The sequence below is a fragment of the Amblyomma mixtum genome, chromosome 1 (assembly GCF_055824585.1).
Source record: "Amblyomma mixtum isolate Tamu chromosome 1, ASM5582458v1, whole genome shotgun sequence".
NCBI classification, from domain to species: Eukaryota; Metazoa; Arthropoda; class Arachnida; order Ixodida; family Ixodidae; genus Amblyomma; species Amblyomma mixtum.
The window spans coordinates 300,475,410-300,763,767 of record NC_143012.1 but is presented as its reverse complement, the minus strand read 5'-3'; the positions used below and the strand labels follow the sequence as shown (position 1 = coordinate 300,763,767).

At 47.9% G+C, this 288,358-nt stretch overlaps 4 protein-coding genes across 6 annotated transcripts; 2 read left to right on the top strand and 2 right to left on the bottom strand.

The window, feature by feature from the left end:
• Nucleotides 1-57,795: 57,795 nt before the first annotated feature.
• Ndf (Nucleosome-destabilizing factor) lies at nucleotides 57,796-157,707 on the bottom strand. Of its 2 annotated transcripts, XM_089566595.1 has the most exons (14): nucleotides 157,653-157,707; nucleotides 157,512-157,548; nucleotides 156,926-157,008; nucleotides 154,482-154,611; nucleotides 145,028-145,126; nucleotides 140,201-140,344; nucleotides 136,656-136,886; nucleotides 134,255-134,428; nucleotides 85,817-85,927; nucleotides 81,652-81,753; nucleotides 79,992-80,154; nucleotides 78,739-78,918; nucleotides 70,270-70,394; nucleotides 57,796-59,077 (listed from the first exon to the last, which is right to left on the bottom strand). In XM_089566595.1, the coding sequence occupies exons 1-14, from the start codon at nucleotides 157,685-157,687 to the stop codon at nucleotides 59,003-59,005; spliced, it is 1,689 nt and encodes a 562-aa protein (XP_089422721.1). In that variant the 5' UTR covers nucleotides 157,688-157,707; the 3' UTR covers nucleotides 57,796-59,002. The 2 variants fall into 2 exon arrangements, with proteins under 2 accessions (XP_089422721.1, XP_089422722.1); XM_089566596.1 differs by lacking the exon at nucleotides 145,028-145,126.
• Nucleotides 121,309-125,979, top strand: LOC149372194 (uncharacterized). Its single transcript, XM_089566594.1, has 3 exons — nucleotides 121,309-121,541; nucleotides 122,204-124,174; nucleotides 124,375-125,979. Exons 2-3 carry the CDS (start codon nucleotides 122,216-122,218, stop codon nucleotides 124,963-124,965), a joined length of 2,550 nt encoding a protein of 849 aa, XP_089422720.1. The 5' UTR covers nucleotides 121,309-121,541; nucleotides 122,204-122,215; the 3' UTR covers nucleotides 124,966-125,979.
• Nucleotides 157,708-159,471: 1,764 nt separating the features above from the next.
• Spt7 (SAGA chromatin modifying complex subunit Spt7) lies at nucleotides 159,472-187,621 on the bottom strand. Of its 2 annotated transcripts, none has more exons than XM_089566591.1 (9): nucleotides 187,165-187,621; nucleotides 186,917-187,043; nucleotides 186,657-186,766; nucleotides 182,889-183,034; nucleotides 172,857-172,978; nucleotides 169,341-169,525; nucleotides 166,597-166,830; nucleotides 163,479-163,625; nucleotides 159,472-159,580 (listed from the first exon to the last, which is right to left on the bottom strand). In XM_089566591.1, the coding sequence occupies exons 1-9, from the start codon at nucleotides 187,326-187,328 to the stop codon at nucleotides 159,568-159,570; spliced, it is 1,248 nt and encodes a 415-aa protein (XP_089422717.1). In that variant the 5' UTR covers nucleotides 187,329-187,621; the 3' UTR covers nucleotides 159,472-159,567. The 2 variants fall into 2 exon arrangements, with proteins under 2 accessions (XP_089422717.1, XP_089422719.1); XM_089566593.1 differs by having other exon boundaries at nucleotides 182,889-182,989; nucleotides 187,165-187,602.
• A 29,758-nt stretch (nucleotides 187,622-217,379) lies between these two features.
• Nucleotides 217,380-285,472, top strand: LOC149372191 (lysosome membrane protein 2-like). Its single transcript, XM_089566590.1, has 12 exons — nucleotides 217,380-217,870; nucleotides 255,709-255,866; nucleotides 260,851-260,995; nucleotides 263,077-263,316; nucleotides 270,398-270,489; nucleotides 271,480-271,529; nucleotides 272,251-272,320; nucleotides 277,038-277,335; nucleotides 280,659-280,732; nucleotides 282,239-282,290; nucleotides 282,598-282,750; nucleotides 284,153-285,472. The coding sequence occupies exons 1-12, from the start codon at nucleotides 217,748-217,750 to the stop codon at nucleotides 284,219-284,221; spliced, it is 1,524 nt and encodes a 507-aa protein (XP_089422716.1). The 5' UTR covers nucleotides 217,380-217,747; the 3' UTR covers nucleotides 284,222-285,472.
• Nucleotides 285,473-288,358: the final 2,886 nt, after the last annotated feature.

Sequence of the window (288,358 nt, the reverse complement as noted above, 5' to 3'; positions counted from 1 at the left end):
CGTCGTTCGCAAAATTAGACCATCATTGGCTGGAGGGAAGTGACGTCACCACACGGGAGCATTCCCGTTGGCAGGGTGGGGAGTGACGTCACAACACCGGAAGTGACGTCACTTCCTGTAAAGTCATCAGCAGCTGCTACTGCTTTCGCACTGCCAACACATATTGAAATTAGGCGTCCTTGTGATTTTTTTTTTGTTTTACAGGGACGGTAAGGACAAATTGAAGTTTGCCTTTATCAATAGGTTACCGCGTTCTAAAGACAAAGATATTATTTGCTCTGAAAACGGACCTTCTGTGAGCTATATATAGAAAAGGCCAAAAATGAAATATAGATATATAGAAATACCCTTGATGCTAGGTTACGCCGCCATTGACTTGATTTTAGTCTTGACGTCATGAGTCATAATTAAATGGCGGGAAAAAAATATTCCATTTTAAAATGAATTTTCTCAGCAATAAATGTGCCTCTTGCTGTTAAAGCAAGCGCCATCGCAGTCAGAAAGAACTACAGAATTAATTTTTAGAAAGAACAAACATCGGATGGAGTTTCCTTCGGTGCTCCTTTGATTCACGCGAAAAAACAAACACAAAAAAACTAATGAATACATAGAAAGACGCGGCGGACACTTCAAGAAAGCTTGGGTGAAGCCGCGAGTACGCACTCAAACGCTACAGTAATCTTATCGCTAAGAGAAACCCTCTACGCGTTCCGAAAGAAAGGTCAACTGAGCGCTCAAATATAACCCGTAATTAAACTCTCCGGCATCACTCTACAAGTGAATGTAAGCGAAAAAAAATCTCGCAGGACAGGTTGCCACAATGCAACGTGAGACTAGGCGACAGCTGTATAAAGTGGTGAACGAAATATTGTTTATTTCTTTTTGTTGTTGTCGTCTCTGGCAGAGTGCGCGCAACATCATTATTTTGGAAAAATACATGGTGCTACAAGTACACCCACAAAAAGAGGAGACGAAGGACAGGCGCCAACTTGCAGCGCCATGACTTTATATATATATATATATATATATATATATATATATATATATATATATATATATATATATATATATATATATATATATATATATATATATATATATATATATATATATATATATATATATATATATATATATACTTGTGAGACTTGTCGTGCTGCCTATTATACGGTCCCCTGCCCTCATTCTCAAGTTTGTTTAGAGGGCGGAGATTATACCTCCTCGCTTGTTCTGTGTCCTTATATTGACGAAACGGATTCATTGTAAGCCTGCCCTGACGAAGGGAATACCATTCCCGAAACTGTTGGCAAAATAAACGTTAAAAGAACAGTCGCGTTTGTCGTAATACTGTACCTAATTTAGTAAACTGGGCCATTGGAACCCCTACTGAATACATATATATATATATATATGAGACAAGCCAACAGCCACAGAAACCAAGGGACACAGGGGATTTTTAATTAATTTATTTATTTCGTGCTGTTCGATTTAGAATATTACTGAATATGTCATTGCTTAAAGCTAATTGATTAGAAAAGCAGAAGGTCGTGGGCTCGGATCGCACCGGCGGCATGTGGTTGTTTTCTTCTGCTTTTCTAATCAATTAGCTTTAAGCGTTAACATATTCAGTAATATTCTAAATCGAACAACAGCACAAAATAAATAAATTAATTAAAAATCCTCTGTGTCCCTTGGTTTCTGTGGCTGTTGGCTTCTCCCATATTTATAACGAGCCCCTCATTCATCTTCCCTTGTTTGCTTTCTATATATATATATATATATAAAGTGATTTCTCGGCAGCTGATGATTGATCAATATGAGATAGAGGCACCATAAATTGAAAAACATAATTAGATTTAATTCAGGACCTTTCGGCTGGAGGACGAGCCTTTTTTGAGTGCACTGTAGCATTCGAAACACGCAGCTTTTAAAGCACGCGCGAGGTACAGGAATAGCCTAAAGCACCATTGCAACAATGGGAGGGGGGGGGGGGGGTGAAAAAAACGAGAAAGAAAAAATAGAATCGGGGACAACTTGAAAAGGCGATCCCCTAACGTGGGTGCAGGTGTTCGGAAGGAGGGACCGACGAAAATAAAAAGGTGGGGAAGGAAAATTCCTTTCCCCACCACCTCATGGTTTTCATAGACAGACAGGGGAGTGACCCTCGAGGTGTCGCTCATTACCGCATTACGGTGACAAGCGTGAAGCGCTTTTTAAGAGAAACCAGTTGGGAATTTCAAGAGAAACCAGTAGGGATGGGGGGTGAGCAGGAATGCCAACGAAATGCACTCGTGCATTCCTGCATTCCTGCTCACCGCTTCCCTGCGCCAAGAGATCTCGCTGCAGATTTCGCCTGTCGTCTACTGACCTGCCACCTGCTACGGTGGGCAGGTTGTGATGACGTCACATGGTCACGTGACCTTGCACGGGCAGTTGGTGGCCCTCTTGCCACCCACCTCTTCGAGGTCGCAGAAGGACCGCACATCGGCTTAGCGGCTGAGTGCAAGCTGCACCAAAAACAAACAAACAAAAAGCAGCATCGATTACCAAGCCAAAACAAGAGCAGCCATATAATGAGGGCATAGAACGAAGAAGGAAAAGATGGGTTTTGAAAAACCGCAGCGTGACCGGTGCCCCTAGCAGGGTATCCTTCCAGACACAAAGGTGAACTTGTGAACTGTGGAGCGAACCGCTCCGTGGCTGTAGCCCTAGAGTGTAGCCAGAGGAGAGTAAATTTTGGACCGAATGACCGAGATAACCTCATATTTTGGAAAGGAATCTAAAGTAAAATTTTGTAGAGGAAAGCGACTCGGCAACAAGAAAGGACGAAATGATCCAATGTTTCAGATTGAAGTCTTGCCAACTGGCAAGAAGGGCGCCTGGACTAAAAACGCGAGGCGTTAGAGATAATCAGTGGTTCGTTAATGCAGTGGACTACTGTGTACGGATTGAAATGTGGGCAGAAAAAAGATGAAGTGGTGAAGTTAGGAAACTGGTAGATACTGGTAGGTATGCGGGGCGGGCTCACGTGATGTAGGACCCCCGGCGAACAATTACTGCCCCATCCGAAAGCATTTGATGTCCCCGGGATCTTTTGTAAGGGTATACTGCTTGATGAAGGTCTGACAGAGATAGGAATATGGTTGTAGATTAGTCTAAAATAAAACAAAAAGAATAAAAACTAACTGAGCCAAATTCCGAATGAATTTAGTCATATTTCTGTCGCACAACACAAGAGTTCACGCAGAACTTGCCATGAAATCACAAAATAAAACAACAGTATGATCTCGTTTGCGGCGTTATAGTTATAGAGTTTGCCGCTGTCATCCTCGTTGCGTTTTGCACGAGTTGGTGCGCGAATTCACTGGTTCAGAGAACGCTTGCGGTTTACTGCAGGAACGTGCCGTATTCTAAGTGCCAACTGGTCTCATTTGCGCATGTGCAAGTTTTAAGATGAAGAAGATGAAGAAAGATGAAGAAACCTGCTGGAATAAGGTACCCACGGTCAGCGCACTATACATCACCAGTAGGAGATCAACGAGAAAGACCCTTGACTTGCAGCAAACGTCATCTTGCTGCTGTTGCTGATGATGATAAGGAAGACAAAGACACTGGCGATGGAGACAACGACGGTGACAACAATTAATCCATCGGCGTAGCGCGTACTTCGAGGCACGGGCGAGGACACAAAAGTTAGGGTGGGCTAAAAGCACAACGCTAAAAGCACAACGGGCAGGCGAGGACGCAGCAAGAACAACCGGATGCGCATTATATTTTACAAAAACAGCGGAATCAAGAAGTTTTGTGCCTTGTGTCAACGGGGTTGCGAACGAGCATATAAAGGAAAAACTGTGGGATAAGTCAAGGACCGGCTCCGCGAACCCAAAAACAACGCCGTGTCTGGCCATCCATGAGCCTGCCACAGCGATCGCATTTGTCACGCACTTTCTAATTAGAGTGTCACGATAGCAAGACAGAAAGCTGGGCTACTCGGTGGTTCGTGACTGATTAAAAAGACTAGCGCATTAGACTGGGACAAAGGAACAGAAACATGCAGGACGATCGCTAAACATCAACTTTAGCGCTCGTCCTATCTGGTTGTATTCCTTCGTCCCAGTCTAATGCGCTAGTCTCTTCAATCAGTCATGATAGCCAGGAGGGGAAACCAGCTCATGAAAAAGAGTGGAGAAACCTTATTGTAGTTTAATGTCGCCATTATAGCCAGCTTCGTCACGTCGACTGCAGTGGAAACGCATATATAACAATGACCTCCACTTAGCCCTGTCCTGCACCACTTGCCCCACCTGCGGCCATCCCATGTCCCCCCCTCCGTCCATGTTTCCTTTCCTTTGGAACTGACGGTGTCACCCTGAAAGACAATTACATGCGCCCTCAAAGTACATTTCCATCTTTTCAATCAATAATATATGCAGACCTATATTATTAGGATAGCCCTAACTCGATTTTGTTCTCCACTCACCACGACGTTCTCTTTTTGCGTCTTATGAACATTGCTGGCGTTTTCCTGTCCCTACATCGTTGCGCTGTCCTCTACTTAACTCCGAGCCATTGCATCAGCCTCCATGTTTCTGCCCTATGGGATGATAGTGGAAACATACAAATGTTGCATACCTTTATTTCGAGGGATATCGGTAAGTTGTTCGTAAGCATAGCCTTACATTGCCTTCCATATGTGCTCTTACCCAATGGAATAGTTTAATATAGACACGCTAAACTTCACGAACTGGACAGTTTCCAAGAAGAATATGCACTATTCATTCACTTTGGCAGTTTGTGGGCTCTTTTATTTTTCCTGGTTTACATTTGTTCTTACGCGGCCGCGCTAAGAACGTTCAGGCGGAGATCTACGGTACTTTATATCGGTCCGAATTCAGCAGTATAAACTTTTTTTGGATATAAGCACAGCAGAAGTAGTGCACTGCACGGGCTCGGGCCAACCCAAAAGCCCGGGCCCGGACATGATCTGTTTTACCGGGCCTGGGCCGGGCCCGGGCCTGAAGTGGCGGGCCCGGGCCGGGCTCTGGCTTAAAGCTGTGGACTCGAGCCGGGATTGGGTCCATTGGAAACGGCTGGTGTCCTACTATTCATTCACTGCAGATTGAAGTACACAACTGCGGCATTGGAGCAGCGACACGGAGGAGCTATGGGTTATATAATATAGCACGCGCTGAGAAAAAAAAATTAGCTTTATTAATTGACTTATTTATTTCCTTATTTCCACGCCGCGGTGGCTTAGTGGTAAGGCGCCTGATTACTGAGCAGGGGAACCAGGGTTTGCTCCTAGCTTCGGCGGCCGCATTTCTATTTAGGCGGCAAGCATGAGAGCCATGTAGTACTTTGTAGTATCATTGCTCGTTGAAGAAACCCAGATGGTCGATGTGATCCGGAGCCCTCTGCTTCGGTGTCTCTCTCAGCCTGACTCCCCTTGGGCCCTTAAGCCCCAAAAACATAGCTTTTATTTTATAGCTATAATTTTCTCTTGTGAGAAAATTCACAGACTAAAGCGCGTTTGGTTTTCTTTTTGATCAGCTGACCGCAAGGTCTCATAAATGAAATAGCCACAAAAGCTCGCGGGAGTTTGTAAATCTCGTCTCATAACCACATCTATCCCTCCTCGCTTCTTCAGCCTGGTTGACATGACAAGCGTTTTGCCCTGTAAGTTATCACGGTGTTCGCGCGTTATCTTCTGCTCCACTAGCAAGAGTAAAATTTAACCGGTCTTAATTGGCCATCGATCGTTCGTCATCCCAAAACATACCTATACACTATTAGAAATGCATTCTGGAAGGACATATTAGTTCAGGACGCTTATAGTCTTCAAAACACACACCGTGAAATACTCAAGCCTTTTAGGTTTTCGTTTCTGCTGAAAGGCGACCACTTCGGCTATGAGTTCTACCTGGGAGATCGCGTTCACTAAATAAATGTCATCCTACTGCTTGCTAGGCAGCTTTAATGTTTATACTCCGTGGGCGGCCAAATATAACTGATTAGAATCATTGGGGACTGCAAATTAGTGTATTACGCGCGTATGCAGCCCTTTTTATTTGGCTCTCAGAACTTCCGAGGTTATCTTAGCGCTGCTACACGAGATCACTGTCCAAAAGAGGGCCTGGCGAGCACTACTCTTAATCACTTCCTTCTGGGTTAAAAAGAACCAACTTTCTGCAAGCTCAACTGTGGTTTCAGAACCTTTGTCGGCCAGTTTGTTATCGGTCTTGCAGCAGTCTACTTGCTCAGAGTGAGCAGTATACCTCAAGCGTTACTGTGAAACGGGCCGGGCCGGGCCCGGGCTGGGCTTCACTCGGGGATTCACGGGCCGGGCCGGGCTCGCTAGAGCGATAATTTAGCGGGCCTGGGCCGGGCCCGGGCTTAAAGCCGCGGGCCTGGGCCGGGCTCGGGCTTCAAGTCACGGGCCCGGGCCGGGCTTGGGCCTCAGATTGAGGCCCGTGCAGTGCTCTAAGCAGAAGTAATCACAAGCCATAAGCTGCGCCCTTCTTTCTAAGCATCTGTAAAGTCGCCCTATGAATGGGCGCTGATGGGCGCCCAGGTGTAGTGAGTGTCAACTTGCATTTGTAGCGCAAGAAGGCGTATTGTCTTCCGGTACGCGGCACCAGCAAGGACAGGACCGAACTAGAGTGGGGTGAGATAAGCAGGGGCCGACAGGCGTCCCTGATTAAGCACTGGGTACGAGAGACCCTCGCTCCGGTTATCGAGCTAAAATAGGCTCCATGCACAGGTAGTGCAAAAGCCGTCACTACGCCGTCACACACAAACTGTGGAAAGTGCGCATACTCACGCACGCATGCACGGGGGGATAAGTCTGAAAAAGCATTCGCGAAAACTAGGAGTTCAGAGATTTTTGTTTCTATTGTAGCCATTCGCTCAGTAAGTGGGCAGTGAGTTGTTACGCATTACTTGGCTATATCGGCGGGGTCGTGTCATCAAAACGTGTCCGCAGCAGTTGTGGCGTTCTCAGGAGATGTAGGATCAAACGAATGGTTTTAATCCATAGAGGATGATGTGCAAAATATTTTATGTGAATGGCACGAATAGGTTATTAATTAGAGCCAAAAATGTCGAAAAACCGTTGAAATAGCGCGGACGTCGATGCAGTTAGAGGACGGGAAAACAACCGTGGATGGCAAAATAGTGGGAAAATAGGCAAACGATTGAAAATGAAGTTTGAAATTGATTGAAATGTGCTTGGCGAGTGACAAATAATCGAACAAAAAAGTTTTACGTAGATTACTTAGTTAATTAAATACAAGCAAAAGTCTTTTCACGGTCGAACAGGCTGGACGGGGATATAGTACGTGGATGGGAAAGCAGCAACGGCGCCAAATTTGAAAAACCAAAACGCATGATTGAGGTGAAAATGGTGTGACCAGAGTGAATGTGATTAATTAAGGTGGTTGATTAAGAAAAATGTAAAACAAAGTGATTTCAATCGATAGCCGTAATCTATGAAGATGAGTAACTGACAGCAATTAATGACAATCAAATTATTGTGCTAATGAAGGCCAATGCGATGCTCATTAACAGCAAAGAGGGGCAAAGAGAAGCAAAGAGGGGCAAAGAGTATCAAATAGAGGCAAATATTATCAAAGAAAGGCAAAGAGAGGCAGCGAGAGCCGTGGAGGCGTCAATGCTTTCGCATTCTCCCGCAGTGATTTCGAACGTTTTTGTTGCGAAAGCAACACTACGCGAGTCGCCGAGCCATTTCGCGGAGCGGACGAAAGGCCATACTGCGCATGGGCGAGGAGCAATGACGTCACACGGCGCACAGCTGGCGCGCCGCCGCCGTCGCTGCGCAGGTGACTCAGAGGTGCCGCCGCCGCGCTCGCCAGTTGCGCATGCGCAGTAGCGGCGCATAGCTAGCGTGCCGGGGCCGCCGCCGCTGCCACGCGCTCTCCATCGTCTCTCTCTCTCTCCTCGTTGCTTTCGCAATCCTCCAGGTTTAACCCGAGCTAAACCACTGCTAATTTTTTTCACGAAGTTCGTCGAATCAATAAACGAAGTTTGCACCCTCTGAGTGAAAATAAAAATGTGAGGTTATTCAGAGCTAGCCATGTAGGTTAACAACGTGAATCTGCCTAAGAAGACTACGATGATGAGGACCCATAATCGCTGTCTCGAGGGCGCTGCAGTTTGACATTGCTAACAATGGTGCCCGCACTTATATGAACGTGGACAAGTAGCATCGCCGTTGATAAAACAGAGAGAAAAAAGTTCAGCAGTTCTTCCCTATTGTAAAGCCTACGGATGTAGATATACAGAATGAAAACAACTTGCACTTGATAGCCGACAAAGGCAAATAAAGAATGACTGAGTACGCTTATATGTTATTTTGCATAGGCCGAAATGCTAAGCAAGAGCGGGCGTGAATTGTCAGGGAATGAAAATAGCCTCCGATGTCCCGCTTCTTTTTAGCCTCTATGTGAACGACACTGTCTCTCGTCAGGAGCGTATAAAATTCATAACGTATGCTGACGATATAAGTATATTTATAGCATTTTCTTCCACGATCGAATTATTATATACTCGTCTATTTAGGTTCAGCATTTGGTCGAAAGAAAATATTCTATAAGTTAATGATAATGAAACAAAAGCTTTCATTATTCGCAGATTGTATCTAAGCCTTTAACTCTACACATATTGTTGCTGTTAGCCTTTGAAAAGATGGCACATATTGAAATTGTCTTTAGTTTTTAGAGACCCTTGCAGTTTATATTTCTGACACGCTTCAAAATTTTATTCTTCAACAAAATTGTCATGTAGTAGGGCTGGATATCTTTCATATTCAGTAAAATTATTAATTTATCGATCACCGTTCGTTTCCCACATTAATTATTTTACTTTGGTATGGGGCACAACTCAGTCGAACCTCAATAAGATATTATAACAGCACAAAAAAAGGCCATGCATATTATAAAAAATTCATCATGCACATAACAAATCGGCAAGTTCTTTCCGAAACACAAAATCCGAAAAATTGAACAGGTGTGCAGATGTAATTTGCTGCGTTTTGCGGTGCCTGGCGAAGCCGAAAAAACAGGGTGTGCGAAGCCTATAGTCCAGGAATAGACTTCTGCAACTGTAACACAACATTTCTTGCCACAGTGATGAGACTGACGTAAATTCCTGGTTTAAAACATACTGTAGTGGTCGGACGTTTCGGCTTAAACCGAAAGGAGCCGATAAAAATGCGCCAAACTCAATTTCTAAAATTAGGTTTTAAGGTAAAAAAGGCCCGTTTCCTTGCCATGCACGCTTCAGTTAGCTGGCTATCGAGTATGGGTGAGACTCAACAAAGTGCAGAAGCCAGGGCGGTGGTGAGACGGTGTACTGTTGGATAATCAGCGCTGTTGTGGGTTTCGAGCTATTGCCCGGCTACATTACACGTCTCTACAGACTGGGAGGCTCGTAGAGGGCAGTTACTGGTTAAGCAGGTTTCTCCCCTGGGTGCAGGGAAACTCTAAACCATGAATAAGAGTCACGGAAAAGTGCCATGTTCTGGCTACCACAAAGGTTAAGCGGCAGTTTCATGGTTGTAGTCACCACGCTGACCACGTGATGTCTCGCCCATGGGGTTTCTCAATAGTACCTAGAGCATGGAGGAAAAAAAACTGAGGAGGAAGCGCCTGGCGACAGCCTTGAAACCTAATCTTAACAAGTAAAAAATATAATAAAAAAAAAAGAAGTTTGTTCCCCCGTGATCACGCCACGTGATAGCGTGTGGTAAAATCCATAGTGGAAAAAAAAAAAAACTGAGGAGGGAGCATGACAACACGTGACCAGCGTTCGCGAGCCGAGTGTTTATGAAGCCGTCTTCTCCCTCAGTTTTCGCTCTCCCAGTCAGTCCTTATGTTTTGGTTCTGGTATGCTCTAGTGCGCGAATATGCGCGGCTTGTGGCACGGTGCGTCTACAAGAAGGTTGATCTACAGTCAGTTTGCCGCGCTAATCCGCGCATGCGCGCGCACAGCGGGACTAGATTTTACCGCACGCTATCACGTGGCGTGATCACTGGGGGACAAACTCTCTTCTTTTTACTGTATGTTTACTTGTTAAGGCTAGGCTTCAAGGCTGTCGCCGGACGCTCCCTCCTCAGTTTCTTTCTTTCCTCCATGGTGAAATTTATCTTCGCAGCTCGCGCGCATGCGCGAATTAGCGCGGCAAACTGACTGTAGATCAACCTCCTTGCTGTAGATGCCCCGCACCACAAGCCGCGCATACGGGCGCACTAAAACATACCAGAACCGTAACCATAAAGGACTGGCTGGGAGAGCGAAAAATTGAGGGAGAAAACCTAAGTCGCTTTGGGACGTTAAACCCCATAAACCAAACCAACCTGAACTACAGACCTGCATATAAGGCGGAGTCCTGTGGAGCAGCGTGCGCCAACTTTCGTTAGCTTTTTCGCCGTTGAGAGCGCTTGGTTAACCTGTTCGTCTGCTATGATCATCATCATCGTTTGCCATTTTTTTTTCATGCTATTTAATACATTTGTTTTATATTTCTCTTCTATCTTAACATCAGCAATGAAAATAACCATAATAACGACTTTTTTCGGTCTCGAAGAGTATAAAATACGTCTTCATTTTTGTCCCCTTTTTTTTCGTCGGCACCACCGTGCCTAGCATAGATAAATGGATGACAATGATTACGTGGACAAACGACAAAACTGGCCTGTTTGAAATAAAATGACGGAGGAAGCCATTTTCTCAACAGGTATATATTAGCGCCACGCCGCACGTAGTGTTTCCTAGCGGCAAAAGACATGAACTAGAACATGCGCTCTGGAGAAGGGCCGTTTGTGCAGGTCTGTAGTTCAGTAGGTCTTGGAGAAGACGAGGTTTCACTTCATCCATCGTGGGAATGTCGAAACTTGAGGCCAACCAACCAACCAACCAACCAACCAACCAACCAACCAACCAACCAACCAACCAACCAACCAAGACGAGGTTTCTTATTTAGCTTGGCTAATGTTGAGCCGAAAACATGGATTCTACCTCGGAATAGTTAGCTGCGCTGCGATGTTCTCCTCTGTGCGCAGGTAAAATTGTTGCAATCGTGCGATACATTTAACGCAGGTGTTAGGCTGGTACGGAAGTGTTCCCGGCATTTCTTCGAGGTTTGCCTCGAGATGAGTGTTATTGTCAGGGCGAATCCACGTTTCGTGCCCTATAACAGCCAAGCCAAATACGAAAGCTCGCCTTCCCTGCATTACTGCTCCTCTCAATGGTGGACGAACTAGCGCAGCGCCAGTTTTCCTTCTAAGTAATACTGATAAACTCTGACTCCGCCCTGTCGCTCGACCCAGCGCAACAACCCAGCGATAACACGGCACTCCACATTTTAGAAATCAACTTACACTTCCGTTTTAATCTACTGGTTCTATCATTTCACTTTCGTTACATTCGTTACTAGCGATAGCACTTCCTACTGAAAGCGCCGCTACAAGTGTTATAGCAGTTATTAACGACCATTAAGTTATTAACGACCATTAACGACCATTAAGGAGTCCCTCCTAGCCTGAGTTGCTTTGGGGCGTTAAACCCCAATAAACCAATACACCAAACAAATTACTAATAAATCGAATGCTCAGGCTTGCAGAAACGCCAAGATAATCTCGAAGTGACGACAGCTCAGGAATATCACATTACATTAACAAAAAAGGCCGGTAATTCAGCCGCTGAAAATGATATTCGCCGAATGAAACGGAAACCTGCATTCTTAAATAAAGACAGAAAAAAAACGCCAAGCCTTCAGAAAATAGAAACCGAAAAGCTCAACCCTTACATATTGGGCACCTGTCAAAGCTGGTGGTCATTAGGCAGTTGTGTTGCAAACTAGAGGCAGTGAAAATAGACAGAAAAAAAGCGACGCTGGCAACGAGATACCATATTTAAAAGCAACATACCAATATGTATAGGGCTCATAGTCCGGACGCGATCGCGAAAAGTGCAAGGTGGAGGTCAAGAATGTATTTCTGCATTGAAAGAAAATGACATGGGCCATGCGACGACAGCCCATGTGACCTTGCTATGTGGTGGAATCATTTAATGCGGCCAAGTCGAGATGTCGGGGAGGGGGAGGAGGTGTCTGACTGTGATTTGACACCGTAAAATTTTATTACACAACTCAGGCCTGAACCGACAGTACCAGGCATTAAATGTGTCCAGCGTATACGATGACAATGCAGCAAAAGGTTTTGACTCTGCAGACATGTCACCTGACTCTGTAAGTGAGCGACATTTCCACTAGGCTAGCGTTTGTTTATTCGCAATCGTTGGAGGACCATCTTCTTCTCGTCCATCTGCCCGCAGAAATAACAGAAGAGCACGGATTCGTGAGGGCCTTCCGAAATGCAAGTGGCTGTTCTGGTCTGCACTTCTACAGGTAGACGTGGTAGCGGTTCAGAGGAAGGGGCATAAGTGAGGACATCCGCTCGGACAGCGGGTTAGTACACAAATATGGGCACCGGTCGATAACAAGGATGCAAGGCATAAGGTTGACTTATAGGGTCTGTGGTGATGACAAGGGGTGTACTTGTCGGAGAAAGGCAACAACCCAGGAGGCTGAAATAAAACCTAAAGCATCAAGAAGCTTTAAGTTATTACACGTCTGAAGGCGTCCAAAATGTTGGTGCGCCTTCGACTTTTACAGTGTGAGTCAGCAGGATATCCTGCGGCCGGGAAGATGAGAAAATGGCTTACATTTCGGTAGTTATTTTTGCTTCCGACAAGCCAATAAAAGTGTGAGCTTAATCTGTATGTCTGAGGCGTACAGTTGTCGCAGACTGAAAAAATCCACACATAATTCCAAGGCTTAAAGATCGTTATCAGCCGCAGTTCGTTTCGGATGAGCTTTCTCTGGATATATAACATGATATACGCATATGAGGCAAGGCAGGAGTCTCACTTTCTGTAAACAATCTCCTGCAGCTCTGCATCCTGTGGCAAGATGTAGGCGACAGTATACGTTAGGAAATGCCCGGCGCCGTGATCGTGGCCACCCTGTCGAGACACTCAAGGGCAAGGTGTTGACACAGCTTAAGACGCGTCTGTACTGCTATCATACACCAAACAAGAGTGAAAGATGACACGCGTGACACGGCAGGCGACATCTGCTCTGGAACCGTCAGCCCTGTTCGAAATACATAGCACACCTCTGCATCCACTTGGTGCAGACATTTTGAACGACCTCCAGTTCAGTAACCTCTAATGCCAACACACTCTAATGCGCAGCGGCCTTTCTAGACTGTCTGTGTGACGATGATCATTGACACAGGCGGCCATTACCTGATTTGTCGAGTGAGAGACGTGCGAGCACTACATATCGTCATGTAGTCCGCGCTGACTACGGATATGATGCCGCGCATCTTCCCCATGAAATACGCAGGCTAGGGCGAGTGAGGACTAGGTTAAATAGATTTGATGAAATGACCGACATCCTTGGGGAACACGCAATGCAACAGCTGTACAAAAATAAGAATTCGTGAAACTACGTCGAAAGTCGATATAAAATGTTTGCATTACGTAATGCAATAAGTGCTTATATCGCGTACAAGTCCTCAAAATCAAGTATATTACTTACAACTAATAAAAAAAATGATTGGAAGGGACAGCTAAGCTCCGCCTTAAGAGTACGGCGTGATAGCGTTAATGGGTCAATGCCCATAAATACGGAATTGATCATTCTCTCATTCCCATTCGTAGCTCCTAGGGAGTCCTCATGCCACTCGTTAAGCGATTCGCCACTGCCCTGCGACGGCAGGTGCTGTCACCGGTGGGGCTTGTGGGACCCAGCTTGCTCTTCCCGAGCAACCTCTCGCGACCTGTCCTTAATTTAACTGCCACATGCCACGGTGGGCAGGTTGTGATGATGTCACAAGGTCACGTGACCAAGGTGGCAGGTGGAGCACCTGCTTCTCTGGGAAGTTTTCGCCCGCACTGACGCCGCTGATAACGCTGACGACTGCCACTTGCCTACAGAAGGAAACAGAAATAAACAAATGCGAAAAAAAAAAGATTAAAAGAATAGGCGCGTCGCAGCAACCACGTCGGCCGAACAGATTGCTGCAGCGAGAGATACCCCCCAATATCCCCTCCCTTCCAGCTTGTATGCAGGTCGTAGAAGGTTATGCAAGGGGCACTTGTCCGTATATAATAGTTAGCTTGCAATTAGTGTAACATTACCAACAATAGCGTTGCTAAAAGCTGGCTCTAATTTCGAACGCAGCGAAGCATAAGAAGGAAAAGCAAGGATTTATATAAGAGACATCGTTCGAGACAAATTTTATCCGTTTATGAATGCACATCCTCCCGAGATGTCCAGAGAGCCAATGCTTGAATACGTTACGGCTTTTTACGGTTTTGGAGCGCGCAGGATCTCTTTCTTTGATATGAGTTCTCTGTTTCTCTCTTCTGTAATGAAGGTTTTTGCGTGTTGGGGGAGGGAAGGAGAGAGCGAGAGCACAGTGTAAGAATAAAATAAATACGAAAATACACTTTAAGAGCTGAACCATGGGGAGACAGCTGACACAATGTACTCTCTTCAAACCGTTTCGCAACCGACTGTGGCAGACGTATATTAAGTCAGGGGTGGCGAGCCATATGAGAGATTGTAGAGTAAAAGAATAAAAAGCAAATAGAAAACGCCTCTCACAGCTGCTCAGGCAGCAGACTGGCCCCACAGAATTTCGCAATTTGACCTGCGACTCGGAATATATACCAGACATGACCATACTACAAAGAAAGAAGAGAGTACAGTGCCTTGCTCTCTGACTCCACGGTTACGAATGTTGCGCTGTGTTTGTTAGCTTGTGTTTTTTTTTTTTGTCGTTTAGTATGCGCTGTGTTGCCAAGTCATCGTGTATACCTTCATCGTCCTTAATGCAACCGGATACGATTTGCCCAGTCACGGCTCTCGAAACGATTGCACGTCGCATTTGCGAGAATCTCACTCTTGGTTTTCAGTATATTTCTTTGTTTCCTGAGTTGCACTGAAAACCCGACTGAACAAAGGAAAAATTTTAAAAAGCGTGAGAAGCAAACCGTAATAAGGCGAAAAACAAAATTGCGCGTGGAACCCTTCCTTCCCAAAGGAAAAAAACAACAAAAAATTCTCCTAGCGGTTCTAAAACGTAGATCAACGTGGCGAGCTTTCTTACGTAAGGCGAGGGACGCACCTCTCATACAGTGGAACACTTGCGCAAACTATTGCGCGAACGTTTCGTATAGTTGTTGCATATTGCATGCCTCAAAGGGGCACTGAGGGCAATCCCATCCAATTTCTGTTCTGAGGGGGGAAAAAAAGGGTTTCTTAACCTTTCTGGGCCTGTTGATTTTTGGCCGGCAGAAAAAGATGCATTCGTTGCCGAGAAATTTCAATTTGAAAATTTTCATTCTGCTCGATTCAAACTCGTGTCGTCAATATCAAAAAGGACTCCGTGATCCGTGACTCCGCGAATATATGGCGATGTAACCTAGCTTCTGGGATCAGCCCGTGAAAAAAATGTGTCGCCGCACCGGAGTTTACTTCCGAAATCGGCCGGTGATGCGACACTAGTATTTATTTATTTATTTTTGCTTTTCTACCCCATGAAAACTCCGTTTTCCGTGAAATAAGCGTCTTTGTCGTTAGAATGCGGTAATCTATCTATAAAGGCCGACTTGAGTTTGTCCCCAGAGCCCCTCAGACTCTCAGTCTTCTTAATCAGATGCGGTGACAGGACTGGGAAATGCGCCGATGTATTCATAGACAGAGTGTCCCCGGCTTGTGCACCATAGAGATGAATAAAGAAGACTAGAAGAGGTCTTTGTCCTCTCGAGGACCCTGATGATGAAATAATTTGCTAAACAGTATACCAGAATTAGGTACTATAGATGGTTTAAGCTTTTCTTTTCGAAACAATTTACATTTTCTCAACGTTTCGAGCTGCATGCATCCTTCGGCAAGGAATATTCATGAACTGAATTGGATTATCTACTCTTTCTACTGTACCTTGGTGGAAGTGTCCAGATGTAATTAGCATAAGGAGCGCGTCTCCTCAGCAAATCTAGCAATTCTCAGTTGAAAATTCATCTTATGTGTTTTGCTGCCTTAATGTCGCCATATTCGTGTCGACGTTCTGTTAGGGATGTTCTCGTTCCGGCCGTTTTTTGTTGGTATGCTTGCATCTGTTTTGAAGTAATATGTGGTTTGTACATAAACTTTACTACGGGAGCTAAAATACATAGTGTTAATATTGTAAATTCGCCCTGCGGTCCTAATTTTTTAATACTCCGTTTTTGCCATAGCCGGGACCGTTACATCCCGTCTTGTAAGGGTAACTTGGGCCTCGTCAGCCTGTCTAGCTTTTAGCGTAGTTCATGGCAAAGCATCAATATATCATTACCGACTACTATACACACCTTTACACCGTTATTATATGAGCGTAGTTCAGCAGGCTGCGTGGTTGGAAAAGTTGATTCATACCGATAAAAAGATGAATTCAGCCTATGGGACGCTCACAAAATAGTACAAGACGGGACAATTGCAAAGTTTAAACTGAGGTTGAAACTTTCCAGGAATAAACCACAGTTTACGCTTGTCCTTTCCGTGAACGTCCTCAAGTGCAGCTTTCTTGGATAAAAATTTGAATATTGGAATATTATAAGTAATGGTTATGGAAATATTGAAGGTAATGGTACATTCTTCTGATATGTAGCTAAATCTTTATTTTAAAGTGTTTCCAACGATCATATCGAACAGTTAAGACTGCCATACAAAAGCAATAGGGAACGCTTTTCACATTATCAAATCCGTTAACACAAACAGAAAATACAAGACTGCCGTCGGGTTATCTGTGGATACATTGATTGCTATAGTGAAATGTTACATTATATGAAAGAATTGCATTCATAAAAGGTTTCCTTTCGAAAAATGCTTTTGTCGAGAAATGCTGGGTATGGTCCACCACACATTGCTTGTGAAGTTCCCTGACTCGATTTCTACGCTAATGTGACATCAGAAATCTTCACCACACGAGACGTAAATACGATATAGGTTACAGTAACACAAGTAGCGGATTTCATAAATCCTGCCTTTTCACACACATAACAAGCAGCGACAGCAAGGAAAGGAGAGAGATCGTCTTTATTCCGCGCCACATTTGCGGCCAGAAACACGAGCAAAACAGATAAGCCTCGGCTCTATGGTCTCCCGGAAACAAAGCATTTTACTGCTTTTTCACATCTCCTGTATCAAATGTGGCGAATGACCTTACCGCTTTCCTGAACAGCACCTTCAAACGCTTCGGAACCCTTAACTTTGAACCATATTTAACGTGCGTTTTCGGATGCAAGGACAGCCCTCTCATATATCTCACCCTTCACAAGACGCTGGACGTCCTTTCGTAAAACGCAAAACAAAAGAAAAAAGTGTGGGTTGGCTATTCGCCTTGCTTATCTTCAGCCCTACAGAGGCCGACAGGTTGGAAGCAACGCTCTGACTGGAGGTCACCGCGACAGTAGCAATAACACGGTGCAAATATGGCGACCGCTCGATTTCTCCTGATATCGCGAAATCTCGCGCCGTTTAAATCCGCAGGATCGTTGGGGGCGATAACGCGGGATGCATATAAATACGCCTGCCCCGAAGCAAGGACGCGAGAACGATAAGGTCGGCCCTCGGTTTCTGTGCAGAGTGAGCTGTGTTTATAACGTCCTTATCGCAGCATCGACTCTCGTAATCACAGACGCGTATCTTTTAACTTGGTTTAATTTCCGGAAGCTATACCCTGTAAGTACGCAGAGCACAGGGCTCCGTATTGACTTCGACCTAAGCGGGTTCCTTTAACGTACGCTGGAATTCTAGCACGCGAGTGTTCTCGCACTTTGCCAGCATCGATATGCAGCCAGTGCGGTCGGGAGTTGAGCCCATTGACCTCCTATAGGTGATCAGTGTAGATCGAATTCCACAGTCGTCTTGGACGACAGCTGCATGTCCGAAATGGGCGCGTGTTACAGAGTGCAGTGAGCAGTACACACGCGTTGACGTGCAGCTTAATATGGAACTTGAGTCTGACAAAAAAAGCATACCGTGAAAAAAGTGCACAGTTTTGAAAACTTTCGCTCGTGGCTTTTTGCTTCTGTGGAAACGAAAAGGCATGGTATGCTCTATGCATTGCGAATTCCTCGGATAAATCTGCCCAGGAGCTTTTATTCGCTTTTCAGCTTTGCGCCAGTGCTGACATGCGACCCTGCAGTTGTCACTCCAGGAGGCTTTCGAGCGAAGCTGTGCTAAACTCGGGCATTGCAGTTATCTTTCAGCACGAGTCGTGTAAACTAGTGCAGTGGCTAGCTCTTCGGGCGATTCACATTTCTTAAATTTGCTTTCTTCTTCAATGATTGTAATGACGAAAAATATTAGTTTAAGGACGAAGATTTCGCGACTGTGACAAGCGAAAGTTTTCCTTCTTTTTTTTTTTTTTTTAAATGGATGAATGCATTATACGGTTGTGTTTCTACTTCTTGTGCTTCAGTCCACTCTGGCGCACCTGTGCAAAGAACAATCCAGCGGTGCTTTGCACCTGCGCCTATCTTATGCACAGGTGTACCTGTACATTTTAAAACCGTGGATTACGTTGTCAAACCGTATTACTCACGCAGCGAATATTTTTCTTATTGTTTCCCTGGGCAAATAAAGCTCCAGCGCCATTCGAACGCTATCTCCCTTTCAGCGGTCCTCAAGGTGGCAGTATTGCTCTTGATGATTATGATGATGAGCTTTTATGGCGGAAGGGAAGCTTTAGGCCAAAGAGCGCGCCGTAGCACAAGGTATTTTTCGACCCCACAAGGTGAGGTCAGAGACCCATTTCCCAAACATTTCACCCGAGAGAAGCCAAGCACCGGACCAGGGGAAAGCTTGTACCCATCGTATCACCGGTGGGTACCCGGCGGCACTGGGGATCGAACCCCTTACCTTCCTCGTACGAGGCAGATGCTCAGACGACTAGGCCATCGCTTCCGTAAGGCAATATTACTATTAATATCCACACGATTCCAGCCGCAAGAGCTCAAAAGAAAGCGATTAAGCTTCCTGAATCTTCGCGCAGTTGAGGAAAACCGCTTCTAGGTCCGGGCATCGAACCCGGCATCCCCGCCTCGCGAATGCCGTCGCTCTGCCAGATGAGCTAACCATGTCGGCTGTAGTTGACGGCGGGGCAAAGCCGAAGAATTTGCCTTTTTCACAAGCTGTGGGGCACTTTTTCACAAGCTGTGGGGCACTCTCTGGAATGAGCGAAAACTCTTCTGCTACGCAGACAGCTGGTTGAAAACACATGCATCTATATCCCACGTGAATTGCGCATGCGAGGTAAAAGCTGGCGGTTTGTTTTCAACCAGTGAAGCACGTACAGGAGAGGACAGGCGAAGAAACGCGCATGCTCACAGCGACAGCGTGGAATAGGCGAGATGTTCACTTCTCGGTGAGAGTTGCACGTTGATTGCGTACACGGGTACTCATGAGTGATCCTTGCACTGAAAGGCATCAGGTCAAGCCTGAGCAAACCAGCGGACGAAAGACTCGCTGTCTTTTACGAAACGCAGATCGGAAACAGAGGCACTGAATTTTCGCGTTCCGCCAGTTCACGACCCTGCATCACACGCAGACTCGAATAAGAGGGCAGGGACACGACCTGTAGAGCTGCAGCCGAGGGCACTTGCCAGTGCAATGCAGAAAACTCAAGAATTCCTCACTGCTCTTGCTGGCCAGCGAGCATGCGCAGACAAATACAGAACGAAGGCGGAAAAATAAAGTAAAATGGAAGGAGAAAGAGAGAGGGGGGGGGGAGAGCTGAGGCAGACAAAACGAAGACACGCAACGAACAAAACAAAAATATGCGAGAGGAAAGAAAAAGCAACGGCTCCGAAGAAGGGGTTTCCAGGAGCAGGAAGATGTCATGATCGTCATCCTTCCGGCGGGCATTTAAATAGCGGCATCCGGAAGCGACATTTTTCTCTTCGTTCGTGCCCTAATGGTCCTGGAAACAGGAGCGCGGCGTAGGAACGCGCCGTGCCTTCCCCGCACCACCCCCTCCCTGAGCGAGGCGTCGGGTCAGCACAAATCCGTCTCTTTCTCGGCTACGTAGCGCCAGAGCCGCCGTCGTCTGCCACCGCCGCCGTCTGCTGTTGCTGCTGCCGCCGGGTCCAGCGCCCGCCGCGCCGCAATTCAACTCAACCCGGCGGCCGACTCGGCGATCTGCTGGCGCGCACGGCTCAATATATACGCCTCGCCCAGCGCCGCGAAGAGGGAGGGGAAGGACAGAGGGAAAGAAGCCAGGCGCGGCAGCAGCAAAAACGAACCCGTTTCAGGGATTTCCCAGGCGAAATAAGAAAAATAAAGAGACGATCCCGGGCCTAGATAACGGCACAAAACACAAAACGCCGCCGTAGAATAATCGCGAAAGCAGCCCCAGTGCGGGAAGAGACAGAGGGGAAGGGTGCTCTCTCCGAGAAACTGGTTCTCGCCGGAGAAGTTTGCTTCGCTCCGGCAGCCGCTGCGAGAGAGTGAGGAAGAACGAGGGGGCCTCCGTTCTTTTCCGTGCCGCCCGAGCAGCAAGCAGCCAGGCGAGCCCCTTGGCTTCATTCTCATGAATCACAAACGTCGCCAAAGTCGCTGATCCTCGCACGTCTCCCTCTGTGTATTCTCGTCTTCATTCGCTCTCAGATGCTTCACGCCAGTGTGCCTTGCCCTGGATGAAGCTGCGCCTGAGAAGGCTGCCCCCCCCCCCCCCCCCCCCTCTCTTCGTCCCCAATCACCGGTAGGGTGGCAAGAATGTGTCACGCTGCTGTTGGTGTTGCATTCTTGTTCCGACTGGGCTATGTTCTCTGCTAACAGCGATGAATTAAAACGAAGAAAAAATGCGAACTAAGAGGAACACTTTAGACAACACAATTACAATAATCTAAAGGTTAACTGAACAATGTACATTTTCGTCTGTTAGCGCAGGTTAGCTTTTCAATCATGAGTCCTTCTAACTGATGTGCACTCAGCCGCTTGTTGTAGGCTTCGGTTTGTTGAATAGTCGTGCGCTATCTAGTTGTATTAAACAGGAAAACGAATAGCGCAAATAAAAACAGCCCGGCTCGTTTCAAAGAACGCGGAAAATATAAAGGCTACAGAGCCCGAGCAAGTAGTTATGCTGAATACAAATGAGTAAGTAATCAACTCCAAAACCACGGGAGAAGTTGGAGGAGGAGCTGGGGGAGGTTCTGCGAAGGACAAATCTGACCTCCGTCTACGCAGCCAAAAGGACGGAAAACTCAATTTTCCAGAAGCAACCTGGTGTCACTCTTTCTATTTGTTTGTTCTTTTAATAATGAACCTTGTTTTCGAGAAAGCTGTTTCGTTTCCTTTGTAGCTTTCTGGCTGCGTTAGGCAGAAAATATTCATTCCTTTAGCGCTGGTAGTGAAAAAAGTAGTAGTAGTAGCAGTATTAATAATAGTACTGAAGTAGTAGTAGCAGTAGTTCTAGTAGTAGCAGTAGTGTAATAACTTTATAACCAGTTCGTTGAATCATTTTAAAAGGGTATAAGTTTATGCGCTGAAATAGGCTGGATTAACTGAAACGCTAAGACACTGCAACAAAGCTATGTTTGTACGGTACCAGGGAGATCTATTCCTCGTAGTACTTCAACGCGCACTTGTGAGACCGGATCATTAGGAGTACCTTGCCCCTATAATGGCCACCATGAATGCTTATCATCTGCTCCTGAACAGTAAATTCCTGCTAGGGCACAAGGACCTGTTGCGCTTGTCACCGAGACAACTGACTATTAAGGGTTCAATGCTGGCCATGATATCGACTCCGATAAGCAGAAAGGAACGTGCAGAAAGGATAAAGCACAAGTTGAAAGGAACGGTTGATACGTACAACAGTTGCGCAACTGTTCTTTCTTTTTAATGCGGACTTGTTATATGTAAATTTTAGCACGTTAATTTCGGAAAGTGCCTCTGTTGATGCAAATATTTTGTACCAAATTGCTGAACGAAATCAACACCGGTCAAAACTCGAATGAAGATATTTATCTAATCTCTCTCAATTTAGGTATGCGGCCACTTTGAGTGAAAAAAAATTTTATAGCAGCTACAAACAGCAGATTAGTCGTCTATCATAAAAACCATATTGATTTATCCTAATCAAAGTGTTAAAGCAGATGAAAAAATATGTATATTTTTATTTTAATTTTAATATACTATATATACACCTGACGCCAGCCATCATAGCTTTAATTTAGTCCATTGCAAAGAAAATTGTTTTTGCAGTTATATACGTAAAGACGTGAGCTGTCTAATGAACAAAAAAAAATGCACCAATAACAAAAAATTGCACGATTTTATACATAAGAATACATAATATACATAATTTATACATAAGATACACAAGAAATAAGTATACAAAGTTTAAGGGAAAATCTTGTATAGGAATAAAATTCGTATTGTTCTGGCGAGAAGAAATGAAAAAAAAAGTGAGTTTCGAGAAAAACGATAATGAACATTCGGAATAACTACAAATGCCAGAAAGCAATGACCTGGAGGTTTCAAATCCGCCATATTTGAAGTTCCGCTCTTCCTTATTCTTTCTTTTCCTTGTTTTTCTCACGTATTTATTGCGACTTGAGCGGACCGACAGGAAGTGTCCAGATACGCTGTTGGTATACCCTGTCAATCAAGCTTTCAGTAAGTGCAGAACAAATTTTATCCCAGTGTGCTTCAATGTGTCTAGCGTCCATTTGTTGCCATCGTTGAAATCACACACGGCGTCGTAAAAACCAAACTTTAGTGTTGGCAGGCTGGCATAACCACCCAATGTGCTCCAAATGCCTTGCGTCGCGTTTGTGAGCGTTTTAGTTATTAAATATGGAAAAAAAATGCACATATATGCATGAAACAATCATTATTATTATTCTGAAGTGAAAATGAAGAAGAAAAATAACGCACACTTTATACTAAAAAAATTAGGCCCTTATTTTGATGCTACACTTTTAGTGATGGTTTCGCGAGGTGCTCTGGGGCTTACAACTTTGGATGTATCTTTCGAACGGTGTTTAGAAGCATAATTTTTGTTGCAGTTCATTCAGAAATAAATGGTCATTTTGACGAAATAAAACCTGAAAAACTGCATTTTTTTAATATTGAGCATTCAAAACCTCATACCTTGAAGAATATTATTTATTTATTTATTTATTTATTTATTTATTTATTTATTTGTTTGTTTGTTTGTTTGTTTGTTTGTTTGTTTGTTTGTTTGTTTGTTTGTTTGTTTGTTTGTTTGTTTGTTTGTTTGTTTGTTTGTTTGTTTGTTTGTTTGTTTGTTTGTTTGTTTGTTTGTTTGTTTGTTTGGAACATACTGCTAGCCTCTTTCGAGGCTGTTGCAGGAATGGGTACATGTTGGTTTTCTTTTTTTAGGTACGTCACAAAAAAATTCACAAAGGTTCACACAACTGAAACAACATTGTAAAAGGGACAATCATGGGAGATAGTTTCAAAACGCAAGACGCAGTATTACACAACACAAAATAAAGCACAGTGTGAAGAAATATTTCTTCAAAAAAGTACGTGCAATGCGTTACTAAAAAGTTCAAATAAACAATTATGACAGGTGACAAAGAAAACTACTCAGAGATTCAGAGCTAACAACATTTGCAGGTAACATATTTCATTCCCTAATCGCTTGCTGAAAAAATGAATAACGAAAGGTTTCAGTATTGAATTTATACTCTTCTAAATGCTGTGAGTGTTTCGTTCTGGAATTGCGTTTTGGTGAAGGAACTAAGTAGAGTTCAGAATCTATTTTAAGAGCACTGTTTAAGAGGAGAAAGACGAATTTAAGGCGCGAGTTTCGGGCGCGGTTACTAATAGTGGAGAGATATGCCTTGTTTAAGAGTTCAGTTGGGGAGTCATTACGGCGATATTTGCTAAAAATAAACCTTACTGCTTTCTGCTGGACGCTTTGTAACTTATTTATGCATTTCTGTGTGTGCGGAAACCAACACAGGATGTTGTACTCGAGCACAGGAAGGACGAGGGAACGGTATGCCAGCAGATTGGTGTCGGGAGAGGCAGTCGGTATTGATCGCTTAAGAGAAAAGAGTGCGGAAAGTGCTTTTGACGATATATATTCTACACGATGCAGGTCAGAGGAGATGACAATACCGAGGTACTTGTATTTTTGGACTGATTTTAAATGTTTATTTTCGACTTCGTACGAGTAAACGAGCGGGTTTTATATAGTGATACAAGAAGAACGCCGAGGCCAACGATAACAGCAACAAAAAATCTGTACCGTGTGTGAGAACGCGTAGGAAGTCAGGCACTACCGACGAATATATCGAGTACGAACACAAACGGTGTCCACGAGCCAATTACGTACAACGAGTTCCGAAAAGCCAGCGACTGTACATTTCGTTCATTTCTTCGTTCGACTGAGAATTGGGTTCGTAATTCCCGAGTGCAGACGGGCGACAAGGCCTTTCGATCGCCTGGCTGCCTTGTGTATACACACACATTTCACTCCAATCCGAGATGGAGCGATACCGAGTCGCGAGGCCGAGCGGCGCGATATCGGCTCGGCGCGGCCCCGGCCTTCGAAGAGAAATTCGCGGGGCGGGACTGAAAGAAAGAAGAGAGAAGAAAGGAAGAGTGAGACAGAGGGAAGAAAACCAAGACGGCGGAATAGAAGCGCAGGCCATCGGGTCTGTATCGGAGACAGTCGCGCAATACGGATGGATGATGCCACAGGCGAGAATTAAGTATCGGCGACTATTTTTAGCTCCGTGGGGTCATCGATGACGGCATTCCTAACTAGTTCGGACGGCCGATAAAAATACCCGGTCGCTGAACTTCCCAACAGAGTCCGCACTTGTTATCGCATCGCTCGACGCTTTGCGAGGATAAGACCTCCCCTGGCGAATGCTTGTCACTGTTCAATACTGTTTACTGCCGGGATGCCCGACAACTAATTCTGAGAAAAGCTTGTATGCAGGGGGCTTCGTGTGAGTATGCAAAAAAAGATGGATGGCCTGCCGCTTCCCTTCCCTGTAGCTGTCTAAGCACTGCAATTGATTTCTGCAGTCGAGAATTCATGCGCTTTCTATCAACTTGAATATCATTAGCGTCTGATCTTTATAGGCCAGGTTATGTTAAGTAACACCCGGATAAATTATGCGCGTCGCAGCAGACTCTGGCAACTTGCATACAATTAGCGTACGCTTGGCTTTGTAATTTTTAATTGCTATAGCTTAGGTTATGTGACAGCTGAGTGAATTATGTGCTCCGCCGTGGCGATGCAATATGAACACACGCCATTAGTTTGTGCCTTGCAACGACGCTTTGCCTAGTGCCGGCAAATGAAAAGAAAAAAATAACTAATTAAAGGGCCAATTTAGGTGCACAGCGGAGTTTACAACGAGACAGCTCAGAACGAGGCTGGACTTAAAGATAAGCCAAGCTTTAGTCAGTAACGCAACCTGGAAGTATACGTACCTCTATAGCCTCAGCAAGGCGCACAGCTGTAAAAACAAGAAAAATGAAGAGTAATCGTAGACCTTTGTGCAAACAGTGTACCTTCTGTATTTATACTGTTTATACTGTGTGGGTATATGTAAAACAGTAGGCACACTGTAGGTAGCAGTAGTTTACAGGTTCACGCTGCAGTCGCTGTGAATGGACGGATAGAAGACAGGAGCGTCCCCTTTGAAGCGGGGTAGTGGCAGTTGACACAATGATTAACTTTTAGAGTGAAAGCTCTACTACTCGAGGTACAACGCAGAGTTTCGCCTGGCTTTGCGCGTTTGACCTTGAATCCCGAACAAGGTCAAACCAAGCACACATCGCCAATGCTATCTGTGTATGACTATGTGTCTTGCTGCCCATAGACATGAGATGCCTGTTTGGAATGGTCATAGATAATGAGCAGCAACCAAATGACCGATGACCAAGGTCACTTGACCTTTGGCCTGTACCTTGACCTTTATAGCTGAGATTCGCATCGCCTGATGTGACATCATGCGATGACGTGGCAATGGCGTGACACCATTCATCGTTATAAAGCCGCCGCGGTGGCTCAGTGGCTATGGTGCTCGGCTACTGACCCGAAAGACGTGGGTTCGATCCCGGCCGCGGCGGCTGGAATTTCTTTGGAGGAGAAATTCTAGAGGCCCGTGTACTGTGCGATGTCAGTGCACGTTAAAGAACCCCAGGTGGTCGAAATTTCCGGAGCCCTCCACTACGGCGTCTCTCATAGCCTTAGTCGCTTTGGGACGTTAAACCCCATAAACCAAACCAAACCATCGTTATAAATGCCGCCGGCTTTGCTTTCGCTCGTCTGCTAGGTTCAGCCGGGTTGAACCTCAGCCAATTTTTTTCATTGATTTTTATATTTATACTTCTTTAACGATGTTATAAATCTGTCTATGTATTCGCCATTTTCTTTAAATACATTTTCAGTCCTACAATTCTAACATTACGCTGCCTCTCTGCTTTTGAGCCACCAATCTTTCAATCGCTTCTTGCTGACTTCCACCGCAGATTCATTCACATGACCATTGTTATCTCTAAACACTAGGACCTCTGGAAGAGTGACTGCCTGCATCGGCATCCGGATAGATACCATCACAAGTTCGAGAATAAAATGTTTAATTGTTTCTACAGATTTACCACAAACTACGCATGTGTCATCTTCTTGGTTATATTTCTTTCTGTAGCTGCGCGTTCTTCTAAGACACTCCGATCTAGATTCAAAGAGTAGGTTAAACTCAGGCGCCATTTCCCTCTGGTGGTGAATACACTCAATTTCAGAAAATCAGCTCAGTGACATTGCTTCGACACTACAGCCTGAACCAAACCTTTATATGCGATGCGTGATAACAAAGTCATTGTGTAATATTTATTTTTTCTCTCTATTTTCCCCCACAGAGCATAATTAAAAACATCCCAGTCCTGCAGTGAGAAAGGCGGCACGGAGAACCGTGGCCAAACCGAGAACGTGCCCGATAAAAACAAATGCAATTATTGCGGAGTATATACGCCAAACATACCTAACATTATCAGATTATCAGGCCGCTGGTCTTTTGTACGCAAAACGACAGCGCTGTTCCCGGGCGGTCTCGGGGAAGGGGCGCCAGAGAAAAAATGATAAAGGCCACGTGTCCGTGATTAAACGCGCGGGGCCGTAGAGGCTCACGCTTGGGCTGCGTTGAGAGAATTACTGCGCCGTCTGGAGCTGCGAGAACCCGCCTGCAGTTTCAGTGCACGCGTTGTAGCGAGGCCGTTCCGCGCGCGTACGCCTTCGAGATTGGTTTGCGCCGCTCCTGACCTTGAAAACGTAATGGCATCGAAGGAGCTCTCCAGCGAAAATTGGAACCTCGTTTCCACTCAAACTGAGCAGTCGCCGTTCAGACATAAAATTGCCGTCCGTCTTCTGCACGCACGTATAGCTGGTGAAAAAAAAAAATGCAGCGAGCGAGTTCTCGTACTCGGCTTTCCGATGGTTCGTTGAAATGTACACCAAAGCCACGGGTACTGAAGCTAAGGCAGAACACAAGAGCTTAGCTTAGGCGTTGCGTGCGATGATCAAGCTGATCATCGCACTTCTTTTCATCGATTTACTTTTCTTTTTTTGTGTGAATGAACGCACAGATCTATCCTTATGTTCAATTGTTTATGTTCGACTGTTTATTGTTCGACTGTTTATTGCCCCACTCTGCTGCTGTATACACTGTAAGGGGGCGGAGGATTTTTCAAGCCGCAAATGTACGGCTTTTCCCTCCGCCTCCTTCCACTTCTTTGTGGAGAATAAAACTTGTATGTATGTATGTATGTATGTATGTATGTATGTATGTATGTATGTATGTATGTATGTATGTATGTATGTATGTATGTATGTATGTATGTATGTATGTATGTATGTATGTATGTATGTATGTATGTATGTATGTATGTATGTATGTATGTATGTATGTATGTATGTATGTATGTATGTATGTATGTATGTATGTATGTATGTATGTATGTATGTATGTATGTATGTATGTATGTATGTATGTATGTATGTATGTATGTATGTATGTATGTATGTATGTATGTATGTATGTATGTATGTATGTATGTATGTATGTATGTATGTATGTATGTATGTATGTATGTATGTATGATACACGCAAGGAAGGCTCCGTTAAATGCACCGGCTCGTCGGTTGCCTTCACATAACCAAAACTCAATGGACCTCCAATTTTCAGCTTAAACTCAGAGTCATCGTATATGGGCAACGCAGCGGAGCAAAAGGCAGGGGAGCATTCTTTGCGCTCGGTTTCTGAGAACGAGCACATGGTATGGTCTTGATGAACATGCAAAAGCAGTGCGAAGAAGACCCAACTAGATAGAGTAAAGTGTACAGTGACGCTCAATGCAGTGAACTGGCACTCCTTTTTTATACTGCCCGCGTCTTAAAACGCATTTTCGCACCTAAGAGAGAGAGGCTGAGCTTTCGCTCAGCGAACATTAAGCTTTTTAACATCGTACGCGTTATATGCGCAGTCAGCTCATTGAAATCCTGAAAGCAGCAGCTGCTATTCTCACGCATCTCTTTGCCAAAAATACGCGGTTGAAACGAGCCGCGCCGCCTTTGACCGAGTTGAAATGAGTCTCCCTATTTCGAATCGCGAATCCTTTAATAGCGGCCGGGCAACAACGGAGTCGATTTGAATGAACAGTTCCGACTGCATCGCTGATTATGTATACGCACACACACACACACACACTGAAGCCACATTAAAATGCGTAGCACGGGTAATCCAGCGGCCAATTCGCCTGTGCGGGCTCTACAACCACGCAGTGGAAGGGAAAGGATGGATGAGGAAGCCCCGTAAAAGAGGCACGGCAGACAACCCGACATTTTCCAAGGTCGAGCAGCCTAGCAGATGCGCGTTCGTTAGGGACACACCCGTTTAATCATGCATTCGTTATCACCGCCCCTAACGGCTGCACGCCAAAGAACGCTCCATGCTGGGTAATTTATAAATCGGACTTTCGACCGCGAAAGGCTCACGCTGGTCCGGTTTGTTTGTTAAGGTGGCAAAATAGTTTGACGAATGTTTAGGACGCATTATGAAGATCTTTTTTTTTTTTTGTCGAACTATGAGAAATGCTGCTCAAGGCTGTGTCACTGGGAAATGGAAAGTAAATGCAAAATTCAAGAGCCTCTGAAATAGTATATGTAAAGCCACATGGCAATTAGTTTTTACCATCACCGAAATTTTTTTTTTGTAATTTGCTGGTTTTAAAGAAATTGAAAGGAACTGCCCCTGTCATTTTATTTTCCTCGTCCTCTCCCTTATGGCGCGGATCGGCTGTCCACCCAGAGTAAGACATATTTGCCGAGCCTTTCCTCTCTCCACAACCTCCTAGTCCAACTCCTTAATTCCCTGGCCCACGAGGTCCTTACAGGGCGAAGTACCACGTGGTAAAAGTGTGCGCTCATTGGCCGGTCGGCGAACTCGACAGTTTTCGGTTACGACTTACAACGACGCCGAAATCGTGTAGTCCCTCCGCAAATATCGTTGCAAAGTACCAGTAAACGTAAAGGATGCACGTTTTCCCAGCGTTTTTAGGTGTAACCCCCCCCCCCCCCCCCCGCCCCCCCCCCCTAAGGTATACTTCAATATCGAAGAAATGGACAATGACCGCCAGCAATCGGATAAAAATGTATGCAGTTTAATTTTTCAGCGTCGGCTGTTATATCCAGGCCGACGTAAGCTCTCTTGGTCGTCGTCTGTATAGACAACATCACATTACATATATTAGAAAGGGTTTATAAAAAGAAAGAAAAGTAAAAGTACACCACATAATATCATATGACCCACTGTCATCGGTCTCATAACCGATAGATCTCATCATCTATAATCATATGACAATCTCTTGTCGAGGCCGCCGTGGTGGCTCAGTGGTTATGGCGTTCGGCTGCTGACCCGAAAGACGCGGGTTCGATTCTGGCCGCGGCGGTCGAATTTCGATGGAGGCGTAATTCTAGAGGCCTGTGCACTGTGCGATGTCAGTGCACGTTAAAGAATGCCAGATGGTCAAAATTTCCGGAGCCCTTCACTACAGCGTCCCCCATAGCCTGAGTCGCTTTCGGACGTTAAACCCCCATAAATCATAATCTACTGTCGAATTCATCTTTCTACATATCCCCCATACACCTACTGCTACTACTGAAACTCTGTCAGATTACGTGAAAGCTGATATGTTTTGCCGGGCTAGTAGCGTGTTCCACCAGGCATCGGGTCCAGGAGCACCGCCGCAGTGCCGACGGAGGAAGGAACGTGGGCCGGAGGCAGGGAGTAGGAGAAGTGGAGGAAAAACTGTATTCACATATTTACAAAGTTATTTACAAGCAAATACAAACAGAGTAAAAGCTGAGAAGTCTCAGAGAAACGCTGAAGGAATCGCTCCGGGAATGGCTCCTCGATGAACGTGTCGAGCGCTCCCGAGATCTTCTCGCCTTTTCCGACCAATCGTAGGGACTTCGTCCGGGTGCTCCTTAGGTCGTTCCCCGCTTCGTCGTCTTCCTCGGCTGAGGCACGTGGATACTTGGAAGTGTCCAGAGAAAAGAGCGTGTTGTCGAGCTAGTCGGCTTTCCGGCCAGGTGGATCCTATATCTTGTTTCAAGGAAATGCCCCAAAGGCGAACACCTCCTGCGGCGTCACCCCGCTGTTGACAAAAGAGCGAGGCGCGGTTGAATGGCAGACGTTCGTCTCCACAGGTGGCAGCAGGCGTTGAGTCATGTCACCCTGACGGTTGTACACACAAGGTCGCAGGGTCAATACTGCTGCGTTGGGTGCCGTTTAAGGGGAACTCGGGGAAAACACGTCGTGGCAGTTAGGCAAAAGTGGTGGTACGTGGAATCCAGGAGTCGTATCTGTCCCATCGTGTCTGGTTCCACCTTTCAGGAGGTCGCATGGGAGCGCATGCATGAAGAAAGACCACTTTCGCAGAACCACACACTGCCTCTGGGAATGGCCTATGTGGATACAGGTGTGACGGGAATACACAAAGAGAGTTGGGGGGGGGGGGGGTAGAGACACGACAAAGCCTCTTCAACCTATTTCCCTTTATGTAGCTGTGTCCACTGCGACGCATGCTATAGTTTCTAATTATACTCTTTTTCACAGCATAGGCACTATGCCAGGAACTGTCGATCACTGGACGACCACTAATTCCGCTCTGAGCCGACTGCGCGTCAACACGCTCTGCATCGTTCGTTGGCCAAGCGTCCTTCCGTTTCGTAGCGCGACGAGAGATACGGCAATACTTTTTTTCTTTTTCTTTTTTACTTTTGATAGCGGGCGCGAGGATATAATCATGCCCCGAAAAAAGCAGCACCCGACTCTTTCCGGCCTCCATATCGTGTCTCTTGCGAGAGATCGCAACAAATCGGGCGAAAAGACTTTCGAGAAATGATTCTTCTTGGCGTCGCCGATAGCGGCTCGAGGGTAGTCGGCGTGCAGTGCTCGATGTGTTTACTTACTGTCATCCGTATTCCCAGTAAACAACGGCAGCAATCAATTGTAAATCGATCGATAAAGAGAACTGCATCGACAGACCAAGCGGCACTTACCGCACAAGAACTGGAAAAAAAGTAAAAGAGAAAAGGGTCCGAGAGAGCTGGGAGCTTGGAAAAAAAAAAAGTAAACAAGCGATGCGTATATATGCTTTTCGATCAAGGCGCCTTCTTTCGAAAGAGCGACTCGACGCATCGCTCTTTTATCGGTGATTCCACTTGTGGTTCTTCGGTCTTTTCGTGCATTTTCTCGCTATTGCTACTTTCTATATCATCGCCGTCCCCATGCACGCAAGAAAAGCACTCGAAGCAGCCGCAGGATTGCGAGTGCTCGAAGCGTTCGCGAAGGCCACTACACACACCGCGGAGCGAAGGGCTTTCATCGCGAGGCAGCCTGCATAAATTGCCCACACGGCCGGCCGCTCCGCCGACGAAAACAGGCGCCCTCTCTCCGAGTGAAGATGCGCACGAAGGTTTTCCTTCCCCTCTCCACTGCCCTCCTCCTGCTTTCCGACGAGCGGAGTACAACAGAAGATGCGAAAAAACACAACGAAGTGAAGAAGGTGACACAGATACGCGCGTTCTCTTTTTTTTTATTTGTTTAGCCTTTCAGGTAATTGCAAAGCCCGGCTCCCCAATCGGGCCACTCGTTGTTCTTTCTCTCTCTCTCTTTTTCAACCATCCGATTTCGGAACAGGTTCGGAGTAACGATACAGACAAACCGCTGTTTTAGTTGTTGTTCGAATAGTTTATTTTTATTTTAATTAACAAGGGTCGCGGTGTAGTATAAGTTAACGTGGAGCAACCACAATTGTCATACTGCGTGCAGTGCTGGCCGAGCGGAGGCTTAGGTTAAAAGCGAATAAGCAAGTGTTAAAGCTGAGCTGTTTTTTTCACAGCCCGCAACATTTCAAATGGTATACAAGAAATAAGGGAAATTAATCTGCTTGTGTGTTTACATTGCTACCTTCCCCCTTCTGCACCTATACCTCCTCCTCCTGCCTGCCGGACAGAACGTCCGTCTGTCCGTTCGTCCGTTCATACCTATACCTATACGTATACCTGCACCTGCACCTACACCTACACCTACACCTACACCTACACCTACACCTACACCTACACCTGCACCTATGCCTAGCCTATATGCCTATACCTATACCAGTGTCTATACCAATCCTACACCTATACCATAGCTACGGTTTTTTCCCCATCGTAACTCTCCTTGTGTAGTGTAGTGTAGTGTAGTGTAGTGTAGTGTAGTGTAGTGTAGTGTAGTGTAGTGTAGTGCAGTGCAGTGTAGTGTAGTGTAGTTGTCCTCTCGTTTCTTGTGTTTAGTTTCAACGAATAAACTGCATCAGAGTTTCGTCCGAACATTTGAAACCAACTCCACGTATTCTGTCTCGAGAGCATCTGGGACAGGCAGGCAGGCAGGCAGGTAGGCGGACGGACGGACGGACGGACGGAAGGACGGACGGACGGACGGTGACAGGCGGGGATATAGGCGGGGACAGACAGTAAGATTGAGCCAAAAGAGGTAGGCCTCCACTCGCAAATATTTTCTTATTGCCTTTTTTTTTTTTTTCATAAAGTGTACCTTTAAATGCACTCTCGCTCATGGCATCTACGCAGGATTGTGGCCCGGTTAAGGCGGTTTATAGCGATGTTGGTTTGATCGCCTTCGACTGGCATTAAGCAAGCGTTGCTCGTTGACTGTCTAACTTTTAATGCACACAACGGTGCACATTTAAAAGCATTATGTAAAGTAACATTGCAGCATGCAACCAAACCTTATTCCCCAAGTATGAGCGAGAAACCTCTTTGCTCTAATCTAATTAGTTTTTTTAAACGCATGGTTCATTTACTGCCTTTTCAAGTTTGTTGCAGCTAAATTAGGCTCGTGTGTTTCAAACAAGTGTTCCATTTCGTATTGCTCGTACCTGTACTTACACGTCGATGGGACACTGGAAAACACGCAGTAACTACAAGGCGTACTTGTCTGGTAAAATGCAGTATAGCTGTGCGCTCACGTTCGACGAAGGCACAGGTTCGATCGTTCGCCGATTATCGGTTTCCGAACTCGCGTCTTCGTCGCGGCCGAACGTGGATTGATTGCATTTACATTTGCGCGTGACATGGACGCATTATGGCAGGAGGATAAATGAACCGGCCGAGGTGCCTCAGACGGTCGTTTCGATAGCTGGGCCTATCTGTCACAAGACTCATTACCAAAACGTCGGTCCGGCGTCTGAAGCAAATGGCTCGTTTTATTGTTCTTATTTGTTCGCTGTGCGTTTCGCGTCGTCGACCTCTTACATCTCTGTCTCTGGCTTTTAGATTGTTTTATGTTGCTTGTGCTCTATCTCCGCCATTTTTTTTTATCTCCTTATTGTCCGATCCTTATAGGATAATAAAGAACTTATGTTTTTTGCTTTCGCCTCAGTGCTTGAAGGCCAATTAGAAGATAGTGAAAGTTTGAATTGTTTCCATCATGTTTATACTGCCGACTACGTGGGTGAAATAAGGGTGACATGTCTGAAGTCCCAGAATGAACTGCATTAAAGGGCGTTAGACCTGTCTAAAGTCATCCCAGACCTGTTTCCGCTCATTGCCCGCTTCAGAGCGCACGCCAGGCTTGAGTTGGGTATAGTTGGCGCCCTGCCTCGACCAGCACTGCACGTTTTTCCCTGCTGCTTACCGATGGGCGACGTTCGGGGGGGGGGGGGGGGGGGGGGGCGGAGTGGGGGGTGAGGGGGTGCAGCGAGACAGCAGAAGTCAAAATTCATTCATTCATTCATTCATTCATTCATTCATTCAATCATTCATTCATTCGTTCATTCATTCCAGACCTCTCCTCTCTGCTTAGCGATCGGCGACGTTCGGGGGGGGGGGGGGGGAATGCAGCGAGCCAGCAGAAGTCAAAATTCATTCATTCATTCATTCATTCATTCATTCATTCATTCATTCATTCCAGACCTCTCCTCTATTCATTAAAGTTTCTCTCCTCCTCCTCATTCATTCATTCATTCATTCATTCATTCATTCATTCATTCATTCAATACATTTAGATGCCCAAGTGGCACTAAGTGGAAGGATGCATTACAACAGCAATTTGGCGACAAAAAGCAAGACCGTCTCGAGATTTGGTCACCGATTTGTTATAATCTCACATAACGAGGACCATTTCTTCCTTTAGCGAGACAGATGAACAACTCCGAAGTCCTTAAATTCGTTTTCCCCTACAGAAACTTGCATGCTTGGCAAAAAAAAAAAAAAAGGCCGTCGAGCACCTCTTGACAAAGTGCAAGCTCGCGTCGACAGAAGCCGAAGCTATTCAATTTCCCGTGGAGCCCAGGAGCGCGTCTCGGGCGAGTATCAGCCGCAAATCTCCTGGCGGCCTTATCTCGCGCTTAGTATTCAAGCTGCGAATGGCGCTGTGAGCGCTACTCCTCCGGCCACGCCACCGCAATCCTTTAAAATCTAGTCCCATGCATATTCTCTACGGGGCCGAATGCTGCCGGCGTTCTCCGGTCACGTATAATGTACCTGTACTCTTCAGAGCTCCAAGTGGGACAGTCACCGAGGGCGCGATCATCTCATGGGCTCTGAGCCTGTCTTAGTGGCTAGATGTACGCATATACTATAAATCCAACGTCGCGACATAACTGAGGAAGAAGACATCGGTCTTCTGTAGCTTCGGTGCCGCGCAACCTGGATCATACGGTGGCAACACATCGGGGAACGTGTAATTTGCTCACATGGAGCGTACTCATTGTTACACAGACTAACGCTTACGTGATAAGCCTTTGCACGAGCAGACTGATTACTCAATCTTAACCTCTTTGGCCTTCAAGAAACATGCAGAAAGGTCAAGCGGTAACGCTCCTATAATCAAGGATAATGGACGCCCGAGTAATTGACGGCCGCATATACTTTGTAAACCTCTACAAGCGATTATCCAGGGTGCGCCCGATAGCGGGTTAAGGGTCTCACGGTTTCCATCGAGCTCTGGACAAAATAAATTATGTGCTAGAAAACCCAGCGAGGAATTTTTCTGGAGAGGAGGTCTCGTAGCCGCGTCGCTGGGATGTTTCTGTCCACGGTGGCGTACGGAATTCCTGAAAGTGTGGGTTCGGGAACCGTGCTTTACTTCGTCTTTGGCACCAAAGCGTAAAACGCACTGTCAGGAAGCAGATTAGAAAGCCATCGCAGACTGTTTTAAGATTTCGTGGCCGAAAGAGAAAGCGGAACACGATGAGCGTGGGTGTTCGGAGAAGCAGCGGTAACGACTTTCATGTAGTACATGTTATTCAAACATACTTACAAAGTTAAACTGTGCTTCGCGTAATTGCCTCCGTCTTCAATGCACCCTCCACGCTGGAGAAAAAAAAAAACGCATATACTCCAACAGTGCAATAGTTCTCCACTGCTAAGTAGAAAAAGAAGGTACAGTCTTGGTCAAAAGTGTATTCAGGCCAAAGGTGTTTCGCGTGAGTACAATATTGGAGCCATCACAGCACCAATAAAGACCAAAGGGCCTTGAAATGCTAGCAGAAGGTTTCAACTCACAGTAGAGAGTCTTGCTTCTTGACTTGTGTTTTGAATGAACCGCTACTTGAGGCCTTCAAGGAGCATTCGTTTCGCTACAAGGGAGTGCTGTGACCTGAAGACTTCTGACGGGTGGTGTATACATTCCGGTGAAGTCAAGAAGGCAGGTAACGGAAGACAGCATGCAGCTGCATGTCAGTCAAGGCGAGGAACAACAAAATGTTATATAGAGACTACACCAGGCCGCGCTGTGCCAGCCTTATCTGGGGAGGTACTGAGGGCGAGAGTTCCTTCTTCTAGCTCCTTTCTTTGATATAACTTGATATAACAACGCTCTCTACAGTTGCTTTCACCGCTTTGTAACTTCTTGTATTTCTCGTTGTTTATTGTTTTTTCTAACTTATTTTCCAGCCATGCCATAATATAAGGTATAATTGTCCTTTTCTTCTGCTGTGAGATAGCAGTATTGCAGTAAGAGGCCCTTCTCCCTTTATTAGTCTAGCTGCACTCAATATTTTATATGTACCGTAAGTCATATATACTATAGTATATGTCTCGAGTCGAAGAAGCCAGATAAGGATTCGGCATATACATGGTTATTTCAGAGTGGCGTCCCTCCTTCATCTTCTTTCCTTCCTTCTCTTCTCTCTCTCTCTTGGCTTCGCTTGAATATTTGTTTGGCTTGCCTTGACTTGGATCCGCTTGTGCGCCAAGCCAAGCCAAGGTAAGCCAAGCAAAGCAAGGAAACAATAACACTACACCTTCAACGAGCTTCAGTTACACGACGACTCAGGGTGGGTTCCCAATAACGGTTCTCGCTGTAGAAACTGCTCTATAGCCTACCAGGAGTGCAGTACGATCGTTGAAATTTTAGGCTATTTTGTCGTGATAATGACCTAGGTTTTGCAGCAAGTTGTCTTCAAGCAAGTCTCTTGCATCTCTGGCCGCTGGCACTTTGACCTGGCTGTGGTAAACACGTTGGAAGAGGACGTTTCTGCCAGTAATGCCAGGAATCAATATTCACCAGCGAGCATAAATGAAAACTATTCACATTTCTTTTTAGAGTCAGCGCCGTATGCGATAAGGCGGGCGTTAATTCATGCGCCCATTAATCAGGTGATCGGCCTGGTGTTGAATGATGATGATGATGGATTTTTATGGCGCAAGGGCATCTGTGGTGAAAGAGCGCCATTGCACTAGGTATTTTTCCTTCTACTCAAGGTGGTGTCAAAGAACCATTTCCCAAGCATTCCAACCTAAATTTGCCCCTTCACCAGACCAGGGGAAAGCTTGTGCCCATTGTTGGGAACCTGGCGGAACTGGGGATCGAACCCCGCACCTTCCGCATGCGTGGCGGATGCTCTGACCTCTGGGCCACCGCTGCGGTGCGGCCAGGAGATCAATTCGATTTCCTCCGACCATATGCCGTCCCGTTGAGACGGTGTTCCCGGGTTAGAACCTTGGGCCAGTACGAAGCTTTCTTTAACTGCGAAACTTCTGTAGAAGCTGCTTAGCCCTCCTTTGTAGCCTCTTCGTTGCGCTTTGGTGAATGCTAATGAGTAATTTCTCCTTTATCGGTGATCTTAAAGGTGGTCTAACTCGATCCAGTTATGATGTCAGACCACATCGTTGAAAGACTTAATACAAAAGTTGGCAGAGTTTTCAACAAGAGAGCGATTCATATTAGGGAGTTTTAGCGTATCGGAGCGTACAGACGTATACCGGACCAGCCGAGTGCCTACTGCGCATGCTCAGCTGTGGCCAGCCAGTCCGGTACGCACCAACACGATAGTGCATCTCAGCTACGCTAAAACTCTAAAATGAACGTCCTAACCCGACACACATAATTTTAACGTGTTTCGTAGCCTGGGGCCAAATGTCCTGAGCCTGAACAATGCGTGTGTGCTAACTGTGAACGCAACCACAACACAGGGGTCCAGCGAACACCCACGCGCTGCATATGCCGCGTGCTTCCTGTAAACAGCCGCTTCAGCAGACCCGCCAGCCGCGGCTCGGCCTTTTATCTCTGAAGACCCACTCGAATCTTGTTCCCGAGTCAGGCGAATACGTTCGCCGCTGCAGCAGCAGCAACGAGACACCAGCACACGACGCATGCACGATGCGTACGGCGCACTGTTCGCGCGTGCGCGACACAATCTTCGAGGCTCATCGGCGCTTCTTTTTCTCCGCGAAACGAAAATAGCAGCGCGGCCACGGCGACTTGCCGCCGAGACGAGACGAGCGGAGAAGAAAGCGGCGGGGCCAGCCGACACCTCTCGGAATATAAGCGCGCCGCTAAGAATAACAGGCACGCGCGGAGAGCACTCTTCCATTATTTCCGTGCATGTTTACGCTATACGTAAAGTGTGTTTATGTGGGAGCGCGGCGGCGCGTGTGGTTACGCACTGTGTTTACGTTTAGATATAAGGACAACGTCTCCGGTTGCTCAACGCTTCGCTTGTTCCCGTGCTCTGGCAAAACCGACGCTTAATGAGAGACAATAGATGTGTTTAGCATTGGGAAACATATTTTTGTACGCGCTGTAAATTAAGCTGGGGGCAACGCAAGAGCTATGGAATATGAAGTGATCGTGGTAACGATAACAGACAGCAACGGAACAGAGTGGGTACGTGAATGCAAAGAAGAGTTAAACGTAGTCGAAATGAAGAAGGAGAAATTGACGATACAATATATTAAGAGCAGATAGCCGATGTTCAGTTAGGCTAGCGGAGTGAGTTCCAAGACAAGTTAAAACGCAGGAGAGGGTGGCAGGGTGTGTGTTTAATGTTGGCAGATTGGATTAAGAAATTTGCCAGGATAGGGGGACCTCAGCTAGCGCAAGGGAGGGTTGTAGTTTGCGATAAATGGGTGATTCCCTTGCCTCACAATGGATGATAGCCAGCAAGATGATAATTACGAGTGCAAGTGCGCAACCACCAGCCGGATGCCGGCTTCACATGGACAGTGGCAGATGCGAGCCCTTACGTGCGCATTGCGCACGCACAGCAGGCACTTGATTAATTCAGTATGCGTCATACTTCAAGTGAGCACCTTGTTGGGGGAGTCGGTCGTTCATTATCACAAATGACTTATCTTACTTATCTAGGCTATGCTGAAACTGTATTAAATAGCTGCCACTGAAAGTCAAGGCAAAAACGATCAACAGGGATGCCTAAATTTATTATGTGTTAGCAATGCGGTAGCATAAGCAGCTGTTGATGCCTTTACCACAAGTGACGTCACTTCATACCGGTGACGTCACTTCCTTCCAGCGCATGAAATGGTTCTGGTCTGATGACGTCACTCCCTCCCCTCCAGCGCATGGGAATGCTTCGGCCTGGTGGCGCCACTTTCCTCCAGCCAATGGGAATGCTCTGATCTGGTGTCGTCGCTTCCATCCAGCCAATTGGAGAATTTTATGACCGACAACTCATTTTGGCCCCATGGGGCTTCAGTGCTATGGTATTAAAGAAAAAAGAAACATGCATATTTCTATGAACAGCTGAGGACGTGAATGCCGAATAACCACAGTACTGACGGCGTTCTAAAGTCCGTATGACAAAGGCGAGATCGACCGCTTGGCGCTGTGTCAACAGGGTCGCAAAACGCTTTCGCGGGAGAGATAAGCACGGAGACGCACAAATGAAGCGAGTGGCAACCGCTCACTCTGTAGCAGCGTTTTGCCGGCTTACCGAACAGGGGCACTTGAACCACTGCGCGTATCTGCGGTTTCTTGAAAACCGCTGCTGCACGACCACGGCCTCAACGCGCCGCGCGGCTTGCTGTTTGTCGGGACGTGCGAAATGGGAGGGTCTTTCATCCTTTTCCCCTGTGAAGCTGAAGCACTGATTTACTACAGCGTCACTAGATATGTGGAAAACTATTCTTGTAGACACAACCATTAGCTGTGGGATTATTACCGGGGAAATTGAAAGATAAACGACGCGGTACTGGGCCGTAACCCCTTCTGAAAGCAAGAAAACAACCTCTCAGTTTTTAAAGGCGAAAGCCATATGTGGCTTTTTAGCAACGAAACCCTGTTGTGTCTGCGTCTAGGAAAAGTGGTCCACAAATCCCTTAGTGACGTCAAAGGTAAAAATTTCGTCCGAAGGTGCGGGGGAATAGCACCAAGGACCTTGAAACTGCGAGGCGAGCGCGCCATCCATAGGCCACAAAACCACGTTCCTTCTTGGCGAATAAAGGTGAACATATAATGTACGCGTTGCCTTACGACTGTACGCTAACGAGTAGGTGTGTCATTAGCTTGGTTTTGGTTTTATGGGGTTTAACGTCCCAAAGCAACTCAGGCTATGAGGGACGCCTATTGGAGGGCTCCGGAAATTTCGAGCGCCTGGGGCTAGTTGGTTCATGATTCAGGAGGAAAACGGCGCAAAAAAACGTGGACAAAAGAGAGACAAACACGACAGGACCAGCGCCAACAGTAAAGGGTCCATTGTAGAAGAAATATGCTCAGAAGAAATATACTGTAGAAGAAATATACTGTTGGCGCTGTTCCTGTCGTGTTTGTCTCTCTTTCGTCCACGTTTTTTTGCGCTGTTTTCCTCCTGAAGCCTGGGGCTTTTTAACGTGCACTGACATCGTGCAGTACACCTCAGGACTCTGACATTTTGCCTCCAGCGAAATGCATGCCACTGCGGCCGGCATTGAACCCGCATCTTTCGGGTCAGCAGCCGAGCGCCATAACCACTGAGCCAGCGCAGCGGCTGCTAGGTGTATCCCTACAAAGGAAGAAAAAAAAAGCATAAATAAAGTAATACTTTGGCCTTCAAAGCACTTAAGTAGTCTTAAATGTTTTCTGTAATTTTTTCTTTCTTTTCTGGGTAGCTTACATAAGGTGTTCAAATATATGAGAAGATTAGTGTGGCCTTGAATAACTCTATTTTGAGCTTCAATCAGAGAGTGAGGGAACTGCCCTTTCAATAGCTAACTTTGCAACGTCATTTATGCTCTGGCTGCTCAGAAATGAGCAGATAAGACAGCATCCTAAATTTATGAAGCAAATGTAGAAGCGAGTTGTACTTGTATACATAACACATATAGCCGAGAATTTGATGCAAATTTATCAAGTAACGTATAACAGTCGAACCTCGTTATAGCGAAACGGTTTATAACGAATAATAGATATACCGAAGGAATGATGATTCCCCTTGGAAGCATGGTCAACACGTGATATAAAACAGTAATCGCCGGGCCTCTTCAACTTGATTATAACAAGGCTCAACTGTATTACTAAGCACTTGTCCGAGTCGCTAAGTGGCTCTGGCGTTTGTCTGTTGAGCCCAAGGTCGCAGGATCGAATCTCGATCGTGGCGGCTGCATTTCGCCTCCATCGAAATACAAAAACGTCATCGTGTTATGCGGCGTCAGTGAACGTCACCTGAAAGATTTCGAGACCACAGAAGTTTCATGTTCACTGCCGCCGGGAAGGGGGGGGGGGGGGGGGGGGGGGAATTGGCTCATGGTTATTCAAGAATGCAGTACATGACGTCGTGGGCTATAACAGAGGTATATACAGAATACCTTGCGCTGATAACGTTGGCGAAATGTGAAATTTTCTAGGCGAAATCAAAAATGCAGGCACGATATGTTGTGAAAGACAACGAACGCCATTGCTGTACACGCTTACAAGCACGGTCTTATGACTGTGCTTGTGACTGTCGAGTCCATGGGACAGCGCAACCGTCATATAGTGAAAGAACCCGTACCTACGACTGCCGCAGTCGCTGACCATGCAGACAACCGCTACCGTTATGAATGGTGCAGATGGAAATGTGCCTGGAAACTATTACCACGATGCCTATATTTCACGTCAACTGAGTCGCTTAACAGTAAAAGTGAGCTCAGCAGCGGTTATCTTGTACTATGAAATTTGTATAGTTATAGCCAGCAGCTATCGCCACTGTGTCACGAAATTGAAATATCAGCGAACTGAACTTGGAAGGTAGACATTCTGAGCTACCACAACTGTAAGCTATATATGCTATGTATTTATTAATTGAGTAAATTATACTGTATACTACTCTACTATACATCAAAATATAGTCTATGTACTACGATAGAACAACGATTTAATAACCTAAAGAAAGTAACCCCGTTTCTGCTTTTAATCACAAACTGGAGGAGGTAAGAAACAGATGCGGAGCTGTGAAAAAATCTTGCAATCGTAGTCTTCGGCCTCCCTCACTGTTCAAATAAAAAAATACACGCGCACACAGGACCTCAGGGAAGGGTCCGCGCCATAGCTTGGAAAACAGGCCTCATTCCACTCTGACCACTGGGAGAAGGTTTTGATGGCTCAATAATATGAGGCCTTTCCCACCCACCAGCTCTCTTACGAGAAAGCGAGAAAACACAGCTGGCTGTTCTCGGCAGTACCGCGGGTGGACGTTCTGGAAGGTCTATAAAAAAGAAGTGGTCCTAAAACCACATCGAGAGGTCCAGTGTGGCACACATGACACAAAGCGAGTGTGTTATGCCGGCTGTCGCGATCGCACCCATGCCCCGCCTCCCCCTCCGAACAGCTCATTTCCTGCTTCACAGAAAGTAATCACCTTCTGCACCGGTCACAGCGATTCCATAAACGCACCCCTAATACCACCCTACCCCCAAACCGCAGCCGCCTCGAAATTGGACGGTCGACTTTTGCAAACACCGCTTCATGTTTTCGTAGCACACCCTTAAAGCTTCCGTCTCATCTCCCTTTCCGCCCACGCCCGCCTCCCCCTCGTCCATCCTTCTAACCCCTGCCCCTACGCACCCCAGATCGGAATCCCGGATAAACCCCCTGACCGGTCAATCGGTCACTGTGTTCAGCCAAGCGCCCCGAAGCGCTGTCATAGCGCGCGAACTCTATCCTCCACTTTCGATCCGCGCCGCCTTTCCACGGTGGTGGCGCCGGAAAGCTTGCCTCTCCCTGTTTCTCCCTCCGCCCCTGAGCTCAGTGCGTGCGCGCATGCGGAAGCAGAGGAGGTTGCTGCCGTTGCTGCGCGTGTTTATTGAGACAACTGCAAACATAATTACGCCGCGCCAACCGAAAGAGCAGAGTGACGCTGCTTGTGGGGAGTGAAGAGGGGGGGGGAGACGAGCAGCGCCCGCCAAGCGTGGGGGGCTGCCGGTCGCTCTGTCGAAATGACACACGACCGCCGCCACGTACGGGCCGATTGTCTCGCACCCTCGCCTCTGTTGTCGCAAAGTGTGACGCGCGGAGTCAGCGGAACAACAAAAGGTGGGCGGCCGGCAGCAGAGCGCTGCGTGTAGAGGGAAGGTCAGGCTAGTGCGTGCGAGAAGTGCACGTATGTTTCGGAGCGCTCAACAACGAGAGGGTGCTTTTCTTTCGAAGACCGAGCGAGTCGCTCCTGTAAAGGCTTTACAGATCGGTAGGGCGGGGTGTATCTGAAGAAACTAAAGGCGCTGAGCACCTGGCCTACGCCGTGAGGCAAGGAATGAGGGGATTAAAAGAAAGCGAGAAAAGGTCATCGCAGTCAAAGACTTTAAATTATTTTCATATGTACCTCACAAAGAACAGAGTCGTGCACCGCGGCGCATTCACAAATTGCGTATTTCATTCCCGCCATGTTGAACCTGATAACGGAACATCTCCCACGTTCCTCTACCAAGGTTTCTCACTTTGTAGCGGAGCTATGAACTACAAAGGGGGTTTGGATGCAGACGTCTCCCCCTCCCTTCCCCCTCTTCCTCCCATCTTTTGTACAGTCGCATACTGCTGCAAAGATCACTGCTTATCGACAAATAGGAGCGAAACGAGGAGGTACTGACCTACATCATTACAGGAATAGAAGACACGAGCCCAATTAACGCGTAAAGTTCCTGTATGCCTGCTGCTACTCTGTTAATATTATTATTTCTGTTGTTCTTTTCCAGCGACGGCAGGCGCTGTACTTTCCAAGGCGATAGAAGTTTTTAAAGGTAGACTGAAGAGGAATATGAACTCGTCTTTTTGCCGCTGGAACTCGATCTACACGTTCCGAGAATTCTTAGAACTTCCAGTTATTGCCCTGTGCGGTCGATTTCCCTAATTTAAATCGGATTAACGTCGGCTCCAGCCTTTTTTTTTTAATTTGCAGTTCATGTCTGGAGTGACTTAGCAAGACAGTGTCATCAATTAATCGCAGATTACTTAGGTATTCTCCATTAATTCTTATCCCCAACTGTTCCCATTTCAGGCCCCGGAATACCTCCTGTAACATACCTCTCTGCTTTCATGCCTCTCAACGCAGAAGCTACCGTTTTCCGTTTCATAGCCCACTGCGTTGTTCTAAATTTATTTGACAGCCTTTACATTAACATCCCAGTTTAGGCCGCATAATGAAATATGCTGACAAGATTCAGCTGGTTTACAGCATTGCTGTTAAGAGATATACATGCTGAAACTTTAGAGCGCGCTTGCGTCACTCTTCGTGTGCTTCATGGCTTCTATTTGCTGCTCAATTATTATTAGTCCATTTTCTTTCGCTCATTAGTTTTCACTCTCCTCCTCAGCTCCCGTGTCCTCCTGGAGCCTTTTAGAAAGAAAGCACCGCTACTGCCCCCCTCCCATAAAAAAAATATGCTGTCAGGGTGCAGTGAAGCTTCGTGTAGCTCGCCTATAGGTGATGGAAAGAGTAAGGCGCACATATAGGAGCCAGATTATGAGGTGCGAGTGCGGTAAGGGGAAAAACCGCAGCTCCTGTCAGCGGTTGACAACGGGAAGTGATAACGTGAATCGGGAGGCGCGGCCTCCATCTCACTCCCAGTTTTTTCCCTGACTCTCTTCATCATCTAGGAGAGGTACTAGGCGAGGTTCACGAGGCTTCACTTTACCCTGACTGCAGATTCTCAAGGGGAGGGGGTTCTAGTGGCAGCGCTTTAGAGGTCCCTCTGCCGCCCACGCTGTAATGACCTTGCTTACTCGAAGAAGTGTTTCTTCGCTCTCGAGAACTGCGCGCCTGAGCGCTGATCATAAGGCTAAAAAAAGGTCCTGGAGATGAATTCCAATCCTCCACACGACCACTTGATGAACACGCATAGAACAAAGCGTCCGTCAAATTCCGTAAAACGAAACCATTCAATGGGTGATTGATGGGTGCAAGCAATTACACCACCTTACACTGGTGGAGGCGGGTCATCGTGATCTCGCGGTAACGATAGCGGCAAGCATTATACGGCCAGTCATTCATCACAAACAACACTGCGGCAAGCCCAGGGGAGCATGCCAGTCAGAGGCAAGCTCTCCTGGGCCTGTCTTTACCGCGGCAAGTTCAGGTAAACTAACAAAGGAAATACGGAATGATCTGACGCAAACTCAGGCATTTCGATGCGCAAAATTGGAAAGCCATCAAGAGCAAAAATATCATATCAAAAAGCTTTCGTCGTAAAAGCTTTTGGGCAATATCGCCACTGCTTACGCAAGCTGCCCGTATCAGCCCTTCCAATTTTTTCTTCCATTCTCCGCAGCGCAACGCAGCATGTGGGCGATTAAAAAAAAAAAAAAAACACAGGAGGAAATCCTTGTTCCTTTTGACAAATAAGTCCACTTTTTGTTTCATTGCCTGCCTGCACCGTTTTGTTTTATAGCTGGGATAAAAAGTACAGCCTTTATTATAATTGAAGCGACTTCAGTAAGTGGGTCTTTGACTCCACATTGCGCAGACGAAAATGCCTTGTGGCATGGCGCTCTTTGGCTAAGCTGCCCTTACGCCATTAAATCACCGTCATCGTAAAACCCACTACGGCGCTGCTGTGCATTGTTTCGGTTTTAACAAGCATCTCGGCATCTTTGATACACGTGAAAACACGGGCATATACGATCTCAGTAAAGTGTCGGGAATATTCGGCAGTAAAGTTAGAAAATTTTGGAGAAACTAGGCTACAGATTAGTTATCAGATTTGGCGAGAGCCGTCACTGGTAGCAGTCAAATAAACATGGTCTCTCTCTCTCTGCGCGCGCGTGCGTGTGTGTGCGAGCGCGTGTGTGTGTGTGCGAGCGCGTGTGTGTGCGCGTGTGTGTGTGTGTACGCGTGCGTGCGCGTGCGTGCGTTTGCACGTAATCCGGCACCGATCCGAATGGCCAATATGTTGGAGAGTAATAAAGGTGGATGAGCGTGGGCAGCACCCCCGGCGCTTCAGTACCCACATATCTTCAGAGTATACAGCGCACACCAAAACAAGTACGTGAGGTACACACAACAAGCGCAGATTCGCGACTGAATTCAAATGAAAGGAAACACATATGCTTCAAGCGTCATATCTAGGACCACGCGCAGTTAAGATATCTGCCCTCTTTTTGATAAAGGTTGATCGAACGGTAACTTACACAATCCTCCCCACACTTACCGACGAAATGACGCTTGAAGGCATATAACATGTGTTTCCTTTCATTTGAATTCATTCGGGAGTCTGCGCTTGTTGTGTGCACCTTCACGTCCTTGTTTTTGCGTGCGCAGTATACTCTGAAGATATGTCTGACCGAATCGCCCAACAACGCACTCTTTTACTACCCACCCTCTGGTGGGTCCTGGCACCTACCAAATTCTACGGACCATGGTTACACGAAGGCCCAAGGTCATCATCATCATCAGCCTGACTACACCCACTGCAGGGCAAATTCCTCTCCCATGTCTCTCCAATTAACCCTGTCCTTTGTCAGTTGCCGCCACTCTATCCCCGCAAACTTCTGTATCCTACCGGTACTCACCTATGGGGCAGAAACGTGGAGGCTAACAAAGAGGGTTCAGCTTAAGTTAAGAACAACGCAGCGAGCTATGGAAAGGAAAATGATAGGTGTAACGCTAAGAGATCGGAAGAGGGCGGAGTGGGTGAGGGAACAAACGCGGGTTAATGACATCTTAGTTGAAATCAAGAGGAAGAAATGGGCTTGGGCAGGGCATGTAATGCGAAGGCAAGATAACCCAAGGTAGGCTCCGTATAATGACTCTCACCATAAAACCCCAAGAAATAAGACTGCAATGAGGTCTATCAGCCAATCAGTCAGTGCACAATGTATCCTATGCTCCCACGACAGACACCCATAAGCGTTACGAGCAGAGCGCGATGCGGAGCCTATATAAGCAAGTGAGGCGACACCGCCGACGAGTCTGCGCGCAGTGCAGCTGGCGCAATCGGACCGCGAGGAGGAGTGCGCGTAAAGAATTGTGACGGATGGAAGGGCGCGACGCGGAGTCACACTTGCCACGGCCGCAGTCTCCAGGTCAAGGTCGGTGCCGTCGACTCGTCTCCACTCGGCGTAATTGCACAACGCTTTCGCAATCTGCGACACGCAAAGCTTGATATCCGTTTCCCCCTTTGTTCATCGCGCCGCGCGAATGTGTGCGTGTGTCACGATCCATGTCTTCCAGCCGATCGCAGTGACGTTCCCGGTGAGGTGACATATATACATGGATGAACATTGTGTTGAGTACCCCGTCCGCCTGAGCCCCAGACTTACTCGGGGATTGCGTGAGGCTGTAATCAGTATTCGTACACGTGTGAGGGTGGGCCTCGACCGACCAACCACATCCGAAGCAGCAAACTTTCATCGCGGATAGAACCACGATCAAAGCCTCATAGGATATGCTAGCACTACATTTGTAACAGATGCACTGTGCGCAAGTGTTTGGCAACTAACGACGGTTCTCAAGTCTGAGTGCTAGTCAACTCGATTGGTGTGTCGTTTGACTGTCACGTTGCGAAAGTTATGACCACTGTGTGAACCTGGTGTTACAATGCAGTTTATATTAGTAGGAATTAAGGCACGAATCAAACGCGCTCTTGCAGCATGAAATTAGAACTGAAAGCGATGCAGCTGATGTGTACAGAGTTTAATCACAAGAATGATCAATCTCTCACGTACTCATGTCTTTTTCAATGAATGGTAAAGTGTTTAACCGACTCCAGAAGTCAATACTGAGTACGATCAGCTAGGTGACCTAATGGACTTAACAAAACTTAACAAAAAAAAAACGAAGAAAATTTCGTATTGTTATGGTTCAGCCTTTCCCGTCGGGTCACAGAGTATAACGCACATTTGAACAACTATGGTACTCATAAAGAAAGCAGATAAAGCGAAAGGTACAGGCTAGTCCACTGTTACAGGGAACACAGCCTAATGAGCAGCCGGAATGAGGACGCCTTGAAAGATAACGATCAATATATATTGTACATCGATGCCCACCAGTTTGCTATTCAAGCAGATGACAACCGCCATTTTGAGTATGAATCAAAATGACGTAGTTGTCGCCGCCGTAAGTTTGGTGTACGAATAAACTACGCCTGGTAGTTGCACTGGACAACCTACGCAGTCCCTGTGAAACAACATGTCGGCTCCTGACCGAACAATGGTTGTCTCACCACCCTATAAGGAAACAGTACACCGCAACAATGACTGGCATCTGCATTCGGCAATCTATACGCAGACCTTGTGAAACACAACGGCGGCTCCTAACCTAACAATGGTCACCACCCTATCAGGAAGCACGCCACGGAGGCACCCTGTGACGAACGGGTACCCGAATGCAAGTTGATGTGTATACATGGCAACTAACATTGACAACGTTGCGTTGTCTACAGGTCCGCCCCAGTGCAATCGTACCCCCGCCTGAGTTTGTGTCTCGCACTCGTATCTGTACTCTCGTGTCCCTTGTATCAGTGAATGACCCTGTAGTACCTTCGTCGAGACCTTGAACCCCGAGCGAGAGAACGCGCACACTACACGTTGCATTGGCCTGCACTGTCGCCCAAGCTGGTGCCTCTCCATCAAGACGCACACAGGATTGCGCCAGCCCAAAACCAGACAGCCTGCGCTGAGGCGCTCACGCAAGCTTGCGACGGCGCCCGTATTTGGCTGCACCGTTATGATGAAACTGCTTCGGCGGCACGACTCCAAAAAGAACAGACGCGCGGCACCTCAGCCGAGACAGAACGCCGAAGCGAGAGGGAGAGGTCCACGTCCAGGCAGTGCCGGCGCGCACGGTTGCGCAAGAGTTAATACAGCGCGTATATATAAAACTGCCGTTAATCATAAATTTATGAAACATTATTCCCAGGATGGGTAGCACCGAAATGTTACAACCATGTTACCCTTTAGTTTTGGTCAAAGGATAATACGTTGTTCTTATGTCCTTATTTTCTAGCGTTTGTGAAACGTTGCAGACAAGCCTTGGAATGACATTTGCCTAACTTTAATTAAACATTCAAACAACGTATGCGCCACTTTCACTAAAATGGTGACGCAAGACCAGACGCGTAAATTAATATCCTCCACAATTCCAATCAACACTTTGCAGGAGCATGGGGCAAGGACGGTGACACGCACTGCAATGCACCACAATGCATGAAACACACACGCACCTTCTAACGGATAGCATGGCCTCAATTGTATATACAACCAGCCGTGAAGGCTGTCATAAGTGATACTAGTAGACAGGTAGCAGATGAGAAGTTTTCTAATGAAGTTTTTGGGCTGTGCATGCAGTCTACGGCAGGCATAATATGAGAGATTTAACTCCAAAGTTCTGTTAGTTTAAAAATGTCCTCACTACAAAAACAGTGGGAGAAGATCTCAAACACGTTTGAAAATTGGTAGTGTTGTTTTATTATTCGGATTTCAACATTATAATAACACTAGAATTTGTAATGTTGTTTTATAGTTATGCACACGTGTGCAGGATTTATACAGGCATTTCTTCGCTCTCAGTAAGTTCAACAGAGGCGGGGTGATTGAAGAGCTGAACTTGCTACAGAACGCTACACTTCATTCTGGTTTTCGTTTGCTACGTCGGACATCTTTCCAGTATAGCTAACCAAAGTGCCTTACAGCCCACCATTGTGCTAAAGACTGGAACCAAGTAAATAAACAAGGTGTATACCTGAGCAGGGGAGAGTCAGTAATCCCAGTTAAGTGGCCAATCGCGCTCCCTCAATCAACGTAGCGACCGATCTGCTGAGAAGCCCGCTGAGAAGCGATAAGCAAATAAACTTCACTGGTTTATTTGTAGGGCTTGGTTTCACCACGATTACAGAGGAAGCAATTAAACACGCGAACGAACGCAATCAGCGCTTGCACGATTTCGAAATGTGTAATCGTTGGAAGTTTGAAACAAGAGAAGACGAGTGCTTTGACGGCAAACACATCATCTCTTCATTACGTCTCAGCTCGCACCCCACGCGAGTTTAAACATCTGCATGCGCAAGTGGTCCTGACGCCTGCATAATTATAGAACGTGCACTCCTCTGAAGAAGAGTGAATGCGCTATATAGAAGAGCTTACTCCCTGTTCACTCCCATATAAGGGCGTTAATATTTAGAGTGTAGCGTGATCGGTGATACACAGAAAAGTAGAAAAAGAAGCCAAGGACACAACCATTTTAACACGATTAGAAACCACTTTTTGTTTTTTTAATATTCCGTCAAACCTCACTGAAGTGAGCACGGTGCCCTGACGGGAATCACGAGTTGAATGTCGGGAATATTACAGCGGAGGTTGCATTCGTATAGAACGGTAAAAGTGCAGAATGCAGGGAAAGACAATCAGCCAGATGACGTTTACACCTTCCATCGTAGCGCGTGACCTTCTCCGAGAGTTTGGGACACTCATTAAACAAGACAGTGTTACACAGAGAAGCCTCCGTTTTAGCAGCGTCCGATACTCCCAGACTCGACAGCGGTCGTTTTCCAGGCTAGAGAAGCCCAACAACAGCGCTTCTCCTACAGACCTTATGGCGCAAGCAGATTAGGTTAGTCTGTCTACTCCGCTCGTGGTACGTGTGTTCAGCAGTTGAGGCGAGTCCTCCTGCAGGCACTCATACGGGAAGAGGACCGTCGACGACGGAGTACACAGCAGCAAGACGCCGTGCACATTTTGTACTGAGGCAAACAGCCTAGGCTCGCGCGTCCTGCTCGTTAAAACAAACCCCGCAACATGTTCAGTGATGAAGGTAACACTGGTGCCATTGGTGTGCTCAGCGGCCGGGGCAACTGCTCAGCATAATACAAGCTTAATTCTGTACGAGCTGGCAGGGTCGTGCCATTGGCGGCTTCTCAACGACGAAGTTCATGTAGCTCAGTTAAAACCAGCTACGTCATCGCGATGTTTTCCACATCTGACTTCTGTAGTCAGATACAACTCAATAACTAAGCAGCAAATGCTCCTCAAAGGAGGTCGTCCAGCCAATGGCGTCGGCCTATTCTGATGACGTCATGGATAATCCCCTTGTGTGAAATCACAGGAGGTGGCAGATGAAAGGTATCAATGCCGTACTAACCGCTGCGTCATGAAGATCAGTCGACGCAATTGGCTGGAGGGCCTCCGTTGAGGGGCATCTGCCGCTTCGTTTCTTTATTCGTGTCCGATTTTTGTATAATGTCAACAGTAAAAAAAAAGAACTAGGAGACGAAGCAACAAGGAAAACGAAAGGGCACCCGCCCATGCAACACAATTAAATGAAGTGCTACCAGATTTCAAATAAAAAATCACAAAACGAGAGAATGCGACCGGCTTCCTCAAGTGGAGACTTTCCACATATCGCCGCGAAGGTCAAGAGAAGATAAAGGCGCACTCGGACGCCGACCAACAGCGCTGCGACGCCTCATGCAGTCGCATATGAAAAGCTTTTATGCAGTTAAACCTGCTTATTTCGAGTTGCAGTGTTTTCGGGACACCCTTCGTACAGACAGGGTGTAGTCAGTGCGCAGCAGCGAGGCGCGTGGCTGTCAGTCATGCTCAAAGTGCAAGAACAGTGCCGCGGAATTCAGTGCATTGATAGCAGTTCAACTGAGCTGCAGGCAGGCAGTGACCTCGAAAACGTATTATGCCATTCTTCTCTCGCGTGGACGAAGCTTGCGTTTCCCTGCTGAAGCGGTGTGCACTTGCAAGCAAGGCTCTTCTGCGAGTCGCCGACGCTTACTTTTAGAGAACGGCACTGCTGTACGTCGCATGTCGTCGCTTATGACGTCTCGTTGCTGAAGCCAATGATAGTGATGACGTAAAAGGCTTTACATCCTGTAAACGACAACGTAGCGGGGATACTGTGGACACCAGGTTTTCCTTCAGGTATAGTAGGCATGGATTGCTCATTTTACGAAAACATATACGGCATTAAAGGTAACCACAGCACAGCGTTGCAGCGTGAAGCGGCGAAATAACTTGCGCAGCAATTCTTGCATGAACGCACAGGCATGCGTTGTACTGTCGAACAGTTATTACATCATCGCAGAACATAAATGAACACAATATAATATCTTGCCCCAGTTCTCTTGCTTTAGGGCCACACTGACTTGAGCGATCACCCGGCACGGCTGTTCAATGGCTATGGCGCTTTCATGCTCAGCACGAGGTCGTGAGTAGATTATACAGTCGCAGTGGTCACGTCAAAAGAAAGTGTATTGAGCTTTCGATGCGTGTTTAAGAACCTGCAGGTGGCTGAAATTATAGCTAAGGTGTCCACTTCGCCGTTTCTAATATATCCTGCAGGAACAGCTTTGGAAGACAAAAACGCATTACTTCCTACTCGAAGTAAGCATTCGTTGATGCACATTCAAATTAGTTTACTACGCAGAGAAACGATCGCCCCACCCACGTACGCAAAGCACGCACTACGTTATCCGCTCATTCGGTTTAGACAAATGTACTGCGCGCCCGCCGAGGCGGCGTCGGCGACTTGTTAAAAACAGCATGTGGGACAAGGCCGACACCGCGCGCCGGCGTGTCTCTTCGCAGGCCGACCTCAATTTGCGACCCCCTCGGTGGCCGCCCAGACTCGGAAATCGATGGCCAAGGCCCTTTCACGCAACTCCGTAAAACGATCGGCGTGACCGTTACCGCACACGCTCCTCTGCTCGGAACTATAGGAGGAGAAAGGCTCGCCCAGGATCATCACGTGGCAGCCGAGGTCAAGTCGCGACCCGCCATCGATTGCTTCCGGACGTAATCAATCGGCGCGGTCTAGACGAGAGCTCAGACAGTACACGCTGTTGCGCATTCGAGGACGGGAATAACTTCCGAAACGGCGCTTCACTTTTTTCTGGCGCAGAAATGCAGACATCTAGCAGCAGTCTGTCTGGTAGAAGGAAATAAATAAACTGAACAAGACGCAGCAAAACACAAACGAATCACGAGAGAAATCTTCCAACAGTTTGAAGCCGACTGTGCTTCCCATAAGAAGCGGTTGTGGTAGTGCGCAGTCACGTGATGCGCTATCAGCGCGCTGACGTCACTTGACGTTTTGGTGCGCCACCTATCCTCCTCCACCGATTTCGCTGCGTAGGGGCACCGCCGGACATTGCAGCCATCTGCCACACCTGGGACGATCTGATCTGGGATTGCCCCAGGTACACGGTCCCCCGACAACGCGTCCTCAACAGTGTGACGGGACCCACCTACCACCGGACATTTTCCTTCCTGGCGAAAACTGTGTCCCCCGATGACGCCATGAGGCTGTGGCGCGCGCTCTCCTGATAATCACGTCGCAAACTGATCTAATTTGAAAACACATGCTTTCGCATTCCTCCACCTAAGCAGACTTAAGTGCCGTCAGAATTTTTTTATTCTAATGTCGCATGACGCCATAAGACCGATGACGTCACAAGGGACCAACTTCCGGCGATACATTTTGAGGACACTTCGAACGTCAACATAGCCATCCAATGCTTTCGCATTAAAAACGTTTTACAGCGACAGTTGTTTAGGGTGCACGTCGTTTTAGTAGTAGTAGTATTGTAGTAGTTTACTAGTTTTAGTAGCATTTTTAGTAGTTTCTAAGGAGGATGTATTATGCCCGCTGGCCTTCTGTTATCTAATTTTCCTTTTTGTCGAGTCATTGTGTCCGGCGTCTCCTTCTCTCCAATAGGGGGACGGTTGACCGGTCGAGGCTTCACACAGATGCCGTACAGTTTTCGCCTTCATGATCCTCCTAATGTTTACCACATTAAAAAACATAAGTGTCCTTCTAGAATATGTGTGTTTACTCGTCCCGTTGGCTGTGATTAGGGTGCTCGGCTACTGAGCACGGACTACCTGGGTTCGAACCCGGATGCAGCAGCCGCGTTTCGATGGAGGCAAAGCAAAAGGCGCCCGCGTGCTGTGCATTGACCGCGCATGCTAAATTATATCTCCAGGTGGATGAAATTACTCCCTCCATTAAGGCACCTTTCTTTCTCACTTTCCTTCCTTCCCTCACGGCGCAGTTGAGGTGTTAACCAAGATAGCAGTTACTGCATCACTTCCTTTCCTCAAAAGAACATTACGGAATGTTTCAGCACCTTCCCTTGGATTAACAGATGGGATTATACTAACCTGACCCACTAATCCACCTTAATCCATTGTCTGGGGTTGGTATACTTCCATTATTTTGAGGGTCCTCTGGAATTTTTGGGGGCGGGCCAATTTTCAAAGCTTAGGGGTTCCCAGGTTTTCAAAATTGGCAGTGCCTTATGATTGGTCAACAGGTGGTCATGCACTTTAGATGACTTCACAACCCGCTCAATCGTATACACAGATCGCAGATGCAACTCCTGGAGCAGTGGTTAAAGGGACTATGAAACAAATTTATTGAGATTACGTAAAGATAGGCAATCCATCACTCGTCACTCCAGCGCAAGAATTTTTGAGCTAGCATCAATAACAACGAAGTTATAGGCGATTAAAAATCACGCTCCTCCTCTCCCCCCTCAACTCGTACGCGCGGGGTACCATAAAAAAATAAAGAAAACAGCTCCGGGACTGGGCTCCGCCCATGACCACGTCATTCGCTGACGTTCGGTTTACGACTTCCGGTTGTCCCACTCCCGAGGAGCAGCGTGTGTCGGCAGCGTCTCTCCGGTCTCTGCGCTTTCTTGGCTCCCGAACTCGCGACAGAAAGAGGCGGCAGAGGTAAATTAAAACCATATGCGCGAAGGCAATGCCCTCGCTCGCGCTTGCCCGAGGGGGTCGCGCGGCCGCTCGAGCAGACGATGTTCACCGCTACCGGAAGTGTGCCCGTGACGTCGAAGCTGCCGCGGCTCTAGCGAATGACAGCGTGTGGTGGCCTGCCGACGTCATGGGACTAGTGACGTCTGTTTTCCCGATTTTGGTTTCAGAATTGCTCCCTACGAAGACACCAAGCGGCCCGCGAATTTCAAAAAACACGATTTTTAAAAATTCATAATAAATTGCCGGCTCAGTTCCGAAGATTCATACTTGGTGTCAATGCTTCTGAGCATCACTTCTAACATTTACAAGCGGCTTTTAATTCTTTTCATGGTCCCTTTAAGTGACGCACCCCAGCCCCAGTAGGTGGCTGTTCCAAACACAGCCACCGGTGGGGCTAGAGAGAGCTCCCAAAATATGGGGGACACTTCAGCTCCGCCTCTGAGGGTATGACACAGCAGCGTTAATGGGCCCTGTCAGTGAGTCCACTTGATGTCATTAGCATATTACTCGATCATGTGACACAAACATAGTCGTTCATGTATACTCAGCCCTAACAGACATGCACTTTGTAACTTTCCTTCCTAACACACACACTCGTAAGCACACAGTCATAAGCTACCACATTTAGTGAAGGACCAAACAACACACACCTAAAACGCCGTTTTAACCAAGTTGCACGAATGTGCCAGTGTGTCCTAGGGGTAGCGTGTCTGACTCACAGTCCAAGAGCCAGGGGTTCGATCCTTCACTAATTACCTCCATTTCCTTTTCAGCGTAATTCATTATTATATAGACCTTTTCAAAAAGATGTCCATGGGTGTCATCATATTGCACACTGGGCTGTGCTCATATACAGGAAAAAGTTGAGGGTTAAGCTCCTTCGCATTCTCTGCATAGCCCAGAAAACTGGTTTCCTTGAGTGTTGTGAAAAGGACTATACACTAACATGTTGTAATGACATTTGAGTCGTATTGCAACCGTATAATCACGGCTTATGTTATATTTCAATCACTTCAATTTCGCTTCTCAAATTGCGACATCGAATCTTTTCAACCAACCCCGAGTTTTCTGACAACGCCGGATGCCAACCGGACTATGCCGAGTTTTCCGCTGAAAGGTAGCCCTAAAGGGCGAGTCACACTGTCGGCCGACCCATCCAACAAAACAGTGTTTTCGTCGGGTTGGCGATCCTGTCACATCGCGTCAATACAAACAATGGGCAAACGTGTCGCTGTCTCCCACCAGCCTGTGTTGGCCACATGTGTGCCACTTGTTCAGAAACTCTGTCATGCCAGAAAAACCGCTTCAATCGCATTCCCCAGCGCTTCTCTGCTTGCGCGCTCTCCTCCGTGCGGGTGCATAGCCGCAGAAACTGGAGACACCTTGCGCTACCGTAACTACTGGTGGTTTTGCAGAATATCAGACAAACTATGACCGTGCGCAGCTGCTAAGGAGCACCCTTGATTCTGACTCGGACGATGAGCCGCCACCGCAGAGCAACCCTTCTAGATGATCGACTGGCTGTAAAGGGTGCCTGAGCAAGGCGTTTTCGAAAACTTGATGCGAGAGTATTGAACACACATCTACTTTCTGTGCCCTGCGTCTACTTCTATGCATTTCGTATTTTGCGCCGCTGTTCCACAATGCAGTACCAACCCGATCGGTCCCTGTAAATCACGCCACAATCTCGGCAGATTTGTTCAGTTTGTTCCACCCTCTCAGAGTACTGACATGCATTATTCTTGCAATGAAATGGGAACCCAGTAAAGTTATTCTGACTGCTATCTCAAGGAAAAAAAAATGCAGCACTGCTTTCTTGCTCATCTCAAGTTCAAAAATAGAAGGACAGGTAACTCACGCTCACCTGTGAAATACGGTCCCAACTAGCAATCTCTTGAAACACAAGATTCCTTCAGGTCACTGCGTTGATATTTTGGGTCTGTTATATCCCATGGAAAGCGCCTCTTTTCAATCATCGCGATCAGGTCACTTTCCTGGCGGCACGAGAATGATGGCGGCATGTTCATGCGAGCAACTGGCACACTCAAATGCCGGCTCCTGCATGGGTGGTTATCGCGCACAGCCCCGTCAAGAAACTGCTAGAGCTGGCGGCCAAGGCAGTCCCTACACAAGGCACAAGACACACCTTTTGGCTCCCTACAGAGCCGCGTTAGAAATGTATGCTTGCTCACAAGAATGCGACGAGGATCGTAGGAAACGCGCCTCTCCATGGCGGCCACATCCGCCAGCTGACGGTGGCCACGACAGCCTTCCCGTCTGTATGCGCCCGCCTGCAAGATGCCGTACCGCAGCAGAAAGCATTACCACGAAAGGAAACGCTCTTTTTTGACATTTCCAAGCACGAAAGACACAAAAGCGATGAATCACTGAAAAGTGCTTGCTTTCGTTGGTGCAGGTCTCCAGGAAATTCGGTGGCCAGCAAACAGGGCCAACCGGGTCCACGAACGCTGTTTATTGTTTCGGTTCTCGGAAGCTGTCATACCGAGGCAACACCGCAGCAACCTGCCTTGTTTCTCTGGTGTTCATGCAGTGTGACAAGTTGTGGGACGAGTTGGTTAAGTGACTTGTTGACGGCTCGCTTGCGAACGTGTTTGGTTCATGTTATTGCTGGGTTTCCGCTATCAATTTAAAAATGTGCTGTCACAGACAGAAGAACAAACTACACACAGCAAGTTAAAATAAAGTGAAGATGATAGTTTTATTTCTTTGACAAGGTGATGCTTTTCCAATGGAATGGAGGTGTTTGTGTATGTCTGAAACAACGGCATGAGGGTGAGTTTATCACACACAGCGCAGCCCAGAGCCTACAAAGATGTGGGCCGCACCGACTTGCATTTTGGGGACCCAGCCATTAAAAAACACTTCTGTTCGAACCCTGCCGCACAATAAACGGTGCGATCTACAACAACACCCTCCCCCCACCCCAATTCAGGGTTCTTCCGGTGACCTTCCTCCACAACACAATGAGAAGAGATGAGGGAGATCTTGTACTCTTTAGCAGGAGCAGGCAGACTGAATGATGCAGGCAAACTTCGGCAGCAATGAATGATAACAGAAATAGAAACGCACAACAATGAATGATAACATAAAAAGGAAAGCACAGTGCTTTTGCGTGCCTATTACTATAACAAGTTTACAAAGAGAACAGGGCCAGCCATCGCGCGCTTTCGGGAAGACATAAAAAGCATGGAGAGGCCAGAAAACCTATAAAAATGATCGGCACTCCAACAACAGGGAAAAAGTGACTTGACTTGCGCTTAGGCTACTGCCGCAATATTCTGCTACAAATAATTGCTGGCCACGAGCTGAACATGCTAAAATAGTGTACAGAAAGACCAGCAACAAAGCTGTCACTTTGAAAACGGGGTACTAAAGAGCTACTCGAGCACAGTGACTTACAAAAAACAACAAAAAAAAAATGCCTGCAACACAGACAGCTCCTCTGAATTGTTTTTAAAAGACTCAAAGCTCTCCAAACGCCACGAGGTGCAAAACGTTGGCTTCCAAAGGAGCAGTCATTGTCAGTTGGAACGAACTTCAAACCTAAATCACTATGTCAAGGACACACTGTAAGGCTCCAGATTCTTGGCCGAAAACCAGTGCAACAAAGTAAAGAGCAGGAAACTAAAATTGGACCGAGAAAACAGAAGTTAATAAAAGGTAAACAGCACCCACAGGTACCCAGTTTAAAGGCACTGTTCGCTAACCAGTGAAACAACAGTGCATTCGTTCTGCCTGCTCCTCATTCTGCGCGCTGGGTGGGGCAAGCCAGCGGAATAACCCGTGTTCAGACTGTGGCTCTGAGCTGTGCTTTGGCTTCAATGTGTGTGTGTGTGCGCGCTCTCCCCTCTCAGCAACTCCCCACGCTGACTGGCTCCTGGTTGCCTCAGAGCCGAGTCCGGATGTAAACTGCTGATGCGTCATGCTCTGCGTAGCCGTGCTTCTTGGCATGCTTGAATACCTGCCCGGGGGGGGGGGAGAAAAGCAAGCACAGCACAAGACATTATTACCACGTGTGCAGATGAATACAGACTGAACCTGCGCACACATCAAGCACACGAAACGCACACGCCAAAAAAGACGATCAAAAGAGGTGAGACCATTACCCCAGGACGTCAACTGGTCTTTCCATTTCTATCTCTGCTCTCTGCCTGCACCGTTTTTCAGGCGAGGCAGAAATGGGCGGCGACGTGAAAACGTGACAGTGTGCCAAGCTGAGCTAATGCCGACAAGCGTATACAGTAGCCCACATGAAACTATGTTAGACTGCCTCCTGCCATTACTACTGTATGATTAATCTAATCATGGTGAGCATCAGAATAAAATGAATGAATGCACCATGTTCATTATATAGTGAGCTTCAAACGAACCTTTCCACTGGTAAGTTTGTTCAAGGCATACGAACATTTCAAATTTTTGAATAGCTAATCGTATAGTGAACATCCAAAATCATTCGAAGCTGTCTTGAATATGTTCTGAAGATTTCGAGCAGTTTTGAAACAGACAGTATAAAGAAATGCCACAGTTTTCTCTGACAAATATTTAAAAAACAGCTTGCTCCAACACTGCACTGCACGCTTCTGTGATCAGCTGGCACAGGAACAAGGGTTCAGTGCTATGATGATTCATTCCTGTGTGGGCAGTCACAACGCTCATACATGCTTCCAAGCATGTGACACGGTAGGCACGATGCCAGACCTTTAAGGTCATGGTTAAAATGTTTCATTTACCAAGGTGTGATGCAAAAGTTAATTTTCCTACGTGTATACAGTCCAACCTCGTTATAACGAAGTCGCATTTTGCGCGAAAATGTGTTCGTTATATCCAATATTCGTTATAAAAGTATGCATTCAAATTCCCGCAGAAAAGGTCTGTTAATAAACCCAAGTAAAGGGCACTTTAGGATGGGCAGCATAGGGTTGAAAAAAAGCACTATTTTTGAATTTAACGCGTGGTATAAGCATGTCAAACCTCGCCTTGCATTTCGTACTGGAAAGCAAGAGCGAACTCACAAATCGGGATGCTGGCCAGGTGCAAAAACTAATTTATTTAAAAAAACGATGCAATCTTCGTTTGGCGGCACTTCACACTATTTGACAGGTTAAATTTCTCGACGAAATCAACACAGAGCAGCGCTTTCCCGATGTCAGCTGATTTGGCCACAGGTAGGTTCCCGAGGTACCCCCTCAACTTCCTGGCCATGTCAGCGGCCTCGGGGCTGCTGAGAGCCCGCTGTTACGTTTCGCCTCCTTCGTGAGAAATAATCGGCGTGGTAGCAGCGGAATGCCGATGAGTCACGAAAGGCACGCGGTGTCAACGCCTGAATTAGCCACGGAAGCGGCGTCAGTCATCCACCCCGCATCTGGCCAGCCAGCTCTGCAGTACAGAAAGAAGTTAGCTGCCACGTTCCACAGTACTAGACATTCCAAGGGGCACATCAAGTTGACAGCAGCAACCGTCTTCCAGGGAGAAGTGGTCAACGACCGTTTCCCCTACCCCGAGCACGTGCGACCACATGAAAGGCGCAGGAATGCTGTTCGAGAGCATTCCAGAATCTGCGTGACGCAGAGTGCATCCTTCTCTCCCAACACGTGACGGGGACGTGTTCCCTATTGAGTGTGTGTGTGTGTGGGTGCCACAGTGAACTTTCAGGACCCTCCTTTCCCGACAAGCCCGCCCCCATCTAGGGAGCCCAGGGACAAGGAAGGATATAAAACTCGGCGCCTTGGACGGCCGAGTAGCTCCTGACCATCTGAGCTCATCGTCATGTAGCTTTGCTCCTTGTTTTGAGACTCTCTTACTGAGACGTTCTCTCAGTTGCTGTTTGTATATATGTAAATTCACTTGTATAAAGTTCTTCTTCTTGTCTTTCCCTCAAACCTCGTCTCCGACCTTCCTCATCCCCTCTCCGGCACGACCATGCTACCTGATCTTTAATAACTGGTGGCAGCGGTGGGATGAACCGGGTGACATGGTGCTGCTTCTGCGGGTGAGTGTTTGGTTTTTGCTTTGGATCCTCCCGGCTTCAAATTCTGGGTTAACAATTTGAACTGCTGGTTGATCGGGTGTTTGTATGTCTAGCACAGGGGTAGTTGCTCAGAATCACCATGAGCGAGCAAAGCCAATATTTAAAAGCAGCGACCGTGGACCTGACGAGGTTGTCGAGGACAGAACTGTTGTTCTTGTGCGATGAGTTAGGAGTGGATGTGGAGGAAAGAGCGAAAGATTCGGATATTGTCCAGGCAATCCAAAATTTGGAAACGGAAGAAGAGGATGATTTTGAAATTGCTTGGAATATTACGCACGAGTGGGTAAAAGAAGAGCAGCTTAAAAGAGCTGAGGAAGCGGAAAGACAGGAGCGTAAAAGAGCTGAGGAAGCGGAAAGAGAGAAGCTAGAGGCACAGCACCAGGAGCGTATGGAGAAACTAGCAGCGGAGATAAAAGAGCTTAAACTCGAGGCTGAGAAATGGCGGCTCGCAAACCTCAACGGGCTTAATGGGAACGAAGCAGCAGTGAGCGACGCTATCTCCGTCCAGACAGGGCCCTTAACGTTCCAGTCCATCGCCGAGTTGGAGAGACGTGACGCCGTAATACAGGATTACGAAATGGCGCACTACCGGCATGGATGGTACGCGACAGAGCGCGGCCAAAGTAGAGAGGCTACAGAGACAGTCTCAGAGTTAGCTAGGAGTAACTCCGCTAGAGCTCGTTCAGAAAACGAGTGGAGAAGGCACGGATGGCGTCGGACAAAGCCGAGCCAAAAGAGACCTCCCAAGCTAGCCATACAGCCCATCGCCCTGCTCGATGGTCGGAAACCTGCGATTAAGGGCAGAGAAACGGAGTCTAACCGGCACCCGCGGTTTAGAAAAGAGAGAGCTCCGAATCGAGGCTGTGCAGTGACAGTAGGAGCCGTCGCCGATTTGGTTAAGCGCGAGGACGCTAGAAAGGGGCCTGTACAGGCGACTAACCGGCGCAGATGTGAAAGGGATAACTTCCCCAAAGGCAGAGGTTTCAAAAGGGAAACAAAGGGGAGCCCTTTAGAAATTGCGAATCGTGGCAACTCCGATTTGAGGCGTCACCGCGGTGCCAGTGACCAAGCCAGGGTTGTGGCTACCTCGGCAAAGCTGGCGTATAAAGAATGTGAAGCTGCTGTTGAGTTAGAACACAGTATTGAACGCCATGCTGAGACAAAGGACGAGAGCCCGATTGTAGATGATCAGTGCGTTTCAGAGGAAAGCACTGTGAGTGATAAGCCAGCTGCGGAGGACTACCTTCAGGGGAGCGAACTGCTCATTTCCGGGGCAGCTGAAGGTCCGTCTGTCAGCTCTGTAGAGATGACCACCCGTTGCGAAGGCAATGAGGTCAATTTGCCGCCTAAGGAAGGATCAGGCGAGTCATGTCAAGGACTGGAGGAGACAGTCTTGTTTCAGGCGGTGCACGCGGAAAGTCCACAGCGAAAAAGGAAGAGGGCAAGGACAAAAAGGAAACGGATGAAATGTCAGGCCCTTAATTCAGGCGCGCGGACAGGTGATAATGTTATCACAGTTGGAAATGCGGCAGAAGGGGAAGAAAAGCCTTCCCGCATTAGAGCTCGTAAGTTTGCGGCTAAAGTTAATGGTCAGGCGACACGTGTAGATTGTTCTAAACCTGACCGCCGTAACAGAAAGGAGAGACCGCATCTTCGAAGCAGAACAGGAGCGACGTTTTTCAAAGGTCATCGGCCTACGGGAAGACCACACCGACTTGACAAGGCGGCAAAGCGGCCCGAGAGACCGGAAGACGCTAAGTTGCGTGACCCTCGGAGCATGCGAGCGCGGGGATCAAACAGAAGAGGCGACGCAGGCAGGCATGTTAAGCGCGCGCCATTGAAAAAAAAGATGCGTCCTTCACTTTCGGCACTGGATTCCGGGAAGCGCGCAGGGCGAAAGGATAGCCGAGCCTCATGGTGGGGGCGAGAACAAAGAACAGCTTCTCGCGCTGGTCGCTGCTCGTCGCCAAGAGCCGGTTCTCGACTTTGCATGCCCTACCAATGCTTTCTGAGCGCCTCGAGGGGGCGCGGAGACGACAGTGAGGGTAGGATATGGCTTTTTTCAGGGGCTTTTTGTAACGAAATGACAGCAGTGTCATCAGCCAGAGCGCGACCCCAGCGGGCGCGTCTGAAGGGCTAATCTCTTCAACGCGGCGGAGGTGAGTCAGTTTTCACCCCCGCGAAGCCATTCGAAGTAGCTGTTTTTTTTTTGTTCCTTTTTTGTGTGTGCCAAATCAAAAAGGGAAAGACTACTTCGTTTTGGGCTGAAGATTTATAGTTGATCGGATAGGGTTGTACTCCCTCATATCTTCAGCAAAGATTATCGTCTCGCTGAGTTAAAAATGAGTGTCAGTTTGCCATGCTACCGAGAAATAAGGGCACTTAAAGAAGTGTAGCTAATACCTTGCGAAGGCAAAGAAAGTGCGTGTATTTCTGCCCATTTGCGTACTCGTGTTTACTAGCACGTGGTTAGTTATCTGATGGCGGTATTTGCAGACTAACCAAATGAAGTGAGTGCGGAATTTTGTAGAGAACAGCTGTGGCAGCTTTGTGTCTGGATGGTGAGGTGTAGTACTGACGCAGTGAGTTTAAGAGAAGCCTTTGGAGTGAGTAGGGACTCTGATGCGCAGTCGCATCTGTGAGGTTAACTGGAGCAGTTGATTCTCAGTCTTGAGTGATCAAGGTTCTTTGAGAAGAGCCAGTGGATTAAACTGAGCATGGGCCAAATTTTAAGCAGACTTTCGATATCCGGGTGGTATTGGGGATCAGAGCTTGATTGATAAGGAATGGAGTTTCTATTCAAAATTTGTAGGCTTTGACACACCACCGCTTATCGTACCACGTGGCAGTCTGTCTTTGGCGACCTCAGATGTGACGCGGACGCTCGCTTTGACCCTAAATTGGGGCGAAATTGAGGGGTCAGTATTCTGGAGCAGGATTTTGTTTGATACTAAAAGGAAGCCTGGTGGGTCTTGAGTGAATTCCGAACGCTTGCGCGTCGAGCGATGCTTTGTTGTTTGGAACGTCCCATCTGTGCTTTCCTTTGTTGTTGGTTTGGTGTTTTGGGTTTGCCTTGGAAGTTGATGTTGCAAGCCAGGATATCAACGTGGACGCGAGCCCATCTCTTCCTGCCCAGCGGTGGGGAACGCTGGCCCTTCGAGATTTTCCGGGCCGCGAGAGAAGCCTTCAGGGTTCGCTGGACTCAAGAGGCGCCGAGAGACGACCGACTCCGGTTAAGAGCAGCCTCGAGCGACATCCCTCCGGACAGCGGATGCAGTCCCCTGTCCATCGGGATCTCCTTCTCCCGGCGGGGCAGTCTGTTACGTTTCGCCTCCTTCGTGAGAAATAATCGGCGTGGTAGCAGCGGAATGCCGATGAGTCACGAAAGGCACGCGGTGTCAACGCCTGAATTAGCCACGGAAGCGGCGTCAGTCATCCACCCCGCATCTGGCCAGCCAGCTCTGCAGTACAGAAAGAAGTTAGCTGCCACGTTCCACAGTACTAGACATTCCAAGGGGCACATCAAGTTGACAGCAGCAACCGTCTTTCAGGGAGAAGTGGTCAACGACCGTTTCCCCTACCCCGAGCACGTGCGACCACATGAAAGGCGCAGGAATGCTGTTCGAGAGCATTCCAGAATCTGCGCGACGCAGAGTGCATCCTTCTCTCCCAACACGTGACGGGGACGTGTTCCCTATTGAGTGTGTGTGTGTGTGGGTGCCACAGTGAACTTTCAGGACCCTCCTTTCCCGACAAGCCCGCCCCCATCTAGGGAGCCCAGGGACAAGGAAGGATATAAAACTCGGCGCCTTGGACAGCCGAGTAGCTCCTGACCATCTGAGCTCATCGTCATGTAGCTTTGCTCCTTGTTTTGAGACTCTCTTACTGAGACGTTCTCTCAGTTGCTGTTTGTATATATGTAAATTCACTTGTATAAAGTTCTTCTTCTTGTCTTTCCCTCAAACCTCGTCTCCGACCTTCCTCATCCCCTCTCCGGCACGACCATGCTACCTGATCTTTAATACCGCACTTCGCCATCTTCACATGCATCGCTGTTTGTAGCATCATCTGTGGAAACGACCTGATCAACAATTTCTTGGTCGGTCAGTTCGGGCGCCACAGCCAAGTTGTCATCGGCACAGACGAATTCCTCGAACGTAACGTTCGGAACCGCCAGTTGACGCCATGTCGTCTCGCCGAAATTGTCCGCTTGCCTTCAAGTTGCATGCGGAAGCTTTCTGCCTACTTCTCGCAGTTCTCAGCGCCAACGGCTGCTTCTTCGCCAGACAAGATGTGGCAAACAATCCGATGGTGGTTATTAAATCACTGCAGCCAGCCACTACTTGCATGAAAGTCATTGCGGCCTCACACGCAAGTCAGACTTCTCGCCTTCGTTTGAAGGACGGCACCAGACACAGGCAGGTTACGCGCTATAGCGTCCTTGAACCATGCAAACAAAGCATCTTCAACATCCTGGTGGTGACAAAGCCGTACACTCTTGCTGTCATTCTTCACAGCGCCTGCAGAGTGGACGTTTGCAATCTTCTTCCTTGCGCTCAAGATGGTTGATAAAGTGCTAGGCGCAACACCGAAGTCTGCGGCTATGACTTTTCCTTGCGCCCGCTGTCAACCGCTCTGAATATCTTAATCTTCGTTTCAAGCGAAACTGCTGTATGTTACGACGCGTTCCGCGACGGCATCTACAGAACGGACTGCAGAGATCATAGAGATAGCGCGCGAATCGGAAATTGTGGCGGCAGGGTAGCCGGGGAGCACAGGCGTTGGTTCGATCACGTGTCGGTCACATGATAGGCAGCCGTTGATGCTAGATTCATTCGTTCTCCCTAGATGGCGAGTGGCGTGCGGAAGCACGGGTGATTCAAACACCTTTTAGGTGTGGGCGATTCAAAAGATCAAAATTTAGCGTGTTTTTAAATTTTTTCCTACTTGTTTGCACATTTTGAGCCCTGTGAATACAAAACTGCTTCATTATAACCGATATAGTGTCGAATTTTGAATTTTTCGTTTCGATATACAGATAGAACTCCTATAGAAATAAAGCATGTCCAACCTAACTTTTCTTTCACTTCGTTACATCCGATAATTCGCTGTATCTGTGTTCGTTAAAACGAGGTTCGACTGTACATGACGGTGTTACACCCCTACGTGGAGATCAGTGATGACTGTTTGCATGTTTTTAGCTCATGGTTGTTATACCTCATAACTCCATGAGCTGTAATAATGTGTTGCAGCACAGCTGCTAGCACTTCACTGTTTTCACTTTCAGGACACGAGTAGCAAATATTCGTACTAATGCTCGATTCGGTTCTGAAAAAGTATTATCTTTCCGGTCATGTGTAGTACACAAGCTTGAATGGTGATTATTCACAACTAAAACAAATGATATATGGTGTTCCACAAGGGTCTATTTAAGGTCCATTATTAATGATATAATAGCCATTCCAAGAACTTACAATAGTTCTGTATGCAGATGATACCAGTGTGTTTTTTTCAAGCCTACATCTTAATGATAATTGTACTGAGGTTAACGGATGGCTATGATACTGATCAGTATGTTTGAGTATAAATAAACTAGAATTAAAACAAAGGTTATTGTATTTAATTAATTAAAGCCTGCAACAAACCTGATGATTCTGAAATTCAACTTGCTTCTGAAAACAGACTAACGGAACATGTTTTCTACAAATTTTCAAGTACCCTAAAAATTTTCAGGTGCCCTTTTCGAAGAAAACTTCAGTTGGTCCTTGCATATTATATTAACATTCACGTGAACATACCAAGATCAGTCTGTGTGTTGTATAAAATTAGAAACCTTGCTCCCAAATGGCTGAAGTGGCAGGTATATTACACCCCAATTCATTCACGCATTCATTACTCCTTACTGATCTGGGGCTCTACTACAAAAAATAATCTTATGAGACTGATAACGTTACAGAAGAAGGCGACACGATATGTAAAAAATCTTTCATAGAATGTTCACACAGGTTTGTACTTTTTTAGAGCACTCTGTTCTAAAAGTAAATCAATTATATCTGAGTTGAAACTGCTTTCTGATGTCTGTAACAGATTCAATCTCTATCCTTCCAAATATCTTCAATTGTACTCTAATAGAAATGAGAATTATAAATTAAGGCAAGAAAATAACAGAATTCCATTTGTGCGGCCCAGCTATGGAGTCCAAATGTTCTTGTTTCCTTTGCTGCAAGCTAGCAGCGCATCGAGTGCTTGGGCCCCATCAGGCTGAGCACATCCGACTTTTGACCCTGGACCCAGACCTTGTTGTCTGAACAAAACAATACCTGCCTAGGTACAGTAGAATCTCGGTGATACGAGACCGTAAAATTTCCTGGCTGAAGTGCATTGTGCATAATGTGCGGAATTTCGGATCTTCTAAACTCTCTCCTGCGCCACTACGAATGATATGAACAAGCGAGCTGCGACCACACCTTTGAGCCCCACGCGCTGTCCGCACATCACTGACACTGTGATCGCTAGCTGTGTAGTACCTACACATCGACAGCAGTGACCGGCGGCACGCTGCACACACAGGGAGCAGCGAGCGTAGACATGTGGCCGTAAATAAATCTTTGCCAATCAAACAGACCTGCGTGAATGGATTTTCCACGCTTCAGCATACAGATTTTGTTTGCTTTGGATGGTACGAAATTTCAGATCATGCAAACTTTTTCAAGACGCCGTGAGTTTTGTACCATCGAGATCCTACTGTATCTATAAATTTCTCGAGGGAGGGGTGTCCAGAGGATAGAGGAGAAGCGGCAATCATTTTTGGCAGTCGTGTAAAAAAAAAATCGTTATAAATTAAAGGAGTGCCTTTAGAAAAACAAAAGCTAATGCTGGATTTTCTGCCTCATGAGCCATATAAATATTTTAGCATTAAAAATAACCCAATAATTTTAAGTTTAAAGCCCATAACATTGTCATAGCCATAATGTACAGTCGCGAGCAAAAAATTTTAGCACAGGTCACTGGCAATCACAACTGGGATATCTCACCACGCGGCGCTGCAGTTCGCAGACCTGCCTATCGGGCCGTTTCCATGTTTGCAGCCAAGGGGGGGACGGCAGGAAGTAAGCTTTATCAAGCGTGCACTGCCTGAGCGACTGCTTTATCAAGTGTGCACTGCCTGAGCGACTAAGTGTCGACCCTACCTACCTGACTGCGGATGCGGCATTTATTTTGGCTCAGTTATCATGAGCAAAGATGACTGCTTTTTATTACTGTTTTTTTTTATGTCCGCAATGGTCTGTTGTTGTCCGTTTATGTCCGTGATGGCCTGTCAAAAGGAACTCGCGGGAACAATAGATGATAGCACTGCTTTTAGCCAGCAATTTTGCTGGTCTGTGACACGTCGCTGAACCCCCCTAATACTGCAGAATGGGAACGGCCCGGCACTCTCGTTATCAGCCTCTTCGCCACCCGCAGCGCCACGCGTTGTCATCCCGGCGCTCCGATGTTCCGTCACGTGTGCTAATCTTTTTTACTCACGACTGCGCAATATCACAAACTAATTCAGACGCTACAGGTCTCCGACTGTTTAATTCGAATGGGTTTCCAAAGGGAGGCCGTGGCCAGGTATGACCAGCACGGAAAGCGATTGTCCAAACAGCTTTACCCCACCCCGAATGCCATGATGCAAAGTCACTCCGCACCTCTGACATGGGCGCAACGGCAGGCATGACAAGGAAAGGGAGAACTGTCACACTGCATAGTTTCAGTTTCGATTTTCTGAGCTCTGCGCCAGCCTGCATCAGCCAGCCAATCGAGCCCAGCTGCACCCCCATTGGTGCGTCTCTCTAGCTGTGCTTCTAGTGTGCCGTACCTGTGCGCTCGTCACGTGCCGTTCGCAGTATGCGCAGTGAAGCCGCCTCACATGCGATGCTGCCACTTGTGAGGTGTGCAACACAGTAGCGATCGGGCTCTACCATTAATAATTGTCATTGATGCACTGCTCTTATCTAAAAAGAAAGCAACCATTGCCTAGACTTTCACCAAATAAATTTACAGTGACACAAGCGGCTCTCGTGAAATTTTTCAGGGTCATTCGATAATTTGAACTTTCGGATAATTCTAAATTTTTTTCTGATCCCCTGAAGTACGAATGAATGAGCTTTTACTTATAGTATTATTTTTCAATCTAGACCCTCAAGGTAAAAGCGAGATTTTGCTGGTCACTGCCATCATGAGCATCCGCAGTGCTACCTTTCTCGAAGCGATGAGGTGCGAGACTAAGTCTGAAGTTGAAGAACGCATTTTCATGCCCGTTTCTTTGACTTTCATAAGCATGGGATCGTATGAAGCAAGGAACTATTGTAATCTACTTCAAGGCTTGTGGATTTGTGACAGCCGCTTCGGATATGCCTCTCCTAATCCATTGGGGGAAAATATAAAGAAGCAAGCTCAACGAAAACGCAGCTTTCGGCAATGTCAGTTTTGAATAGTACATGGTCATGGGCAATGCAGTTGAAACATGCGATGAATTAATGGCCAGAAAAATTCTGCAGGTTGTTAGACCCCACGAGTCTAGTCATGACAGTGATGACAAAACTGAAGCAGGAGCCGAGGGCTGCATGCTGCTCCGAGTTTTGCTCAGGTGGGACGATTTTTTTGTTGCTGAAAAAATGCGGATGAAACACTCAAACACATCTACAGCTTGCAAAACTTGCTTTCAGCAGCATCACTCAACAAGTAGAAGCAAACCAAGATGAGTTTTTTCTTTTTGAGAAACTGCTGTGATGTCTATTTCAGGACTAATAAACACAATGTTTTCGTGTTTTCTTTTTTGTTGGAAGGTCATTTATTTCAATGTTTTATGTGGTCCCCATGAAATTATGCTTCCTCATTTTTCAGGCATACCAGGGCCTAGAAAGTTGTGCTCAAACACAAAGGTGCAGACATAAGGGATGCTGAGATATGCAAATTCCTGCATTAACTTAAGTCAGTTGCCACTTGAGTCTAAACACATGCAGCCAGGTCCTGCATAAGTATCTCTTTGCAGCCGTGAAGAGTAGGTGATTCAAAACAAGATATAAAAAACAGTCACTGTGAGAGGCTGGTTGGTTGAAGTGTAAGCTCGAGATGCCCACCTCATTTGCAGCTGCTGTGACAGGTAAAGGCTGTTCCAACTGGTCACCAATGCCGATGGCGAGGCAGAGGTCTTTCTGGAGGTGCTGCAGGGGCATGTTGGTGGCAAAGGTGCCTTCAATGATGGCTGCAATGGGAGAAGGCCATGCAAGTCAGTTAAAGGCATAGCTTCTCTCTCCGCTGTGAACACACATTGTTGCCTGCCATGGGTAATGGCGCTAGAGAAGATGGAAACCTGGTCACATAAACTGCAATGATTAGGGGCACGCAACTACCAACAATTTTCTGAATGAAGCAATAAAAAGCCACACACTATTACCCCTTTTGTGTGCGCATACATGTATACGCATAAAACCCGTCACTCATGCTACAATTGAAAGTGACTGCGTTAATGCCACATTAACTGCAAGAAAATGCCGAAAATGCCTCCATTTTTGCTCAAACATTGCACACTATTTAGTGTGTTCAAGATCCCGGGTGATTGTTGAATGCAACCTGTAAAGGGTATCATCTATCAGAAATGTGGCGTTGTTAACAGGAATTCCTCACTGGAAAGAGTGTCGAGTGCACAGACAGATGCTTTGGTTCCAAGGAGCAAGTGAAAGGACATGCGAGATGCAAACGCAGTAATTTCACTCAAAGTCTTCATGATCACCAATGCTGCAACGACAGCAATCCTCCCCAGACCCAGAGAGCTTGGCAGTTGCTACTGCTGTTGTGCACAAAAAGGTGATCACATTCATTTCGCCGCAGTTTGACAGCTTTTGGCGACATCATGCGTACGCGGATACGCCACTTAAAACAATGTGAAGAACTGTCAGAGACACTTGAGGCGGCACCGCCTGGCCAGATGGCCAAGCCAGCAAAGCTCACGAGAAAAGTTTTAAGTTCAACATTGAGGCCAACGAGGCTGCTTCAAAGCATACTTCAGAGCTTGGTTCAAGCACAGCCAGGGCAGGGAAGGGCTCTGCTTACCGCTGCATTGGCACTGTCTCAATTGTGCAGCTTTCTTGAATTGAACAAGAGAGGGCATGTGATGCATTAGTGCAGCAATGCTGGTAGCAACTGCCACACTTCACTAAGGCCTGCAATCAGCCCGATGGCAAGGCTTTCTGCAGTAGCACCACTTGTGTTGTTCCCCATCGCCCCTTTCTGCACTTCTGGTTGGGTCTGTGACTAGATTTGTTGATTGGCTGACCTATAAGCGAGTAAGTACAACAGCTACAGCAGACCCTCGTTAACCTCCACCTGCATATCTCGAGAAAAGTCTTTCATGTCAAACAACACTCTCCATCAGGCAAGGCTTCGAATAGGTACAGTGTGCTGATTGCGCTTTATTTTGAAAGCTACTGTCAATAGAATTCTCAAATATTTGAAAACCTATGCCACTGCATTGAATGGCCCGAAGGACACACCACACCACAAAGCGAGCTGCTCAGCTCCCAGACACGAAGTTGTGATATTTCAAACAGATGTGAGATAAGGACAGCGTTTCCAGGACAACGTGATGGCTAGCTGGGCAGGGAAGGGGAGGACTCATCAGTTCAACAATTTTCTAATCGCCACTTGCAACACGCATGCACTTACGACATTCAAGAGCAAGTTGATTGGTGCTAACAGGGCCTACTAGCAGAAGGACAATGTACAGCAACCAGTAGCCCTAGCTGGCCGAGGAAAGATACCTGCAGTGTGATTTTGGATACAAAGTTCTAAGTGAGCCCATGCTCACTTAGCTTTCATTCATGGATCTCCTATGCAGTTACCAACATTGCCCCGAGTGCTTTGGCAACATAAGTATGTCAACCCGTGGGTTGTTGGCATTGTGGCACTCAGAGGTTGGGTCATCTCAAATAGACGCTAATGAAAGTGACAATGTAATTGCAACGCAAACTGCTGGAGGCTAAAGGAGATTAAAGACTATAAGCAATGCACCAGTCGTACTCACGTGCTCTACTCTCTTGAATGACTGCCCAGTGAGCGGTACACCGGACCAACACAAGCAAGCAAATGCTGCTGCGGAGTTGGATTCCAATGCAACCAGGGACATGACACATGCTCCGGAAGTTACTGCCTGGAACACTGCTCCTGTGCCACCATTCAATGGTCTAGCAAAGTAACAAATGGTGCTATCACATTGGGTAAGCAGCTACAGTGGTGTGCAGTGGTGCAGTGCACTTCGGAATGTTGGTGACAGAGCCGACTGGCAAGCAACTTTTAATAAGGGGTCCCTGAAAAGGGTGTTTGAAGTTCGCTATAAAATGCTCGTACTATGTAGAGTACAGGCCACCGACCGTTCATGCCGGGTACGAGACCTCAAAAGTGAGCAGATAATTTACAATACATTGTTAAAAATTCCCGCTTTCACACCTCACAGCGACCAGCAGTGCTGGGCTTTCGCGCGTAACCTTCTGCATGAAGCCATGTCGTGCAAGTGATGTCAGCAGCCACTCTGGCGGGTCAAGAACTGCCAAACATCCTTGCCTTTTTCAGGGGTTCAAGCCACAAAGCGAGGTCAAAGGAGCGTGCGAGTATTCTCTACTGTAATATGGATGGAAGCGAGAAAAGAACGCTGCTAGTTATTGGGAAGTCAAAAAGACCTCTGTGCTTGTGCAACGTGTACATTATTGTGGACAGGGAGCTAAGCAAAGTGCATGGGTGACAAAGAGCAATTTTAAACAAGTGGCTATTGAATTTTGTAGCAAGGTGAAGATCCTGAAAAGGAACATGCTACTTTTTCTTTTCACCTGTTTGTGCCACAGGTAGATTCCTGAGCTTCAGGTCACAAAAGGTCACATATTTCCCTCCAGGCACAGCAAGGCAGCGCATTTGTCTTGCAGACTAGCTACTTTATGACACACAACGGAAGAGGGGTTTTATGAGAGACCTGAAATCTGTTGTGGAGGTTGTTTTAGCTGTGTGGTAGCAACTTGAAGCAAAAATCATTGTTTCCACAAACTGGCTTAGTCTCAAGTGACAGTAAGTCCCCAGCCGCTTTGGCGGAGGATCCAGACCAAGCAGATCCAAGGTTGTGGGAAGCTGTGGAAGTAGCTTTCGGAAAGCAAGAGTTTTCAGGGTATGGAAGTGTGGACGACAACCCTGTCGGTATCCGTCGGAGCAACTCATGGATGAAGAAATTGTTGTGCAAGTGAGAAAACTGCCTGTCTCTGACCAGGAGCTGGACAAGGAAGAGGACAAAGATGACAAGTGCCAAGGCACTGGAGCCCATTCAAGGCCTGAAATGCCATTTTGAAGAAAACGTGAATGTGCAGCGGTGGCTCAGTGGTTAGGGCGCTCAGGCTTGAGTTTCTGGGTTCGAATCCGGCTGTGTTTCGCCTCCATCGAAACGCGTCGGTCGAAATTATTCCAGAGCCCTCCACTACGGCACCTCTTTCTCTCTTTCACTCCCACCTTCCTCCCTTCCCTTCCCTTACGGTGCGGTTCGGATATATGGAACCAGACGAAGACAAAGTGTCAAAAGCTGTTAGTCACATAGCTCAGACAAAGGTTACTAACTTCCTCCCGAAGTGTCAGATTGAATAATCCACTTCTTGTCTGTAGCTGTGCACAGCTTGTAGACCATGCAGGTTAGAACAGTCATGTATGGCTACAAATTAAAGTCTGTTTGAGCTGTATTTGCAATTTGTAGACTTCTACAACAGGCTGAAATCTTCAGCACTGTCAAAGCGTGTCATAGCAAGATTACACTGCACATCAATGGCAATGTCCTTATGGTACCTCAGAATTGAGGCAGAGACCACTGCTTTTAGTTGCTTTTTTTCCTGCCCATTCTACTTTTTGTCCAGCCTATTGTGCTAAGCAGCGCAGACTGATGCTAATCATTTTTTAATTTTAAAGTGAAAGCTTTACTGGCCCAGTCAAGCCACCGTCACTGGCACTGCAATTTGACCTTCAAGTGGAGGAGCGGTGGAGGTATAGCAGCCACGTGACATACCATACCACTCGCCGCAGCTGCAAACGCATGCCGCCGCAGTGCCAACCACTGTGCTGACAGCCATCTTGGCAGCTGTGGCCACATGACTACCACGTGGCTAGCCGTCTGCTGGAAAAAGAAGCCAGCGCCGCTCTCATGGCATTCGCATTGCAGTTCTCGCTATGGACGGTGCGAGTCGGCCGGAGCCATCGACATCGTCGAGACGATTGCGCTGCAAGAAAGAAAATGTCTATTTAAAAGCCTACCAGAAGCTCTGTTTCCTGAGGAGGAAGTTGCCGAATGCGACTAGAGAAATTAAATTGATTGCGTACAAGACATTCGTGCGGCCAATCATAGAGTACGCAAGTGCGGTGTGGAGTCCTCATCAAAAGGGTTTAAAACGGAAACTGGAAAGATTGCAAAGGATGTCAGCACGTTTTATATGCTCTAAATACCGCCGCACTGATTCAGTCACAGCAATGCTAAAAGAGTGTCAGTTAGAATCACTAGAAGTAAGAAGAACAAAGCAGAAATTGAAACTTTTTTTTCTGATAATGAATGATAAAGTCAAAGTTAATAAACATCACTATGTTACACCTCCCCTGAAGCGTTGCCCTCGGAAAAATCACAGTAAGGTATTACAGCCTATTATTACACGTACTGATGTCTATCGCTACTCCTTTTTTCCCGATGCTGTAGAAATTTGGAATCAACTACCAAGTGACGTTGTGGACCAAACAGATGTAGACAAATTTGTGACAGGTGTGAACGCGTTCCTGGAAGATTGCTGTGCAAATCTGTAATTCTGTGCATTTGAGTGTTTCTTTTTTTAGCGAAGAGAATTGCACTTGTGTCTGTATATGTTTCCCTCCCTGTAATGACCCTCATGCAGAGGGTTAACAGTATGAATAAATAAACCAGGCTTGACTGAGCTAAACTGCAACCATTTTCTTTTAGGGTTGCCTTCAATTACCGAATGCACAGAGCATGGTGTAAGAATATATTTAGGCCCTGACACTACACCCTATGGCACAACCTGATCTTGTTCGCTGCTCCTTGAGCTCCTTTTGAACACAGACATATGGTGCCACGCAATGTAGGCCTGTGAAGACGCCAAGCTGCGGCAGCCATACTGCAGGTGTTGTGGGATCGTTCGGTGCCACGGTGTGTACGTGTGCTTATTTAAGTGCTACAAGGTACAGAAGGATTAGGAATGCTGTCAAAACCAAGTCATTTTACGCTACTTCCTGTGTTCTGCTTGCTGAGACTGCATGAGAGGGCGGAACAGCAACGCGGACATGGCCCTGTGGTCCTTCGGAGCTTGTTATCACAATACAGTCATTCACTGCAAGTTTTTTCACTCATCCACACGACTGCTGAGAGCATGGTTAACTACACTGCCTCCTAAAGAATGGCTGGCCTCCACGCGCACTCTCCCACAATCGGGCCAAAGAGCAAGACTCGCACATTAAACACTGCTTGAGCAGTGTAATGAGCTGACGCTGCGATGAGATGAGGCCTACCATGCAGAGAGCAGCGTTAATGTAAGCGACCTGGGTTTTTTGATGTGCAAAGAAATTTTAAAAGAGTTTCCGCATTTTGCCTGCATTACAAATTCTGCCTCCGAAGCCTGGAATCGGGCCCGTGCTCTCATGCTTGGTAGCAGAACATTCGGCCGCTACGCGAGATCGCGGGGCTGAGAGGAAACGGAGTACATCTGTGAAGTTTTAATGGATAGTGAAGTACTTTTAGTTGCGCGATGCAAACATAACTGCAGCATTGCCCCTGCCCTAGATGCTCCTACCACCAAGCTCATTTTTTACGCAGACACCGACAATGCTGAGCAGCTGGCTATTTCAAGGAAAGACCGGTGTTCACACGAAAACATAAAATACTTCCGCGGCTATAAACTGGGCTTCGTGAATATCTATTGGCAAGAATTGCATTGTGCGGCTAAAGTGACCATGTTGCCCTCAATAATGTGCCATGAAATTCTCCACGAGCATTCAAAAGTCACGCAAATTATGCAGCTGCACATAAGTTAGAAATGTTGCCAGTATATCTTCTTCTAGGAGGCGTTCTTGAAACTGTCTGGTTTGTCAGATATTTTGGACACTAGGAGAAAATGCTGGCCACAGTGTTACCAACAGTACCGGTATCTAGGGTGCATTCTAACGGAGCTTTCCATTGAACTCGGTGTAGTATGATTTGGGTATCATATGCTTGGGAATGTGCTTCGCGCAGACACTGTAGCTGAGTTGCAATATCCTATCAGCTCAGAGGATTGCTCGGCACCAAAGTTGTAAGCGCGCAGGCTCAGAAGGAGCTTTAAAAAGCGGCACTCAATCAGGGCGTCTAGTACCCGGATCTGCAGTTGGGTACGAAGCACTTCCTACCCATAAGTGCGTTGAGTTGGCTTCTGGAACTGGCTGGATATTGTGGTGTGCCGAAGCAGCAACCAATACACTGCAGTCACAAAGCACATAGGCCACAACGACTGTCCAAGGGGCCGGCCCACGCCACCAGGTAAGCTTGCACAATGATCACCGCAGTTGGTACCAAACCGCGACACAAAGATGTCATTATAATTAGCCTCATATTGGAAGCTAGGTATGGGACCGTCATTGGGACAGCAAGTCACATAACTACTACCATGTTTTTCTTCTTTTAAGAGGGTAGTCATGCAGGTAAAGTGTGACTGTGTCCTCGCTGCGTCGATTTTCTTGAAAGTTCTTGAGCTTTCACCAACACGGGTGTTCAAATGTGCTGCCAAGTTTCACATGGTGCTGAGACGTGGTGCTTGGCAATATAGATTCTGCTGGCGCATATGCTAAGAACAAGTGACAATAGTTTTTGCTAAAGGAGAAGGTGGACATTCCTCAAGAATTGGACAGCGGTAAAAAGGAGATGAACGTGTGCAAGAAGCAGTAAATGGAGTCCTTGAATTATCTCCTGGGACAGTCCGGATTCATGGGCGAGCTCGATAGCTTTGATGCGGATGGGTTCTGCTGTTACTGGCAAAGATCTGGCACGATGCTAGTGGACGAAATCTGCCACCTTGTCTTCGAGCTCAGGGTGCACTGCGCGGCGCCTGCAAAAGGACGTCTTCCGCACGTTGCAGGCAGACAGCTCAATTTTCTGCATCTGCGAGTACCAGACGCTTTTCTCCGAGACGCCAAAGTGTTGCTGGGCGGACATGATTCCATACTCTTCGGCGAATTCGATAACTTTTTTTTTAACGCCGCAGTGAACTGACGTCGAGTACCAGTACTCATTTCGCGGGTTGTCGCGAAATTAATATGTGACAACGCCAAGAACGATTATCGTCGTCAATGTTTGGCCGCATCGGTCATCAACAAAGGAGAGAATCGTCAACATGGAGGCGATAACGATGCGGATGCCAAAAGGTCTGCGGCTCCCACATGTTGCCAGACGACTGTTCGGGTTGTGCCAAGGGCTGGTATATAAGTCAAGGGGTGACCTTAAAGTAATATTTTTCGGAAAAACCTCGACCTATATTCCGCACTATAGGGTACCATGCAAGTATACAGCAAAGATGCGGGCATGGATGATGTTAGAGCCGTTTTCAGAATGACTCGTCAAGCTTGATGACTAGATGAGATGGGATAAACAGAAGATTCTCTTGGTCATGGACAACTTTTCTGTGCACAATGTCAGTGTAGGTCTAAAAAATGCGCGGTATGTAGGAGCGTAAGTCGTCTTTTCTTTCGTTCCAAATTCAGCCTCGGGCGCTCCTTTTACGAATGGCCGCACACCTTAACTTACGAGCAATGGGGTCTCAGCACACTGGACAGCAAATGAAAGCAGTGACGGTTTCGGTGGCGGACCAGCTTGTGCATGCGGCTACTTTGTGCACTTACCCTCGTAGATTTTCAAAGATCAAAACCTTTCTCTCTATACTGGCTATCTAGCGCTGGCGAACGTGTTTGTTGCATTCACCAGTTTAGAAAAGGTGCAAGGCGAATGGCCGCGAACAGGGGCAGTACGTCCTTGTGCAGTTCGGTTCCGTGAAGCTCGCAAACTATCGCATCTCGCATCTTTAACTCTCTGTCGCAATTCTTGCAATCCACTTGCAATTCACTTGCAATTCTTTTCACATCTTCGTTGAAAGAACACATACTGCAGCCACCCGCGATATTGCCACTGCTGCGACAAGGCGTACCCGCCGGTGACTTACGAGGCCCATAATGACGCAGTGTTCTGATCACACCTGTAACGCCATCTGGTCTCAAACGGAAGAACTGCGCACTGTAAATGGTCTATAGAACCCAGTGCATCCTACCAAAGGTATGGACGATGAAAATGTCGACTACAAAGAACTTTTCCATTTCAACTGAATACTTGAATTTTTACCACCCTCAATGATGACTAAGTTGCATCAAATACACTTCACTGTTCCCTCCTTGTGTACTGAAAGCAAAACTGCAGCATCAGGTTACAATGCTGCACTGTGTGGGAAGAGTTACGGCATTCAAGGCAGTAACCAACGTGGAACAAAGACAGAAGGTGATGCCCTCACCTTGGCCTTTCTGACTAATGACAGCAGAGTTGAGGTCGCCCAGCTCAAGAATCTCCAGCAGGTCCTTCTGAGACAGCTCAGCCCGGTCACAGAGGGCCATGGCCTCAGCCAACCCCGCTAATGTTGTGCCCAGAAGCATGTGGAGGATGAGGCTCATCTTGGAGCCGTTGCCCACCTCCCCTGCACCATGTCACGACAAACATGCAAGGGGTGAGCATAAAGGGACACTCAGGACAATACAAGTTGGCCTGAATTGACAGGGTACCACATTGCAACCACAAAGAGACCATTTTCACTGAAAAGGAAGCTTTTACAAGCTAGAACAAAAAACGATACACAGGTGTTGCTATCACAGGAAAATCCGATTTTTTGGCAGGCTAAATTCATGTTCACTTCAAAGCGGTGGCAAACTTTCCTTTTCAGCATGAATGTCGCGAGTTTTAACTGACTGCAGGGAAGATATTAAATGAAATTTTCTTGCAGAAAATGCCTGTTTTGCTGCTAGAAAAATATCAACACATCCTGCAGACCATTGTATGGTGCCTTTTGCTATACAAAGTGTATAGATGCCCATAAAAGTTTCTGGAACACGAAAACTATAACAAGGCTTAACTGCTGAGCACTCTAAGCACAAAGCCACAAACTGAAGGGTGTGCTACGCATTTTCCTGCGCCTCTCAGCAGTGACAATTTTTTGTGATTTTGGTGTTCCAAAAACTTTTGTGGGTACTTGACTTGCAATGGCAACAGTGCATGGTAACTGAAAGTGCAGCAATACACATTGCAGAAAGCCTGACCAATGTTTTCTTTTTGGGGTTGAACTTGGATTGTTTTTGTTTTTTATGATGTTCACTTGCACGACAGCAAAAGCAGAAAATTGTGACTGGTAGGCCAGAAGTCAGGCCCTCTACGAAAAGAACACCCTTGCTAGAATCTGAGGATAGCTTCTTCAGCTTCACCCCCCCCCCCCCCCCCCCCCCTCTTTTCTTCAGCATGAAAATAAGTGTGATCAAGTGTTCTTGTACTGGGACAGAGCTGCAATGATTGAGCCTTTTTTTTTAGCAAGAGTAGCACAAAAGGCAACTGTAGCAGCATTAACAAAACCACTCCGAATCAGGAAAATGCTCTGGCTGTCCCAACTTTGGTGCGGAAAGTGATGTCACACAGCCTGCACAGTTTTTTGCTTCATCTGCATTCCAGTCAAACATGCGTGCCAATTGTTTGCAGCGCTCTTAATTAGAAACAGCAACTGACCCAAGTAGAATGCGTGCCTGCCGATGGCTTCAAAACAGCTTGCACAGTCATTGAAAAGTGACCGATCCCCAGCTGCAAGGATGATGAGTGTGCCGTCCTCTGCAGGCTTTTTCGAACCTGATACAGGTGCTTCCAAGTACCGGCCGCCCCTAAGCATGATGGCCTGGGAATAAAAGTAGGAGCACAAAGCCCAATTTCAACAAACACGAGTAATGCCAGTGGCAAAACCTGAAAGTCGAAGAATGCAGGATTGGTACTGCCCAAAATACTGAGTTTATTCAGATTAAAATAGAATGGCATTACAAGTTTGTGGAGCTTCTCCCCTCCCATTTTCCTGCCAATATCTTGCCAGGGCTCCAATTGTCAAGAGGTACTTAACAGCTGAGCCATCATCTCACAAACCATGCTACAACCTTATAAAAATTTACCAAACTTATTGAACACCCCTTTTAAGCAAGCCACTGACTCGTGACAGTCATTCATGGGCAGGCCATTCTCTTGGCTGAAAAGACAACGTGCCAGGTACACTTCGAAATACTATCATTACAAAAGACCAATATCGGCCCCTCACAGATATTGCGAGAAAAAGCAATAGTTGATGAAACGCAGGTACGATATAGAACCCATGCTTCGTGCACCCACATGTGGTAACAATGACTAGACTTTGAGCTTTATCAATAATGCTTTGAGCAGTGCACAGCAAATAAAAGCAGACTGTCTTCTTCATGACACAAATATTTTCATACGCTTAGCTGCATGTATAGGGTGCTGAGGAGCTGCACATATCAAGAAAACTGTGTGATGGGCGATAAGGGCCCTCGCTCCTGCTCCAGTCTGCTGCCAAACGTTGACCCATGCGTTAAAATGTGGACTGAAATACTGCCACTAGGGAAAAAAACTCTGCATGCATTCATCTACCTCTTGCACTGGAGGCAATCGCACAGCATTGAACATGAGAGCAAATAACGCAAAGAAAGGGTGTATGTGCAGATCGTGGCAAGCACGAATGGCTCAGAATGATGCCGTCTGCTTGTGGTTGGTACCCGCCCACCAGTTCACTGGCTCAGACTTCCTACACAGTTGCATTTATTTTTCTGGGCATCTCTATAGAGGATATGCGGCATGGTGGACTTCTACCAGGAACATGCCAAGGGTCGAGACCCTACAGATGCAAACACCTAAAAACTCCCTCTGAGCGTATCCGTCATACTATAATCAACTATAATAAGGGAGTAATTACTCATTGGCATCCACCCAAGCGCAGCCATACGGCTACAATGAGTAATTACTCCCTTATTACAAATTTACTCCACCTTGGGGGTTTCCCCTAAACATTTGACCAACACTGTTCCCACTTCGAGTTATTGATGAATTCGCTCTCGCCCTACCATGAGCTTGCCGTCCCGGTTAGCTCAGTTGGTAGAGCGACTGCGCTTGGGTGGATGCCAATGAGTAATTACTCCCTTATTACAAATTTACTCCACCTTGGGGGTTTCCCCTAAACATTTGACCTATAATCAACTATGTATGCTTTGATCAGAAGACTAAACCGTGCTTTTAAAACTTGTGTCCAGAAAATAGTGAATAGCATGTGATACGGCGATCAAAGAGACACACTCAACACCAGCGATGGCTGAAAGCAATGTCGCCTAGTGCTTACCTCCGATATGTCTTGCGATGTCTCAGGGTCTATGGACGTCATCTCCACGTACCCCTTGTTTTCCCGAATTTCTTGCAAGACGCCACAGTTTCCAAACACCATCTGAATGTTCAATGAAAGAGACGTGCGGTGCTAAAGAAACTGCACTTCACCTGCCCAATCAGAAATCATCAGCATTAAAAATATGTTGTTTAGAGGCATAGCCCTTTCTTTCTTGCAAAAAGAAAAAAAAAGGGGGGGGGGGGGGGGGGGGGGGAGAAAGAGAGAAACTAGAGGCACAAGCACATTGGACGTACTTCTGTCATAAAAGATTCCTTTAAAAGCATGCGTTTACAAATATAGCAGCATTTGTAAAGCTCATGGTCTTGCCTTCCAGCCTCCAAGCTTTTCAAAAATGCTAAGATGCACTGCCAACGTTAGGAGAGATCATTTCAAGGGAAAGAGGGAGGAGGCATACATTATAGCTGGGTGGTAAATGCAGTAAACTCTCTATGTTAAAGGTGCACTGAAGAGGAATCTGAACTCGTCTTTTTGCCGCGGGAACTCAATCTACACGTTCCGAGCATTCTTAGAAACTTCGATTTATTTCCCTGTGTGGCCGATTTCCGCAATTAAATCAAATTAACGCCCGGCTCCCGCCTTTCTTTTTAATTCTGCCTCGTACGGTGGGCGGAGTCGACCAACGCGGGGAGTGCCTTTCACCCAGTCCCGTGGCGGCTTGCCTCTCTGCCATCGGCGGAGTAATACGTAGTAGTCCGTAGAAGCAAATAGCCCGTGCGTATTTTTATTTCTGTGGGCTTATTTTGCAGTTATAGTATCTGCAAATGAAACTATTTATTCACGGAAACCTAAAAAACAAAATGAAGCGAAAGCAAAGCCTCCACGGAGCTAGCTGAAAGGCACTCCCCGCGTTGGTCGACTCCGCCCACCGTACGAGGCAGAATTAAAAAAAAAAAAAGGCGGGAGCCGGGCGTTAATTCGATTTAATTAGGGAAATCGGCCACACAGGGCAATAAGTCGCAGTTTCTAAGAATGCTAGGCACGTGTAGATTGAGTTCCCGCGGCAAAAAGACGAGTTCAGATTCCTCTTCGGTGCACCTTTAATGTTGAAGGAAAACAAGCAAAGAGCTCTGCATGTAAGTGAGTACATCAGAAAACACCTTTTCAGTTTTGCATGTAAATCTCAGGAAAGAAAGCGGCAGTCTAAGAGCCAAGGGTTGCAGCCACAGCTAAGAATACTAGCTTGTAAATGGGAACTTGGAGGCGCTCATGAGCGGACGAGCACTTCTTTATTGTACTGTTTGCTGCATAATAGGGCAGACGCAACACTGCACAAGCACTCATTCTCCACCGTGCAACACGAGGAATGAGTGATGCGAGACATGTGCGAAAATGCAGATCACAAGACATATATTGAGTCTTGGATTTACGATCTAACAATTAAGCGCAGACATAAATGCTAAACCACGGCCGTTCTCAAGGGGGGCGCGCTCGCTCTTTTTCTGACGGCCTTCGCAATGGGGTCTGTTTCCGCCGCCCACCGCACCGCGGTGAGGTCGCCATTGCCCCACCGCTCTGCCGCTGTTTCCGCCGTTCACGCGAAAGGAGAATGCGCGCCCGCTCCAAGTCTGTCCCGCGTGAGCGGTAACCGTCAGGTCCTGATATTTCACCCCTATGCATTATTCAAAGACCCTGCAATCAGCCTCTTTGATTTGACATCTGAGATTTATAAAACAACGGAATAATTACCACGCTGCAGCGCGCTCTCTCCTTCAGTATGAGCGCATTGTCGGTTAAACTGACGTCAACATTTCTTGCCCCTAAAGTTTGCACAAAAACAAATCTATCAGCCTCATCAGTTCGCCTACTGAGAGGTATTAACCAGTGTGCAGATTTATAACTGACCTGAAGCGTTTGCGTTACCGGTTCCTAAGGATTCTGAAGCTTAAATATAGCTCATGAAATCTCAAGCGCCGCCTTTTTCGTTTCGCAGGAAAGCGGCTTTAGCAAGAAATCACGATGCTGCACGTATTCAGAGAAAAGAAAACAATTTTATTCACAGCTAAATGCAAGTTGTCCAATGCAGAGCGTTCATATCCATAACTTCAATATGTTTTACATTCAAAACATATCAGTTGGCTGAAATTCTGTACATATCTAGTCTCGCGACTTGCTCACATCTATTACAGGTTTAGTCGGTTTAGTACATTGATCAACAACTTCCCATCAAAGAAGCAGGCATGAACAACGCTGTAGAAGTGAGAAGAGTGGCAAAAAAACAAGAAAAAATCATTCTCCTTAAACACAGCACATTGTTTTGAAACTGTAGCCGCAATATATCCACATAAGTACGACCGGCAGTAGGAAAGTTCACAGTCTGAAAAACTTCCTTGACGGTTTATGCACATAATTAGCTGGCTTCTCGGTCTTGTCGGTGACTTTCTTGGTGTAGTTAACAAGAAGTATTCTGATAAATTTCTCAGATATTAAAGAAGCAGACCTTATGGCATGGCTGTTGTCGATTCCTTCCGGACAACTCAGCAAAGGTGAGTTTTCAAGGTGTGGTTGAATGAGGATTTGAAGTACTTCCAGAACATTTGTGCGTGGCAGGTGCAAGACAGTTTTTTCAAGGAAATCTAAAACCTTATCCAAGAGGGCAACAAACTCTGGTTTTGGGTAGTGCAGTCCACTGAAATCTTGGGGGCATTGAAACTGCAGATAACCGCAGGAAAATCGCGCGCCAGAAGACAACAATGCCTATTAGTTCGTGCCAGCGGAATCTAAAGTAGAAGCAAAAGCGTGATGGCCCGGCAGAGGCAGCGTTGTGACACGGCTGTGATTAACAAATGGCAGCGATCTGCAGTTTCAATTAAGAGTCATGTGGTGGGCCTCACAGGCCCAGCCAGCCACGCAGCATGGCATCGCTTTCCCAATCGGCTTTGCGTGGAAGATGTAGCTGCAGCGTACATGGGCATCATTCACACTCTGAATCTGGCCTATCGGCGACGCGTCACCTACCGTATGTTGAATGCAACTGACCGACCAGGCGCCAATGTACTGGTTCGGATCTCTCTGTTTGCCTCCGTGAAAATGATTGAGGCCGTGCGGATACAACTGGCAACAATTGCTTTTTTAACGAGAGGGTTATGGGCCCAAGAACGATGGATGATGCTGTGCCCGAGACGCACGTAGGTTTCTGGCAGGACCTAATGCGGCTTGTATCAATCCGCCGCGATGGCTCAGTGGTTAAAGTGCTCAGCTGTGAGCCAGATGACGCGGGTTCATTCCGGGCCGCGGAGGACGCGTTTTCATACTAATGTCCGAATTTTGCTATAAAAGCTCCTTTTACGTGTGAACTTCTGGGCTGACATGCAGATAAAGCATTTGTTTTCTGTTTCCTTTCGTTTCGGTGAATTGTTCACCGAGAAGCAGCGGAAAACAGCAGGAAACCAGGCAAACACCGGCCGCCACCGCAGAAGCAGGCGAGGAGAGAGCAATCGCGAGCGGTGGGGTCGTCGGACGGCGTAGCTCCCGGAGAAAAACTCGCATTACTTCCGCGGCGAATGCGAAGGCCGTAGGAAAGAGCGCGCGCCCCCCTCGAGACCGGCCGTGGCTAAACACGTGTAGTTTTCTGCGCCTGCCTCAAGAAACCATGTCTAATTATGAGTGCGCTCTGGCATGTTCCCAACAAAAATGTGGAATAAGTCTGCAACAAGCCACCTTCAACTGTACAGCCTCTAAGCCCCTAAAGAAGTGCCACAGGTGCAAAAGGGTCCAGAGGTATGTTCAGACTGTGCAGTGCACAACTAAGAGTAAATAACATCTCTGGTGCAAATGTGCCAGACATCCTTCCACAAACAAGACTGGTCAATTTGTCTCGTACCAAAGGGCAGCTAAGGAACAGAAGTCCCTCAACATTTTCACGCAGAATTCTCAGTAGTATTACACAGCCAGAGTAGGCACATCTAGTATTTTGTTCATTACAGTGAAAATGGTTGTGGATGATTGTATAATGTGTCTCCTGTTATATGCCAATGGGACAAATCGAACGCAAGCTTAGTGATCGTTGTCCTAGCAAGTTTCAAAAGATGTCAAATTTCTTGTTGCACGCTTGTGGGTTCCTAGACTAGAAAATTCACACAGACTGAAAATCAGAATACACTACCTCTTTGGCTGCGACAGAATTGGAGACGCAGCAGAAGGTGATGTCGGATGCTGCTACGACGTCAGCAGGTGTTAAACCCTTGACTGCACCTGCCTTGACAAAGTCTCGACACTGCATAGAGAAAAAAAATATGGCAACATAAAATTTAAATAAGTGAAAAAACAGGACGGCTACTGCACAATCACACAGCCACAATGTCACACTGAGAAGCAATTGCTCAGAGACCATTCCGAAGATCTTTTATTGGGTCTCACAGGAATTCTTTAAAGTTAGCAACACATAAGTAACATGAACTTCATACATCAACTGCAGAATGCTTGTACAAAAATTAACATGATTTGCCTTCCACAGGACCACAACAATGATTACCGTGTTACTGTGGCACTAAGACTAATGAAATGTCATCATTTCCTCTAAGTACTATTCCCTATCTTGATCGATAAGCCCTTGAACTTTCGTGTGTGCAATAAGCCTTGCTCAAGGCAGATAGGTAGGGCTCTCCACAAATGCACCACTCGTACCACGTCAAGCAAGCGAAAATCCAGTATGTCCTAAGAACGCGGACTGTTTATGCAAAATTGGCAGTTTTATTGTGAAAACTGCCTGTGCTTAACTGACCTTATTCAAGGCTGGTAATTACAAGAAACACATGAAAATTGCTTCCCTGCCATGTTACTTGGCTTTTGAAGCAGCACAAACTACCACTCCAAAAAAGAAATGCTACAGTGAAAAGCTGCCGCCGAGAGTGCAGGTCTCAAACAGTGTGAAAGGGTTAAGCAGACTTATTTTCTACGGAGAGAGAGAAATGTTTTCCAAACCCTGAATCCATTCATGTTCTTCCTGGTGAGTTGTATGTTTAATGCAACTTCAGATAGAATTTGTACTTCACTGTAGGAACTAATCACAACAATTATTTACAGCAGCTCATTTCACTGCTATGTCCAGCCATTATTTATTGAATGCGAGCATTTCTAGAGGGTTGAACATTGCTACAATCATCAGCCTTGCCCCATGCAATCATTTATTGGAATAGTCTTATTGACAACATTGTTCACATCTCAAATAATTTTATTTTCAAAGAAAAAATAAGCAGCATTTGTTCTGAAGTTTTTTTTTTTTCTGAGGTGTGTTCTGTACTGTGTTTTTCAATTTAGTTCTATTTTCTGGTTGGTTGCTTGCTATTGTATAACGATGTTAAAATAACCATCTTCTACTTGCTTCTTTTTCGCACCCCAGTTATGTAACCCCCTCACATAGTACTCTAGTCGAAGCCCGTGAGGTATTTGAATAAATAAATAAATAAATAAATACACGCGTGCCACAAGTAGACCTAATATAGAGGATTTCTCTGCAAGTCCTGAGTTACCCTCGGACAAGAAGTTTGAGAAAGAATTCCTTATGTAGACAAACACAAGCGGTGAATTCCGAACTCATGTGACATGTCACATTTCCTTTGAAATTATATCGGATCTGGCAAGTTTCAACAAAATTAGGAAAGTCAAAGACTGGACAGAACAAAACCCGTATCATACAAACACTCAAGAAATGACATTGTCGCAGCAGACCGACAATGGTCACACTACAGAAAACCCCTGTCTTACGACACTGTGGGTTCCTGACGGTTGTATGATTTGATCCCCCCACCTAAAAAGAAACGGAGGTAACAAAAACAAAGAGCACTGAATGCAAAAATCTACACTAGCTTAAAGGGAACATAAACTACAGTCCTAACAGAGTTGTTTCTTTCGTTCTGTTAAAGATTCCGTGCATCACTTCCATCAGGATGACTTCACGATACAACAGTGGGACCCATCCATTGTGTCCAAACAAAGGACGCCTCAGACAGTCCCAAGAACAGTTGGGAATCGCTAACTACTCCCTCTTAGGGACTTGTAGTGTCCTTGTGAAAGATCAGGGCTAGATCAGGGCTGAAGCGCCAAGGGGGTGATTGCTTCAAGTAGTGTACCGGTCGCTTCAACTCACTCTGACCAGCGTCCCATTCTTTACTCAAAGTTGGAAATAAACCTCATTAGTTGCTTTATTTGTATTTCCTGTATATCCCTGAAAAACAAGCAAGCTCAATCGGTCAATTAGCCAACTTGCATTTCTCGACGAAGAAAGGTGCATTCAGTGCTCTGTAAAAGGTTGATGGGACAAAAACAGGGTGCAGAGAAAGCCGCAGCACCGCCATGGAGTTCAGCCCCACTTGTTGGACAGACAAAATAATAGTCTGCACTGCTTTGTCACCTGGGCCACATTGCTTTCGACCACTGCGTTCTTGACTAACGCACATTTTGTGATAACGCAGTTCTTTTCGTGCTTGGGCTACGCCTTGCCCATGGTGATCAGGTCCTACCAATGAGGCTTCATTACATGTGAGCAATGGAAACTGCATAAAATGCAAGATGTTTTCACAAGTTTGCAGTGTAGGAGTAGTGTGCTATACAGCTCCAAATAAAAAACGCCAGAAAAACAACCTCAAATGAACTGCCAGGAGCACCAGGAAGCGCCAGCAGACATGGTGCAGCCATGGTGAGTGCTTGTCCCAGATGAGCGTGCTTTTAAATGGCGGAAGATACCTGGGTACTGCCATTATGTAGAACTAGCTGGCCTGACGCAGAAAGGGCTTGTAAACGAGGCAGGTACAGCACAGATAATCTTTCTTGTTTTCATGCATTTTTTTTGCTCTCTGTTCTACGACTGAAGCCTCAGCCAAACAAACTCTTAAAAGGCATACAATAATTGTAATGTTATTGTTCACCAATGATTGTTGACAACGTTAAGGCTGCCTTCATAATGCGACATTCAAGAGTTGCATAGCACATGCCTACAGAGTCAGATTTATGCGGTACATAGAGTGGGATGCCTGGTTTCCCAACAGTCGCCGTGGCCTTATAAGCTTGTTTGCTCCGTTACAAGCCAAGCAAATAACACTTAACACTCGGCGTCCGGGGCTCAGCCGCGTCGGCGCGACCAGCCATTCTCGCCAATATTACCGCACGCGCAGCCGCCACACGGAGACCCCCCTCGGAGAATCTCGGATTGCGCCAGCCACCAGCACCGCCGTCACCAACGACGGCACTAACGACGTCGGCAGCGTCGAGCGAAGCGGCAGACGCGAAGCGAGGGCGGGAGCCACCGACACTATTAACTTCGCCGTCTTGGCTCGCGTCCAGCGCGCGCTGGCGTCGCAAGTCGCGAGATGAACGGTGGCAGCTCCGCCGGCGGCCTCGGCAACGACGCCCGTCGCTGCGGCCGCCTTTGAGCGTGCCCACTCTAAAGGCGGGCCGCGCGAGCGTGCGCCTGCAGTGCGGGCACGCGTAACGAGCACGACGAACGCACAGCTGGAGTGCGGCAACCTCGCGAGCCGCCTGAGAGACGGCCCCCCCCAACGGGCAAATGCGATCTAAACGCACGCGAAGTTCCCCCAAACGCCCCGGTTTTCATCCGCTCCGAGCATTTGGGATGACGTAATATGCAATGCGACCAATCCTGGAGTTAATAAAACAACACACACACACACACACACACACACACACACACACACACACACAAAAAAAAAAAACGGCAGAATGCAATGCGAACACAACTGTTCGCACTCCGCCGCGCGATTTCACGACTACAAAGGTGCGAATCGATTGGTTTAGGTCTGCCGAACGTTGCAACTACAGAACACGTTACGTAAGCTCCGATATTTGACAGCGGATTAAGCATTACACGAGCTGCCAAGCTCGCCTTTATTTTTTTTTCAATCCTTGAAAAACGCGAACCGCAGGCGAGAAGCACTCCGCCTTTGTGAACCGTGCCCCAATGAAAACTTAAGATTTGCTTCCTTTTGCCAAGCTGAAGGTTGCCGAGCGACAGTGGAGCCACTGCACCCTTTATTCACTACTATGCAGTAGTGGAAAGCGAGGTAGCAGAGGTCACCACGAGTGGTCTTGAACTATGTGCGGCAGCTCTGCAGCGCAGACTGGCTAAACTTAGGTCCCTCATTACCTTCTCATCGCTACGACTTACTTCGAATTTGCCACGGGCTGCCTCTTCAGTCGGTCATCGCAATGTTACAAAATGGGTTTCCCCGGAGCGCAGCGCTCCGTGATTTGGTCGGCGTCGGTGCAGGACCTTTCTTCCTGCAGCAAGATCACGCGGCGCGTTAGGGTCGTGAACAATCAACGGGCTGCCATCATGCTGTCGTTACTCAGCGTTATCGTCAAAGCTCGCGTGAGAGTTTACGCCAACAGGCTCAGAAGCAATAGAAATAAACTTAATTCAGTTCTTGGATAGGCAGCTGAGCCCCTGGGTTGTTAGAAAGGGTAGGCGGCAACTCTAGCGTCACTTAGATGGCTACGGGTTTCCCGAAGAACACTGGAATGCCGAGGGTCGACCCACGACTGCCTGAGTGTTTGCGTCTGAGTAGCTCTCGTCACGTCACAGCACGGAGCGAAACAAGTCCATATCGAACGTTCGTCGTCGCTTCGCGGGACTTCGTCGACACCGCCGAGGCTGCTCTCCGTTGCCACCGCACGGGTGTATAAAGAAATCACGCGGTGGCGCCACTAGGTCACTTAGAAGCACTGCCGCGTTTGGGGCTTTCGAAAATCGACCAAGCACATTTTCGCTACAGACCTCCGATCATTTTCGCAGCGTTTTCGGGCTGCGCTTGCACCGCACGTTGTGCAGGCCAGAAATATACGGACGGGAACGCTTAGTTCTCAAGAAATATAAATTTTAGTTCAGTGAACTTGGAAGCATATTAAAGGGATCATTCGTCACAGAAAAAAAAAATAATTAGAACACAAACCTACGATTGTCATTCGCACTGTGGAAGCGATCGCTGACAACGTGCACTAAGTAGTTCACTGATCCAGAGAACATACAAAAAAGTACCCCTCCCCTCTTTGTTTCGGTTTTGTAGAACCAGAATTTCGTTCGTTTCTTTGTTGTCACTGACGACAAGCATTTTTTTCCCTCTCTCCTCTTCTTCCCTGATAGTGCTCTGTTCCCTAAGATCACAGTGCAGGTGCATACGCGGAGCAGATACGATTTTTTTTTCTTTCTGCATATACCCCCCCCCCCCCCCCCCCTCCCTTCATTGTTCACACGCAGATGACTCTGACTGAGAAGAGTGGAGAGTTGGGCTTGCTGGTTTACGATCACGTGTTGTGTTCTCGCTCCGTCCTGTGTTAGCGCTGCTCCCAACATGATGACACTGACATGCGCACAAAAAAGAACGCGGAAGTTTCGCCACGCTTGCATCCCACTACGCAGCAGCGAGGCAAAAAACGCCGAGCGACTTTATCGCCGCGCATAGTATCGCGCGCGCCGTCCTGGAGGCTGCGTTCCTGCGCTACACGCAGAGGTTGCGCCTTTCAAAACACTGGCGGCGGCCATCACCAGCCGCGTCAAAGAAAGACTGTCCGCGTGCACTGCCGCGTCACCTGCCAAGGCTTCCTCGCCGCTGCTGTCAGGCAGGGCCGTCCTCTCATGAAGAGACGCCAGTGCGTCGCAGCACGAAAAGACAACACTGCGACGCCGGGCCACGCAGTTTGAATACTATTGTTACTCATCCGAGAGGTCCACTATTCATCGTCAACGTCATTACCAAGCACGAGTGGCTCTCAACGCGATGGTTGAGGATGGTCAGTTGGCGCTGAAAGATCCACCTGTCCTTCGAGTCGGCTGCGCTTTCCAAGACAACGTGCGCTTAAAACGAATTGAAAGCAAAGAAAAAAAGACTGATTTGACTAACCTAACAATGCCGCGTTGACCAGACGGCTAGTTAAGTACAATGCCACTGTGTATAGGGGAAGACGACATCGCCACCAAACAAGAAGCGGTCCCAAGAGGCAATACAGCACCCGCACCCACTGTTTGCGGAATACAATCGAACCGCGGCAACGGACACTCCGCGCTTGACGCAACCAAACCATTGCCGCCTAGTTCGCCCAGACCATCAGTACGCCGAGGCTCCGACAGGCAGCGCTCGTGTTCCCTTCGCGAGCGTGTCGCGAGCCCGACGAGACCCGGCAGCCTTGCCCCCAGACACCGCGACGAGCGTTGCCACACAAACTGGGACGCCGAATCCCGACAAAAGCACGCCCAAAATAAAGAACAACGGCGACTGCGGAGCAAGCAATAACCGAAATGAGCGCAGAGCACGCGGACACGGATGGCTCCATTCCGTTTCACGTTACAATGCCAAGACACACGTCTCGCAACCACCGACCCTTTTCTCTGTAACCAATTCACGGCTCGTCGTCAAGCCCGTCTTATTGCAGGGTTAGTAAAGCCCATGGCTACGTGCAATGCGATTGGGGAAGTTTGCCGTATTTTTTCTTGCCTCGGAAGGCTGCAGAGCGGGTTACGATCCGATAGAGAGTTCCGCGATTAGTTTCGAAAATCCAGGATTCACTGAAGGGCACATTTAGATAACCAGCAAAATGCCGCCGGCTATCAACATTGCGCTCAGCCAGTCACCCCCTCCTTCCCTTCCCCCTTCTTCAATCTATCTCGCACGCTGTTTCTTATCTCTGGCAATAAAGAGAAAAGCGGAAAAGAATCTTTCGCACACCACGCACAGTGTGAGAGATAATCGTTTTTTTTTTAAATTTTTTTTTTGCGTCACCAGCCCGACCCATGGCGGCTAAGAGCCACAATCTTATCCCGAGATAGGCGGCGAGGCACAATGGAGTTGTGAAGTGCACCTTTCTGCGCTTGCACGTCAAGGGCAGATAGCGGACGCACATCGAGCGTTTTCAGGGTGAAACGTGCGCGGACACTGCAGACAAGAGAAGCGGGAACGCATTACATCGGGCAAAGCGAGGTCGACCCGGGAAATCCCATGCGCCGGAACACAAAATGCAACTACGCATACGCACAAACAGCGTCAAAGAGACGCACATGCGACAACGCGGGGGAATCACTTGCGAGTATTCCACCATTAACTGCAGGAGAACGAGAGACGGCTGGGCGAGACGCAGTATTATAGATTTGAGTTTTATTTCTCAACCCCGCGATGGCAGCTGCAGGCCGAGGCAAACCGCGCGTCGCCTACACGCAAGCTTTGCAGACACACCGGTAGGACGCGATAGCGATAATGAGCTAATCCCCGAATATACAGAACTGGCCATTCCCTACTTTACATTCACAGATCCCCGGGAGTCCTCACAACACTCCTGTCTCAGTGGTGCAGCTGTTAAGCGATGCGTCACTGCCCTGCGATGGCAGGCGCTGCACCCGGCGGGGGTTTGTGAGACCCAGGCTGCCCTTCCCGAGCGACCTCTCGCGACCATTAATTAATTTAACTGCCACAGGGTCAGGCTGTGGTCACAGCACAAAGGTCATGAGGCCCAGGCAGCCGACCTGCCGGCTAGGCTGCTTCTGGTTAGGAACGAGCTGCGCGCACATAAAAGACGAACACGGGAAAAAGAAGATAAAGACGGAAAGAGCGCAAGCAGCGCAATCCCTGTCAGCGCTCTTTCCGTCCTCATCGGTTTCCCTTGACAACAGCCATGGACCAACTCGCCCAGCAAGAAGTTGCTTCTCTGGGGATTTTTCGCTCACACGGCGAACGACGCCGAGTTTCCCGAGACAGGGTTACAACCCGCCCCGCTATTCCCCTAACAGATAGGGTCACACTATTCTAAAGGTATCTCGCCCCCTTCGTTTACAGTGTACCGTGAGCGAACAAAACTCGGCATGCGCAAAGCGTTCCAATGTGCAGGTCAAAGCAGTGCCTGCGGGTCTCCGCTCGGTCTCGCTGTTTCACGCGCCGTTTTCGCGACCGACCACAGCCGCTTCCGCCAGCCGCGGGAGCAAGCAGCACCGGCACACAGACACATACAGCCACAATCGATACGAAATTGATTTCGTGTCGGCCGAACGAGGCCAACAACGGTTTTCCGGTGTCGCACTCACTTTACTCCCCCCAGTTAAAGTGACCGCGCCGCACAGAGGCGGCAAGCGGTCAATAATGCTCACGCATTCTGTTCACCTTCCGTGCAGAAACACGCCGCCGGAGAGCAGTTTATTCCCGGTACGCTACGCTTAAAGTGATCAGCTCCGCATTGACTGCGACTGCACAGACGTCCACGCAGTTCTATACAGCGCTCGGTCGGCGCACGGTGGAGTCATCTGAGAGAGGCCTACAGGGCTCGAAACACCCTATCGAGCATATTTCGTCGCACGGATCATGGCTTGCTTCTCATGCCTCAAGAAGCTGTATCGATCGAGCCCGGCAGGGAAGGGACGAATGTCACAAACGCGCCAACAGAACGAGTCGGACATCTTGTACAGTACGGTCCATTGTTAAAGGGAACAGGCGATCGCGTGCCCTCCGCGCTTCACGAAGCACTGCCGCCTAGATGCGGCGAGAATAGGCGGCATCAGGCGCATGAGCGGAATGACCAGCCACCATCCTTACTGCGCGGGGCGTCTTGTGCCGACAGTTCCCACCAGTTCTCGGCGGCAGCGCTCCGCGAAGTGCGGAGGTCGCGCGATCGCATGTTCCCTTTAACAGTGGACCGTACTGTACATAACTGCCTCTGTAATTCGGCCTCCAACTCGAACGCCCCCATTCCCATCGTACTTCGCGCCGCTTCGGCGGAAGCCAGTCGTCGCCGGCACCGCCAGAGGTTATCCAACCCGAAAGAGGCCGCGCTTCGAACAACCCGACAAAAACTCGCCCGCGATGGTGATGCGACGACAAGCAACTCCGCTACCTAGCGTTCAGGATTGCGCCGTATTTCCCCACAAGCAACGACAATCTCCGAGAACCAGACGTCCGCTTCCCTCGCCGCCTTCTAGTCGGCAAAGGCGAGACTACGAACAGGCTCAACGGCGAGCTTCGTAAAGAGGAGAGGCGGCCACCGTTTCCCCGAAGGCCGCGCACGTTAGTGGCGACAGCAGACACGCGCGGCCTAAACGAGTAGAGTGCGATGCCCGCCGGCACTGCGATTCCCCTTTCTCGGAGAGCGGCGAACCGCACCTGCGCTCTTCGAGGTGAAAAGAACTTCCTCGTACTGAGAGCCTCGCCAACGGCCGCATCTAGTTTTCAAAGCTCAGAGGAGAACCGCCTGGCTCTACGATCGTGCTGAGCTCCGCACTTTTTCGGTCTCCAGTTAAAAAAAGAAAGAAAGAAATTACAGGAGGATCAGACACCAGATGCGAAAATTCCGCGAAAGCAGTTGGATTTGCGCTCGATGATTACTTTGATGCCAATTTCACTCTAATAAACGCTTGTACTCTAAGCCGAGGCTTCACATAGGCGACAGAATTTATCTGAAAGGCGGATGGGCATCCCCCTAGGGTGCGTGGGGAGGCGGCCTGTGCTTCTGGAAGGTGGACGTTTAAGTCTACAGAAAAACGCCGACATTCGTGCTGTTATCGCAATATACAGGGTGTTTCACCTAAGACTTTCTGCAATTTTTAAAAATAAGCTATTTGAATTAGATGCGCGCTTTTTCTGGCATAGCGTTGTCAGCGGTGTAGCACATCATAATGCAGCTAAGACGTGCTAACTAGCAGGCTTGTTAACCAATATTTAATAGTTAACTTTTAAACTATTACCGTTGGGCTCCTTATTATTGAGAGGCCTGTAGCCCACCGTAAGTAATGTCCATATCCGTTTTTAGAATTTCGAGAACGCGATTACCCTCGGCCCTGTGCCCCAACAAATTTCGCCTACATCGCGCCAAAATACATGCGGTTTGAGAAGCTTGCAGGCAAAGCAACCTCTCCAGTGAACCTAATTCGTCGAGATAGCCAAAATTTGTTGGGCCACAGCGCCGAGGATAATCGCGTTCTTGAAATTCTAAGAACGGATACGGACATTACTTACGGTGTGCTACATGCCTCTCAATAATTAAGGAGCCCAACGGTAATAGTTTAAAAGTTAACTATTAAATATTGGTTAACAAGCCTGCTAGTTAGCACGTCTTAGCTGCATTATGATGTACTACACCGCTGACAATGCAAAAGCGCGCATCTAATTCAAATAGCATACTTTTAAGAATTGCAGGAAGTCTTAGGTGAAACACCCTGTATATACATATAAATAAAAAGGCACGCAGCGCGACACTGCGAAGTACTCGGAAGGAGCACGAAGCCCATCCAGCAACTCTAACAGAAGGAGTGGTCGCTGAAGCGAGTCTGCCTGCCGCGGCCTTAGCCAGGCCGCAAGAAACACGTCTCGCAAATTCACCTCCGTACCGTGGAAAGCGCGCGCAGCGCTAACCAGACTCCCTCCTCGATAAGAGACGCCCACAGCCAACGCCGGTAGCTTGGAACCGATTTCCGACAACCATCGGCAGACGTGGCCTGTTCACGTACGCACATCGCATGCGGAAAGAGAGAGAGGAGAGGCGCTTCCGGCTATTTTCGACGGTTAATTGCGACCTACCAAAATGCGTCGGTGTATCCTCCCCTACGAGAGGACTGCTTCCTTTCGGCGCGCCGCGGAACGTTCGACAGCGAATCTAGCCCCGATTGGCACCTCCTGCGCAACTCGAAGCAGGTCTCCACCTAAGTGCGCCGACACTTCCTTTCTCTGGCCGCCCTGAGACAAACTTCCGCATCCTGCCGAGATACGCCGAGTGTCGGAAAATATTTCGACGCACCGGAACGGTCGCCAGGGATCGAGGGGGAAACTACTTTTCCTTTCTCAGATGAGCTACGCCCTCCTCCTCCTCCGTGCGTGACGAGACGTCAAACGTGTTTACGCGCCAACCTGGCAGCAGTGGCGCCGCAGCGCGCACTGTTTGTAAACACCGCGTAGTTAGGACCCGGACTCGAGGCATTAGTAGAGATGTGAAGGCCTGAAAAAAACACTGCAATTTTGGAAAAAAAAAAACGTTTTTTTTTTTCGTTTTTTTTTTTCAGACGAGAAGAAATGGAAAGAAACATCGAAAATTTCACAATGCAATTTCAAGGTTTTATGATTGCTTGCTTTTAGTTTAGGTTTTTGTTTTTGCTGTGAAAACCATTGCAGCGTGCATCGTTGAACGATTGCAGAGGAGTTGTCATCGCCGGTGCCAGGTAGTGCTTTTAAAACGTTCGTGCTGCGAGTACGCGGGTTGAAGGCCAGGTCACATATAAGATCCAGGTTTGGCTTAAAAACACACTAATACTTGAACTCACGGCTGAAATAGAACAATATGGCTGCAAATTCTATAGCGCTACACACACGGCATAAATAACAGGCTGCTGTGCACGTAAGCGGTTTTAGCCAAATACAACCTAGCTTCTTGATTTCCAACGTAGCAGAGTGCAGGACATCCGCAGGAATTTGGTCCAGGGCAGAGGTCTGGGACTCAGCGAAGAGTACGCGGGTTGAAGGCCAGGTCACATATAAGATCCAGGCTTGGCTTAAAAACACACTAATACTTGAACTCACGGCTGAAGTAGAACAATATGGCTGCAAATTCTATAGCGCTACACACACGGCATAAATAACATAGGCTGCTGTGCACGTAAGCGGTTTTAGCCAAATACAACCTAGCTTCTTGATTTCCAACGTAGCAGAGTGCAGGACATCCGCAGGAATTTGGTCCAGGGCAGAGGTCTGGGACTCAGCGAAGCCCGTGGCCCCATCTACCTGGTGGCAAGGCCTTTGCACCAACCAGCCGCTTACTCGTCAGGCTTGCCGACTGCTGCAGATACCACCATCATCCGCCAGCTGCGAACGAAACTGGTCACGTTTCGGAAACGTCCATACAAGGATTTGCAACAGGCTTTGAGGGGAACGCGTTCGAAAGCTTGTGTATGTGCAGTCGAACCTAGCTGTGGACACAGCTTCAATCCATGCTGCTGCGCGTAGTGCCGCATCCAGCGACAGTGACTCTGAGTCCGATATGGAGTGACTTATAGATCAGTTTTCATGTTCCTTTTCTTGGTGCAATAGAACAAGAAGTTCGTTCCACAAATATGATATTTATATCTCCATATTCGCCTGAAGTGCAAATCATTATCTTCTCGGTGCAACAGATCAAGAAGTTCGTTTCACAATATGACATCTATAACTGCATATTCGACTGAAAACCGGAGTATCATTATTGATCGTTGTGCTGTTGCAAATAAATCTGTTTTTGTCACGTTTTGCAAAATTTCCAATATTTCAAGAAAAAAACCATGAAAAAAAAAAACGGTTTTTTTCATGCGATTCAAAATTTCTTGAAATTTTACATCTCTAGGCATTAGTACGTCACCGCATTCAGGCGCGTCGTTCGGCTCATTACATGCGGCGCTCCGCTAGGGACGGCTAATTAAAAGTGTTTTTCACGCTCCGAAAGCTACCCACGGCCCCGGTTTCGAGGAACGCCGCAATGCAGGACTCCGTAGGGACTAATTTCCACCACCAAGAATTCCTTAACGAGACCCCCCTCCCCCTCGATCCTGGCCGCGTGGGGAATCGTAACGGCGGTTTTCCTACTCGGCGTTTGTGTACCCCGATGTACGCGCACGTTCCACAGGGGCGTGCTCGTTTGTAGATCGATTCTGAACCGAACCGCAGCAACAAGAGGGACAGAGGAGGTCCACACGAGCGCATGAATCAAACGAGAGATGCCAAACCAACTAGCCATGCAAGCGAAACTTAGTTTGTATAGCAAAAATGATAAAGCAAAAAAGCGCAACCATCGAACTCGTAAAAAGCAACACCCTAAAGAACGGACGTCCTTTCTCCCAGTGGGAGCGTTCTTCAAGAACAGGTTTCAGTCGCGAGTGAGCGCTTGCGGCGTCTTCCCGTGTCCATGTCGTCGTTGCCACCCACTATCCCAACTACTCTTCTTTCTACACGTTTCGATTGACCAGACCCCCGAATGCCAGCTGATGAGTCACACAGCAAACACTATAGAGACTGCGGGGAAAATAGCTCCGCCGATTTTGATTAGCCGCCGCGAGATACCAGCGAACGATTTTGCCGTTCAACGGGCGACAGATTCGATAATGCGGGCCCGTCCGCCGACAGCATCACGAAAACTTCCGCGTAGCTGCGTGGTTGTACAGTCAGGCCGAAATGAAACGTGAACAGTACCAATCATGGAAACGAAATATCTTACTTGTGTACTTTTAGGTGCACTGCACAATCAGCCCTATTCATGCCTAAGGGTAAAAGGTCTACCCAAGTATGCGTTCACAAACCGGTTGCAAAGTAATATCTCGCTGCAAAGCGGGATAGTACGACGTATGAATGTTCGCGTTTCATTCCGGCCTGACTGTACACAATCGAGTGCTTTTTCGCTGTGCCAGTAGCGCAGTGCGCGACTTGGAAATACGCAAGAAAACACACCTGTGTTGCTGAAATATCATAGCTCTATATGGGGCCAAAATGCGTCGTCGGTGATAAAATTCGCCCCATGACTGGAGGAAAGTGAAGTCACCAGAGCGCAAGTGACGCATCTTCCTCCGACAAAGGGCATCAACCGCTTCTAAATGCTATCGCACTGCCAACACACAACGCCACATCCCAACCCCTCAGCTATCGAGTCGCAGCGGGGGCGACAAAGAACATCCGGTTTATCTGAACTGACTTTGGTGAAGCCAAAATAAGCGACGTGCATACTGCATGGCCTTCCTTGGTTCGAACAAATACTCTGTCTGTTTCGGGGGTCGAACTCGAATACGCGTCAACTGTTTCGAAGCCCGGTTTGATACGCCAACATCCGGACGACGAGGAGAAACATTCGGAAAACGACGCGGATGAAGCGCGCATTTAAAAAAGCAGGCGGAAAAGATCGGAGACGTCATCACCGCTGCCCACTGCAACCTGCATAATTTTCGTTGCCCATTCGCGTGCATAGACAAAAAGCAGACCAGCGTTTTCCTTGCATCCTTTTCGTGTTTACGCACCCCTCCCCCTCCATCCCCGCATCTGTTCATCGAGGGCGACCAGAGAAGACAGAAGGAGATCGAACAGCACTTTCCTTTGAGGAAAAACCCCGACTCAGCGCGCGTGACTAATAAATGGCAAGGGAAAAAAATAAAGCTGCACAGTCTGCCGGGCAGTTCGAGACGGCCATCACACACACACACACACACACACACACACACACACACACACACACACACACACACACACACACACACACACACACACACACACACACACGCACGCACACACGCACACACACACGCACGCACGCACGCACGCGCGACGAGTAGAGGAGTTCGCTTTCATCCTCGTCCGCACCTGACGTCTGCCACATGTGTGCGCTTGACACGGCTGCATATTTCCCCATAAATTTTATGAACTTAATTTAAACAAAACACCGCGCGAAAGCTGCACAGCATGGAAGTGACAAAAACATCCTGGAAGATCCTGGCGACATGGACTAAATTTTAAACACCGCGAATAAAGCCTCAAGTGCTTTCGCGCTAAAAAACGAAAACAAAAAACAACAACAAGAGATTCCCGGGACAGCGGGAGGCTCCAGCGCGAACAAGGAACAAAGGACAAGGTCAACCCCGGAACAACGCGCCGTAAGAAGCCCCGTTCGAGCTCAGCGCGGCGCAGTACCCTCGGACGAAGGACAGCTGCAGCAGCGCCGTCAGAAGCTATTCATGCACTAGCGAGCTAGCTGAACATTTACACGCAGGATAATTAAGTGCACCCTCGGTTGAACAACATGTTTCGCTCACTAAACGTTTTCTTTGCTTGTATGTTTCTATTTCGGACGCTTGAAAAGACCCTCAATCGGTGCTTGACATTTCCTCCCCGCATGTGACACAGCAACCGCTGCGCTGTTTACTCGATGCATCGAGGCAACTGTGCGCGTTTCCGAGCTGCTCTTCGAAATATTCCACAGCCTAAAATTCTCCCTCGTTAGTTTGAAGCAACCATTTCCGTGCAGTCGCGTAGCAGCTCAGCGTGGAAAGTTGTGCCGAACGAGACGTTCGGCAATACCGACCGATAGTAGCGTAACAACGTGAAAGGCATAGCCACTATGATAGCATCGCAGCGTATACCTGTAAACCTTGAACGCTGCGCTACACGGCAACGCATAACCTATCGGCGGAAAATCGCCGCTCCTTAGCGTTCCTCGCTAAGGAGCGCTCATACCGCCGCGATTCCTGCGGACGGCACACGGCCGACACAGCCTACTCGCCCACATCGCTTCGATAACAGACCTCACTCGCTTCAAACCCGCCGTCAAAGATGATTACTGTTCAGTACGCCATCCACAACCATCACTTCGACGCCCACTCCTCGTGAAAGGCCCGATAAGCGGTGCAATACGGGCGCGTTGTTAGAGGAAGAACAAAGACGCGTGCAGGTGCGCGGCCGTGCAGCTTCGAAGCCGCACAGGCATGCGCGGGCAGCTCCCGAGAATTTGCGCAGCAATAACCCCGCGCGCGGCATTTCAGAGACCACCTGCCGCAGGTACGCGAGAGGGAGCGCGGTGCTGACTCACTGCCAGCGACGCATTCAGGCCGACCCCGGGGACAGGGGAGGCACACGCCAACGTCGGGTACGCAGCGGCCCCTCTTCTGGGCCAGCCCGGGGCCCGACGCGTTGCACAACGTCGCGCGTCGCGGCAGCCAAGAAGCCCGAATGAGTCAGTGGGCGCGCACCCCGTCTTCCGCGCGTCTGCCCAACGGGGTGGCACCGACGGGGGTGGGGTACGAAAGGGGGCGCCGCGCGATTTTCACGCATTGTGCAGCCGCGGTCTGGACCGGAGCTCAATTGCTACAGAGCAGCGGGAAAATCAAGAACGCGAGAAGCAGCAGGGAGCGAGGCCAAGTTCCTCTTTGGCGCAATTTGCCGCGGGTGCGCAACCGCGCAGAGATTACGCAAAACGAAGTAGTAGGAGCAGGGGAGCGGCGGCGAACTCCCAGATTAGGAGACGACAGGGGAAAAAAAGACAAATGCTCTCCGGATCGGCGGCGCTCCTCTGGCGTCAGAGCGGCGCCGACCGTCCTGGAGAATCGGATGGCGTCTGCGACGTCACAACTCCCGTCAGTTGCTGCGCGGACGTACCAACGAGGAAGGCAGCAACGAGTAACGAAGGAGAAAAAAAAAAAATGCTCTTCGTTCGCCCGCAATGACTGACCACCCGAAACGGGTGGCATGACGCCGTCAACTCTCGGCTGCTCCTAATGCCCACGAATTATTAAACCACGAGTGTCAATATCGGCACGGCTCCCCACTGCGGTTTCAGTCGTCGCTGAAAAGACGACCGAGGGCAGTGCGAGCTACATCACGAACTTCCTTCGTGGCAGCCGTCGCATTGATCAACTGGCTTATCGAGCGCTCCTCTGCTCAGGCTGCAGTTGTAATGGTACCGTGTTACCGTTACCGGAGTCCCGCATGCGCCGACGCGGACCGTAAACACGCACCCGGAGACTTTTAGCATACACCAATCCGGTAAAGGCAGTCCTAGCAGCAACACGGGCGCCGCTGTGTTGACGCTGGAAGTACAGCCTTTGTCAAAAGTTTAGAGCCCAAAGGAAGGGGGGGGGGTCTTGTAGCATCGATAGAAGTCCTAACCTTTTGAAGCCGTGAGGGCGAAAGTTCTCCCCTTCCAGACGTTTGGAACGCCGGGGATGCATAACGAACCATAGTGTGCAAAGCCTCCTGGACTATTAACTTTTGACAAAGGCTGTACATGATTCTGCTAAACCTTACTACACGACGCTAAGAAAAAAAAAAAAAGATCGGCCGGTCGTTCGTTTCTCCTTCCAGCTTTGTAGACTGAACAGTTGCGCAGAAACAAACAAATAAAAACCGCGCAAAGGGGAAGCGAACCCCAGCCCTTCGAGCGGGAGACGAAGACTGCGCCCCTCGACTAAAACGTCAGGGCAAGACTGCGCACATATTTCAGTTTGTTGTTGCAACGGCAGGCTGCGAGCTATTCAAATGTGTGCAAACCGCGATAACTAAAACTAGTGAGTACTGAGAACAGATAAAACACCGTCCAAGTTCCTTGTCATCTGACCAAGCGCATGGGACTCCGAAATCTTCGTTAAAGTGCAAATCGTGGGGTCACTCGTTGACAGGCTCGACCGCTACTCTCGCAGTCGGAGCCTTTTTCCCGCGACAAATATGATAGTACACGGAGATGTAGTAGCTTCGATCCTAGAATAGGCCTCAATTTTTCGGAAACATGAAGTTTCGTGGCCAATGAAGAGACCGAGCGAAGAGCAAGTGCGAATTTCTAGTCGAATGAAGGACTAATTTCCATCGGCAATTAAGGTATTACGGTAAAAAGTGCGCCCCGGCAGTACCCGGGTAACGGTAGCATGGCATGCTACGGCGGCAGCGGCACAGGCTACGCTAAAACTCTCTCAATGACCGACGACCACGCCAGACGCTGCTCGTCCGAAAAGCGACGAGGGAGACCGCAGTATGAAGCTCGCGGCCACCGCGGGAGGCGCTTTAAACAAGCGCCCAAACAATCGTGCCCTGCCGGAGAGCGCTTCCTTTCGTCCGTCTTCGCGGCGAGGAAAGCTCCTCTCATTTTCCGCCAGTACAGGTGACTGACAGCGCGATTTCGCTACCGCAGCCCCAGGAGGATGTGCCTACGTGACAGGGCGTGACCCCCTACGGTAGCCACGCCGTCTCTAACGAGTCCCCCGACCGCGCCCCGCACAGAGACGAGGCGCTTCTCGAGTGCCTTAGCGCCCACTCCACCCGATAGAGCGTCGCGGGCTAGGTCGTGAAAAGAAGGCAATTGTACGAGCATTTGATCACGTAGCGGTCCGGTATACAACTGTGCCGCAGAAATTTGCAAGTTAGACTTTTCAGTCCGTTCCAACAAGCAGGCACTGATCAACGAAATCAAATAGCGCAGTGAGCGCCGCTCACAGATCGTTTTGGCTGCTTTCGCGAAACCCAATCAACGAAACAAGCAAACAAGCAAGCAAAAAACTATGCCAGTGTTCGGCGAAGGGAACCCTAATCTCATGGCCACACGCCAGGGCGCCGCAAGAACCCAACCACCGCTCTTTGCATCGCTTTCCGATAGGGGAGGCTCGCCTCGTACCAGGCCCCAGTTAACGAGATGGCTGCTGTCGGAAGCCTCGAAATGCGGGAGGCTAAAAGGGTCACTAAACACACACACACACCACGCAGATGAAGAAGATGCCTGCGGGGAAAACTCCCCTGCTGCAGTATGCGGTTGCAGTCACAAGACCCCCGACCGCGCCACAAAAATCGCACGATGTCATCGGAAGCCCTCGCGATAGCGGAGGTCGGCCGAGGGGAGCAAACTGCCGCTACTGCACCACTCTCCGGTGCCTGCAGCCCGCGTCACATTGGACGCCGTCCAGGGCCGCACAGCGATAGCCGCCCAAATTACCGAGAGCCCTATGCGAGAATGACAGTCGTGTGGGCACAATCGCACCGTGACGGGAGGTTGAGATACCGAATCGAGGGGGGAGAAAAACAAAGCAGAAACCGAGGTTTTCCGAAGACGGCTAGCGACAAGGTCCGACCGAGACGCTGATTTGGCGCCGGTGGCCTGCGTGCAGGTTCGGCGGCCACTACAGTGGAGGCACAGCACAACGACACAGGCTGCCCTCTTCCTGGTCCCGTACACAAGGGAACGCGTTCTCGCGAAAACCAGGCTGAAAGTAACCAAAATGCAGCAGATACAGCTCAGCACGGCCGAAGGGGTGCACCGTGCGTGACAAACGACGAACTGCGCCGGATAGGAACTGCGTCCGCGGCGGCGGGCAGATTAATCGCGACACCCGTCCTCGCCGATAATCGCGTGCAGCCGCGAAGCGCCCCTCGCCCATCTTCCCGCGCAAGCGAAGCGCGACGGATCACTAATAATAAACACCGGCACGCGAGCGCAGCCAGACGACCCCGGAAACGTTGGTTTCCGCTCGCAGAACCTAACCCCCCCCCCCCCTCCCCCCACGCGTACGACGCACAAAGGCCCGCCGAGGCACATTAGGCAGCGGTTCTGTAGGAGGGGAGGACTGAACAGCGGGACAAGCGAAGCAGCACCGCGCTGCCCCTTCGACGTCGCGCGCTGCCGACAGCAGCGGCGTTGACAGAGAACACAGCGCGGTCAGAGAGCTGTCAAAATCGCACGCATCGGTGGCCTCCCTCCCTCCCGGCGCACGCGCAACGCCCTCCGCAAGTGGCATGCCGCGGAACGACGGCGCCTGCAACGGGGACGACAGTCAATAACACAATGCGCTGCGCACTTAGCACAAACCTTTTTTTTTTTTTTACGGCTCTGACGCCACCCTACGCGCTAAGGCCCAGAGTAAACACTATTACTGCCCCTAAGCTCGGGGTGTCAAAGGGGAAAATGCCATCGAGGGAATGGATGGACATCTCCAGAGACAAAGGTGCGGAAGCCGCGACGGTCGTCTCGTGCCCCTATAGCATATCCTGCACAACGAACTTGTTGCTAGACGGGAAAAGCGGATTGTTTTTACCTCCACGATGATGAAGCAGATGTCGGCGACAATAACTAAAGTAGCGCATTAATCCGTCGGCTGAGTTTCATTACGGCTGCGGCTGAACACACCACCGGCTCCAAGTTCGCCCCGGTAAAGAAACTACGATGACGACCTTCTCCTCTCTTTCTAACACTACGCACCGGAAAAACAAAGCGACAGCCCGCGCTGCTCTACGAGCGAGCCCGGCCATGCCCGCGGGGCGAAAAAAAAAAGAAAACGGCGACACAGCGGAACGACCACGAATAACGAACTAACGACTCCGGGGCCAGTGATCCCATTTTCTAGCGCGAAAGTAGCCAAATCAAAGGGCCGCGCGCCCGGCGACACAGATCATGGACCCACGGGACAGACAGCTACGTGTCACACGCGAGTCGCCGCCCTCCACGGGGCTATGACGACGAAGGTTCATTGCACCACCGCCACCAACCCCTCCGTCCTCTCGTCACAGCGGGCCCTCTACACGAGGAACAAGGTCACGGCAGACAGCCCCATTTTATCTCCCGGGCGCACCCCCGCTTTCACCGCAGGAAACCCTTTCGACCGAGAAGCGGCACCGGACGCTACCCAGGCATTGGAGGCACCGCCATCCTGCCCCTTTTATCCGAGCTCAGCGCGTTAAGAAATCGATGCTCTCCCTCCCTCGACCGGGCTGACGCTGGCGCCTTTTGTGTCCTCGTCAAGCAAAGATCAGTGACTCCGCGAGAGAGAACCTTCCAGAGCAGGCGAACGCACACATACACACACAAGCATTCAGTTAGTGTAAGCACAGAGAGCGACGCTAAGTGGCGCGCCTGCAGCCAACGATCCTTGCGCAACAGCGACAACTCGGTCATCTGCGACGGTTTAATGGACGATCCAAGCAAGCCGCGACGACGGGGGCGCCCATATTCAGCCGCTTATGATACTCGGCGGCGCCGGACTCCGAAAATCAATAGAAGAAAAAAATAGCTCGCGGGAGCGCCGCAAACGAGCACTGGTCAAAACGAACCGAAACTACACACTCGGTGAAAAGGCTGACCGTTACACCGTGACGTCATGATCGGTACGGAATCGGCGTCAAATAAGGCCACAGTACTCACTTATTCCCTCCGCTCTGTCGCCACGACAACTGAACGGGCATGCTCCAAGCCAATACTGAGCGCTGTAAACCACTTTACGGGGATATGCCAAGGGGAAACTGCGGATGCCGACCCCGCCGCAAGTTCGCATGCGCTGTCGCACCAAACGAACCTGAAGGACGGCGGTGCGAACACCCGCGGGCAAAACAAGGCAGCTGGGCTTCGTGTGTCACCGTGCCTGCCTTGTCACCCCCCCCTCTATAGATTCGAGTAAGCACTGCAAGCTGGGCTTGTTGGTTTGACACTACTTTGCGTCTCTACAGACGCGAACACGGGCCTGGGAGGGATTCCTAGCAGACATGAGTCATCGTGAAACAAAGGTGCGGCAGCAGCGGCGACGGCGTCAAGTGGCCGGGTCGCCGGACGGCGTGATGCTGCGAATGGTCAAGCTGTTGCTGTTAATTAAATGTGTCCTCGACAGAGGCCTCGTGTTTCGGACATCCGGCGGGGGAGTTCATCCACCTGCTGGGAGATTGCAGGAAATTCCTTTCCCAAGGAGGCAACGAACAGAAGACTTGCCGCAGCGGTAAAAGACACACATCAGTGTTTAATGACTCAGTCTCTACCCCTTTCCATAGACCGACCTGCGAGAGAGCATCAGCACCACCCCCTGCCGTGGGTGGGTACCACCAGTGTCCACATCTGCCCACTTGATTGCACGTCGTTCTGATAACTTTATTCCGCAGTCAGGAATCTGGGAAACACGAAGCTTATTTAACAGGATGTTGTTTTGTGTCCGGGACACTCCTATGTCGACTGTAAATATGTACAAATAAACCTAATGTACAGTTACCTCCATACGGGAGTTCGACGCCGTCCTTCGGAGCAGGGACCTGCGGGCCTGAACGAGTCAGTCAACTCAAGGGCCCCTCCGTCTCAAACAATGATGGCAGCGGTGGGATTGAGGCGCAATCTCCAACAGTGCGCAAGAAATGTTCGCTGGCTGCGTATAACGCGACACGGCGGCCCGCTAATGAAGCATAACCTGTCAAATAACTGCGCCCAAAAGCAAACAAATCGTCCATGGCTGCGAGGCCAGAAGCCGAGCGCATTAGATACGGCGACAAAAACAGGACAAGGAACCGATAAACGACCACTAATTTTCAAAGGCCCGCAGAGGGAAGCGACAACAATCAGAGAGATCTCACTCAGCCAGATGGACGCCCCCTTACTGGCCTCTCGCAGCTTTGTGTCGGCCACCAGATGACGTCCCACTACGCCCGCCGAAGTACACACGCGTCCAAGTTACACCTGAAAGACTTATACAAGTCGCACTAATTTCATTTAAACAAGTTCCAAGAATCCTTTTCCAACCTATAAAGAGTAGTGTTTTGATATATGTCTGCTTCACTGATCTATTATTTCTCTCATCTTTACGTTATCTTGGGTTCAGTTAGGATTGTATAAGTCTACAGTTTTAGTCAAATATGTATGTATAATGTATTCTTGCATCATTTCTGATAACATTGAAAACTGAGCTTGTTTGTGTTTTGGAAAACTACGCAAAGTTATTATTGTAAAGTGTCCGCTATTCTCCATCTTTGTACTGTTTCTGCTAACTATTGTTGTTAGTAACTACGTCGGCACTGCCTTCTCGAGGTTTTCTGTGCCATGTCAAGCTGTGATTTAGAGCCTTTTTCCCAGACATTCCTTCCAAACTTCTGGTAAAATAAAACTGAACTGACGCCTGCACTAGCACTAAGAAAACTGGTCCAAGTAATTTTATTCGTGAAATACCGTGTCAATGACCCTTGCTGAAATTTTAAAAGCAGCAACGGCTCAATGTTCGCGCCCGAAAGATCCCCCCTCCCCTCCTTACCAAACATTCATCGTTCGGCCTGCGGTTTTACGCACGTCCCACAATTTTCCAGGTTTCGTGGGGCCAAGACTGACCCTTTAAAATCTCGAGGAGGGAACGGAAGGAGAGGAGCCTCGCTACCAGAGAGGTAGAAAATATTTTCGACCAGACTTCCCTTTAAAGACGACACATGTCTTGCAAGTAGCGGGAGGCTTAATTGACTACAGCATCCTTGGAAGATCAGCTACAGCTCAGCCTACCAGGTTCGTGAAGTAGCTCGGGCCACTGGAGTTCTGGAATGAGGACGCCACCATCTGACCGTCAAGCAACTCTCAAAACAAGTTTCTCGTGAAAGTTCCCCCCCCCTCTCTCTCTCTCTTTCCATGCTAAGACAGCGCTGCTCTCGTGTGCCCACAGTGCACGTTACACGAAAGCATTAACGAAAGAAACCAATAATTATCTCGGGACAATAGCCCAAATTAATTTACACCAAGCGTCAATAGTAACAACCAAGCCGTGAACGCCAAATGCCCTTCCCTGCAACAGCAGCACAATGACGGGGAACCCCGTATTTACAAACAACTGGGGTCACTCAAACATACCGCAAGCGCGTACACGGCTGACGTGCCAGTTGTCCGCCGGCTCTGACCCGGGCGCCTCCCCCACTTCTATGCCAACGTACCGGCACCTTGCCTGACGCAACACAGCTGGAGGGGGGGAGGCAGCAAAACTCGTCCACAGGAGCTGGCCGTCAGCCTGGCCGGGTGGTCGATCCGGCGACCTTGGCGGCCACCGGCCGCCGTCACGCCCCCGCCGCCCACGCGCGTCGGCGCACGTCGGCCACGACGACGTCGATACAACGGCGCCCATGTCCTGCTGCTGCAACCCCCCTCCTTTATTGTTTTTTTTTTGTTCTTCTAGGGTTTCGGGGAAGAGTACCACAGAGAGGCAAACAGACACGCCTACAAAAAGTGAGCGACAGTACTGCAGGTGCGGCGAGTGAAAGAGAGAAAGGGGCAATCTAAATAAAGCGGAGGTGGAGGGGCATTTGGGTGAAACTTCCCCCACGTCAATTCGAAGGCGAGGTGGTACCATTACACTGCCCACCAGCGGACATACGTGACCCACAAAAAGATGAGGAAGAGGTACAGCAGCAGGCAGACAAGCCGCTCCGCCAGGGCTCAAAATTACAGCACTCCAGAGAAACGTAACCGCTACACAGCAGCGGTTGCTAGAGTGGAAAAAAAAAGGGGGGGGGGGGGGGGGCACACTTTCGTTTAGCTGCTTCATATCGCAATCTACTCACACGCAGCCTGATCAGCTATATCCCCTGCGAGGCGTCAAATACAATGAGAGCACATGTTTCACTCTAGCCACGATTTACAGACGAACAGACTAGTGATACCCGAGGTAACGAGATACTGCCGTGTCCAGACAAGCGATTAATCCACTCACCGCCGCTCGGCGGCGCGCAGACTGACCAATAGCCCCGCTGCTTGGCTACTGAATAATCGAAATGGAATGGCTTCCTTGAACCGAAATCCGTTCAGACTGCCTCTATTCCCCCAGAACCCATTAAATTAAAAGTCAGTACGAGCGACATTCTCGAGTCCGACTAAATGAATTATCGATGGCGCCGCCCCTGCGCGCCAAGCAGAGAGCCGTTCACCTCTAACGGTGTCAAGACTTCAACGGACAAGTGTGCGACTCGCTACAATCACCGATAAGAACTCAAAGCCATTCTAGCTGGAAAAACGCTAGCCGCGCGACATCAACTTCAGCTAAGGCAACGACTCGAAGAGCGAATCCAATTTCAGATAAGGCCACGAAAAGGCACCGAGACTCATTGCCAAACGCAGAAAAACGACAAACGGCATCGACCGGCCGCGCTGGCTTAATGGGTTCGGCTGCTGATCCCAAGGTCGCGAGTTCGATGCCGTCCGCAGCGACCCCGGTTTCGATAGAGGAGAAATACAAAAACGTCTGTGGCTGCTGTGTGACGTCGACGCACGTTATTTCGGGCCGGCAAACTGCACAATTTAACAATTTCGTAAACGGCATCGCTTCGCCCTTGCTCGCGGGGGTAGATACTCTGTAAAGCTGGAAAACACTGTCCGACGCGCGGGCAAAATGAGAAAACACGTCGCAGTCACGAGATGCCTCATAAAAGGTTAAAAGGACGGGGGAAAACAGGTGTGTTGGGGCGGACGATAACCACGGCACGCAGGAGGAGGAGGGCAGCACACGAGGAGAGTAGGAGAGGGTGAGAGAGAGACAGCAGCTGCCGCTCGGCTTACGCATCCGCGCCGCGAAATAAACGAGGCCATCCGCGACCGCCCATTCCTATTTCCCTTCGCTCTCCTTCGCGCAGTTCCGGCCGACCGCAAAAACACCGCCGCTGCGACGCGACTCCAACGACATCGCCGGCGGCAGCCGCGCGTTTCCTTTTTTTTTTTTTCTACGCTAGTGCGCAACGGGAAGGTCGCCGCACCTCTCGCCGATGCCGGCTCGGCACAGCAAAGCAGGGGCCGAGGGACACAGTCAACAGCGCCTCCACCTGCAATCTCTCATGCTGCAACGAGACGCGCGGACAGGAAGAGCTCAGCAAGGGCACAGCGTCGCTCTCGTTTTATGAGTTGCGGGGCAGAAATGGTATGACTCCGTGGGTCCCTCGAGGACGAAGGATACGGCAACACGGACGAGCCAAGCTGCAAGGGCGCAGGAATCCGAGCAAGTGATGACACACGCGCGCGCAAAATACTGCGCAAACCGCTGCTCCGAGAATCCCGACGGGGCTTGCTGCGTACGCGGCAACCGCGCAGAAAAGCGGCAAAGTCGCGCACTCTCGCCGGCAGCGTACACACGAATTGACCGTGAGGGCGATGCGCGCCAGCACTTCACATTCCAATAAACAGCTGCGACTGGACAGCTTTTACTGCGTCGGGTCCTTGTGAAGTAAAAAAAGAAAAGAAATCTAAACCCGCAAATAACGGCTCCTCGAGGTAAAGCGAAAGGTCACAGAGGCAGTGCAGCCGAGAGCATCGGAAACGACCGCTTCACGGCATTCCCCTTCGGGAATCCGCGTAGCCTTCAATACGAAGGAGGGAACGATGGCCATCGAGCCGACCCGTCTTTCGCCCTTCTTCGATGGAAATCTAATGCAGCGGGCGCTTATCGCCGAATGCCGCCAGAAACGGTACCGCAGGAATGCGTCTAGAAAACAGACTATAAAAACAAACTACACGGAGCGCTGCTTCCATCCCCCCCCGCCCCCCCGTCCCCAAACACGCACACACATTTCCGACAAACGCATCCTTTTCCCTCACGTTCGCCAGCAAGTTTGACACGAGCTCGAATTCCCAGATTCGGAAAGTAACGCCCGGGGACCCCCCCACTCCCCGGATATCCGGGAAGAACCGACGCGCGGTTTCCTTCCGTACCCAGAGCTCGACCTCGTCGGAACCCACCAAGGGAGGAAGGCGGCAGGAAGTAGGAGAAAACATGCCGCCACGAAAAAGCGAACCAGGGACAGAACGGCCATCGAGTGAGAAGAGAGCTGCTGGGCACGGATATTTTGGGGGGCTGAAGCGATCTTGACGCCGCCGCCGCCGCAGCCCGGAAGAGAAGAGCGGAGGCGCAGACAGACGACGCGAGGACGAATTCGTCGGGGACCCGTTTTATCTTTGCGCGCCTCCTGAGACTCCCCCGCCGTGCACCCCCGCAAACCACAACCGCCGCAGCTCTTCTCGTCGCCGGCGAAACGAAGAGTGAGAACAGCGTCGAAGCGGCGGAATTCGCTCGATCAGAGAAACAATACCTTGGCGCTTTGCGATGCACACCCACGCAGTAGAACGCTACCTTGGCCGCACCGGTGCAGGGAAGTTTGCATCTACTCTTTTTTTTTTTTATTCGGCATGCAAAGAGGACTGCAAACCGCCACCAGCCCGCATTGGAAAATACTGTGGCGCGACCGCTTCGAAACTGAAACGGCAACCTCGCAGCTGAACAAGGCACAGCCGGAGCTCCGTGATACGCAGTAGAAACAACGCTCTTAGTAGAAACAGTGCTCTTATCCCACTTTGATTAAAGACAGCGCACGCGCCCGACCTGCACTTATGTCACAGTGTAAAAGGACCATTTGTATATAGTACCTCTCTCCTCCCTGTTCTTTCTGCCGGTCCCCTCACCTCTTTCCATTTCTCCAGTCTGCCTGCTATCCCTTTATTTCCGCGTCCCCAGCTCAGGTGCTTCCCGTAGCGATGGCAGATGCCGGGGCTAGCAAAAATCGTTTCCTCGCTTTATATTATCTTTAAACAAACTAGCACTACTACTACTTGCAACACGCTAGCTTATAGGAGACGTCTGGCATAAAAAGAAATTAAAAATAGAAAAATTGAAAGCTCTATAGGTGCGAGACCTGGCGTGCCAAAACGGCGGCCGCGGAGCGTTGTTGAGAAACAACCGCACTCCGATACGAGCGGGCGGCTTCGAACTATTTCGAGTCGCGCCCGCGACTCTTGCGCGCTGCAATTTCGGGACTCGCCACGACGAAGACCGTTTTTTAAAACTCCGCGTCGATCGAAACCACCCCGCTGGGACAAAAAAAAAAAAAAAATAAATAAAAATAGAGAGGAAATCGAAACATCCGCATCTCGAATTACCAAGAAGCCCGCCCCTATAATGCAGCCCGGGTCGATTTTGTCGGAGCGGTGATTAGGAGAACATAATGGATCCGCGCCGAAGCAACAACAGGGTCCCCGAGGGGCGCGGTTAACCGAATGGGCCGGCGACGCGGTTACTAAAACGAGCAAAGACATTCTTTTCCTCGGATTCTGCTCTGTTCTCAGCGCCCGCATCAACAAGTGGTCGATCCCTGCAAGTGTAGGGCGTGGCTTCGACACAGCCGGTGTCCGCCGCGATGCGACGAGATCGATTGACAGATGCGCTTTCTACTCGACAAATTAACACGCGCGCACTTTAAGCAATGGAGGACTCTGGATTTACTGCTACGATGACGCGTGGTTATCCACCGCGCACCGATATCAGCTTTAGAACAGAGAACAACTAAAGCGCGGACCGATAGGAACTAAAGAAAATTCATTTGGCTTGCTTATAAGGGAAGAAACGCGCCATGAATTGTGAAGGAACGAAATGAAGAAACTCAACAAACCCCAGACTTGAATCGTTAGTTACAAACAAGTTTTACGATCGCAAAGAAAACGAAATAAGTACAATGTGCTGGCTCCTTTTCAACGATTCTATTAGCGCGCATCAAAATTGAAAGTCCTTCGTTGTTTTCGCGTAGCAGCCGCACCCAGAGTGTTATAAAAAAAAATGATGATTATGCAATGACAATGCGCTGGCATTAATCTTTCTTTTAACTGCTCCTCTTCTCTTCTATTTACCTTCGCTTTATATTCTCCTACATACTTTGCCACTTATTTGCTTATTAACGGTTTTTTGCTAAAACTCTGCTGTCCTCTGTCCTGAGTCATGCTTAGTCATTTTCATTTTTGACGAGTCATTCGTGGTCGTTCTTATTAAATTTACCAAGTTTTGTTTTCTTTCTTTAGAGGGGGGGGTTCCCGTTGCAGCAGGTGGTGTTTGGTTGCAGCCGCCTACCGGCCTCACCTCCTTTCTAGTTTGCCTCATTTACCGACCGTTGCAGGCAGCAAGTGGAACACAACACTACGCCGGTCACTTTCTTCACAGGCCGCCGCGGTGGCTCAGTGGTTATGGTGCTCGGCTGCTGACCCGAAAGACGCGGGTTCGATCCCGGCCGCTGCGGCTGAACTTCTTCGAAGGAGAAATTCTAGGGGCCCGTGTACTGTGCGATGTCAGTGCACGTCAAAGAACCCCAGGTGGTCGAAATTTCCGGAGCCCTCCACTACGGCGTCTCTCAAAGCCTTAGTCGCTTTGGGACGTTAAACCCCATAAACCAAACCAAACCAAACTTTCTTCACAGCGGAGCGCCTACGCCAACGCATAAAACACGAACACGAACGTAAGAATTTAAACAAACAAAACCACCGCGAAGACCAACGCGGCTGCATGGCGACGCGTAAGCACCACGTCAAAGCCCCAGCTGTCTGCCAGCGCGGCGCTTAACAACAGACGCGGGACCCCGTTCGGCGGTCAGCGGGTGCGCGCGAAAACAGCAGCGGGAAGCCGCTTGCAGAGCGTCCGAGGCGGCTCTCCCGGCAATCGGCGCAGTCGTTGCGAAGGGAAAGCGGTGCGCCCTGCGCAGATTTTTATCGGCACTCTATGGACACGCGGCAGGTGATGTAGAGAGAGCAATGCGCGCGCGGAGGACGCGGCGCACACGCCGTGAAACGAAAACCGTGTACGTATACTCTCATGGGAGATAGCGGAGCTCAAGGACTAACGAAATGGCCCGCGCAAGAGCGCTTTTCGGAATGAGCGGAAATGCGATAACGAAAAAAAAAAAAATAACGTAGACGACCGCGATGTCGGCGACAACAGCTGCACCCTGCACCGATGCAAGCAGAATACGCACTCAGCTGCCCCACCACGAACACAGCGCAGTGGCGAGAATCGTTCAAAGCTTTCTCAGGACAAAATAATTCTCCATTGGACGAAGAAACACTGCCAGATTTATTAACAGGCTATTCGTTAATTCGGACACACACGGCACTAGCGTAGGCGGCAGAAGAAAGAGAACCATTGACAACACAGATGGGGAACACAAACAAGAAAGGTCTGCCACCGTCTGAAAAAGCATCCGGCGCGAGTGTCTATAGCAGGATACAAGTCAACAAAAAAAAAAAAAGGTTTGGTTTGGTTTTGGTTCATGGGGTTTAGCGTCCCAAAGCGACTAAGGCTATGAGGGACGCCGTAGTGGAGGGCTCCGGAAATTTCGACCACCTGTGGTTCTTTAACGTGCACTGACATCGCACAGTACACGGGCCTCAAGAATTTCTCGGTTTTTCCCTGTCAAAGGACACCCTTCCAGCCTATGGCGTCAGTCGATTCTCATTAAACTGCTAGAGTGACAATGCAGGGAGTGGCAGATGGAAGGGGATCGTCCTCTGCCTGCACTGTCACGCTGCTCAGGCTAGCAGGCCTACGAGAATCGACCGACGCCATTGGCCCCCCTTTCACGAAGAAAAGCCGCTTTTTTCTCGACTTGCATCCTGCCTGTCGGTGCCAGATCGCGACTACTGGTTCGACGGGAGGAAATGCTCTCGCCGAACAACTCGCTCGAAACGAGCGGCGCCCTTGAGCGAGGCGACCGCAAAGACGAGCCGGCGATTTTTCGACGGTCGCGTCGCTCGCTCGCCAGATAGAGCAAGGCTGCGCGGCGCACCGGACGGCGGCTGCAGCAAGCATCGCTAGGAGCGGCTGTGTCCATTAGCGCGGGTCCGCATCGAAAGCGAATCAAGCCGGCCGGCCGACATCAACAAATGCCCCGAGGAGGAAAAGAAGGAGGACGGTTCCACTTGGCCGCCGTCCAGCGCGTCACGGTCAGCTTCGCGCTATACTCTGCACGCCGCGGCGGCCGCGCACGTAGACCCAAGGGCGGAACGGAACGAAAGAAATAAATAAAAAGGCAGTGCGTTGCGAAAGCTGTTATAGAAGTGGAGATTCGAGCCGAATCAGGTTCTGAATTTGCCACACCTTCCGCGCATGCAAGAACGGTTTGCATTGTCCGGCGCCAGACATTCGTGGGTCATGACCCTTACACGTAGTACGTGAATAAAAACGGTTATCTGGTCAGACGACGTAACACCGCATGCAAATGAACTAATTTCTTTCTGGGCAACGAAGCGCGCCAAGTGGGGCCTCTCTCTTGCCTACCACAGGAATGCCAGAGCAGAACCGCAAACAACCTTTTTTTTTTTTCCTCATCGCAAGCGCCGAACGCCTCTAAGCTGATACGTTTTTACTAGGCGAACTCCCGAAGCTTATGTGACTATTTACACGCAACCGGGCTTCATGCATTTCTGTAACTTATTCTAGCTTTCGTGACTAACACCACGTCTTATGCCGCGCGGCACACTCAGCGTCACAAATAAATAGGCGAACTTTATCCGAAACTCTTCAGGAGTTTCAAGTTTCAGCGGCTACTTTATTCGTTAAGATACCTCTCTCACATCATCATCATCATCAGCCTGACTACACCCACTGCAGGGCAAAGGCCTCTCCCATGTCTCTCCAATTAACCCTGTCCTTTGTCAGTTGCCGCCACTGTATCCCCGCAAACTTCTTAATCTCATCCGCCCACCTAACTTTCTGCCTCCCTCACATAAGGGTATTAATGGGGTGGAGGCGGGAAGGAATGAAACATTGCGGCACAGATGACATGCAGAGTCAGTTTCGCATCGACGATGAGAAAACAACACGACTGCTAACCCAGAACATGTGCACCCTTTAAAGTAACGACTCTGCAAAGAGTGCATATCACGTGATCGCGTGGTGCCCTGCAGCCCTTGGCAACTGCTGCATCACAAAACCACAGCTTCCCACCACACTTCTATTCCTTGGATCGAAAGCGGCACGTGACCCGCAGAACTCGTGCACGCCGCCGCACAGCTGCAGCGTTCTATTCAGAGAGACACAAAGGGCCGCCCAGAGAATAGGAAGCGAAAGGAAGCCGCTTTCCCCGCCTCGAAGCTTCTCTGCCACCGAGCGAAAGGGGGACACTGATTAGAGAAGCGCGCACCCGTCAGTAGCAGCGGCGGTGCCCAAAGAACGAACGCACCAAGGAAGAGCGCAAGACTGCTACTGGCAGTACGACTAGTCAGGTGGAACTACTCCCACCCCCCCTCCGCGCGAAATGACTCCGCAAGGGCGATGCGGACGTTTTTCTTTTCCTCTATACGGTCGAGCAGCGTAGAACAAGAGCCGCGAACAGCTGCTTTCTTTCTTTCTTTCTTTTTTTACTTACCCTGCGTAAAGATGAAGAAAAAACAGCATTCGCGATAATCGCTACACTAAGCGTGGACCCGGAGAAGTTTGCTCGACCAACGCGGCCAACTCGATGCGACAGCGAGAGAGGAATTTTCGAACGGCGAATTCTCGGCGCACACGTCACCCCGAGGCACTCCGCTCCGAGGCAAAATTACGCTGCTTTCGACGCCAGCGCGATACCATCAGTGAAACCCCCATCACAGAGCCGTGCTGCCGCCAAAGCGGCCGAGCGCGCACTCTCGCTTTAGCCCCGCTGCTCGGAGACACGACAGCGGTTCGATCGATTGCAGCGAAGCACTGCAATGCGGGATATCGTGCACTCTCCCTCCCCCTACCCCAACCGCGTGTTTCGCTCGGCCCCGCGCGGGCATCGACTTGGGCAGCACCAAACATCCCGGCTATGACAACACGGCCGTGGCCCGACCGATAGGCTCCTACCGCGATAAGCAATACTCAGCACTCTATCATTGTCATCCTTCCATCTGACAAGGAAAGCAATAACCACGACCATCGCTTTTTAACGTCGAGGTCAACGCTAGAGCTTGTTGCAGGTGAATGGCTTCTCGTTTATCAGCGCAAAAAGAAAACGCATTCTCCGTACCCAAAAGCAACCAGGCTGCATTGGTTTGCTTCTAACACTAAGCCCTTAGTGGAGTACTTAGGGCACCAAGTACCGCTCGGGCGCTAAATCGTTTCTATTGTAAACAGAACTCTTGCTCTCGGATTTCAGCACCTTTCCTTTTCCTTTTTTTCTTATTAGGTGCCTAGATGGCTCCACTACAAAGCTGAGAAGCCAACCACGCAGCCTGGTTTACTTTTGGCAAAAACGGTACCTGCAGCGTATTTCGCGCTGAATACAATTCAACTTGAGTAACACCCGCCAGCTAATAGTGCAAACCGGAGTACTACTACCACTGCTATGCGTTAGGCACTGCCCTCAGCGGACATTATTACCTCAGCGAGCGCCGGTAAGTTGCACACGCCAGGGAGGCATTACACACGCATCAAACGACGCCCGCAAACGTCTCCTCACACCGCGTCAGCTTCCCCCCCGGCAGCGACGCGAACTGCGCGGGCCCCTATCCCGCTCTTCCTCCTTACGGAGCCCCCGGGGCGCGAAGACGAGAAATTAGGACGCGCCCCCGAGGAGGAGCATCCGAGCAGAGCGAGCAAGCGCGCCGGAAAACGACCACACGCACGCAAACAACGCCCAAACGGTGTCCTCTCCGGCACACTCGCCAGCAGAGCGCGCACTGCCGCCGATCAATAGCGCTGCTCGCACTCTGCTTAATGCACTTGGCCCCGTCACTCGCAGGCTCCCCCCCCCCCCCCCCCCCCTTTTTTTTTTCTGTTTTCGGTTCGTTCGGCGCTCTGCAGAGCCGGGCGGGCCGCAGCCGAACAAGGCGTGCGCAAGACGTTCAATCGAAGCGCGCCGCACCGGCGCTGCTTACAGCTCCAACCTACATCGCGGATTAAAAAACAGCAAAACACATCGGAAGAACGCGAAGCTCGGGAGTTTTACAGTGAGACACCCCCAGTGCAATCTTTCGTTTCGAGAGTTGCACTCACTTCGTTTTGAGCTAGCTGATGCAAGGCCGCAGGAAAAGACAGAGAGGGGATAAAACAAAACACTTATTCAGTGCATTCCTTTGTCCCTCTCCCCTGTTCCAACATTTATCAGCGGAATGAGTGCGGCACGAAACGTGTCCCCTCGTTCGTCCGTCACCCGTATCGACAACGAGCGCGCAGAGCTGCTGAACGCGGGAACGTTACCGCAGCAAGAAACCGACGGAGGCAGACGAGACTGGAGCGCCGAAAAGCGCGGAGTGGCCTCCCGACCAAGCGCAAAGAATCTCGGGCCCGAGCGTAAACACGGGCTCCGTGTTTACGTTTTCCACCGCGAAGTGGGCGACCCGCGGAAGAAGTGCAGCGTTACACAGTTGCACCCGCTGCTGCTGAGAGCGGAGGATAAACACGGGCCGGTCACGGGAGCAAAAACACGCCGCGCTCGGAACGAAAAATACGACGACGACGACTGCTGCTCCGGTCAGCGCGCGACAGCGCGGGAATTTTAAGTCGACGACGTAGGTAGTACGCCCTGGAAAGCGAACTCTTTCCCCCCCCCCCGATGTTTGCACTGCGCAGAACCCGGATGTTCGTCCGAAGCAGTCGCGCCAGAGAAACACTCGACAGCTACTCCCTCCGTTTTACCCGTCGTCCTAGACAAACTGCGGGTTACAACAGTAGCGGTAGCGTCGTAACTTCTCCGACCAGTGACGTCAGAGCGCTAGCGCGAATCCCTGCGTGATGCGAATCTAACCCTCAGCAGTCTCCCCGAGGCGCAGCTGCTAACGGGTTAACGAAAGGAGAGCTTCGCGGCCATCCCCCCCCCCCCCCCCCTCTTCGGCAGCAGCGGAAGCGACACACGGGTCAGGTTTCATGGGCGCTTGCCCCGCAGAAAACAGAGAGATACGGCGGCGACCAATGCTTACATTCGAACACGCAACGGTGCGCGACTGGGAACCACTAAAAACCAGCGAAACGTACATGCCACAATCGCGCACAACGCAGGGTTTCGAAAATCACTTAAACCTCGGGGCAGCCGGTCACGGAACCGGCGACAACTTCGCGAACCATTTGCTAAACTCGTTCGAAATGAGGAAGACAGAGATAGGAGCGGCAAAAAAAAAAAAAAGAAAAAAAAAAGACCAAGAAGGGCGTAACGGTTTCGCCGCTCGCAAGACTCAAAAGCGAGCGCCAAATAACCGAGTTATCGAACCGCAGCGCGTCCTATGTCGAACCGGAAACTCGAAGGGGGCTAAAAAAAAAAAAAAAAACCTCTCCACCGGTAGTCGTTTTTCCCCGGGTCTCGCTGCGGGCACTGCAAGCACGGGTTAGCCGGACGATAAACCTGGGCAGCACACGGGGGAGCGGACGCCCCCCTCGCAGGAGTCAAAAGGACAAACGGTTATTTCATTCGCCTTCCTCGCCCCTTGGGCGGCGCACACAACAGTCGCGCCACTCTCTTTCCCCCCGGCAACTCTCGACCATCGCGCGGCCCGCAACGGAGATAAGCCAGGGCTGCGCAAGCGAGCAACGAAGGGCACACAGGACGTTGAGACTGCTGCGAAGCGCGGACGTTCATAAAAAAAAAAACAAAAATCGAAGACCCGCGAGCAAAGGCAGAATGGAAACGCGCGCAGACCCGCCCGCAAAACAGCGCGTATGTGCAGCCAGGCTCAATCTATCAATGTTTATTTTTTGTTTTCCTTTATTTCTTTTGCCTGAACGGCAAAATGCGACGCCCACGCTCTATTCGCGTTTTTACGTTTAGGTGACGGGCGAGCCGAATCAGAGCGCACTGAGACGTTCGCCGCGGGCAGAACGTTTAGCGCCACGACCAACTTCGACTTCGCGGTCACGAGCGGTTCAGCGAGAGATGTGGCAACGACGCGGCGCAAGCTGCGGCGCCGGGTGGCGAAAGAAAATAAAAATTCCAACGCGCTCCTTTACCCGCTAATGCCGCACTCGAGCCCTCAATCATACGGTCTCTCGGAGGAAAAAACTTGGTCGCTGCGTAGCAATCGGCCGGCGCACGCAGGGCGGCAGTAAAGCGCTCAGACACGGTCAAACGCCCCATCCCTGTGCCTCTCCTGCGAATATAAAGTCGCAGACGTAAGGTACCGAGCAACGCTCTCGAAGCTATGCTGTATCCGCTATGAGCTCGCAACACAATTAGTATGCGCGAGGCGGTTGGTAGCGGCCAAGCTGGGCTCTCTGGTGCCACGAGCTGAGACGACGGGGCACAAATAGAAATCGTCAGTTGAGGACAGAACTGGAACTGGGCGAACGAGTCTGAATTCCGGGAAGAGGCACTGCGATTAGCGCGCGGCGAACGCTTTATCTTCGTTTGAAGAACTAAAGAGGGAAAAAAAAATGGAGCGACAAGCAGACGTGACAGCCCCGACCAAAAGAAAACAAGAACAAGGCCTCGAAGAGCAACGCAGATGTTGCGGCAGACAACGCGGCGCTAAGGCTTTGACACCGGCGCATGACAACCAAAGGGTTCCTCCTCTTCTGGGGGCGCAACAATGCATTGCATAGCGGCGGCGGCCCAGCAAAAGCGCCGGATCGCAGAGAGGGGCCGAAGCGAGGACGAGAGAGAGAGGGGGGGGGGGACGCGGAATCGAAAGAGAAAGGCGCCGGGGCAGCCTCCTCGCCCGCGCGCGCGCGCACCGGATCGGACGGACATGTTGGCGCCGCTCCGCGCGCTCGCAGCACAGCAGCAGACGGGGGCCGACAGCGGTCGCTGGGCCTTTCGCGACGGAAGCACGCTGGAAACGATGCTCGCGGATCGCAGTCGCGCCGCAACAACCACTCGTTCACGATGATCCGCAGCCGGTCAACAGTGCGGGGAAAGCGGCCCAGGCTAAAGGCAGCGGCAATCCTCGTTGACCCCGAGACGGTAAGGACCGCCGAGCCTCGGCAACCTCGCTCTCCTTAACGCGCCCAACGGCCGATCGAGGCCGCTGGCCTGGCGCGCTCGCTAGCGCGAATACTCGGAAGCGTGCCCATACTGCTCGCGACGGCGGAACACCCGAGACAATGGGAGGCGCGGGACCAACAACCCTGTTAGCTCGGGGTGGATAACGTCGCAGGGAAGCTGAGCGACTTCGCGGCCGTCTTGCCTACGAGAAGCGCGGTCGACATTAGGCCTAATGCGCTCCTGTTAGCAGCCAGCCGCTTATCCGCCGTTAGCGGCGGACAGAATGACACAGTGGGTTCGTGGGGTTTTGCAAGCCGAACGGCAGCCCCTCGCGACGGGGCCGACGAAGTCGCCCCTTAATTTAACGCCACCGCTCGCTGGCGCCGCGGAAAATGCTTCCAAACATCGGCCCCCTCACCGAACCTCGCTCGATATAGGCCGACATATCAATCCGAGTACATTAATGTCTTAGGCCGGACGTTCAGCGCAGTTTGAGCAAAGCTTTGTAAACACCCGCATGCGAGGCGCGATTTCGCAACTTACAGACTGAGCAGCGTAGCTAGATCGATGACGAGCTGAGTCGATAAAACCGGTGGTCTCGTCCGCGCTGGCTGATGATGCGGCCGCCTTTTCCCTTCCAGGTGTGACAAACAATGCAAGTGAAGCTGCCATCGGGAGGCGTCACACTCTATGTATGCCTCTCGCTGCTCGCATGTGCCGCCTGCGGCGTGGCACCGGCGGACGGCGCTGGCTCGGATGGTGCCGTCCGCCAAGATGGCGCGCCGCCCGACTGTCCCCAAACGTGCAAGTGCCGCTCAATCGACTCTTCCGGAGCGCAGCAAGTCCTCTGCGTCGGGCAGCTGCGCAGGGCCGTGCCGAAGGACCTCTCACCTCAAGTGGCCTCACTCGATCTTTCGCGGAACAAGATCCGAAGCTTCAACTCAAGCGAGCTGAGTCCCACAAACTATACACATGCAAGTTACCTGAGCCGCCTCAATCTGCACCAGAATCTTATAGAAGAAATACATGTAGATAGTTTTCGGACGCTAGTCTCTCTCCAAGAGCTGGATGTGAGCAACAACGTGATCTATGCCATCCATGTAAATAGTTTCGATGCCCTTGAAGCACTTACTGTGTTAAACCTCTCGGGAAACCATCTGGACCAATTGAAACACGAGTGGTTCCAAAGCCTTTCGAACTTGACAGTGCTTGACCTCTCGCACAACAATATCCATGCACTGAACAATGTTGTGTTCTGGTCTCTGCATCACCTTGTGCATCTACGGGTGGATTACAACAGCATCAGTTCCATGGGGCTCCTAAGCCTTAAAGGCCTAAACTCGCTGCGATATCTCAATCTTAGCCATAACCACATCCCGACCATACAAGCCGGCACATTTCGACCGACGCTAGAACTTGAAGTACTGGACATTAGCCACAACCAAATGCTGGGCCTTCATGAAGCCTTCAAACATGGGCACAAAATCCGCCAACTGCATGCATCGCACCTGTACAAGCTCTCCCACTTGTCAAAGGCATCGTTTGTGGGCCTCGACAATGTGCAGGAAGTGCTCATGACAGACTGCCCTGCCCTGGAGACTGTGGAAAGTGGTGCCCTCTGGCCACTGACAACTGTTCGCAAGCTGGACTTGCGTTTCAATAATTTCACAACTCTCCCGCCTGGGCTGTTTGACCCGCTGACACAAGTGGAACGAATTCGTCTCAATGGCAATCCTTGGTTCTGTGACTGCCGGCTGTACTGGCTGTTGCTGTGGTTGCGTGACAACGTGCAGGCTCATCTGTTGTCACCATCACAGACGCTCTGTGCCAAGCCCTCAAATCTAACGGACGTCACGCTGCTCGATGCTGTTGACAAGCACATGGTCTGCCGCAATGCCACTGTGCTTGAGCACACCACCCAGGCGCACTTTAGGTTGTTTACATCTGCAGTGCTTTCATGCCGTGTGGATGGAAGTCCCGCTCCATCAATCACCTGGACCACACCACACAGACACCGGTTCAACTGGACTGCGGAATACGGTGCATCCGTTGGAAACTCTTCCCTCAATGGACCAGTGGCCAAGGGTGATTGTCCCAAGTTTGTGCTCCTCAAGAATGGGGACCTTTTTGTGCGTGAGGTTCAACGTGGTGACAGTGGTCATTACCGGTGCACAGCGAGCAATGTGCTGGGCCACCACACAGTGGCCATACAGCTGACCCTGGACTACGACTTCCTGGTGAATGTCAAAATAGTGAGTGTGCTTGTGGGCTGTGCAACAGCCTTTGGTTTCCTGCTGATCACACTGGTGGTCATGGCAGTCAGTGCCATACTGCGACGGTTTGGGGTGGAGTGTCCGTGCTGCATGGGTGGCGACTCCCCGCGTGCGCGTCAGCTCTACCACATGCTCGAAAGCCTGGAGCAGTACCGGTGCCAGCAACTGGAGCGCCTTCGAGAGAACTACGCCTGCCAAGTGCAGAGGATAAAGGACAACTGTACGCAGCAGATGGAGAGAATCCGGGAGAGCTACTCGGGCCAGACAGAGCGCCTGCGGGATTTCTGCGACTATGGCACAACACAAATCACCAACATTCGGGATAACTATTACTCACAGGTAAGACAAATTTTTCATCTCGTTATGCAGTGTTCGGGTAATTCGTTGAAAGTAGCAGAAAAGGCCATTTTGTCTTCGAAGTTCTTGACACTTGACTTGAACCAGTACAAACTGTAAAATCCAAACAGCTTTTGACATGATGCCGCCAAGGCTGTAATACAGCACGAGTGTTTTACACCACCTACTTGTTCCTGCTCTAGGTGCAACGGGTGCGGGACTACGGTGTGGGCCAAATTGACAGGCTTCGAGAGAACTACGTCTTTCAGCGCAACAGGATTCGTAAATTCAGTGCTCATCATCTGTACAAGTTGCGCGAGAACTACAAGCTGCAGCAACAGCACCTGAACAAGATACTGGAGAACCTTAACCTCGAGAGCTGTCGAAGTGTCTGCGCCCGCACGGACTCGATCATCTTCGATGCCGCAGATTTGGGGCTTGTGCCTCCGCATCTGGACATGCTGCCACCACCGCCAGCCATTCTCCCGCTGTTTGTGGATGAGGACACGGAGAGCCAGGTCTCTGCCTACTACACGCCAGACACACTATCTCAGGTGTCGCCAGATGAAGTGGTCCTGCAGCCAAACTTCCCCAATCTTGACTGTTTCCCTGACTTTGCTGCCGAGCTGCCAGTTGCTGACATGCCGGAGGTGATGTGTGCGATGTCAGCGGAACAGCCAGGCCCCAGCCACATGCCACCCCTAAGTGTGACTGTGCACATGGACTCACAGATGGAAGCGGCTGCGTCTCAAGTGCCGCTACTGCACAATGCATCCCACGAGACTGCTGTGTGATGGAGGAGCGCAACTCTATAAATAGAAGAGTACTTAACAAACTGAACTTTGTGCCGACATTCATGCTGTTCAGACAGGTGGCAAGTGCAGCTTGCTTGCGTAGGGAATGGAGCTTACAGTGTGCTCTAGCTCCCAGACACCCAGCTTAATGTTTCAGAAGGGCAGCCGCGAGATTCCGACAAGCTAGTCTAGCAAGAAAGGACTGTTGTCCATTTTAGAGTGTGTTGCATGCTAAGTAACGAAAAGAAAAATCAAGTGGAGGGGGAAACCACCTAGGGACACCTTAACTGCTTCAAGAGGCATGTTCACAGTTAATACCTCTGCCCAGAAAGGCTGCACCATGCTTACAGTCGCTTAGGTTGTGAGGTGCATTGCATATTTTCGTACCGGTGTCTTAGAAGAACAGTAGCAAAAAAAAAAAAAAAAACAAAAAAAGAAACAAGTGCTTCTACCAGCACTATTTACAACATATCAAGCTGAAGAAAGAGCACACAAAAGAGGAATAGTCCATGTATCTTCCGGAAGGTGCCCTTCCCCTCGACAACAGCTGCCACACACCAGGTTTTTAGATAAGCCAAGTTTCTGTGATAGACGGGATGCACCCTTTGCTTTCAAAGGTATTCACGGTAGTGAGCATTCCTGTTATTCCAGGCTCCTCAACTCCAGCTCTCCCCAGACTCCCATGCTCCTCCAGCATAGTGCGAACACTAGACTGCTGCTTGTTTGAAAGTGCACTTTTGTTGTGAACGGTTCCAGATGAGGCAGAAAACCGGCATCCATGCAGGGCTGGCTTGTAGCGAAGAGCAAGCTGTGTGCCTCGCAGATGGCAACTTCAAAGAGAATTCTATGGTGCAAGAAATTTACCTGTGGACATTTTTTATAGTAATTATTGTTCCCATTTTTGTTTACATTAGTGTGTATTTCCTGTGACAGTGAATGGTACAGATGTCTTTTTTTTTTTTTTGTCAAACACTTCTTTTTTTATAAGAATAAAAATATGTACCTGCTTTTTGACTGAGGTGTGTGATGGTCACAGCAACGCAAGCATAGTGAAGAGGATGCACCATTCAAGAAAGACACAATCCAGGAAGTGCCACATCGTGCTATACGATTGCTGGTGCTTGCTCATTTTGGTTTTATTGAAGCCATGAAGTAGTTTTTATTCAGAGGCAATAGACGCAGTCACCCTACTTTGGTCCCAGTACATGTGGAGAGCAATGAATGTCTACTTTGTCATTTTACAGTTTAAAAAAAAGGGGGGAGAAGGGGACATGCCCAAGCACTACTTTACGGACGGGCACATGCAGATGTAGTCTCTATCCATCAATATTTCTGCTGGCTAGCTTTTAATAAACAACTTAACTGCAAGCGCTAATGCAAATGCTTTGCACAAGAAAATCTCTTAGCTGGCAGGTCATAGACATCCGTTACTGCATGCCACTTTTTTGAAAAAATTATTTTGGTTCAGTGCTGCAACAGCAAAACAAGAAGTTCGTGAATACAGCAATCTATGTTGCTTCCTGCTTTCCCGAAATGTGCTTATGGTGCATGCTTCGAACTAAAAGAGCTGCCACATCACGTCGCTATCACAAAGAACATGGATGTTTACCACGCAATCACATGAAGTCTTTCTAACAAATGATACTTTAAATTCAACAGGAAGATCACGCACAGTGAACTGCTCTGCTGCCTGCCTTTGACATGAAAAATGGGTGTGCAATGTTTCAAACGAATCTGTTCTGCGTACAGGATTATGTTTCTCATTCAAAATAATTCCAGAGATAAGCTGACTGACTGCTTTCACACAGTACCAGATTCTATCTCTACATATTCTGAAAACTTGGCCAACAATGGCTGCTACGCAGCACATAAAGCACTTGCCTTGGCATCAGAAAAATATTTTAGCTTTTGAGCTCAAAATACCGTGAGATAATGTTTTACAGAGGTGTGCAAAATTTCCTTTAAAGAGTCAGAACTGTTGGAAATAGTAATGTCAAAATCTGTCATGCAAGCACTAGAGAGACTGGAATCGCTTCGTTTCGAAGATGCACATTACTCTTCAAATTGGCAAAAAAAAAAAAAAGCTGATGTCATTACTTGCGGCAAAATCTGTCGACACAAAAATGGCGGACGATGGACTGCCCAGTTGACCGTTCCGTAAAATATTCGCTGTATGTCGCAAAAAATTATCTTATTTGGGATGGAAATGCATGCTAAATGCACATGAAACAAAAAAATCGCAGCTAGACGTAGGACACATAGAAACAGCTGTGAGTTCCCTTTGCAGGCAATTGTGTATGACATAGCTCTTTGTGACAAAAAAAAAAAAAAAGCAATATTCTGAACCTTACATTTTTGAATCGGCAAATATTCCTTCAGTTTGCCAGGCTCCCCATCAAGCGGATCAGTATTTTGGCTGCCGGATCAATTTATAACATCACTGTACGCTAAATACCGCGCAAAAACAATGTTTTCTCGAAACATTCATTTTTTTTACTTCTTGCTAATTTGCAGTAGCAATATCTCTGCCTTCAAGGCAGGTAGACCCATCAATTTTATTGTTGCACAGCTAAGAGTGTAAATCACATAGTGTTAGGAACAGATTTTGGAATTTATTCTTTAAAAATTTGCAGTTCTGCTCTGGATCAGACGGTAGGGTACACCCACATTTGGAACAGTGAATTCTGAATTGCTATAGCATCACTAATAAAAGTACTCCTAGCATGGCATCCCTTACACTTTCTAGTACCTAGTCATACGTCAATATCAATTGCTATGGTGTGGTTATCTTTCCAATGTTTCCGCAAATTATGAACCATTATTTTATTTATCTTTGTAACTAATTGGCCAATTCAAAACACAATGCAGGCATTTGAAATCAGTGCAAGAAACTGAATAGGCACAGTAAATTTCATAAAGTTTGGTCAAGAACAAACAAAAGCACTAAGCTAGTGCCAAAATCATTTACATCCAAGGTACCTTTCACTCGATGCAGTGGCATGGTAATCATGCCAAGCGGCTGCAGAATTGAACACAGGCAACTGCAATCGCTTTTCGATGGAGGTGAAATGCAAGATATGGCCATGCACTGTGCCATGTCAGTACATGTCCAAGAAAGTGGGGCAGTCAAAATTAATTCGCAGAGCTCAAAAAAGGCCTCTCTTTCTCTCTTTCTTCTATATAATCCCTCACAGTCGGGTTTGGATGTCCACCCTGGGTGAGACAGTTACTGTGCCTTTCCTTTATTGCTAACCAATTACTACTATTACTAAGGCACTTTTAATTGGGGAACTGAAAACGGGGCCAGCCTTGAATCTATTCATGCACATTCCTTTGCAATGCCAAGAAACCACTGTGCTGACAAACAGGAGAAAAGCAACTGTGCTCAACTTTTGCTCCTAAAAAAGTAGTACTAGTCTGCAGCCTGCCACAAAATAATTCCTAAAAACGGATAAGAGGCGGGCAGTACAGGCAGCCCAACAAGTGCGCTGAGACGAATGTTCTCATGGCATCAAGTTGAATTTAGTTATAGGGTTTTCCGGCATAGCGTGAATGCAATTGAAAGCGTGGAGGTGCGTCTGGTAGCAAGTGTTGGTAATACGCATAAGACAAGCCGTTCCCTTGAGGGTAATGCCAACGAATGATGCCTCTCAGACTACAAGCAAATCTGCATCACTGCAAGGAATCCTGGACCACAGTTCCAGCCAATATTTAGCTCTACAGGACATCAAGCTTTGTCACTTTTTTTTTCATTCAATTTTGCTCTTCAGCAAAAGTGATGAGTCCATTTGGTGCGTTCCATTTCTCCCCCCACCCACCCCCAAAAAAAAAGCAAAAAAAAGAAAGCCAGGCAAGTGTGTAAATTCAATTCACCACAACCACAGTGCAGGAAAAAGAAAAATCAAACTCACAGACTGTTTAATATGGGACAAAACGGTGCAAACCTTCCTGAAATGCCAGAACCAGTGCTCCCTCATAAGACCATTTTATTTTTTTTTCTTCTAAAGTGCCCTATGCAGCAACTAGCCAGTGAGGAAAAAAAACAAAAACACATGAATGGCAAACGGCTATTTTTGGCATTTCGTAAGCGGCAACCGGAAGCTGCCATATCCACAAGGGAGCGTGTGCACTCATTGGGCATCTGTGCATCAGTGGGAAGCCCTATGCCGAGCGAAACTGCTCATGCTTGCAAACAAGGTTATATGTAGGGGGATGGAGTTTCTGGTTCTAACAAAAAAAAAAAAAAAAAAAGAATTATAACAGTGTGCTGAATTCTGCTTTCGAAATTCGTTTTTAACCAAAAAAAAAAAAAAGGTCAGTATTCTTGCCATGGAATCCATAGCTAGCTAGCTGGGTGACGAGTACGAATTACAGCCAAACTGAAATGTTACTAAGTAGGGAAGCCAGGGGGCATTTGCAACAGTGGTGTTTTTTAACATGCAGCACAGATGTGCGATCTGAGGCACTGCTCCACTAGCTTATACCCCTGTCACACGGGCACTTTCGATCCTCATTGAGTCAATCCTCATCGAACTCAATGCAGATCGACGGTTGTCACACGGCCACTTTCAAGCGCAATCGAGCTCGATCCTGCTTGACTCGATGCCGGTCCCTCAAGCGTGCTTGAGGTTCCAAGCACAATCGAAAGCACTCTCGCTCTCACGAAGCTATACAAATAAACATTAGTTGACAAAACAAAACTACAACTGTTGTTGTTGTAATTGAATATAATGCAAGACAGAACATTTTCAGGCACTATGCCTGCTTATATGCAAACATATTTATAAATAATCTCGACACCCCGCTCCTAGCTTCGCCGTCATGTAAACAACAAAGATGGCGTCCTCCTGTTCGTCGACGCGCAAACTATGGAGCGAGCGCGAGACAGCCGCTCTCATCGACTGCTGGCTAGACCGCCTAGATAATTTGCGGTGCCAGAAGATAAACGCCGTAGGCTACGCAGAAATCGCGGAGGCCTTGCGGACCCTCGGGTTCCATCGCACAACAGCAGAGGTACAGAGAAGCGTCGCACGTCTGGCTACGGATTTGGCTGCCGCTGGCCCCGACTGCACAGTGTTGCCGGACATCACCTTGTTATGGCTGTTAGAGGAACATTTGGCGCCACCTAACACACATGAGGGAAACTTCTCAAGGAGCATTGAAAATGCCCGTGTAGCACCGGATGCTTCAAGCGTGCTCGAAAATCTCGATGCCGATCGAGTTCAATGAGCATCGAAAGTGCCCGTGTGACAGGGGTATTACATGCCTCTGCAGACTCTGAAGCATCATTTCCTTCCCACCTGCTAGCTAAGCACCTGTTCACTATAACCCACTTAGAGCAGTTAGTCGGTTAAGTAGGTTTATCAACAGCATGCCAAACACCGATACGAAACTGTGCACTGGGTGCCATGAGAAAATGTCACGTTCTGGCTACCCCGACAAATGAGTGGCTGTTGTATCACTGCCACCAACATGCAGATCACATGATGCCCCGCTGCTCGCTCACACGTTTACTCGTAACTACGTTAAAACCCTACCACTTTTTTGGCTACCAGCTATGCTGGCTATATGACCTAATTTGCGTTATTTTTGTAATGACAATAGAAATTCCTTCTACATTTGTATGGTATTTACTGGTAATTAATTTGCGCATGCAGACAAAACCGCCAAGATAGACTCAAGCTGACTGCTGACCACAAAGTACTACCATTGAAATTACTGAAAAAGTCGGTTAAAGGTGCACTGAAGAGGATTCTGAACTTGTCTTTTTGCTGCGGGAACTCGATCTACACGTTCCTAGCACTCTTAGAAACTGCAACTTATTGCCCTGTATGGACGATTTCCCTAATTAAATCGAATTAACGTCCGGCTCCCGCCCTTTTTTTTAAATTCTGCCTCGTACGATGGGCGGAGTCTACCAATGCGTGAAGTTCCTTTCAGCCAGCTCCGTGGAGGCTTTGCTTTAGCTTTATTTTGTTTTTTAGGTTTCCATGAATAAATAGTTTCATTCGCAGATAATATAGCCGCAAAATAAGCCCGCAGAAATAAAAATACGCGCGGACTATTTGCTACTACGGACTACTACATATTACTCCGCCGATGGCAGAGCGGCAAGCCGCCACGGGACTGGGTGAAAGGCACTCCACACGTTCGTCGACTCCGCCCACCGTACGAGGCAGAATTTAAAAAAAAGGGCGGGAGCCGGACGTTAGTTCGATTTAATTAGGGAAATTGGCCACACAGGGCAATAAGTCGCAGTTTCTAAGAATGCTAGGAATGTGTAGATCGAGTTCCCGCGGCAAAAAGACAAGTTCAGATTCCTCTTCAGTGCACCTTTAATAGATCTGTAGAAAATAATGTTTGAGGGAAAAAATGAAAGTTGATCTCAAATGAAACACCTAAAAAAGTCTGCCCAGTTAAAAAATAAAGAAAGATGTCTCAACCCCTAGGTATGTGTTATCACCAAAGCGGCCCACAGTCAAAAAATGCAAAGAGGAGAAAGAAAAATGCCATGCCGCAAAAAGGATGTTTTCCAGCCTGCTGTCAGTACTATAACTGAGCAGTGATGGTATGCCACTGATGAAATAGGTTCAACATGGCAACTGCTCCTGTATAACATTTCAGGAAGCCAGCATGCTTAAGCACTGTGCTGGACACAACCACAAGCAGTGCTGAAATCTCTCATTTAGCGATTCATCCTTCCCTGCATCGACCAAAGGCCCAGGCCAATAAATTTGAACCGGGAATCTTAAGGGGGGACATGGGTCTTAGGGCATTTTTTTTATTTGCAGACCAAATGCAATGAAACTGCACATACTTATTCAGTTTTTCTGCTGATTTCAAATATGCAATTTGTTTATTTCTAGGCCAATTAGTTCCTGAGATATTAATATATATCATGCCATTGTCTGCTCAAACAATAGAAAAAAAAATGGGCCACCAGAAATTTAATTTTAATATGGGTGTAGATACTACAATGTGTGAGGAATGCAATGCTGGAAGCAGTTTTCAGTTTTTTGTCCATGTGGACAAATGGGCTTAATAGTTAGTTTCATGTGTGTCGTGTTTTCTGTCACTGTATGTCTGGTTAACTCACTTGAAAACTAACTATTACGCCCATTTGTCCACACGGACAAAAAACTGAAAACTGCTCCCAGCGTTGCATTCCTCACACATTGTAGTATCTACCCACGTATTAAAATTAAATTTCTGGTGGCCCATTTTTTTTCTATTGTTTGAGCAGACAATGGCATGATATATATTAATATCTCAGGAACTAATTAGCCTAGAAATAAACAAATTTCATATTTGAAATCAGCAGAAAAAACTGAATAAGTCTGTACAGTTTCATTGCATTTGGTCAGTAAATAAAAAAAATTATCTAAGACCCATGTCCCCCCTTAAGTCAATAAATAATAAAATAATTCTACTTGGAATTCCTTCTCTCGTGGTCAAGCCAATGTTAAAGGTGCCACCACCAAGCAGCATTTTTTTTTCCAAAGCTGACATGGCCTCATTTTAAGCATTTGTTGCATAGAAGATTTCAGCGAGAACAAAGGTTCCGGCTGCATAACAAACATAAAAACAGCCCTCAGGCCTCTGCACAAAACGACTTTCCCAATGCTTTTTGTCCTCTTTGCAACGCCCTGCAGCGGGCTCACGAATTGCTACTGTTGCAGAGCTAAAGGTTGTTAACAGTGTCCTTTTAGCACAATTCTGGCGCAGAAATATATTCAGACCAAATTCTCACATGCTTCTCCATCTCCAGGCTCCATCTCTTTAGAATGTCTTAAACAACTGCACTGATGATGAATGTCACTTCTATACCTTACCCCACAGCCAATAAGAATGCTGAGGACTCCAAGAACCAACAGAAACCATGGCTTATTAAGAATTGTAGGAACTTGTTGCAGTTAAGCTTTGCGTTGAATGGTGTAAGCTGTGCTGGAGTAAACTCTAGTTGCGCTCGATTTGAACAGAAGAATTGGGCACAACGTGAGGCATTGGTGCGGGTTTACGATAAAAACGGTTGACTACATCTGCGAACGTTGAAAAACGTGCTGGAGTACATTTTGCTTTATTGAGAAGGTGAGTCATACTGAATGAAGCACTTACACCACCAGCCGACGTTTTGTCCCGTTTTTACCGCTTCAAATATTTTTCACAATGCTCTTCACTGCGTAATGAATGCACGTGCCATATTTTGGGGGATTTCTTGGGCAAAAAAAAAAGCGAATTCACTATGCAAGTAAATACGGCCCTGTTTGAGCATTCTTGTACTAAATGCAGACTTCAACCAAGGTTAACAAAAGCTACAAATGCTGCCTCACCGAAAGTAACCTATTAAAGTATCCACAGAAAAGTGGCAGGGTTTCAAAGAAGCCAAACCGAGTACACGCACAAAAGCATGTGTTCATTCTTCGTCTCTTCTTTCTGGCATGTGCACGCAACCGCGTTTCTCGCTCTTCATCGTCACGCCCTTTGTCCACTCGGCAGCAGCTGGCGAGACGCTCCTCTGAACTTCCCTGAGCTCACTCCAACTGGCTGCAGCATGCGCGATGCCTCTTCAAACTAACCCAAGCTTACCCGAGTTACTCCAGTCACACAAGACAAGACTCTCTCTCGGGGTTGGTACGTCCGAAGTGGTGCTTTTCGCACAGAAACAGAAGTGCGAATATTATGCCGAAACCATCGCTTGTTTTCATTCAGAACAACTCCTGTGGCAAAAAGGTGCAATGAGAGGCACCATTACATCTGTGCTAACATAAATGCAGACTACACATAGCAACAATTCTCGACATTATGTGGCAGAATTACAGTTAGAATCGGAAAGCGTTAACATTGTAAGACATGATAGTGTCTGAATGGGCACTGTTGGTGCTACATTAAATCTAGGTTGCTACGAATAAGCCAACCGAAGTACTGGTGCACTTGCAAAGCACCGCGATGATAATGATGATGGTGAATTGGCGCATACGGCCAAAGAAAGCCATGGAACACTGTGTCTGCTTTCGTTTACTCAAGGTGGGGTCAAAGACCTATTTCCCAAGTATTTCACCCTAAAGAAGCTGAGCACCAGGCCAAGAGAAAGCTCGTACCCGCTGTATCATCAGTGGATACCCATTGGCACTGAGGGACCGAACCCCGCACCTCCCACATGCAAAGCGGAAGCTCAAAAGACTAGGTCCCTACTGCGGTTTACCCTTCCCAGTAATGCAACATGAAAGATGCCGTGGCTGAAAATGAATGCAGAAAACTTCGGCAAGGAAAAAACAAAGGTGGGTCAGACCTTGGAGGGTGTCCTGTTCCAGACGGTGATGTGGTGACCAGAGTTGAGGAGGTTCTTGACCATGCCCTGGCCCATGTTGCCCAAGCCCAGGAACCCAAACTTCAGGTTGGACGGGCTCACTCGCTTTTGCCGCAGCACGTCCGATATCCTCTCCACGTCTAAGGGTGGCGTCACCTGCCAGGCGTGTGCAAAAGGGGGACACATTTTGAGCTCTCCTAGCTCCACCACTGAAGTTCAACCAAAAGCACGTATTTCCTTTTCCTACCTGGAACAGACTTTCACATGGCCCTATGCTAGTCTGTATTCGAGCCATTCTGTCGTTCGCTGTAAGTCGTTCTCATTTCCCTTGGCATTGCCAACACGCTTCAAAGTACAGCATTTGTCAAAAATATACAGCCCAAGGGGTTCGCTTCTGAGCGCCGTCGTGTGGTTCGTTTTGCATCCTCAGCGATCTTAGTCTCTTGAAGGTGGGAGGAGCTTAGCGCTGCCAAATGGGCCAGCGAGCCACACTACGTGGTGCAGAAGCAGGCCCCTTGAGGTGAACATTTCTTACAAAGGCTGTACTTTGCAACACAAATGAATAAAGGCCACATGCCAACAATGTGCATTTCTTTGGTCTTCTTTAAGGCTTTCTTGAAAAAGGGTATTGAATATAATTTTCTAATTAACAAAGTTACAGTTATGATGTCTTCAGGGAATATCTAGGTACATTCGGCCAATTCCTTAAACGTCTCACCCGAGCGTTGTGCAAACAGCCGTACAGCGGCCTGTGACAAAGCGGGGTAGAGAATCAGCCGAGAATATGCACATGCGTGCAAAGTGCTTGCCGTTTTCACCCTTTTTTGCCACTGTGCTTTGTCACAGAGCGCTGCACGACCGTTTGCTCGACACTGCTGTCCTATTGTTAACCCATTAAAGACCAAGAAAAAATCTAACGAAGAGATTTTCTTCATTCTTAGCACGTAATGCTCCCATATAAATAAAAACAGATTACTGGAATTTCATCAAGATTCCTTCGTTCATTCTGAAGTTACATAGGTGTACATTTTATAGTACGCTGGGCCCTCCCCAAAGCACGTGGCTACTTTGCTCCACTCCCACATCGTGGCGTGAATTTTGTTATGTCTGTGATTTTAGAACGCAGCTCTTTGGCACCCGTTTCTGCGTTTCGCGCCGTCGCCGTTATCCCTCGTAACAGCAGTGGACACCTTAGTCATGCTTTAAGCTGTGATACCAATGGAGCCGATGTGCACACAGGAAGCGCCAGCGTACTAAAGAAAGTACAGCAGCATATGATTCATCATAGCGCAAAAAAGCCAAAGGTGCGGGACGTCCAAAGCATTCATTGTTTACTTTCGTCTTTTGTGCTGCTGTATACTTGAGACTAGCATAATATGTACATAAATGCGGCCGCGAGAAAATTATAAGCCAGCGACTACCAGTGCAGTTTGTGGGAAACAAACATCCTTAAGTTTCACCATGGAAACATGACATACTGAGAAGAGGAAACGAGACTTCTTTAAGGGGTGTCGGCTGATCCCCTGGTGACAAAAGCATGGCCTACTTGAAAAGAAAAATTCAATCTTTGGTGTTGAAATCATAAAAAATTTAACTGTACTCTTAAAAGTATGCTGGGTGCTAATGGGTTAAAGAACTGCCCGGAAGTATTTAGTTTCTTTATTTTAAATATGTGAGCGAATTTCATCCAAAACAAATCCTGGCACACTTCAGTAGCAAGTTATATATGTTTCTGTCAAGAACTTTAAAAAAACTGCAGCACGAACGTCCTGAAATGCATGCCATTGGTTTCAGATGACGTCAAGAAATGCAATAAGGGTGAAATTATTATCCCGTCATCATCAAGCTCAAGTTTTGGGATTTTGATGTCTGTTCAGAAACGGGAAGAAAAGTTTTTACATTCCTGTTTCTGAAGTGATAACTTCAAAACCTCGTATAACTTAGGTACATGATTGGCAGGAGGATAACTTTGCTCACTGCCATGAGGATACAATTATACCAAGAAAAACCATATGGCACACATTTTAGCACGTTCCCTGCTGCAAAATTTATTAAAAGCTTTCGGCAAAAAGTTACATAACATATAAGTCTCCCATCTCCTGATCCCAGCACTCTGTTCCTTTGAATTCCCACTATTGCCTGTGGCAGCGATTTGGTCCTTTGGATGCTGCAGATTAAGACACGACTGCTTTTCTGGGCTAGGAAGGACTTCGCTGCTGTGAGCAAGCATCGAGGCTGAAACTCCCGGGCTGAAAGTCAGTCCTGTGAAAATTCTTTAACTTCCTAGAATGCCCCAATATTTCCAAAATTTCTCCAAATAGCTGACATGCCAAGTATAAAACAGTCCTTCCATGCAGCCAAAGCCCCAGAGGGCCACACTTACAGGCCGTGTGACGTAAGACTGCCTGAGGAGGTTGGAGCTGGACTTCGAAGATGACGACGTGGCATTGGTTATGCTGTTGAGACCTGCAGTGTTATTGTTAGGAGTGGCGGCGGCTGCAGAGGAACTCTTTTCAGCAGCGGCTGCAGCCTTGTTCCTCTTTGCTGGTGCCGAGCCCGTGCTGCTACTCTCAGAAGAGGTTCGCTTCGATGCCCTGTGTGCCTGGTCTTGTGACTGCAAGCGGAAGCACAACACCGTCACATTACGCCAGGTAACATGGAGCACACAGGCCAAGACAGGATGCCCACTCCACTGCATGAACATTGCCATGGGCAACACAACGGCAAAAACGGGCAATGGTATGACAAGCCACTTATCCTGCACTGTTAGAGAGTAATTACTCGAGTGCCAAATGGTTGTGCGAGGCAAGAGTGATGAAACAGTGTGAGCGGTAACGAAAACAGGCTTAAGGGGGCACACTGGTCTTTGAGACCAAAAAATTGACCAAAAAATCAGTTTTCAAAAAATGACATTTGTGGAATCTACAGCTATTATTTTCCAACTGTACCAGTTTTTTCCCTCAGGAAATCAACATTGTGACCATAATATTAAATTCAGATCATCGTGTGGGCTGAATTTATGCAACAGCAGACAATTTAATCCCATGAAAATTTTGGACATCTGCCTGTCTTAGTATGTCGATATCTCAACATCTAGAACAGACATAGATGTCTTATTACTTGCTAAGAGAAGCTGAAGGCACAGTGTGTGCAATAATCAAAGCAGATTTGTTCAATCGTACTTCAAAAGTTTATAATTTAGCAAAGTTTATTGATGCATGACAATCACACCTTGAATATTGATATTCCAAATGCTGTAAAATTACTGAAGAGGGTAAAATAGAAAAATGCTTTTGATTATTGCACTCTGTACTCACCATACTGTGTAGACATGGATTGAAAATAATTTTTTATTGAGCAGTTTTTTTTGAACCGAGGTACTAATGAATGACTAATTAAAATTAATTATCTTGGGAGCCGACTAATTTGTGAGAAAGGTAATTTCATAGTTGAAATCAGTATAAAAAAGTTTCATCAAAATTGGACTAAAAATAAGGAAAATTGGTCCAAGACCAGTGTCCCCCCTTAAGTTGACAAAAACTGCACTGTCACCCTTCTGTGAAATGAACAGGCTCAGAAACAAAGTCTATACTGCACGTGGATGTTCCCATCTGCAAAATGCGTCCCGACACCAGTGTTTCTGTGGGAGGGGGGGGGGGGGGGGGGGGGGGGTCATCTCCACATGTGAGTCACAAAGGCAGATCCTGTGCTTCCGTTGCACTCTGGTAAGAAATGTACATACAGTGAAATCTTGATAGAACGAACTTTGTGGGACCACCAAGAATAGTTTGTTATATTGAAATATCGTAATAATGAAATACTCAGAAAGCACAGTAAAAGCTTGTAAATTGAAACTCCAAGGGACCGGAAAAAAATGCTTGAATTATCGAATGGCCCCGAAAAAACAGTCAAGAACTGCTCGCATCACGGTAAATTTATTTGGTGAAAGACCTGGCAATGGCTGCCTGATTTTGAGATGAGAACAAAGCAGCAATGACTATTTTCAAATTTACATCAAGGTTTCTTTGAATGCATACAGAAGAGAACATCGAAGCAGAACTGCCCCAAAATCATAAAGCGTCTCGCATCCTTCACTGTGCAACGTGGCGGAGCTCTACCGCTAAAGCGCCACATCCGTCATAAGCGGCACCACTGCGTTTGTGGAGGCTTCACCACATAAACAGCGAACGGCAAGTGACGAGCGCGCAGTTTCGGCGCGCTGGAAGAACGAAACCATGCGGACGGATGCGAAGGAAACGGCTCAGTGGTGCCGAAACAATGAGAGAGAGGAAAAAAAAAAACTGGGAACAAAACACCAGCACCCGAAACGGTGCTCAGTTGGGTTAGGTTGCTGATAGATGCTGGCTGTTTGAGGCGTCGCTGGGGCTGGCACAAAGCTCATAAAAGCGAAACTGAAACTACGTGGTTGGACCGTTCCCGGAGATGGGGCCGTTCGTTCTCGTCATGCCTCCTCCTCTAGCGAAAACCGGCGTCGCTTGTTCTTAATGCGGGTACCAGCAGAACCTATAGTCAAGCACTTGTCCCAGTACCACGTGAAACTTGGCAGCACAGTTGAATACACGCGATAGCGAAAGCACAAAGAAAAATAAGGCAGCAAGGCTAGCGAAGCCTCAAACCGCATCCTTAAAAAAAAAAAAAAAGTGTAACGGAAGTCATGTGCTTTGCTGTTCCGCCAGTCCGCATCCAGCTTCCAGCATGAGACTAATGACGACGACAGCTTTCAGCAGTGACGCATGCCGTAAATCGAGCACCTCGGTTGCGTTTTCAATCCGGAGCAAGTTTGTATTAATGAGGTGCATTTACTATGGGTGACCAAATAAATTACGCACGTTATTCTGAAATGTTCAGTATCCAGAAATTTGCAGTAGTAAAATATGTTTGTATTGAAATTTATTTATTATAGAAATATATTTATTCTGGCAGGAATTTTAGAAGAGTTCATAAAGCTGTAAAATTTGTTAATGTGAGGTTCATAGTAACGAGATTTCACTGCATTAAGTTTCAGCTAGTGGGCCTGACCTTATTATGTACCTTTGCAGACGCGTCGTGCTCTGCAGCAAAGATGTCACTCGGAACTTATGACCATTCAGTGAAGATAGAGGCATACAAAGTTCCTGATACCATTGAGCAATTTTGTCCCAAGCTAGTCTCATTATTTATTAGACACAGTTGGTAGGAGGCACCTTCTAGTAAACAAAAAAAGCTTCACAGACCAAACAGCAAAGAAGGTTAGAAACTGCGCAAAAGGACGAGGACAGGATCCACGCAGCATGGTTTAAAACAAAACGCCCAACTTAGCACCTTATATTCTTGACAAATACTGTGAGTATCAAATGAATGCAAACAGCAAAACAAGGATACCTTAGATAAAAGAGAGAAAGTAAAGTTTAAACAGAGGTCGGTTGGCGGTAACATGACCCTGGTCTGCAACTCCATACAGGGAAAGGAGAGAGGAAGGAAAGGGAGAGGTAGAATGCACAAGGAAGCCGATGATGTCATAATACCAATGAACTGAACAAAGTCCCCCCAAACACGAGATATCCACATACATATTGGCTGGCATTCATCTCACATAAATTCGATGCACAGCACGAGCACTCCATATGACACTACAGCTTCATTTTCCCACAACTACACACCTCACGTGTTTGCAATGAGTAGCTCAGTGCCACCTGGCTAGAAATGGCAGCGCCACATATGACATCACTGCTGTGCCCCTTATCAGGAGCTCAGCTGCCGAACTGTTGAACAGAATGCTGCTTTGGAAAGGATATAAATAGGCTCAAAAATCAGAAAGAGTGCTTGGTTGCCCCATTTATCAAATACTTATTCCTAGGTTCATCTACTGCCACTGGCCACGCTGTGGTTTGCACGCAAGGGGCATTCACAAACTGTGCGTCCCCTCACCTCTCTTTTTCTCCGCCTTGGCTCCTTGTCCCCTGTGCTGGGCTCCTTTGGCGTCTTGGGTGTCTTCAGGTGGGTCAAGGGGCTCACTGGTGGTAGGTCCTCGGCTTCATTCTCCGAGACAGATACCCTCGCAGCCGGTGGGCCCTTAGGAAGACAAGAGCGGCAGTGCCGAGAACAGCTCACGTCAGAACCCTTTGTCACGACTTGCTCGAGCAGTGCGAAACCAGCATGGGGTGAGTAGCTAACCCAATCGTTAAACACTGTATGCGTCAAGAAACGCGGTGTAAATGTGCCCCCTCAATATCGTGCGGGACGTTTTTTCTACGGAAGAGCAATAATCAAAACTGCAATCAAGGTGTCGAATAGCAAGTACATAAATGACTATAAGTATTGCATGGTTTTAAAGGCCTAAAAAAAAGTATAACTGCGGAATCAACGAAGTAAGCACATAGAGAGTTTCACCAATGCTAAAGCTACAGCCAGTTTCTTCTTAGAAGAGATTAAACTGGGAAGAGACTTCAAAAATGGTTGTCAAAAATTGACTGCAGAGCAGTTGTAACAAAGCTATGGCTATGAAATTTGCTAGCAATCTTCTAAATGGATGTAGCTACAAATAGAGTTCAAGACTAGATTGTAATTTTGTCTAGTATTTTCATTTCTTCTAGTGTACATTTTCTCTTAAACTCTACTGAATGCAGGGCACTGAAAATTTCTACGACAGTAAAAACGGTTATTCTACACACCTGCAAATAAAATTCTGCACTTTGTGCAAAAAATTGTCATCCATTAATGGTTTTTCTTTTTAGTCGTAAAAGTACAAACTGATTAAGGCTACTGATTCTAGTTCCAGTCATGTAAGGCACTGACTGAAATATATGAAAATTTTGTTTGCTTATGTCTTAAGCAAATAAAGACTTGAAAAACTCCCGCTATTCTGCTCGATGTGACAACAAAAAGGATCAAGAAAACATTTCTGAAGTAGCAAATATCCAGTGTAATATATTTCCTGAAAGCTGAAGGGTGTTTTGATACCACAACTTCTGATCACTGAGATGGTTTTACAAAGATTTTGTAATGTCAATTTATTGCACTGCATAGATAATTGGCTTCCTTGATGCTTGCAGAGAATACAAAAAGGGGGCCCTGGTGTTCGAAAAAAAAAAAAATTTATGAAGTCACAATTATGCAATCCTTACGGAACATAATAAATGTGTTTACTACTACTACTACTACTACTACTACTACGGAACATGTATTTTTGTGTGCAGATTTCAAGTAAGTCGTTTAATTTAATGTAAAACAAGTCCTTGTGCACTTATGCAGTATGTTATGCAAGTCTTTTAGAGCGTTTAAGAAAGTTTGCTGCTGGGCATTTGCTAAAATTATTATCCTGCTTATCGTAGAAGTTGAGTCATAGGGTACTGAAGTCATCACTTCAGAAATATAAAGAAAAATTTATATCAATGTTTCTGGGTTGGCAACTCAAAAACCTATAGAGGTTTTTGTTCTAAAATAGTTCTAAAAGTTCTAAAATAGTTCTAAGTTCAAGTTCTAAAATAGTTCAAGTTCTAAAATAGGCAGGATGACAACTTCAACCTTATTGCAATCCTTGATGCCACGAAAAAGTAATGCATGAATTTATGCAAGTTCCATGCAGCAAAATTTCTTAAAAGCTCCCTCCAAGAAATGACAAAACATGTGTATAAGTGCACAAGGATTTGCTTTGCATGAAATTAAACGACATATTTAGAATCACAGTTAAACCTGGATGTAACAAAACCTCCATGTAGCGAATTCCTTGATATAACAAAGTTTTTGAATTCCCCAATGCCGCCTCCATTGAAGCATGCGTATTTGAGACTTCCATGTAACGAACATGTACCGGCGGTTCACCTTGATATTGTAGCGACCCGCGCGGCCGACAGCGACGGAATGCTGAGCAGCCCTCTAACAAATGTGGCCACAGTCGCCTCTCATGCAACCTCCACATCGTGGTGACCCGGCGAACCGTCCTTTCTTCCCCAGCCGCGTTCCAGAATGGCGGGCTGGCAGGACCCAGGCTTTGACCCGCCATTCCGGCGTTCCGACCACAGGAAATTGACGGGTAGTTTGTTCAGTTCGAGGCTTCGCTTTACGTGAACGGCGTCACTGTCCAGCCATTCAAACACGCAGTCCTCTACAATATCCTCCCACCCGACCTGCTGAGCCGACTCGCCTGCCCTGCCTTGGGCTGCCGGCCATACGATGAGCTGTGCGCGGCCGTCTTGGCGGGCTTTAGTGCCTGCTCCGTCCCGCTACCACTCTATAATGCTGCAGACCCGCTTTCACAGCAGCCAGCATCTGGCCCCACAGCAGCCTCACTCATGCCCACGCAGTGTCTGTCAGAACACCGCCCACTTCGGCAGCCCCTGGCCTCCTGCCTGCCACTCCTGCCCGGCCGTCCCTCTCTACGACACATCAGGCAGGCTCAACACGGGCTCTGACGTCCTGCTGCCACACCAGTCCTCTGTGCGTTTTTGGCCCTGCCTCCTTTAGCTTCTTGGTGTCCACCCATGACCACATCGAATGATGGCCCCTGCTGCGCCTCACTGCAATAGTTCCCATCCAGAGAAAATTTCTACCCAGTCCCCACCACATCCACAGTCCCCTTCACCGTCGTCGTCGTCAGCGCCTCCTGACGACATGGCATGCTCTGCCGCAGCATCCAAAACGCAGCTTTCGCCATCACCGTCTGCCTCATCACAATAACCAACAGCTCAACAGGCCTCTGCAGCGACGTCGAAGCTGCGCCCAGTTGATGCCAAAGAGCCGTCGGCAACGACCAAGCCTGCAAGCCAAACCCCCCAGCTCCTCAAAAGGCCCGCAACGCACTAAATGTAATAAGGAAGAGGATGAGAAGCAGTAGCACGCATGGCAGTTGTCACCAGCCCTACATTGACAGCAAAGGAAACTGCTGCCAGCGCCTGTCCCCAAGCCAAACCAGGCCACTGATGTGGGCCCTTCTTGCTCCCCGCCGGTGTTAGCATCTTCGAAGATGCCCGACACTGACACCGGTGGCTTGGCCGCCTCCAAACGAAAGTCCGACAGGAGACTACCGCCCACCACCTCTCGCTCACAGCAGAATCAGGTCCCAACCCTGCTGCAGCTTCTTCAGCCGTCTAGCAAGATGCCTTGGCCGACCAGGCCCGTGGACATGGACATCATGGTGACCCGGACGTGATACCTCCACAACATAACGAACTCACTAGGCAGACTATCTGTTAGCTCGTGCTCCGTTACAAAATTTGGCAGAAGTTTCACGACAATAAAACACGAACTGACATGAGAGGAGCGTAAACAATCGCAACGGGCGACCGCAATTGAGACAATGCGTCGTGCTCCGGCACCGTCAGTGCATCTCTGTTGCTTTCGCTTTTGGAATGCCACACCACGTGGCACTCAAACAGCTGACGCTCAAAAGAAGCAAAAAATGACAGGACATAGCAAAAACGAAACGAACAAGCAGGGCGTGTTCATTGCCATGGAGTCGCTCGCGTAATACCTGTGCCGATAGCTCTCGCGCGTTGAGACTTCGGAGTGGGGACAGCGGAGGGCGCCAGCAAAAGAGTCCGCTTCCTGGGGCAACAGCGGCAGCCAAAACAAAAGAAGGAACATGCAGGAACAAATACCATGTGCCTCCGCGCCTGCTCTACGGTGGCGACGCAACTGTGTGTGTTCTCCTCTAGCTCGGCCGTGGTGGCCCCGCCTCTCGCCCTCTCCCCACCCCACTCCACACGGCGTTGCGCGAGCCGTGGTAGTTCGCTATCAGACATCGAATAACGAGGTTTTCTTTCGGGTTTTCTCATGAAAACTGCATGTAACAAAAACCTGGATGTAATGAAAAATCGCGGCCTTTTTTCAACTTCGCTATATCCAAGTTTAACCGTACCACACAAATATACATGTTCCCGGAAGATTGCATAACTGTGACGTCATTGATAAAAATTGTTTAAAAGGACATGATCCCACCTTAAGGTGAAAAAAATTGGTTCTGCTGCATGAAATTAAGCCCCATCCTGCGACAGAAAAAAAAAAAAAATATAGGGCTAGAAGAATAAATAAGAGTTTACAGTTTATGGCCTCATACATAAAGTTATTATCCAAGCATGATGCATAAAAAAACCCCAACATCAAGCTCTGGAGCAACAGAATAATGCACCCTCAATCTTCACCCACTTCGTGTAACCAGAATGAAAGTTGTCCAAGCACACTAGCATTAGTGTTCAAAGCTATTCGAAATACCAGGTAAAATGTACACCATTTATTCCCACTGATATCAGTTTTTAGAAAGTGCAAACAAAGGTTTAAAAAAAGTAACAGTAAAGAGTGATCGTGAGAGTGGGAACAGGACAGGCAGAATGAACAGCATGCATACATGAAGGAACTGCAAACCTTGCCTTCCATAATTTCGAGGTGCACCCTGAAGGTAAAAGCATGCAATGGTTACTGGCGCGTGCAAAGCACAGCAGCGAGCAGTTACATCCTACACTGGAAAAGAGGATTCTGTACTCCATGAGCTCGTGTACTAAAAAGAAGAAAAAAAGAAAAGAAAATGGCTGCCTCACCAACACATTGCTAAGCTGCGCATGAAGGCACAAAATAGACAAAACGACAGGTAAGCACAGCAAACTGCCTCTTTTATGTTGAAATGCAAACAAGATGTGTTTACTCAGCTACGGATGACCTCCAGTGATTCAATACAGGGCAAGGCAAAGGCATGCCACTCAGAAACGCACGCCCACACAAATCTCTCTGAACCAGCGCGCTATACTTAGACTGGCAATTCACCTTGGTCGGTGTGTTCGCTATGGGGCTCACAGAACCGTTAGGGAATATTGTGGAAATCTCCTCATCAATGCTGGGCAGATCAGAGCTCCTGACTGGTTGCTGCAAGAGTGCAAAACAACATGACCATTATAAGCCCCCTGCTGGAAGGCAGCAGCACTTCTTGCAACTAGGAGCAGCGTTCTCAAAGTTATTGCAGCTATCTCAGAAGTTAAAAAAATCCTCTAACTCTAGGCATAATATATGTTCACAATGTCTGCATCTTTAACGACATTGATGCCACTTAGCGTTATTGCCCAAGCAACAGAGAGAAAAAAAAAGAAAAACGTAAGACTGTCTTAATTCACAACGAAAGCTACCTACAATATACAACAGTGACAACAGTCAAATCCACTTTCACTTACCTCTAAGAAAAGCCTCTCATATTACAGTACTTTGATTTTGCCATCCTACAACAGAATATGCCACGTGAAGCATTTGCACATGCAAAGGCAAAAAGCAAAAGCACTTTTTTTTTTTTTTGAGCAGAAAAATGCTTGTTACTTAAGGCTCCCTAAAGCCGCACATTTACATTTGAGAAAGCACGCATGCAGAGAAAGAATGCAAGCAGGGTAAGCAAATGCATGCACTCAAAAGCTAGCACCATTCCCACTGCACCACACACAAAAAAGGGAATGCGAGGTAGCAACACCACACAAAGTGAACTCTACTTTGTCGCTAATAATGCTAACCAAGTGCCATCTGTTAACAGAAAGGCATAACTACACTGCAAGAACTTAGATGACAGGTAGCAGTAAGTCTAAAAGACGCATTACAACAGCTACCAGAGGGCTGTATACATGCCCCTTACTGTGCTGTGCAAGATACTCAGAGCTCCAAGATATCCCATGTTATTCAATCCCAATGTGTTTGCAAGCTTACTGTGGCACTAATATCTCTGAAACAATTTCAGTGACCTGCATACTAAAAGAACTACATAACTAAATAAAAGGGCACTGTGCACAGCTAAAGCTGTCATAACTTACTCCACAGCAAGCAACCAAGCATTGGAACTGTCGCATGTTTACATACAAGACAAGCTCTTGCGAGAAAGAGAGGGGGGGGGGGGGGGGGGGAAACTCTAAAAACAATGCGGTAGCCAGTTAAAGTTAAGCATGTGGGGTGCAGCTCTTTGAAATTTGAAATGGCTGCAATATCTACTGGGTGTCACTGCCGCAGTGATAAAAAGCTTGAAACGTGTCCAACGGGACAATTTCATTTGCAAAGAGAAAGTCGCACTGCAGTTGCAGGGGCAAGTCCTGTCATCAGTCCAAATGCCATTGCAAACTGGAGATGCAAAAATAAAACTACACCACAAGAGACAGCAATCGGGCCACGCTGTGCGAGATACAGTCGCATAGGCTGGCTCCCGAGGCTTTTGAAGTGAATTTAGTGTGAAAACGTGACACAGGAAGGAATTTTGCTACCCATGAGCATGCAGTGATGGGTTGCGATGACCGCAAACCAGACTAGTACAAAACGCGTTACTTGTAATAAACTGCGTTTCCTTTGAATTTTGTAATGCGATGATTATTTTTTCAAACGATCCAATGATCTTGGCAATCTTTTTTTTTTTTTTCAATATCGATTACTAGTAATAAGCTATTTACTTAAAATTCATTTCTCTCCGGTACGTACCGTAAAAACCAGAATATAGGTCGGACTTTTTTTCCACAAAAAGAAAACGCAGTGAAAAGTCAACCTCTATCTTATATACCAGCCACTAGCGGAAAAACTGTGGGAGTCTTGCCACAATGGGTCAACAGCCTCCACCATCAGCAGTCGACGCTGTTTTGCATTTTTGCCGATGCTGTGAACACTGCGGTTGCGAAGCTGCTTTGGTTCTGTGCTGCTTTCTAACCGTTCTCTCAAAATGAGTGGAAGCTGACGGCAACTCACCATAGCTTTCAAGAAAAAAAGCTATTGAATACGCAGAAGCACATAGAAACCTGCTGGCACAGCGCGATTCTCGAGCACCCAGAAAAAAAATCACTCGATTCTGGCGAAGACAGAAGGTGGCATCACGGCGTACAACAATCAAAAGAAAACATCATTTCGCGGATGAACTGCCGCATATCCTGAACTGGAAGCCATTGCGGAGTTTGTCACGGTGCTGCATGCAAAATCACTGGCTGTCTTCAGAGTGCATCTGCATGAAAGTTGTCAAGATTGCGCATGCCTCTGCACCCACGAGGGTGCAATACAAAGGCTCAACACCATGGGTGCAGCAGTTTGTAAAGTGGAATGACTTTGCTCTACAGCAGCAAACTTCCGTGTGCCAGAAACAGGCCGAAGAGTTTCAACAATGTGAGATCAATCTACGTCACCAACAACACTATGTGATGGGACACATTGGAAATGCAGATGAAATGGCAGTGTGGTTCTGTACATCCTTGAGCAGGCCTGTTTTGAGAAAGGAGCCATACACATTAAGCTTCTAACAACAGTCGATGAGCACCCGCGATTCAGTGTTGCTCACATGCACAGCCGACGAAAAGAATTTGCCCTCTTTCATAATTTTTAAAATAAAAACTTTGCCGAAACAGGACTTCCCGCATGACGTCATCATTCGGGCTAACAAAAAGAACGCCATGAACGAGTCTTTCGCAGCGGATCCGATTTGCCTGGAATTGGCGACCTGGTGCTCTCTTCCAGCGACCAAACATGCTGGTTTTCAACTAATTTTGAGGCCGCTTCACGACAAACGTAAAACGGACCCTGTGCTATGGCAAGACGAACCTCGTGGTGATCCCTAGCGGATTGACATCTGTGCTGCAGCCACTTGATGTTGTGCTCAATGAGCCATATAACGATCAAGTGCGTCAACTTTATAATGAATGGATGCTGGGAGACAACCCGACCACCTCGACCAGCCGCCTGCGATGTCCACCACTTTCGACTTGTTTGTGGCTGGGTGTCGCCAGCATGATAATCTCTCTGAGATGGTGCACAAGTCTTTTCGAAAGCGCAGCATCTTCAACACGCTGGACGGTGCAGAGGATGATGCTCTGTGGGACGTGGGCAGCGTGAAGCACTCGTCATCTGGCTCGAGTGCTCATGACTCAGATGACTCTGAGTGAAACACTTGCGCACTCTATGCCCTTACACCATGCAATGTGCATACGAGCATTTAAATGCAAATGAAAATACATACAGTCAAAACTCGATTTAACGAAACCCGATTTAACGAAGGTATCCTAATTCCCCCTCAGACGCCCATAGGGTTCAATGCTTTGACTAACCCGAAATAACGAAACCGATTCCGTGATCTGTCCCAATTTAACGAACCTTTTTTCGAGAAGTAAAGGTGAAAAAGTGTTAATTTTTGGACTATTTTGTAGACAGCACCCCAAAATTTATTGATTGCGAGTCAGCGGTAACAGCGCGGAGCATCTTCGGCCTGCCGCTTTTTAATTTTGAGTCGAGCTCACGAGATGGCACCAGCAGTAAAAAAGTTTCGTGCCACATTTCATAGATGGCGCTGTTGCAGTTCGCGTTTTTTTTTGTGTGTTGTGCTCTGTGTTCGCTCTTGTGCGGATATTTCCCCATGCCTTTGAACGCACGTCTTTGTCAAGCTCAGCTTGTTAGGCCTCCATCAGTCTAGCCTTGCTATCGTGGTGTGTGCGAGCAAGCGCGCCGCTAACCCTCCCGACTAGCAGATGGAGCCCTGCAAGAAACGAAAAAGGCTTACCCTGGACGAGAAAGCGGACATAATTCGTGCTGTGACAAGTGGACAAAAGAAATGTGACGTGGCTGAAGCACATGGCATTCCAGCGAGTACTCTCTCCACAACATTGAAAGGAAAAGATGACATCCTCCACGCCACTTCATCGAGGAATCTCTCGCGCAAAAAAACGCTGAAGACTACTCCTCAAAGCAAAATGGAAGAGGCCCTCTTCGCCTGGTTTATGGATTTGTGGGCGAAGAATATTCCAGTGAGTGGAGACCTGCTCCAATAAAAAGCTCACTCTTTCACGTGCTTGCTGGGCGACAACGAGTTCAAGGCAAGTCCCGGCTGGCTGTCGCGCTTCAAAGAACGACACGGCATCGTCGGGAAAGTGCTCAGCGGTGAAGCGAGCAGTGTAAGCATGGCTGTAGTCGGTGACTGGCAGTCTGAAAACGTGCCCGACATTCTGGGAAAATATGCCCCCGGCGACGTCTACAACGCCGACGAGAGCGGTCTATTCTACCAAATGCTGCCTAAAAAAACACTCGCCCTGAAGGGGCAGGCATGCCATGGCAGCAAACACAGCAAACAAAGGCTGACTCTTTTGCTGTGCGTCAACATGGACGGCACCGACAAACGAGACCCGCTTGTCATCGGAAAGAGTGCGAGGCTGCGCTGTTTTAAAGGCACCAAAAAGCTTCCTGTGATGTACATTGCCAATTCAAAGGCTTGGATGTCACGTGCCATTTTCGCCACATGGCTGAAGGAATTTGACAGCGACATGTGTCGCCAGAAAAGGAAAGTGTACCTGTTGTTGGATAACTGCACGGCCCACTACGTTGCAGAGGTCGAGCTGACCAGCGTGGAGCTCCGCTACTTCCCCCCAAACGCAACGTCCATGGTTCAGCCCTTGGATCAAGGGATAATTAAAAGCGTGAAGTGCGTATACAAGCGTGCGTCGAGTCGTCGACAGAGTTCTCCTCAACCTGGAGCTGAAGCGTGAGAAGAAAATAGATATTTTTATGGCGGTTGAGATGGTGGCGGCGGCTTGGAGAGCATTGAGGCCATCGATAATTGTCAACTGCTTCAGGACTGCCGGTTTCGGTACACTAGGCCCTGAAACTGCCGAAGCTGGTCCGGACTGCACGAGCGCCGTGCACGAGGATGAAGATGCCTGGGAACACCTTCACTCAGTGGATGAAGTGCCCACAGGCACATGTTTCTCAGACTACGTGAACGCCGACGCAAACACAGTCACAACGGAAGTTTTGACTGATGCCGATATGTTGCGGCTTGTAGGAAGCGTGGAGGGAGTGACGGCTGAAGACGCTGCCAACGACCCTGCAGGTGCCGAAGCTCCCGTGCCGACACCAGGTCAGGTGATGGATGCTCTCGATCTACTGCGTCATTTTGCCGGCGCACACGAGGGGACGGAAGACGCGCTGGACGCACTTCAGACCTATGAGAAATCGGTGCGGCCGTTGCTCACAAAGCGCATGCAGGCAAGATCACCGACTTCTTTGGCGGAAAATAAATTTGTAGTCCCCTCGGGCCTTTCTTGTTGAGTAAGAATTTTTGTTGTTTCTTTTCATACGCGCTAGCGGCGCCAGTCGTTTCCGCGGTCTGCAGTTTCATTTTGGGAGCATTTATGCTTCAGAAATATGATGCTGTGGTAGCTTTCTGGATGCCGCCATACCATATAATTGAATGTACCAAATTATGTGCCCAAGGAACGCCTCATTCAATTTAACGAAGTTCTCGATTTAACGAAATAATTCACAGCTCCCCTCAACTTCGTTAAATCGAGTTTTAACTGTAGTGTTATCGCTGGGCAGCCGGTTCTTGGAATTGGCTGGCCTATATTCCGGCTTTTACGGTACACTGAGATACTCCTCAGAGCGGCTACTGCTATTTTTCCAAGAAGAACATGGAAAAATGCCAAAGAAAACTTCGAAAAACAACTGCAGGTGAAACTGCGAACATATGCACTGCAACAGGTAATAGATCAAGCAAGCAGCACCAGCCCATTCTCATCCATGTATATTTGTGCTATGCTAATAAAAGATGGGTGAAAAAATGTAATAGATTACTTCTCTTAATTGTTCAGTTACTTTTCAGTTACATTTCACTGACCACTTAAATCGGTTAGTACTTGTTATCAGCAACGTGTACAATACTGCTGTGAACACGACAGCCGATGTTATCAAGGGAAATACAAGTTACTTGTTGAGACAAGCGTGAGTGAGCACCACTAAGGAACATCATTCAGAAATGCATGCAGTTCTTGTTAGTTTTTTTCCGCGTCATTCTATAATTCAAACTTTTGAATAATGCCAACATGTTTAGCGGCCCCTTGAAAATAAATTCACGAGCTTTTAATGCACACAGAAACTGAAGGTTTCAACATTTTCCGGAGCTCTGCTGAGAAATCATGAGAAATCATGAATCATATTTTCAAGCGAAAATTCAGCTGCTCTACAGATGGAATGGCGCTTTTGGACAGGGCCTGTGAATGGTCCCACACCAGTGGGCTCAATCCCCCATCGACAATGACGTTTTTCCCACTGTCCGATGCTGCAAGAGAAACTGCAGCCAATGTCAGCTATGACATGAAGTGGTTTGAATGTGTTACCTTTAAAACAAACCAGCACAGACAATGAAGGTATAGCGGTTGTTTAAAGATTTTTCAAAGAATCATTAAAAAGCCAACAATTTTAATACACCAGATTTGTTTTTTAAATACAGCAATAGTGTCACACGTAAATTAAGAGCAGAGATTTCTCACGCTGAAGAGCCCAACCACTATCACCTGTCTTTTGCCTTTCAACTAAGAAGAGTTTCAAAAATGGAAGAATTGCTGCAGCCTGTCTTGTACGGAAGCATATTCTTCACAAGCTGGTAACAAATGAAAAGAGGTCCAGTAGTTACATTACAATTCTGGTCATTTCCCAGAGTAAGGAAAGGGCTTAGGAAGAAACTGGGTGGCACCCCACGTCTTCAAGATAAGTTGTTGATCCAAACAGCACCTCCTGCCCTACCACCCTCTCCACTCACCACCCATTCCTCCAGTCAGGTGAGCAACCTTATTGGCATCAAAAGTTTAACCATCAACTCTCTGCACACTTCATGTCACATACCCTGACTATTCATGCTGCAACTGACTATTCATGCTTTTGTGCACTATCCGTCAGACTAGTAGCCATGCAACATGACACTAAAACAAAATCTCACAAATGTGAGAAGTGTGGCAACAAAGCATGCAAAACTCCTATGGAAGTGTAAAGCACAGAGCATCAAATAAAGTTGGCACAGGAATGGCCCTGTGAATGCAAGCAAGGCAGGATGGCAAGGCATCCCCTAGGCTGTGAATTCTGAACAGCAGACCATACTCCTCTTTATCACAGTTGCTGGAAGTGAGCTGTTCTCATTTATCCTGAATGTCCTTTTCGCACACATTCCAGGCACCTTACTGCGAGCTTCTTCAACTTCTATATGTAAGCTGTGAACTGCCTGCTGGATTTGAAACCAGCCATATTCCTTTCTGGGCATCAGTGATATGAACAAAAGGAAAGTGATGACGACAAAGATTTGATCGCAATGGATCAGCCAAAGAGCGCCATGGTTAAAGTGATTTTTGTCTGCACAAGACAGGGTCAAAGACTAAATTTTTCCAAGCATTCCACCCTAGAGAAACTCGGTAGTAACAGGGAAATGGTTCCCACTGCCTTAAAAGCAACATATCATTTCATGTGTGGAATGTTTTACATGTTTTAGACATCTAACACTAACCCAACTTATTTTCACGGGCTTAAAGGGACACTGAGGAGAAATTCAAGTTGGCTTGTATCGACAGAATACCAGCTCCTGATTACAAAAACGCCACTCATACTGACAACAAAGCTCTTGTAACGTAGAAAAGAGCAAGAACCAAAATACAGGTATCGCCGCCACAGGCCAAACTCACAAGTACAAGCGTGATGACGTCATAGGACAAACCAGTGTTGCTAGAACCAATGGTTCTAGCAACTCTAGGACCCGAGAAGCCACAAATCACTGAGGCGCAGCCAATGCATGCGCAAATCTCCTTAACGTCGCCAGATGGCGCCACGTGCCCGGCAGCTACGCGCGCGCCTGAAGCATCGGGACCAATCAGCGCCTGCTCAGCGGCGTTATGGGGGCTCCCGGTATTCCGCTAGCGGTAACAAGGTACACGGTATGCTAAAGGTGTCTATTTGCGAGAACTTCGTTGACTTCGAGAACGGGATCCATCGTAACGCTGGAAAAACGCCAGTGCAAACGTAAGCGAAGCGACTGTAGCGACGGCCGCAATAGCCGATAGATGCCTTCAACGTGCGGCCGGCGGTAGCTTTCGTTTCGGCTGCTGCTAGGCCGCACTGCTGGCCTGCAGAAATCACGGAGTCTGCGTTACGTCATGTGCACGTCATGTTTTACGTCACTTAGTCCTGTGTCGTCATAGGAGAATCCCAAGTTTGAATCAGAGCGGCGGGAAAAACTTTTTCAACTTCGAATCCAAATTTCTTTTAAATAAATGCATCTTTCGCTGCCGGCCAAGTGGCAACAAAGCCATGACATGCCGAAATATCGGATTTTGCTATAAAAAAAATATTAATAGTACTCTCCTCACTGTCCCTTTAATAATTTGCAAATGCAGCACATACAGCTTTGAAGTATTCAGCGAGCATTAAATTTCGTACATCACAACTGGTAGGCCCCTTAGTGCTCCCCTCTTCTCTGCAGGTGTGCAAGCATTTGGAGGTTGCAAAGCCAGGAACGTGACAACGCTACAATACGCCCCCCTATCGTGGCACCAGCCATAGCAAGAACTCAGTTGTGGATAAATAGATAACATACCAATGGTTGTTACAGAAGGAAGATACGGTCCAACTCAAATGCGTGATGAATTCCACATCTGTAGCCAGGACTGCCTGTTTTTTTTCATAATGCCTAATTAATGCACTGAATACAGAATTTGACTAGCAGAAGCCGTCAAAAACTTTGACCGATTTTGTGCTCTTTGATGCATTGGTTCCAGAAATCTCACGCGGAGGAGAGGGACCTTATACAACGAAGCGAGGGAATGGAAAATTTAATAAAAAGGAACCTGGGCAGTGGGTTAGGAAGATTATCCTTTAAACGCTTCCCTTTCAGCACTCACTGAACAAGACAGCTGCGAGGAGCGAGGATGCCTGTTAATAGAAATGACACATCCTCTCTGGGAAGAGAACCTAACCATGGCGAGCGCCATCGCATTTTCCGCTTCTAGTAGCAGATAAGAACAAAGTGTTGATCTCAGAGATGTTTATTTTGAGAAAATTTCCCCAGAATTTGGACATTTTGTCCAAATTATTTGCGGGACCGCTTTCTTTAGGAGTTGAACGAGATTCACCAAAAAACGTGAATATTAGGTCATTATGATAATTATGTCATTTACAGTACTGATGTACAACGTTCCTTATCTTACGCATTAAAATTTCTGCATGCGCTAGTCTACAGGGTCTCCATTGACGACAATAATGTCAGTGACACAGAAAAAAAAAAAGACTAAACTGACAAATATACACAAATGTGGTGCCTTTCTGCTAGACAGGTCACTCTCCAACATGACAGAATAGGCCAATTCTGAAGGTAGCGATAATAATTCAAGAGTACATGAGAATTATGATCACAACCTAACGACAGGTCACTGCACTCATGGCAGGCTCCAGCTGACAAGGGGCAAAAGGTGCTCACCTCAGGAAGGTTCTTAACGTAGTCCTCAATGGCCTCCAATGCTTCCTTAAAGCTGGCTGTCTTGCTCGACTTTGAAAACTGCTCTTTGCTGGCCTCATACGGCTTGATCTGGTCCTCCTGGATCCATGCACTGCAACACAGGTGTCGTATTCAGCAGGAGTGAATAAACAAACCAACCGCATGCCATCAAGCGTAGCCCCCTAGATTCTGCAGCAGCAAAATATGCATGTAATGCCAAGGCGTGGGGAATTGTTTATTCCTTTATGTAAGCCCAAATGTACTCCACTCCACTCTGTCACACTCACTATAACCTGCACCATACAATGTACAATCTGTGCTCACTTCACAAAGCAGTTTGAACCTGCTGAGCCTATCCTTCGATCAAAAGAAAAGGGTTGCTTCAGAACAGTCGCTACCTGCACACTGGTGGTCATGTCATGTATAACTACACAACAACCAATGAAATCAAGAAAGCTTTACCACTGGATCAGTGAACACATCACTACTGTGGAGGAAACTGAAGTGGCGACAACAGACATCTCAACAGTGAATTGCGTCTCACACCCCATGAAACGTTCAGATCTCAAAAGGTGAAGGCTTTCACACGTCGGGGGCACTCTTTCATTGCCATGTTGTGATGGTCGCACCTATAGAAAGTAACTCGTTTTCAGAAGCTGCACCCTGCCCAATTTCTAACGACAGTAGCCTCCACCATTGAGTAGCAAAACCTTTCATCAAATGCCGCATGGCCTGACGATGCAAGGCCACTCATACTCATGTCTTCATCACATTCGTTAGAATTATGCTTCCGTTAACCACTTTTTACTTTTAAACTACCCAAATGACAATACCCATGTGCCTAGCACAAAACGTGTGCAAGAACCTAAAACGTGACATTGGTGTAGATATGCAGTCACTCTGTGCTGCAGTAAAGGTCCCTCAAGAGTGTGCTTGGACTGGCCATGGCTCTTTTATCAGTACGCAAAAATGTCTCTGGGCCTTGTGGAAGCCCACCTTCGCAATGGGCACTGCAAAATCATTTCTGTTCAATTCTAGACTAGACAGGGCTCATCCGTACCTAGTGAATATTGTTCAATACCTGCGTGGATGAATGCGAATCACCAAGCCCTTCATCACTGCAATACTGTAAGCAGGCATCTCCAATAACATCAAACAGTCACTCTCTCTCTCTGCCATCTACTCTTGCCATGCTCTCCGATGTTGAGATAAGATCATCTGCCACATACAGCATATATTTCAGAGTGAATTTGTGTTTGGTGTATTTATGTTTGCTCTGGGCTTGAAATGGGCAGTCCTCACAGCCTACTCCTGTTTCTTGCTGCAACAGTGGCAACCGAAGGATGAAATCGGATGCAGATGGGCTCAGCGATTTTTTCGCAATTACAGCTATGGCCCATGATCACTTTCTTTAGACAAAATTAAGGCTCTAAACATTATGGCATACTGACATAAACCATACAGTGGTCTACAAACCATGTCGAGCTGCTGGATCTGCAGCTTGACTGTTCCAACCAGCAATGTGAGCACCTATTGCTCGCTGCCAACCGCGCAATTGCCGGAAATGGCTCGAAAAACTCTTACAGTCTTCACAGGTTGTCACCAAATGTGACAGTCAGAATAATCATTCCTAATAAGCAGGTGGAAGCTTTACAATGATTTTATGCTTCAGCGAGAGCTTCACCATCTTTGAACATTTAGTATGTGTTGAGTAATGCAGCATAAAATGTCCAGATATAATATGACAGTAGTTTCTTTTCTCATACTTCTTCGAGTGAGAGCAAACGTAAGCTGCATGCTGTCAGAGCACCCAAGCTGCATCCTGGGTGAGCAGTGCAACATTAAGCACGATGGCCATTCTGAATTCCCATCTCTGAGTAATGCACCACCGTAGTTCAAAATGTAGCAGTAATACACAGGCGGTGCATTAGGAAGTGCTGTCGCCTGTCACATGGTCATAAGAGAAATGGCTTGAATTCGTGGCCATCAATTGTGTATACCCTATGCAAGGACTGGGTCACAGCTCTTAACTCACATGAGCAGCTGGGGGAGCGTTATTGGACTGATTATGCAGCATGTCTCTGGGTGACTCCGTTTACTACTGACATTTCGTTGCCATTATTTCCAAGTCAATGTGCAGTCCCGATTCCCGCAATGATGAATGTTACCCTCGCTGTTAATGGCAATTATATCCACGGTGAGAAATTACACAAGGCAGGATTATTATTCAGTGGTCATTTAATGCTTTAACTTTTCACATTCACAAATTTTTTGGCGTACCAGCACAATAGTTTCGTTTTTTTTTTTTCTTTTCATTACTGTAATGTGCTCGAAGGCCTCTCACTGTTTGGCTCAGCAGCTCGTGCGTGTGTTTGTCAGGGAAGAGGGTGGGAGCATGCAAGAAAAAAAAAAGAAAGAAAACTCACTAGTTGTTGGTTCCAAAAAAGAAGATGCACTGCATCGGTTTCTTCAGCGCCGGCCTCTTAACCTCCTTGGTTGGGTTGGCAACCTGAAAGAGAGAAAAGGCGCGCGCGCGCACAGTTAGAAGCCGCCGTATTGGTCTAAGCATGGCATGTGCAAGTGGCGATACAAAATCTCCCGCCACTCCAAACCGAAAGTCAAATACAACCGCAACGCAGACTCCAATGGCCGCCGGACAGAGGCAGGCGTCTTCAGATATACATAACACAAACGCACCCGTCAGATGAAGCCACCCAAAGAGGTACTATCACAACTAAACTAACCTCCCGCCCGAGTCAATTGCGGCTCGTTTTGGCGGAATCCGCTAAGCCTAAAAGTGTATAAACACCGACACGGGATGGTTTCCCCGGCAAGCAGCGCACCCGATGACCACTGTTAACGGTACATTAGAACGTAAGGAAGTCAGACAACACAAGAGAAACGAAATCCACTGTTTTCACCTCATCCTCAAGCTACTTGACAAGGCGGAGAGCACGCCGATTTTGAATTTGAATGATCGTTGAAGAGGCGCTATGAACAAAGCCACATTACCTTTCCGGGCCACGGGGAAAAGCCCTTCATTTTCGCCCTGAAAAGTGGAAAGGTGACATCAGTACATTCCATACTATAATAAAAATTAACATCAAAGCCGGCAAACAGCTTCGAAATGCTGGGCTAAACAAAATCTCTCACCACACAGGGTCACCGATGTTATACTTCGTCGCCATGCTGGACGAGGAGTATCGTAGAGGCTGACGGGATTGCAACAAAACGAGCACGCTTTTGTACAAAAACAACTACACGTTCGCAGTTTCGTAACAGCCTTTGCCGAATATAATACCAACGATACCACCACAAAAAACCATAAAAACAGTCTGCTACTTTGAAACGTCCTCTTTTTATTGTAACACGTTGTTACGTTGTTGTGCTATACATTGTGCGGTATTATTGCATCGAAACCAGAACCAACGTGAGGAGGGACGTGACTTTAAAGAAACAAAAATTACCAAATTTTTTTTAAAGTTGTTTTTGAAGCGTTTTATGCATCCGTTTGTATGCCTCGTCCTTTATGCTGCCTCGAAGTTTCGTTGCTGAAATCGACCGAGTACTGTAAAAATATTTTTCTCGTGAACCAGGGCGGATTTAGATTGTGAGGAAACTGGGGATCGCTCGAACATTGGGTGTGTGTTTCTCCGTTAGTGTTTTCTGGCTCGATACCTTTCGGAGCAGATTTCGTCTACTTTCTTCTACTTCTGCTTTGAGCCCGTTTATTTAGGTGCACTATTAGAACCACAGTGCAGGTCAAGACATTCTCTGTATTTATAATTTGTGAACTTTTAATTTTCTTGAAATTTTTGGATATGTCAACGGACACTGCGTTGCAAAAATTCTAAACCCAAATTTGCGCTTTGCGGGGAAAAAATATGATTGTCTTGACCTGTCGCATGCCAGTAGGGCTCCCACATTTTCTTAACTCTGCACCTTTTCACAAGACTCAGTTGAAAAGCATACATCATAAAACAAATTTCTGGAATATAACAGTAAAAATCTATGGAGTAGTTATAAAATTATTTCTAATATCTGCAACAAATTTCATGTGAATACGTCAAGAAATAAAAATGTTTTCTGAAACCACATTCCTCATTAAGTTCCAGAATTCCACAAGGCTTCTATGCAGCTGAAAAATTATTTCCGGTGATTAAATGCTGCATCATGAATCATGACCACAAGGCAAAGATTTGTTACAGCTTGAACGAAACTGGCTTGCCAGATAAAGCTGACTTTAGTAGGCCATTTACCGGTGCCATATCGCACACACTCAAGCCAAATTTGCGGCTCGCCAAACCTGTCTTCCTATTACTTTGCAAATAAATTAGCCACCGAGAACTTCCGACAAGTGCTGTTTCACTATTTCTTCTATGGAAGCTAGCGAGACCAGTTGAGACCAAAGCTTTTGGCCACAAAGGCGGTATTGATTTACTCTGTTCTCTGAGCGAAAAACATAGAGTCAATCTAAAGCAGCATTTAATTTTGAATTTTAATTGTAACCCTGAAATTGAGCACTTTGCTAGCAGCAAAAAGCACAAAGAAACCGTATGATTTTTGCTATGGGCAGACACTATATACACCTTTCCAAAAAGGGCTCCCTGGGCACTGCCATATTGTTCCCTGGACTGCATTGGGCACCTCGTGCTAGCATGGTGGAAGCAGCGAAACGCCTCCTCTCTGGACTGCTGGAAACCGGTTCCGCCGCCGCTTCCACCGTGCTAGCGCAGTGCCCACTGCAGTCTAGGGAACAATATGGCAGCGCCCAGGTTGGAAAGGTGTATAGGCAGACACTGAACTGCACATGCATGGCAAGTTTCATGCCTGAAGCCAGTCCAGTCAAGCCTCTGGCAAGCTGTGTACGCAAACAAGCTACTCAAAGTTAAAGCTAATGATTTTGTGCAGTAGGTGGCTTGCAGTGTTTCCACACTGACTGATCCATCAAAAAAACGTGCAATATAGCAACTCCATTACATAATATTTTTTATTGTGCTTTATTAACAATTTGTCAGGTTCCTCGATTTTATTTTTCATCGCCACATCAAAGTCATGTGGAGCTGCTTCATACCTTCTTTCTGCAAAAAACAAACAAACAAAAAATGAAATAACAGCGATAAGGGCCAAAATCACATTGTTCAAAACGAAGTGAAAATATAATATTTCTGCTAGTGCCAAGAGTACTCATGCTGGTTAATAGCACGTGCAAGGCAGTTCCTAATGAGAAAGACTTCACTTCCAATGTGGTGGGAAGGCTGTCTTCTATATGATTATTCAAATGAAGTGAAGAAAGGAAGCCCAAAGCTGAAAGCACGCACTCAAGTGTGAAATGCCACTGCAAGCAGATTTTTCATTTTAGGTAAAGTATGCTGCCACTTCAGTGGGCAGAGACCAAGGTGGTACGCATGCTTGTACCAGCAAAACATGCTTATCCAATAGTACAAATAAAAAAGACATGTGTGCTCATGCACAAGCCACACGCCACAATGAAAAATTATGAACAATGTGACTGTGAAAGCACTGAAAAATGATGAACACTAAGTAACTATCAGAACAAGGAATGCACAGGAAACTTCACAAAAAAGAAGGGCATTAAGGCACCACAAGAGATTACAATAAAAAAATTTTAAGCAGTGCCTGCTCAAATTAATCAGAAGAGAAAACAGGCAAAAATGAGATGCTGTGCATGATGGTGGCACTGTGTATGCAGTGCATTCAATGAATTATCACAGGCAGAAAACCTTTCTCTCAGTGGTCAGGCATTATGCAACCTTTGTTTGTATACAGATAACACTGCTGAAATGCAGTTGATCTGACATGCTGCAATAAAGTAGACTGCAAGTCTATTCTCTAGAAACGTGACAATCAGTAACCTTCTACCTGTTGCAGTCATGTACAAATACCAGAGACACACTGAAACTGAAAAACCGACACTGAATAAAAGGTTTCACTATGCTCATTTTCTGAACAGTATTCCTTGTTCATCAACACCAGCACACGGCCTTGCCCTTTCCTGTTCAGCTTCTTTTCCATGGATGAGTTCACCAGATGTGACTGAATCATTTCCAAAGAATTGCGATGACATGAGTGTTTCTATGATGTGCGTGACTATCTGCAATAATGTAAGTGCGCTGTCTTGAATGTTCCGGGCCTTGTTCAAAGAGAGTGCAGCTGACAGCTGTAGCCCACAAAACACCTAGTGCCAGGGTTGCTACTGTTTCCATCGAGAGGCATTTTTTTTTTGTAAGCACCAGATCAGCCAGGAAACAATCTGTCTGAGTCTTAGCCTGCTTGTCCTTCCTCTACGCTGTTTCCCTGCTTCAGTGCACTGCCGCGCAACATCCGGTGGAGACGCTGGGTATGCAAATGGCTACCCTCGCAAGCTACTACACCAGCACAAGCCAGATTCCAGTGTATCCGATACTGAAGAAGTCTGCTGAAAAAATGCTCCAGCACCATCTGCCAATTTCAAGGGCTGCCACCACAGCACGGACTTCTCTCAGGAAACATATTGAGAGCAAGAAGCACGAGGAACTCCGCCACAAGTTCTATGAAAATCCCCATGGAATGATGAACAGTGACCTTTGAACAACCATAATTGCGCCCTACCTTCAATGGCTTCACATACAAAGACCACAAAAATGGCTTCACTGATCTGACCCCATAACAGTGCTTAAAGATAACCAAACAAAGTTGAGACATCCTTTCTTTATGTTGGAAGACTCCACATGAATGCAGTATGACAGTCATGAGACTTCCCTGAAAACCTGGAATGAACTTAAGGAGGAAATACTAAAAGCGCTGCTTGACAGAATAGAGTTGTGTAGCTGTGTAGCTGCTTAAGGGGGGACCCTAGTCTTGAAAAAAAAATTTTATTATGAAATTTTCACATAATAAAATTATGTTATGAAATTTCAGTTATGAAATTTTCAGGCCACATGTAGTTTTGTGCACTGATTTTAGATATGTTATTTAATTTTGTGTAAAACAATTCCTTGAGCACTTGTGCAATTTTTATGCAAGTATTTTGGGAAAAGTTTTGCAGAAAATTTGCTGCAGGAAACTCGCTGAAATGCATGCCATTGGTTTCTCTTGACACCAAGGAATGCAATAATGGTAAAATTATCATCCTGGCTATCACAGAACTTGAGTTATAGAGTTTTGAAGTTGTCGCCTCAGAAATGAGAAGAAAAGTATGTATTCCTGTTTCTGAAGTGGCAGCTTCGGTACCCGATAACTCAAGTTAACCGATACCCGATAACCCTTATTGCATTCCCTGGTGTCAAGAGAACCCAATTGCATGCATTTCAGCGAGTTTCCTACAGCAAATTTTCTTCAAAACTTTTCCCAAAATACTTGCATAAAAATTGCACAAGTGCTCAAGGAATTGTTTTACACGAAATTAAATGACATATCTAAAATCAGCACACAAAAATACATGTGGCCTGAAAATTTCATTACTAATATCTAGATTCTTTTCAAGACCAGGGTCCCCCCTTAAAATACATATCCCACACGTAAATGAGATTACCATAGCTAGGACCCCTAATTTTTTGTAATGCGACATTTTTCATCTCAAAATCTTGAACAACAAAGAATCCGTAGTATTCTGTGGAAAATATAGCACACATCAAATGAATATACAAGTTTCTTATTTAAACACACTTCACCTACTCCAAATGTGTTTTGGTTAAAATCAAAGCTAGCTGTTGCAATTCAGCATTAGGAAGTGCTTGGTATTAGGCAGCATTAGGTTGCAATTGTGGAGGAAAATACTTGCATTACCTTACATGGTTTACTGATAGGGAATCAGAAATGCTTTTTTGTAACGAAAATTTCATTATGACTGCGTTCATTATAGTGGGGTTTGTTTGTGACGCAAAGCGGCATCAGTACTTTTAAGACTTAAGACTTAATTAGGAGAGTGCATTTTTGCAAGGGATACCAAGGTGAATAAACTATCTGCAAGAGCTGACTTTTGCTTGCTTTCTATTGGCGACAGATACCTCGTCACTTTTCTTGTGATGCAATGTCCTCTTTGCTGCTGCACGTAGCCCCATAGAAAGCAAATCAACATGATGTCTAGTAAGCTTCAAAGAACAGTAAAAAAAATCTCAAAATAAGGTCAAAAAGCACAAATAGCCTAATACCCCTGTCACACGGGCAAGTTTAGTGACACTTTAACGAAGTGCACTTCTCCAGAATGAGTGACACTTTCGGGGCGTGCTGCTACACGGAAAAATAAAGTGTCATTCGGTATTGATGGTGGTGACGATAGCTTTTCAAGTAAGGCACAAAAAATATTACTTTTCGCGCTTCAAAGCTTTAATGTACTGTTAATGTACAGTAGATTGCAAACTGCAAGCACTTTTTTTATGATTATCAAGGAGCTTTGTGCAATATTGTGACTGTTGCACTGTCACACCGAAACAGTTGCAGATGGTTGCTACCATGGTTGCTACGGTCACCATGCTAGCCGCCATAGCCATACCGCTGCGGCTGCCTAAAAAATTATTGCAGCTGAAAACAAGAATGTCGGAATATGTGCAGTATATATATTTAATGGCAACGCAAATAAGTTTACATGAACAAGAGGGCAAAAAAAATTTAGCTGCGTTCAACAAAACGCCATTTTTATTGCCGACGTTGTATTCTAATTTCAAAACGCTGCTACCGAGGCTATACACTTCGCCCCTCGGGAAAAGTGAAGTGAGTTCCTCAAACTCACTTCTTGCCGAGTGCGTTCAGCAGCGAGTGTCATTAAAGTTCATCGTGTGACACGATGCCAATGACACTACAGGCGAGTGTCACTCGTTGAAAATGACACTAAACTTGCTCGTCTGACAGGGGTATAAGACATGGATGCAGAACACATTTATGTTAGTTTTCCAGCAAAAGCTAAAGCACAAGTGTGAACAACCCTGTCATTTAACCATATGAGCGGTGAGGACCGAGCAAGTGCAAACAGAGACTCACTTCTTCTTGAACGGAGGCGGCCGGCCAAGTTTAGATGCATCCAGGGAGCCGGACTCCACTGTATCAACCAACGAGCCTATGCTTACTTCGGCAGAAAGTGGTGGTGAATCACTCACAATCACTATCTCTTCATCAGCATCTAGGTGCCTGCAATACATGCCAAAAACAAACAATATGAATATATAATGATGCGCAGTTCCTCTAAAAGGAAATCAGCAAGGTTTCAGCAGTGGATTGAATTTGCTGATGTGTCTTTTTTCAGGTTTTTGTTTCATATTCACCCATGTGTGTGCCAACACCAATGCACTTCTTGAAAAACAAATAATCTGTATTAAAAACACTCGACTGTTTGCATTTCACAGGCAAAGAGGTATGTAAGCCATATAGTGATTCAGAATGACATAAGCGCTGAGGAGTACACTTTCTACCAACTACAGAGGCAAACCAATAAAGAAGTCCGAATTATCAGCTTTCAGCAGTCAAGTGGATAACGTAAAAAAGTCTGGGTGACCTGGCGAATGGTTACAGATACTAACACCAGCAAGAAAAATACAAGGAAAGAAGGAGAAGGCACCAGCAGTTTATGGTTGCTGTGCTGCCACCTTCATTTGCAATTATGGCCATACAACAAAATATGCTCAACTTGTTGAAGCCGTGTGAAGCCAGCATAACAGCTATAAAAATATGCATTTTACAAGAGCAGAAGGGAGCAGCATGCGTTTTTCACTTTTACAAATAGACTACATTTACAAAGCAGCTATCAAGTGTGCACCCGTCCACTCTGTTTCAATGAGATAGTGACAAGCCCAGGTGCAAACGTATAAAGCAAGAGGCTTTGTATATCAAAAAAGCATGGCAACAACTAAAACTGCAAATCTGCCGGCAGTTTCTTCACAGGAAAAAGAATTTATTTCTAGATGATATGTAATAGTTTTTCAGATTGAAATGCACAGTGTCTACCACTACATATATTCGTGTATTTGTTCTCCGCTGGATCATAAGCGTGTTTTGTGATGCCAGCGTAAGTTGAATGCATGCATCAGTGCTCTGATGCATCTATGCTATGATAAGCAAAGGTAGCTTTAGTCTCAGAACTGTCCCATTAATCTCTCTGTCTCGTCCACTATCTTTTCTTTCATGTCCTGATCCTTGAAAGAAAGTTAGAAACAAACACGACTACGTAGTCCCAGGACTAGTCCAAGGAGTAAGATAGCAGAAGTGATATACAGAAACAATTTGTCTCTTAGGAACTGACAAAAACTATCCAAACACTGCAGCTTGGTGACAAGGCACAAGCATGCCGCTGCCACTGCTCTAGCACTGCTTGAACACCATGTTGACATATTGTCTTTCAGCCAACCACCAGAAGGAGGGCTACAAGCTCTGGAACATCACAATTTCACAATGCTTTACACGCCACCTTTCTACATCACACTGATGTACAGTGTAAATGGAAATTGAGGTAGGTGACAAGCTGAACATATTACTTGTTCTCTGCACCTACACAGACATCGCTTCAGGACATTCTTCTGCACTACTAATTAAAACAAGAGTCAAACAGAAGAAAGGACGATACAAGTGCCGTCAGTCTTCTGTCCATCTCATTCTAAAAGGACATCGACGGTAACTCAATCATATTTTTGCCGCCGCGGTGGCTCAGTGGCTATGGTGCTCGGCTGCTGGCCCAAAAGACACGGGTTCGATCCCGGCCGCGGCGGCTGAATTTCTTTGGAGGAGAAATTCGAGGCCCGTGTACTGTGCGATGTCAGTGCACGTTAAAGAACCCCAGGTGGTCGAAATTTCCAGAGCCCTACACTACGGCGTCTCTCATAGCCTTAGTCGCTTTGGGACGTTAAACCCCATAAACCAACCAACCAACCATCAATCATATTTTTGCACTTCATGAAACTGAAAACTTAAATGTTCTACAACAGCACTCTGCAGCTGAGTATGCGACCTACCTCTTCCTTGTGGTCCAGGATTTGTGCGAGTTTCTAAAAACTCGCCATGGAAGTCACCGACGAAGAGTCTATATCTGAATCTAGTTGCTCTACTGCTTCTGAACAGTTTAACTCTAAGGCGACAGCCAAGCAAGATAGGAAGAATTCAAGAAAGAGGTTACAACGTGCCCAAGAAACGGAAGAACAACGAGAAGAATGACTGCGGAAACGACGAGAAGCCAAAGCAGCTAAACGAGCTGTATCAAGTTCAGGAGCTGGGATTAGACAAGCTAAACGGAATGAAGCCAAGCGGAAACAACGTGCCCAGGAAACAGAGGAACAACAAGAAGAACGCTTGAGAAAACGACGAGAATCAGAAGCAGCTAAGAAAGCCACTTCAAGTTCAGAATGTGAGTCCAACAGTGCTATACGGAATGAAGCTAGGAGATGAAGACGTGCCGAGGAAACAGAAGAACAACGGGCCGAACGTCTTGAAAAGCGGAGGTGGAGAGGCTTTCGCAACGAACCAGGTTTAACCAGAGCTAAACCACAGCAATATGTTACCCTTTCTTTAGCTAAAGCTAATAAAAGCTCTATTTTCAGTTACCTCTTTGTCATTAGATCATGGTAGTCTATGAATACAGGCCAAGTTCAATTCGTCCTCAGAGTTAAAGGCTCCCCATACTATGAACTCAACTAAACAGTAAGGTAACTCCTTACTATGAACTCCACTACACAAGCAGCAGAAATAATGCGGGAAAAAGATATCAAAATCAATGCCAAGGGAGACTGAGAGCTGCGCAGTGCGGCCGTGGGCAGCACAGACAGCGAGGCATCATGCCGGCCACTCGCCTCCCAACTGCTCCAATCTCGACGACCGTCTCCGAGACAGGCTTACACTGCCCTTTGGCATGCTGCTAGCATCAGTATAGTATGACATGCACAAAGACAATGCATTTCTTTGAAGGAACCACGTTGCGCTATAAAAAAGACAGCCACAGGAAAAAGCCAAGGAGACGGAAAGAGCGCAAAACAATGCATTTGTCGACAATCTGCTGGCCAAGATAGGCCTAGTGTGACCGCGCCTTCAGCTTAGTGATCATGGGCCAATTGCTTTATAAAACAAAAGCTGAATGCAGACTGTGGTGATGTTTTCGCTTGCATACTTGCATACGCACCCTATCGAGGAGGCAGTGGAGCCCTTGCGGTGGCCTATCAGCAGAGGGTGCTGCTGCTGCTGTTGCTGCTGAGCAAGCCACTTGGAAGAGTCATCATCCTTCAGTGGCACACCCTCGAGGCTCTGCAGGGCTCGGTGCAACTCGTCCATGGGCGCCTCCTCCACCTCGGCCATGCTCTCGTCCCCATCGTCCAGGGTCGGGAAGTGGACCTCACTCACCGGCTCCTCCTTTACCCTGTCGGTCAAAACAACGGCCAGGTTCACTATGTCATGGGCACACCCACTATGTGGCATACTAATTCATGCAGATGTGAAAAATAATGCACAGTAATCATTATAGTTACAGTAGATGCCTATTAACTTCCATTAATATGATTCTGTATGCTTCTTCCTAGCTGCCTTCATTCCTCCAATATCAGTTAGCAGCTGTCTAATTATGTATTCACCAACATGAAGTTAAATTACAACCTGAAGCTTTTCACACTTCTGTATTCTTAAATGTATGTAATAAGTTCTATTGAAAATAGACATAACAACGACACCACACGTGAGTTAATGACATCCACCTGGAATCTAGATGGTCACGGGCAGGGCATGACATGCAAGAAATAGCCAGTGGACTCCAAAGCAATTTACACGCAGCACAGGGCCACAGCAAGCCAGGCAGGCAGACGAGATAAGGAAGTTTAGGGAACAGGGGGCCAAAGGCCTTCGCACTGTAGTGGATGTATAGCGACCCCAGGAAGGAGGAGGAGCGGCGCCCCCAAACCTGTTATCATTCATCTCGGAAGTCCTCGTCGGAGGGGAAGAGTCGCAATGATGGTGACAGCGTCACTCACATGCAGCGTCTGCCACGCTTTTCTGCCACGCATGCCTTCACGGATTTCTGTCTACGGTGGGGTTTTTGCATACCAAGTCAAGTAAGCTCTCACATTAAAACAGAAAATGCATTGAAGCTGCATTGATTTGCCACAAAAATGGCACCACAGGAAAGTAATGCCGTTCTCGAAAGTGGCCATAATGCATGAAAAGTTTTTTTTTTATTTATAGCACTGTCTACATTTGTTAACTTAGGAGGGTAGATGTGTAGGCCAGTTGGTGAGACATGAAGGAGCTAAACACCGCAGCGGACACGGGACACCGCCCTGTGTCGTCTTCTTTCTCTGTCCCGTGTCCGCTGCGGTGTTTAGCTCCTTCATGTCTCCTACATTTGGTATTTTAACAAACCCTTCAATTTGTTTTCCTGGCAGTCCATATGCAATTAGAGAACCTAAATACAAAGGCAAAACGGTGTGCACAAAAAACATGAACGCTTTGCTTCAAATGAAAGCACAGCCTTTCAGAGAAAGAAATAAAACAGAAGGAAAAAAAAATCCAACCCTCAGTGCGCACTTCTGACAAAGAATTCAGATGAACAGACATACTAAACACAAAGAATTCCTTTTTGCACAATTCTCTGTTAAAAAGAAGTGCGTGCATGGAGCATGAAGAAACCCAGCCTGGTTCACAAGGAGATAACGAGTCTGTTGCTTAACCATTTATGGTTTAGGAGGAACTAACTACCTCCATACTAGGTAAGATAGATACGCCTTAATATCCTATGAAGTGTTACGGAAAGATAAACTTCCGCTAGTGATCCCAAAGATTTTCAGTGTATCTACAGCAGGGCGGACAGATAGTAAACACTCATCGACACATGTTCTGCAGGCCTGATGCAAGCACTTGTAACCTTATGCTTTCTTGCATAAAGTGCAAGGGGTCAGCATTTTGTTTGCACTGTGTTGTTTAAACCAAAACACAAATACATTTGACGACCGAAAATTTGGGGGCGATTTTTCGGACATGCTTGATTATTCGGACTTCTTCGTGGCACTGCGACATGGTTCATCGAGCCAATGCATAAGAGCACTTGAAATTCCGACACACCGGAACTGACCACTCGATTTTTCAGACCTCGTTTACACTCGCCACCAATATCCAAGCCGCCATATAAAGTGTACAGTGGAACATGATTAATTCGAACTGCAGGAGAGATTGAAAACTTGATCAAACAAAACGAAATTCAAGCTTAAAGGGAGCCTCTTAACTTGCAATGCTGAAATTCTACGCGAGTCGGCAAAGTGCGCCATCGTGGTTTCGAATTCGTACTGTTCTTGAATGTCTTCCGCCGCACGAACTTGGTTCCGCCGGCATGTTGGTAATAAATTCGTGATTTTTTCGGGTGAAATATGATTTTCCGGACTGCCTGATTTTTCGGTTGTTTTCGCGGTCCGTAGAGAGTCCGAAAAATCGGTCGTCAACTGTAACTTGTTTTAATTCAGAATGCTGAAGCAGGTCCCCATAACATTATGCATTATGCAGAGTAAATAAAAAAGGCACCCAATGAAAGCTCTGAATCCCCCTGAAAGCTATATTAGTGCAGATCTGCATGGCTACAAATATTACAATCACACTTTATGCTACTTGTATTTTATGCTAGTAGCTTTGGTAATCCATGGAGTAGAAATGGTACGAACTAAGAGTGGGACAAGGAAGACACACAAGGACTGTGCTTATGATGTGAACCGAAACTGGGACAAAGGAAGATTCACAAGGGCAGCACAGGGACAGCGCTTATCCTCGTGAGTCCTCCTTTGTCCCAGTCTCAATTCGCACCATTTCTACTCTGTGAAATCACACTGAACTCTTGTTTAATTGCACACAGGTGAAAATCAGCAAAAAATAAGAAATCCTTCCAGCACTGACTTGACTGGTTTGCTGTCATCAGATGAAGACCTCTTTGGTTGCCTGACTTGGAGGTAGTCTTGGTGCAGCTTGAGACAGGTCTTCAGCATGTGCTGGTTGTAGCCAATGACACGTTCATCAAAGTATTCAACCAATGTTTCAAGTCCCCCCATGCCCATTTCATGCAAGGCATGGTCCATGGGATCCTGTTGAATGGAGGTGAATTTCTTTGAAAAAAAAAAACTGAACAGCAGCAGCAAGATTAGCCAAAATCTGAAGCACGCAAGCACCAGGAACCATAATCTAAAATGACCACTTTTCGAAACACAGGCTACCCCCGGTATCTCAACCCTGCCACACATGGAAAAATCAGTTTTAGTTACTGCACACACTCACATAAAGGCCATTCCCCCCCAACTTTGCACCCAATAATTTGAAAAAAAAATTATAAAAAAAAAGAAAAGCCGGCAAAGAGCAATGCGTTTCGTGTGCACAGAATTTTCTCTGCCCAGTACATTCTGCAGTGAGCTAGGAGATGGGGACAGCTGTCTGCAACACTGCACGACCATGCCAAGGATATGTTGTTCTGTTTACATCTAGAACCGCTATCAAGCACAGGCTTCATCACTACACAGCACTGCCTCAGCACTGCTCAAATCATCTTATGTACTATGCATTCGCACCATAAAAGTCAAAATCATTTTCGGAGTGGTCACCTGCTGCACAAAAGCTAGAATGCAGTGCACCCAAGCTAGTAGCGCATTCCCTGTGACCGGTTGACAGTAGCACATCTCATTCACTGTAGCAATGCACCGTCTGCTCAGGGTCGTTAGGCCTAGCTTACTCCGCATCGAAGCGGCCATGGAAGGCGCTTTTTAACGAGCCACTGCTTATCATAATAGGCCTAATCTTGTTACTAGTTTACCATCAACATATTAACCTCACATTAAACTGAAGGTATGATTGATTTTCTCAAGTCTTCGGCAGCGAAGCGAGCGAAAAAGCTGGGCAGGCAGGAGTGGCCTCACACCGAGGGCTGTGTGTAACATGCTGTTCATTTGAAAAATAACTGTGGTTAGTCTGGAGCTGTATCATATCATTGTACAGATGTGGCTTCATCTCAATCTTAATTCTTATTCAAAATTAGTTGAGGTGATGAGACGTCTGGCAGTATAGCAGGCTCTACCAACCTCTTTCATTCCAGACGGTTTTCACCGGTCAGTGTACCAGTGCAGAAAGTGTAGTTTTGCACCGTATCATCCAGACTCCTAAAGTAATTAACTTCACAAAGAGTTTGCCTGTGCTAATTTGCCGTAAAATGGTGGTTGTCTCATGAATTGGGGGTCTCATAATAGGGGATCCATTGTGGTTACGAAAACTGAGTGTAAAAATGCCACTTCCATGTACACGCCACACTCCAATAAACTCACAAAAAGAAGTGCGACCATAACACAAAGCGTTTACGATATATCAGATACTTCAAAGAAATAATACCTCCAAGACTTATATAACAACTAAGCCTATTCCATGCAATGTTGCGGGAGTGGTCTATATTCATGCAAATAGAATTTTATAAAGATGCAATGCTGCTTTTTCAGACACAAACACAGGCGCTTTTTCAGCCCCTTTTGAAGTGATCTAAAGTGTTTATACTTTCCGTACAACTAGAATAACATCCTATTGGACTAGCAGGTGAACACGTAAACCTTAGTTATGATGTAGAATGGCATCACTGCATAGCCTGAAGAAAGTCTTCTGTACAGCAGTTGCTTGCAAACTTAAGTCAGCAGTCAAGATGCATATAGCAGAATTTAAAAGCACTATTTTCATTTTTGATCTAAGATGCTTGGAAAAAGGTGGGTTTTAATGCTTTCCTTATCTTCAAAACAAAGCAGTGAAAAGAAGAGCCACAGGAATGTGCAAATACAAATTTTGCATTAAAAAATGCTTTTCCAATGTTAGTAAGGTATCACAGCTGTGATTTATGTTCAAAAGCGGCAAATTTTTCCTCCCAGTTCTGACACCCTCTTTCTTTCTCCTTCTCATAGCACATGCATGTCTAATCCCAGTAAATACTTGCAAAACTCAGCGTTTCTTTTTTTTCTTCAAATTTTGAAATTTGTGCGGTTTACTGTGCGCCAAAGCTGCACAAGGGATATGTGAACCGGCTTAGTGGAGGGGTCCTGATTAATTTCAGCCACCTGGGGCTCTTTACTGTGCACTGAAAAAACACACAGTACATGTGCATTTTTGCATTTCACCTCCACTGAAAAGAGGTCACCATGGCCCAGATTCGACATCGCGACCTTGAGCTCAGCAACTGAACACCATAAACCATGAGCCGACACAGCGGGTTTTTTTCTTTAAGAAACACCGATTGGACATGGAAGGACATCCTAACAGTCAATGACAAGCACTTCTGGATCAAGGGCCTGCCTAGTTAAGTTGCTCTGTATAAGCTGTCACATACCCTCCTATACAGGGTTCTCACGCAGCTTCCACCCTCTCCGTTCGATGACGTTCTACGTCACACATGCGGTAAATCAGGACGTTCTACGTCCGCCGCTTATGAACGTGGGTGGCGCTGATGAACACTCTCAAGGTTAGGTTACTTGTAAACATAAATACCCCCGAAAGTAGAAGATTTGACAGCCATCGCCGTAGCTCAGAGGTAGAGCACCGGATGCGTAATTTGGAGGTCGTGGGTTCGGATCCCACCGGCGGCGTGTGGTTGTTTTTTCTTCTGCTTTTCTAATCAATTAGCTTTAAGCGATAACATCTTCAGTAATATTCTAAATTGATCAACACCACAAAATAAATAAATAAATTAAAAATCCCTCGTGCCCCTTGGTTTCTGTGGCTGTTGGCTTCTGTCATACAGGGTGAAGTTCGGCAGTCAAAGAATAAGCAGCTGTATTGACATCACAGCGCAAAAAAAAAAACTGCTGACAGGCGTAGATTTGAAGCTCTTGAGGCATACGAAGCCCTAAAATGTTGACAAACTGGTACTGCACAGGGGGCAGAGGCCAAACAGTCACTGCTGCATTTCATCTGCTTAGTGCAGCAAGAGGGAAGGGATGAAGTTTGGCAGCCTTTTCATCATAAGCATATTGTTTCACTCAGAAGATCTGCAGCGTTCTGAAGGCTGGGATCAACCAAATGAAAGAATGGTTTCAAAGAATGGTCTCAACACTGAGATGACATGCAAAGGCAACCAAGAAGCCTGAATGTACCAATAAAGCTGTGGATTTCTTTTAACCTCGAGTGATGCACATTATTCAGAGGGTATCTTTACAACGACACATAAGCCACACATTGCTAGGTACTCAAGTGATGGTGTGTGCAGTGACAGAGTGTATGCTGTTCAGCATGCAAAAGTAACACTGAAGAAAGGTGCACAGAATCAGCACGGCAGATACTACTACAAATAACATCAAGGGAAGCAAGGTTAGATCTACACTTGGGAAATAAGCGTGACACACGGGCAAATTAAAACGGAGCAAGAAACATCAGCTGCCAAGCATTAGTTGGACTTACCATGAACCCAGTCTGACCAGTCAGAGCTTCTCTGTCGACAAGCGTGCGCAGCTGCCAACACAGTCGACGATAAAAGTCAGCACAGACATCAGTCAAAATTTCCAGGACCGAGTTCCAAGTTGCTGCACAAAAAGAAGGATAAAAGTTGGCCTATCATTTGCTTCACTCTTCGTTCAATATCTCTGAGAGTCTGGTTTGGTTTATCAGAGTTTAATGTCCCAAAGCAACTCAGGCTATAAGGGACGTTGTAGTGAAGGGCTCCGGAAATTTCGACCACTTGGGGTTCTTTAACATGCACTGATATCGCACAGCACAGGGGCCTCTAGAATTTCACCTTCATCGAAATTTGGCCGCCGCGGCCGGGATCGAACCCGTGTCTTTCACGTCAGCAGCCGACTGCCGTAAGCACTGAGCCACTGCGGCGGGGCCTCTGAATGTTTTAATGGCAGCATCTAGAGAGGAAGCAACACAGGTTGTAAACTCAACTAAGTAGACCATACAAGAGAGCTATAGATTAATAAATATTTCTGGACACATGACTGATTAAACAAAGAGTAGATGTGCCGACAAAAGAAAAGATGGAGGTGCCATGCTTTAATTTAGAAAAATGGTTTTCCATCCTTTTACTTTCGGTGAACCCCAGTAGCCTTCAAAAGGTGCTGATGAACCCCGTGCATCTTGGCTTCCATTCCTTCCTACTTAACAGGCATCCAAAAAAAAGCATCCAGAAGCATGGTCCCTCAAAATATGCCCAAATTCTTAATAATCACTGGCTGTGTAGTATATTGCCACGTATCATTGTAGTGTTTGTTCATTCACGCTCAAGGCTGCAGGAAAGGGTTGTTATCACTTTTGTTCGTGACGCGAGAAGCGACCGGACTAATCTCGGTTGTTCACAGCCATGAACAGCTGCATCTACTTGTTTCTAGATTACTCTAGATGATCTCGACCTGTTATTTCGAAGTTTCCTTGCCGGCTTTAAATTGAACGATGCCACGAGCAGCGGGCATTCGTAGATCGACGATTAATGAGCACGCTTGTTGCTTACGCCGCCACCGAGTGATTCAGTTCTTTTGCGGGCGCAAGTCAGCCCTAATAAAGAGCTTCGTTTGCAAGTATTTCTGGTGTCATCCTGACCGCTGGACTGCCATCACTACAACGTGACAATATTGATACATGCATTCGAAGAAGAGACAGAAGTAGCGCATGCGCTAGAAGAGGAAGAAGTTAGTTGGCTCTCTCGCGCGCGCTCGAACCACTCGGGGACCGCCGCAGGTTTTTCGTCTCTACGCGGGTGTTCTTTTTGGCGTTGCACGCTACAGTTTGGTGGAGGTGCGGGGTACACTTCCCGACCTGCAAACTCCGTACAGCGTCACTACGGACCTCACACCGGTTCACCAGCGACCCAGCCGCCGTCTCCGCGGAGAGTCGCCTGAATTTGGGCCCCTTCCCCCGCCAACAAGGACGACGCAGCCTCGACCGCCGAGTCCAACTGACATGGCCACTGACACCAGGACCCAGCCGCCGATCCAGCCTCTACCGTCGAGTCCAACTGCCGTGGCCGCTGACACCAGGCCCCTGGCGCCGATCCTTTGCCACCCACCGCGAACACCGCCATCTTTTCACGGTGACGTGTTCGAAGACGCTGAGGACTGGCTGGAGACGTTCGAGCGGGTCGCACGCTACAACGGCTGGTGCGACGAGCGCAAGCTGAATAACGTCTACTTTGCCCTGGAAGAGTCTGCTCGGACGTGGTTTGAAAACCACGAGGCTACACTTCCCACCTGGGAGACGTTTTGCCGGAGTCTCCTGGCTACGTTCCCCAACGCTGACCGCCGGGAGAAGGCCGAAGCTGCACTGCACTCCCGAAATCAGCGCACGAACGAAAGCGTGCGCATGTACACCGAAGACATGACCCGTCTTTTCAAGCGCGCCGACCCCAACATGACAGAGGAGAAGAAGCTGCGCCATCTCATGCGTGGGGTTAAGCAGGAGCTGTTCGCGGGCCTCGTGCGCAGCCCACCCCGCACGGTGGCGGAATTTCTAACCGAGGCGACCACGATGGAGACGACGCTGCAACAACGGGCCCGCCAGTACAACCGGGACATCAACTGCATGGTGCCCGAAGCCTTTTCGTCGTGTCTCGGCGGCAGTGCAGACACCTTGCGTGAACTAATTCGCTCCGTTGTCCGGGAGGAACTGCAACGGATCCATCTGCCTCAGGTTGCACCTGCGCCGCTGGCAGCGCTGTCCGAAGTTGTCAGGGACGAGGTGCGACAGGCTGCGCAGGCACCTCCTGTCCCCGAAGCGCCATCCCGGTTCGATGACCGACCCACGTACGCATCTGTTGTACGTCGCACGACAGGCTACGGTCCCATTACCCCAAAGCCTGGCGTGAGCAACATCGGCACATGTCACGCAAGCGTGCCTGGCTACGGTGAGACCCCGTCGACCTCCGTGAGTAACATCGCCACGTATTCTGCAACCGCATCTGCTACAGCCGGGCCACGCCCTCGCAAGTCGGATTTGTGGCGTACACCAGACCGCAGGCCTCTCTGCTACCACTGTGGGGAGCCTGGTCACCTCTACCGCGCCTGTCCGTACCGCCAAGTGGGCCTTCGCGGTTTCCATCCCGACGCACCCTGCCCTCAGAACGGCGAACGACCGCATGAGATTGCACAGCATCTCTGGGCACGCCAGAACCCTGCCTACTCTGGAAGGCGCGAGTCCTGTTCCCCTTCGCCTCTCCGTTATCGCTCTTCCAGCCCTGGCCGCCAGAGTAGCTCTGCTGGCCGTCGCTCGCCGAGTCCGCGTCGGGAAAACTAACACCAGCGACCTCTGGAGGCAAGGCCGCTGACGTCGGGACGTGTCAAGATCCTCCATCGCGGAACCCTCGAGCCGACGATACCCGGACAGAGAGAGGCAGCGACAGTATCAGATACGCTGCATCCGATTTGCGTGTAACAATTGATGGCACTGACATTACCGCGCTGCTCGATACCGGTGCTGATTACTCTGTTATGAGCCGTGCCTTCGCTGGAGAACTTAAGAAGGTTCTGACACCGTGGACGGGGACTCCCATTCGCACCGCTGGTAGCCACCTAATTTCCCCTGTGGGCAAGTGCACGGCTAGAGTTGGGATTAGTGGTTTTACGTACGTTGGTGAATTTGTCGTACTCCCCGAGTGTTCCAGAGACTTGATTCTGGGGATCGACTTCCTGCAGTCGAACGGCGCTGTGATTGACTTTCAGGAGGCACGTGTCACGTTCTCGACCAAACAGGCCGTGGCGCGCTTTGACTCCCGCGATCCCTGCAGCAACGCTCTGCGCATTGTCGAGAACGACGTCACGGTGCCGCCGCGGTGCAGTGTTCTGGTGCTCGTGTGGAACGACCTCTTTCATGACTACGAGGGCCTAGCGGACAGCCATAGTCCACTGCTGCTTAAGCGGGGACTTGCCGTTGCAAGAGGTCTCGTCCAACTACGTGACGGCCGCACCCACGTCCTCCTGACTAACTTTGCCAACGAATATCAGCACCTGGCCAAAGGCATGGCTATTGCCTTCCTCCACGACGTTGCTGAGGTTCCAGGTTTGTGCACCGTGGGAGGACCCTCTCCGGAGTATGCTGGCCCACATCACGTTCTTCAGTCAGTCAGAATAAATCCTGCCTTGCCGTCGGTTCAGAGGGATCTTCTGTCGGCCCTCTTGGCAGAATTTGCGGACTGTTTCGCTACGTGCTCGAAGGTCGGCCGAACTCCACTCGCCAAGCATCGTATCATCACTGACGAGACTACGCGACCCGTCTGCCAGCGCCCATATCGTGTTTCCCCGGTGGAGAGAGAAGCCATTCAGAATCAGGTTGCCGAGATGCTTGCAGACGATGTCATTCAGCCGTCCACCAGTCCGTGGGCATCGCCTGTGGTTCTTGTCAAAAAGAAGGACAATACTCTGCGTTTCTGCGTGGACTACAGGAAACTTAACAGCGTGACCAAAAAGGACGTTTACCCGCTGCCCAGGATAGATGACGCGCTCGACCGATTGCGTAACGCCAGATACTTCTCGTCATTGGATCTTAAAAGCGGGTACTGGCAAATCGAAGTGGACGAGAGAGACCGGGAGAAGACGGCTTTCGTGACGCCTGACGGCCTCTATGAGTTTAAAGTGCTCCCATTTGGTCTGTGCTCAGCGCCGGCAACTTTCCAACGCATGATGGACACTGTCCTCTCCGGCTTGAAATGGCAGTCCTGCCTGGTGTACCTGGACGATGTCGTTATATTTTCGCCCACCTTTGACCAACACTTGGAGCGGTTGCGCATTGTGCTACAAGCGCTCAAATCCGCGCAACTCACCATCAAAGCCGAGAAATGCCATTTTGGCTTTGAGGAACTTCGCTTTCTTGGTCACGTTGTCAGCGCACAAGGTGTTCGCCCGGATCCTGACAAGACTGCTGCCGTCTCAGGTTTTCCACGCCCAACTGACAAGAAGGCCGTTCGCCGGTTTTTAGGCCTGTGCTCCTATTATAGGCGCTTTATTCAAGATTTCTCGAAAATCGCAGAACCGCTGAACGCACTGACCCGTGACGACACGCCCTTCCTGTGGGGGACCGACCAAGAGGCTGCATTTGTCGAGCTTCGCAGCCGTCTGCAAAGCACTCCGATACTCGGCCACTTCGACGAGCATGCTGCCACGGACATCCACACTGACGCCAGCAATGTTGGCCTTGGTGCAGTACTGATCCAGTGGCAAGACGGTGCAGAACGGGTCATCAGTTATGCTAGTCGGACACTTACGCGCTCAGAGACCAATTATTCTACGACGGAGAAAGAATGTCTTGCAGTGATATGGGCCATCTGCAAGTTTATTTTATTTATTTCAGTATACTGCAAGCCAGAGTTGGCCCAAGCAGGAGGGGCATACAACTAAAAAAATTTCTAAAAGAGCATCAGCTACAACACCGCGAGTCAGTAAACAGGACACAAATCCAGAGTCATCAAACAAGATACTAGGAGCCATGCAATAAGTTCTTGAGCTCCTTCTCAAAATTTCTAGACTTACATAGACCCGAAGGAAGGCCATTCCACTCCGCGACAGTGTTCGGAAAAAAACTGTTCTTAAACCCACTAGTTCGTGCAAAAATTGGTGCTAATGACTGCTCATGTACATGACGTGTTCTCCTAGTGCTCGCCAGCTTCACGCAATCAGGAAGATCTGCCTTCAAATTTCCAGACATGTAATTATGAAGCAGTACTAGACGGGTAACTTTTCTTCTTATTGCCAAGAACTGTAAATTACTCTTTCGAATTAATGCAGTTGGAGAGTCTATCCTTCTATATTTCCCATAAATAAAACGAACTGCTTTTCGCTGAACACGCTCCAGTTGAGCAATGTCTTTCTTGTTATGCGGGTCCCACACTGCTGCCGCATATTCAAGTCGGGACCTAACACAAGCCTTGTATGCAGTGATTCTGGTACTCACGGGAGAGTTTCTGAGTTTCCTTTTAATAAACCATAACTTCTTTACTGCTGATGAGCAGATGTCAGCTATATGAGTGGACCAAGTAAGTTTGTTCGTGAGGGTTACTCCGAGGTACTTATAGCTTTCTACTTCTAAAATGGGATGATTGTGAAGTATATAACTGTGAATTCTGGGTGCTTTTTTTCTTGTGATTCTTAATAATACGGTTTTGTTTGGGTTAATATCCATGCCGAAGTTCCGACCGTACCTCTACGGACGACCCTTCCGTGTGGTAAGCGACCACCACTCCTTATGCTGGCTGGCGAGCCTCAAAGACCCCTCAGGACGCTTGGCTAGATGGAGCTTACGCTTGCAAGAATACGACTTAACAGTAGTTTACAAGTCTGGCCGCAAGCATCAGGATGCGGATTGTCTGTCGCGCGCGCCTATCCCAATCAATACCGAAGAAACCACCGATGATTTTCCTTTCCTGGGCTCTGTTAGTACCACCCAAATGGCGCAGCTTCAGAGGGCGGACACGGAGTTGGCGCCGCTCATCGATTACCTCGAAGGCAGTGAAGCTCCCATTCCGCGTGTTTTTCTTCGAGGGCTTCACACCTTCACTTTACGCTCTGGTGTTCTCTACAAGCGCAACTTTGCCAACAGCGAAGAAGTGTTCCTACTTGTCGTACCATCACAGCTGCGGTCTGAGATCTTGAGTGCCTGTCATGATGCACCATCCGCCGGCCACCTTGGAGTCAGCCGTACACTCGCGCGGATTAGACAAAAGTATTATTGGCCCAGGTTACTCCCATCGGTGCGGGCCTACGTCAAAACATGCCGTGAATGCCAACGTCGGAAGACTCCTCCATTGAAACCGGCCGGATTTCTTCACCCCGTCGATCCACCGAAGACCCCTTTCCATCAAGTGGGCATGGACCTCCTTGGCCCGTTTCCGAAGTCTTCGTCTGGAAAGCGTTGGATAGTCGTTGCGACTGACTACCTCACACGGTACGCTGAGACCACGTCTCTTGCCAAAGGCACTGCTGCTGAAGTGGCGCAGTTCTTCGTCCACAACATTGTCTTGCGTCATGGAGCACCCGCCGTTGTTGTTACTGATCGGGGAACTGCTTTCACGGCCCGTTTAACCCAGTCCGTGATGACTCTGACGCACACGAGCCACCGACGTGCTACGGCGTATCACCCGCAGACAAACGGGTTGGTAGAGCGACTCAACCGCACACTAGCCGACATGCTATCAAAGTACGTTGACGTCGAGCATCGAACTTGGGACGCCATTCTGCCGTACGTAACGTTTGCGTACAACACCGCCCTGCAGGAAACAACCCGACTGACCCCCTTTCAGCTTGTCTTCGGTCGCCAGGTGACCACTCCATTGGATGCTATGTTGCCCGTCGACCCTTACTACGACTCTGACGCTGACATCGACGTAGATACCTTCGTTCAGCTTGCTGAGGAAGCGCGTCAACTGGCCCGCCTGCGCATCCACCGTCAACAGGAGGCTGACGCCACTAAGTACAACTGTGGACGCCGTTTCGTCAGTTATGCTCCCGGCGACCTTGTGTGGATTTGGATACCTGTTCGTCGCCGCGGGCTCTCTGAAAAGCTGCTGCGCCGATACTTCGGCCCTTACGAAGTAGTGCGCCGCATCAGTGATGTGACTTATGCAGTTGCTCCGGCCCCGACAGCTTGTTCATCGCGCCGGTCGCACCGAACTGAAGTCGTACACGTTGTTCGCATGAAGCCTTACCACGACCGGCTACCTGACTGAACTGCGGTCCACTGCAGCTGTGTTCTACCCTTTCGCTGACTTTTCACTCCCAGCCGCATCGTGTCGATGCTGCAGAAGAGGGGGGCAGTGATACATGCATTCGAAGAAGAGACAGAAGTAGCGCATGCGCTAGAAGAGGAAGAAGTTAGTTGGCTCTCTCGCGCGCGCTCGAACCACTCGGGGACCGCCGCAGGTTTTTCGTCTCTGCGTGGGTGTTCTTTTTGGCGTTGCACGCTACAATATGTAGTACAATCTGACCATTTCCAAATTAAAGTGAGTATGGGAAACTTGGGTGCGAGGGGAAACCAAAAAGCACTTCAAGAAGCTTGAGAGTTTGACAGAATACAGTTTGAAAACTCTTGATTTAGAACTACAATATGTCCAGATCACTACAAACAGTGAATCATAATAATGGAACACTTTTTATATTCTTGGCACTTAAAGAGACACTCAGCAAAAGCTGAAGTTGGCCTATCTCAATAGATTACCGTGTTCTCATAACAAAGATGCTACTTCCACTGAAGACTGACCTTTTAGAAGCTAGAAAAGACCGAGAAAAAAAAAATACAGATATTGCCACTACCAGAGGCTTTCACAAGCAAACTGTGATGACATCAAGACCAATTTCTGTGCAAAGATCTGAGGCTTTCAAATGGAGATCATGGAGTATTTTCAGGTATTGATGATATGAGTTTTAAGTGAACGCCACAGTCAGTAATAAAGGCGTGTTTTGCTGCCTCCATCAGTGGCATTGTCCCAGAAAGAGATCAAATATCTAGTCACGTGCCGGATAACTGCCGTTACTGTACCCTTGCGCATGCCTACAGCTATTCTTCTATGTTTGTTTTCCTGTTCTGATCGCCAGGTGGTATAAAAACCCTACTGGTCTCGAATAAAACTTAGTTGACAGTCAGCGCTGTTGTGTCCCCTTCTTGTTCTGTGCCGTCTTTGCGCTGTAATAATGAATGTAGGTAACCAACTCGCCCAAAATGTTGTATTATGGAACTTTTAGCATAGTGCGTACCAATGCCACTGCCACTTACCACATACCGCAAGCCACCACTACGCATGTGCAGATTGCTGTGACGGCATCAAATGGCGCCATGTTCTCATCAAAAGCGCACACACCTGCCACATCAGGACCAATCAGCATGAGCGCAGTGGCGGGTTGTGCGACGCGGGAAGCAGTAGCGGTAGCAGTACGCACAATGCTAAAAGTATCTAATATCAGTCTAGCTACAAAGGCCCAAACCATCTATTTTTACTAAGAATATAAATTGCATGGAACTGTCCTCAGTGTCCCTATGCCATAGGCATACCAAAAGCCTGAAAGTCTGCATGTAATGATTCTCCTGCAGATTTTTTGCATGCTGAGTAGCTGCTTTCCATCCTGTCTGTTCTTCCGAATAAGGTCCACCCAGAAGATGGAACAGCTTCAAGCATGAGTTTTCCGGTCAGTGTAGAAAGTTGTACCTTGCAACTATGTGTCATCTACCCTCAGCGCTGTCCCTATAAGACATCAGTATATATTGGCAATAAAATGCCTTTCTTTCAGTGCTAAAGCCCTCAAGTGCAATGTTTGGAGCCTACAAATCCAATTAAAATTTCTTTCATCAACAGCAGTGGAGGAGGCTTGAACAAAACGTGAGAGGACTTGACTGGGTTGAATTTGAGCTGCCTGTCATAAGGCACATAGCGCTGACATACTTCTTTGACGAACTTCTGGTTAGTTGCATTAAGGAATTCTAACATATACAATAAAATCTCGTTAATTCTGCCCCCTTAATCCTGAAAATTGGATAATTTGGACACTGTCTGGTCCCGTAGAACGTATACAGTCCTATATGATGTGAAACTCTCATTAATTTGGAGAAATTTGGTCATGCTTCAGTTAGTTCTGACAGGCAGCGAAGCTCACATGTGTACAGGGCACTGGAGCTGGGGTGAAGATTACAATGAGTGAGTGACTCAGATGCCTGGCAACTGTAGCACAAGTAGCGCTGGCGTCCAAACGAAATGTAATACTTATCACTGTGATTATCATTTGCAAGGGGGCAACAAGATGCTTTTTGCTTTGAGCTGCACTTGGCCATCTTGTTTGTTTTTGCCCCATGCACATTGCAAACCATAGTGACCTTCATGCTATCACTGGCACTGTAACATCGTCTTACACTGCGTTGTGTGCATGAACACAGGGTGTTTTGTTTTGGGGCACGGTGTGTGTGTGTGTATGGTGGGAAGGCTGTTGATGCCCTGAGTGTCCTTGAGGACAAATGCATTGGTTCATCTCACAGCTTGTGCATACTGCATCTTTCGACAGAACTCCAACAGACAAATTACTTGCATGAACAAATCAACAATTGAACACTTCTTTTTTGAGAAATAAAGGTATGAGAAATAAAGATCTGGAACACTTTGCTATGGTTCTTTCTTTCGGTTCCTCCTGATAATTCGACATTCGGTTTATTTAGAGATTTTTTTCTCATCTCATGAAATCCAAATTAATAATGTTTTCATGTATAAAATAAGGTCACTGAAGCAAATGTAACAGCAACGGCTGAGTAGGTGCTATCCACACTCAAAGAGAATGAGCGAACATAAAGTTTAGCTCACAGAGAGCTAGGCTTGTCAAGGTTTTCTAGCATGGCATCCAACTCTCTGGTATGGCCAGGAAGTGAGGTTTTTTGGCAATCAGAGGAAATCCTTCATGTAGCTGCCTTGTATAAACAACAGAAACTGCTTTTTAATTACAAGAAAAGAATAATGATCAAAAACACGAGGCTTACTGTCAAAGCCAGCATGTGCACACATAGCCGTGACAGCCCTTCGAAGAACAACTCGGGTAGCATGGGCTCCCAGTTGTGGGGGCGGCTTCCAAGAACTTTTTCTGCGCAGGTGTTGGGCAGGGAGAAACCAAGAAGAAAAAAAGAGGCTACTGAAGATATGTGACTGTTTTTTGCTTTGTTTTTTCATGACAAATCGGCATCCAAACTGAACCCTTGCATAAGAATAATTTTTTTCCAAAGTGTATATCAAAGACTGGTACTAGTGACTGCTTATGTTTGTTTTTATTGGCATATTCCATATTTGCAGTCTGTCTATATATACACCTTTGACCTCAACAAGCATCCACTTCTTGTGGCATGCTTCTCTGTCACACTCCCATGGTTACAAAAAGTTAAAAATGCTTTAAAAGCTGCAATGAAAAAATACAATTTGCATTACGCCGTAATCTTGTGTAATATACACCGGAGAAAATATGAGAAAAGAAAAGAGGACTTATATTTCTGACAGCAAGCTGGAATAATTCTTGTTTTTTTTTTTCTATTAAAGGTGCACTAAAGAGGATTCTGAGCTTGTCTTTTTACCGTGTGAACTTGATCTGCATGCTCCGGGCATTCTTAAAAACACCGAATTATTTTCCTGTGCAGCCGATTTCCCTATTAAATTGAATTAAACGTCGTGGCTCCCACACCTTTTCTTTTTTTTGAAGTCACCCCCGAAAAGAGGAGGAGTAAGTCAACGCATGGAGTGCCTTTCAGCAAGCTGCGTGGCAGCTTGCCGCTCTGCTATCGGTGGAGTGACACGTAGCGATCGGCGAAAGTAAAGAGTCCACACGTGTATTTGTATTTCCGTGGGCTTAAAGGGACACTGAGGAGAAATTGAAGTTGGCTTGTATCGGTAGAGTACCAGCTCCTGATTACAAAAACGCCACTCATACTGACAACAAAGCTCTTGTAACGTAGAAAAGAGCAAGAACCAAAATACAGGTATCGCTGCCACAGGCCAAACTCGCAAGTACAAGCGTGATGACGTCATAGGACAAAGCAGTGTTGCTGGAACCAATGGTTCTAGCAACTCTAGGACTCGAGAAGCAACAAATCACTGAGGCGCAGCCAATGCATGCGCAAATCTCCTTGACGTCGCCAGATGGCGCCACGTGCCCGGCAAATACCCGCGCGCCTGCAGCATCGGGACCAATCAGCGCCCGCTCACCGGCGTTAGGGGGGCTCCCGGTATTCCGCTAGCGGTAACAAGGTACACAGTATGCTAAAGGTGTCTATTTTGCAAGAACTTCGTTGACGACTTCGAGAACGAGATCTATCGTGACGCTGACAAAACGCCAGTGCAAACGTAAGTGAAGTGACTGTAGCGACGGCCGCAATAGCCGATAGATGCCTTCAACGTGCGGCCGGCGGTAGCTTTCTTTTCGGCTGCTGCTAGGCTGCACTGCTGGCCGCCAGAAATCACGGAGTCTGCGTTACGTCATGTTCACGTCATGTTTCACGTCACTTAGTCCTGTGTCGTCATAGGAGAATCCCAAGTTTGAATCAGAGCGGCGGGAAAAACTTTTTCAACTTCGAATCCAAATTTCTTAGAAATAAATGCATCTTTCGCTGCTGGCCAAGTGGCAACAAAGCCATGACATGCCGAACTATCGGATTTTGCTATAAAAAAAATATTAATAGTGCTCTCCTCACTGTCCCTTTAATTTGCAGCTGTGTAGCCTGCGACTGAAACTATTTATTCATGGAAACCTAAAAAACAAAATAAAAGCAAGAAAACACGCCACCACCCGACTGGCAGAAAAGAGCTCTACGCGTTGGCTGACTCCTCATCATTTTCAAAGGTGAGTTCAGAAAAGAAGGCGGGAGCCGGGACATTTAATTCGATTTCGGAAAATTGGCCGCACAGGACAATAATTCAGAGTTTCTAAGAATGCTCGGAGAGTGCAGATCAAGTTCCGACAGTAAAAAGACGATCTCAGATTCTTCTTCAGTGCACCATTAAGGTCCTGTCAGTACTGCACTGGTCTCACTTCTCACAGATTACATCCCAAAATCTAAAAGCGAAATTTGGCTCAAGCACTCAGTGTACAACAACATCAAGGTGCTATTGTGAAAGTATCGAGTGCTATCCTTTGATTCTTGCCAAGGTGCCCTAACGAACACCTCGAAATCACTTAAAAACTAATCAGAGCATTTTATTTTAACTGCACCACCTGCATCATCATTGCTACACCACATTCCTTGCTTTCTAAACTTTGTCTTTTTCATAAAGCTTTCTTTCATAACCAAATCCTTTGATAAGGATTTACTCAAAGCCACAGTATTCATCCTCATGTGCTCATACCACAAACAGAATAATTTTCTGCAGCATCAATTTCACCACAGACTAGAAAAGACAGCATAGCTACTTTCTTTAATCTGCTACTGCCACTGAAGGCACATTATTTAAGAACAACCAGAACAAACCACTGCTTTCAAACAGGTGCAGTTCATTATTCATCCTCATGTGCTCATCCCTCAAACAGAATAGTTTTCTTCGGCCTCGATTAGTTTTAATACTCTTTTTCATCAAGGCTAGCAAAGACACCATAGCTACTTTCTTTAATCTACTAGTACTGCCACTGAAGGCACATTATTCAAGAACAACCAAAACAAATAACTGAATTCAAACTGCTGCAGTTCATTTTCTATATGATATTCCAGCACATTGCACAAACCCCTGGAAAAGCGTACTCCCGGTATTGGCTGCCCTGCCTAGCTGTTGGTACTTGAAATCCTGCAACCATGTAGCAATACACGTAAACCAGTCTGTGGTCTTCTGTAGTCTCTTGGATAACAAGTGAGTGAAATGACATGCGTGACACACACGACGCTATAGCTGTAGACAAGGTTACCACTTCATGAAGCTCAGTTTTGATACCAGCACCTGATTTCGTTATTTCAGCACGGACACTTTTGTGGTGGGTTGGTCTTATCGGCACATTATGAATGACAGACGACTAATACATTAAGGATGCATCTGATGGCTGCATCATGAATGCTGGGCTTGGAAGCATCACTACAGTCAGCAGCATATGGTGCAGTGGCCCGGTGCATTTTCTCCCCTCTCATACCCTACCTCCTATGTCCTCACGGGATGGTTCTCCATACTTCTGCCCTTCCCTGCACTGTACATGCACCTCCTTTCGACACTGTAGCCAGTGTAGACCACACCCCTGCACCCCTTAGTGACTGGCGCCTAAGGCTAGGCCCCTGAAACATTTAACTTTCTAGCTCTACCACTGGGTTCACAATGCTGATAGCCAGTATAAAAACATCCACAGTGTTTCTTGAGCTAGTTAAGCTAGTATCACTGAATGCAGTAACAAAAAAATCGATTCTGATTGAGTTTAATTGCACCTAAGCGACTCAGGCTATCATGAACAAAACAAATGGTAAGATGCATCTGTTTTTTGGAACAGAACGAGAGCAGCGGAATTCTTACGCTAATTTGGAATGCACGATGACATTAGGTAGAGCCATAATGTGCTGCATACAACACATGTGATTTGTAAGCCTTCTTAGTTAACAAACAGGTAAGCCGGCTGGAGCCCTCCCAAAGTGTGAGCTAGTCCAGTGCCTATGACACGGTTTCCTCTCGATCACATCATATACCCATCTTAGTACTTCATCCCTAACGGTAGAAAAAAGAAGTCTTAGGGATATGCCACAATAAGCATTGCACGTAGTAATGACCACATATATTACAAAGTGAGGAGCGTATACCTTTCCATCTTCGTTTCCAAGTAGCTGTTGTTACTCGGACTTGCTGTTGTCAGGCCAGGGATGCATGGTCCCTCTGGTATAGGCGGCAAGTACTCAGCTTCTAGCGGCTTCTGCGGTTTGAATAAAAAGAAGTATATCAGTATTCTTAAAACAAAGATGATTCGTCCACAAAATTAAGGCATGCAACTCGATATGCATCACTACAAGATCACGTTTCACGGACTTGAAATGCACACCAAGGTACATGAAAGTAACCATACAATGTCTCTGTCTTGCTGCTGGAGGTTGGTTATACACGATTGGACCTTCTTCGCGTGCTGGATCAGTGCAATGGTGTGCGCGGTGATAGGGTCAACGACACCATACTCCGGCGCCTGTCGGTCGCATCTGGTCAAGTAAAAGAAAACAGAAACAAAATGATAGTGGGCAAAATTACACGGCAGAAAAATGGATTAGTGCACAACGTATGTAAAGAATAATAATGAGCAGTAATTTGTGTACCACTTACTGGTTACGCAAATTATGCTGTCCTGGCTGATACAATGCGGCGCCTTGGATTGGGACCGGACGCGGTTTCGTTATTTGCTCTCGTTCAATCGCAGCAATACCAGATTCGGTTTCCGTGATCAGGGGCGGTAGTTCACCCCAACGCTTGTGCTGAACACCGGCCATCGAGAGCCGAACGAGATCAAAGGGTCAGGTAATAGAAAAAGTGGCCGTTAGAAAACAGTGTCACCCATACGACTCTGCTGTCGACAAGTCTACCGTCTTTACAAAATGGTCAAGGTCTCCATCAACGAAACAACACGCTTGCACGCACGTAAAACAGAGAAAGCGTGCGAGAGCGTAGGAGCTGGTAGGAGCGTCAACACCAGACGACTACCCGCCCGCGCGGCCCGCGTCGCGTTTCCTGGCAACTCTGGCACCCTGCTCCAAAACATCACGTGACCAATTTAGTTTAGTATAGGTTGTAACACATACGACAGATGGCGCGAAATACGCGGGAAATTCGCGAGAAACAAGTTTCAGGTTAATTTATTCATAACGTAGTTAGACGTCTTCGAAGAAAAACGGCTTGGTTTAGGAACAGTAAGCTTCTCGACTGAGCAGGCTGTAACGGTAGCCTATTACAGCAGCGTGAAATACTATAACAGCCCGTGAGTTTGTCGATAGTCTGTGCAGTTCGTTTGGATTCCCGAATCGTGTACCGAACACTATGTGAACTCCTCAATCTAGACCTTTCCTGGCGTAACCGAACGCCCACTTTATATCATGTTACGTGGGAATGCCCTAGAATAATTAAGGTTGAGCACATACGGAATGAAACTCGGGAGCAGTGGGAGGCGCAGTTTTTTTTTTATTATTATTCGAAATGTTTGCCATTAGGCATAATGTAAAAGGGAAAGAAAGTTATAAGGAGGAGTGTAAACAAGCCTCGCTTAAAAAGTGGCAAAAGTTCACGCAGTTGTCCAGCTCAGACTTGGTTGCTCAGCTTAATCTGGTGAACCGGGCCCAGCTAGTTCGGGCCACATGCGTACTACTCAAGCATCAACCACTGTCAGAACAGAAGTTTACTCTCACTCTCCTTTCCTGTGCCGTGTCTGTGTGGGAACATCCAAGGCCCTACTACCGTGGCTTACGTCTCACTAGCCAAACAAAGCGTGGGACACCCTCTAGGGAGTGTGCGAAAATTCATCTGCTAATCTGCTAACCAGAAAACTGCTTGAAAACAAATGCACGTGGGCGTAACTAGCACGACTGCGATGTGGCGAGTCACGGCCGCCTCGATCACGCGCGCGCGGCGGGGCGATCCAGGTGGCCGTGGGCACGGAGACAGAGCCGTGGGCGAGTGTGCTTGAGAGCAACGTTGCTTGAGAGATGTCGCCACCTGTCGCTTGCGCCGGTCGCTGACAAGAACTGTACATGCGACCTGGTGTTTTGTTTTCAGCATTTGCTTTGTTCGCAACAGTTTCTCATACATACCTGTAGTCAGTTATAGCTTGAGAATACTGCAGAAGCCTCGCCTCCATCGTCGTTCATTAGCTTTCTGGTTGTCAAACAGATAAAAGAACGCCTACAACTGTTGCGCGGCAAATGTAGTCCCGCGTTTGGGGCAAGCCGAAGTTGTAGAAGTTAGAAAACGCTTTCGTCAGGATGAGTCGTTGGTAATTAACGCAACACGAAAAGTAAAAGCTCGGCGTGGAATAGCTGAATGATCAGCTCCTGGCAAAATGCGAACGCACCTTTTTCTTCCTCTATCTGAATAAAATTAGTTGTTTTCAAGGAAATGAAAGACCTTGCTATTCACAAACACAGTATCAGTAGAATAAACAGCAATCCCAAGTGCACGGCACACTTTCTAATTCTTCACGCTTCCCAGCTGCCACCGCATTGACGCATGTGGTCGAGGACATTGCAAGTTTTGAAGCGAAAAGCTTCACTAGGCTAGTCAACACCGGGTCTGGCGTGCGCCGTGATCAATTTTAGTCACAGCTGCGCATGCGCGAGTTCGCCACGTGACGTCACTGGAGAGGCGCAGGTGGTCGGCGGAGCCGCCGCCGAGCGCGGCTCCGCCGGTCGACCTTCGCCGTCGTTCGCGCGCTCTGCGCGTGTTTACCGAGTGTGCATCGGCGCGCGCTCGGCTTAATCGTATGACGCTACTTGCAGCCGCGTGTTTACCACAGTTACTACGCACGCGGAAGGAGGGCTATAAAACGCGCTTGCCTACACCGTTATCGTGGTGCTCCCAGTGCATTGTGCGCGAACTGCGACAGCCATGACGTCAAACAAAACATAACTGCAGCTTTTCGCTTGTATATCCAGGCTTAACCAGAGCTAAGCCACTGCCAATTTTTTCTCTTCCCGACATATCCTGTGCGGCCTCATTTTCACACCCAGGAAACTGACCGAGATGCCCTGAAGCAGGGGTTTTCTCACGAGCGACACACAAGAAGTCACTTTTTATTTCTGCTTTAGCGAGAACCTGAACGTGATCCAGTGATTACTCGCTTTTGTCGCGAGTGACTGGGTTAGTTCGAAAATGTTAGCACTGGTAGGGGAAGTATGCACTACTATTGCTAAACACGCAAAAAAGTTTTTTCTTACGCATATATGACTCCGCTTTTAGCGGACAAACCTGGAAAGTTTCTCTCCAGCATTGAACGGGCACTGGGTCGACGCTAAATAGGCAAGCGTTCTTTGTGAGAACACAGAACCACGGTAAGCATTCGACTAAAATTTGAGGTTTGGCTAGTTGGTTCATATTTGAAACATTAGAGGGCAGCGCAAAAAAGACGGCACAGAACACAGCAGAAACAAAGAAACACAGGACGGGCGCTGACTAACAATTGTTTTATTGTGAAGCCACCGCGCACATTATAAAGCCATAATAAACCACGTGACAGACAGGGAGCCAATGACGCACGAAGCATAAGGGGAAAAAATGCAGAAGTACGGTTCTTTCATTCACACTGCCAAAGGACGATGTCCAAGCAGAACGACAGCACCCTCGAAGGGCCCTGGAAATTTCGACCACCTGAGGTTTTTTCACGTGCACTGACATCGCACAGTACACGGGCCTCTAGGATTTCACCTCCATCGAAATTCGACCGCCGCGGCCCGGATCGAACTCGCGTCTTTCGGGTCAGCAGCCGAGTGCCATAACCAATAAGCCACCGCGGCGGCTCGAATGACAAGTGGTTATAGCTATCAGGTTAACCAATGTAATAGCAGACTTGCACTTGGGTGGTCGACATAGAAAAGTGCCCAATGTACTGTCAGCGTCAAATGAAATGCGAACAAAACACCTGAAACGCGAGCACAAAAAATCAAGCATATTACAGGCTGGAGGTGAAATACAGGCGTGGGCTATTAACATTTCAGAAGAGCGGTCTTTTCGGCTTCGATAGGAAAATCAACTGCTCATGTATTTTGCCTCCCTAGTATAATATCTGCGAGTTGTGCTGTTCGCGTTTCAATTGGCTTGTTCGCGTTTCAATTGACGCTGATAGTACATTGTGTGCAGGCGAGGTCTGCGAAGGCCACGAGGAGTCGTGGCAGTGATCAGCTGGTCGATGCGGTGGCAGAGCTGATCGATAGATGCAGACGCAACCGCCTGCTCCTGGTGAAGGCGGGTGAGGTTATGAGCCGGAGGGGCAGGGGTGCTGCTATAGCTGAAGCTGATAAGCTGTGGACAGGAGTTTCCGACCTGTGGGGAGAGGTCTATAGTCGAGGCAGCGACCGCGATCATCTGGACGCTCGGCGGAAGCCACTGGAGGAAGAGCTCACGTAGAGGAACGTCCCCCACCGTTGGGGCTCGTGCGCCGAGAAGCAGCACCATGAGACGGAGCAGTTGAATGGACCGAGTCTCCAAGCTCCTCAGCGGACCGAAGCTGTTGACTGCGCGTTCGTTCCGACGCTGCAGTGCATGCGATGAGCACCGCCTTGAGCTGGTCGCAGGGATCCGCCGGAGGTATCAACCGGAACCGAGCCAGGATGTCAGCTACCTCTTCAGCCGCAGTGGGAGGTAGTGAGGAGGCGATGTGTAAATGCCGCGCAGCTTGCGATGTGATCCGGGCCAGGTCGAAGTGTGCCTCGAGCTGTAGAAGCCAGAGCGCTGGTTTCTCTCCCAGTAGGCCGACAGGCGTACGACAACAGCTGGGAGGAGTTCCGGGACCTGAGGAGTCGGAGTCGGAACCGAGCTGCGTTCCGCGTGCTGCGTATAAAGAGCTAGTCTCGCTGGTGATCCATGGCTCTACCTAGTCTCAGCAAGGGCCACACGGATCACGCCCACAGGTCACCATGCATCTCAGGAGCGCAGGTGGAAACAAGACCTGTAACCCAGTCATCTGCTGAGCACCAGAACAGGATTCTGATCTCCTGAAGCCGTCCCGGAACGTGAGGCTTTCTGTTGTTGTTCCACTGGGGGATCGGCCAAGAATCGGGGATCGGGAGGCAGAGGTTGCTATTCACCTGCACATAATAAAGGCAAAAGAAAAGCACGCGGGAGAATAACACCGGTAGATTCTAACTCAAGTATAGGGCATGCACTGAAAACGGATAAGAGTTTGGATGAAAAAGAGAGAGAGGCTTTCTGCCATGAGGCTCGAGTAACTTCATCTTCCTCGCGCCGTCCGCCCTGAACAGGTGACGCTGCTACGAATGGATGCCGGCTGCGCACGCGCAGTGGCCCGCCTGGTGCCCACTACCGCCCAAGATGCATCTTGAAGATGGCCGCTCAAGCCATAAAAGTAAACAAAGCAACGACAGAGAGAGGCTCCTGGATGGCACCCGTTCCCCGGACAGTGAATGTGAGTCGCGGCGCCCTACGCATTTTCAGGGTGGTCAATTTTGGCCTCATCGAGCCGCAGTGTCGCATGGTTCTGAGAACGCTTCCTGGAGGAAGACTACGGGCGGACCGACCGCTGCGAGCATGTGCGAGCGTTCGCGCTGAGCTCGAAGACCGTTATTGAGCTGTTTCCTTTGGGCCAGCGGAGCTCAGACGCCATACTCGTACCGTGGCCATGTATTTTGAGTCATGACCAGGGTTGCCAGGTTCGGGTACTTTGCGCCAAATTGGCAACTTTTGGGACCGCTTTGCGACAAAAATTTGAACTTGGCTACTTGGCTACTTTTTGGCTACTTTTGAAATCAAAGTTAGGACAGAATAAGGGCGACACTACTGTGCCGGCAGCCGGCAAAATAGACCTCAGAGATCTTTGTTGGCAGTTTGACTCCATTGACTGATTCCGGTCACATCAAGGCACGCAGCCAATGAAAAGCCACTGTCAGAAGTTCAGAATGCTACCTAAAGGCTACACACTCACTGGGGAAACAAATGTTTTTTGTTCAGTTTTCTTTTTTCATTTATAAAATTAAAAAAAAAAATGCTCGAGCAGTGGGAAGGCTGTGCACGTCACGTGACTACAGTGAGCCATTCACACAAAATTTGCCAACAACCTAACTCGACAGCTATTCTTCTGACTGCAGGCAGCCACTCTTACAGATAATGGACCTCTGTATTTTTTTCGTCAATGGTTAGAGTAAATTTTTGCTTGAGTAGGTCAGAATGACATATATGAACCCCATTATTTTGCGGTGCCTGAACTTTTGCCGAAAATTTACCTGTACTCATGTCATATATTTAAAATACTGCTCGCTCCGGTGCTCACTCAATGTTCGCCGAACTTGTTCTCCCTGGCGAGGCTACGAATACCCACCTCCGCTATGTAATGCTTCTATGTAGGTTTCCTTAGAACCAGCAATAAGACATGTCTCATTTTCATTCATTCAATGCGCCTCAGCTAAATAAGGGAATGGCTTGTTACTTAGCTGATATACTTTGTTTCCTCACTTGACTACTGGCTGAAATCGCGTTGATCGGCCGCACATGCCAGCCCATGTGCTGTCATGTGCTGTATTTCTCGGCTGTATTTCTCAGCATCACTTGCGTGATGCTGAGAAATACAGCCGTGGTTGGAGTTTCTCAGGCAACGTGGTTTATTTTTAGCTTATTAGTGGGAAACTGGCACCCTTGAAGGCCAAGAAGTTCTGAAATGTTTGGTTTATGGTTTATTGGGATTCAAGGCACCAAAGCAACTCAGGCTATGGAGGGACGCCGTGGTGTAGGGCTCCAGAAGTTTCGACTATCTGAGGTTCTTTAAAGTGCACCGGCATCGCACAGTACAGGGGCCTGTACAGTTACGCATACATCAAAATTTGACCGCCGCGGCCGAGATCGAACCCGCATCTTTCGGGTCAGCAGCCACAAAGTGAAGACGAAAGCTTCAGGACGGTTATCTTCAGGAACGGACGGAGAGCTTCAGGGGAACCGTAATAAGTGTCCCAGTACACTGCTTAAAAGCAACCGATGTGACCTGAAAAAAATTGACCAAGGCTGTGCTTTCTATGCCTTGAATGTATATGAACGGCACAAAGCGACCAGTCTTTTCTTTGAAATTGAAAGCGAAGTTTTATATATATATATATATATATATATATATATATATATATATATATATATATATATATATATATATATATATATATATATGAGAGGAGCCAACAGCCACAGAAACCAAGGGACACGAGAGATTTTTTATTTAATTTTATTTAATATGTGCTGTTGTTCGATTAAGAATATTACTGAATATGTTACCGCTTAAAGCTAATTGATTAGAAAAGCAGAAGAAAAAACAACCACATGCCGCCGGTGGGATCCGAACCCACGACCTCCGAATTACGCGTCCGGTGCTCTACCGCTGAGCTACGGCGACGGCTGTCAATATATATATATATATATATATATATATATATATATATATATATATATATATATATATATATATATATTGTAACGTGGCCCTGAGGAACAAAGAAGATGTGCGCAAGCTGGAAGAAAAAGAGGAAGTCCAGTATCCTGCCGCTGGCGCATCAGGCTCTGGTCGACCTGTCTTGTAAATAGCATTTGTAAATAGAACCTGTAACAGTGTGGTGCAGGTGCTGGGTCGATCACCACGGACCCCTCTCGAAACCGCTGCAGCCGAAGAATCGCCGGATTGCCACCGTTGCCCGTGCAAATGCCCAAGGAAGCCGAAGCACGTCCGACCGGCGCAGCAACGCCCGCTTGGCAGCACTACCGTGAGCCGCGGACGTTTTCCGGGAAGGCTGGCGAAGACGGGGATGATTGGCTCACCAATTACAAGCGGGTGAGCAAATACAACGGCTGGGATGTGACTCTTCAGCTGGCCAATGTCGTTTTCTTTCTCGATGGCACCGCGCTAACTTGGTTCGAAAATCATGAGGCGTCGATAACGAGTTGGGACCGCTTCATAGAAGAGCTCCGCAGCTGCTTCGGAGATACCGTTGCCAAACGAAAATGTGCTGAGCAGTCTTTGCTTCAGAGAGCGCAAGTGTCTGGAGAGACCTGCACGACTTACATAGAAGAGGTCTTGAAGCTGTGCAAAGTCGTTAATCCCAGTATGCCCGACGAAGGTCGCGTTGGCAATCTCCTTAAGGGCATCGCAGATGACGTCTACAGCTTTCTTATCAGTAAAGAAAATTTAGACTCGCCCACGGATATCATCAAGCACTGCCGCACCTTTGAAGCTCTAAAGCTGCGTCGAATTACTCCCAAGTTCGGCCGCCTGCCTAACGTCACGGCTGGGCACTTAGGTTTGCCAGGACCCTTAACCGCATCAAAGAACGTTTTTACTGGCCAAAAATGCGTCACATGGTTCAGCGCTACGTGCCACCTGCGTGCAGTGTCAGCGGTTGCCTGCATCCTGTGCCACCTCCAAGCACACCATATGAACAAGTTGGTCTCGATCTGCTCGGCCCGTTTCCCCGCTCGTCCAACGGTAACCGCTGGGTCATCGTGCGCGTTGATCACCTCACCCGTTACTGTGAAACCGCCGCCCTATCTTGCGCCACGGCTGCTGAAGTCTCGCTCTTTCTTCTTCATGCTGTCATCCTCCGGCACGGACCTCCTCGAGTTATTATCAGTGACCGCGGTCGCCAGTTTACGGCAGACGTTGTGGAAGAGCTTCTGCGTCTTTGTTCCTGCCATTTTCGCCACTCGACGCCGTACCACCCCCAGACGAATGGACTGGTTGAACGCACCAATCGGACACTTACGAACATGCTTCCCATGTATGTCGATTCCCGCCATAAGAACTGGGACGACGTCCTTCCCTTCATTACATACGCCTATAACACGTTGAGGCATGAAATAACTGGTTACAGCCCATTCTTCCTTCTTTATGCCCGTCCGCCTCGAAGCTCCCTCGACAGCATCTTACCTTTCTCTCTCGACACCGCGCCTTTTATTTCCAACACTGTATGTCGCGCTGAAGAAGCCCGTCGGATTGCCCAGATACGCACCTTGGCACCGCAGGATCGCTCTAAGCAGCGTTATGACCACCGGCGCAAGGATGTCTGCTACCTGCCCGGTGACGTTGTATGGTTGTGGACGCCTCTACGCAAGCGTGGTTTATCACAAAAGCTGCTGTCCCACTACACAGTCCCGTTCATCGTTATTGCTCGCCTCAATGACCTCAACTATATCTCTCCCCAATCAATGCGCCGCTCAAGGAAAACCGAAGTCGTGCATGTCGCACGGCTAAAGCCCTGCCACTCTTGGGACCCAGATTGATTGACTGGCCCAGAGGGCTTCGTCTGCGAACGGGGAAATGTCACGTGTTACGCATGGGCCCTGAGGAACAAAGATGATGTGCGGAAGCTGGAAGAAAAAGAGGAAGTCCAGTATCCTGCCGGACACACACACACACACACACACACACACACACACACACACACACACACACACACACACACACACACACACACACACACACACACACACACACACACACACACACACACACACACGCACGCACGCGCACGCACACACACACACACACACACATACACACACACACACACACACACACACACACACACACACACACACACACACACACACACACACACACACACACACACAGGGCGTTTCTTTACCGTTTACAGATTTTTAAAAAGGAGGCGGTGATAGTATCGTGAATGCCACCTAAGGAAATAGCGGTAAAAGTTAATTAATTAGCCAAATTTCGTTAATTATCTTTGAACTCCTCACTTTACGAGTCGGCATATTGCAATCGCAATATTGAAGACTGTAAAGATTCAAAGCTAATAGAATTTGCAGCGTTTCCGTAAGTGCAACAGATAATGAGATATTCGCGATTGAATTTTCAGCCTTTTCAGATCCGATTCAGGGACTGAACACTCAGAGTGCGCCGGAAATCCCGCCCATAAGACTACGTAAGAGACTGACGAAATGACGACGACATCCGACGGCACCAAGGCTCTCCGACTGCGGCAGGCAGGCGCTCGAGAGGAGCACTTAGTCACTGCTTCCGTGATCAGCACGCGCTCTTTTTTCGTCATTGGCATTGGACTCGGAGGCACGTTTCCTGCCATCAGCGGCTTCGAAAAAGCAGCACGGTGATAACGCGCCAGATTTCCCTTTCCGCTCTGGCTCGGACAAGAAAGGACCGATTGATTATCGGCTTGCGATTTATTATTTTTCACTGGAATCTCCGCTGGTCCGCTGCCGGCTGTCGATTCTGTTAACATAACGAACAAAGCTGCTGCAGTACTATACATATGAACTCTCAATGCGCGTTGGAATGGCAGGGCAGGTGCAACCGCGATACTCGCTGACCGTGAAGGTGCAGATGGTTGTCGCCTGTGTAAAAACGAATGGCAACGCTCGCCTCGCCTCAAGATTGTACACCTCCGAGAAACCTGGCCGCCCGGTTCCGTCACATACGGTGTTTGCTCAAATGACCACACTGTTGCGGACCACAGGATCTGTGCTTCATTCAAGGAAGGCAAAGGGAGTTAACCTGAGTGAAGAATTCGAGATAAATATTCTCGCACGTTCGTGCACACTCCGAAGCCAGCATCCGTCAAATCGCCGAGGTCGTTGGGTCCTGAAGAGTGCTTCATTCTGAAGAGTGCTCAAGAAGCATAGTTTTTATCCTTACCACATATCGCTGCATCAAGATCTCAGTGAAGACTACTACAAAAAGCGGTATGAATTCAGCAACTGGGCAGTCATCATATGTGACGAAGACTCATACTTTTTAGGAAAGTTCTGTGGACGGACGAAGCCCACTTTTGCCGTAATGGGGAAGTCAGTGTAGACGACGCCCACTACTGGTCTGATCAGAACCCGCACTGCCCAGCAAACCAAAAACTTTTGCTTTTGGTTTGGTTTGCTTTTGGTTTTTGGTTTGCTGGGTGGCTCCGAAAACACCCCCCACCAAGTCCAGTGGTCAGTGAATGTCTGGTGTGGCAGTTACTCCAATCGAGTAGTAGGGCCGTACCTTCTGGAAGAAAATATGACAGCAAAATCATACACAGCGAGGATTCTAAGTGGTGCTGTCAGCGATTTCGTGTCAGAGATCCCGTTAAGTCCATCGCTCGTGGTTTCAGGTCGACGGGGCGGCGCACTTCTCGTCGCGTGCAAAGGATTGGCTCGAGAGCAACTTCCCCGGTCAGTGAACAGGGCGCGGTGGAATCATGCTCTGGCCACCTAGGTCACCTGACCGAACTCCATCAGACTTCTTTCTTTAGGGTTAAGTCAAAAACAATGTCTACGCAACTGAAAGACGTGGGAGACCTCAAACAAAGAAACGTCAAGACATGTGCGAATATACCCCGCACGTTGTGAAACGAGCGCTGCAGTCCATGAAGCAGATATACATAGCATGCGCGGCGGTTGAAGGCAAGTATTTTGAGCATTACTGATGCATAAAACCTAGCCACGGAGATACGACGGGGCAACAGTCATCAGTTCACGTCTTTTGAAATTACTTTGGATGAAAAAGATGAAAAATAATAAATCGCAAGCCGATAATCAATCGGTCCTTTCTTGTCCGAGCCAGAGCGGAAAGGGAAATCTTCCGCAAGATCAATCATCCCACCCTTACTATTCAAAATCGCCATGATCTCACTGGCAGAAAAACTAGGCAACATCAAGGACGTAGTTCACACCACATACGCGGACGATATCACGGTGTGGACCACTAAAGGGTCCACCGGAGGGAAAGAACAAAATTTGCAGGAGGCGGCAGAATGCATCGTGGATTTCGCAGGAAACAGTGGTATGGAATGCTCACTGGAGAAGTCGGAGTTTATCGGAATACACTCAAGAAGATTTAAACCTGAAAAGATAACGCTAATATTGAACGGACAACCAATAAGGGAAACGCACAAACTCAGGGTCCTAGGAATGTGGCTCCAAAACTACGGAAAAAGAGACCACATGTTTAAAACAGCAACCAAAACAACGGACCAAATATGCGGAATGATCGGCAGGATAACGAATAAAAGAAACGGGCTAAAGAAGGCCGACGCAATCAGGATAGTTACTGCCTTGGTGATACCACGATTGACGTACAGCTTGCCGTACCACAAACTAGACCGAGAGGAAATCAATCAAATTTACGACCAAATTAGGAAAGCATACAAGATCGCGCTAGGTCTTCCCCCCAGAGCGTCCACGCAAAAGCTCATGGAACTAGGAGTATTCAACACCTGTAACGAACACAGCGAAGCGGCCACATTCTTTCAGAAAGTCAGGCTAGCACAATCCAAGGTAGGAAGGCACCTACTAACGGGACTTGGCCACCGAGACGCAATAAGAGAGATCAAGAATTCGACTGACATACCACAAAAGATTAGGAAAACGTTCGTGGTCAGCCCTATACAAAAAAAAAAAAAAAACATGAGCCCCCTGCACAACACAGTAAGGAGAGAGGCTAGGGCAAGAGCTCTAAGCCGAAGCCTGGCAAAGAAACCAAACGTCCTCTACGTAGATGCTTCCACGTACAGAGACAGAGAAGCGGCGGTCGTAGCCGTCGTTAACAACCAGGGAAAAGAAATATCCAGCATGTCAATTAGGACTGGGGATATAGACACGGCAGATGAGGTGGCAATAGCTTTAGCCACCACGGAAGCAAACAGAAACAACAAGAGCTACACAGTAGTAACAGACTCACAGGCTGCATGCAGACGCTTCCTAAGGGGAAGAATAAGCAAGCAGGCCGGCACCGTTCTCAGGGATGCGACAAATCTCAAAAACAAGCAGAATGTGGTATGGGCACCTTGGCACGGAGGAGTGGAGGGAAACCTTAAAGTCGACGCGATAGTTCGAGGTTACACAAACCGAGCGAGCGACGACAAGGGGAAACCAACACTACTCCGAACAGCTACGGAGAGCTCACCATGTTTTGGAAGTTAGGACGCCGTAAATACCCGCTTCCCCACAAGACACTCACAAGACATCAGGCAACTACATGGAGATGGTCGGTTGGTTTATGGGGTTTAACGTCCCAAAGCGACTAAGGCTATGAGAGACGCCGTAGTGAAGGGCTCCGGAAATTTCGACCACCTGGGGTTCTTTAACGTGCACTGACATCGCACAGTACACGGGCCTCTAGAATTTCTCCTCCAAAGAAATTCTAGCCGCCGCGGCCGGGATCGAACCCGCGTCTGTCGGAGACGGCTACAAACAAACTCATACCCAAGTCGCTACATATACAGTAAGATTTGGCTTGCGGAGAGATAGCCACCCTCTACCACTCCACATGGGGCTGTCGGGCGAGCCCGATAGAGCCCAAAAGTTACAAACCCGTCAGTCGAGTGGCCGAGAGAGCAGTATCTGTCCTCGCTTCGGCGAGCGCGGCTTCGTCCGCTTATCTGTTTTTTTCAGCAGCGTACGCTCCTGCGGACGCAGTTGTTGCTGCGACGCGCATCTTTTCTTTCCTTTTTCTCTTTCCTCTGATCTCTTAACTCTCCTCTGTCTGCACGTGGCAGCGGTGGTGGCTTGGCTCGAGCCAGTAGGCAGGCCCGTGCAATTTCCTTTTCATCCTTCTCTCAGTCACAACAACAACAACAACAACCGTCAGTCGAGCAGTGGGAGGAGCTTCTGTCCAGCTCCGACCCGCAAGATCAGCTTGCGCTGGTTGAGCGGGCCGAGGAGGCAGCAAGAACCAATGAGATCCTGCACCTAGGAACACCACCTGCTGCTCAAGACCCCAACCCCCAAAACCCCGTCCCATTTTGCGAAATAAAGTTTTGTACTACTACTTGCGCGTTATCACCGTGCCGCTTTTCGAAGCCGCTGATGGCAGGAAACGTGCCTCCGAGTCCAATGCCAATGACGAACAAAGAGCGCGTGCTGATCACGGAGGCAGTGACTAAGTGCTCCTCTCGAGCGCCTGCCTGCCGCAGTCGGAGCTAGCCTTGGTGCCGTCGGATGTCGTCGTCATTTCGTCAGTCTCTTACGTAATATCACGGGCGGGATTTCCGGCGCACTCTGAGTGTTCAGTTCCCGAATCGGATCCGAAAAGGCTGAAAATTCAATCGCGAATATCTCAATATCTGCTGCACTTAGGGAAACGCTGCAAATTGTATTAGCTTTGAATCTTTAGTCTTCAATATTGCGATTGTAATATGCAGCGCAAAATGAAGAGTCAAAAAGATAATTAATGAAATTTGGCTAATTAATTAAATAAACTTGACTGCTATGGCCTTATCTTGTGTCCGCCAAGCCGAATATACATTCCGTGAAGGCGGCATTCATGATGCTATCAGCGCCTTTTTTAATGTAGGAACGGATATATATATATATATATATATAAAAGAAGCTAACAGCCGCAGAAACCAAGGAACACAGGGGATTTTATTTATATTTATTTATTTTGTGGTGTTGATCAATGAATAATATTACTGAATATGTTATCGCTTAAAGCTGATTGATTAGAAAAGCAGAAGAAAAAACAACCACATGCCACCGGTGGGATCCGAACCCACGACCTCCGAATTACGCGTCCGGTGCTCTACCTCTGAGCTACGGCGACGGCTGTCAGATCTTCTGCTTTCGGGGGTATTTATGTTTATAAGTAAACTAACCTTGAGAGTGTTCATTAGCGCCACCCACGTTCGTAAGCGGCGGACGTAGTACGTCCTAAGTTACCGCTGGTGTGACGTGGAACGGCATCGAACGGCGAGGGTTATGGCACTCGTCTGCTGACCCGAAAGACGCGGGTTCAATCCCGGTCGCGGCGATCGAATTTCGATGGAGGCAAAATTCTATAGAGGCCAGTGTACTGTGCGATGTCAGTGCACGTTAAAGAACTCCAGGTGGTCGACATTTCCGAAGCCCTTCACTACGGCGTACCTTATAGCCTTAGAGAGATGCTTTTTCGCTGGCCGTTTGCGACATGAACGTTTAGCAAACATTTCAGTCGTTTCCCCTTCGCAAATATCCGCGTGCACCTCATAAGGTGACACTGCGTGGTGATTTCAGCGTACACGCAAATTCTCTGCAACGCACTTCAAAGCCGAATGCAAGGGCCGCGCAAGAGCGTGGCATAAGGGCGTTCTTCATAGCTGCCACAGTATTGTGACTACGACAACCGCGATGCAGAAATGTCGACACGAATGAGAAGCTTACTAACTGAAAGATGACACGGTTTGTAGCAAACTTGCTGTGCAATTCCGATATGCGTTAAAAGTGTGATGAGCATAGGTTGTGCTAAAAGAAAGAAGCCAAACGAGCGACATGAATCCGAGGAAAAACGCGTGAACTTTCCCGAAGGCGCAAGACACTGGGAAAACTTCAGTGTCTGAGCACGCTTTGCGCTTTGCATCAAGCGGCCGTGGCCTAAGTGTAGCCCACCACATCCGTCTCCTTCCTCCATGTCTGTCTGCAACCGCGAATCCGGTCCACCAGTCGCGCAGACAATTTGGAAGCCTTTACGAGAGATGACGCTTGCTGCTCAAAAATAAAAGTAAGAAAACAAACACGACACTGGTGATAGGGCGATGTGGTGTGCACTGCTCGTACTCCGATAAGTGCCCCCCATTGGCGGCGGTAGCAGCGGCCGAACGAGCCGAGGGTCGGTGGGAGGTGAAGCTGACGGAGGACGGCTCGCTTGAGGGAAACTCCGGCCTATTGTGAAGAGGACGGCAGAGATACTTCGCTTCGTGCGGGTGGTGACCCGATTTCGCTAGGCTCCCACCGCTGACTGGCGCGTGTTGAAAATTTTCCTATGCTGGTCGCGACGACTTTATGTAAATTTAGTGTAAAATAATCGTGTACAGCTTGAAGGAAGTGTCCTCTCCGTTCATCGCAACGTGTCTTTGAGCAAAAGGAACATCATCAGTGGAGAACGACAATCCCTATCGTTCGTTAATTCATTACCAACTTAACTGCATGCCCTATGCGGTCGAGATTGGCAGGGAGACTCGCCGTTGCCGCGTTGAAGAGCCGCCGTGCCCTGCGGCATCAAACGCCCAGGGTGGTTGGATGACGTTCGAGCCGGCGCCGGCGAACTGAATCGCGGTGTGGTCGCGCTGGAAAGAGCGGGCGTTGAGCGGCACGGCGTCAAATGTGCTGTTGACAGTGCATTTTGCAGCGCTAACATGACATGGCTAACATGGCTAACATGACATGGCTAACATGACAACATGGCTGTTGTGTTGCCACACTGTTGCAAAGTGCGCAGGGATTTAATTTCGGATGACCTGCCAGCCTGGAATAAGCCTTTGACGTAACCCGCGGCGCCTTTTTCCCCTCGCGGTCGCCCCCAAACATTTTCTACAGAGAAAGCAGTCACCGACTGCTTGCGCACAGATACTTTATCAGATATCTGACAAACGCTTCAATTTTAGGACATTATGAACATAAAGCACAGTGGGGCTGACCTATAGTTATCTTCGTGGCCAGAGGTAAGGCATTTCCTTTCACTAAACTAAACCAATCATGTCAATGAGGAAGTCGTTTATTGTCTGGCCCCTGTTCATGGGACTGATTAGAAGAACTGAAAGAGAGAGGCAGAGATGAAACATGTTATTGATCTCAAGTTCGGGAGTCCAAGGACGTTTGTTGCCCGCTAGACCCTCTTCACCAGCTGGAGCTATGTCGAGAGATCCGAGCTGGCCAGTAGCGCCTCCCACTCGAGGCTCCTCTAGCTGTCTTCCTCAACATCTGAGTTTGCTTTTCCGCATGCCCAGACTGCGTGGTAGGGGTTCGAGACCTCTCAGCATTGCGGGCATAACATATCGTATTTTTCTGGCCAAACTGCATGGTAACTGAAACAGACTACGCATAAGCTTTTCCAAGGTAACCGATCACTTCTCGTTCGCACATCTTTATAAAGCTGCTCATTTCAAATGAGGTTTTATATGCGTTAACAAGTGTATGTCTGGACAATGCAAAATAGGAAGGAACACAAGCTAGAAATATAAAATTTAAAATTTAAATAAAACATGGAATAAGTAAAAATACATATAAAAAATTTGAAGTTCGCCCCCCCGCGCTCAAAGAAATGTTCCTGAGTAAAGAAAAAATGTGCCCTTGCACGCGCAGTTCGCCTGTCGCGCATGCGTGACGCTTTCTGATTTGTGTTTTTCTTATTCACTCTGAACTTTTGTATGTGCCCGGTAGGGTTGTTTAATGCCATCGCCTCGCATGACCTGTACAAGTAATGACCAGTATGCCTAAGCTTGAGTGTGGGATACAAGGCCAGCACACTGGCATTGGTCGAAGTAAGCATATATATATATTTTTATTTTTTCAGTGTACACAAATTTAAGAAGCCATGCCAACACACCGTACAAAGAACCAAGCAACATTAGCAAAAACAGCTTCTAAGCATTTTCCTAGCAAATAATACGACCTTTTTGCTTGTCATAAGAACAGTTGGAGAATCAGTGCTGCGATATTTAATATAAATGAAATTGACAACACGCTGCTGCACTTTTTCAACTTCAGCTATATCTTTCTTTCGATTATCGACGCGTACTGTAACTTTGGCGTTATTAGAGAGTTATAGGCTAATAACTTAGCTCTGTTTGATGTTCCTTTAAGTTTATACCGCAGAAGGCCAAATTTTTGAAACGGCGATGACGTTATGTGTTTTTATATGATCAGCCCAAGTTAGATGCGAGTTTATAAAAACGTACTTTGAGACTCCTGTACTTTGAGACTCCGGTTAAAGGAATGTGAATTTAGTTCAATGCAGTTATGCTCTCTTTTATCACCATACCAAAGGGTTTTTCTTGCTATACGTCGCGCAGGAAGGAAGTCCGTAGCCTTTTCTACATAGCTGTTCATACTGCACGCGTGGTTCTGCCTGGCTGTGCAAGACAGCGCATGGGGTTGCGGAAAAGCGATCTCACATATGCGTTTGGTGTGCGTCGCGCTTTTGCACCTCACCTGAGCTACCCTTCCCCTTCCCCTTCCCCCTCCCCCCCCCGTCCCCTCCCCTACTCTCACTCCCTCCGGAAAAAGAAAGAAAGAACGCAGCTCAAACTAGCCTAACTGCCCCTTCGTTTTCCCCCTAATGACGGTGGACACCCTCCGCTCTTCCCCTTCCTCTCCTTGACGAGGCGCTCACTTTCTGTTATTCTTGCAACCCACAAACATATATAAAAGAAAACGCGGGGTTGCGGGAACGAAGAACATTCAGTAGCCAATCCCCGCAGCCCAGCACGGCAGCGGGACACCCTCCGCACCTCCCCTTGACGAGGCGTTCGCTTTCTGTTATTCTAGCAACCCACAAATATATATATAAAAGAATACGCGGAGTTGCGGAAACGAAGAGCTTTCAGTCGCCAATCCCCGCAGCACAGCACGGCAGCGGTCCCCAGCATACCACTCTTCGCATGCCGACAGCGTACGTGACCCCAGGCAGAAAGGCCTTTTCGGAGCGCTCTCGACAGCCTCCCCGTTCGGTCCCCTCTGCTGGCTTCCTTTTATTGAATTTTCTGCCCCTTGCTCGCCCTCCCTCCTTCACCCCACTTTCTCTAACTACCTTTCCCCTCCGTGTCGACCAAACCGCTTTTGATATTATCTGCCCCTTTCTCCGAAGAAAAGCACGCAGTTATCAGCTCTGGTACCCGTTTTCCTTTACTTCCTTTCTCCGGGCTTTCACAAAGACATGGGAAGAGGACACGAAAGTAAGACGTTGTGCGTAATTACCCTGCTCCTGCAGATTCCGTGGGGAGTGGGGCATCCGACCTTTGCCCCCCCCCCCTCGACTGAGGTCACCGGTCCCTTCCTGGCAACGTGCCGTGGCCCACCTCTACCCCTAAATACTACGCTCCTTTCGTGTTTGGCCTTTCTCTTCTGCTTTCTCCTTTCCGTTTGCCCCGCTCTTCGGTGATTTTGACAGAACAACACCGTGCAGGCTGGTCGTTTAAAGTGGCGCTCAGGTGTAACTTAAATGTAAGGGGTCTGCGGATATTGAAATTTTCGAATACGAATCGAATATGAATATAAAGAAAAGATGGTTTTGAATATCGAATCGGCAAACTATCTGTTATGAAAAAATTTTCAAAGAAAAAAGGTAGGCAAATGTGGTAATTATTGCTTTTTTGAAATCATATACAGCCTTTGCAAGTGAAATGAAAGAAAACTAGACTAACGGAGCGTCATGCAAGCTAATAAGAAACATATGACGTGAACAGAAATGTATGCTGCTTGTTCAGCCAGCATAACAGTATGCAACGTGTACTGGGGTCATGCAAATGTGGTCACACAACATGAAATTTATGACTGACACATAGACACATTATTGGCAATCAAAAATAACGTGATTGGCAGTAAACCCTGACCCTCATTACTTTTATTTGAAAGGACCATAAGAAATGAGTATACAATCCAAAAGTCGAGTTATGAAATGCCCCCCCCCCCCCCCCCCCCCCACTACCCCCTGCCCTCCCAAGAAAAAAAAAAATCCGCCGAAGTGCCAAATGCGTCTAAGTCTTGTGAGGTGGCTCCATGGCAAAAATAGCGAACAGCGGAGAGGGTGCAGTTCGGCGTGCTGGAAGAGCAAGTAAGCGAGGGCAACGCACATCGGTGTCGGAACGGCGAGACTGCTTCTAAAGTGGAAAAGAAATGAGCAACGACGCACCAGTCAACGTCCGAAAACGGCGCGCAGCTGGTGGGGTTTGGACGGCTTGCGAATGCGCGGCCGGTAGCCGCCGTCGCCGCGGGCTAGCGGCGAAGCTCAGACACCGAAACTGCGTCGCCTAGCGACAAGGACCTTCCTATTGTAGCCACGGCTTCCGCTACGCGCATGTCACGTGTACTCGAGCTACACAAGTCCAACATTCTTGGACAAAAGTTTTTTAGTAGTGGAAGACTGTAATGTACTGGTATGGAAATATTGAAGATAATGGTCTATTTCCGATGTGTAGCAAAATCTTTCCTTTAAGTTTTTGCATCGCTCCCATCGAGCAGTTAAGACTGCCACAGAAAACCAACAGGGAACGCTTTTAATGGTAGCAAAAACGTTAATAGTAAAAAAAAAAAAAAATGCAAGCCTGCCGAAGGGAGATCTGCGGATGTATTGATTGTTATTGTGAAATCTTACAATATATTACAAAATGCGTTAATAATCCATTTTCCGTTGAAAAATGCTTTTGTCCGGAATTTTTGGGCATGAATGCAGTATACAAAAGGCGAAATCCTTACACGATCGCTTGCTCTGAAGGTGACACCTCGATTCGATTTTCCGGAGCACCATGCGAAATTCCGCAAGTGGGCTTTCCCGCATTCGATGTCGGCCAAGACGAGGTAACGGAGCTCAGGCTAGAACAGCTCTGAAGGCAACAGGATGAGTGACATGGGTGTGGGTGTGAAGTATGAAACACATTATGAAAGGATCAAAGAAAAAAAAAAAAACGCGCGCTTTCGTATTGCGATTGTTCGAAGCGCGTTGTCGTCCATCCTTTTCATGTGAAAAAGCCCACTTGCGGAATTTTGTATGACGTCCTAGCACAGCAGCGTCCGAATGTTACCGGTCCATGCGATAAACGACACAAAACATAAAAGAAAAGAATGAAAAAATAACAAAGGGGCGCTTTTCTACTGTTTTCACGACACTGCGACCGGAAGGAATACCTCGCCGCAACAAACGAAACCAGCAATGAATTTCATGGGACGAAGTAGTAGGCGATAGCTACATATAGAATTATGGCCCAGATATAGCGTCAAGCTGTAATGAACAATTAGTAGTTTCCCCAGAATACAGCTTGAAAATTGAACTAAAAAATGCTGCTTCCGGGTAAAGGCCACACCCCGCCAAAATTTCGAAAACAGAAATTGCAGCCCTTGTCCACATATACCGGGTGTTTTCGTTAACTGTTTACAGATCGTTATTTAAAAACCTTGAGTGAAATACATCGGTGGGGTTTTGCAGGTGGATTCTACAACAAGGCGGACGTTATGTACGAGATGGAGCTCAGTGATGAAACGATAATTTAACTAAAATTAAGTGATAATTTTTTTTTACTTTTGATTTCACAGGTCAACATTATAATAACAAATTGAAGGCTGTCAACGTAGAAGCTGAGTCCAGTTTTTAAATTTCCTTTATCGACAATGCATTTAGAAATATTTAATGTCAAAAATACGCATTCTTTTAGCTCGTAAAGCTTGCTTCCCGCAATGGACGTTTTTAAAATGGCGTCGCTGGGCGCAGTATTGTCGCAGAAATCACGTTAACTGCTTCTACGGCATAAAATAGACAAACGGCTTCCGTATTTGCAGTATTAAATGTGCGAGCGACGCCATTTAAAAAATTTGCAATGCGGAAAGCCAACTTTACGAGCTAAAACATGAGTGTATTTGACGTTAAATATTTCGAAATGCATTGCCGATAAAGAAAATATGAAGAAAGGACTCAGCTCTTATGTTGACGACCTTCAATTTCTTAATATAAAGTCAGCCCCTAAAATGAAAAGCAAAAAAGTTGATCAGTTAATTTTAGTTAATTAATCGTTTAACTACTGAGCACTATCATGCATATAATGTCCGCCCTGCTGTACAATCCACCTGCACAGATCGCACCGACGTATTTCTCCCACGGTTTAAAATAACCATCTGTAAACAGTTAAAAAAAAAACACCCAGTATACGTTATGTTCGCGTTAAACAAATCTCCTCCAGAACAGAAAGCTCAGTGCGGTTAACTGAGTACGGAGATTTTAGAATCCTCACTTAGCTGGTACTATCTGCTTTTGTGAGCATTAATTATGTGTATTTATTTGTGAATTCTTAAAGCTTTGCGGCATTACCTCCCCCAGAACTGGTACTAATAACCTGTGTGGGCACTAACTGTGTATATGTTATACTGCAATATCCTTTGCTTTTTGTTTCGGTACTTAATTTGTGCAAACTGCAATCAGTGTATGAGTAACACACGACTCAGTAATCCAGGTTTCGAGAAGGCGCTATTTGTAATTGCATTAATTGCAGCAATAAACATTGTAATAGATGCATACGTATGCAACGTGTTCAAGCCAAGAATGTGGCCCCACTGTGCACAGCTTGCCCCAGGCACATACGCGCACCATGTAGCCCTTGTCAGCACTAATGCTCGGGAACATTTAAGTGGGGCAGGCGAAAGGTTATGCGGAAAAACTGAATAAGTACCCCCCACCACCACCACCACCACCACACACACACATTTTTTTTAAAGAAGAAAGCTCGATAGAAGCAACCTTGCATCAGAAGCTAACTCTCTCGTCTGTCAGCAGTCGCAGGAATAGAAAGAGAAGCAAAATCCACAGCTATGATTGTATTCTGTTAAGGCAAAATATTCCCTGTAGGAACGAAACGAAATACGAAAAGTTACAATGCGATCCCCCATCCCAGTGCATGGTGCCGTGTGCAACATGCACTTTTTGAACTGATTCCTAAAAAAACAATTGTAAAGAGGGCTCAGTGTAGTTCCTCCAACTGAAATTTCTCAGAGAAGAAAGCGACCCCCCCCCCCCCCTCCCCCCCTTCATTCTTCAGCCTTTGCTTTTAAATTCGCCCTTGATGTACGAAACCGTGGAACCGTACAAGTGGCTAGCAATAAAATAAAAGGTATGGAACAGACGGTGTCTCTTCCGCAGAGATAGTGTACTACACCGCTTACGCCCGACCAGCATTAACTCCCGCACTTGCTTGCGTCTACAACACCCTTAGCCAAGCGCCGACGCCAGCAAAGCGGCACGCGGCCCTGAGACCGCGTACGAATTAGTGGCCTGACTCTGACAACGTCTCCGGTCCTTCGCACCCTATTCGTATATTAACGCCCCGGGTTGTGGAGAGACACACTTTTTTTTATCATTGACATTATTCTAAGGTCGTTCTCGAGAAGAGGAAGTCGAGAGAACAAAATCGCAATCGGGAATCGCAAAGGACGCAGGCTAGCTCGTGGCTAGGCTCTTGCGAATTAATAGGCTTCTTCCGCTTCCATTGAATTAACGCACGACTAGTTTTTATGGCGCAATCACCGTGAACGTACTCGGGGCACGCGTTCCCGTGACGTAAGCTATTCCACCTTCACTTCGACTCTGACGTCAGCTAGCAGAGGTCGAACGTCACGGGCCGAGCCGATTCAAAGGCGAACGCAGCGAAGGTTGCAAGGTCCTCAAAGCATGCGCAGAAACCGCCCGTTTTCTTCCAGAGCTTTCGAAGGCAACACAGAGGGAGGCCGACGAGGGTTGGACGCGGGCATTCGTAGTTTTCCGCGCGTAAAGTGCAAGTATCGCTTTGAAAGGGCGCAGCGTTACTTTCACCTTGTGAAGCTCAAAAAAAAAAGAAAAAAAAAAGAAAGCTGGAAAGGATATGCGTGGTTACGCTTCGATAGAACCCTTCAGAACGAGCCAGCAAGCAACGAGGTAAAGGGACATTCAGGCCTTTTTTTTTGTCAGCGTATGATCTCGACCCGAGACTGCAGCCCTGTTAACAGGCAACGTGACACTATCGGTTACCGCTGGCGTTCATAGCCACTCCTTTGTCGCTCTCCACTCCTGGGCGTGGTTAAGTAGACCAGGCGAATTGAGACAGTTACGGTATGCCTCATCTTTTCGACAACCTCTTGTGTTTCTCCGGATTAATAAAAAAAAGTTCCCCATAAGCACGATCCGCTGCATGGAACTGATAGGTGCAGACGTGCACCTGCCATTGCACGGGCAGAGTAGCTCTCTTACGCGGGTCGAAGTGACAGTGAGCGGCAGGTGTTTTCGCCGTTCGCCTCCCACAAAGTGCAGCTGTTGCTGCGATCACAATTCGCAATCGTGCCCGTAGTTAGGATTGTTTGTGAATTGTTAGTGCCTCGCTTATATCGCCTCGTCGGTTACCGGGATGGGTCGCTGCAAGCGAACCGGCCATACTCCAAGAATTCTTCGTGCGCTTTGGGAGCTCTTCCCTATTCGATCACAGTCGACGCTGGCTGTAACTCGCGTAACGCTGCACGCTATTACTGGGTCAGGGTATTGAACGACGGGGCGAAAGGGGGTTGGGGAGGGGGTGCGTTGAACGCGAGGCGGCGGCCTGAAAGCGGAAGCTCGTCCGCCGTCGCCGCCGCATCGCCGAGACAAGATCAGCCTTGAGCGACCTCGCGCCACTTTGTGCGACGCGGGGAAGAGCGAAGTGCCGCTGGCAATTACGTGCTCCCCGTGCGTACAACGCCGGCTCAAATGAGCCCGCGCCGCCTCTGGGCGAACCGCCTGAATGGGTCGGGGGTGCCCGCGTGTTTTGCAACTTCTCTTTATTGGGGCGGGGCTTGGGGGCGAGCCGCGGCTGCGATTTTTCGCCGTTGCGGCGTTTGCTGTTATGTAGAAACTAGCGCAGAAATGCGAGACAAAGCGCAGAGTCGACAGTCGTGACGCGGTGTATAGGCTATGTACGAATGTGTGCGTACTTTTTCTTCGTTAAAATTTTTTGTTTGTTTATTGTTTGTTTGTTTATGGGGTTTAACGTCCCAAAGCGACTAAGGCTATGAGAGACGCCGCAGTGGAGGGCTCCGGAAATTTCGACCACCTGGGGTTCTTTAACGTGCACTGACATCGCACAGTACACGGGCCTCTAGAATTTCTCCTCCAAAGAAATTCTAGCCGCCGCGGCCGGGATCGAACCCGCGTCTTTCGGGACAGCAGCCGAGCACCATAACCGCTGAGCCACCGCGGCGGCTAATTTTTTTTTTTTCAACATCAATGCACCGTTTAAGGAAGACGCAGCCAGAAAGCCAGCGTAGAGACTTGACTTCAGGACGAGCATCGGGGGAAAGAAAGCAAAAAAAAAAGTGTGTGTGTGTGTGGGGGGGGGGGGGGGGGGGCATTCCACATACACATACACTGCTTCGTTCTATGTTTCGTACAGGATTACTCGGTACAAAAAAAAAAAAAAAAGAAGAGAGGGAAACAAGTTTCCATCGATGACGCCATGAAGGAAATTTACATCTATGCTCCGTAAGAGGGCGCGGGGATTTTCTGTCATGACATTAATTCTGCGTCAACGACCGCGCCGCTCTCCCTCATGCGGTTATAATACGTATAAGAAAGGGAAGGAGAACAACTGAAAGAACAAGTAAAAAAAAAAAGTTCGCTGCTTGTGGGTCACAAATGTGCTACCAGCGTGTTGCCGGTGACGTTTGTGTGAGTTGCAGTAAGTGTCAAGTGATAAATGTCGTGGTGAAGGTCACAAATTCTGAAGAAGATAGCGCAGCTTTCATTCGTAGCTAAATGGCAGGTTAATCGAATAAACCACGAACCACTTCTGAAATCCATCGCCTCTTAGCATCTCGTCTCATAGCGTCTAAACTTTTCTGCCTATTATAGGTAATACAACAGCTGTACAGCAGCTGTATCTTACCGGTACTCACCTATGGGGCAGAAACGTGGAGGCTAACAAAGAGGGTTCAGCTTAAGTTAAGGACGACGCAGCGAGCTATGGAAAGGAAAATGATAGGTGTAAATACAAGGGGGGGTACTGCGCACAAAAAGACAAGGACAAGAAGATAACACAACAAGCGCAGACTCGCGACTAACTTTATTTGAAAACACGATACTCCTTTTATACTGTCTGACCGACTAGCCCAACAACGTACGCTCTTAAAGATAGGTGTAACGTTCAGAGATCGGAAGCGGGCGCAGTGGGTGAGGGAACAAACGCGGGTTAATGATATCATAGACGAAATCAAGAGGAAAAAATGGGCTTCGGCAGTGCATGTAATGCGAAGGCAAGACAACCGCTGATCCTTAAACGTAACGGAGTGGATTCCAAGATAAGGCAAACGTAGCAGGGGGCGGCAGAAGGTTAGGTGGGCGGATGAGATTAAGAAGTTTACAGGGATACGGTGGCCGCATCTGGCAAAGGACAGGGTTAATTGCAGAGACATGGGAGAGGCCTTTGCCCTGCAGTGGGCGTAGTCAGGTAATTATTTGTGCGGCAATTTGTTCTAATTCGAATAGTAATGAGAAAAAATGTTATCAGGCGCGTTAGGAGATTTAGATTTAGACGTTATTTAGATGTCCAGTTTATGTTAAAGATATTTTAATCATTTACTTCCCTTAACTACTGAGAGTTTTCTGGTCCTTCAGAAGCAGAATCTTACAAAAGCATTGCGAAAGAATAAAATTTATCGCCCAGCCGAGTCTCGTCTTGTACGGTCCCTTTGGGTGTCACCACCTAGCCACCGCCTGGTCACCACCTAGCCATTAGCTAAACATGCCGGAACATCACCCGTATGCCACGAGTTTCCGGGATGAGAAAGACAGGAGAAAGCAAGGGCAGGCAATGCCCGGTTGGCTGTACCCTACACAAATGGGGAGGGAGGTAAAGAGAAATAAAGAAGGAGGAAAACTCAGATCGCAGCATGGAAGCGTACTGTCTGTCCTTTTGTCGGCGACAAGGGCACCCAGGGTCCGTTTACAGTCCGGCGCTGTATGCATTGCGTTGAGGGCCTAGGCAACAACACCGCGAAAACCATAGCGCCATTTTCCCCGAGGTGCCTCAAACAGACTCAGAAGAGGCGTGCTTCGAGCCAACTCCGAGACAGCAAGCGTTTGTAGAGTAACGGCGAGATAGCGACAGAGCTGGGGGTCCCGCAAGCATGTGGAACTCGAGACCAGGAGTTCAGGCGAACGGAAGTTATCGCGGGTCCCGGCGCGAAGTTCTGGGAGGCGCGATAGCGCGTGTTGTCGTATATAAGTGGAGTCATATGTTTGGGTCAGCCCTGGAGTCGCTGTGTGGCCCATGCGGATCAGAGGGAGAAAGCGAAGCGGTGGCGTGACGAGGGTCCATATGGCTTGCCGCGATGAGGTCGAACTAGCGCTCTTTGGATGAGTGCCTGCTCGGTTTGGCGTATACCATCACGTTTGTTTCATATGCGCGAACGATCAAGCCAACGCGTGGATTTGTTTTAGCTGTATACTATAGAGGAAGAGATTAGCATTAAAGGAAACGAAGAACGAAATTCACGAACGAAGTTTTTCATTACGTGCTGGGCTGCCGCCTTAATTTCCTGTTTGCTGTCATGAGCGGGATATCGTATCATTGGCTATTACATGTAAGTGACCAGCCCCCGTGCACCGAGCAATTACGAGGCACACTTTCGCAGAAATATTAGGTTTCAGCTGGGGTACATGCCAGGAAATGAGATAGGCTAGGTGTATGGGGAAATCGGAGAGATTTAGAATAGCGGAGAAGGGTTAGCGTAGACTGACACCTGTTTAACTCATGCCTGCTGAGCACGCCAAGTTGCATGGTGTGCCATCGTGCGTCTACAGAAGGGATATGTTATTCCGGTATACGTCTGATAATACGTATCCGCGGTGCTAAAACTCTCTCTAGTCGGATACAACTCAAGATCGAAGCGGCAAATGCCCATCAAAGAAGCCCCTACACCCAATGGCGACGACTGATTTCACCCCCCTAACAGATTCTCCACCGAGAAGTGGAGAATCTTTGAGCCTTTGATCTTTGAGAACCTTTGACTTGATAGCGTAAAATCACAGGGGGTTGGCAGATGAATGGGGAGTAACCGCAGCTTAATCGGATTAACCGCGGCGTCAAGAAAATTGGTCGACGCCATTGGCTGGAGGGTCTTCTTTGAGGGACATCTGCGGCTTCGTTCTTGAGTTGTAGCCGACTATAGTAAAGAGATTTAGGTTAGAGGCGACGTATTATTGTAGACGTACACCTGACTGATGGCTTGCTGTGCGGCCAGGTGGGGTGCCCGCCTGCCACAGCGCGTGCTATCTTGCCACTAATTGTGTTTTCAAAACCAATTTATCGGAGATTAAAGCGTTAAGGACAGATTGTTGCGAGGTGGAGTCACGAGCTAAGCGATGATTATCTTATTTCGGAACGATGGATGTGCAGTCAGCAAGGTCGGACTACACACGTACATGATAGCTGTTAACACTTATCATTCATACAAAAAAACAAAAACAAATACGCGAACAAAGGCCGGGAAACTCTGCCTTCGCACTGGTCGGATATTCTCTTATATTCGATGACTGAGGCATGGTACCTCATGCTTCCTTTAAATTCTACCTTGGTGTGCAGTGAAACGAGAAAAACGGCAAAGAGAAACTAACTGATTGCAGTCGCGCCCTTATAACGGACCTGATGGTCACGCGGACTGCATTCGTTGTATCCGAAGTTCGTTGTAGGTGGGCTTGCAGTATTGGTACCAAAACATACAATCGGACAATAGTGGCATTTATTTCTTTAAAGTCTGTTGTGCACGTCTGCTTCTTCAAAGCGGGCTAAGCATTCCAGAGCGGTCATGTGCAACCTGGCCGATACCCTTGCTGCGGACGAGTCGCTTTTGGGCCGCTATAATACCGACGGTGATTGAGGCGTTCAGGGCAGCTGGTGGTAGGTCGGCATCCTTGTTTTTCAGTACTCGACTAAGTCGTAAGGATGCAGCGACGAAGCCAGAGCAGCGCGTAGGCGCAGCTCTTCGAATATACACGCCACACTTGTGTAAAGCGGTCGAGCAGCTCGTCGGACTGCAAATAAAGCGACACCTCACCGCAGTTAATCAACCTTTGCGCGGAGGTAGAGCCGCATAGACCTGAAAACCAGGTGAGAACTAGCGTTATACCCGAAAACCATCGGTTAGTGTCTGATTTCAGTTTCCATTGATTGGTGCGCACTGCTCGAGCGCTCTGCACAAGTCTGACGCAGGACTGGCTGCCATATGCGCGTTTTTCGACTTCGGGGGTGAGTTTATCGGGCCCCGTCGTTTGTTAAAACCGAGTGGTGCGGTCACGGTTGTTCGTTTAATCTGAGACGCAACGTCATAGCTATAATACATACTCTGACGATAAGACCACCCTCCTTCGTAATAAGCGAATGTTCGTTATAACTGCGGCCGTTATAACTGGGCTCGACTCTATATTTGTGAAACGAGACGCCAGTAAGCTGCTCATGTGCAAGCTGCGTGCATATAATGAGGGTCGCAATTAGCTCAGGCCTCCGCATAAGAGATATGCTGGCTTCGTTCGTATGCAGCATTTTTATTTCAATTACGTATTCATCGGTGTCTGCCTGCTGCTTTTTCAGCGCACTGCCGTCCCTTCCAAACTGCGCTCTCCAACGTCTCCTGTTGCTATAGGCCTCGGAAAACTCGAGCTATCTCTGGCTGGAGCCGTCGACGGCGCGTCATTTGATGCCGGAAGAAAGTATAAAGACTCCAACCCACACCCACGCGCGGAAGAGGCAATAAGGAAGCAAAATAAAACTAGCGGTATTTTCTCGTTGCATGCGAACAGAGCGCGCGCAGAACTGACTCATCGAGCAAAATAATCTAAGCAGTCGAAAAAGAGAGCAAGGTACAGGAAAGAGTGAGCAAGGCAACGGCTTTAACCGAACTGCCTCGGCGGTTCAAAAAACAAAGCAAATGCATTATTTTGTCTCGATCCTTGCGTTGACTTTTATCCTTAGAAAAACGATACAACCCGGTGCTAATAGAGCTACTTGCAGAGCCTGTCCAGGCGACCAGACAACCACAAAATCGCGCAAAGCCGAGTAAAGGTGAAATCAGGCATATGACATTGCGTGGAATCAGGGGCTTTCATAATTTTCACACGCAAAAAAAGAGAAACGACGACGGGGACAAACACTGTCTGCACCAGTTGGCGCCGCTCTGTGGTTTCGTCTATGGTTGTTTTACTCTTTGCGCAAACTATCCGCACCACATGTGCATCAGCGCGAAACACGCATGCGCAAAAGGGCAGATGTGCCAAGATGCGATGCCTGCTGCTTTTGCGTGAAGCGGAGGTGACCTGCTGCGCATGAACTGAAATTGATGGGACACAGCAGAGCTGGCGCCATGGCATTGTATCCATTTGTCTGTCGAGCCTCGTCTTAACGCTGTTTCTTACAAATGAGCAGAAGACCAGGTAGTCCAACTTGCAGATGATTGCGAACGTGATAAATCTTCGAGAACTTGAGCGGTACAGGTGCGATTAAACGTGGCAGCAGGAGTTTTCTTCATTCCCTGATCGCTTAAGCACGTAGGGCTTAAACGAGTAGAGATAAGCTTAAGAAAGAAAAAAAAAATCCTTCAGTTGACAAAAGGCGAAGAAAAAGTTAGCAAACCTAAAGGGAAGAGAGAGGAACCTGTTTTCAGCGCTTTTGTAGGCAAACAAGAAATAATGTTAGGTGCACCTCCCTCCACACTTTCTCACCCTTTCCCCTTTCAATGCGAGCCCCCACACAATGTGCTCAAGAACCAGGCCTAAGCACCTTGGTCCCGTGACGACAAAAGAGAAATTCTGAGGAGGCCGACTTATCTACCCTTGTGGATAAACAACACTTAAACGTGGCCGCAAAAGCTGTGCAACCGAAGGCGAATGCAAAAGACAGAGGCTATGGCCACATTCTTTTGCGCGTGCCTTCGACGGCGCTGCTTGCGAAATCATGTCTAACCTTTTCTAATTCTTCCAACGTTCCATCTTTTCGAGCTACGTGTGTACGCGGGTGATTAAAGTTGCACCACAGCGGAACGCCGCATACAAAGGAGAAAGTTTCAAGTATAGCTATCGGTATAGCTTCAAACCTGCGAAAGCTGCCGCCCGCAGCTGTCAATTACGGCCGCAAAACATCTCCACCTCTTCGATCTCGCTCGCTCAATCTCTCAGCGAAACGAGCGTGCGCAGTGACGACAGCAGCAATCGGAATACGTAAACAAGAGGGGGAGGGGGTAGCCAGCACCGCTACAACGGGCTGCTGTGCCACTGCTGCTGCCGCAGAGGCTGCGAGGGAGAAACGTGGCGAGGAGGCCGAGAGAAGGCGGAAGGGGAAAGAGCGGCGGGGGGTGTTGGGTGAGGAGGCGGCCGTACTTAAGCCATCTTGAGCGGAAGCCGCGCGCGTTGTTTGACATATCAGCCGCAGTCGTAGCGTGCGCGGGCCAGCCTCCGCAAGCAGGTGAGGGAACGCCGTGACAGACCGCGGCCGTCAGCGCTCCAGACCGGCACCTACGGCCGCCGCCGCCGCGTGGTCGCTTGTTCTTCTTCCTTGTGGAGGACCGCGCGGAAGTTGGCGGCGCGGGTAGAGCTTCCCCGTCTGGGCCCGGACCGAGGAACGACCGAAAGCGAGTGTTGCAAAGCGCCCGACGCGGGCCACGTGTTCGGTGTGTGTGCGGCGAGGCGATCAGTGAGACTGTTAGGCCGATACAGTTGGTGTGTTCCCGTTTAGTATTATATTTTGTTCCCTGGTTGCCAGTCATGACGTCGACCAAGAGCAAGGTCTGCCTGGCCACCTTCACGGCCATCTGCGGTGTCATCCTCCTCGTTGGGGTGCTCGGTCACATCTACTTTCCGACCATCATGCGAGGAAAGGTCGCTGAGGTGAGTCTCCATCTGTCGACTCGGAGTGCTCCTGTGAGCGGGGATGACGTTGATGGCTACGAAGAGTCCCGCTATTTCTGCGCGAGATGGGCCGGAGGTTTAACTGCTGATATTTCAGCACTCCGATTGGCCGCATCAAAGTGCATCCTGTCGCGTTTCTTTTGTCTTGAAGATTATAATGACTACCGCTGTGTTAAGGGGTAATTTAAATACTTTTTGTGCCGCTTGTAAACGTTACTTAGCAGATTGTCTATAAACTTGCAGTGCTTCTCAGGCCATTTCCAGCGTCAGCTTTTTGGTAATACAGGCGCTTATCGAAGAAAGCCTTGGATCTTCGGATAAGTGAGACCTTAAGAAAGAAAAGTATTTTCACACACAGCGCACAGTGCTTTACGCCGAGTTCCTCGCATTGTTAACCAGGTCTTACTTTATTTCGCGTTAGAAAAGCGTTCATTTAGTTCCTGTCAGACCATGCCATTCACGACGACTCCAAAAATTGTTAACCACTTTGCTGCTTGTTTACACGCGACCAAAACTTTAATTAGTTCCTGTCACTCATTTGCAATTGTTAGTCTTCATAGCCCTTGAGCGGCGGACAGGTGTGAAGGGCATAATAATATAGCCGTCACCTTACTTGACCTACCGCGCCCAGCGGCAGCTAGGGCAAGTGCGCGATCCCGTTAGCTTACGGTGGTGCTGCCATGGTCAGCTGGTAATGGTTATGATAATGATGCCGTGGAAAGTTTTATCTGCGATACCACGTTGCGACCACTAAGCATACGCAAGGTGACCATAATGCACTCCCTCATAGTTTAACGTACCCAGGCTGCACTACGGTGACGTTAGAGAGAGCTATTATGGGTTTACTAGCTCATCTAGTTTTTTTTTTTTTGATCATGCACGCACGTAACAAACTATCGCTATCAGTATGTTCCACCGGAAGTATTGCAGCTGTTTCTGTCTAAATGCTGCTCTTCTCACGGATTTCATGTTTTCGACCCACAGATAGAAACCGGGCTGGCACCGCAGAAAGCGCGTAGGTTGGCTAAATTATTCTGCGAAAAATTGCGTATATTTTTTTCCAGCGATGAGTTACTTGTTTTGTACCCAAGATATCCAACTCTCTCCGTTGCGAAGAGCTCATGCCTGTCCAACATTCTAGACAAAAAATTTTGAAAACTGTTGGACACTCTTGTGGAGATAATGAAGGTAATGGTCCATTATTGTGACATGTAGCAAAGTCTTTTAACTGTTTCCATCGATCGCATCGAACAGTTAAGACTGCCATATAAAACCAACGGGGAACGCTTTTGAGGATAGCAAAAACGTTCATAGAACAATAAATACAAGACTGCCATCAGGTGATCTGTGGATGTATTGATTGTTAGAGTGAAATCTTACATTCTACGAAAAAATTGCGTTCATAAACGGTTTCCTGCTCAAATACGTTTTTGTCCAGAATTGTTGGGTACGAGTAACACATTAGCACAAAAATACGGTATTCAAGGAATGTGCACGATGCGACCGCTTCCTTTGTACCCCTTCTCTGAGTACCTCTTGCTTGCGCTGACATTCTACGTGGCACAACTAACTTCATGCTCTGTTGTTCATAGAATTTTTTTTTTTTTTATAGAGACACCCCGGCGCGTTCGCCTCCCCAATTAAATTTTAAAAAAGTATATATTAACCGCTCCGACGCCAGCTAGAACATGCGGCGTCGCGAAACTGCTGTTCTCCCGCCTATTTTTTATTTTTTTGCAAAGCTCCACGGCTGCTTTCCACGCCACACGTGTGTTCAGGCAAAAACCGCAACGAACTCGGGCTGCGTCGCCCTTTAGCCGAGCATTCTGTGCATGGTGCGCACTTGGAGCTCCATCTGTCAGTTCACATTGAGAGAAAAAAAAAAAGAAACATCAAGTCGTGACGCAAACAAGGAGAAAGCAAAGAACCCAGAAAGGGATCCAATGAATTTTTTTTTCCTTTCTTTCTCTAAGCTCTTTACTCGTCATACACCCATCCTCGACAGCGCTTTTCATGAACCGAGCAGAACAGGCGCGGCTCCTACAAGTGGTCGTCGAAGTCGCGAACGGTCTCGAGCCGTACAGACGCTTCGGCTTTACAGCTTCTTTTGCCCTGCGAGCCTTTGTGACCAGCCGTCAAGGTTCTCCCTCCTTTTTAATGGAGTGGAATCACCTTGTTCTCTTCCTGCCGTGGTTGCGATGATTGCGTCCAATTGAGCGTTCCGTCCACGATTAAATCTTCCGAAGGACTGTTTGAACAGCGTTACAGATTGAGCCTGCTTCATCGGCGAGAGTGTGCCTTTATTTGAACACCATGCCTGGCGCCCCGAAAACATGAAATTACCGCACTCGGTTGTGCTGAGGTAGGAAGGCATGAGTGCTTCGACGTACAGTGCGGCACACTCAACGGAAGTTGGCGAGCTCCGTACAGCAACGTACTCCAGTGCTATTTTTAGCTAGCGACGAAGTTCTACGAAATAACACCTTGGAATCTAGAGGGCTCAACGGAAACTTTAACGTTGGTTAGCATTTCTGCGACGTTAACCGAATACTGGCTATAAGAAAAGTGTGCGCAATGCCTTCGAATTCGAGACTTCCACCTTCTTTTGTTTACCAAACAGATACAGTTGTTCCTAATCAGCAAGCGTGCTTACTGCTTGCTATGTCACTGTCAGGACGAACTGACAAAAGTCGCTATTATTATTTTCTTGCAATATGCCTCAAGCGTGGCCATTTTGCGGACCGCATAATTTAGCTTTCATAGTTTCCGAAAACGAATGCGTTCATTTCGTCGTGAATTCCTGCTATGCCGTGTGCTATTGTTGCGCAAGTTCTCTCCCAACGACCAACAAATGATACACGGTTTCCAATAATGAGATAAGTTAGATATAGACAGATACAGAGAGGGGGAAAAGACAGGGAATTGCGATCCGGAGGTTGCGATGACGCTTTGACCTTGACCAGATTAAAGTACCCATGCTACAAAAACCTCCCAGTATCGTCCTGTAGCACATATATGACAGTTTCAAATACTTAGGGGCAGAAGCCACGAACTATTCGCGTGAAAGATTTTCGCGATTTGGCACAGATGCCCACGGAAGTTTTCGGAGCGCCGAAATCCCGAAAAGCCTAAATTCCCTTGCTGCCCGCAGTCAGGCATTGAGAGTTACATTGTACAGGTCGATGCCCAGCAATTATGCTTTCTTGTAATTTTCTAGATTCGAAAACTTTATGAGCGTGCGTTTGCTCCGGCACACTCCGCAGACTCAAAATAACAGGGCCCTTTTGATAACACGTATCTTCACTTCCTCCTCCTCAGTTTTTTCTCTATTTGCTTCGTTATATTTTACTCGACGGATTCATTCAAATCCCTAACGGTAAAACCAACCACACACACACATACAAATTTCACGTGCCACAAGTACCAGCCAACGGGTTGTAAACGACAGCCGCTCCCTCCACGTGCCGGGCAAAAGCAGCGCGGAACGCAGTAGAGCGTGAAAACACGCTCGCGCTGTACAAAGCAGCTCTATTAACCACCGGCCGACGCGAACTAAAAGCGCTGCGCTGTTTGCGCTGCGTTGAGGAGCACGTGCTGCGACGGCACGCCAGCCGCCGATTGGGAACGGTAGCAGCGTGATTCCAAACCCGCGGACGACGCGCCCAGCTTCCGTCCACAATGCCGCCGGCGCCTCGAAGCGCGCGCCAGTGGGGAGGTACGGTGGAGAGCGCTCGTCGAGGTACTCTAGCCACCGGCTGCAACAGCGCCACGGGGTGGGAGGCAGGCAAAAAGGGGGGAGCGCGACTTTTCTCCGGCGCAGCGGCAGACGCCCTTGACACTGCTGGACCCGAATGCAAAATGCGGACGCGCGCGTGCTGCTGTGTGAGCGGGCATGCTCGCGGCACATTAGAGTCAAGGGAGCAGCAGTCGCGGGCGGTGACCACACAGCGGCTGCTCGATGGGCGTTACGACATTTCGCGTCTTAAAAACTCCGGCCGGTGACCTCTGCCACTCGGCGCGCGCGGAGGAGTCGCGGGAGAGGAATGAACGCGGAGAACCGCCGACCGCATTCGCGCGCGCTGTAGCTCGTTCCGAAAGGCGCGCCTTGTATACAAGCGACGTTGGCGCGAGGAGAAGCAGGTGTCGTAAGAACGCTGTATGCAAAATGGCTTGGGAGAATGAAGGGTCTTTTTTCCGACCTGGAGGGAGTCGCACAGACAGGTTGGGCGCAGCTAGGAGAAACGACTCAGGTGTTTCGAGAACAAACTTCTTGTAGTTGAATAACCGGGGTCAGACTCTCGTAACTTAATCTCACTTGTAAGATCGCTCCGTGATTTAATTAGTGATTTGAGAATTAGTGATTTGTAACCAGGGAGTAATTACTCATTAGGACCCACCCAAGAGTGGCCATATTGCTACAAATGGGTGGATACTCCATTATTACAAATCCACTACACACTGGGGGATTCCCCTAAATTTGAACTTACCATGTCAATGGTTTCCTCCCAACTTATGTTACTGCCTGTCATTCACTCTGCGATCCCTCAAGGTACGAGGCTTAAATGTCTGCAATAATACACGTGTCGTACTCTACTATTGCAAATGTACATTTGCAGATTTTGCTCAATCCATTCCTTCTGGCCTAGAAGACTTCCATCGTGCTTTTTTTGTTTTAGAAATTGTTCTGAATCTCGATGCTTTGCGAGCATGGCCACGACATCCCCGGAACATGCGGCCAAGACATTCGTACAGCAACAGATAGGAACACGAGGGCGATCAGCGTGGTGAAACGCAAAGAAAAACATTCTTCAATATTCTTATAGTACTGCTTCCCAGTGCATTTTTTTTTCTTCTCTTCGTGAGTCTTTATATATGTGAGACGATCTACTGCAGGCCCACTGCGTGATGCGCTACGTTTCATGATCGGAGACGAGGACAAAGGCTTCCACAGCTGCCTCTTAACTTAATGGGGCTAATGAGAAGCGTAACAGATGGTAAAGATCCCTCTGAACCGCACTCAGTAACGGTGGAGCTTGGAGAGCAAAGAAAAAGCCCCTCTAAAGGTCTTTACGGATATATTACGCGTGCTGTTTGGGAGACGACACAACTATGATTTTTTTTTTTTTTTTTTACAATTACTCTGGAAAGAAAAGGAGAGAGGGCAAACAGTGGACGGGCTGAGGCATCACCCCTTGCTCCCTCTGAATTTTTTCTTGAAGGGGGAGGGGTTCTACAGACAATCGCTAAAGGCCGATTCACACGACGGTCCGTTCGCCCGCGGCCCGCGCACTACGTGTTCATGCGTCACCACATTGAGAGGCGCGCTGACCAGGCTGCGGGCTGACAGCGCGCCTCTCAATGTGGTGACGCATGAACACGTAGTGCGCGGGCCGCGGGCGAACGGACCGTCGTGTGAATCGGCCTTAACGGTGTGGAGCGGAGTTCCGGACATTTCATGATTAGTTTTGTTTAGTTTTACTTCCGAGTACTGGGCACGCTGTACTTATTACTGCGATGTCTGTACAGACTACTTTTCCTATTTTAAAGCAGAGTGATCGTTGTAGTAATTCGTCGCCTAAATCTCCCGCTTTAGCCAAGGCCGATGAAAATGCTATCCAGTTGGTTCGGGATGTGGTCTTTAAATGTGCGGCGTCTCAGGTGAACCAGAGGAGGCCTTGCCCATGTGAGACAGTGTGGGCGCTCTTATAACGTATAGGCAACGGAATGGATGCCGCACTGCTGTCACTGTCGCTGTTTTGCCCGTAGCGTGAAAAGTGTTTCAGCTTTTGTTTTATATTTGCCACTTAAAAGCAGAAATACTTTCAACGACTACACTTATGCCAAGCATGTCCGGTGAGCGGCACGGCCTTGCCTGACCGAAAAATTAGAAAAAAAAAAATGTCCCGAGGCGTGTTTGTGCGGCGTGCTCATTTTGTCCTATCAGACCCAGAGATCTTTGCTTGCAACAACTACAGTGTTGGCAGCGCTGGTCGACGTGCATGTTCAGCTCATTCGTGGAAATCTCTCTCACCTAAACAGGGCTTACGGTCGATCTGATGTCGGATCCTTTTCTGGTTGCTCAGTTGCTTGAATATTTTCTTGGGGAAGCACTGGCAATGTTAATTCGAAAAGAAATCTTTGCGCATAAATGAGCCGTAAAACTTGAAGCGCTTGCCAAGAGGAATTTCGACGAACCCACGACGAGGCCAGGGGCATAGATAGCATTTTGTTACGACTCGTCCTTCTGCTTTTTTTTTTCGACATTGCTCAAAACCACCTTTCAGTACTACAGCTAGCGGTAGACGCTGCTGGCTGTCTCTCAGCCTTGACGTTATAGGCGGCAGTCATCAATGACAAAGTGACGAATCGGGAAACGAGTCGCTGGAAAATACGACACGAGAAGTTTTTTTTTCTTAATTGCAAGGGAAGACGTTCCCATAACACGACATGCAACACGTAATCATCTAATCATCCTTGCATCGGTTGCGTCAGCGTCGGGACATTATAACTATCACATATGCGAATATACTAACTGCTTCTGTTCGTTCCGCTTCTTCTAACAAAATGTTTATGACGGTTATATGTTTTAACTGCTGTTTCCGAGGCCTTCGTGGGTAATAAACAGGATTACCGGAAACTTGACTCAGCACTTGTCTTGCATTGTTTATTTTGAGTGAAGAGCTCTCTAGTGTCGCAGTTACGTGAGCCGAAAAACAAAGCTTGAACAGCAGTGAGATCAGTTTATTAGACAACAGGGTAATTAGAAGGAAAGGTCATCATCGCAGACGGCAGCAAACGCACCTCAGCACGTCATGAAGAGCTTCGCACGACAGAGACACGGCCGCTCGACAAGGGTCAAACACGCTATATCACTGAGCCTTGCAGCGGGGCTTACAATTCAGCCCTTGGGGCCTCATTGCTTTACGCGCACCCGTAAAACGCGATAAGCCCCTTTGCCGTTGCACGCAATAACACACCTCAACGGGTGAATCAGCCCCGAGAAACCATTCACTCGTCCGGCCTACACTTTGTCTCGGAGCTCCCTATATATTGCCAGTCCGTAGCTAGGTATTTTCGGGGACTGTTTTACACTTTCCTGGTGCGGATAAGAATAAGAAACGTATCGTGAGGCACTGATGAGAAATCACTAAGATGACAGACACGCGAACTCAGCCTGGAGGCTGTCCAAGTTTGTGTAATAGGGTTCGCCTGAAATAAATAAGGTGAAAGGCATTAGAATTTCGAAATGTCTTTGGGCCTTCGGTCATGCACCCCTTCTCACCCTCTCTTCGGGAGGGCAGCTGGCTTTCGCCACTGCGTCTTGAATTCGATTTCACCGTCGCAAGCCCCCCCCCCCCCCCCCCCCCAAAAAGCACTTTTCCCTGTCAAAGGACTACCTTCCAGCCAATGGCGTCGGCTGATTCTCATGAGCCTGCTCGTGGGGCGATGCAGAGAGGGGACTATCCCCTTTATCTGCGACTCCCTGCATTGTCACGCTGTGATGCAAATTCTGCTGTGTTGCTCGCGTCTTACATTGAACAGTTGAGCATTCGTTGGCTGCATGGCGCTAATTCGACGTCCACACAGGCATGACGTACCGGTGACAGTTATGTGAGATAGACTTCCATTAGCCATGAGAGTCGTACGAGATAATCGCTCTTCTGGTCACAAGTACCCTTTATGCAAAAAACGCTCAAAATAGCGCGATCACACAGAATAGCCAGCTGCTGCGCTCGGTCCGCCAAAAACAGCTGCGGCCGGCCGCACAAGCCCGCATAGCTTTCGTGACGGACCAGTAGCTAGATGGCGGTACTTTAGAATACGGCGGCGCTCGGGGGAAGATGGTGTTACCTCCGTAGTACGGACTGTGACAAGTGGTATATGCTCTCTCGTTAAAATAAAAACGCTGGGGGGAAAGAGAGCCTCATGCAAAGTGCAATGCAGCGAAACTTAGCGGCCATTTTCACGTCATTCGCGGGCCGCTTCCACGGCGTGGAAGCGACTGCTTCACGGTCTCCTGAACGCGTCGCCCATTAGAGAGAAGACTGAAGAGAAAACAAAAACAAAGGAAACGAGCTTCTTCGAGAAGTTGCTCCATCGCCCTCGCGTTTCTAGAAGGGGCAACTGAGCACTCCGCCGGCAATTGATACGCACGTCGTCGAACGCGTCGCAGGGAAGTTGCACGCCCAACACGAGGAAAGAAGGTAGCGAACGCTGCATGCGAGATACGGGCTCCTCCGTTGTGCTTGTTTGTTTCGTTTCTTTGTTTGTGGGACGGTCCGGTCGGCGTATAAATAGTCATCCCGCTAAACGAAAGCTTTCCGCACTTCCTCCCCGTATAGCGAACGGGATACTAGTTGTACGGGGACTGGAGCTGCGAACGGCCTGACCCAGAGAGAGAACGCGGTAATGTTTCGACATCGCGACTACCGTACGGGGTTGCCAGATAAACGTTACTAAACATGTAATACTAGCGGGCAATGTTGACCAGGCGTAATCTTGCGCATTTACTATAGTCGCGCATTGCTCGAATAATCTCTCCGCCCTGTCCCCCATCCCAAAGAGAGAGAGAGAAAGAAAATGATCAGAAATGAAGCCCATAAGCAATCATCATTCAACAAAGCAAATAAAGCAGTGCCACCGTTTGATGCGCCGAGAATCGAATTCATGTCCAACATTCTCAGACAGAAATTTTGAATATTGGAAAATTGTAAGGTACTGCTCTGGAAATATTGAAGGTAATGGTCCATTCTTCCGTTGTGTGGCAAAATCTTTCTTTTAAAGTTTTTTTCATTGCTTGCATCACGCAATTAAGGCTGCCATAAAGAAAACAATAAAAAACTCATTTAACGGTAGCAAAAAAGTTAATAGCAGCAAAATGCGAGCCTGCCGACGGAAAATCTTTGCATATATTGACTGTTATAGTGGTCTTACAATAAACGAAAAAAACATTGCGTTCATACTCTTTCCCATTCAGAAATTCTTTTTTTTTCTAAGATTGTAGGGTACGACCTCTCCACTCCAAGGTCACGAAGCGAAGCACTGAACTCGCGAACTTGAAGAAGGTATTCGAGGACGTGACTACAGTGGAACGGAACTCGTAGGACCAGTCCAGCGCGGCGGTTGCCCGTACTAGCGGCACGAGTGGAATACAAAAACGCTAAAAAAAAAAAAGTGTTAGGGAGAAGGGTGAAATACGTGACGTTGGTCTGTCACCAGCGGCTATAAGCGGCGAATCCTCGCCGCCTACAACCGTTACGCCGAGGCCATCGCAGACAAGATATCCTGGTTGGAGGGATTACGACCTGACCGACTACAGGAATGTCTGCGCTCTTGCGACGAAGGACACACTATATCGAAAGTCACTCGAACTAGTAGTAGCTGCTCAAAGCTGGCTCGCACTTGTAGAGCTCTCGTGCGCCAACTTGCTAAAAAAACCTTTCACGTTACGGCTGCATTTTTTTTCCGTATCTAAGTTGGTCTTCGATGTTCTTGACCTTCTCATTAGTTGCGTTTTTGTGTCGCATTGCATTTGTATCATCATTTTGTTCCAATTGCATTTATTTTCAACCCGTACTCTGGCCCAATGCCCCTCGTAGAAGGCCTGGAAGGTACCGTGAACAGCACACAAACAAAAAAACAAGCACACAAATAGATGTTACAATAAAGAGAGTCAACAGAATTGATCGATTCTGTGGAGGCTGTTGTCATTTTGGAGGCTGTTGTCATTTTAGCACTTTGGTGTTGATCCCAGGGGCCGTATTCTGTGAGAGGTCCATTTTGCACTGTCTATTTCGCGCCCATTTAGCCCTCTGTCATTGGTCACTTACATATGCCCGCGGCTTTCAAGTGTGTTCCAAGCCACGCAGCCATTGGATGGTTGGAGAACGAACCTCACCATTGGTTGGCGATGGCAGCCAATGGTGAGGTCCGTTCGCCAACCATCCAATGGCTGCGTCGCTTCGAACAGACACTTGAAAGCCGCGGGTATATCTGAGTGACTAATGACAGGGGACCAAATCGGCGCGAAATGGACACTGGAAAATGGACCTCTCACAGAATACGGCCCCCGGAAAAGTTTGTGCAGATAAGTTGGCCACATTTGGAATAGGAAATGGTACATTGGAGGGATATAGAAGAGTCCTTTATCTTCAAGGGGAGGTATAGACTGATGAAGATGATGACAATAGCCCATGGAATAACCACTTTTCGCTGTAAAAGATCGCCTATGAGTGAATGTGAGTATGGTACTTGTTCACTTTCTCAGGGCGGTTTTTCGCAGCGTCTCTGCTCTCAGGGAGGACTCGGTGCACGTGTAAACACACAGGAGTCACGAGAGGAGCAGCACTTGTGGCGGACGCGAGGAAACGGCTCGTTTTCTCAGTGCTGCGTCTCCTTTCGGATCGTGTCTCAGGCATAAGGAAGCCCCGACACGGGGCCGCGCACTGAGGGCTGCCCTAACGCGGAACTACTATGCGCTCATAGCGCCATTAAAACTATGCAGTGTTGTGGAAGCTGGAGCTTGCGTCAGCCAATCAAGGGCCTAATTTCAAAAGCTGTTTGCACGCGGTAACGGCCTGCCATTGGCTGGCGGCCGTGACCTGGCAAATCACGATGCGAAAGCCCAGGCGCTGGCCAATCAGGATCCTCTCTGTACTCACAAGTTAAGAACAATATTGTGGAGCCATTTCGGGTTTTGACTGGGCCTACTTTTGCCTAATCCACTGGCCAGTCACTAAAATCTAGAGAAACGAGCACTTTTTAAAAAAAAAAACAAAAGTAGCACCTCTTGATTTTTAAATCACTCTAGCAACTTAAAGTATCACTAAAGCTGCATTTGAACTATACGTGTCTATATTACTTTTATGTTAATGTGTAAAAATACATTCATTTTCAGTTTTCACATCATTGCGAAGAAATCGCAAAGATATAGTAGAGAGTTTTAGCATAGCTATTCGGTTCCGCGAAGCGCCATCTACGCATGTGCGCTTTCCTTTCGCAATGAGCCTTCTGCGCATGCGTAGGTAGTCCCGAGAGGCCAGGCGCGGGCGCACTTCAGCCAGTCGCTATGCAAACTCAGCTGGGACCCTGCGAAAACAGATCGCGGATCGCACTATGCTGAAATTCTCCAGTGATGAGGCGGATAGCGGTAAACTTCAGGCTGTTCTTAAGTTGCAGCTGGGTTTAATGTGAAAACATCATCGCGAACTCGACCTTTGATTCGCTGGCGCGAGCTCTAATGCGTCGTCAGTGCTGCACGCTTGTAATGGCACAGATTGTACACACGCGTCGGGCGGATCTTTTTACATCCGCGAAACTTCCGCAGTCCTTTCCGAGCCCGTTTAGCCGCCAGTCCCGGAAAGCGATAGCGCGCGATATATTTCGGAGGTCTGGGTGGAGATATCTTCCGGAGATCGCCTTTCAGTACGGGAAGCTCGAACCTGCTTTTCGCGGCCTTCAGTGCACTATTTATTCGAACCCCTCATGTAAAGCCCTCACCCGAGGGCCCTTGAGGTATTTGTAATAATAATAAAAAAAAAAACAGCGTTCTCGTAGAGAGGTTCTCGGTAGCGGGAAGCAAAGTGGTCTTGGCCGTGAGGATCTGTCGAGGTGGAAGCGTTCGTGTCTGAAGTCAAGGCCGCGGAGAATTGTTCATACGCTCATGCGATGATTTAAAACGGGTTTTCTGACAAGAGGCTTGCTTCGCAAATTCAGGCGATGGACCGCAGACTATTGCTTTTGACATTATTGCATAGTTGCTCGAGAAAAGAGTTGTGTTCATGCTGGTCTTTTCTTGACTTTTTAATCAAATCACTAAGTTGTCTCTATAGCAATAATTCTTCCCGTAACCCTAAAACACCCGAATAAAAGCAAATGCTGTCAGTCAGGAGAAATCCAAGTTCACGACGCTTAAGACGTGTAATAGGCTGACATTCAGAGGATCAGTGTTGTCCATAATTACTCAGATACAACCCGGGATATATCATAGTGCACTGTTTAAAAACACGTTTCAGAAATGGCACACCGACGTAAGGAAGGCGTGAAAAGGTCAGTGGCTTGAAGGTCATGCACACGTTTGCGCGCCCGAGTTACGGCCTCGACAAAGTACATTGAGGCGCCATCCACGCTTCCACGGTTGCGGGGGATCTATAATTCAGTGCACAATTTACAGCGAACCTGTTAGGCCTAACTCTCAAAGTGTCATCCTGCTTCTTCCTTTACTAGGATTTCAATACAGGACAGCGGAATAGCTACTTGAGTGTCTATAGTCGTCTCCGAGTGTGCTTCTGAAGAATGTCGCACGAGTATCAAACGAAAAGCCACATTTAGCCCGCCGCAACGGCTCAGTATGTTACGGCGCTCGGCTGCTCACCCGAAAGACGCTGGTTCGATCTCGACAGCGGCAGCCGAATTTCGATGGAGGCGGAATTCAGAGCCCGTGTACTGTACGATGTCAGTGCACGTTAAAGAACCATGCAGGTGGTGGAAATTTCCCGAGCCGTTCACTACGGCGTCCCTGATAGCCTGAGTCGCTTTGGGACGTTAAACGCCAATAAAACCAAAACCAAACCGAAAAGCCACATTTCAGGGCTATAAAAGTCGAGGCTTGTGCTCATGGGCTTAACGATTAGTCTGTTAGGAAGACGCCGGACTAATCTTTGATGAGTGCAGCCTCGCATTCGCCGGAATTTCGCTGACCACTTCACGGCATACACCTCGTGATGGAATATACGAATGTCGGTGCTCAAGAACGCGGATGGAAAGAATCAGATAAAATAAAACGCACCTTTGCGGCCGCCAGTGTTATACAACAGCTAGCTTGGCGTTTGAGCAACCGCTGGCCACACAAACTGCACGCACGATGGCGTGATCGGAAGCCAGGTCAGGGTCCACGCGCGGTAAGTAAGATGATCGTAATCAGCTCACTTCGTATCGTGTTGTTTTTAATCTCCTCGCCAAGGGCGAAAACTTGCGCTTTTTGTCCAACGGGATCTGATAAGGAGCAAACGCGGTCACAAACCTGATCGCATCGACCACGTGCACACGTGTGCGTTTGCCATCAAGTTTTGGCTACGTAATACCAAGGTTGAGGTGCTGTTGGCTGTCATTGAACGGCTGGTTTGCCTCGCTCTATAGAAGCCTCGAGATAGTGCCAAGAAGGTAGGCTCTATCCCAGCCAGCTTTTAAAGGGCGGTATTTAGAGAACAGTTTACGAGCTGATGTGATGGGAAAGGCAGAAAAAGGAGTCGCAACAGTTCCCGGGCTGACGTAGTATCCAGTGCCGTTTAGATAAACTTGACTGACCTGTATCGCCGAAAAAATGTTGATTTCCTGTAGGCATGAACTGGTAAATGGGAAAGAGGTATAACAAGTGATAAGCTTAAACGGTCTCGAAATAGAAGAGGTGTACAAGGCTGATGTTAAGGTGATGTCGGGATGATATTAGTGATCCACTCCAGGCCTGCCGAATAAAAAAAAAAGTGCAGTCGACCGGCACAGAACAGCAAAGTTCAGCCTCGTTGATTAGTTTTGGACGCAGGCCTTGCAGATGGATTGTTGTTGGACAAGATTTGGAGCTGATCATTTTTCTATGCACAGATTGCAGACAATCGCTTACCGGCGGCTAATCTGTCTCGAAATCACTTTACATGAACTCGTTAATTTTGTGGAGGACTGATGCTTTAAATGCACCAGCACTGTCAAGCTCTTATAATTCTCTGTGCTCAGATACAACTCATCAACCAAGCTCCAAGTGCCCCTCGTGTTCGTCCGTGTTCGTATTTTTTCTCTCCTATGTCATTCCTAGAGACATTTTTTATGTATATTATTTGGACAGCATCGTTCTTCCCATGCGACATGAGATGCTGGAGAACGATTTTCTCTGTTTTTAATTTTTTTACCTGCATAATAGGCTCATGTAGTCAAGAGTTCGGGGGTTCGATTCCCCCGGCCGCCGGTCCACCGAGCCGGTCAATCCAATGGGAACATGCGGTCCCCCGGCCTAGCGCTCGGCTCTTCAGGGGTGCACCGCGTGGGAAGGATTGCCTGCGCCGCAAAATTCCCGTCAAATGTGGGCAAAAAAAAAAAGGGCCACAAATTGGGCTTATGACGCACGAGGCGGACTTATGGTTGCTTGGCGGGGGAACTTATCACTCATCCGTCAAGGCAACTGTTTGGTCTAAGACCCTTTTCCCAAGCATTTCACCCTAGAAGAGCCGAGCACCAGGCCAGGGGAACTCTTCTACCCATTAAAGAAACCGGTGGGTACCCGGCGGCACTGGGGATCGAACCCAGCACCTCCCGAATACGAGGCGGATGCTCTACCACAAGGCCACGCTTCGGTTCGGTTTTTTTTTTTTCGACTATGGTCAGTGACTGCTACTTCACTTCATTGCATAATAGGCTCATGGAGAGAGGAGGGAAACAGCTTCGATCAACCCTTAAACATCGACCCGCAATCCTACTTCGTCATAATTACTTTGGTTCGTCTGTAGCACACCGTTCAATCAAGTTATCGTCAACCTGAGATATTGGCACTGCAGTACTACCAGCCGTTACCGAGACACTAGTTATATAAGAATTGTCTCCGCCATATCGACTTCTTTCGGACGAAGGTCTACTGATTCGTAATGCCCTCATTTGAGGAGCAGGAGCCAGTGGCAGAATTCTTGGCACCTGTGTACATACAGGTCTCGCTCACCTTAAGGCCATGCATAATGGTGCGCATTACTTAATGGGGTTTCCGGTGATTGATGAATGGCCGTGACAAGCGCCGAGGGCAGTGATAACTTAAGTCACCTTGTTTTGCGTGCGTGAGGTACACAGAGGACGCCCTTTTTTCGTGCTTTGGAGCTAGGTCCACTCAGCCTTCCCGTGTCAACAGTTTTTCGAGGGCAGTCTTCGGGCACGGAGCCTTCGTGGCCCGGTCGCCCGTGTGTTCAGGTGCCCGCGGTGACCCAAGGTTTGTGGATGAACAAAGACAGGACCCGTGCTCGGCGAACGTAATAAAGCCGAGTGAGCTTAACAACTGTCTCACATGAGTTACGCGTTGGGCCCAAGCAGCCTTTATATATTATTACGGTTGTGTTTGTCCCCCCCTCCGTTTACACGCCATTTTTGTTTCCAGGCCAAGGGCACCCGGTAGGGCATTGGAATGGAGGCACAAAGAAAAAAAGAGTACTTACTTGCGTTTGAACATGTTTGAGCACGTTTTCTTTCCTCATGCGATAGATATATGGAGCTGTCTTTCTGGCGCCTGTAGCGGTTGCCCAAGGTAGCATTACTTACAAGACAAGCAGGAGGTGCTGCAATTGTTAATAATGAGCTCGTACTTTGCGTTTATTTTTGAACCCTCCTCCCATTGACCCATGTGAGGCTGCAGTATGTCAAAATAAATGAATCCGTAGCTCGGAGCATAGAGCAGGCACAAGATGGCTAGAAACGCATGGACAAGTTATTCACGGTAACATACCCCGCAGCCTCCTAAGGAGCTGAAGCGGGTGCCCAATGCTGGGTATCGGGCATCCACTATGCTCATCTACATCATTGTCCTTATTTCCGCAAGTTTTTTTCTTCTCTTCGACCTGCTCCGCGCGCTACACCATAATTAGTTCGACGAACCACGTGTTTGAGAAGACGAGCTAGCCACTCAACGAGTCTTTGTCTTGGAAGAATAAAGTCCAGGGTTCGACACCTATGGTCTACCATGCGGTGCATGTTTTTCCTAGCCTTATCGCCTAATGATCGGCGAAGGCCTGTTTTTGGTCAGGACGCTGCGATAACTGCGATATGCGTGGAGAGGTGGGCGACCGCAGGAGGTCCTGACACATTCTTGACATTTCGTTATGTTGCTGTTAGGTCATTCTGTCCAGTGTACATGACGAATCGCTGTCTAGTGGTACCAACTCATCGCTGGGTGCCGTTCCTGGCTCAAAAGATGCCGCTTATACACAACGTGACCACTGTACTCAGAACTCTTGGCGTACGTGCACAGTTTGGTCACCAGCCGCTGCTTGTTGGACTTCTTTCGTGTCACCATGGGGCTTGGGCAGGTCAACAAGTTTATCGGGATTGCAGAAACGGATCGGCGGACGACCGCGTGACAGGCGATACGGCTTCTCTGCGGATGAAGTGAGCAACAGGCAGAGCTGGTCCGCCCATGATGCACTAGGGATATCACCGTAGGAAGAGACAGAGAGAGAAAGCAGTCCTCTTTAACACGCTTGCTAATAGATAATTCTGCGACTTTAGAAAAAGCGGCGACGCAAAACGAAAGGCAGTGGAGGGAAAAATAGCTGCAGTAAGTTTGACCCGATGCGGTTATTAGTAATGAAAGCTACTCTACATCCTGTGATAATAAACTGCCACGCTTGAGCACATAGTACCAAAATGGTCCCCGTGCTACTTATACGAGTGATTCTTAATAACCGGCGGAAATCTATCCGCTGTATAGGTTTGGTTGGTTTGTCCTAGCGGGTGTAACGTCCCAAGACGGCTCAGGCTATGAGGGACGCCGTAGCGGAGGGCTCCGGATAATTTCGACCTGGGATTCTTTAACGTGCATTGACACAGCTCAGTACACGGGCTTCTAACTTAACGCCTCCATCGAAATGCGACCCACGTGTACGGGATCGAACCCGCGTCTTTCGGGTCAGCAGTCGAGCACCTTAACCACTGAGACACCGCGGCTTACAGCCGCCGTACCGACGCGTGCTAAGCATCGTCGCGTGCTCAGCGCCGCAAAATAATTCCTGTGCGTTCTACAACATGTATTTACTCTTTGCTTATGCGATGAGGAACAAACGCTTTCTGTTTGCACGAACTGAGGCGATTTCGGTATTGCGTTACCTTTCTTCGCGATTACCTGGAGGTTACCCACCAACGCCTGCGATAGAGCGACAAGCGCACCACAGCGAAAATCCCACCAATCCCGACACAGCTCGGCTCAACATTTCGGAACCCGTCTTCCTTAAGTCCAAAGCGGAGTTCCGGAGGCATCGCATTTGCATGTGGTTTATGATTTGTTATTCGCAATTACGAGACACTTAATCGGTGACGCGTATTGTTTACTACGGGACGATCGATTGTAGTTTTGAGGAGGTATGCATGCTTTTGACGTTTCCGGATCTTGCCGGAATTTACTATAGTAGGATAGAATCAATAACGAAATGGCATTTGATGAATGGCTTTTCACCGCCAAAGGATCCCCTTCTAGCCAATGGCGGAGGCCGATTCTCATGACCTTGCTAGCGTGACAATGCAGGGAGTGGCAGATGAAAGGGGATAGGCCCCTCCTTTCATGGTCGGGGATAGTACGCTTCCTGCATTGTCGCGCCGCTCCTTGCATTGTCAGGCTAGCAGGCTCATGCGAATGGGCCTACGCCATTGGCTGGAAGCGGATCCTTTGACGAGGAAAAGCCGCTTCATTTTTGAGTTGTATCCGACTACATCTCCCTTCAAGTGATCCTAAAGTCTCTCTTAAAGGCTGTGGGACGGAAGCAGGGTAGGTCTTTTTTCGCTACTCATCGAGTTGCTCTCACTATCGTCGGCCTCATCGTGCCGATCTTGATTAACGACAATGCCGGTCCGATGAGTCCTTGCACCATACAACAGCTTTTTCTCCGATCAGAGTCCTTCTAGTCGGCCCGGACCGCGGAAGATAAAGCGGCGCAGTGGGGTGCTCGCATGCATGCACGTGGCATGCATGGCACTTCGTTATTGGAGGCCGTGGCCCGCGATCTCCCGCTCGCGCTCTACTTACGACACCCGTGAGCCCCGCTCCTCGTTCGGTCGACCGCGCGTTTCCCAACTTCTCGCGTCTCGATCAGAAGTGCTGCGCGGCTGAACAGTGAGAGGGACAAGTTCTCTTCGCTCTTGCAGGCGAACCCGTAAGGCGCGTGCAATAATCGCGACGGAAAAGCCTCCACACCGCGTGCGCGCGCGGCTGTGCCAAGAGGTATTCACACCGCTCGCTTCTGAATCGCCAGAAGTGGTTTCGCCCGCGTATTTATTTCCGCTCCTTTTTTTTTTTCTTTCGTCCACGCGTGCGGACGATGGAATTGGGGAAGGAAATAAGCCGAGAGCTGATTCTTATGCGAGCTGGTTTGACCTTGGACTACAACGGCTTCTCCACGCCCGGCCAATAGTGCATGCATGGAGTGATTGGCGACGTGGCGAAATCGGCACAGATCGACTGGCATGCGCCGAGTTCGCGTTAAGCGCGCCCCAGGTGCGGTTAACGTGCGCAGGTTATATCGTCGAAAGCACAATTGAACGAAGCCGCTTTATGCACGAAGGATGCTTTTCCGGCTTCTCCGCTGCTGTGGAGAAGTGCGGTTGCATTGCACGGTTGTATTGCATTGACGTTATACTTCAGCTGTATCATGCCCTGTCCGGTCGTAACACACGACTGCAGGTACATTGAGAAGCTAGTCCCACTGGCTTACCTGAGCTTTGAGAATGTCGGATGTGTACTGACATACACTGTTTGACAGAACGACTGCGCAACACTGCCGCTAGTGGTTTCTTTTTTGTAATGGAATCAGCCGAGGCACTTCCTAGTCTCCTCAAAGTTCATTTTACTCGCTAACCCAGATTTTAACTTAAGTTTAACTTTGACGCTGGGGATCTTACATTGATAATAACCATGACAAACTCTGTCATTGAAGTATGAGTTGTCGGTCATCCACAGGCACACTATTAAATGTGGCAGTGTTTGCTTTCCAGTAAAAGAAGAATAAAGCCTGTTCAAGCTCCTGTGAATAAAGCAGTCACCTAACAGTCTTTGCACAAAGGTGGGCGGATGTTTCCAAGAAACACCTCGCATGTTGACACGGACAATACAGGGAACAGGGCTGGCGGTGTCCTGTTCCCCGTGCATACGCCGCGACCCTGACATTATTTTTTTTTCTTGGCTTCCGTCAACATGCCCTGGAGTTACGCCACGTTCTTGCCCGACCGGGCTTGTTCTTCGCATTACTTAACGCTCCAGGAGAGCAGCGGGAACTGATGACTATCGCAATAGAGTCAATTGTTTGTTGGTTTCCAGGTCGCAACACGACACTGGCCATATACGATCTCTCGCCACGGTAGCAATCGTAACGAACAGCGCGCCAACTGTAACTATACGGCGTCCGCGCGAGGTGAAGCCTTGAGAAAGCCAAGCGCGAGGTTTTCGCAATAACTCGGGCAACAGGCACGCTATCTATCCTGGCACAGTTTCCTATGTTTCATAACAACGATCGCTTGCATGATTCGGCACTCATGGTGGACAGTTTGTGTGAAATGGCTCACGAAACAAGCAAACGCTCCGCGCCCACTGTTTAAGCTCTTCAAATGGTGTTTGGAAAATATTTTCGATAGTAAACCTCTGTTGTACATGAGGAAGTACTTTCTGCGCAGTGATAGCGGCAGTATGCACTAATACCTTCACCTACCGTCCCTCATTGTAGGGAAACACGTAGAAAATGAGGTGTTGTCGAGTAAAAATAATTTGCTGTTTAGGGAAAAAACCGGGAGAATGGGCTTTACACACACACAAAGGGAGACTTTAAAATTTGATATTTGTATGGTTTTCGAAAATAAACTGCTAGCTCGCTCACTTACTTTTCGCACCCGCTCAGTGACTCATTAATAGATTAGGGAAGAAATACTGGTTTACTTGTTGCTGTAATAAACGTCGAAGAAAGATTGAGTTCACAGATTAACGGGGAAATCGCCGCATGCCGTTGCAGCGGGAAACGCCAACGCGTAAACATGCAGCCAAGGACAGGGACAATGGCTTAGCCAGTAATTTACAAGTTTACGAGCTACTAAGCTCCCCGGTAATTCCCCATCGATGGAAGTAATAAAAATGCCCACAAGGGGCAAAAACGTAAGTGGCTTCGTTGAAGAGCAATGTAGCCGTGCCGCGTCAAGTTCGCTGTGCCAAGCTATAAATGAGAACAGAAGCAGCTTCAGACACAGCACACAAAACAAAAACACACACAAAAAAAAACGGTTGCTTCAACACCAAGGTTAACAATCTACAGCCTCCAAATATAGAAACACTAACACCCTCACGGAGGACGTTAAAAAGCGTGGGTAACCCAGGCCACGCCTTAGAAGACGTGAAATCCCATGCATTATTATGTTATTTGTTGATGAAAGCACACTCTTTTATAGCCGCCTATTTTTCCTTCATTCCACGCAATGCTTCAACCGGGAACACGCTTGGGCGCAACGTCTCGTATACGGGAGCGCTCAGCCGTGAACGGGATTGCTATGGGGGTGGCGTGCGTCACCACCATTTGGCCTGCCAATGGACGAAAACGAAGAACGCAAGCACCCGCAAACCGCTCTTTGGCGCTCGAGTGAAAGCAACCGTATTCTTCGAATCGACTTGGGTTGTTGCCTATCCCCGCATTGGTCGGAAAAGAAGCTACTCTTAGTCAACGCGTTATATATAGATGCGTCGAGCAAAGCGACACGTGCAGCGCGGAAGAAACAGTAAAGAAAGGGTTGTATCAGGGGTCCTTGCGTTTAGCATTTGCCTTCCGGCGATGTGTACGAGTCTACGTTGTACGAGCACAGCACAGCCTACTATTGCTGCGAAAAAAAAATGCACCGCTAGGGTTAATTTGGTGCTAAACATTCTTAATTTTAGAGGGACACACCGGATGAAATTACGAACGAGTTGGCTGCGATTTATTTGTACGTTAACAAAACAGCCGCTTTGAATTTCCCCTATGAGAAAGCGAACTGATACAAGCCGGTGCGTTAGCTCGGTAGAGTGATAAACATCGTGTTTGGGTCCAAAAACATTGTTTAGGTATTACCTCGAACGTCGAGGGTTGTGCTATAAAAACACAATACTTAATGATCGCAGCAGATCACTGTGGTGGCTCAGTGGCTTTGGAGCTCGATTGATAATTACTAATTCGTATGTTCGAACTTGGTTGTGCCGAGCAGATTTCGCTGTAGGTAAAAATTAAAAAAAACAAAAAACATCCGTGTCCTGAAGAACATCAAGTGGTGGAAATTAACCCGGATCACACAGTGGTGTTTGGGCACGTGAAAACCCATTAATTCCCAACTAGAGGTTCCAGGAGAAGCACGAGGTGAGTGCAGTTTGACATGTGAATGGGAGATGTCCAAAGATGACTCGTTTCTCAGGACAGTTGGCGCACGATAGCTGAGAGCTTACCATAGTGGGGCAGGCCCAGGTAATTCTGAGTGACGTGCTCGGAATAAAACCCGTTTTTTCTCCCTCTCCCTCTTTCTTGGGAAATTTATTTCTTCTTTACTGACAGGGACGAGATATGCCTACGCGACGGGCTCAGGTGTTCGCCTTTGGTAGCCAACCACTTTCACTTCCTGCAATGCGCTTTGAATGACAGGAGACGCGCCTCATTTGTACTAGCAAACTAAAATTCCTTTGTTTTTTTTTTTCAGCTTAAAGTGGTTCCACAAGGCTGAATAACATGCACGCCACCCAGCACATGTCGAGAAGGGCGGCAAGAACTCGCGCTTAAGAAGTAATCGTTGTCTTGCGTCACCAGACGGCACTAAGGTGCAATCTATCATGCTGGCTTGCACTTTACAAAGCGCGACAGGCTTGTATGCACTGTGTGACGTGTATGGATATGCGCCTGGCCTAACGCAGAACCATCTAAGAAACCAAGCCGATATACTGTCATGTGCGCTTCGAAATTCCGTGCGCGGCGCACTGTTCATGCGCCTTGAATAGGCCAGCCGAACTATTGCGCACATGACATTTTCAAAAGCGGCAGAATAATTTTTTTCATGCGAAATGAAAGTCTTTCTGACCTTTCGGTTATGCTAATGACTACCGCACGTTGAAGACGAATTGTCTGCGAGAACAGAATCGTCCTTGTAAATGCCAAGCAAATTTTTGTTCTGGGCTTGCTTAGGGTGCCTTTATAAGAGCTCAACGGTAATTAGATGATCGCCGAAAATTACGACCAGTTCTTTTAATTGGTAACAATGCTCGAAAATAACAAAGATTAAGGACCAGTAACGTCGAAATTTGGGCTTGTTGGTTAATGTTTCTTAGTTGTAGCGCATCAACAGATAAGGGACGGAGGACGAGACGGACACACGTTGCGTAGTTGCGTAGAAAAACTTGGACGACGCTTAACTTATCCTTGAGAGACCCTCCAGCGCAAGCACTCCTTCTCTTTCACAGATACTCCTGGCGCAGTGGTGCAGCGGTTAAGCGATGCGCCACTGGCCTGGCAAGTGGCTGTTTCAAACAGAGCCTTCGGTGTGGCTTATGAGACCCAGATTTCTCTCCCCGAGCTAATGTAAGGTTCATTTTTTGCACATACAGTTCTTCGGTAGGCTGTCTGTCGCTCAACCAAAGAGCAGCACGTGCACGGCGGAGAGGTAACAATTGCATCGAATCATTTTAATTTCATTGCCGCCTGCTTACCATGGCTGTTTTGTCGTGGCACGGACGGACATACGACGACTTTTCTTGTGAACGGGACTTCTAAAGCTCTCGTGTTAAAAACCAGACTTGTACTTAATTTTCAACTTGAAAAAATAGCATTGTATTCCGAGAACCATAACACCTGACAACAAAGGGCTGTAGTGTGGGTAATTTGTTTTACGTCCCAGCGAATTGATAGTCTGTGTAGCCAATCGGTTTCTTTCTATATATCTTTGTCATTTCATTTCCTATCGAAATAAATGAACGCAGAAATTTATTTCTGAAGGTGGGCCCGAAGCCCATAACTGTCAATAAAGATGGGGGGGGGGGGGGTTGGTCAGTTATGGGCATGGTTAAAGAATGCAGCGCGAAAAGGCAAGGACAAACGAAGAAGTGGAGATGACTGGCGCCACTCCTGTCCACTTATTCGTTTGCAGCGCCAATCCTGTCCACTTCTTCGTTGGTCCTTGTCTTTTCGCGCTGCATTGTTTAACCATGATCACCGACCAACAAGCCCAAATAACCACTTTAGTTATGGGCACAGTGCTGCACTTCACTGCATACACAGCCGCGAGTTGGAGCTTTCATGCACGGGCGTTGTTTCACATGCTTCTGATAGTGGCGGAGGGATCGCACTCTTATACACAGTGCAATAACCAAACGAAGCCGTCAGTGTGAAGGGATCACTTATTTGCAGCTTTGCTCAAAAGTCGTTAGGCCACATGATTTGCTTTTAGTCGTGTAGCGGAGTACTTACAGCCCCACTACAGACCAAAAGGTTTCGAAAGGCGGGGACAAGGGTTTTCTTCACCCCACGGATATTTGGAGCCTTACGGGTGCCATACGTAGTTGGCATGAAGACTTTTGAGCAAGCCTGCACTTCATGGCTATACGTTACTCTCTTCCTAGACGAATCGGCGAGCCCAGTACTAAAATCACGGCTTCTCCGCACATATCAGGAAGCTGTGGTTAAGCGCGTCACAGATGTTCTCGTTTATTAAACCGTACTTTATGTTTCAATAAAGAAACGTATTCTCTTTTTCTCTGTCCAGAATGGCGCGCATATGAGGGGTGGGGGGAGTTGTGCATAACAGCCATTGTCGAGAAGCAGTGATACCAGCGCTTAAAAGGCAGCTCGCCTGCCATATACGAGCTGCTTTTGGAAAGGCAGTGCCGATAGAATTGGACGTTCCCCCGCTAGGCAACAGAAAACCTTTTGTGACTCACAAGAAGCTTTTCCGCTTGGCGGCTGCGCTGAATGACTAACTGGTCCCTCCTCGCCTCGAGACTCACAGCACAGAAAGGTGACTAAGCGGTGAACGAACTTGAGGCACAATTCCTCGCTCGGCCTTTGTTGCCAGGGGTGACAAAGGTGACAGCGTCAAAAAAAAAAAAAAAAAAAAGTGGCTGCCAAAGCGTTGAAGCTTGATCGTAAAACGTCACTCGATACCGGATTTGGCAATCCTCTGGGCTCTTCATTTTAACTTTATTTACGTTCGCCCCAAAGCTGCGGCGGTTTTTGAACTACGAAGGTCCTGAAAAAAAGTTCTGCAGTTTTTCTTTGTAGGTACTTGGCACTGTTGCGTGATTCGAGGTCATTCGCGAACTCGGAGCACGTTTAACACAACGTCAGATTTTTTTTTTTTATTTTGTACGCGAACAGAGTCATTTTCAGTTCTGTAAATTCTTAACGAAGAATAATTTGTTTGCGCTAACTTCGGATAACACAGTCGAATCTCATTACAACGAAATGATTTATAACGAAATAATGGATATAACGAAGGAATGACGATTCTCCTTGGAACCTCGGTCAGCACCGGCTATAACTAAGTAATCGCCGGGCCCCTTTAGCTTCGTTATAACGAGGTTCAACTGTAATGCACACCGAGCAAGCCTCCCAGGGACGTTTGTTCCTTGCCGATTGGCCGTTAACAGTCACAGCGTAAATGCCCCGAGTGGCAGACACGAATCATTCGTCTCAACAGCGCAAGGCGGCGGCAACTTAAATGGCGCACAGGAAGCGTTACCTTTCCGCTATGCAGGTTGTAAGGTGAGCTCTTATAATTTTCCTGAGGGCCTGACCTCATACGCCACAAACCGCTATTGTTTGGTCTCTGTGCACTGGCACTGGAGAAGAGAATACAACACCACGTGATTCTCCGATATGGCTCTCAGGTGAGGGCATCGCGATAGGTTTTATGAAGTGCCTGTCTGATAACACTGGCGGTATTACCAATTTAGACTGACAGACCTAACTACTCATTATGTACATTTTTTTTCTCCAAGAGGTTGGGTCAGTGCGCTTTTTCATGAAGTCTGGCGGCTTTCTTAGCGGCCCCTGATGTCATGTGCGACGCTGGCTCCGTTATGTAGGTGTTTAGATTGGTTTAAAAGGGCTGAGAATTGGGAGAGTTGGCACGAATTCATAGTGCTGTGGCACTACAAGTACAAGGACGACAAGGTTCGGGGACGCACTTGACCAAGCATGTCAAAAGCCACAAGTGCGCTCCGTTGTTCAAAGAAACGCGCTTTCTCGGGAAACAAAGATAAGACTTCCTGGGAGATTATGGTGGCCTTCCGTATAAGGAAGTCGGCCGATGAATGCGTGAGTTCGCCGTCATGGCTGCTACTTAACGCTGAGGTTGATTACCCTGAAAGAGCACTGAACTCATGATAACATTCGAGGTGCTGTAACACGTGTATTTGCCTTGCGCTTTTGTAACCTTGTTCTGGACTGCGCATGTATACCGTTAGTTTTTTTCTGTGTTCTGTGCTTTCAATAAATTTTGTCAGTTAGTGAGCACTTGTGTTGTCGTCACTCCGTCTACGTCCTTGTCCTTGTGATGCCACAGCACCATGAGTTTAGATTGGCATTGTTAATGGAGCTTCTAGATGACCTGGGTTTAAATCCCAGCTGCAGTCATCTGGGGAGTGCGAACTATGTAGCGCGTTGACAGTGTTCCAGTAGTGCTTATGCAGTTGTTTATATTGGCATTGTTATGGGAGTTTCTAGCTTATCTGGGGTCGGAGCCCTAGCGCAGTGATTTGGGGAGTGCGAACTATGCAGCAATATTCGTTATTCTTTATGGATAGGCATTCACGAATATGAATCGATTGACACTGTATACTTCAAGCCGGTTTACCGTATCGTTAATGCAGATGAATGCATTTTTTTTACGTACATGCATGGTGTCGGTATAGGACTCCGAACTTGGAGGGTTAATGGTCCTTGGAGTGCGCATATAAGACCGACTACTTTAATCTGCATGTCCCAGAGAAAAAAAAGCTTCGCCAGCATTCAGCAATGCAGAATGCTCGACTTGAAGCTGCTGGTCAGCTTGCTCCATATTAAACGTCTTACGTGTTTTTTTTTTTTTAGCTCACTAGTTTAAGAGCTCTTCCGGTATGCTACGTGAAGGAATTTCCTTGCAAGTATTTTTTTAAATACATTCGAATTACGCTGCAGGTAATAACGCGGTGATGATTGACAAACATGCGGCAAAACAAGGTAAAACATCGGAAAGCCACACATGCAAACTATACGAGCGTATGCAAATGAACCCTGATTTCGCTAAATGAGTTTCTCAATTTGTTACTAATGAGTTTCTCAATTTGTTACTGGAACGATAAGATCAACCTGCAGTATAACTTTCCCAAAATGAGAAGTATACGTTCAGTGTTTTTTTTCCCCTCTTTCATTCCTGTTTCGGGTAACTGGAGTTTCTCGAACGGCATAATAGTGACTCCTGCTGATTTCCTCCCGCCGCCATTGGATATTTCTTCATTAGCCGAGCCGGTATCAGAGCCGGTGGCCTCGCGGGTAGCCAAGACGGTGCCCGGTGCAGCACAGCAGACACCCGCCCATCAGAGATCTCATAACGACGCTCTTGGACCGCTTCGAGGGCCCGCTCGCGTCGTTGGCAGCGAGAACAGGCAAATCAGAGCAGCGCCCTATCGCGCCCCGATATGTCTTTCTTAGCGGTCGCCTCGCCGCCGGTCGCGCCAATATCGCCCCCGGTCCAAGCGGCGCATCGAGTCCCTCTCGTCGCTCTTGTAAACATCCCCGAATGGCCTCCTAGAAAAGAGCCGTTGTTGAAAGGGCCGCCGAGTATGCGACGACGCCGCCGTCGGCGCCGCGATTCGTCATCGTGACGGAATAAAACGGGCACAGAACAAACAAACAGCCAAGAGAGCTTCTCGGGACCCGCCGTGTCACACTCGCGGTGCGCATCGCGTTGTTGACGCCGGATGTTGTGGCGCGACGTCGTGTCTGGCGGGGCGGCATCCATCCTGCTGGCCTTGGGGCCGGTAACCCTCCAAATGCAGCGTTCAGATCGAGATGAAAGGTCGAGGAGAAGGTTCCGCACGTGCAGATAAAGTTGGTGCGCACCCACGACCAGATTACGGCGATATCTACGTATGACATCTTGTATAGGTGGAGGAGGGCGAGTTGGGTAGTGAAAGGTTGCAGTGGTATAGTCCAAGTCACACAGCTTTTTCTGATCATACCTTTATCAAGGTGGCTACCTTTATAATCACTGGCAGGCAGCCCGGCCACGAACCGCCCGGGGGCGAGACACGAATGGTTTGGGACAAAGAGGGGGAGCTTCTGGGCTTTCCTGGTTAAACCCGTTTGCGAGAGGAGCTAGTAATAGACGGTCAAGGGCAAGGAAAACCATGGAGAGTTCTTTGAGACTCATCCCAAACACGGCACACCACCGGCCATCATGCAAAATGTAGCAAAGAAAACCATGCGGCCCGTACATCGGTCCGTCGATTACTCGGTCCCAAGATCGGCTCGCTGCCGATGTGAGCCGTAAGCCTACCTGCGTCAGCATCCGCTCTGACCGGCTGATCCTGTTGTCGAAGCTCGCGGTATGAGTTCACGGAAGAAGAGGTGTTCAGCCTTGACTCCAGAAAGACTGAATGATGGCGTGCATACATACTCTGGACGAGTACAAAGAATGTTTATCGCGACTGCATATTACGTTTATTTCCACCTGAAAGAGCGGGACAGATCATGATATTTCAATCGGCCGCTTATTAATACGACTAAATTAGGGCGAGTGCGAATAGCTTTGCCGACGGTTAAACGACTCCGGGCAGGGAGTGCCTCGCTTTCGACCGGCAAGGTCTGCAGTTAGTTTGTCTGGTTAGGCACGTCGTGAAGCTACATTTTTCAATCAAGTCCACGCTTTCTTCCTCTTTGTGGCCTACAGCCCGACCTCACTTCCGAGGGCGGCTTTTCGTTCCAGCCGCCGCGCTGTGCATAACCTCTGCCGAGGACAGACGTCAAGCCGTGCCCCGGTGCGTCAGAGGGGTCCTTGCCGTCACCGCGATTGTTGATTGCCGAATGCTTTTCCTGGGCCGCAGCTGCGCCTCGTAGCCGCCTTCGGCCGTCCCTTGTTTTGCGGCATTGACATGTCACGGCACCCCGAGGAGGCCGACGCTTCGAACGGTTTGGCTTTGACAGAACGATGCCTTCTTCGGATAGCGTACGCCGCAGGTCTGGCATCTCGGTGCGTGCGCATGGATGCCACCTGATTAAAGTTTCCCCGCGTTTTAGCCCTTCTTGTATCTTGTGTGCCCTGTAATGAACGGAAAAGCAGTGCTGAGTTTCTTTTTTGTTGTTGTTGTGACCTTGATTTGGGCATCCTTCTTCGAAGCTGTTACGCGCGGACAACCAACTTACCGCGTTTCAGTATGCAGACATGAATCATCGTTGTCATCATCCACTGAGATCGATCATAACTCCTGACTCCGCCACTTGGTGTTACTGACAGACCATGCAGAAAGCGATGTTGCTTGAGATATCACGACGGTGCTGGAAATGGCGTGAGAAAGAATGTGCCCGTTTTCCAGCTAGCATGGTCTTGCTACTTACGGAATAACACACTTGGACCACAGGGAGCAACCGACACTCAGGAACAACGAGGAGGTTGAAGAGGTTTTCCAGAAAGCACAGGCGCGATAAAGCAGCTATAGCTGTCTACCTCTCTCTCTCTCTCTATATATATATATATATATACCTCTATATATATATACCTCTCTATAAGATATATTAAATAAGTAAACAAATAAACACAAAAAATGCAAACGCAACATAATCCGATTCATAATGTCGCGACACACAGGAGCCCTGTATACTTCACTGTTGTACGAGCGTGTAAGCTTAGCGGCGACTAAAGTAGCCACAAGAGGACTATTGCACGAGCCCCCAAGCGCTGAAGATGGCCACGTTGATTGAAGCGAATCATAGCCACTCTTTGAAGAGCAACGAACGCGTAGGAAAAAAAAAAGTAAGAGCACAGTCTCTCACTACAAGAGCCTTTTACACCGACACGTACTAAGGATTCTAGCACAGAGGACATCATCTCCGTAATGAGGCGTTAACAAGCGACCCAGAGAGAGACATGCAGAGGGACGACTTCCAGACATCCGCCAAGCAGCTATAGAGTCGCCGTTTACGTAAACATGTCGCGGTCTTTGCCGGACTCCCAACGACGAACGTTGGACGTTGGCTGGCCTATTTATCTATCGCACGCCTCCACGACTCCTGATCGCCGGGGCCGTTGGGAAAGGCGATGTCGGCGCGCCGACGTGCCCTCGGCCGTTGTACGTGCGCGCCCGAGTGAAGGTCAAGCGTGAACCGAGTCTTCCACGCGCTTTGGGAACTTTGTTTCATTACGTACCGTTATCAACCAATTGCATCTCAATGATGGGTCTTATAGGTATGGGAATAAACAAACTAGTAAACGCGACGGCCCTGAACGGCCCGACGGTCAGTTCTTTCACCGAGGTTGCACCCAGTGCGACGCTAATATCGTCTTATCGGCACGTATTTCTCGATGATGGCAATGTTTTATTGGACACACTTGCCTTCGGTATAGGACGGAAAACATTTAGTAAAATTACTCAATCAACCACAAAAAGGAGCCGCCGCGTTATGGTTATGGTTATGGCGCTCAGTAGTGGTTATGGTGCTCGGCTGCTGACCCGAAAGATGCGGGTTCGATCCCGGCCGCGGCGGTTGAATTTCGATGAAAGCGAAATTCTACAGGCCCATGCACTGTGCGGTGTCAGTGCACGTTAAAGAACCACAGTTAGTTGAAATTTCTTGTGCCGTTCACTACGGCGTCCCTCATAGCCTGAGTCGCTTTGAGACGTTGCCACCACCACCATGAACCAACGATAAAAAGCTCTGTCTCGACTACTATATTATACTGGACCTTGTGAAACATCCACAGCCAAAGCGAAAGCTTGTGAGCTCTGCCTACGACTATCTGATCTCGGTAAGATATAGTGCGCTCTGATGTGTCGGTGCGATGCCGTGCACGTTGCAGTGGAGAGTCCCTTTAGTGATAGCGATGATGGTGTCCTCTGATTTTTATCTCAATGTCCCTAACGCGCTCTCAAGCACTCACGTAAGCGCACACGCCCACAGGCGCTCACACAGCACTCCCAAGTGACAAGAATCTGTACCGGCGCCTATTTACTGCGGTTGTGCAGTGTACACTGTGTATCTTCGCGTCTAGTTCAGAGAAGTCGCAGTTAACATCATCCCGAAAGCATTGCTACGTGTGAAGGCTTTCCTAAATCACCGCAAAAAAGCTTTGTTATAGTCAGGGGGAAAGTAAGAGATAGCTTCTGCTAAAACCTTCTTCACATGTATTTACGTGCTCGCGCAATAAATGCATTCAGTTGCTAGTCTGCGCTCATGTGTGTCTGTTCTCTTTGATACCGTTTCTTTATCGCTGTGTTCCTTCATAATGTTCAGTCACCAACTCGCTCAACAACGTACCTTAATATATACCTATAGACTACGCGACTGCACTACTGTTCCAGTATAGCTCTTCTTTTAATTAATTACAGGGTTAAGAAAGCTTATTTTCTTATTATTATTACTCACGCGTATTTCAAAACTTGTACAACTTGCCTTCATAGGCATATAGCTGCGTTAAAGTAGATGGTAGACTGAAAACTGTCATCACTTAAAAATACTCTCTACTTTACGCGTCTCCACTTTGCGCGTTCAGCGGAATACCCGGTGTCGTCGTCGGCAGCGGTGGCGTGAGCGAAAGGTCCCCAGAGAAGCAACTTAGAGGGCCATCTAGGTTACGTTACCTTGTGACGTCATCACAACCTGCCCGCCAGGTTGCTCGGGGAGAGCAACCGGGCTCTACATGCCGCTCCGGCGGAAGCACCTGCCATCGCAGGGCAGTGGCACATCTCTTAACTGCTGTACCCACTGCGCCAGGAGGGGTATGAGGACTCCCAGCGATCTATGTATGTCAAGTAGATAAATGATCAATTCCGCATATATGGGCATTAACCCATTAAGTCTATCGCGTCATCCCGTTACAGCGGAGCTTAAGATTCCCCTTCAGTTTTTCAGTGAAGAAGTTGTACCGGGGTAAACTTCTTTTCGCTCACACAGAGCACGGCGCTGTGACACAAGACGTTGCCTAAAGTGACGATGTTTCCTTCCTTTCGGGCTCCCTTCAGCGCATCACGGCCAGTGCACAGCAGGGGCAGTGTTGAAGCGACGGCGTGTTTTTCCTCCTCGCGCTGTGTGCAAAGAGACGCAGTTGGGAGAGGGGGGATGCTGACGCGCACAACGCACTCGCAGCTGTCGCCTTGGCCGCCCGACCCGCAGCGACGACGAAGGCGTCTTCATGCGCGGCGGGGGGTCGTAACAGCACGAGCTCTCCGCTCCGAAATCCCTTCCCCCGACACACACATGCACTCGCTGGGACCGCTGCCGGATCGTGGCAGTGCTCTACTTGCAGCCGCCGCTTCCTTCTCCGTTATTTTAGCCGGGAAAGCCAAAAGACCCGAAACGTCGTCTGGCTGTTGCGGCGACACCGGTTCCTTGTGCCCTCTTCCTCCTGCGTCGCACCTTGCTCAACAAGCCAGAAAAAAAAAAAAGTGAAAGAAATACGGCTGCATCAATTCGCCTTACGCTGTACGCTATCTCTCTAAAACGGTGCAGTGCTACAGAAGTTAGGACTGCTGCCTGCAAATTAACAGCTAGAGGTCGCGCTCACAGGGCTTCTCCCGAAGAACTGCGCGACTGGCCTGCGCTCTATCACGCTAGCGCTCTATCACTGCACGTTCGTTATGGAATCGTTGGCAAACCACGGACTGCAGCTACGAGCGAACAGCTAGCTTCGCGAATACGGCTCGCCGTAAGTTAGCTGACACCATCTTCAGAATCCGTAGCGCTGAATGGGTTTTGTGCGGCTGAGCACACGAACATACAAACAAAAACATACAGAAACATACATAAACAATAAATGGCACCTACAGTAGCAATCGTGCTTAAAATGCGCAGAGACAAGTTTCGTATAGTTGGGGAGGGGGGGTGGGGGGTGCGTTTTACGATACACGGGAGAGGCCAAGTAGTGGGCGATGGAAACAGGAAAAGGGGGGGGGGGGGGGGCAGCAAGCAACTTAGTGACATAGCAACGTGATCGAGATAGTCCGCCCAACTTTGAGAACGGTTTGTCGCAAGTGAATTCCTCGGGGTCCCCTCCTGCTGTCTTTTTATTTCCTTCCAAGCTGGCTTTTGCGTGCTTAGTGGAGCAGCCAAACACTTACGAAATCGCGTGAGAGAGAAAAACGGGGTATACCTTCTTTATATTCTTTATCTTGGAGGAAGTTGGTTCGCGATTAATTGGGAATTTATACACTTCCGACCCTATGCGAAGCGTTGTATACCTTCACTCCGGGTTCACCCGGTGAGCCTGTACGGGGGACACGAAGAGAGACAGAGAGAGAGAGAGAAAGAAAGAAAGAAATAAGGAAAGAAAGAAAGAAGGAAAGGAAGAAAGAGAGAAAGAAAGGAAGAACGGAAGAAAGGAAGAAAGAAAGAAAGAAAGAAAGAGAGAAAGAAAGAAAGAAAAAAAGAAAGAAAGAAAGAAAGAAGAAAGCAAGGGCGTTCACATGAAAGCAGGGACAGATTCCGTAGTGATCTCCTTTCTTTTCCGGAGACGGGTTTCTTCACGTCTCTCATGGAATGTGAACGGGGAAAGGTCAGCGTTGGCGAAAACAACCGTAGATCTCTCACCTTTCAAGATGCAGCTGCTAAGGGCAAGCACAAAAAAGGGCTCAAGTAATAAGCCTTGTTATGCGTTGGATTCTGCAAAGTTATCCGGTTCCAAAACGTTTGTTCTGTTACAATGAGGATAAACCGCTTCTACGAGCGCGCATGCATGCACTGGAAAAACGACCTCTGAATGGCAGTCACACTTGCACCCTCTACTTACTCATTGTAACAAATAAGAAAAAAAAAACAGCTTTTAAACCAAAGCTTCAGGTCATTATCTGACTGAACGGACCAGCGCAAATAATAATTTTATCACGTTTTCAGCGCAATGAAACTGCGTTGCAGAAAAGGCGATAATTTGTGATCTAGTTCTTTACAAACTGGTACCCATTTCTCCATTATTTAAGCGAAAGGGTCGACCAATGCTGGTGTGCTTTATAGCAAAAAGAACTTACACAACATTTCACAATATAAAACAGAACGCACGAGTCCTACTGAAAGACACAGAAGTCCCAGGGAATGTATTCTATAACGGTGCATTCTTCCGCCCCTTTGTAATTGGCGCATAGTATAACTTCGATAGCAGAACTGGGGATAAGACACCTCTTAAGACGAACTGAAAAAAAAAAAACCAAGAGAAACCAACACGTATGAACAGAAAGACAACACAACTGCGCTAACTTCAGTCCACGTCACAATGAAAACAACAAAGCTCCTGCCCATTAAGAGGAAACTGAAGTCTGTAATAACGCGTGAAAACGCAGCCGCGACGGCGCAGTTACTACGAAATGGCGCTCTTTGTCACCTAAAGAAGCACGTGGCGTACCCACGCAATTCTACTTGTGCCTTGCAATTTTTACATTTTCAAATATTTCCCTCGTAGTTTTAATTGTGGCTTGCTTAAATAATGGGCCATGCTACTTACACTGCTTGCAGTCCCTGCTTTCAAAACTAGTCATACAGAGACTACACCAGTGACATTACTGTGGTGTTTCTTGGGTCTCTATTTAAAAAAAAATTACCAGTCTGACCGATGTAGGCTCGCTCACAGGGCTAGGGAATTGAATTGACCGCCTTATATGCACAGAATACAAACCGCCGCTGGTGTCTTATACGGAATAGTTTGCATCCGCAAGGGCAGTGAAAATTCCTTTTTTTTTTTTCTCACTGTTTCGATATATTTTCCGGTGCTGAAAAAACGACTTCCACACCTACTCGTTTCTCTATTTTGGTGAGGGCGTAGGGAAATACCGGCGCTTTTTCGTTGCTGGTAATTTTTTGGGTCTCTGGTCCTGCCTTCAGCCACATAAATCGAAATCGCTAAGAATAGCCTGAATCCCTCAGCCGAGACACCCGATTATAGAAGGCCGTTTCAAGGTGCTGCGCTAACGAGTTGTTGAGAGCATTACTGAGGCATGACCGAACAGTAGCTCATTTTACTAACTTCGAGTTCGCCGACCCAGTAAAGAGCAGGACAGGTTTGTTTCCTCTAGGCTCTTAGGCCCAACAGACATGGCCAGCAGAAAAGTAGTGGTCTAGGTCCAGAAATCATGCGAAGTTGTTGACAGGGGCTTCATGGGTCAAGGCTAATGGTTCAGGACATTCAGAGAATACAGACATGGCATCGGGTGTGTATGGCTCAACGCAAGAACCAGTATTATTACACGACGAGGAAGTCGCCAGCACACCTAAGGACACCCGAAACCTCCGACCCTTCACTTCGGGGCTTGAGCCCGCGCGGTCGCGCTCGCTCTTATAGGAAAGGATCGCTAAGCATGGGCGCTGCGCTATTGCCTTCTGGTGCTGCAAATGTATGGCTTTTTCTCCGTCCATGCTCATATTTCTGTGCGCTGTGGTTAATCCAAAACCTCTCGCTAGCTGTCAGCGGTTACGGCGTGGAGAGGTCAGCTCGCGGATATAGACCATTAATGAAGACGTACAGACACGTTTGAATCAAACTAATCTTGCGCATATTTTTGTTCAAGCAACGCCGTCCATTCTGCAGGGACTTCTCGCAGTCGACTAGTTGGCACACCGGAAACGTACTAACGTACGTGGAAATACTCCTGAATGGCCGGATGGCTGATGCGCATGCGCAATGGCAGCTATCATGGGTGTCTGCTCACCATGCGCAATGTCAGTGAGAATGAGTAACAGGCGCCCGGCCGGTACGATGTGCGTCTACGCTATAGTACGTCTGGGCTATGCTAAGATTCTTACTACACACGTCAGCAGTGGCGCCACGCTTGCGTCACAGCGTTTGGCAGCCGCACGAGAAACGTCATAACACCAATTTTCCTTCTGGGAGACATCGATGAAAATTGTGCCAATCGAACGGGTGAAGAAAGATACACGAAGCGGCGAATGAGTAAGGAAATAAAGAAAATGGAATTCATGATCGAGCTTGTGGGCTACCGGACTAATCGTTTGGCCGAGATGGCGGAATGCCTCTCCGTTATTTAAGGTGCGACAGAAGGAGGAACACGACGCCTTCGCGCTCGCCGTTCACCTCGGGGGTGCGTGGTTTGATTTCCTGGGTCTCGGCCTTGACGACGTCCTCCCGGAAATAGCGCGCGTCCAACAGGGGGCCACGGCCTGCACTGAGGGGAGAGAGGAGGGGGGGGGGGACGGGGGGGGGGGGGGGGGGGCAAACTAAGTGATTCTCATGAAGACGAAATTATGAGCATATTGATGACCCTTCGCAACGGAACTGTTTCCTCAATCATGAACGGCGATGTCTGGTCGCGCGTATGGCTTTGTTTGGCTTGCACGCGAAAGCGTTTTGGCAGCCGGTGGTGTGGAAAGAAGAAATTACAAGTAAACAGGGAAGGTGACGTTCAAAGGGCACGGAAGAAGATTCTCACTGTCCGCGCCAATTTTCATCGGAGCGCAAAAACAAGCCTAAGCCTGAGCGCTGGGCGCTGTAAGAGGATACGAAGTGACAAGACTTCCGTTAATGAAGCGAAGGTAATTGATGCCCTGCCACGTGCGCACTCTGCGGAAAAATCGAAGCAACTAAATTCCTTTCGCGCTGGGAATGGTCGTGCTCCTCGGTGACCTTCTGCCGTCTTGAGAACCAAAACAGGAGGAAAACACTTTTTTTTTTCGTATTACTTGTGACAAGACCTCGCTTATTTACACGTTACTGTTGAAGAACTCGGGAGATATTAGAAGAAATTGCCAAATCCTTACATAACCTTCTGTTAGGACTAGCTACCGTGTTTCTCTATGTATATGGTGGCTGAGCTATTGTTTTGTTGGCAGTCATTATTGGATGGCGCACGTGGAGGAAGCTTATTGCTGGCACGGCCCCTTATGTATGTGTTGGAGCCTGCCATTAGAACGAATGATTCTGGCAGATACTAAATGTGCTACCCACCACCGGCCACGTAGGAGTCAACATCCCAAACAGAAAAGGCTTGATGGAAGCGTTGTTTTATCGAGGGAATAATACAATGAAATCAAATCAAGTGAAATCAGACCAAAACAATACCGTTTGCGTGCTTGCTAGGATAATAAATGATAGCTGTACTTTCTTGATTGAGCGCAGAGGGTATAGTGCATTTGTTATTTAGTTCAACAATATGTCCCGGCACTTTTCCTTCAGCACAATATTCGTTTTTTTTTCTTTGTGTGTTTTTTTTTCTCACTCAGCTTAATGCATCCTGAGAAGCTGAAAGCGTGGTCGTCGCACCTTCCTGAGATCGAAGATATTGCTGATGTGCTGCCTCTGTGAAAAGTTGTCTCTGTGCGCCTGAACGCTGCAGTCACCGGACCGAGTGGTAGAGGTCTACAGTTGGATACTACTCAAGAACGAAGCGGCTTTTTTCGGTCAAAGGACCCCTCTTCCAGCCAATGGCGTCGGCCTATTTTCATGAGCCTGCTAACCCGACAATGCAGGGAGTGGCAGATGAAAGGGGATAGTCCCTTCCCACCATGGTCGGGGATAGTCCTCTCCCTGCACTGTCACGCCGCTCCTTGCAGTGTCACGCTAGCAGGTTCATGAGAATAAGTCGACGCCATTGGTTAGAAGGGAGTCCTTTGATGGGAAAAAGCCGCTACTTTCTTCAGTTGTATCCGACTATAGAGTAGCAGTATTTTATTCAGGAAGTATATGGTTCAAATTACAGTGATCTCAGAGACACACCGCTTTTTTTTTTTTTAATGGATGCGAATTTGTCCGACGTGACTGTCGCTTTTTTCTTTGGTTTTTGCCTTTCCAAGCTGGGCGCCTCCACATTGCTCGCTGACATGCAATCCGTACCTGTCGCTACCACATCTCTCGTGCCAGCGCCAGGTGTACGAAGCAGTACAGCATGCAAATAAGGTGACGCTCAAGTTGGAAAGGACTGCGCGCATTTCCACTTCGCATGTGCCCTGGCTACACCGTGCCACCTCTTGCCTCGACTGCATGCAACGACATCGTTGGGACCCGGCATGATCGCTGTATAGCGGAAAACGGGATCAGCCAGAGGCGAAGTCTATGGCAGACGCCTCTGGCAAGACAGACGGTCTTCATTACTCCCAGTTTGCTGAACGGATAAATCTGAATGAAAAAAACAAAAAGGCTGGCGGTTTAGCATTGCTAAGCACGAAATATTGTGCGAAAGCACAGTTTTTTTTCGGGTGCGCACCACAGCCATGTACCTGAAAGCGCGATTGAGGTGTCCACTGACTCAGGGAGCCAGTTAGGCGCGTCTTCAACTTTTCCATCGTCAATGCCAATTTACCCAATGTACGCAGGCGACCTATGCTCCAGTGACGCTTTTCTGCAGCAATGCTATCAAAGCCAACGCGTATTGCTCTAGTGCCCTGTTTCTGCCACAACGTTGTCTACGCCAACGCATGCAGCGCACTTCTCTCTGTCAATGCCACCACGTAGCTCAAAAATGCGAATATTAGTTTGATAGTAGTGTGAGTTGAGGAAGACAATGTGCAATGCACAGAGCGAGAGTGTGTTGCAGTGCAACACGAGGTGTGTTCGGCTGCGGCGATAGCGTAATGCTCTCGCACAGTGGCCAGTGGAGCTGATCTGTTATTTCTCCACTTCACCTGTCGCAAACCCACAAGCATAGCAAGATCTTGATCGGGGTTTACCCATTGGAATAGTGCTTTCACACTCATAGGATAAACTAATATTCGGTGAACTTTCTCACCTCTTTCCCCCGATTTCATGTGATTTGTATGAAGGCGTGTTTCTTTCGTCTAATTTTACCATTTACAGAGGCATCCTTTCGAAAGGCCGTGCCCGCAAATCCATTTTAAAATGAAAAGGGCCTGGTACGTTCTCGTGTTTTTTAACATTTGTTTTCATTTTTTATTTTCGTCATTTTGCAGCAACTCCAGCTAAAAGAAGGCTCAGAGACGCTAGATAAATGGAGCAACGTGAAGGTTCCCATCTACATGTCCTTCCAGCTGTTCAACATCACGAATCCTGAAGAATTCGGAGCCGGCGAACTGGCGGACGTCAAGCAAGTTGGGCCGTACGTGTACAGGTAAGCTCTAAAGCAGCGCATAGAACCTGTGAAGTACGAGAATATTGTTTTTTTTTTTTCGGCCGAACAAATAACCCCAACCATACATGTAGAGAAATAGAAAAAGAAAGGTCCCGATGTTGTCTGGGATATACAGTACTGCGACCTGAAGATGAAGAAAGTTTTACCTGCTTAAAAAAGAGTTCAAGATTCCTTAATTAAGCAACGAAGAATGCTACCTGAAAATATGAAGAAAGTTTTACCTGTTTAAAAAAGCGTTCAAGATTCCTTAATTAAGCAACGAAGAATGCTACCTGAAAATAACGTTGAGGTAACTTTGGACCAAGTTGCTTTATTTTTTTTTGTCCCTCAGACAGGTCGAACAAACAGCGCGGAAAAGATGTGGACAAAAAGAAAATAGAGCGCGATGTCAGTGTCTTATCTGCGTTGTTTCGTCGAGCATGAATTACTAACAAGCCTGGACATCCTTCTCAGATATGATATCTGAAACGAGTTACTGGTCGCAAAGTTAAAACTCAGCATTAAGGTAAAAAAACTCGGGCTGAATATAGTTTAATTACAGTGCTGTAGTAAGTGCACTACGCCATGGTTATGCTCATTTCCGTGCACACACTGTCGAATCGGCGAGTGAACACCTGTAGTTACCATCGCATAACAGCCACTACAGGCGAAAAATCATTAGCGAACATGCAGCCTCGCATCCTTACAGCACTGGGAGCCGCACTGCGCACTCTTACAATTTTTTTTTTTCTTTTTGAGCCGCCTTGACGCACGAAACCCACCCCATCTCATATCGAAGTTCGATATCATTGCAGGAATGAAAGATCGTCTTTCCTCCCGTTCGCCGAAAGGCGATGCGCAAAAGAATCCCCTGCACGGCCGTCGCTCACCGCCGTGTTTTTTGGTCACGCACGAGCGCCGAAAGCTGCCGTGCGGACGGGTGTACTCGCGCCGAATGCCATGACTGATGAGCGCGCAAAGTTCTGCACGAACCGATGGCACGGCTCACGTTGAATAATTAAGCACGCTATAAGCTAGTATACCGCGGCAGTCATCAAATACCGAGCAGCGCGCGCGTACGTCAGTAACAGCACGACGTACCGGTGACCATAAATTTAGAGCACTGCGCAGCCCTCGCGGATATGCGTTAGAGGCACCAGTGATCTACTTTCACAAATATATTGAAGTTTCTCTAGCACGCCACTTCTGCTCCTGCGAATAATAAAAAAAATAGATAGAAAGAAATAAATTTCAGAAAGGTAAAGAGAAAAGATGTATAGAAGGTAAATAACACTAAGTAACCAAGAGGAGAGAGAGGAACAAAAAACGAAGCGACAGAGAGAAAGAAAGTTTCCCGCACATATCTCCACAGAGCGTTGTTGCCCACATCCTCAAACAGAGCCAGGTGAATTAATGCCGTCTTGCACCATAAGTTCGGAGCCAGCGGAGCGAACATAATATCGTTCCGCAAGCATCGTCGTCGTCTACACCGAAGCAGCAAGCAGGAGCTATGCGGCGAACCAAGTGTGACTTATCTCCATCGCGTAACTTTTTCTCCTTCCTTTGGGCTCACTTTGTCTCTCCCCGTGGCAGTTACGAGCCTGTTTGTCGCTTCTCCGCGCTTGCGCTCGACCTTGGAAGGAAGCCCATGATTGGCCAATACGCTCTGCTACACCCGTTGACTTTGACAGTCGGCGTGGCGTTCATTCCTTTGCCTCGTTTCTCAAAATTTTCGAAACAGCATCCCAGGCCGTCGATTGCGACCTTGTTGCAAGACGCAAGTTGGTGTTAATGGAGAGCAGAGAGGAAGGTAGGCTGTCTACTAAAATGGTTGCAGGCACAAACACATCTCTGAATACAGACAAGACGCGAGTAACGTATTTCTGGGTGTCACGGCTATTGCAGCATTGCGTTTAGGGCAATCCCCCAAGATGAAATATATTTCGGTTCCAGTTCAGGGTGCGGTACCCCTAACCAAGACGAATCTTTCTTCAACAAAGAAGTAGCCGCGAAAGCATTTCAGCTTTCACCTGCAACCGTGGCAGTGCTTGGAGCGCATGCTGATAAAGTATTACTGCCCTATTACGATGGGCATTTCTTCGGAATACACCTTACCTTTAGTCAAGGCTGCTCACAGGCGTGTTCTGACATGAAGGATAAGATATGAGGCAACGATACGGTTTCCACTGGCACAGAAGTAGAGGCTAATTACGCAATGCTGATTTTGCGTGTCTGCACGTGAGATCGATTCTCAATTGGTCAGAGCATGAACGCTGGTCTGCCACGGTAGCTGTCGAGAGAAGAGTAAAAGCTCCCGCAAATCACGACCGGGGGCCGTTTTTCGTAGATTCTTTTTCGTAACTATTCTTTTGCCCTTATGCTGTTTGCAGTTGCTGCCAGTGAAGTCAGATCTGATAGCTGGAAAGCGATGCTACTCGCCGGCCCTCCGGTATCAAAGGCAGAGCTGACCAATGGCAAGAAGGCAGGGGAATGGTTTGAGAAATGAATCTCTAGAAACTGTGTACAGCCCCTGTTGTCATGTACGAATAGCTTTATCGATGCGCTCCTGGAATAAGACATTAATTGTGTGTATTCTTCTATCAAGCTCTTTAGAAGGTAGCTATTGACATCGTATGATGGGCTTGATGTTTGTGGGCTTTACGCCAACGGAACCGCTGTTCGTAAGCGATAGTTCGTTGCTCATAGGACACAGTTGTCGCGGTTGAGCATTCAGTGTAGATGTTGTAAGGCTAAATTTCGCTTTTGAAGCGAACTACGTGACGAAACAAGCAAAAAAAAAAAAAGTGGAGGACTTTCTTTTGACTTGATCGACGCACACACCACGAGTGCACTAAAATTTATCTCTCGATCACGTAATCGACAGCTTTAGTCGATACTTCACACTTTGACTGGATCGGTGTCCTATTGGCTCGCATAATGCTTTCAGAACGTGAAAACCGGCAGTAGAAAAAAGTAAGTTGCTTTGAAGCTATAGCTTATGCACTATTAGAAACGTGCAGTTTGGCGCTGTAGCGGGCAAGCAGAGTATTTAAAAACAAAACCTATATGGACCCCCTATTTCGTCAAGCTTTCTTAAGCGTGTTCCCGCTTACAGGCTACCTTATCGCGAGCTTATCGAAGATAAAGGATGTTACGTGCGAGAAAGCAGGAATTCCAGTAGACGAAAATAACTTTTCTCAAGTCACATTTAACCAGCGGCCCGGGCAGTGCGGTCACTGCGCTTTATAGAAGTGAAGTACAAAAATGCCAGTGTGATATCCGACGTCGCTAAACGTTGACAAAATTGATGCAGAACTTCATACTACGGCGTTTCACAGCCTATGCGACGCTTCGGGACACTGAACCCCGCGTACCAGATTTCGTCTTGTCATCCCAGAAAGCAACAATTAATTAACAGGCAATGCAGACACGTTCTCTTGAGTGGCTGCTGCATCGCAGGTCACAGCTCAGAAAGAATGGAGGCATATCGCAAAATAGTTGATGTAAACTTTGAATGCAAGGTACAGGCGGTAATCCACACGCGGAGAAAAAAAAAATCTGTCTAATAACGTTACGTAATGCAGGTACGATAGGGATCATACATTTCAGCCCCATGCCAGCACTACACAAGCGCACGTACGCGTTTGTGCAGTCGCAAGCGAATATACCCATAGACTTATCTTTAGTACGTAAGCTCTACGTGAAGCCTCCTTGTGGACGGCCCTTGGACCTGGATTGTTTTTGTGCCGTCGAGAACGATTCTCGAGATATACAGTCGATGATGCCCTCCATAGATAAGGAGGCAGACAAAGAAGCTCTCACACTGCGCTTCCAGGTGAGAGCCGAGATTGTACGGAAACGCGGATGATAAGAAGCAGCATTGTGTTCTGTGACAGCTCAGTTATCTCCTTTTCTGCTTTTACCGACCCGGATATCGAAAGGCAGCGTGACCTTGTGACGGTAGCCGACCGTGATACGCTTAAGGACACGTTTATCATCGATGCACGCTGTCACTTGTAGCCCTTGTGCATGGCCCTGGAATAATCCTTGCTTCCTTATACATCGCTCGCTACTCCTGCTTCAGAGAACAGCTTGAGCTTGAAAAGAAACCGAGGAGTGCCAAATGGAATTTCTTGAGGACAACACATTTAATTGATATACAATCCAAAGCTGCACTCGCTCTATGAGGCATGGCGTGCCGAAGCGAAGGTTTCCTGCTTCCCTCCTATCGTAAGAGTGGTCCTTAACTCGCACCAGAATTTAAGCTCACGGCTTTCATTATATATCGCGTCCATCGAAACACGGCTGTCGCGGCCGGGGTCGAACCTGCAACCTCGTCCTCAGTAGCTGAACGCCATATAACCTCTCAGGCAACGTGGCGGGTATTCGGGAAAACAAGAGCGCTGCAGTGGTACACGTACAGGGGGCTGCTAAACGAGACCGTCGTTTTCGCCGCTACATGCACGAGGTAATCGTTATGAATTGCGTGTCTGGGACATGACGAGACAGCCGGCGGCTCTTGCTATATGACGCAGCGGTGCTCAGACGCGTCTCATTACGCGAATGTAATATGCCCTGCTGCCCGCGGAGGTAACTCGACTCGGTCCTTTTTCCTCAGTCCGCAGACGTGCAAGGGCACTCCGGTCCATCGTGCACAGAGGCCGGCAGCACGCGCTCCGAAGCCATCGGACTGTTCTTTCTGTGTTTCCCTCCATAACGCGTTTACCGTTAAGCGATCGCACGTAGATGCGGAGAGAGGAAATGAAAGAAAAGAAAAACAAAACAAAACAATGCAACGAATCTGAGGAGGAGGATGAGAAAGCAGAGAGAAGAAAGCAAAGATGAAAAGAAAGCAAGGAAAAGTCGCTCGAAAAACGATCGCGCATCGCCGGTTGCTTCACGTGCTCAACAAAGGCGCATGGCGCGACATTCCCGACGCATGCATCCGGCTCATCTCGTGTTGCGACGCCATTGTCTTTCGCAGGGAGTACCGGAAAAAGGAGATCCAGGGCTTCGACAAGGAGCGCAACACGGTGCAGTATTACGACCGCAAAAGCTTCGTGTTCGAGCCGTCCATGTCGGCTGGCACCGAGGACGACATGGTCAACGTCATCAACGTGCCCGTCGTGGTGCGTGACGTCACCGATAACGGTGCATGCTTGCCTCGTTGGGTATAGCGCACGAAGCACGGTATTATATGCACAGAGCCACGCTTTTTACGGGGATTTAATGTCAGTCTGGTGTGAACATGCACCCAACAGGAGTTTCTGTGGCTGCAGAAGCCTTGAAGTTTCTGATGGTATACACAGAAGTCATTTTTATGACTTCTCCCTCACTTCCTTTGTAGAATGCACGCCTTGCTGAAAAATGCGAACATAAAGGAGTAGAACTATTCTGAGATGTAAAAGAGGTGCGCGCAATGGGAAAAGTTATGATGAAAAACTTGCGAGACATTCAGATGGTCAAAAATAAGGTTTCTGTTTACAAAGCAAGCAAAGGGGGAGCGCCACCGGAATAATTCAAACACTTCCCAGAAGGTTTCGGGTTCTCATGTAGCTTTCCTGTTGAAGGATATCATCAAGTGGCCTATCAAATTTATTTATACGTGCCTTGTGCAATTATGTTAAATGGTAGATTTGTAGCGTGAAATGCTTCCTAAGGAACACCCCCTAAGAAAACCAAGTGGCATGAAATGGAAACAGAAGTATTGAATCAAATGAAATAGAAGCCGAGGCATTCTGTCTTTCGCCCCCCATACGCTGCGAGTTAATATATTACAGTTTATTTACATAAAGAAACAAGGACAGAAAATATGACGATAGCTGCCCGAATCTGCTTCAGGAAATGTAATCAGATATTCAGGTTATCAAAAAGTGGTGAGACGTAAGTAGCTTCAGTTTAATATTGAGCAGACAAGACAAGGGGAGATTTGTGGCTCGCGATCAACATAAAAAAAAAAAAAACGTTTTTGAAGCTAAGAAAAGCACAGATAGACTTGTTGCCGTTATTGTTTTTTGTAAATGCAGTTCAGTGAAGTACAATCACTGATTATTCATTCTTTACAGGGTACTGTGATGCAATCTGACAGAAAGACAAATAAAAGACAATCTGCTACCGGTGGGCACACGAAATCGGGTAGTCCGCATCTCGTGTGTAGCTATATTATATTATTTCATACCTTAGTGATTAGTCATTTACTTATCTTTTCTAAACAAAAAAAGGTGCCACAGGTATTCTGTCATTCTTTACTTGGTCTGAAATACTGTTGGCTTCTTTCGTGTACATTTATTTATTGATTCTCAGGGCCTGTGGCATTAAGAGAGCAGTGGTTAAAATATACAACAATGAACAAGAAATGCAGTTAAACGTTATCAAAACAACGTTCTCCTAATCATACAATGCTAGCTGAACAGTTTTGAAACAGTACCCTAATGTTCTCCAATACTCTTGGCTTTTCTTTTTTCGTGTATATGCACTAACGTTATCCTCAATCTGTTGTTTTTTATTCTTTCGTGTTTGTACCCCAACGTTCTCCTAATACTGTTGGCTTTTATTCTTTCGTGTGTATACCGTAACGTGCTCCTAATACTTTTGGCTTTCCCTTTTTCGTGCATCTGCCCTTACATTCTCCTAATAACGTTGAATTTTATTCATTCGAGTATACACCCTAACGTTCTCCCAATACTTTTGGCTTTTATTTCGTGTTTATACCCTAATGTTCTGCCGCCGCGGTGGCTCAGTGGCTGTGGTGCTCGGCTGCTGACCCAAAAGACGCGGGTTCGATCCCGGCCGCGGCGGCTAGAATTTCTTTGGAGGAGAAATTCTAGAGGCCCATGTACTGTGCGATGTCAGTGCACGTTAAAGAACCCCAGGTGGTCGAAATTTCCGGAGCCCTTCACTACGGCGTCTCTCATAGCCTTAGTCGCTTTGGGACGTTAAACCCCACAAAACCAAACCGAATGTTCTACTTATCCTGTTGGCTTTTATTTTTGTATATACCGTAACGTTCTCCCAATGCTTCTGGATTTTCTTCTTTAGTGTATATATCCTAACGTTCTCCTAATAATGTTGGGTTTTCTTCTTTCGTGTATATGATCTAACGTGCCCCTCATAGCCCCCAGTCCAATCTGCGTGAGTAAGGCCAAGAACTACGCGGCTCGGGGTTTAAGCCGTGTGGTTAACGCTGCACTTCACTCCGACTGGGTTGCAGGCGATCTCCGCGCTGACCGCCAAGAAGGTCCCCGAGATGGCCGCTCCGCTCATCATGCCCATCGTGGACTCGATGATGCGCAAGCACAACGAGACGCTGGCCACGCGACGCAGCGTGCGCGAGATGCTGTTCGGCGGATACCAGGTGGGGCTCATGCGGGACCTGATCCGGCTGGCCAAGGCCTTCCTGCCCAAGCTGGAGAACCCGCTCAAGAACAACACCTTCGGACTATTCTTCGAGGTGAGCCAAGCGCTGAGCATGAAGGCGTACAAAAGAGCGAGAGAAGTTCCAAAACATATCGCGCGCTTCTTGAACCTGTTCGATTCTGTATACATTACACATTGGACACCGTTAGCACACAGTGTACCATGTACCCTTACTGTCACTGAGGTATCGGGAGCACGCCCACCGCCAGTGCGCACGATCTGATTGGTCACAATGCGGCAGGCGCCCGCGCAGCTGTCTGGCACGTGGCGCCATCTTTCGCCCTCAAGGTGATCTGCGCATGCGAACTGATGGCGCGCGGGCTGCTGGTACTCCGGTAAAGGTAACACGGTACAGAGTATGCTAAATGTTTCTAAAATAGCCTCCCCTTATGACATTTTGACAAGGACCACAACTGTAAACACCCCTCCCTCCCCGCCTTTCTCTGATGATTGTACTGTCTATGACATGTAAGATATTGAAAACACGACGACTACATGCTGTACACTGAACTGCGTATTGTTGTCTGGAGGCCTGGTTTCTTTCTCTATTTTGTTGGTATGCCCCAGCTAAGAGAGTATTACTTCGGAGATTGTTCAGAGTGTAGCGTAGGGAAGACTGCCACCTTTTTCCTGCTCTTCTGACAGGTTTTCTAATGGTGATGGCAAAAGAAGGAAAGGTGACACATTCATGTTTTTGCGTATAGCGACCGCGAATAGGACGCGTACTGCATGAAGACCAGAAAGAAAGTGGTATTGTTTTCGAGCGTGCGCCTTGCATACATCGCTTTCATGTGTGCTAACTTTTCCGCAGATGTCTTTAGCTGTATACGGTCCGCACAGTTGTCACCTTTCTGGTAGAACTGCGGCTTGTGTCGTTGGTGGAGATTTCCGAAGTCATATCAAGATATATAGGACGAAATGGCCCTCATGCTTATACAATATTTTTCCAGGCTGGCATGCGGAAGGATCACGTTGACAAAAACGAATTGACGGTTACTTCGCGACCTCCGTAAGCGCCAAAAGAAACACCCCAACTCCTGGCGAACGGGTCAGACGCGCTGGCCTCTAACGACAGCTGCCAAGGTTGCGCTGACACTGAAGAAGGCCGTCGCAGTCCAAGCCTTGTTGACGAGCATACCATAAGAGCGAGACACAGGCAGTGGAAGTTTCACGGCCTGCGATTTCTCGCTCGTGGTGGGTTCCATTGGCTCTCGGAGCATACATATGCGAGGGCCTCGTGACAGGGGAGGTCGAATCTGGCGAGCGCGCGGATTCGGTACCTTGGCTAATCCGGCACCGCTGGCGCAACCGCCATCCTCGAACGTGTCGGCGTGTGTCTCTTGCCGGTGCAGCCGCGTCATTCGTCGGGGGGAATGTATTACGGCGGGGGCCGATTCCACTCTCGGTCGTCCCTGAACAGCGGTCGGCTGTGACGATCGCCGCCGAATCGCCCTTGAAGCGCGCGCCCCGAAGGTTGCGCGCTCAAAGGATGCGCCACCCGGCGCTTACCTTTTGTGGTGACGCGTTTCCGAGACACGGCTCGCGAAGCTCGCAGAGTGAGAACTCTATCTGGCGCCTATTGATGCGGGGGACAAGCAGCGGCAACCCGTAATTGATGTTACGTGCTGTATAGCGTCAACGGCGGATTAAGTGTCGCGCTTATGCGCTGCACATCTCCAGTCGAGCGTTCAGAAGATTCGCATTGTTCGCATATATGGACGGCTGGCTTGCAAGATATGCTCGCGAAACGCTATGCAGTACAATGATGAGGCTAATAGAAAAAAGAAAAGAAACAATAATGATTGAAGCGCAGCGTACGCGTAGTGCAACTTAGCCTTGCCCAGGAACGTGTGCTGTGCGCGCGAAGATCTGTTAGACAGCAGTGATGCAGCATATGCTGACATGCTTGCCTTGGTATCTAAACATTTTTGTAGTAAATAGGCATGCCCATGGATGTGTTCCAAAGGTTCCAAACAGTAACGCAGGTTATTTCCCAAAATAACCACTCGCTCAAAGCTAGGGTCCGATGCCACGCTGGTTTTCCCCGTGACATTCCTGTTTTCCAGCTCTCGTGAGCGTGGATTGCCGGAACCGATCAAGTTCGACTTGCGTCGCTTACGAAACATGTGCACTAACAGCGGTTGCCTGCCCGCGCATAACGCTGTCGCAAGTACCAGTCATGTGGCTTCGCTCTCTAATGCCGCCAGTTCCTCCATTATGCGACTGCCACTGTTTCCATGGCCGTAAGCGTCCCCGCATCAGCGGGCGCTAGCGGCACTGCCATTTCGAGCAATACTTCCTCCTCCGACCTCGATCTTCTAATACTCTTGCACTGGCAGCAGCCAGGAAGCGTTGGAACCACTGATCTCCACTAGGGGAGCTGGATGCCGCATCGGGCGCCCGAAAGTGAAGCCACCGGAAGTAAGCGGTCTTGTCCCGGAAGTCAGCCTTTGGCAGTGCATGAAATCGGAGCTCAGCACGGTTTTTCAGTTCCAGTTTTATTTTCCCACTTAGCATTTCGTCTTTTCGCCGTTCTCGTCTTTTTCCATGACAATGCCTACCGTTTGCGCCGCCAACTGAGCGAGGAGACCAGCGAAGTCTTCGGGAAGGACGTTTCAAAAATAAGGGCCCATTGCATTTCAATGGGGCGACACTAGCAGACGACAGGACGCCGCTACGCACAGCAAGTATGGAGCCTCGTCTACTCGGCTCGGTGTCGTCTCGTTTGCCTAGCTTCGCCTACTCTGCTCTTTACTGTGATGCTTGTTCCCACGCTCAAGCCCAAGTTATGCTATCAATGGGGGATAAATATAAGAAAGAATAGGTTGAAACATTCACCAGGCAGCTTACTTTGCAGCGACCATTTTACCGAATTAAGTTTAGACCGAACCGGAGCGAGGGCTAGGCTACTATCTTGTGAGGTGTCGACGGTGTTCGGTTGGTTCACATTAGCGCCTCCAAAAGGTATGGTACTGCTTTTTCGACGGAGCGTGTCATGTACTGTTTCGTGTTGTAGCAAGTTAAGCCTGAATGGTCTTTAATTCGTGGTGCTTGGTGCAGTTGACTTCTAACAGCGCTTCTCACGCGCACTGCACCATTCGCCTTTCTTGTCAGTCGTTCCTCTCGCGCTGTGCCTTTTCTTTACTGCACGAAAATTCGGTTTTAAGGTGACCTAGCCTCATCGTCATTCCACTACTTCTCCTTTACGCTCGGAATACACGAACCAGGCAAGAACATAGTGTTTAATGCACGTACCCCCTTGCCGAGGCAGGGTGAGACCTGCATGCCTGTTTTCTTCGCTTTCGCAGAAATTACAGGGTTCTGCACACAATGCTCACATTTCTCGCATTCAGCTTGCTTCTTCCTTTCATATAACAGCAGACATCACACGAAAACAACGCAAAAAACTGAGAACGAAAGGGCGAAAGACACGACTTTTTGCATTGAAATACACAGCAGACACCCGACTTCCGGGACAAGCGGTTCAACTTCCGGTGGCTTCACTCGCGCTTGTCTCGGAAAGCGGGAATGCGGCATCCAACAACCTAGTGGAGATCAGTGGTTGGAACCACGCAAAGTAGACAGGAAAGTGTAACGAGTATGCGAAGAGCGCAGACATAGAAGAGTTCCAGAAAAACCCCACTGACGCCATTAGCAAAGAAACAAAAAACTTCCGAAGGTGCGGGGTATTGAACAAAAGACATTCAGATTGCGAGGCCAGCACGCAAGCCATCGGACTCAAAACCGCGCTGCTTCTTTGCGAATAAAGGTGAACCTAGCGCATGCGTTGCCTTACGACAGTATGCTAATGAGTAGATGGGTGCGTTCCAATTCTCTAGACGTCCGACAAGGCGTCTAGTGTGACGTTCTAGGAAGCCGTCTACATGTCTACATATTGGAACGTGTCTACTTCACGCGCCGCCTTGCGGCATACAAATTGAACTAAAATTTACGAATAGTTGCACTCCTATGTTCTTAAAAATTGTAAATAAAACATTTTAAAAACGCGCTCTTAATAGTTTGCTTGTTGTTTTTTTTTTTTGCTGCTATAATTGTGCGTTCATCGCTACCGCTTTAGCAGACGATCTCACCCGCATAGCAGACAATCTCACCCGCACGATTTCCTCCCGCGCGACTCACACATATAGGCTGCTATAGCAATCGTCGGTCCGCAAAGATTGCTTTATTGGCCGCCAGTTCTTGTAAAAGTCAACTTAACGGAATGACTCACACTTGAAAGATGGTGCGTCTCCGGGCTTCAGTGCCCGCGAAGAACACGGCTCGCTCAGCTCCGACTGCACCAACTGCTTCGCCATCTTTAGACAGGAAGTTAGCCTCCATCGATGTTGACTTCGGCGAAGCAGTTTTCTTGGACGGCTTCGTGAAATATGGAACGCGTCTCAAAATGGCGGCTGCCCGGCAAGACGTCTAAGTAGACGTCTACTCGGGAGTATTGGAACGCATCCGATGTGCCATTAGAAAGGAAGGAAAAAATATAAATTAAAAAGATTAATCCTTTCGCCTTCAAAGCACGTAAGTATAGTCTTAAGTAAGTGCCCTCCGTGATCTGTTTGTAAGGTAGGATGCATTGGTGGCGCATTTTATTTCCATCGTTTCTCTCGACAGACGCGGCTGATTGCGCTCTACTATTAATTTCTCGTATAGTTTGATGTGTGTGGTATTGATCTCTATTTGCATTTGCTGTGATTGATTACCATCGGTGTTCTGACGATGACCTAACCGTTCGAAGTTCTGAATGATGTTAACCTGAAGGAAGCAGAAGGGAGCAGATGGGAGCAGAAGCGTCCAATAAATCAGATTTTTTTTTACATCGCTGTACACGTCGCATTTGTTGAAAAATGTTTCTTTCTTTTTTGGAAGGACCCCCAACGTGGGTGGCGCTGATGAACACTCTCAAGGTTAGGTTACTTGTAAACATAAATACCCCCGAAAGCAGAAGAATTGACAGCCGTCGCCGTAGCTCAGAGGTAGAGCACCGAACGCGTAATTCGGAGGTCGTGGGTTCGGATCCCACCGGCGGCATGTGGTTGTTTTTTCTTCTGCTTTTCTAATCAATTATCTTTAAGCGATAACATATTCTGTAATATTCTAAATTGATCAACACCAGAAACTAAATAAATACATTAAAAAAAATCCCCTGTGCCCCTTGGTTTCTGTGGCTGTTGGCTTCTGTCATATTTATAACGAGCCCCTCCTTCCCTTGTTTGCTTAATTGCTTAGCGAGGGCCTCGATTCTGGCAGCCTTGACGCCATAGGAAGCATAAGAGGGTTCTCATGCAGCTTCCACCCTCTCCGTTCGATGACGTTCTACGTCACACCTGCGGTAACTCAGGACGTTCTACGTCCGCCGCTTATGAACGTGGGTGGCGCTGATGAACACTCTCAAGGTTAGGTTACTTGTAAACATAAATACCCCCGAAAGCAGAAGAATTGACAGCCGTCGCCGTAGCTCAGAGGTAGAGCACCGAACGCGTAATTCGGAGGTCGTGGGTTCGGATCCCACCGGCGGCATGTGGTTGTTTTTTTCTTCTGCTTTTCTAATCAATTATCTTTAAGCGATAACATATAACACCAGAAACTAAATAAATACATTAAAAAAAAATCCCCTGTGCCCCTTGGTTTCTGTGGCTGTTGGCTTCTGTCATATTTATAACGAGCCCCTCATTCCCCTTCCCTTGTTTGCTTAATTGCTTAGCGAGGGCCTCGATTCTGGCAGCCTTGACGCCATAGGAAGCATAAGAGGGTTCTCATGCAGCTTCCACCCTCTCCGTTCGATGACGTTCTACGTCACACCTGCGGTAACCCAGGACGTTGTACGTCCGCCGCTTATGAACGTGGGGGGCGCTGATGAACACTCTCAAGGTTAGGTTACTTGTAAACATAAATACCCCCGAAAGCAGAAGAATTGACAGCCGTCGCCGTAGCTCAGAGGTAGAGCACCGAACGCGTAATTCGGAGGTCGTGGGTTCGGATCCCACCGGCGGCATGTGGTTGTTTTTTCTTCCGCTTTTCTAATCAATTATCTTTAAGCGATAACATATTCTGTAATATTCTAAATTGATCAACACCAGAAACTAAATAAATACATTAAAAAAAAGAATCCCCTGTGCCCCTTGGTTTCTGTGGCTGTTGGCTTCTGTCATATTTATAACGAGCCCCTCCTTCCCTTGTTTGCTTAATTGCTTAGCGAGGGCCTCGATTCTGGCAGCCTTGACGCCATAGGAAGCATAAGAGGGTTCTCATGCAGCTTCCACCCTCTCCGTTCGATGACGTTCTACGTCACACCTGCGGTAACTCAGGACGTTCTACGTCCGCCGCTTATGAACGTGGGTGGCGCTGATGAACACTCTCAAGGTTAGGTTACTTGTAAACATAAATACCCCCGAAAGCAGAAGAATTGACAGCCGTCGCCGTAGCTCAGAGGTAGAGCACCGAACGCGTAATTCGGAGGTCGTGGGTTCGGATCCCACCGGCGGCATGTGGTTGTTTTTTCTTCTGCTTTTCTTATCAATTATCTTTAAGCGATAACATATTCTGTAATATTCTAAATTGATCAACACCAGAAACTAAATAAATACATTAAAAAAAAATCCCCTGTGCCCCTTGGTTTCTGTGGCTGTTGGCTTCTGTCATATTTATAACGAGCCCCTCATTCCCCTTCCCTTGTTTCCCCAACTATATTGAAATACGACGCAAAAACTCAAACGCATGCACCTTCTGTGAGCAACCTTCGTTACAGTTTGCTTGCTGTTTCCCCAATAAAATTGTGCAAAAAGACCATAATTTGCCGTTTTCCACTATCGCCGGCTCTCTCACTGATGAAATAACAATAATAAAAGTTTCCATGCTGGCTTTAGTCGAGTTCTTAAATTACTAGTTCGTTTCTTGTTGGTAAGCGTTGATAGCTAGTGCTGCATTGCTGCGCCTTATTCTCGTCTGTTCAGCGGACGCAGACCGATGCGTTCCTCGGGCATCGCGTCGTTAGTTGCTCGCACGTAGAAGGGTCAAGGCGCAGATGCACAAAAGAACTCAAGTTGCACCAGTCGTAACGGAGTCTCTCGCACCCTTTCTCTCTCTCTCTCTCTCTCCACCAGAGGAACAACAGTCACGACGGCCTGTACTCGGTGTACACGGGTGAAGGCGACCCCGCAAAGTTCGCCAAGCTGGAACAGTGGAACAACCTGAGGTGGGGCCGCGACCTGGGTTTTACTTAATGTTCACTTTGTGTCGCCTTTGCTGCCTTCATTTGTTGCGGGCTGCTTCAAAGCGCCACGTAGCCAAGGACCTTGGAAAGCATCCAGCGGCGTTTTGAAGTGCTTTTGTCGCCTTGCGGGCGTACGGGCAGCGACAGGATCAAACGGAGCAAGCAGCGGCTTTATATACGTGCTCGTAAGTCGCCTGTATGAAATTGGCAGGCATGGCATGTTTCGGTAGATTGGTATCGCGTATACAGTTGCGCTTATAGACGCACACTGTTTCTTGGTTTCTGCTGAGACAGGTATGATTGTCGTCCTTTTGCTTCTGGTCGTACTTGTAAGTTATGACGCCATTTGAAGAAATCCGTGCGCTTAAAATAAGAACTAATACTTAGTAAAAAGTAATATGCATAATATATGATCTCTAGAAAAAGGTGTGAGCGTAAAATTTTTGTTCTTAAGGTATGCACATGTATTGTAAAATTTTTCACGCTTTGTGGCTTGCAGGGAATTAGTGTTTTCAGTGGATATTTGGAAAGCACACAAAAGCCGAGTATTCTTTCCGGAGCTCAAGGGAGACACTCGCATGGCGTTGAGATTACGAGAAATGTTTTCTTTATGAAATTGTAATGCGAAATGCGAGCAATCGTGTATTTTCTTGAAGAGCGTTTCTTACGTCAACGCCATGCATTGTTTGTTAAGAAAACTGTTGGCTTTAGTAATATGACACAAGACAAGGACGTGAAAGCAGAACCAAACACGCACATCCCTACATGAGTGCCAGCAAAACCATTTCTTGGCTGTTTGCGTATAATTCATTCCCTTGTTTTAATTGAGCCGAAAAAAAAACGTGGAGTTCTAACTGTGTACCAGTACCGACATCGCTTTGTAATATTAGTGACGTTTGGTAGAGTGAGAAAACTGTCGCTCCTGAAGTTGCAAGACTCGAGATTGCCATTAACAAAGCGCGCATTGTGCAGGAATCTCACCTATTGGGCTGGCCCTACGTGCAACATGATCAACGGAACAGGTGAGGAACCTGCTTGTGTAACTTTTAAGTTTCAGCAGTTTTTTTTCGCTGTGGTATGAGCTTCTGTGTAATTTTCTGACAATATAAAAACTGTGCCTTTGGTAAAGAATCTCGCAGAATAGTTCGCAACATGGCGAGTCACGTCCTCATTAAAGTTTAGGCACTCTACTGCCCTACAAAGACTATTTTTTCCATACTCTAAACAGGAAGGAGAGAAAAGGGAGCAGACTGTCCTCTAAAGCGTTTCCTTTTCTAAAAAGGGGTGCGTTAGAGGACAGCTTACTCTGTTTTTTACTCTCATATAGGTGTATTCGTGTTAAGAGTGTATCTTATGGGGAGCCAAACAGTAGCAAACTTATATACCCCGGATGCTATGTCAGTCGTTGGAGAGTATAGTCAGCCACTAACGACAGGTGTGTGTGTGGCCAGACATTTATCCTGGTTCATAGAGGGGTTATGACAGCTCAAGTTTTAAGGATGGAATCCACGCAGTACGCATGCAGTGAGCTGATAACTCCACTGAGTTAAATCCCCAGGCTGTTTCTAACGTAGTCGTTGAAAGTTACGCAAAATCTTTTTCTTAGAACGAAGTTTGGATTTCTTTTGATAACTTCATTCTTTGACCCCGCGAGAGTTTCTCTAGTAAAACTAAGTTAACATTGAAAATAAAACAAAAATAAAAATGGTTTTGTCTTTCTCTTTTTTTCCGTTTCTTCACCAGACGGGGGCCAATTCCCGCCATTCCTCTCTAAGGACAGCACGCTTTACGTGTTCTCAACTGATCTGTGCCGGTAAGTGAAATTAGGAACGTGTTCTTTAAATATAGTGCTTCAAAGCTGCTTTGAAAAAAAAAAAAAGTTTTACAGCACAACTGAGCTTTATTAACACGAAAACAACATACGGACGAAGGTAATGTTTTCTTCACTCAGTGAACCAATAGCTGACTTCACTATTAAGATAGCATCAGTATTCGATTCTGAGGTGCTCACTGCTGTTTGTTCAAACATGTCGGAAGTATCAGCGGTTCGCAATGCCGGATTCGGTGCGTCAGTAGAGGCTTCTTTCTTTCCTGTTTTCGACGCGAGGAGTAAGGATGTGTCTGGAAGACGCGCAAAATAGTGTGCTTTTCGTATTGCTAAATGGGAAGAACAGTACTACAATGATAAGATAAATGTCTGATGCTTGTTGGGCGGATGGCTGGAAAGAGTAACTTGGGCACGTTTTATTCTCAGCACACCAAGATATATATAATTAGCAAGGCCGCATAATTGCATAATTGTACTATGTATAATTAGCACAGTAAGTCCTTGTAATGTCAGCCTGAGTAATTAGCAGGTGTGGTTAATAAATCAGGCCAACTGAGGCGAGCCAAAAGGCGGGGAGAGCACGGCGTCTGTGACACGTACGTGGCACTCTGCAGGTATGGATATAGGTCAAGGACTGTGGAACTTTCCCACTCACGGTCGTCTAGTCACAGGTTCTCTAGAAGCACTTTCGGTAGACCACTCGTAGCAAGCTGCAATGTTCGAGCAGTGCAAACGGGGCGACATGCACGTGCACATGCACGCGCCCGGTACAGCGAGCGCACTAGCGGCAACGCTTAGTCCACGCGTCACCACCCTTCGTTGTTTCGAAGTCGTGTGGAACAATAAAGGAACACACGCGACAAACAAAAGTTAGCATGTATCGATAGGGTACAGCGTCTAATCCCAAAAAAGAGCACTCTAACTGAAAACCGAGCTTCTATAGGCTAGAAAAGAACACAAAACGAAATACAGGTATCGTCGTCAACGGCCGATTTCGCAACTAGAAGGCGTGCGTCGACACGGTTTCTTTTTTTTTTTTGTGCGCGGATCTCAGAGGCTACGCTATACCACAATTAACTTTAAAACTGTGGCAACCCATCTCTTCCGGTAAGGACGTCACGAGTTTGAATCGACCAACGGGAAAACTTTCAAATCGAATTTTCTGGGCGATAAAGGTGTCTTTTGTTGCCGGACAAACGCAAACACAGCAATAGAGAGAGTCATAGAATCAATTTTTACCGGGGAACAATCACTGCATGGAGTTCCCTTCACTTCGGTACATTTTAACTAGAAAGGAGTAAAAAAAGAGGAAGCTCTCCTCTAGCGCACTCCTTTTTACAAAAGGAAGCGCCTAGAGGACAGCTTTTTACTCTCTTTTTACCACCATATAGGCGTTTTCGTGTTTAGAGTGTGCCGCTAACTAAATTAACCAGTGAGAGTAGCAGATAGTTTGGCATTGCCCGGAAATGACGCGCCCTGAAAAATGGAACAACTTCCACGAAAAAAAAGGAGGGAAGAAAATGTAAACAGCAGTAAGTCTCGCGGGCGGCGGACCGCGAAGCTTTCAAGGGGGGCAGTACTTCATCAACACCTGCCGCAATGTTTGCTCGAGAGCCGTCGAGGCCATTTGCATCGTGCGCTATGCAGCCGCAGACCTTGTGGCGGCGCGGCGAGCGGCAACCCGGAGCACCTCGTCACTTCTTGCCCGCACGTTCCGCAATGCGAGCTCGTAGCTTCGTTAATCTTTGCCCTGTATTTTTTTAACGGGCCCCTGAAAGAAACTCAGCAAAATTACAGGAAACCGGCCATCGCACGCTGGCTCTGTCCCTGTACACGACCAGGTAATCTGAGTGGGAAGCTGAATAATTAGAGATGACTCATAAACTTCATAGAAGAAGAATAACAGAAAAGATAAAAAGAAAACGACGCTCATGTTACATTCATAGTTGTGGCATGTCGCTCTATATTTCTATAAGCCCATCACTATAGTGTTGGTGACGTGTGTCTTGTTGTGAAGAGCGCGGAGGGGCTGATGGATGATTACAAGAAACGCAGAACACAGGACAAGCATGGGCGTCCGGAGGGGGGGGGCAAGGGGGGGCGGCTGCACCCCCCTGGAAAATCACTCACTCGAACCGTGAGTGATGGCCGCACGCCAGGGGCGGTGGTGCGCTCAGTCAAAAGGGTAAAAGCAGCCCCGCATGGTCACATCTGCGAAATGCCGCGTCCGGGCGTGCGTCGTTCCGCCGTTTTCAAACCACGCCATCGTTAGCTCTACTGAAGGGCGACCTGTTCCAGACATACAGCGGCACCGGCGAGCATGTGTTTCGAGCTGCCTTGAGATGGGTGTCTGTTTCTTTGATCTCTAGAGAGATAGCGACACGGAGGCAGACAGTGCACGGGGCATCTTGTTTTCGCCTATCGTTACGCCGGTCACCGATGAATTCTTAAGGAGGGAAGGTAAAATCAGCCGTGTCCACCCCCGCTTTGTCGGGCTGCTCAGGGGCAAGCGGGCGATGAGTTGGCGCCGCCGCCGCTCGCTGTCTCCTCCGATCCACGGGTAGCGCAGTTCGGTAGAAGCGCCGCTTTCAGAATCTCCGGCAAAGGGGATTAGCTGCTTTTGTTCACGGCGACGCAGTCTCCCGAGGCGCCCCCACACCAGCGTTCTTTGCGTCTTCTGCGAAAACCAGCGCCTTTGGTCAACGCAGCCCGATGGCGCCTGCCTGGCTCGCCTGTCACCTCTGGCTGGGCCTCAAATCACAACAGCGCCCATGTACTGTGCGTGTCAGTGCATGGTAAAGAGACCCAGGTGGTCGACATTACCCGGAACTCTGTACTACTCCATCCCTCATAGCCTGAGTCGTTTTGGGGCTCTGAACCCCATAAAAACACAAAAACAAATTTTCCGACTGGAGTGGCGAGTGTCCCTTCCCCTCGGAAGTTGCGCGGCGTTCCTTTCACCCCCAAAGTGCGCATTCGGGGATACTGCGGCAAGTAAGCCCTTGCACGTGTGCGCGCCTCTGTGTTTGTGCTTGGGTGTTTTTAATGGCCGGTTGTCAGCGAAGCTGAGAACAACCAAGACAGCGGACGAGAAAACGACGAGCGGAGAGCAGTGTGTGTGCGGTTGCTCGACTGTGCGGATGCGCAAGCAAGATGGAGCGAGGTGTATGAAGCTGCGAGCGTGCATTTATCTTGTAAATAAGTTTTCGTTGTATATATAGTCATCTTTTGTTTTCAACGTACGCGTTCAACAGTTTTTCCAATCAATGTGTATGATGAGTGTGCACCGAGAGCGTGTAATGAAGCACAGAAGTGAATTTATCACACGTGTAATTACGCAATTCGCCCAGAAAAATCCGAGGCGCCTACAGTTGCTGTTCAAGGAAGACTGACTGAGTGACTGTAGTTGCGTGTTTGTGAACATATTGTGCTGTGTGCTGGTCATCAATCCGGATGAGTCGAGAACCTGTATGCAGCAAGACTGAGCACTCTTCTCCACGAAGTGATATAGCATCTTTTTGCATTTTTATTAATTTTAGTTGTTTCTTCGTTGATAAACTCCAATGTACCTCTCCTAGCCGCGCTTTAATTTGCTGTTTGTAATTTTTCTTTCATGTGTGCATTTTGTTTAATTTTTATTTATATATAAATAAATAAATTTACTCCGCAAATAGCGCCTTTCTGCTACGAACATACCCCCCCCCCCCCCCCCCCGGGGCACCAACGGGGCCCCCCCCTGCAAAAAATTCTGCGGACGCCCTTGAGGACAAGCGCTTGCTCCGTTTGTTCATCGTTCACTTCTAGCTGTCGTCTCTTTCGTGTTGTTCATAACAACATATAACTTTGTACACATGTGACAAGCTGGACATATAACTTTGTACACATGTGTATTTAAGGTCGGATGCCAAAAGTGTACACCCGAAGTCAAAATTATTTGGAAGGCGACTCCGAAATAAAACTATTTCTTTGAATCGAAAGTGAAATGGTCGAGGTTTATTTGTGCGCTGCGTAATTCACACGCTCACAACTAGGCTGCATTTATCTGTCCAAAGATTCGTGCGGTGAGGGCTACGATATTAATTTTTTTTCCCGGTTGTATTGCCTTGTAATTGCTTTTGACAGCACCTGTACATGTGTACGAGCAATTAGAGATAAAAACACAAATAACAAAATTGCAACATGTGAAGCACCAATTATGCAAGAGCTCTGCCTAATGGTTATCGCTGCTTGCTTTGGATACTCCAGGTTTTCGAATTTTTCGGAGCTCTTCACTACGGCGTCTCTCATATAACCTCAGTTGCTTAGGACTTTAAACCCAATAAACCAAACCAAACCTTTGGATCGTGTGACACTTGACCATTACTTCTTGTTTAATCTTTTTTTCTTTTATTCCGGAGTACCACCCACGTTCTCTCAGAAATACAGTTGAATATTGCTACAGCGAAGTTGAAGGTACACGGTGATTACTTCATTATAACCGTAGCTTCGTTATAGCCGGTGCTGACAGAGCTTCCAAGGGGATCACAATTCCTTCGTTATAGCCGTCGCTTCATTATAGCCCGTGTCGACCGGGCTTCCGAGGGGGACCATAATTCCTTCGTTATGCCCATTATTTCGTTATTTTGTTATAAACCGTTTCGTTATAACGAGGTTCGACTGTAAAATCAAAGACGTCTGTAGCTGACGCAAAATCACGACGCAGGTCTATGTACTTCCGCTACGAGAAGGACACCGAGGTCCACGGCATCCGCGCGTGGCGCTTCACCATCCCGGCGACGCTGTTCGAGTCAGCGGATGTGCGCGAGGAGAACCGCTGCTTCTGCCTCACCTCCCCGGTGTGCCCCAAGAGCGGCGTCACGCACGTCTCCGCCTGCCGCAAGGGGGCGCCCATCGTGCTTTCCTCGCCGCACTTCTACCAGGGAGACGAGGACTTTGTGCGCGCCGTGCACGGCCTGCGACCCAACAAGGAGATGCACGAGACCTTCCTCGACATCCACCCGGTGAGGAACCGCACGAAACCTTGTTCAACCATTGAACGCGTTCCGCGGTCATTTGCTCTCGTGGTTTCTATCCACTTCGGAAAAGAAGAGAGAAGGGAAACCGCATTGTTATTGCGCCCACAGTCTTCCCGCCATTCTTGGAAACTCCTCTGCCCAGGCTGCAATCTGAGGAGAGAGAGGCAGGAAACGAAACACCTTTATTGCGGTATTAACTCTGGTGTTTTGAAGCTAGGATCGCGCTGGGGTGTTCAAGCAGAGCTTCCCGTAATCTAAGGAGAACTGAGGGTGGTGTTGTGCGCTTGTTCACCTACGAAACACCCGGTTTCCAGCTGACATTTGAGACAGGGGTTGCATGAGAGTGGCTTGAATGTGCGCGCAGTCCCTGTACGTAAGGTTACCCTCAACAGTGTTGCATGAGGTGTGGCCAGTGTTGACTTGGACCGCCAGCACTGTAGCAGCGGATTAGTCAACAAAATGACATGCCGGTGACGCCGGACTCTGCATTATCCAGTGCAGCCCATTCCCTCTCAGTTTCCCTGCGGCATTCATTCGTAAGAGAAGTATCCGCCACCGCGTGCATGAGGTTGGACAAACAGCTCTAAACGTTAGGCACGCGAAGCAAAAGAAACTCATAGTGACGGCTGCCACTGTATAATGTTAAATGAAGCAACAGCTGTTTTCTGTGGTGAATACCGTATCTTTTTTGTTCATTATTGTTTGTCTTAACCGGTCGATAATGCATGCCGTCACCATGCTGTCAGCCATGAAGTCACTATGTTCGAACCGCTCAGTGCGGCGTGTTGTCATGGCACGTTGTAGTGACGTCATGCTTGGCGTCACTGCATGATGACCAGTCAAAGTCAGTGCTGTGGGGTAGTACGCCAACGCAGACGATGACAAAGCTGTTGAATAGGGAAACGTACCCTTAACAACAGTGGCTGCAAAAAAAGGTTCCCGGAAGCAGCCGGAAGTACATCTATGTACGAAGTAGCTAGAAATTGCAGCGGGCATTGGCAATAATTATGCCCATGCACTGGGAATTTATAGCCATCATAAACGTCATTCTCACTCAGGACTACCAGCGTTCTCTATGCCTCGCGATCCTCAAGGAAAGTCCGCCCCTGTCAGCACATGTCGTCCCAAATGGACTCATGGCTCAATAGGAAGACTGTCTGTCTTAGAACAAAGAAGACGGCAGTTCGACCCCAAGCGTGACCGTGGTGTTTCTTGCTTTATTATTTGAAGACCACTGGCAGATTGTGTTTAGCTGAAACGCAGCGAAAGCTTGAGTGTAACCGTCTCGACTCCTCCCTACAAGAGTTCCGAGTGCCGCTAACGATATGCAAAAGATTCCACCCACCGTATGCCTCACCGCTTCCTTGCTGACAATCGCCATCTTTCACCCGAGCGTACCGTGGGCCGAGGATGCCGACGGCTAAGACCTCAACTTGAGCGCGCGTGTTTGCGAGCTTGTTGTAAGTCAGGGCCGCAGGCTCAGATTGCAACCCAAGCCACGTGCTTCATCCTTCACGAGCACGGATGGCTGAGGAGTTTATTGGTGGCCACTGAGGCGCAGGCGCCACCGTGAGTTAAAAAGAAGGAATAAAAGACGAAGAAGTAAGAGTCGCGAAAGCAGTGAGGCGAGAGCATATTTTCAGGCCTCGCACGAAAGTTGGGCAGCAGCCTTCGTAGATCATTTTACCAAGGGTGCGCGTTTTGTATTTCGCGCACGTATACCCCTCAAAGATGTCTCGCGAAGCGTTGTTGCGATTATTTTCCGAAGAGCCGAGACGGTGGCCTCTGGGCCCTGGTGCCCGGAGGTGCAAGTACATTTCTACACGCATTCGCACACAGCAATATACACAATAAATTTTTTTTTTAAACTGCGCATTCTTGTCATGCGCGGGAAATGTGTATGGGCGTTTAGTGGGCTGTTCCTCGGGCTACCATGGAGTGGCGGGGACCTAGAAAATATGGGTGAAAAAACCAGCATCACCTGTGCTTCTCTTTGACATTATGAGGGGTCCTTCGTGCAGACAGCGCATGGTCCTCTTGTGCGACGTATTTTTTTGGAGACGAGACAAAGTATGAGAAGGGGCGTGTCCACACGTTCGTCTGACTATATGTAGCGAGCTTATTTCACGATGAAACAACTCTGAAGAGAAAAGAACGAAAACGGTCGCTGATGCCGCGGAGGTAAAGTTCAATGTCTTCCACCGCGTTACTTCCAGGTAGCTGCCACGACAAGTATGGTTCCTGCAGCGCAGTAGAGTGCGGACTTTTGCAGCACGCTGTTTACTGCTCCGTCTGCAACCTTTCACACCGGACAAAAAAAAAAGAATATAATAATGAAGAAAAGCCCGTGGCTTATAACTAGCACCCGGCACATGTTCCCGTGACTGATGTCTGCGCCTCTAGCGCGCCAAAGATGCAAAGCTATGCGTTGCATCGTATCTATTCAGTTTTCATGTCGGGTGTGTACAAGATAGCTCACACTGCAAAGACAGGGCTTGTGAAGCACGCGGACGGACAGCGTTGAGCGTGAGAGAAAAAAAAAACAGTGGTAGGGATTTAACGTAGCTATAGCAAGTAGAAGTGCGAAAGGATGCGTTCAGCCTGGTTGGCTCATAGTTTTGCTTTGCTGGATCGTCGGCATATCTGGCGGCGATATTCGGCCGAGGCTAAGCTCTGATCGAGGTTAAGCTGGTCCGGTCTGTTCGCGCCCCAGATGGAAGTTCATGAAGACAACCAATGCACAGCGCGAGAGTGCGTTGCAGTCTAACACGAGGCGTGATAGGCTGCGGCGATAGCGTAGTGCCCTCGCGCAGTGTACAGCGAAGCTGATGTGTTCGTGCCACCGCAAGTTCGAAACCGAGACGCTGCAATATTTACTTTATTTGTTTACGCATGGGCTGTTGATATGCTAGGTTTCGCCAAGGTCACCTTCAAAGTCAAGCTTCACACAAACTCGGTGATCCGGTTAGACACTGTGAAGCAGAGCTTTCGCATTAAAATTTGCTTGAAAGATTGAATAATATCGTAGCATGTGTGTTAACCATCAATTTGCTCAGCAAGAATGCAATAAAGTCGCTTATCTATAGTTCGCTAAATTTAAACTAACTCTTGAACTATGTGGTGCGTCTTTTTTGCGCTGTGGGCTTCCTTGTGGCCACTGTGTAGTACCAGCATATCACGTGATAAGCTTAGCGAGATCTGCCACGGGACGTTTCTTCAGTGTGCACCGAAACCTGCACGATGTACTTCAGCCATTTAATTTGCATAAAAATCCACTAAAATCGGCATTACTTATTTATCTTCTACAGTTGACGGGGCTGGTGATGCGAGCGTCCAAAAGGCTTCAAATCAACGTGGATCTCAAAAGGAACGACCGACTGACGTAAGTGACGCGGGTGTACACCCCGAGCGCCCTGCGCATATCAAAAGCTGCATTGCTGGTCGCGCATTCGTACACGTACGTGTGAGTGTACAAGCAGGGGTGCTGGGGGTTCAGTGTCCGGGACTAGCGGGAGGTCGCGGAGCTTGTTGCAAGGAGGATAAAAAAATTTAAAACTTCGCCGCAACCGAGACGCGCTCGTGGGCGTCACCGCACGCGACCTCTAAAACGCATCCGCCCGTGCCGGAAATCGGGCACAAGACACTCGGGAGCGGTGACCCGCTACACTGCGCGACAGGGGCCGGCAAGCGCGATAGCGACCGCTTGCATCTGAGTCAACGCACGGGGGATATTTTGATTGACCCCTTAGCAGACCCTGAGCTGTTCACGCTAAGGAAAACGATAGACGTGGCGTTGAGAGATTGAAAACAAGAGCGTCGAGAATTAGAGAATAAACTCGAGGTAATGATATCCTGTAGGAAATGAACTGGAGAGAATAAACTTGAGCACGGCGTGCAGTGCGGGAAACGGATAAAGGACGGCCTGTTTTGGGTAGTGGAATAGATTTCAGGAGGTGGCTGACGCTGGCGGGGACGGCTGAAAGCCAAATGGGAGATCAGATCAGATTTTCTGATAACGGTAGCCGCGACCTGCGTTGAACTGTGCTAATTGTAGATGAATTGGAGAGGCCTTTGCCCTGCAGTGAGCGTTATTTTATTATTGATGATCTTGGAACTTAGAAACAGGCTTATCGCGTCTTCTTTTCTGGGAACGAAGTGGAGGCGAGGAATGAAACATGTTGCAAGGGGATGTACAGCCTTTGTCAAAAGTTTGGAGCCCAGGGGGTTTCCTTTTGAGCCACACTGTGTCGCTCTTAATGGATCTCTAGCGCTCCAAATTTCCTGGACATGAGAAGATTTCTGGTACTGCCTCCTGCAATAGGTAGGACTTCCATGAATGCTCCTGGAGTCCCAGTATAAAGCTTGGAAGTGAACCTCCTGGGCTCTTAACTTTTGACAAAGACTGTACGTAACTAGAGAAAGCTATAACTTACATCCAGGTATATAGGATTAAGCCTGAAGTGGCTGGAACTTTGAAGCACATAATTGAATCCACTGTGCTCACTGAATTGTAGATCCTTTACATATTCGTCATTTTCTCACTCCCGATGAGCATTTTATTGTTTATTCGACATGCACCGCATGCTGTTTCAGCGGCATTATAGTTATCCCACTTGCATGCCGCAGGTGTCAGGCTTGCGACTAATCGGCTGAGAGAATCGAGAGGTCGGTGGTCTGATTCCTTACTCTACCAGCGGGCCACAGTTTTCTTCGCCCATATACACGATGACTGATGAATTATAACTAATAACTAACCGTCTGCGGAGGAGGTTCTGCGAAAGCGTAGCTGAAACATAGTTCAAACCACTCATGCTTATTGTTTTCTTGAAGTCGATCGAACTTTTCTTCGATCGATCGAAGTCGATAAATTTCTGATGTGTTTTCACAGGCTGCTGAAGAACGTGCAAGACACGGTGTTTCCAGTCGTCTGGATTGAAGAAGTGAGTCTGGCGAGCGCTTCAACGTGCAGCGTTTTTATTTTCTTGTTCCTCATTTCAAACGAATATATACCTGAGAGCACGAGCGATTGTGAAAAAGCGCAGACGCAGCTAAAATATTACAGAGCAGTTTCTTTCCTGTTGCTGAATCAAAGCAGTCGCCCTTTTTGATCTCCGACCCCTACTTGACTGGCTTTGAGGCGGCGCTTTGGCCGGCGAGGCAATACAAATGGAACGCTTGAATACGGAAGTTGTGGCAAGAAAGAGAATTCCTAAATGTCTTCGTGTTGTTTCCTTGGTGTCCCCGCAGAGGGCGGAGCTGGCTCCTGCCATGGCAGAAGAGTTCAAGCAGAAGGTCGAGTTCCCGCAGAAGATTGGCAACGCAACGATAGCTTCGGGACTCATAGTTGGTGGCGTCGGTTCTTGCATCTGCGCCATCATGGTGTTCATCTACTACATGCAGGTGAGACTGATGTTACGAATACCTCGCTAAACGTTGATTAAAGCGCCGTGTAATTTGCTAGCGGCGCGGACGCTAGATGCTCGAAGCGTAACAGCATGCTGGTGAAGGAAGTTAATGATGACTTCCAGAAACAATTCTAAAAGAAATTCTTCTACTCCGTTCTTGCTAGTCCGTTGTTTCTGAGTTGTTTTTGCATATGCATTAATAGTGACCTTTAGAGAGTGAACAACAAATAGGATTCACTTATCACTTTAGATGGCTTAAAAATCTCAACTGTTCAAAACGTCGAACATTCATTTAGTGATGTGTGAGCACGTGAAGACGAGCATTATAAAAAAATAATTAGTTAATGCCAATCTTAACGCGCCAAACATAATCATTGCATGAGGGATGGAACAGAAAGAATCATAACATTTTCGATGGTCCGTTTGTTGCCTTGAAATACGACGACTGCGGCAACTTGGGCGGACAGACCATTCCAGTCTCGAGTTGCGCGCAAGGGAGGTGACTGATGAAAGGTAGTAATATGGGAATTGATTGGGATAAACCACATTAAGATGGCTGGTGCAGGCGATGCAGTAAGCTCTTTTGACTTTCTGGTTTTCAGGAGCCAATGAAGCGAATACTTTATGGAAGACATACTACAAGAAGCCAGGGTGGGTAGATTAAGCTGTGGCTTTAATATGAATACGCTCGAATTGTGAGAGCAACAGGAAAGTGTCCCTAGCCAGGCCACGCATCGACGGACTACGAGGTGGCTCCCCCTTGGACACGCTCCGCGAACCTCAAGATTGGCACGGGCATTCGATTCGACGGTGGGAGCAGGCACGTCTTGTCGACGGCCGAATGACGGTCCTTTGTAAATAATGCTGTGTACCATTGTATCCTCAATACTTTGTATATACTTTGCGAATGCTTGCGTCTCTCTTTAAAAAAAGCCAGACAGCTTAGGAAAGACTGGCCAACCGGAAGGACTTCCGTCAAAGATGTTCACGTTCAAACTGATCTCCTTGCACGGTTTTAAACAGAGCCGAAGAAATACGCGCTCGTTGAAGTTATACTATCTAGATTAGTCGCGCTCATGTCCAGAAGAGTGCGCAGTTCTCCTGTGCGCATGTTCACGTATTACAAAAGTCAGCGTACTTCCATCAGAGCAAAAATGTAAATGCTATGTTAAAGAACTGTCCTAAAAAAAAAAAAACTCAAATTGCATCTGATCTTCAATCGATTCTGCTCCACAAAGATGCTGTTCTCTCATTCCTAACATGGCATGATAGCTTTCGACGACTGGTTCCTTCAGTGACCTAACAAACACACTCAGAGTGTAAATACCCTCGGTTTGAAACAGTGAGCGCCATTGCATGTCGAGTGTTAAAGTGATGTCAGATTGTCGCTTTTGCAGGGAAAGTCCAGAACGGCCGGCATCAGTTCCGAGCAGATGAACGGGCTGAAGAAAGTTCCGCGCTCATAAGTTGCCCCATGTGCTCAACGCAGCCGTGTGACAAGCATCGCGGTAGTGTCGAACATCACGCGCCAACCCACTGCACCATCACAACGAATGGGACGACCAGAGACAAGGAAGTCACTAGTGAGGAACGCTAGCACGTTTCAGCGAGGTGGTGCGACTGTTCATGGCCCATAGTTCGAAAACGCGTGAAGAACACGCAAGCTCACGCCAGAGTGTACACTTAGTCACCGCATCAAACGTTAAGCCTGTGAGAACTTTTTTTTCTTGTTCCGTGTTTGCGATAACCACCGCCGTCCAGCACTGGCAACGTGCGCTGACAACGAATGAGATTCATCACTTCAAGCACCATAGTTCGGAACAAGGCGAGCCTTTCTTCACGTGAACAGATCCAGCGAGTCCGTGCCATGCTGACTACATTGTGTGCCCCACTGAAGGTCCTGAATGCAACGGGCTGAGTGCAAAATATCACCCTCTCTCTCTCTCCACCTCCGTTCCCCGCCCGTTCCACTAGCCACACACATCACGTGACCTGCTGGAGGGCAGGGACTGGCAACATGCAGTTCGCAATGCACACTGGAGACATGAATTACTCAACAAGGGAGTCAAAAAGGAGTAAACTATCATCTACCGCGCTTCCTTTTTGGGGCTGGGTATGCTGCCTAAGTCCGGGGGTAGATTACGATCACTAAATATATTGAATGCTTACTGCTGACAACGGTGGCATATTTCCACCTGAAAGCATAGTAACTTGATCCAAGTAGTGGTGGAAGGAGGCGGTTAGGTTCACAGTTATGATGAGATTGAAACCTCGGTTAAAATCTTTGTAACTGCAAGAACTTGGCATGCTGTGAAGTGGAAATCTGTTTGTTGCCAGCCGTAAGCATTCCGTATTTTTAGCGACGAAAATCTACCCCGGGCCTTGGGCAACATACCAAGCCCCTAGTAAGGAGGGTGCTACAGGACCGTTTAGTCCACTTTTACACCCCTGTAGGGTAATTTGTGTTCGAGTGTACAGAGCAGCAGACCCACCGCCGCACGCACTCTCTCCAACGGCCGCTTGCGACGGCTGATGGTGGCCTTACTTCAGACGAAGATATCACCGGATGTTCGCAAGTCTCGATTCGAAGCAAGTTTGGTACACCACGCATGCATCGCCGAGAACCCTCGCAGCCTTTTGTTGCTGAACAATTGGTTCTTGCAGATGTGTGATTATTTTCGTTAACACTGACGGCAATAAAGTTGTTATGGTTTAGACTTGTTAACCTTTTATAACACGCGCAATGAATGTAAAATGGACGTTAGAAGAGTGGTACGTAGGCGAATTTAGTTACGGACAAACATATCACATCATTAACAATGCTGCAGCATTGCTGGCAGGGCCTATAAAGACCTAAAAATAAAGGAAAGGTGGATATGAGAAGAACTTGGGCAGAGAATAGAAGTGGATACGAAAAAAGAGAAGTCAGCAAGCATCCACAAGACGCACACACCGGTAAAATTCTTGGGAGAGAAAAACAAGCGGCGAAAATTTATTGACAAGCTAGTCGAGACCTTGAAAAAAAAAAAAACATGCTACTGGGTATTGCATTAACATGTAACACGAAGTCACATGTCTTATGTATTACTTAGTTTGTAACAGTCTTCTTTGCACAAGTACATACGTACGGTCTTTGCCAAAAGTAATCAGGCTGCAGGGTTTCCTTCTCAGTCGTTTATTGAAGCTATTATGCCAGCCCTCGAGCCCTAAATCTCTGTATGCTAAGGAGAACCCCTGTCCTTACCTTACAAGAACTTTTTGATCTTTAGGGAAGCCGTGAGGGCTCTACTATACGAATGAGAAGCAAACCGTGCAGCCTGGTTACATTTGGCAAAGGCTATACCTTTGAAGAAATGAGCTAATTGGGTATTATAACACTAGAAAACCGAAAGACGACAGACAAAACAAGAGTGGTGTGTTGTCTGCCGTCTTTCAATTTCCTTTTGTTGTAATGCCCAGTAGTGCGGTTCTTTCAAGATTTTCATCCAACTGGCCTTTGTGTTAGCCTTTTGATTAGTGATGAGCAAATGCCACTGTTCCTTATAATCAATTCCTTCCTATGCGTGGTATTTGTGAACTACTTCAAGAGCGATATTTTCTAAGCCATTCCTTCTGGACGCCCTGGCAGCTAAGGTAGAGAACACTGTGTTACGATATTCGTATACTTACTTACATCTTTAAGCCGCATTTAGAAGATGTGAAGCAAAGAGGAGACGCTTTTGCAACGTTTCAAAATGGGGACATCAGGAGGCCTCCAAAGCTCAGCAGGCATATCCCGACTTTCATAGTGATCTTCATAGTGACTTTCATAGTCTAACATTCTGGGGCCTTGGACACAACCTTCCAGACAACGGAAAGCGGTGAAAGCGCTCCTGAATTTCTTAATTGACTCGGGGTTGCATTCCCGCCTATAATCTTTAAGATTTCAGTGCGCGCCCTCTGTCCCTGTGACATAGTGGTAGCTGGACACTTAGAACACTCATTTCCTTGCCGCTCTCTTTCCTTTTTTCCCCTTTGTTCCCCTCCCCAAGTGCAGGGTAGCCAACTGGGCATCGCCTGGTTAACCTCCCTGCCTTTCCGTCCTTTTCTCTCTCTCTCTCTATGCGCGGTGATTGTTATTTTGTCTGTTGCAACCTGCTTTCCAACTCATCGTTACGAACAAAGTGATCGGCCGGATGCTGGACGGAACCAAACTAACAGCCAGCGCCCTAGAGGCGTCACTCTATATAGAGTCCGGCGCCTCTGATGTGCAGTTTTATCTGCGGTAAGCAGGCGGCCTATCAGCTAGATGCCGCAGCGTACACGGTAAGTAAGATTTAATAACCAGAAATAACTTAAATATGGGCACAAATATAAAGAAAGCGTTCGTACTCGGCGTTGTATGCAGCATATGAGTAAGATAATTAAAGGGTTCGTAAATACATCGATAGAGAAACCGAAGCGCGACTGAAACTAAGTGGCTCTTTTTCGCTAGGTGAGGTTTATTGAACAATTGCCGGATAATTGGGAATAATTGATTAAAGCCTGCTGAAGTTCTCGAGATCCCTGACAAATTTAAGTCACTAAATTACACCGCCTCGAAGCAAGGCGAAATTTTTGCAACTCTAGCTTCATTGCCCTGCGAACAGATTGGGACAGGACACTATGCAGCACCCCAACGACTGGCGTGAAACCAAAAACTCAAGGTCGCTATAACAGACAATGGTCAACGCCGGAGTTTCTTCTCTTCATCCGACGTCGGAGTAGTAGGTAAGAAAAAGGGAAGCCCGGACGCTTGACGTCGCCAGAGAGTGGTTATTATACTCGTTGCTCGTTAATATGCACGCCAAACCATGCGCCTTCGTCGACGCGTGCTCTTCCTGGCACTGCGCCATTACAGGATCTGAGTCTCCTTTCTGCGCGGTACTCTTTTCACATCGAAACACTTATGAAGAAAATCGGGAGCCAGGCTTTGCATAATAATTATCTCGATTTATCCGCTGATCACTCTAATGGGTCGTTCACCGCCCTTGGCGTCAGGGAGGCAAGGCACTGCGCTGACTCTGGAGTTAAGTTGAAACACTGATCCTCCTGGTCACGGCCCCAGTTAAGTTTCTCCTCCGGATCGTCGTCGGAATGGCCGGTTGGTATGCGCTGGGCACTTCACGTCTTCTCCACTCGTCCGGCTACACGTTGCCGGTTGGGGCAGCCACTCCGAACTTCTTGATAGACAAAACATATTTATTGAAGACGAGACCAAAAATAAAGGCAACAGGAGAAAAAGGCAGTTAAAAGAAAGGCTGTCTAAAAGCGGCCGAGGCTGGGACTCGGCGCGCTCCTTGCTCTTGTTTGCAGCGGGTTTTAATACCTTCTATAATTGGGCGGAGCTCTAGTAAATCTGCTCTCGCCCAATTTCGACCAATACCGCTTCCATGGCACTGTAGATCCAAGTGGGCGGAGCCCAGTGCTCGCCAGAGCCCGACTCTAGAGGCGCCAGTAAAGTCCACTGCTTAGCTAAACAGTCGGGGGTTTCAGTAGCCGCCGACCTTACTGACCCACACCCACTTGAGAGCTAATCTGAGAGCTAAACGGACGTTATCGCGTGCGGCGACCTTTGAAACGCA

What these genes read in the sequence shown, in the direction of transcription:
- Spt7 (XM_089566591.1), bottom strand. Translation starts at nt 187,328, where the DNA reads ATGGCCGGTGTTCAGCACAAGCGTTGGGGTGAACTACCGCCCCTGATC. An exon ending in TGCACATGCTGGCTTTGACA is followed by an intron (nt 172,979 to 182,888) that starts GTAAGCCTCGTG and finishes CTTTTTGTGCAG; the next exon opens with CAACTTGGAACTCGGTCCTG. An exon ending in GATGACAGCAAACCAGTCAA is followed by an intron (nt 166,831 to 169,340) that starts GTCAGTGCTGGA and finishes TTTGACCGACAG; the next exon opens with GGTAAAGGAGGAGCCGGTGA.
- Ndf (XM_089566595.1), bottom strand. Translation starts at nt 157,687, where the DNA reads ATGGCGACGAAGTATAACATCGGTGACCCTGTGTG. An exon ending in TAGCGAACACACCGACCAAG is followed by an intron (nt 140,345 to 145,027) that starts GTGAATTGCCAG and finishes TGTCTTCCTAAG; the next exon opens with GGCCCACCGGCTGCGAGGGT. An exon ending in CAAGGCGGAGAAAAAGAGAG is followed by an intron (nt 136,887 to 140,200) that starts GTGAGGGGACGC and finishes TTCCGCTTGCAG; the next exon opens with TCACAAGACCAGGCACACAG.
- LOC149372194 (XM_089566594.1), top strand. Translation starts at nt 122,216, where the DNA reads ATGCAAGTGAAGCTGCCATCGGGAGGCGTCACACTCTATGTATGCCTC. An exon ending in GGGATAACTATTACTCACAG is followed by an intron (nt 124,175 to 124,374) that starts GTAAGACAAATT and finishes TTCCTGCTCTAG; the next exon opens with GTGCAACGGGTGCGGGACTA.
- LOC149372191 (XM_089566590.1), top strand. Translation starts at nt 217,748, where the DNA reads ATGACGTCGACCAAGAGCAAGGTCTGCCTGGCCACCTTCACGGCCATC. An exon ending in GTTGGGCCGTACGTGTACAG is followed by an intron (nt 255,867 to 260,850) that starts GTAAGCTCTAAA and finishes TGTCTTTCGCAG; the next exon opens with GGAGTACCGGAAAAAGGAGA. An exon ending in TCATCAACGTGCCCGTCGTG is followed by an intron (nt 260,996 to 263,076) that starts GTGCGTGACGTC and finishes ACTGGGTTGCAG; the next exon opens with GCGATCTCCGCGCTGACCGC.